General features: G+C 42.7%; 3 protein-coding genes across 8 annotated transcripts; all 3 read left to right on the forward strand.

Annotated features, from left to right (window-relative positions):
- The first annotated feature begins 48649 nt into the window (after positions 1-48649).
- Positions 48650-131078, forward strand: SGMS2 (sphingomyelin synthase 2). Of its 4 annotated transcripts, XM_064584938.1 has the most exons (7): positions 49275-49558; positions 67903-68000; positions 110923-111622; positions 115423-115540; positions 120555-120708; positions 125435-125601; positions 127090-131078. In XM_064584938.1, exons 3-7 carry the CDS (start codon positions 111168-111170, stop codon positions 127291-127293), a joined length of 1098 nt encoding a protein of 365 aa, XP_064441008.1. In that variant the 5' UTR covers positions 49275-49558; positions 67903-68000; positions 110923-111167; the 3' UTR covers positions 127294-131078. The 4 variants fall into 4 exon arrangements, with proteins under 4 accessions (XP_045736576.1, XP_064441008.1, XP_045736575.1 ...); XM_045880620.3 differs by lacking the exons at positions 49275-49558; positions 67903-68000 and adding an exon at positions 48650-49146; XM_045880619.3 differs by lacking the exon at positions 67903-68000.
- Positions 131079-148433: 17355 nt separating this feature from the next.
- Positions 148434-171761, forward strand: LOC123848333 (cytochrome P450 2U1). 2 transcript variants are annotated; one of them, XM_045880617.3, is made up of 5 exons: positions 148435-149037; positions 163667-164302; positions 166302-166463; positions 168119-168286; positions 169441-171761. In XM_045880617.3, the coding sequence occupies exons 1-5, from the start codon at positions 148548-148550 to the stop codon at positions 169617-169619; spliced, it is 1635 nt and encodes a 544-aa protein (XP_045736573.1). In that variant the 5' UTR covers positions 148435-148547; the 3' UTR covers positions 169620-171761. The 2 variants fall into 2 exon arrangements, with proteins under 2 accessions (XP_064441010.1, XP_045736573.1); XM_064584940.1 differs by lacking the exon at positions 168119-168286 and having other exon boundaries at positions 148434-149037.
- A 15798-nt stretch (positions 171762-187559) lies between these two features.
- On the forward strand, positions 187560-233397 carry HADH (hydroxyacyl-CoA dehydrogenase). Of its 2 annotated transcripts, none has more exons than XM_064584941.1 (8): positions 187560-187799; positions 210557-210685; positions 214270-214427; positions 218484-218610; positions 222175-222264; positions 225830-225902; positions 231597-231713; positions 232584-233397. In XM_064584941.1, exons 1-8 carry the CDS (start codon positions 187668-187670, stop codon positions 232700-232702), a joined length of 945 nt encoding a protein of 314 aa, XP_064441011.1. In that variant the 5' UTR covers positions 187560-187667; the 3' UTR covers positions 232703-233397. The 2 variants fall into 2 exon arrangements, with proteins under 2 accessions (XP_064441011.1, XP_064441012.1); XM_064584942.1 differs by lacking the exon at positions 187560-187799 and adding an exon at positions 188550-188568.
- The last annotated feature ends 5256 nt before the right edge of the window (positions 233398-238653 follow it).

The raw sequence follows: 238653 nt of genomic DNA on the forward strand, positions 1-238653 counted from the left end.
ATAATTGACTCAGACAAAATTGTCAATGGAAGCCAAAACTATTGAATTGAAATTTGATGAAGAACAGGATAGTTACACAGTCTCCAAGATCTCTCCACAAATTACTTATTACTTACAAAGGGGAAAATAGTGCTTTTAAAGTGGATAAACCTGGAAGACATCATCTTAACCAACTGATCCAAGTCGCCATTGCCAAAAAAATGGAGAAAAATGACATATGGGCTTCCTGAGTGTTGCACTGAAAAGGACATGACCTCACTTACATAGTGATCCTGCCAAAAATCCACAACCTAAATCTAATTATGAAGAAACATTCTATGAAGAAAACCCACACTGAGGGACAGTCACAAAATCATTGGCCTGAACTGTTAAAAAATGTGAAGGTCAAAAATCACCAAGACTGAGGAACTGTTCCAGATCAAGTGAGACTAGAGACAACTCAACGTAATATGTGACCCTGGACGGGATCGTGTGGTGGAGGTGTGGGCTGAGGGACGGGATGGGTGGAGCATAAAGTATATTTTATCAGGGGAACCGGTGAAATGTGAAAGTGGACTGTAGATTATAGAGTAATGTAAGCAGTGTTAAATTTTCCGATTTTGATAACTGAATGTTTTTAATCCTCGTGTTTAGAAAACATACACTCAAGTACTTAGAGGCAAAGGGGCATGCTATCTGCAATTTATTCTCAAATGCTTCAGAGATAACAATATGCGTAAGAGAAAGAGAACGAGAAAACAAATATGGCAAAATGATTGCTGCTGAATCTGCTGAAGGTTACACAGGAATTTTTTGTAAGATTTTTAAAACTTTTCTGTGCTTTAAATTGTTTTGAAATAAAAAGCTAAAAAACAGCAAGGGAAGGGAGGGAGGGGAGGCCAGGGAGTGGGGGAAGGAGGAGTGAGGAACCCAAGTAGATGCAGCAGTACTGACTATGTTCCGTTCCTAAATTAAACAATGGGGTCATGGACATTCATATTATTATTTAGCTTTAACAATGATATATAGTATATATTTTTGTCCAGATCAAATAATATCTTTTAGAAGATAATAAAAGGGAAAACAAAGAAAAAACATAAGACATGAATCAGAGGTATCTGGTGAGCTTTGTGTATGTATGACCCACATGCCCTTGAGCATGCTTCTTTTCCTCCCTGAAGTTCACTTTCCTCACCTACAAAAAGGGAATAAAAGACCCACTGTGCAGTTTGATTGAAAGTGCTTGGCAGTCGGACGCCTGGGTGGCTCAGTTGGTTAAGCGACTGCCTTCAGCTCAGGTCATGATCCTGGAGTCCCGGGATCGAGTCCCACATCGGGCTCCCTGCTCAGCGGGGGGTCTGCTTCCCCCTCTGCCCTCTTCCCTCTCGTGCTCTCTGTCTCTCATTCTCTCTTTCTCAAATAAATAAAATCTTTAAAAAAAAGAAAAAGAGGGGTGCCTGGGTGGCTCAGTCAGTTGGGCGTCTGCCTTCGGCTCAGGTCATGGTCCTGGGGTCCTGGGATCGAGTCCCGCATCGGGCTCTCTGCTTTGCGGGGAGCCTGCTTCTCCCTCTCCCCCTGCTCTTCTCTCTCTCTCTCTGTCAAATAAATAAAATCTTTAAAAAAAAAAGAAAAAGAAAAAGAAAGTGCTTGGCAGTCAGTGCTCATTAAGTGGCAGGTGCTTTTTCATTTTCTCTGATAGGGCAGAGATAGGGGGAGTATACCTATAGCCGTAAGCTTGGTTAAAGTGATAGTGGTTTCGCATCATCTATATGGCCAATTGGGAAGGAGGGTATCTAGGGAATAAAGCTGAGCTCATGTTGGAAATGCCCCAAATAATTACAGAGCCAATGAGTTTTGTGTATCTTTTTCCAAACTGCCTCCATTATCTGGAAGTAAGACTTGGAAAAAACCAGGTATTTATGTTGGATGGTCTAGAGGAAGGTCAGTGAAGCAGAAGAGTCTGCTGAGAGTAGGGCAGGTTTAACTGGTCAGGGCATCCTGCCCAAGCAGTACGCTTTCTTTTATCTAAAATTCTGAGAAAGGAGCCTATTTATAGGAGGTGGAAGATATAAAGTGAGCTGATAATTTAGTAGATTAATTAGAGGCTCTGTATGAAAGCACACCTAGCAGAAAAATGCTTCTCCCAGTGCAGAATAAGTTAGTCCATTCCTGCCTTTTTTTGTAGCACATAAAAAAATAATTCTTACATGATATATGTACACCCTGTTTGGACAAATTCCCTTATGGCTTAGCTACTTTTTATATACCAAAAACCTTGAACAAATTGCAAAAAACAACAAAAAAGCAAGCAAATATGTATTGAGCAGCCACTTCATTTAAGGATAGCTCTATTGTAAGGGATATCATAGAGGAGCTGTTATAAGCCAGTCCACAGTTGATTTAAATTTTAATTTTTCAGTATTAATGGCTTTATAAAAATGAGTATATGTATATACACACAGCTAACTTAAGCTCATCACACATGTAACATTTATCATAAAGTGTGAACTGTAGATCAAAATTGATGATGTTTATATATTCCTAACAGTCAATTCAGTGAAGAAATCAATAGTATCAATTGTTGGCCATCTCAAACCCCAACTGTTTTTCCATTTAGATAGCATATAGAGATAATCTGTTACCCTAAGTCACTAGAGATATTGCCAAAGAATGACTATCCTAGCTGCTGGTACCTAGGAGATGCTTTTGGTTACTTGCTTTGGTGTTTAATTTCTTAAATGTTAATTATTTAAATTATATATCAACTATTACCACCTTATTTTTATAGATATAACACATATTCATTAACACAGTTTTAGCCATGATTTCTCCTTTCCTTGCTTTATATACTATAAATACACAGATAATTCCAGAGATGAAAGCAGGCATATGTAATATTAAAGTTGGGGATTTTAAAAGAAATTCATTATAAAATTCTTAGAGTTACATGTACTAGAATTAGTAATCCAACCATTGTCTTGTTTTTACTTTGACAGTTTTATATCAGCCACTGTATTCTCCAGAAATATAATTAAGGAGAGAAGTTACAATAACTAATGTAAACATACTGAGAAATGCCATTTTAGAGGAACTGGAGAATATGGGGAGGGATTAAGACTTAAGAATGTTCTATTTGAATCCATGTGATAAACTGATCATGGGGAGGCACTGGGGAAAGGAAAAAATTTTCGAGACAGATAAAACTAAACAACTAAAAATCACATTTTCAAAGGCAGCTCAAAGAATGATAATGTTATTCTTATTTTAATCCTCATGATCAGAAAAAGGATGACTCAATTCATTACTTATATTTCTGCGAAAATTATCATTGAAAAACAAATTTCATAATGAAAGATAAAGAAAGAAAATAACGTGCTATCACGTTTTTAAATAGAAATGGGAATTTCTGATTCAATATGGTGAACAGAATGCATCACTTCCATTCTCTCCTGAAAGCCCATTAAAATGACAATAATCATGTTTAAAATATATAGGTCTAAAAGATTTTAAAAAAAAAAACAGAGCGAAGACATAGAGGGTAGAAAATATCAACATGCCTTGAAGGGTAGAAAGCTGTTGACTTAGGAGAGTAGGAGAAGCTGAACCTGAATGTCTTCAGCAAAAGGAAAGAGAACCAAGCTGCAAAAGCTCGAGAATGGGGTTTTGCAGAAGGGGATGTGAGGTGCAGATCTGGGATTAAGAGAATCATTTGAAAGTCTGCCTAAGAGACATTTAGATCTCAAAGAGCCTGGTGACTTTCCCTCCCAAATTCTCAGACTTAAGATTGATTCCCATAGAGCATGAATCAAAAAGATTCTAAGCTTGAGACGATGGACTCTGAAAAACAAACTGAGGGTTCTAGAGGGGAGGGTGGTGGGAGGATGGGTTAGCCTGGTGATGGGTATTGAGGAGGGCACGTTCTGCATGGAGCACTGGGTGCTATGCACAAATAATGAATCATGGAACACTACATCTAAAACTAATGATGTAATGTATGGGGATTAACATAACAATAAAAAATTAAAAGAAAAGGAAAAAAAAAAGATTCTGAGCTTAAAGACAGTAGGTACAGAAAGCTCCAGGGGAGCTGAGGGGCTAAAAAAATAGGTAAATTAAGTAGAAGTCCATGTATTTATCAGAGAAACACATCCTCACCCATCACCGGCCCTCTTTCCCTATCCAGGTCCCCAAACACCTGCAGCCAGGCACAAGACTTGAGTCTCTTTCTGTGCAGAAACTGAATGGCCATTCTGTGCAGACTCAAAGCCATTCTTAGGCACTCAGAGTCTCAAACAAATAGGGAGAAAACCTGTAAAGAAGAAAACATGATTCTCAAAACAAAGGATCCAACAGAGAAGAGGGTGGGGGAATTTCCCAGGATAACGGCAAAAGAAAGTGAAGAATGACAAATCATAAAATGGGGTTAGAAAACAATCAGTCAAGATTGGAGCAGCAGAGCAAAATTTCTGTAAATAAATTAAAAATGAAATTCAGATTATCTGACAAGTATTGGGTTATATGTAAACTTATTTAGATAACTACCAAATGAATAATTGACACAGTTATTAACACCAGGGAAAAAGAAGGTAGTGTAATCATGGTACACTACTAGGTTCAGCAGGGAAAAATATGTAGACAGTCAAAATAATGTAAATATGGGATAAAACTCAGACAAATCTGTGGTTTAATTATATTGGGAAGTTGGAAGGAGGGGAAGCAGAATGGTTGTATAAGAGCTAAATCTTTATTTACCAATGTAAAAAGATCAGTCGATCACATATAAAATGCCTACATCAAGATATAGCATCATAATATAGAATTCTTATGTAGAAAAATAAATAGTGGAAGACATAGGGTAAAGATCAGAAATTGATGGGTGAGACTAGGCACAGGGAGAGGTGGGTCATTTTTGAAAAATTATAACTGTCAAAAAAACTTATAAACTGTTATATTCCCTTATTTTAATTATATTAGTGAAAAGTACTAATACATGGACTTACATTCTGTGTTTCTCAACATAATTTAACCTATGATTCCATCTGATAAACAAAAAACAACCACCAAATCCATGTATTCTTTCAATATTATTTGGAGATTAGAATACAACAAACTTTGTGACTAAAAACAATTTTTTTTTAAAGATTTTATTTATTTATTTGACAGAGACAGAGACAGCAAGAGCAGGAACACAAGCAGGGTGAGGGGGAGAGGGAGAAGCAGGCTTCCCGCTGAGCCGGGAGCCCGATGTGGGACTCGATCCCAGGACCCTGGGATCATGACCTGAGCCGAAGGCAGTCGCTTAACCAACTGAGCCACCCAGGCGCCCGTGACTAAAAACAATTTAAAGCAATGAGACAAAATGCTATTTTGCCAACAAACTGAACCCCTCTTGCCCCTACTCCAGAATTAAATAAGAACATGCCTCTCCATCCTTGCAAAGATAACAACTGTTCACTTTTTCTCGTTTCCTGGCTAAGGATCTTAGTGTCTCCTTATTTCAATCAATCAAATTTAATGCATTCAATACAAACTCTTTTCTCTCTGGCTTTCCATGCCTGTTCTTCTCCTTCCCTGCCCTCTACCTACCTAACCTTATTTTCCATTACATCACAATGGGCAACTCCTATAAAGTTGGATGGCTCTCTCAGAACCAGGCATACATACCCTGGGCCATGCTTGCTTTCATCTTTTAGGTCAAGCACTTGCTTGAATACTTAGGCCCATCTCTTCTGGACCTGGCCAAGGTTTTCCTGTCCTTCAAAACCTGCTTCAAGAGGAGCAAAGACATTTCTTATCATAATTCTACTATTTTATCATCTTTGAAACTTTGGTTTTTATCATTAAGACTTACAGAAGAAAAAAACTGAATGAAAGATACCTTTTATGACCTACTTGGGCCAAAAGAAAATTTAAACAAATGAACACTTGTCCAAATTCAAGAGATTGTGCTCAATCTATTGGGTTGGCACATACCAGTAATTTTCAAAATGTGATGTGCCAGTGATTTTTTTCAGCATTATGCCATTCTATGGCATATGAAGGAAAGATCATCTTTTTAAAGCACCCAGTCCCAACAACATGAACACACATATAATTTGTCATTGTCTGTTGGAAGGGATAAATAGCAAATTAAGGCTAGATTGAGAAAAGCCAATAAATCTGACAAAAAAATTTTATATTGATCTTTTCCATTAATTATTTAAATGTTCTCATTTTTATTGCATTTATTGTACAAACAACATAATAATACCAAAGAACAAGAAAGGAAAAAATTATCTCTACTTCCATCGCTCAATCTGTTTTCACTTGTTCATGTACTCTTCCATTTCTCAACCCCATGCATACGTAATTTTACATACAAAGCATTCTATTTTTTACCCTTGGCATTGTAAACATTTTCATGTTGTAAATCCTTCTTTGCACTTCACGTTTTAGTGTTAATACAATAATCCATGTATTAATATCCATATAAGAATTTATCTATTGCAATACCATAGTTATTTGTGTCTCTATCATTAATCATTTATAATTCTTTCCGGTTTTTTTCAGTAGGCTGTGAGCAAATAGGCAATCGTATGCAATGAAAATACTTATCAAATTTAAAATGTGCATATCCTCTAACCTAATAAATCTACCTTGTGGAATCAATCCTTGAGAAATAATTATAAAAGTGTGCAAACATAAATGTGCTATTCACTGCATTATCTAATAGCAAAAACTGGAGATGATCTAAATGATCCACAATAGTGTAATAGCTAAATAAATTTTGGTATACCTGTATATAACATATTATATGGTGTTTAAAAATAATGAGTTACATCTGTTTGGGTTGACTTGGGTTGATAAACTGATGAATAGTGGGGTGAGGGTGGGAAAGGAGTTTAGGTAAATAGTTGGAGCTCATTGTTTTGGGAAAAATGTTGTATGGGTGTATTTATAATAAAGATATACATAGATGTTTGCACATACATAAGAAATAGATAGAGACAATGTAACAAACTCTTAATATAGACTATGTAACAAACTATTACTTTTTTTTATAACCTTCACTATTATTTGAATTACCACAAACATGTATTACTTTTGTTATTTTTGAAAAATAAAATATAAATTATCTAAATAATACTCATTAGGGAATTATTACTTTATTTTCATAGACGGTCCACTCCAGCAGCTCTTTTTAACTGCTCCAGAAGGAAGGAGGCTTGGCAAAACTGGTCAGTCCTCTCTACCTAAAAATGAGTTGAACTCATTTTGGATCATCAGTATGTTCATTAGGTAATGAAAATCAACTTTGTATTTTGATGTGTTATCACCCTAAATATCAGAGGGGCTTAATTAGATCAGCCAGAAATGAATAAGTGGGATTTTGAATTTAAAACACATTACCATTTACATTAGCACCCCAAAAATGAAATAAATCTAACAAAATATGTACGAGATCTATGTGAGGAAAACTACAAAACTCTGATGAAAGATATCAAGGAACTAAATAAATGGAGAGATGTTCCACATACATGCATTAAGAAGACTCACTATTGTCAAGATGTCAGTTCTTCCCAATTTGAACTATAGATTCAGTGCAATCTCAATCAAAAGCCCTGAAAGTTATTTTGTAGACATTAACAAACTTCTCCGTCTGCCTGCCTGCTACTCCCCCTGCTTGTGCTCTATCTCTCTCACTCTCTCTGTGTCAAATAAATAAAAAAAAAGTCTTTAAAATAAATAAATAAATAAATAAATAAATAAATAAATAAATAAATCATTGGACCAACTCTTTTAGGAATCATTCCTTAAAATATTAGCATGTTACCTAAATGGGTCCTTAAGTTTCTTGAAAACTAAGTAACTGTAAAGAAAAATTAATTTTCTAACAACTAAATTATGGTATAAACTTTGGGAATCACTTGGGCTCTAAATGGTAATCTGAATTTTACCCTTTCACCTTTGAGCCATGTTCACAGCTGAGAAGTGCTCATTTCTCTTGCACTCTAGTATGGAATCTCTGGAGTTTCAAAACGGAACTCAATGGGGGCGCCTGGGTGGCTCAGTTAAGTAGCCAGCTCTTAATTTCCGCTCAGGTCATGATCTCAGGGTCCTGGGATGGAGCCCGTGTCAGGCTCTGCACTCAGCGGGGAGTCTGCTTGAGGATCCTCTCTCTCCCTCTCCCTCTGCCCCCCCCCACTTCTGTGCATGTTCTCTCTCTCAAATAAATAAATCTTTTAAAAAATCATAATATGCCACAACTTCATGTTCGCGGGTAGAAGTCTCCTATTTGTTTCACAGAACTTAATTGTTCTTCCAAATCTACTTATTTAATACTTTTGATATATATGTACAATCACAATGGTTTGACTACATTACAGGTATGCTTTCTGGTTAGCTTTCCAAAACTTTTAAAATATTGAATCCATTTAGTTCACATACAAACAATGAAAAATACGAGGGAACACATAGAATGAAGCACCAATTCATGTATACAGGCTAATTCAGTTTAGTTTTTAGACTTGCTTACTTCAAAGCATTTCCATGGGTAGGTATTGACCAAACAATTAGGTAGTTTGATTTGTTAATTTAGAAGTTTTATAATCTTAAAAGAAATAATAAGGTTGTTGTACTGTTTGAGATGTTTAAAAAATTTTGGAAATCAGTTATTTACTGGGTAGTGAAATTATAATCCTACACAGTAATTAAAATGAATGACAATAATTTTATAAAATGTAAAAATATTGAGGCACCTGGGTGGCTCAGTCAGTTAAGCGTCTGCCTCCAGCTCAGGTCATGATCTTGGGGTCCTGGGATGGAGCCCCACATTGGGATCCCTGCTCAGCAGGAAGTCTACTTCTCCCTCTCCCTCTACCCCTTCCCACCCCACTCCTGTTCTCTCTCTCTGTCAAATAAATAAAATCTTTAAAAAATAAAATAAAATGTAAAAATACATTAAAAACTGGTCATTATCCGCCTAATGTAACTAAATTCAATTAGAATGAATTTGGATGATCTAAGTGATCTAGTTTGGTCTCCTAAATTTTCCCTTAATAGTCAATTTTTCTCTTCACTTTGTAGCTGGTAAACTTAGTACAAAGGTACTTGTTTATAATTTGAAGTGACCTATTTTTCATGATTTTCCAAAAATGCTAATTCCTATAGAACAAATACCTTCTATTTTGTGCTCTCCTGATAGAATATTTTTATTCACTAAATAAACATTTTCTTGTTTATATTCTTGTGTGGGATAGTTATTTTTAAAACCACTCTAATTATCCAAATATTTATCTTATGAGTGGGATCATAATTTTTGTGGCTGCTTCATTTATTATGGAAAGAATACCGTGTTTTACTACAAAAGGACACCAAAAAGCCCTTTAATTCTGGAACTTCTTGCCCCTGTGTCATAAAAACAGCCTAGGCTTATGGAGGAAAAAAAGATTAGAAGGCAGTGTTTATAATCGTAGACAAAACTATGCCCTAAACTAGCTACAAAAAAATAAGTCTTTTAAAAACGTCACACTCAGAACTATGGTTTCAAACCCTTAATTTAACTTTGCTTTGCCTTTGAAGGCAAAAACTCCTTGAACTCTAAGTGGTTTTTAGATGTTAACTCTAGTCTCTCATTGAAGCTTTCAAGTCCCAAAGTCACTATTTGTTGGATTACAAGCAACATTTGTAAGGGATGCCCCTCACCATGTATGTGTACCTACCAAATACCATTTCTAGAGCTTATTTCCATCCTAGTGACCAAAGGGGGAGGACATAATACACCAGTGGATAGAACAAAGGCTATGAGAGCAACCCTGTTGCTTTCAAGATCTCTATCTTTCTCATGTTGAATTTTTTAAAAAAGATTTATTTATGTATTTGAGGAGGGGAGAAAGAGAGCGCAGATTGGGGGGGGGCAGAGGGAGGGGCAGAGGGAGAGGGAGAGAAAGTCTTAAGCAGATCCCGTGTACTGAGTGCATGGGGCTCCATCTTACCACCCTGAGATCACAACCTTAAGATCAAAAGCTGGGGGGCGCCTGGGTGGCTCAGTTGGTTAAGCGACTGCCTTCGGCTCAGGTCATGATCCCAGGGTCCTGGGATCGAGTCCCACATCGGGCTCCCGGCTCAGCGGGGACCCTGCTTCTCCCTCTGACCCTCTCCCCTCTCATGCTGTTTCTCTCTCGCTCGCTCTCTAAAAAATAAATTTAAAAAATCTTTAAAAAAAAAAAAATTCACAAGCTGGGCCGAAACCAAGAGTTGGACACTCAGCTGACTGCACCACCCAGGTGCCCTTCTCACATTGAATTTTTAAATGTACTAAATAAAAGTGGAAAGGAGGAGAAGGTGGAAAAATGATTTTCTTCTTGGCTTATAAAAGGCTGGGCAAATGCCTACATTAAATCTCATAGGAAATCTAGATTATTGGATATTAACGTAATGACTGCAAAAGGAAAAATGTAATCAGGTAAACATTAAAATAAATTGCAAAAAAACAATGTGACCTGCATGAGTGGTTCTCAGCCCCAGTACCTATTAGAATCACCTGGAAATCTTTTAAATACGATGAAATGCCTGGGTCCCACCCCTCTGGGGTTTTGACTAAATTGTCCTACAGTGGGGCCTACGCACTGGCATTTTTCAAATCACCGAGATGGTTTTAATGTGCAAGAGGGCTGATAGCACAGATCTACATCTAACCAATTAAATACTTGGGTAGATTTTTAACCAAAGGAACTGGTTGCTTTAGCACCAATAAATGTTCACAAAAGGCCTGCACATGCCAGGCACTGTGTTAGACTCTAAGAATCCAAGAATATTTGAAAATGAAAGACTTTGAAAAGTAAGAACATAAATGGCAATAACAGCTAAAATATATACTAATAAGAAACGAGGCTCTAAGATTCGGGTCATCACTAGAGTTCTGAGTAGAAAGTAGATGGCCAAAAACCTCCTCTCAGATTTATACACAATCAGGTTTTAATGAAAAATCCGGACAGTAAAAATGTCCATCATTTAACTATGAATAAGCCAAGAGACCTCTCAGAAGACAAAGGAAATGGAAATCACAAATGCTGAAAAGCAAGAAAATGCAAAGAAACCAATTCAGGCTAGTGCTTTTTGGTAGAGAGAGGAGGCTGCCTACCATCAGGAGAAAAATTGAAGTGATGAGATGACTTGGAACAATTAAAATTAAGGAAAAGTGCCCAACTTCCTCAACCAGAAATTTAATGTGGCTTTATTTTTCTTGGTATAGAAATTCTAAGGAACCCATAACAATCCGTATCCAACTGTAAAGGCAAAAGATACTCCAAAGTTAAGTGACATTACCTGCAGATTATTAATAAATGAATTAAGAACCTTAATTTGATCCATAAAGGGGCACTTTCATAAAAGCTGAGAGTGTGACCTTAAAAGGCATAAACAATATCTTGGGCTTTATTTGAACACCCAAACAATAAATATCAATGCAAGCATTATGACCTGCGTAACATATATTGGTCTGATTCCAAGGTGAGAGCTAATAATTGTGTTTCATGAGGAAAATCTGGTGAGTACATATCACCTGTTAGAAGATATTGATTAAAAATACATCAAGTTTTCCTCAGATTTAAAGTTAACCTCTATGCAAAAGCCACCTGTAAGAAAGCATTTTTTCTTGAGAAAACTGTAGAATTTATCTTTACTCACCTTGTACTTCATTTCCTGAGAATCGCAATGCTTTTTCAATTATGAGTTATCTGAAGGAGTTCTTATCAACTGATATCTTTAGAATAGTCCACTACTTCTATGTATGTTTACTACCATGCCCACTGCTAGTAATAATAGAGATTTTGATGATATGAGACCATTCATTGGACCCTATTGTATACCAGGTCCTTTGTCCATACTAAGCATTTTCTATATTACCTCATTTAATCCTCACGATTAACTTATTTATTCATATTTTAAGAATGAGAGGACTGTGGCTACCCAAGATTTTAAAATTTGCCCAAGGTTACAGAATTAGGATGTAACAGAACTAAAACCCAAGTTCTTCAGTTTTCCTTTCCTTTTCCTGTTTCTTTTCCAGTTTGGAAATCTAATACATCCCAATAACACATGCACACTGTAGGAAAATCCTAAAATATAAAAAAGTCGGCAAGAATGAAAAGGCATAGCCGTGAAAGATAACTGTACAAGGATTTTCTGCATGTTTCCTCCCCATCGTTTTGTGGTACCTGTCCAGCAGTGCCTGTGACCTCAAGTGCTGAGCTCGGCAACCCTGCTGTGCTTCCTTCTTCGTGGGCTCAAAATCTGCCCCTTTAGCGGTTCTCTGGTCATTCTCTGCACCCCATACCTAATGCTCTAGGTAGAAGTACACACAAAAGCAAAGGAGTTACATCTCCTTCCCTACCTCCCCCATGATTATCATTCTCTCTGCCCTGTCTTCCCCTTGTCAAAAACAAACAAACAAACAAACAAACAAACAACTGGGAAGGGATGCCTGGGTGGTTCAGACTGTTAAGCGGCTGCCTTCAACTCAGGTCATGATCTCCACGTCCTGGGATCGAGCCCCGCGTCAAGCTCCCAGCTCAGGGGGGAGTCTGCTTCTCTCTCTCCCTCTGCCTCTCCCCCTGCATGTGCTCTCTGTCTCTCTGTCTCTCAAATGAATAAATAAAATCTTAAAAAAAAAAAACTGGCAAAAGCAGCAAAACCCAAATGACCAGACAAACCAAGCATTTCTTCAAAACACACAAACCAATATAACAAATCACCAGGAAACCATGTCTCAAGTCTGAGTGTAGAGATAAAAGTTGCCATCAACCCGGATCTCTGAGAATGGACAGCATGCCAGGCTGAGTTCAAGAGGTATCTAATGAAGGATGCTTTCATCTCTAATCAGCACACACAGACACAGAGACATAGCTTATAACTGCCTTCCCAGGGCCTTTCTTCTTGGGTCAATATTTCTGAAACACAAATTTCAGGAGTATAGATTGCTGTGACTTCTTTGAAGGGCATTTTGGAAATAGCTGTAGGAATGTAAAATATAATGAATCTTTAATCAGCAGTTTCATTTCGAGAGACGTTTTCTTTAGACCTACTGAAATACAAAAGTATGCACAAGGCTATTTGTAGCCCAGTGTTTGTAATTGAGAAAAATTAGAAACCACTTACAGGTCCATCAGTGAGGGACAATTGCAGGTGTTGGGGACATAGAAGTGGTGCCCACCCTCGTTGAGTTTCATTCCACTGGATGTCTGACTACCTTGCAGGAGCTGTCTTAGCCTAAAGCACGTTCTGTGAGTTTGCCTTCTGGAACCCCTCCATTGCTACCTCAGAGAGTATCACTGAGAGATCGTAAGATGAGCTTTTTTGTAATGCTGCTACAGCAGGAACAACTAAATGGAGGACCGACCAGCTAGGTTGGGTCATTATTTGTTTTCTTTAAATGTTCCAAGAGTGCCATAAAATTAATCTACCCTTAATGTTTCTTTCTACGGCAACTCTTTTTTTTTTTTTAAAGATTTTATTTATTTATTTGAGACAGAATGAGAGACAGAGAGCATGAGAGGGAGGAGGGTCAGAGGGAGAAGCAGACTCCCCGCCGAGCAGGGGGAGCCCGATGCGGGACTCGATCCCGAGACTCCAGGATCATGACCTGAGCCAAAGGTAGTCCCTCAACCAACTGAGCCACCCAGGCGCCCTCTACTGTAACTCTTAAAATAGGCTTTTCTCTTCCCCAAAGTGACAAGGGATTCACATTCTCTGTTTGCCCTCCAGATTCTCGTGCAGTGTGACAGTGTCAGTTGGATATCCAAATCACATTTTATTTATTAATTTTTAAAAAAATTTTTTGGGGGGCAGCAAAACGAAGTTCACTGAGTGATAGTAGAAAGCTCCCGAAGAGGGAGGGGACCCGAGAGGGTTGCCACCAAATCACATTGTAAAACACCAGAGCCACCACGGGGGTCCTTCCAGAATTTCCATGGTTTTCAGAAATTGGGGAGGCATGTGGAAAAGAGTGAAAGTCCTTTATAGCCACTGTCCCCAAGCAGAGAGATCCAGGGACAAGGGTTACAATGTGTGTTATACCATGAACGGCAAACATTTCAGAATGTGAGCAAAACATTATCTTTTGGAAAGTAATTGAGCAATATCTACTGTAAATCTTTGAATGGGATTATAGCCAGCCATTGTGTGCATTTTCTAGAAATTATCTACCCTTTTTCATTAATGCAACTAATTAGGGAATGATGGGGAAAGAGCAAAATCAATGTCTAGACTATATATTTACTTTAAATAAACAGAATTGTATTATTTTCATATAGTAATATATATGAAACTACCACAAGATTCATGCCAAAAGTTTTAATAAAAGATGTAGAGTATCTTGTCTTAGATTAACACATTAACTATATGTAAATTGGACCCCCAGGATTTGAAAACAATTTGTAAATCTTACACCCACTATAAATTTCTGTATTGAGCCATTTTGATAGGTCTTGAAGAGAAACTTCAGCGTAACCAAATTCACTGTTACCATAAATCCAGAATTAGTGAAATTTTAGAATCTTAAGATTGGAAGAGATCTTCAAGTCTAACTGGTCCAACAATGCAACACTCTATAACATCCCTACCAGTTAGTAAGCATTCATTTGTTGAGCACATACTATGTGATAGTCCCATTGTCGGTGGTTTTTAGCCTATTCTGAAGGAATCTACAAAAGGAGGAACTCCCCACCTTACAAAGCAAGCCATCCTTCTTTGAGAAGCTCTAACCATTAACCATGAGCTGGCAGCAATGTGTCCCTCTGAGACTGTTCTTATTACATTTGCCACTGACTTCCCTTTTGCAAAAATCAATGTCCTGTCATAAATTTCACGGAGCACTTAACACTAATGACCACACCTTTTTTTTGAAATTCTGTTCTAGTTTCATTTCTTCCCCCCAAATTAGATCAGATCCCCTCGTTATAACGTATTACATTGCACCCTATACTTTTCCTCCAGAACACCTACGAGGCTTTGTAAATAAATGCATAAGAGCATGGACCTTGGTGCCAGACTGCCTGGATTCAAGTCCTGCTCTAACACACACTAGCTGTGTGACCTTGGGCAGGCTTTTTTATACTTCAGTTTCCTCACCTATAAAACAAGGATAGTAATGGTACCTACTTCGTGGGTTGTTGAGTATTAAATAAGTTAATATTTGTAAAGTGGTTAGAACAATGGAACTGGCAAGTACTAACGTGCTATATGTTTGTAAGTTAAATGGATGATTCGATTAAATTCTGTGGGTCTCTACTAGACTGTAAATTCCATGAGGATAAGAAATCACGTCTACTCTGCTTACCATTTTATGTTCACTGCCTAGTTCTGTGTCTTTTGCATGCGAGTGTTTGTTGAACCAGTGAAGGAAGAATCCAACAATGTAACCGAGACAGATTTTATTGTTTCATATGGAAAGATGCACCCACCCAAGGCTCATCCCACATCTGGCCCATAATGGTCACTCGTGAACACCCATTCCAGACCATTTCCCTAGAACGTTCCCTCCTTGAAAGACACCACTGACTGCCCTTGGTCTCTTCCTCTGACTTTCACATTTCTGATTACATGAGCCGAGCTTTGAGAAATGCTTCTGGCTCCTTCAGTCTTGGCAACCTGCACGGACGCCACTTCCTCGCGTTCTGAATGGGCTCCCTCTCTGGCCTTCAATTTTACTTCTGCCCTTGATTTTGGTATTTCCCTGAATTCCAAGGTCCGCAGCTGGTGTGTGTTTCAGCTGACTCGGGAACCCAGGTCTTCTGACTCATAAGATGCGATGCCATCTAGACTCTAGCAATCTGCAGTTCTTGGACAGAAGGTTAGGAAATTTGGCAATCTACTACTCAGAGTACTATTTATTCTCCTCTTTATTTCTCTGAGCTAGGATCTTTCCATTTTGGCCAGATCTAAAGGTGTGGCCCCTATTCAAGGTTTGACTTGCATGCATTTGATAAAGTCAACTTTGCATTTGCAACTGTACTCTGTTTTATTCTCATTGCTGTTGTTGAGTTCTCTGTCGTCTTTTAAAAGGAGTACCTTATAGCATTTGAACCCTGCAAAACACTGGGACCATGCTGGAAATTCTTTGGCGAAAGGGAAGATTATGGGGTAATAAAATCAGCACTGCTTGAAAATGGTGGCAAAGATCCTCATCGTCTCTAGGTTAAGAGTTGATAACAGGATGTGGGAGCAAAGGAATAACAGCAAACAGATTTTGTCTAAAAGTCTTGGAGTCGTTTCCTCATGTAAACATTTAGTCATTGGGCTGTGAAGATGTGCCCACTGTAAAAGTATCTAGGCACAGAAGCAAAATTTGAAAGCTTACTACGTAACAAAGTCATGAGTATCAAAATAAGTTTATCTTTCTATGTTTATTTCCTTCAGACAGAGTGATTAGTAGAAGTTGGTTGAGGAGGTATACCTCTCGGCCCTTAAAAGTCAAGAGAATTAATATAACCGAACCATAGGAAAACTAAGGTCAAAGATCACAAAAAGGGCTCTTGATAAGGGCTCTTCAAATAAATCAATTCTCACTATCTCAATTTACCCTCTGGATAGTTCAGAAGAAAACAAAGCTAGTGGTGCTTACTATGTACACTTAAGTAGATTCTATTTAGCCAGAAACAAGTCCTTCTCTAAGACCATAAAAGTGGTAGTAGGGTCACCTCCAAATGATATGAGGTTTTTTTTTAATTATTGAAATGTTCATACCCTTCCAAATACACCCACACGTGCACACACACATATACATCACATTTCAAAGTTAGTATCTGAGATTTTTTTCTTTTCTTTTTTTCCAAAGATTTTATTTATCTATTTGAGAGAGAGAGAGAAAGCACATGAGAGGGGGGAGGGTCAGAGGGAGAAGCAGACTCCCTGCCAAGCAGGGAGCCCGATGCGGGACTCGATCCAGGGACTCCAGGATCATGACCTGAGCCGAAGGCAGACGCTTAACCAACTGAGCCACCCAGGTGCCCCAAGTATCTGAGATTTTTATGAATGTTGATTTTGTTGTTGTTGAAGATCTATCTGGTGATACTATTTGCTATTTACCTGGTGTTAGGGTGAAAGTTTAAAATCTTTTTTATCAAAGAGACTCAACACCTCAGTGGACTAAAAATAATGAAGTCTATTTTTCTCTCATTTAACAGTCCCACAGGGTGAATAAGGGGGCATCTGTGCTTTACATAGTCATTCAGGGATCCAAGTTCTCTCCATATTTCTAACTCACTTCATTTGCCTTTCAGATCATCACACTTATCTGATAGACTTCTTACTTTTTTTTGCCTCTTTTCCTTAGTTTTGGAAGGGCTAGTTCTCCCTCATCAACTCTACCTCTAAAGGTTAGGGTACAAGGTTCAGTCCTCGGACCATCTTTTTTCTCTATATCACTCACTGCCGGGGTGATCTTACCCAGTCTTGCCATGTTAAATAACATCTATATTGATGATTCCCAAATAAATACTCTTAGTCTATTTGACCATATTTTTACTGGTCACTTAACACCTCAGTTGGAATCTAATGTCCAAAACCAAATTCCAGATATTTCCCTCCAAGTTCTCCTATAGCCTTCTCAACTTAAATTAATCACAATACCATTTTTCAAGTTCCTCAAGCCAAAATCTTGATGTCATCCTTGACTCTTCCTTTTTTTCTATCTCATACCCCATATCCAGTCCCTCAGTGAATCCTTTGGGCTCTGCCTTCAACATACATCCAGAATGCAGCAGCTTCTCTTCCCATTACCTTGTCTATACCTGTATCTGGTTTCTTTTCATTTCCTATAATGGCCTAATACCTAGTCAACATTTCAAATCTCCCTTCCCTGACTTATTTTTCTTTTCTTTTCTTTTTAAGATTTCATTTATTTATTTGACGGAGGGAGCACAAGCAGGAGGAGTGGCAGAGGATGAGGGAGAAGCAGACTCCCCACTGAGCAGGGAGCTTGAAGCGGAACTCGATCCCAGGACCCTGGGATCATGACCTGAGCTGAAGGCAGACACTTAACCGACTGAGCCACCCAGGCGCCCCCTTGCCTTATTTTTCTCCTTTGCCTTTGTTTCTAACAAACTGTCCATAATACTTATTTACCTTTCTTTATTGTCCATCTGAACTCAAGGCATGGGAGGGGGGAGGGATTCTGGTCTCTTATTCACTGATATATCCTCAGCATTTAGAATGCTGCCTGCAAGGAGTAGCTGCAAGAATGCACGATTCTTGTCTCTCCTCCATGGTCTAAGGAGGCATGCACATGTAGTGTTTCAGGGTCTGAACCTAGAAATGGCACACATCACTACCATTTATGTTTTCTTAGGGAGGCTTAGCTAATGGTCATATCTAGCTCTATGGGGGTTTGGAAATGGCACTTCTCGCTTGTAAGCTATGTGCCCACCTAGAACACTATAGTTTAGAAAAGGGTGGAACAGCATTTGGTGAGCAGCTGATAGTCTCCACCTTACCTGTTATTTACACAACTCATTTGTATCCAGAATGACAACCAAACCCACTTTGGAGTCCCAGAGGTAAATTACAGGCTGAAGGTAGACCAGGCTGTTCAATAGTGTGCAAACCCAAGAGTATTTTATAAACCATTGATCACTAGTTTGCTCCTTAAAGCATGGCTGAGGCACATTCCATTTGAAAGTCTCTGCCAAGTCCCAGATATTCTTACTAATTGCTTCAGACAGAAACTGCCCAGAACACACAGACCATATTTTTAGACTTTTATTATTTCAGTGCTCAGAGCAACCTGCAAATTTTTGCAGAAATAATATTGAGAATCAAGGGAAAAAAGAAACCCCTTAAATAGTATAATGAAAGAAATTTGTTACTGAGTTTCCTGTTCTTATCTCCTCAATTTCTAGAACTCCTGAAACAAAACAACGGATTAAGTTTCCTCCTCCTAATAGATTATAGCAATCTATGAAATGACCTTCAGAGTACTAAATGATGTAGAAGCAGGGGTGTGGAAAAGCTACAATCCAAAGTCCAAGCATAGATCTTTGCAGGAAACATAATCTCAGGTGTTGAAATTAATCAGTAGCCTCGCAGTGACGTTACTGTGCTTTATCTAAAGTTAAGAAACTCTTAAGTCCTTTTCAGTCTTACAAAATTACTTAACTGAAGCTAATTCCTACAGTTAGCAAGTAGAATTTATGTTGTTAGGAGTCAGAATATAAACATAATATAAACACACACACAAAAAATTTGTTAATGAGGCCTACTCTTTCAGCAAACGAAATGTATTACGTATCTGAAGATAACCAGGGTTCACATCAAAAAGGTTTATTATTGCCTCACTGCAAGAATTCATGATATTTTAAGCAGTGAGTTTGTTCTTCTGCCAAAGAATCCAAAGAAACCATTTCAGATGAATACCCTTTCCTCCGGTTTTCACTGTGTCCCATGAAGGGTGTTCAAATAAAGGCAGCTGGTGGGAGCAAGGCAGGAAGACGGGGCCTCTCAATTGTACATGTAAAACTAATAGCTCAATTGCTATAGCTAAAAAATCAGCTTCCAGATTTTTTCTTCAAGTCCTTCCCTTTTAAATAACTAAAAGAATTTTGGATTTCATCGGATGTACAATTTATTAACATACGTAAAACATTAACGTGTAGGATATACAAAGTAGATTTATAGTTATTATTGTTGAAGTTTCTTTTTTTGATTATGGCTATCTCAGAAACTCTCAGTTTATTGAAGTTATATATGTTGATGCTCTCAGCATTTACTTATTTTTATTTTTAAGGACTCCACAACTTCTTGTTTGGAGGTTATAAAGAATCTTCATATAGGAGCACCTGCGTGGCTCAGTCATTAAGCGTCTGCCTTCGGCTCAGGTCATGGTCCCGGGGACCTGGGATCGAGCCCTACATGGGGCTCCCTGCTCAGCGGGAAGCCTGCTTCTCCCTCAACCACTCCCCTTGCCTGTGTTCCCTCTCTCACTATGTCTCTCTCTGTCAAAAAAATAAATAAGATTTAAAAAAAAAAAAAATCTTCATATAAAGTGAGACAATAAAACAAAGAAATTAAATAGCATTTTCCATTTTAATAATACTTAAATATACCTTAACTATAACACCAAACAAAGCACCAACACAAATTGTAAAAACAGAAGGGATCTCTATGCAATGCTAAATAAAACAGTGATTAGTGATAAACACTTTCCTTCTTTACCAGCACTTCTCAAATACTAATTAATAAATCATTGGACCGGGCGCCTGGGTGGCTCAGTCAGTTAAGCGGCTGCCTTCGGCTCAGGTCATGATCCCAGGGTTCTGGGATCGAGTCCCGCATCAGGCTCCTTGCTCAGCAGAGAGTCTGCTTCTCCCTCTGCCTGCCTGCTACTCCCCCTGCTTGTGCTCTATCTCTCTCACTCTCTCTGTGTCAAATAAATAAAGTCTTTAAAATCAATCAATCAATCAATCAATCAATCATTGGACCAACTCTTTTAGGAATCATTCCTTAAAATATTAGCATGTTACCTAAATGGGTCCTTAAGTTTCTTGAAAACTAAGTAACTGTAAAGAAAAATTAATTTTCTAACAACTAAATTATGGTATAAACTTTGGGAATCACTTGGGCTCTAAATGGTAATCTGAATTTTACCCTTTCACCTTTGAGCCATGTTCACAGCTGAGAAGTGCTCATTTCTCTTGCACTCTAGTATGGAATCTCTGGAGTTTCAAAACGGAACTCAATGGGGGCGCCTGGGTGGCTCAGTTAAGTAGCCAGCTCTTAATTTCCGCTCAGGTCATGATCTCAGGGTCCTGGGATGGAGCCCGTGTCAGGCTCTGCACTCAGCGGGGAGTCTGCTTGAGGATCCTCTCTCTCCCTCTCCCTCTGTCCCCCCCCCAACTTCTGTGCATGTTCTCTCTCTCAAATAAATAAATCTTTTAAAAAAATAAAATGGGGCTAATGGACAATCAAGAATTAGTAATGATGAAGCATTTATGTAATACTGAGTCTGTATTGTGCATATCACATTTTATGGGTAGACTGCCTAGTCAAGCTGGCTATATCCACTTTTCATGGTCCAAGACTTGGGAATAAGACTGGCCCGCTGTGCTTTCTAGAAGGCCAACTGCACAATCCTGTGGCATATAGGACTTGATAAATATTTGTTCAAATCTCATTCTGCTCAGTTCCGTGGATCCAGCCCCCATCTGCCAAAGGCTTTAGAATCACTTTTCTTTGTGACCATACTTCTAGTTGTCAAGTAGGTTATTATCACTTTCCCGTTTCTCTTAAGATTATGCAAATGAAACAGGAACATGAAATTATTTTTCTATGGAGTAAGGCACATAATAAGCTAAGCATTGGTTCAGGTTTACTGCCTTAGGACTAGAGGCTGTCGGTCATCTATCGAGCAGTGTATGGAGTTCATACATAAAAAAAGCCCACTTTTTTGTCCTTATTCTCAATCTTCTGAAACAATTAGTCCATTGCCTCTGCAACCCATTGAGATTCATTCTGTAGCAGTCATGGTTGTCATCTCTAATATTTACTTAAAACCAAGAGTTTATTATTCTTCTGACCTAATACATCTGTAAACAATAGGTCATAGATTTTATGTGATAGTTTATAAATAATGCTTTTAGACAACAGCTTCCTTTTTTAATATTTGATGGTTGAACTCATAAAAACATAACTTGAAATGATAATCCTTTCCTCTACTAATCCATAGGTTTTCCCTGATTCGTTGGGGTTGTAGGTTTTGACACATAATTTTACATATGCTTCCCACACACCAAATTTAAAAGAAAAAGCAATCACTTCCCAGGTGAAATGCAAAACATGTTGAATCACATACTTACAAAAAACATCTTATAAAGTACATGCTCCTTGGGATTATTGTTGGGATCTTAATCAAAAACAAAAATCCCAGCTCAGATTTTGCAAATGTGGGCAGCACCACAAGCATTCTTCGGAGTGTTAAAGATTTGCAGCTTGGTATTTTTTGGTTACTCTTTCCTAAGAACCATACAGCAAAAAATTTTTTCAGGCTTAAGAGAAGGGTCAATGAGTGAGTTACTTCAGCTCCCTTTTAATTCTTGAGCTGACAGGTGGGAGGGAGCATCTTGCAAGGAGAGGTTCTGTTAGGGCAGGATGTTGGTGGAACAACTGCCTTAAGACTCACCTTTCAGCAGGGACCCTCTCTGTTTACCGGCTCCTCCTTCCTGAAAGTCTACCCATGTGCTTGTGGCATTTGAGCTTTGTGGGAGAGCCAGTCAACATGAAGAATTTTCCTGCATGATTGCATACCCTTCTCACAACCTTGATAAAGCACTATCACCATCATTGATAATCTACGTAATATGCTATGAAATGTGACGTTGTTTCTCTGGTATCGTACCCAAGGTCACACTCCAATCCCTATAACACACACACACACACACACACACACACACACACTGCTAAGAAACACTATCATTTGAGTCAGTAGCTGGAGTATCCCCCAATCCATTTGCCCACTGCAGGTCACTGACAACCACACTCCATCCTTAGGATAAAATCACAAATGCTCAACATGGCCTACAAAACCATGAATGGCATGTTCTCTGCCTATCTCCAGCTTCAAGTCATACCCATCTCTGTCTCAGGCACCACATGACAACCACCCTGGCTTGCTTTCATTCTTCAAAAGGGCCAGACATTCCCCACGAGACCTTTGCTGTTCTTTCAGCCCAGGGTACTTCCCATCTTCCCAACACTCATCTCCCATCCCTCACACACACGTAGGCACATGTCATGTCCTCTGTCTCTCTCTCTCTCTTTCTCTCTCTCTGTCTCTGCTAACTTCAACTCCAGCCCTTCAACTCTCAGATTAATGTACTCAAAATATGGTGGTCTTCCCCAACCCCCAAATTTAATTTAGGCTCTTCTATAACAATGCCTTAAAGTATCCCATACTTCTCTTTTAAAACACATATCATGGGACACCTGGGTGGCTCAGTCGATTAAGCATCTGCCTTCAGCTCAGGTCATGATCCCAGGGTCCTGGGATCGAGTCCCACATTGGGCTTCTTGCTCAGCGGGGAGCCTGCTTCTCCCTCTGCCTCTGCCGCTCCCCCTGCTTGTGCTCTCTCTCTCTCTCAAATAAATAAATAAAATCTTTTTTAAAAATTTAAAAATAAATAAATCACATATCACTATTTGAAAATATGTATTTATTTTTATGACTTGGTTTTAAAGGTTTTTTTTTATTTGTTTTCTTTCTCACTAGGCTAATAGCAAACACCATCAAGGTAATCTGGGTCTCTCACCTCTGGAATCCTGGCAACTAGCATGTAGCAAACAATAAATAAATATTCGTTGAAAGAATGCACTTTGCTTCCACATTACATGCCAGGAGGAAAGGTCTCAGAACACTGGCCAACCATTTTCCCGATTCTAGGTCCCTGCCCTATGATGAGGCTATTGGAAAGGGCCAGGATATGCCTTTTAATTGTCATAGAGCCAGCTCAGGCCCAGAGATTGTTATCCAGCCCTGGTCATTCAATCATCCTTCAGAAGAACGACTAGCTCATTCCCTGACTGGTGCTAGCTGGAGGACGCTGGGTCCAGGTGGCCACAAAGTCCCTGTGCATGATAGTCAGAGGCTATCTGCATGCTTCCCTCGGGTACAATCCACACAGATTGTACACTTTCCCACTTTCTCCTGGACACCTTCCACCACTCGCACAGTTAGAAGACATTCAATCACTTCCAGCAGCTGTTTGTATGTCTTCAAATGCTAGGGAAAGCTAAGGAATGTTATCTTTGCATGCCTCAACTCCAACGGTCACATGCTATCGAGCCTGAACTCCAAGGAGACCACTTCCTAGAAGTGCCAAGTCTAATCCCTCATCCACGGAGTTCTGTGACTAGGGGAGCTTAAGGTCCATGCTACTACTTGTTTGCAGGACAGCTATTGCCTCAAGACCATGGGGAAGCCGTGGCTGAAGCATGTTCAAGCCAGCAGTGTCACTGGCCCTGATATTGGACAAGTGCAGCCCCATCTCATGCTCTTCTGTCCACATCGGGATATGAAGAGACTGCTGCTCAGTTATAAAGGACACAGTCTCATGACGGGAACTTGGTGGCCCTCTCTAGGCAGTCATCTATGAAGATGAGCATAATCCTACAGCCATTGGTAGTAATAACTCCCAGTGCTGGGCAGGCACTGGGTCATACGCATGCTCTCCACAGCTGGTATCTGACCCCTGGCTGTAGCCACACCAGAGACAGCCCTTGGCATCCAGTAAGGCCATGAGCATGACTAGTAGCCGTTACGAATAAATTATCATTAGAAATTCTTGCTCTAAGCCAGCTGACTTTACATTTCTTGGGCCATTTGTTTTAAGTGTAGTTCCCTTGCAGTCCCTAATAGGTCTTGGCTATACATAATTTATGGCTTCTATTTTAAAAGTGCTATCAGAAATCAATAAGAATATAAACACACCACTGTTATAAATGTCCTCACAACAACTGCCATCCCAGGCCATGCTATTCTTCTCACAGAGGTAACTAGGACAGTTGATGCCCTTTTTATATTAGGTGTTTCGCTCAGTTTGAGCCACCACTGAATGAAGTATCAGCTAGTGTGAAGGAAGAGCACTCTACCCTGAGACTTTTAACTCAGGATGAGTCCTTTCAAGCATAGTTCGAACCCGGCAACACTGTAGCAGTTGAGGTTTCAATATATTAATGAATGTATACCGTACAGCTCACGTTGGGATACTTTTCCAGCCAGCAAACCTAATTAAATCACTACCACGCAAATCACTTTTTGACATTTATTGAAGTCTTTGACTGTATTATATGTACTTTGCAGTTTAACACCAAAGTGTGATAATTGCTTTCTTACTGGATGACCAATACCTTCGTTGAGATATTCAATAAACATTTATTAAATGCCTACTATGTGCCAGTCACCATGCCAGGTATTGGTGTTACCCAATGAATAAGTCGTATTCCTGCCTTCAAGGTGTTTCTTGTCTACTCTGTTTCCATATTTAAATTCTTCCCTGAACTCTGGAAGATGGGCAATGGGTCTCATTCAACTCTATATTCTAAGTATGCCGCCGAGTGCCTGGCACACAGTAGGTAGACAATAATGTTTGTTATTCAAGTTATTCAGTGAATAAACTAATAAATAAATGAATGGCTAAATTAAGAAACAGAAGCTACTGAACAAATATTTGAAGCCCTAGGCCTGCCAGAAACCACCAGACCAGGGCGCCTGGGTGGCTCAGTTGGTTAAGCGAGTGCCTCCAGCTCAGGTGATGATCCTGGAGTCCCGGGATCGAGTCCCGAATCGGGCTCCCTGCTCAGCGGGGAGCCTGCTTCTGCTTCTGACCCTCTCTCCTCTCGTGTTCTCTCTCATTCTCAGATGAATAAATAAAATCTTAAAAAAAAAAAAAAAAAGAAACCACCAGAACAAGAAGGAATATCCATTTTTTCTCTCTTGAGTTTAGAAAACAGAAGAGACATACTCTTTGCCACCATTCCTACCATTTGGCCCCCACCCAGCCTCCAGTACCTATTTTACCATGAATACGTTGTTTCCCCTTGTTCTATAGGAACAAATTGTCTAGAATAATAGAAGGACCAAGGTGTTGGGTTTATAAACAGCTAATTAGCCAGGGCTTCCTTCCCCTTCCATTTCCCAAAGTAAGTCACAGGGTCAGTTGCCATTAGATTTTCATATGAGATTCTTCTAATATGTGAGTTTCCTTCTGTGAATTGACTAGACCCAGCCTGTGCTTCGGGGGCTCCAGGAATCAGGTGCTTGATAGGAAGTAGAATGTAACACAAAGGTCAGTCAACACCTTGCATTCTAAAATCCACTACATAAAGGAACTTCAGGTTTGAATGGGACACCAGATTAGCCTGTTTCTCTACTGACAATGACTGAGAGTCACCTTATTCCACTGAGTCTAGAAAGAGCCCATGCAAGTGATCACTCAGCTGGTTGCCTGAAGATACTAAGTCACCAGCATTGAGCACCTGTCCCTGGACACTTCTATGAAGAGACCCAAGGAGAAACTGGGCTTTCTCAATTTAAACTGTGGGGAAAGTTCTAGGTAATGATAAAAAATTGTCAACATAATGTCTCTTCTCTGAATATAAATCATTAGCCTAGACGTTTTTGTTTCTGGGGGTGAAGCAATTACAATTCATAAGTCATTTTACTTTCAAGACTGTAATATCTGTGTGGATCAGAAAAATCCTCAAAGGAGTCTTTGGCAAAAAATTACTCATTCATTTAACTAAAAACTTATCTGCAAGGTGACAGCGAATTAGATGAGTATAGACCAGTTCCTGTTCTAGAGGGTCTCACAACAAGGGAGAGAATAATTCCAAATGAATCAAATACTGTAGAAGAACTTACACAAACCTCTCTCAGGGCAAAAGGATAAGAGCAAATGTCCTCTGTTTCAAGCAGAGGAGGATATATAGCTCAGTTCTTAAAAGTGCAAGCTCGGAAGACAGATTGCTCCAACCCACAGCCCACCATCAGGCCCCACAGGGCATGAGAATTGAGTGAGCCAATACGAGTCAAGCACTTTGTAAACATTTACCACTTGCCAGTTCCTCTCTCTGGACTAAAATGCCTGGTTTTGGGGCGCCTGGGTGGCTCAGTTGGTTAAGTGGCTGCCTTTGGCTCAGGTTATGATCCTGGGGTCCTGGGATAGAGCCCCACATCCAGCTCCCTGCTCAGTGGAGAGCCTGCTTCTCCCTCTCCCTCTGCCTGCCACCCTGCCTACTTGTGCTCTCTATCTATCTGTCGAATAAATAAATAAAATCTTAAAAAAAATAAAAAATAGGGGCACCTGGGTGGCTCAGTCATTAAGCGTCTGCCTTTGGCTCAGGTCATGATCCCAGGGTCCTGGGAGCGAGCCCCACATCGGGCTCCGTGCTCCACGGGAAGCCTGCTTCTCCCTCTCCCACTCCCCCTGCTTATGTTCCCTCTCTCGCTGTGTCTCTCTGTCAAATACATGAATAAAATCTTTAAAAATAAATAAATAAATAAACAATAAAATAAATAAATAAATAAAATGCCTGGCTTGTTCTATACATTGCTATTTGAAACACTATCTGCCCCATGTATAACTCCACTTTTTTTCATTATCGAATAGCCATCCCTTCTCCCAAAACTTTATTAAAAATCTAAATACATATTGTTGTTCTGCATTAGCTGCTAAAGGTTGTTTCTAAGACTAATGAGGATATTGCCAAAAAAAAAAAAAAAAATCAGGCCTGAAAGAACGTAGGTCCCAAGGGCAGAGCCAATTGGGGTGTCCCCAAGTGCAACACCAAGGAGTACTCAGGTCTTCCAGTGTCTAGGTAACGAGTGTTTTCTTCAGTACACACAGGTATACCCTTGAGCCCCAGGAGAGATGGAACTAACAAATTGTAAGGCAGGACCACAAGCAGTTCCAAAAGACCTATTTAATTCCAAAGTTATCCTTGAGCTACTTTGGGGGTTGGAGGGACATTTTCCTCCCTACTTCTTCATTTTCCCTATTGGGATAAGGGTAAATTTCTAAATTCCAGCCCTAGGAAGAGAGAAAGGACTTACACCACTTCCGGATTCTCTTCTGGATTCCCAAACAAGGAGAAATTATATCTCTGATTGGTGATGTGGAGAAGAAGTCTCAGAACTTACCTTCAGTCCCTTTTCCTCTATTTTAGACACCTGGTCTCAGGATGTTATGGGTTGAATCGTGTCCCCATAAAAAAGATACGTCAAAGTCCTAACCCCACCCCACCCCAACCCCGCCACCTCAGAATGTGACCTTATTTGGAAATAGGGTCTAGGGGCGCCCGGGTGGCTCAGTCATTATAAGCGTTTGCCTTCAGCTCAGGTCGTGATCCCAGGGTCCTGGGATCGAGCCCCACGTCGGGCTCCCTGCTCCACAGGAAGCCTGCTTCTCCCTCTCCCACTCCCCCTGCTTGTGTTCCCTCTCTTGCTGTGCCTCTGTCAAATAAATAAGATCTTTAAAAAAAAAAAAAAAAGGAAATAAGGTCTAGGTTACAGAGATAATCTAGTTAAAATGAGGGCCTTAGTGTGGTTTCTAACCCAGCATGACCGTGTCTCTATAAAAGGGGAAATTTAGACACAGAGACAGACACACATAGAGGGAAATCCACAGCAAGAGAAACGGAGAATGCCATGTGAGGATGAAGGCAGAGGTGGGAATTACGTTGCCATGAGCCAGGGAACATCGGGGCTGCCAGAAACTGGAGGATGCATGGAAGGATTCTTCCCCCCTATAGGTTTCAGAGGGACTGTGGTCCTGCCAATACCTTGATTTTAGACTTCTAGCCTCCAGAACTGTAAGATGTAAATTTCTGTTGCTCTGTTGCTCATTTGTGATACTTTGTTAAGTAGCCCAGCAAACTAATACACCAAGACAAGCACTTTCCCTGCTCACTCTGCCCCTACAAAGAAAGACTGCCTGTCCATCCTGGCCTCTGACTGAGATGCTTAAATCAAAATGGGTGAAGTGGGGTGGGTAAGGCAGGGAGGCGGTGGATCATATTAGCAAACCCATCAACATGCCTCCTTCTCTAAACGGCTTTTATTGGTAGCAAATCAGTATCTTATCTCTCAATTGTTGGATTTGAAGTACAGAGGCCTGGTTTTCTAACCTAAATTCCACATCTAGGCGGAGGCACATAGTTTGCATGTATTAACTCACTTAACCTTCACAGCAGCCCTATAAGGGTATGTCCTATTATTATGCCCATTTTATTTTTTTTATTTTATGTTTTTTTTTAATTTATTTGACACAGAGAGCACAAGCAGGGGAGCACAGAGGGAGAGGGAGAAGCAGGCTCTCTGCTGAGCACGGAGCCCAATGCAGGGCTCCATCCCAGGACCCTGGGATCATGACCTGAGCCGAAGGCAGACGCCTGAGCCACCCAGGCACCCCTATTATGCCCATTTTATAGATGAGAAAGTTTAGGCAACAAGAAGTCAAGTAGTTTACCAAGGACAATGAATGCTGAGGATTGGGTTGTAGACAGCCTGGGGCCAGACTATATCCTCTCTGCCTCTGCAAAGGCCACATTCTGAGAGTAAGCCACTAAATAATCCATTAAAAAGGGATCTCGTGGTCGATTATATGAAGAGAACTCTGGATGAAGCAAAGTAAACATTTCTTTAGTCTCTCCTGATCTTCTCAGAGCTTTTACAATGCCACTGTGCTTTATGACTCTTTTTCAGGATATGGAGTTCAGCATTTGGCCACAGAGCACTGAATTTTCAAGAAGCATCTCTTGGGATTAATGTTCTGAGGAACACCAGTTTGGGAAACATGGAGAGACTACTTTGGTGGGGGAGATACTCTTTGGTTTGGATACAGATATAGGATTTTTTGTAATTTCTATATATCAGTGAAAACACTAAGAAATTCCTTCACTTAAATTTTACAAAGAGTTATATATGAGTTTTCATAGGTAAGGCTGGGCCACTCAGGGGCTGAAGCTGACACATACCCAAGCCATTGCAGTAAGGGAGAGTGGAGCTGCTGTAACAAAGAAACCAAGCAAGGTCAGCAGAAGACAAGGCTACATCTCTGAGGGGGAGAGAGAGATCATGGACGAGTTGGAGTTTGAGCAGGACTTGAAGGATAGGCAATTGTTTTGGATTAACTACGTTAGGCCTAAATCAGTTCTACTCCAGGAGGGGGTCAGAAACCCTGGAGACTCTGGAGGTCAGTTATGATCCTAAAGTTTGTACAGGGGCAGTATTCCCACAGCTAAGCAAAGATCACAGACTGGCAGCCCCTCAGAGGGGCTCTTGTTTGACAAGCACAGTGCGGCTGGTATGTGTAGGTATATATGTAGGGACGCACTCCTCCCTCTTATCCATCGTGTCGCTGTTCACAGTTTCAGTTCCCCACGTTCAACAGTGGTCTGAAAGGAGATGATCTTCCTTCTGACATCATCAGAAGGTCAATAGTAGCCTAATGCTGTGTCACCACAAACTACATCCTTCACCTCCACTGATCTCATCACACAGGCGTTTGATCATCCCACGTCATCGTAAGAAGGGTAAGTAAAGATATTTTGAGAGAGAGACCATATTCACATAACTTTTATAGCAGTGTGTTGTTGTAATTGTTCTATTTTATCATTAGTTATTGTTGTGAATCTCTTACTGTGCCTAATCTATAAGTTAAACTTTATCATAAGTATGTATGTGTAGGAGAAAACATAGTATATATCGGGCTCGGTGCTATCCATGATTGCAGGCATCCGCTTGGGGTCTTGGAAGGTATCCCCCATGGATAAGGGGGATTATCATTGAAAAGTAGGTTCAATTTAATACATGGACTCTTGGGTCCCAGCATCAATCCATTTTACTTACCTGCCTGGTCCTTGAAGTTGTCTGAGTCTCCTTCTTCTAGGCTGGTGTGGCCACGTGTCACAGCTAAAAGATGCAGGGCCTCTACTCCTCTACCAACGTGTCAGTATGACAAAATCATGGAAAACCTGAGAGCTGGGTCTCTGTTGGGCAATACCTATGAAATATCCCTCTGGAAATGGTTGGCTGATTCTTCCCAAGTTGGTTATCACAACCTCCCTCCAGAATGAATTCCCACCCCCGGGCAGCAGCACCTACCTGTGCTTAGCCCTGCCTATAGGGCATCTGAGTTCAGTAATTTTTATAATGGATTATATTACATTAAACTCGGCAGATCTGTCATTCTTTTAAATATGCTGGGAACAGGAGAAGCATAGGATGCCAAATAATTGAAAATGTAATCTTTAAAAATCATTAGGTAATGATCTGTAGGCCAGGGAAGTCATTTCCCTTTGGGGTTTTTTAGGTTTGTTTTGAAATCTTTTATAGTTTTGGTTGTTCTTCTAAAGTAGTATGGTAGTTCCATTAATGTTCAGAAAGTAAACAGTGTATGTTTACAACATGCTGTTATGGTTATAGGCACTGGAGTGCAATAAAATGGATGCTTACATAGGTACCCTTGTAGAGCTGTGACCACAAGAACTATTCTCTGCCTCTTCATAAGTATGGCCACACAGGGTCCGGACAAAGATACCAACAGAAAGCTTTTGTGAGCCTCTCCTCACCTTTTTTCTCAAGAGGGACAGAGTTGGGAAATCACTCTTTTTACTTCCCCTGTGGAATTCAGCCCTCACCACTTGAAGCTATGCGACACACGGAACTGGTTTTTCTTTCCTCTTGCATGAGGCATCTTCCTAGTGAGGACACTGATTCTGAGAGATCACAGGATTCCGCAGAGCAGTGCCACCGAAATGCCCTGACTGCTTCCTACCTTGCCCGCTGGGCATTCCTCCCTCCGAGGGGGCACCCAGCCCCAGGTGGTAAGACCTGGGCTAAGCAGCTGAGCGGGGCTGCTCACAGGCTAGTGAGATCCCCCTCTCCCTTTGTGGATATCTTGTGTGAGCCTCCCTCTCCCGGGGTGGGAAAATGTACATGCGAACTCGCTGAAAGAGGCCATAAGCTTGTTTTTTTGTTTTTTTGTTTTTAAGATTTTATATTTATTTGACAGAGAGAGTGACAGCGAGAGAGGGAACACAAGCAGGGGGAGGGGGAGAGGGAGAGGGAGAAGCAGGCTTCCTGCTGAGCAGGGAGCCCAATGCAGGGCTCCATCCCAGGACCCCGGGATCATGACCTGAGCCGAAGAGAGACACTCAAGGACTGAGCCACCCAGGCGCCCCGAGGCCATATGTTTGAACGTTTAAAAGTGAATGGACAACCATGAGCTGGGAAGGGTGGGGCAGGAAACTTTGCTTTTCCTTATAAACCCTGCACTATTTGATTTGTGAACTATTATTACTTTCATTTCTTTTTTTAATTTAATTTAATTTTATTATGTTATGTTAGTCACCGTACAGCATGACTTTAATTTCTAAAAAATGTTTAAGTCCACCCTTGAATACTGGAGCTGCAGCAAACATACCTTTGTTCCCCTTTGGGGGCAAAGCTTCCCTAAAGAGCTTTCCACACTTCCCAACCCCCTTCTCACTTTTCATTCAATGTATTTTAAAAAGTTATAATGTATAACTGATTTTTATCCAGTACATAATACAGTTTTTTAAATATCCAGCTAGTACTAAAAGGCTTTAGTGAAAACTAACACTCCAGTGCCCAGTCCACAATCCTGCCCCCCACTCCACTCGCAGTGGAAACCAAGTTCAACTTTTATGTTGTTTCTACTAGTAATTATTTATGTATTTTAAAATTATACGATTATACCACTGTTTATTGATCTATTTTTTTTTAAGATTTTATTTATTTATTTGAGAGAGAGAGAATGAGAGAGAACACATGAGAGGGGGGAGGGTCAGAGGGAGAAGCAGACCCCCTGCCGAGCAGGGAGCCCGATGCGGGACTCGATCCCGGGACTCCAGGATCATGACCTGAGCTGAAGGCAGTCGCTTAACCAACTGAGCCACCCAGGCGCCCTTTATTGATCTATTTTAAGCATTTCTTATATACTTCCTGTTACAGGAGTTGAAGCAAGTCATGAGAGATGTACACACACACATATCCCTTTCCTTCTTCATCCTCTCAGTATAACTTTCTTATAATTTTTGGCTGTCAGCAGTCATTTACATTACTATAACCAGGAAATATTCACTGTTCAACCCAAGTTGCACATAATGAATATTTCCTTTTCATACATTTTCTTTTTTTCCTGGAGTCAAAACTGCCATTTCTTAGCTTCCCGTATATCTACCATTTATTTTGTTCTAAATGCTTTCCAAAAGATCTGCTGAACCTCTTTGAATAATTCTTCCCAAACATTTGAACACATCCATTTCATTTTTCACCTAGACACCCCCCTCCCAAAGCCCTCTGTCTTCTGTTCTGGTTGGAAGAGGTTGGCTGTCCCCTAGAACGGCTTGGGGCATGACAATCTCTTCACTCTTCTGTTGGATCCCCTTGAATTTATCATGGTCATCCCACCATGATAAACAGATCCCAAAATGTATTAAAAGACTATATTTGGAGATAGGGCTTTTAGGAGGTAATTAAGGTTAAATGAGGTGGTAAGGGTGGGGTCCTAATTGGATAAGCTTGGTACCTCATAAGAAGAGGAAGAGAAAGAAATCCTTCTCTCCACCATGTGAGGACACAACTAGCAGGAAGAGGGCTCTCACCAGATTTCCCAGCTTCCAAAACTGTGGGAAATAAATAAATGTTTAAGCCACTCAGTCTATGGCATTTGGTTATAGTGGTCTGAGAAGACTAAGGCAGTACCTTTTCACTGGGTGAATCTGAAAAGATCAGTATTTGTCAGTCTTTTCCTAGGGTTAATTTAGGTTTTCCAGAGAAGAATCCTCCAATCTGCTTTCCAGTCTATTGACAGAATTCTGGGAGTGTAGCAGGGGAAGGGAGTCCAAGGACTATAATTCAGCATGAAAATTTTCATTCTGTCCTCATGCTTACAGCTCCATGCCTTGTCCTGTCCTTTCACTGAAGTGGGTGTCCTAAAGGCAAGAGTCTCTCTCTAATCTGGTTTCTCCAGAGAATACAACTCCTTGAGCAGGTGGGGGCATGTGGGAATGTAGTCCTCTGGCTGGGTCATGTAAGGAAGGGGATCAGGGAGCTCAATCATTGTATAAAAACTTTCAACCAACATCTCTGTTTTCATTCAGGCACTCAGGTCCACCTTCTGAAGTACCTGCTGGATCCAAGTGCAGAACATCTAAAGAGCTCTACAGGACAAACTGATTTGTTTCTCATCAAAATTCCTCAACCCTCGCACTGCTCCCAGGTACCTAGGTGTATATCCACATGCCCTTTTAAGTCAAGTCAGCTTCTACTTCGTTTGCTTTCCATCTTCCAAAAATGTGTTGACATTGCCTTATTTGCTGTTGCGTCCTTTCCCATTAATTTTGACCTCGTGGGTTATTATCTCTTGTTGTTCCTCTTATTTGGTGGAGATGTATCAAGATATAGTCCCCCTTATATCCTCAAGCCCTCTGGCAAACTCCACCTTAGTTTCCATCTCCCCAGAAACTGTCCTCTTTTTTTTTCAAAGATTTTATTTATTTATTTGACAGAGAGAGACATAGTGAAAGAGGGAACACAAGCAGGGGGAGTGGGGGAGGGAGAAGCAGCCTCCCGCTGAGCAGGGAGCCCGATGCAGGGCTCAATCCCAGGACCATGACCTGAGCCGAAGGCAGACGCTCAACGACTGAGCCACCCAGGCGCCCCTCCCCAGAAATTGTCCTTACCAAGGTCAGCAAATATCTCTATGATTGCCAGTGTGGTGGAGGCTCTTCTCAACGTATCTTACCGAGCTACCCAGTAGGAGATGACGCTGTTGATCCCTGTCTCCTTCACGCGGCACTCCTCTTCAGACATCTGCTGTTTTTCTCCCACATTACTGCTTCTAATCACCTGCCTCCTTTATTGGTTTCTCCATCCTCCATCTCTACTTGAGGACAAAATGTTGGAGTTTCCCAGGTGTTAGTATCAGAACTTCTCTTTCCTAGTCATGACTTTCCCTTGGGTAATTTCATCAAATTCTCATTGGTTTAACTATTTTCCACTCCCAGATTAATATTTCCAGACTTCACCTCTCCTCTGATCTACAGACTCATCTATCCAACTGCCTATTTTATATCTCTCACACATGCACAAATCTTACCCCTCATCTCTGCAGGCCAACATCCCTAGTCAACAACCATTGTCTCTTGTCTCTAAAAAAAAAAAAAAAAAAGATAGCAACCAAGTCAAATAAAGTTCTGGCATCATATTCATGACAATTACTAGGGGTCTCCTGCATGGCCACCAACAGCAGCAGGGACATATCTTTTGATGATTGGGGGAGGGGCCCTCACTCTTGCCTTCATATGCTCCAAGTCATTATCCTCCAAAAAGAAAAATTTTTCCCATTAATTCAAATTTCTTCTATTTTATAAAGAGGAAAAAAAAATGCTGAGATGATCATTTAAAACAATTCACTGTGGCAGAAACCACCAAAACAATGCAGAAATCAGAAGAAATAGCAATAAAATTTTCCATTTGGGGAAGGGAGAAAAGCACAAGTAGGAAAGCATTCCTTTGCTTTTTTTCTCTCTGCCACCCAAGTTCTATTTGTACTTGACAAGGCCAAACTAAACTTTTTGCCTTGTTAGGAACTGCAAGGATTTTCCATTCTTTTTTTTTTTTTTTCCCCTCCCTAGACCACAGCAGTCCTCTTCCAGTATAGTTGGTTGACTTCAACTTCTCACCATAATTCCATTGGATTTCTCTCCCCATTTTCTCTAGAGAATGTCATTTGAGTACATATTTCAGTGCAAAAAAAAAAAGGAAATTTTAGCTGATTTTTTTTTTTAATCACCGATTAGTACTCAGTGAAATCAGGAGGGTGCCAGTTAAAAAATAATTCTTTCTTTTAGAATTATTTTCGTTTTGTAGGAACTGTGCGTTCAGTTGTTGGTGCTGTGAAATACTTCATGGGAGCAGTCCTAAGACTAACGAATTGCCTTATTAAATGGTGGCCTCAATTTGCTTTGCTTTATTGACTCTTTCATTCATTTCCTTAATATTTCTGCTCATGCAAAGGAAAAACAGGGCAGTGGTTAAGAGTGTAGTGGTTCTGAAGCCAGCTGCTTAGGTTTAAATCCCAGCCTGGCTACTTGGCTATGTGACCATGGGCGCATCACTTAACCTTTATCCCTCAGGTTCCTCATGCTATTGATATACAAGATTGTAATATGCCCAGTACATCCTAAATGCAATGTAAGTGCTAGTTACTAAAGGCTAGATATACATTTGTTGCTAGGGATCAGATGACAGGCAAGACCAACATCTTGCTCTATGGAGCTTTCTAGCTGTAGGACTTAAGCAAATGACTTCACATAAGCCTCAGTTTAATTATTTGTAATCAAGTGTCTCCCTCACAGGATTGTTGTGGGAATCACAAGAGATATGCTAAGGAAAATGCTTAATAGGATGTGGTGAATATGAAACACTCAATGTGCGCTTATATCGGCCAGCAAGAAAGGCAGGTAATTAAACAGCCGAAGGGATGTAATAATTCATGGTAGAGAAGCTTAGGGTGCTTGTATAGATATCTAAATTGAGTCCTGATAAATAAGAATGAGCCAGAAAAAGAAGTGGAAGACACTTTCCAGAGAGGCGAAGCCAGTGGTTTAAGCAAACCAGAAGTTTCAGATAGTGAAGAATGAGAGCCAGGAGTGACAAGCTTTAAAATTGGAGTGGTAGTCAGAAATCAAGTCCTAGTAGACCTTTTCAGCATTCTCAGAGTTGTACTTTATCCAGAGAAATGGGTGAAATGAGCAGCCATGTAATGGGCTCAGGTAGGGGAGTGATAAAACCAGAACAGCTTTTTAGAAAGAGCCTGATGGCCGCAAGAACATGGCATGGAATGGAGGGGCGACCATTGGAGGCAGGAAATCATTTGGAAACTGCTGCCTGTCGTAGGTTCTAAGTGAGAGATGGAAGGTGGTGGCCTGGGGCAGGGGAGCGACAATGGGATGGAGAGACTTGGTATGCTTCCTTCCTTAGTCCTGCCGCTTTGGTGAGCACTTCATGGTCTCAGTTTGAAGTCCTCTTTTTTTTTCCCCCCTGTATAGAGTCTCCTGTGACCATTTCTTTGGCTCACCTCCTCTCACCTACCGCAGTGAGGGGTATTTTTTGTTCTGCACCTTCCCAAAACATCCCAACAGGGCAGCAGGCTCCTGAGAGTTCACCAGCATTTGCTGGTTTGAGTGCTGATTGCCTCCCACAAAGAGAACAATTCTTAATCAAATACTGCTTGAGGCTCATACCATTTGTTTTGCCTGCTGCCATCTGGAGCTGCCCCCAGATAGGTCATGTGAGCGGAGTGCTACAGAGATGATTAGGACTGCAGTTTTCCATCTAGAAAGTTAATGTTCACCTCACTGGGAGGGGAAGTGCAAGTACTTCTTCGTGAAATAAAATAATGAGTTACCAACTTCTTCACCACCTGACCATACTTTATCCAACTACTTAAAAATAGTTCCTTGGAAACGACTTGGGTGTTGGGCAATGGGGAGGGTGTATCTAGCTTTTTCCTGGGAACCCAACCCACCCTAGTCGTTTAATTCACCATGAGAGTTCAGTGTGACTGGGCATAATCCGATACAAAAGTTGTGGGTTGTGATAAGATAAGTAAGCAATAAATATCTTATTCAAATAAGAAGAAGACATGACATTTTAGAGGTTATTGGCCTCCGTGTTTCTCTCCTAAACCATATGGGAGAGAGTTGTATGGGGCTTGTTTCCGGCGCCATCTTTGTTCAATAGAAGCCCGGGTCAGAATAGCCTCAAGCAAAATGGTAGGTAAAGGACGGGGATTTAGACAGCATTTCCCGCTTTTTATGACTCTGCATTGCCAGCCTTCAATGCCTTTGCCTGATCCTTTCTTGAAAGCAGGAAAATGAATGAACTAATTCCCAATAGGTCTTTAGTATGTTCGTCTCAGTATCAGATGGACGCGGTCCCGGGGAAGCAAAGGTGATCTCAGACTGAGAGGGCCTGAGGAATTTGCTGAAAAACATGAATTTTGGGGTCATGAGGCTAACAGGAGGAAGTCCAAGTCAGAAGCTGTCCACTTGAGATCAATGTCCAACCTGAGAGCAATGAACGTCAAGTCTTTCTTCCCTCCTCTCTGGCAATCCCCTATGCAGCTTTGACATTTACCTTCACAAGCCTTCCAACACCCTAACTTCAGGTCTTTAACTGCAGTTATGATAGCAAGTGTCACTCTACACAAAAAGTCCCCTTGGCCAGCATTGGGTTAAATCGTGTCTCTTGCAACTGTGTCCATTCCAAAATGATAAATTTATAATCTCTCTCTCTTTCTGAAAGCACTGGCCTCAAACCTGCATTCAAGTTCATGGAGACTTTAGCATTTATCCCTTTTCCTAGTCTCAGTCCTGAAGTCCATTCCTTCATTCACTGAACTAAATGTATTAGGTTTTTGCTTTGTTAGATATTGTTTTAGACCAATTGTTCTCATCCTTGCCTGTACACTGAATCATTCAGAGACCTTTAAAAAATACTGTGCCTGGGACCCACCCAGAGATTCCAATTTAAGTGGTTCCTGGTGCAGTTAGGCATCAGGGATTTTTTTTTTTTTTAAAGATTTTATTTATTTGACAGAAAGAGACACAGTGAGAGAGGGAACACAAGTAGGGGGAGTGGGAGTGGGAGAGGGAGAAGCAGGCTTCCCGCTGAGCAGGGAGCCCGATGCGGGACTCGATTCCAGAACCCCGGGATCATGACCTGGGCCGGAGGCAGACGCTTAACGACTGAGCCACCCAGGCGCCCCTAGGCATCAGAGATTTCTAACACTCTTCCGGAGATTCTAATCCACAGATAAGGTTAGAGACCACTGCTCCAGGCACCAGAGACCAAGAAAATAAGGCAGAGCAGCTATTCTAAGAAGTTCAAATTCTATCCCTCCTCTTAACTGCCCGCCGCCTTAATACTCTCACCAGTTTACCCTTCTATTAAGCTTGCTCGTCCAGGTCCTGGTCCTAGATAAAACCACCTAACTACCTTGCCTCAAGCACCCAGGTGTCCTGGCACAGCTGTGTTAAAGATATAATTCTGCTGGGCGCCTGGGTGGCTCAGTTGGTTAAGCGACTGCCTTCGGCTCAGGTCATGATCCTGGAGTCCCGGGATCGAGTCCCGCATCGGGCTCCCTGCTCAGCAGGGGGTCTGCTTCTCCCTCTGACCCTCTTCCCTTTCGTGCTCTCTGTCTCTCATTCTCTCTCTCAAATAAATAAATAAAATCTTTTTTTAAAAAAAAGATATAATTCTGCTGATTAGCTTCATTATATATTTATGAGCTCCATCCTCAGCTTGGCTCTCAACATTGGCAAATTTTTACTCATCTTTTGCCAGCTTCCTTTCTCATTTCTGAAAGCAGCTACCTCAAATCTTTCTCCCTCTCTGAAAATGCTATATCAAGATCCTGCCTCTCTCACTCTCAGCCGTTAACTCAACCTCTTATTTAACAAAGAAAATAGTACAGTAGTACTCTCCGGGTGAGAAGCTCTGCTTTGCTCTGGCAAAGGGCACCAGTGACCTCACTGACAAATGCAATATTTGCTTCGTGGTCCTCATCCGTTCTATAGCAGAGATTATTGATCATGACGATTCTTTATTTAAAATGACCACAGTCTGGTCGAGATAATGTGGAATTGGAGGCCAGGACGTAGATGGAGATGAGAAGAGCAGGCTACTTTCCTTTCACCGGCTCCTTGATGAAAGCCCAGTTGTTTCAGAGAACTCTATCAACAGGCAATGCCTGGGAATCCACGGTCAGATTACGTGGCCAAGAAAAGGTCATTTGCTACGGGCAAAAGGCCCTGGAGTCTTAACTGACTGAACAGCTGGCAAATCGTGACACTCAAGAATCATTTTGTGTATCACTGTGCCCTTAGAATATTTCCATGAATTCTCATTAATTAAGATTCTGAGTATGGATTATCTGCAGACTTCTGAGGAAAAGCCATTTAGGGAATCTTCGAATTACAAACCTTAGGATGATTTTTGTTGTATGTGTGGTTTAACTGGGATTGTCCGGGGCTTACCTGCATAACTGCTCACCTTATCTTCATGGTGGCTTCTTTTTTTCCTAGTCGGCCCTTATTATAAAGATAAGGTTAAACCTGACCAAAGAGCTTTTTCCCACCATAGTAACAGGGGATATAATGTTAACAACTTGGGCTACATTTAAACTGTATAGTAGTTGGTGTAGGGGAGGGGTTTGGGAGAGTGACTGGTTAAGCTAAACTCTGAGGTCATTGATTTCTTTTTTAATATTTTATTTATTTGTCAGAGAGAGAGAGAGAGAGCATACAAGCAGGGGGAGCAGCAGGCAGAGGGAGAAGAGGCTCCCCCCTGCCAAGTAGGGAGCCCAATGTGGGGCTCGATCCCAGGACCCTGGGATCATGACCGGAGCCGAAGGCAGATGCTTAACCATCTGAGCCACCCAGGCACCCCTGAAGATTTATTTAGAGAGACAGCAGACACTCATGGGGTGGGGAGGGGGCAGAGGGAGAGAGAGAATCTCCAGCAGACCAGCAGACTGAGCAAGGGGCCCAACGAGGAGCTGAACTCATGACCCTGAGATCATGACCTGAGCTGAAATCAAGTGTCTGACCCTTAACCTACTGAGTCATCTGGGTGTCCTGTATTGAGAACACTTTGAAACCAGGGATATATGCTACACCTTTGGTCTCCCTTATAAAACTCAGCATGTAGTAGGTACTTGATAAATGTTTATGGGATAGAGGAACTCAAAATAGATGAAAAGTACAATTAATCAAATGTATTTATTGAGTAGCAGCAGGTTGCTAAATGGAGAAACCTAGAATACATATAATAAATAATTTTTTCCTTCAGATTTAATAAATATAATGAATGAAACCTGACCAAGGAATAGATGGTTAAAAGAAGGACAAGATTAATTTGTGAGAACTAGCTAAGGAAGGGCAAGGGCAGAAGAGAATGAAGAATGCCAGGTTAGGGGTGGGGGTGGGTGATACAATGTTAAGAAGTTAAATAGAAACTTAAAAAGACACCCCCCAAAATAGGAAATGTTTTTAAAAATTATTACAGACAATCACTTTCTTCTGAATCTTAAAGCATTCATATTACATATTGAATGCAGACTAAGGAGCCATCAGAATTTAAGAGGATGTTGTAAAGATATAACAAATGAGTTAATGATATATGAAAGTATTCTGGCTTCCTTTCAGTGACAACATTAGTATAAAAGCAGGTGTTACTTCATGTCAAAATTATAAATTGTACATATGATATAATCTTTAGTGGCCACTGCCTGAAAACATACCAAAGATTAGAAGAATTGAAAAAGCTGAGAAGTCAAAGATTTTCATCTATTATTAGTCACCTTCCATGTCTCTTTATTCCTGACTGTATTTAGTTACTAGGAAGTTGTATATGCTATATACATGATTGGCATAGGATTTATTACATAATTAAGGTCGTTGGCCGGATACTTTCTCATAGAAAGCACAACACTATGCAGTTATTACCTCCCTTCATTGTAGAAAGGGCTTGGATAAACAGGTGGACTTTGTACTTTCACGTTAGACGGTTTGGTTTGAACTAACAGCTGGAACATCAGACCAGCATAAAGTTAGCGTGTCCTCCAGCAACATCATCCTCCTTCACGTTTTAAATTAGAAAAAAAAAAAATCCCTTTTAATTTGCAATTCAAGTTCCATTCCTTTTAAGAAGGGCAAGTTGGGGTAAGGTGATATAATCATATGTAGTGCCCTAATGAACTGTGTGGAGGAGGATATATGTGCACATTCTAATTGGAATAGAACTAGGAGCAACAATTGGAGAAGCAGCCAATAGAGAGAGTACTTATGGCCTGGGAGCTGAGCAGGCTGTCCAGATATGTCCTACAAGGGGTCACTCTCTTGGTGTGGGCACCAGCCTGTGAAGTCTGGTCTTTCGTTCAGTTGGCTTAAAATTCAACTTTGTTAGAATTCAAGGTGACTGGTTTACTAGAGACTGACTCACAAGAATTAGAGTCACAGAACACTCTAAACATTAGAATTTATCTATTAAGCTTGCTAGTAAATTCTCTTCCTGCCAACTAGTCTGGATCAGTGACTCACACAGAGAAGGAGGCTGGCAGAATGATGGAGGATGACCCCCCCTCTTGAAAAGGAGCCTCAGTGTCCCTGGGGAAGCTGGTTAAAGTTGAAGTCACCTCCATCCTCCCTTCCCCTCTCCTTCTTCCCTGACTCCAGACTGCCTTGTGATTCTGATAGCCCCTTCCAAGATAGCATGATCCCAGATTGAGAATCATGGCTAGTATTTCTTTAGGAAGAGTGCAGTTTGCTAAACAATATAGGAAAAAAAGGTAGAGAATCATTGCCTTGGGCTGGAATTGTCCAATTTTTTCTTCAACATCAGAATCATCTCAGGCAGGGCGCCTGGGTGGTTCATTCGGTTAAGCGTCTGCCTTCCACTCAGGTCATGATCCCAGAGCCCTGGGACCGAGTCCCGCATCATTGGGCTCCCTGCTCGGCGGGGAGCCTTCTCCCTCTGCCTCTGCCTCTCCTCCCCCACCCCCACTTGTGCTCTTTCCCTCTCTCTCTCTCTCTCTCTCTCCTCCACTCTCTCTCTCTCAAACAAATAAATAAAATCTTTAAAAAAAAAAAAAAAAGAATCATTTTAGGCACTGACTTAAAATGGTGTCTGGAATCCCTCCCCTGAAGATGCGTTAAGTCATGGTTGGGCTTCACATGATGATGATTCTTAGGAAACTGGCAAGTTTGGGCAATGCTGCTCCAGGCTAATCTATCTGGGAATTAAATCATGGTCATTAATTTTTTTCCTACTGCTGCTGCATTTTCGAAGGCACTTATTCCCACTACCCTCCAAGAGACTCTCAGAACGATCTCTGCCATTTCTCATGTGGTCCCAACACTTACCCCTTTATGGTAGAAGTGTCATACAGTAAAAACAAAGCAATCTCCACATTAGCCAGTCAAGCATATGCACAGACCCCAAGGTTAGACCAGCCCTTACTTCTGGTTCAAGTACTATATTTCAACCAGATTCTCCAGAGTAGTACTGGGAAAGGATGCGGTACTGTTTTCTTCAGCCCAATCAGTGTATTCCCTTTCCACTCCTGCTCCACCACAGCAGTGCCCTATGCTAACTGACTCCAAGGCATCCTATCTTGATCAGTAAAGCGTGGCCCCCCAACCTCCACCCCCATTGGATCTCTCTCTCTTCCCCAAGAAGAGTTGCTCAGAACTTTTAAACCCATTTTCTCCTGTCTATTCCCAAAACATTGTCATGATTTGTCATTTATTGTCAAGTATATCTAAGTGCAGGTGGTTAGGGGCCAGTTAGTGGATTTTGGATCCTAAGGGAGGTAAAGGAAGGGAGCAGGGATCCTCATAGTAGTTTGTCCTCTGAATGGGACAGCCAACATGAAATGAGAACATTTGCATGGAGATTAATCTCTTGATATATCTCCTGAACTCTATTATGCTAAATAGGTATGTCTCCTCTTCAGCTTTTAGTTATATTACACAAGACTACCTTTTACTGCCCTGGCTTTGGGAAAAGGTGAAGCTGTCAGCTCCAGAAAGGGTGGGGGGTGAGTTTAGGGAGAAAACCTCTCCCACCCCACTTACCTGCCTATTCCATCTGTGTAAATATTTCCATATGCTTATTTCTAAAATACTCTGTGATTTATTTCCCCTGATCTCCCCGACTCTACCTATGGCTCCCTAAACCCTTCTCCAATAACCTTTGAAATTCCTACTTTATGATCACAAATTCTCTTATCAGCTCAATTGTGTCTAAATATTCCTTGTATTTTTTGGCCTTAACTGCAATCTGGGGACATGCTTTCCCTGCAGCCTGTCAAAGATATCCAATGATCTCCTCACACTCTATGTACCTTGGAGTTGAAAAGTAGGATCTGTGTCTCTTTGATTTCTAGAGAGACTTCTGGACTGAGATTATGCCAGGCTTTCATAAAATGCCCTGCTCCTCTGAGGCATTCACATCTTCTATACTATCTTCTTCCTTTCCTCATTCCAACTCATTAATTGTTTGGCACCTGATTTACAGTCATCTTTTCTACCCCTTGTCTGGCCCTCATTCTGTGTAACTTCAGCATGCATGAGAATTGCTCTTCTAGCTCCCTGAACTCTTTCTCTTTTCCTTTCCTTCACCCCATCCACCCACTCAACAGCCACATTTCAGGCCCTGCCATTGCCCAAACTGCTCAGATAAGTAGTTCATAAGTCTCACCACCCAATCCCCTGTGCTTCCAAACTCTTCTATCTCTTACCCCTGCTTCACATCTCTGCAATGTCTCCAGGATCTCTAGGCTACTGATCCTTTTACTTTTCCCTTATCCATCAGCCCCCTCCTCTTTTTGCTCCTCTCCCTGACCATCTTTTATTCCCTAACCCATTGCTTCATTGCCACTATCCTAGACTCCCTTCCTCCCTGTCTATCCCATCCACCAGCCCCACTCTCTGTGCCCATGCCCAGGTGTCTGAGCGCTGTTAGAGAAGGACACTCTTTACCTCTATGGGCCTGACTTCAGTCTTCAGTACCATCTGCCAAATTTATGTTTTTCTAGTCAGTTAATGTTCTTACTCTCCAGTGTGGCTACTTCAAACTGTTTTCATTCTTTCTAAAACCACCCACCGCTCCCACTTCCTTATTCTCAGTTGACGATGTCACCTTGTGGTGGGCAGAATGGGCCCCCAAAGATGTCCACACCCTAATTCTTGGAGCCTGTGAATATGTTACATCACATGGCAGAAGGGACTTTGTAGGTGTAATTAAGATTATGGGCTTTACTATAGAAAGAGTATCTTGAATTATCCATGTGGGCCTAATTTAGTTACACGAGTCCTTTAAAAACAGGGAACTTTCTCCAGCTGAGGTGAAGAGATGTGGCAGAAGGAGAAGTCAGAAAGATTCCAAGTGTGAGAAGGGGTCAGGACTCTGTTGCTGGCTCTGGGACAAATGCCTCTGGCTGCCAAAGGGTGGCTCCCAGCCGGTGGCTCCCAGCCGACAGCCAGCAGGGCACCAGAGACCTTGCTCCTGAACTAGAGGGAACTAGAGTCTGCTAACAGCCTGAATGAGTTTGGAAGCTTGCCAGAGCCTACTGATAAGAGCCCAGCTTGTCAACGCCTTGATTGCAGTCCTCCGTTAAACCGGGAGCTGAGAAACCAGCAGAGTCTGGAGGACTACTGACCTGCAGAATCGTGAGCTAATCCTTTGTGTTGTTTCAAGCTAGTAAGTCTGTGATTTGTTACAGCAGCAACTGAAAACTAATACACACCTCCGCACTCACAGAAAAATGGAAGCATGGAAGGCAAGGATTTCAACTTCCTAGAAGCAGTCTACAAACATGATTCCCATGCTTCTTTTTTTTCCCTTTTCCCTCCTGTAGGAGAGGAGCTGTTCTTTCTCGTCTCCCGAAAGCCAGGTCAGCTTCAGCTCTCCCTCACACCCACTCAATCAGATTCCACTGCAGCTCGGCATAACCCACCCCCTATCCCCACCCTGCTTAAAGCCAACAGAGACCTCCATATCACCAACACTATGGACTTTTTCAGTCTTTATTTTACGTGCTCTCTCAGGAGCGTTTAATGTAGATGGCCATTCCATCTTTCTCAAATAGCCTTTTCCTCAGTTTCCTCAATACTACATCTCCTTGTTTTCTTCCTAGTTATTTGTTTTTAGACCCTCTGCAGTGTTCTCCTTTACCCGCCCTCTAATGTTGGGCCTCTCTTGGACCACTTCTCTTCTTACTCCGGACGCTATTTCCAGGCCATCTCATTTTTTCCCGTGGCTTCCTTATTATCCACATGCTGACTATTCTAAAATTTATATATCCAGTTCCTGCCTCTTTTCTGAGTTCCAGACTAACATCGTCAGCTGCCCACTTGACCTCTCTATGTATACAAACCACATCTCAAACTCCTTTTTTAAAATTCATTCTCTGCCTTCACAAACCTGTTCCTATCTTGGCATCCCTTGTCTTGGTAAAGGGCACCACCATCCACCCAAGTGCTGAAGCAAACAAAAATCTCAGGAAAATGATAATCTCTCTTATCTTTGGTTACCTACTATGAAGAGGAGGGCATTTTGAGTGCCTCAGATCATTGCTGAAAGGATTAAATGAGATAATACAGCTAAAGCAATCTGCATTGTCCCTGGCGTATAAAAAGTAATAAATGGTAGGTGTTTGGCCCTTGGATGGGCCTGGCACAAAGTGAATATCTAATTTCCAAATCCAGAAGGTGAACAGCCTTATTCTCTATTAGTTTTGGGTGTTATTGTCTTTCCAATGAGACCATAAACCCTCTATGTCATGGACTTATATTACTGTCTTCTTAAGTTTTAATGTTGCTTGCGTTGCTGTTTTTAATTTCAAAAAATAATACAGGTTCTTTGAATAATAGTCCAAAAATACAAGTTTCTCCTTCACACTCTGCCCTTCTATATCTCACTGTCAAGAGGGAATACAGTTTGGTTCTGGATTTTTTCATGGGAGTGGTGTTTGTTTCACAAAAATGGTGTGAGCGTGTGTGTTGTATTTTCCCTCTGCTTCCTTCACTGCTTATATTTGTCACTAACAAGGACAGTTTTCTTTTCTTTCTTCTCTTTTTTTAAAGATTTGTTTATTTCAGAGAGCGAGAGAGCAAGAGAGCATGCACACGAACGGGAGGGGCAGAGGGAGAGGGAAAGAGAAGCTTAAGCTGACTCCGTGCTGAGCCCAAAGCCCGACTCCAGGCTCGATCTCACAACCCTGAGATCAGACCTGAGCCGAAACCAAGAGTGGAATGCTTAGCCAATTGTGCCACCCAGGTACCCCAACAAGGACAGTTTTCTAAAGTCGGAGACAATGGGACTGTTTTATTATTTTATTGCCTACATAGTATCCCATAACATGGAGTCACTTCACTATTGGTTTGTTCTTAAAGGCTTGTTCATTTGCTCATTTGTTTATTTCACTCATTGAATATTACATGCCAGGCACTATGCTGGATCCTGGAAAAATTACAAATAATGCTGCAGTAAGCATTCCTATGCGAAAATTTTTAAAGAAAACTTTCCCATTGCTGAGACCGATGTTTAGAAGATGCACATGGTGATGCTTAGATAAACAGCATGGGCACAAAGTAGGAACTCAATTAACATTGTGGGTTGAGTCAATGATTTAGGTTATATCCAGAGTAGGAATTATTATAAGAGGAGATAAGAACTACAAATGTTTCCCTAACTTAATCAGTATGTTTTATCATAACAAAGAAATATCTATAAAACGGTATTTACAGTATGCACTGGTTTAGAAAAAATTGACAACACACTGGCCAGCCCTTTCCTTCCCTTAGAGCATTCAGCACTATAATTTTTGGAAGCTGACTAAATCAAGAACTTAGGAAACTTTGATACATTATAAGAACAAAAAGTTAAAAAAAAAACACATCTCTGTGAGGACAAGTCACCATTTTTAAAAACTTAGAAATTAAGATGAATAATTTGCTTTCTCATATGTTAACAAGGAATAAAATGTAAAAACTTCATGCAACTCAATCACAATTCTATTACATTTACTGAAGGATATTTAAGTGTATAATAAAATGACCTAATTATTTATTTCACAGTATTTAAATCGAGCCACAGTAATAATCACAAATCCAGAACTATCCATTCAACTGCCTTCCATACAGACAGTGACCCTCCCTGATGGAGCTGCAGGATTCATATCATGGAGTAAGACAGCAGGATGGCAGGCTTTGTTCTGAGCTTTTTGACCTCATCCTTGTGCATAGGCCTGAAAGCCCACAACATCATTTTTTGAGACCCATAGAAAACCTTATTAATACTTATCTCCATAATGTCCAAGTATTTGGACATTATGAAGTAGGGAGTCCGTGGGATATTCACCCAAACTTGCCTATGGCTATGCATTTGAATCTAGTCCCTCTGTGTTACCAGTGGACAGGACATTCAAGCTTCTGATTAGGTCTGTGATTCTTTACAGAAAATGTTGGTTTGAATTTCCATTTACTTTGACTACATCCCAGCAAACCAATCTATTTGCTATTGTCTTTTGGGCAAAATGCCTGGGCTTTGTAAAATTGAATATGAACTCCTACTGAAAAGGAAAAATAAACCCGAGGAAAATAAACTTCAATTGTTGGTGTTCTCTTCTGGGTCCTTACCTTTCTGTAGCCTTTTTTTTTTTTTTTTAGATGTATTTATTTATTAGAGAGAGAGCAGGGGATTGGCAGAGGGAGAGGGAGAGAGAGAATCTCAAGCCGACTTCCTGAGGAGCACAGAGCTGGGGGGGGGGGTACTCCATTCCACAACCCCCAGACCATGACCTGAGCTGAAACCAAGAGCTGGAAGCTCAACCGAGTGAGCCACCCAGGTGCCCCTTACCTTTCTGTAGCTTTAAATGAGTGCATGTTTCACAACAGTGATGCTCAACCTTTGATTAATTTCAGGAGCATTTGCATTTGGGGGAAACTTCTGTAGTGGCCTCTTACCGTTGTGTTTGGGGGCTGCCCTGCATATATTTTTGTTACAGTAGTTTTTAATTACCATAGATAAATTATTGTTTACCTACATGATTTCTGCAGTAGGCACCTAGAGATATCTCTGGATTATTTTTGTTTATTATATGGAATCACCCATAAGCCAGTGCAAATTCTAAACATCATTACCCTGCCCAGAAGTAGAAATGAACATAAAATTTATCATTTAAATTCAATAAAGTTTTGGCCACATTCTAATTCACCCAAGTTAGAATCTGAGACTGCCATTGTTTACTTTGAAAACTGCCCAGCAGGTGTATGAATAGCAACTCCAAGAAACATAGCGCCTTGACCATTTTTTAGGAAGGCAACACCCTTCTAAAAACATAACTGCTGAGCTCATCAAAGAAACCACAGCCGCGGCGCCTTGTGCTCCAGAGGCTACGGAAGGGCGCAACGTTCACTTGAGCAAAGAACGAGTCTTTCACTGTTTATTTTGGTTACGGTCGCTTGTCCTTAAAGGGAAGCAAATCAATTAGCAGGACGAATGACACGGTGGTTCGTCACCGAAGGGAAAGTAGTATTAGCCTCATTAGCTTGGAGCAGCCTTGCAGCGCACACCTAGAGTTCGCCACCGAGCGGACCTATGACTTCCCCTGCCAGGCAACCTTGTGAGGTTTGGAAACCCACCTCTACGACCTAGGCCTGGGCGACACCCTTGGAATAACCGCTGGTGTCCCCCAGCCCACTCACGCCGACATCAAGAAGCAGTTCCTGAATAAGGCAAGGTACGGGGCGGGGGGATCCCTTCCCGGCCCCATCCTTAAAAGTTGCCGGGAGTGGCGCCCGAAGAAGTTTCCCAGATCGATCTCGGTCACCGCTCAAGGAGGTCCGCTCTGGGCCCTCAGGCTTTCCGCCGGAGCCAATCGGCCCCGCCTGCCAAGCCCCTCCTTCCCTGCACCTTTAACGGCTGAGAGAGCGGAGGGTCGGCTGGGGTTTTCTCCTTAAGAAGCCGCACCGGTTTTTCGAGCTCCGCTCTGCGCCTGGGCAGCCACAGCAGCGGGAGCGGGCGCTGCCGCCACCGGGCCGCGGGTGAGTCACTGTTTGGAAATGGAGTGGGCGGGCGAGGGTGTGAGAGAATGAATGATGTCAGGGGCGCGCAGGGCGGCGGGCGGGGAGAGCGGGCCGCCGGGCCGCGGTAAACACGGAGCGCCGCGCCGCGCCGCGCCGCGGACGGAGCGGGCGGGGAGACCCCGCCCTCGGCGCGCACGGAGCCGCCCTCGGCCGCCGAGCCGGCCGGTGCTGCAGCGCCGCCGGGAGCGGCCTCGCGGGGCGGCGGCCGCGGGAGGGACCCGGAGAGGGCGCCCACGGCGAGACCCCGAGCAAACTTTCTAGCGGCTTCGGCCCGCGGGTGGCTGCGGCGGTGGGCTCCGTCCCCTAGCCGCTCCCCGCCCGGGCGCTGGTGCCTTCCGCTGGGAGCGTCGGGAGCCCGGGCCGAGAGCGGGTAAGGAGCGCGCGGAGGGGCCGGGGAGGAGATGGGGCTGAGAAGCCGCGCGTCGGGTGCCGCGCGGGGAGGGGGAAGGTGGCTGGCGACCGCGGACGTGGCTCTAATCCGGCCCCCGCGCGCCCCGCCCCAGGGCATCCTTGGCTGGTGTTGCCTGGTAGGGGGGTGGATGTGTGGCTGAGGCTTCTTGCTCTGAGCGTTCGTCTCATTCATTTGCAACCATTTCGGGGAACTCGGTCCTGGCGTTGAAAGGACACAGATTCAACCATACATTGTCCAGAGCCACTCCGGAGGGCAGGACTGAAGTTCAGGAGGTGGAGGAGGGACTGTCTTTTTCTTCTCTGAGAGCCACTTACTGACGATGTGTGAACGGCAATAGTGCAGCCCTGGGCTGCCCACCCTGAAGCCTTGAAACGTTTGGCATTCCCCAGCCACTCTGCTTAAGGAAGGGGAGGGTTGGCTTCTCCGGGCAAACGCGTGGGAATGGACCCGTTCCCCTCTCGGAGATACGGATAATCGTCAGTAACCCGCAGCCACCTCTTGAAACAACTCAGATGTTCGGTCATCTTTTATATCTGTTTTCAGTCTTTGCCATTCTTCTGTTTCATCTCGTCTGCTCTGATAGGACCTCAAAACGTTTCGACGTGTATGGTAAATTTTGAAGAGATTCCACTGTTCAGTGACTCTAGGTTGGGCGTGGATTTTGAATTTAAACTTAACTTTGCAAATCCTTGGTGTCACTCGTACTCTCAGCTACTAACGGTGGGTTCTCAGTCACATTAAACCCTCTGACTCGGTAAAATGGGACTGTAACTACAGATGATAGTAACGAGGGTTTTAGAGCGAGAAAGACCTAGCATAATGTCTGGCACAAAGCAGACCCCAACCGATTGTAACTGTTTATGTATAAATCATGGTGTATTCCAGAGCTGGCATGGGTGAGAACCAATTAGTTTCCACAAAATTTCCTGTTATAAATTTGGTGGGCTGGGGTTTCGGGTGGGAAATCCTTTGGCAAGTTCCTTGGGTCTTCAGGAAGTTAAGCATTTCGCTGTGGATACCCGAAAGGGTTTTGATTGCCCCCCCCCCATTTCAGTGGAACTGCCCTTCACTGTTTTAAACAGATTCAGAGCAACCCCCCAAAGTGAAAAACTTGGGATTTGGAGGAAGACTGGACGGGTGGAAAACTGTAACCTTAACTTTTTTTTTTTTTTCTTCAAAATAGGCAGTGCAGAATTTCCTTTTTATAGTCCGTTCCTTGGTTTGTTGCTAGTCTTAACTCACTGTAGTCTTCGGTTGAAGTGTTGTTTTATGAGTTAATATTTAATTTGGTTTCTTTAGTTTTCATTTTTAAGTAAAGCGGGTTGACTTAGGAACCTGGAGGGAAATACTGGAAACCATTGGGTTGCCACCTCCTGGCCTCAGTTTCTCTTCTCCTGGGATTTTATAAAAGCCCAAGGAAGTATTTGGAAGGATAGGAAGTATTTGCTCGGGCATTATTGGAAACATTTGTTCTTAACCATATCTACAACAGCTTTAAGGGTCAAAAGGTCACTGGGAATTTTTGACACCACCTGATGTGGACAGGTCTTGGGCTTTGGAATCCAGAAGACCTGAGGCTATCTGGATGGTTAACTTACTTGCCATATATGAGCAAGTGACTTAAACTCTTGGGTTTGGGAGGGACTTTAAACAAAATATAGGGCAAAATAGAAATAATCTTACATCTATTAAAATAGACAATGGAATACAAATGGGAACTTTTTTAAAGAAGTGATACTTTGAAGTGAGTTTGGGGAGGGCAGTGACAATTACTGAGAATTCTAGACAGTTTTGGACTAGAGTAGCCTACCCACCTTTACCTAGTCTCTTATGGAGGAATTGACTCCTCTAACCTGAACTATAAGACATTTATTCACTTCATTCCATTGTTAAACATTTAGTGAGCAGCTACTATATTCTAGCCACTATGCTAGGTACTGGTGATGCTAACATGAAGGAGATTTTGTAAATGTCCTTGAAGCTTACAGTCCAGTAGAGAGCGCCCCTTGCCTTTGATGATGGGGGGTGGGGAGAAGGAGCCAAAAAGGAGGAGAGGATGGGGAATTGGGAGGAAACCAGAAGTGAGTAGGCTCCCATAGGCTGCCTCCCACTGGTAATGCAAGATCCAGTGGCTTTACAATGAGTCCTGAATTGGGGCTCATAAATTCTTAGGGGGATGAACAATGCAAATATGCCTTGCTTTGCCCAATAAAAATATTAGAGACAAGTTAGGCCGTTAAGTTAAAATAATTTCAAATGAACCCCAGAGCAAACTTGTTTAAATGAAATCTGAAGGGTAAATTCAGCTAAACCAAGATTTATTGACTGTGAGCAAAGCACTATGGTAGATTTTTAAGAAGATAATCACTGTGTGAGAATATTCCAATTTGTTAAGTTTTCCCTGTATAATAAGTAGTATATTACTTAACGGAAGTTTAAAAGTACAGATTAAACAAACCAGCGACCACCCAGAAAAATCACTTAATGTTATATCCTCAAATTCTTTTTCACCCCTGTGTGGTCATATAACACAAAGAGCTAACGTGTGTTGAGAACACTGATTTAGAGAAATTAAATAACTTGCCTGAGGTTGCACCTGCTAGGAAGTCATTCTCTACAAAACTGAGTTTATTCCCTACACACAGTTTTCTAATTGCTTTTTTCATCCAAATATGGACATCTTTATCACTAAAATACTCTTATACAGCAGCTTTTATAGTTTTCTATTCTCTGGCTGCATCCCAACTGAAGCAGTCCCCTATTTTGGGACAGTTAGTTTCCAGTTTTACTATTTTAAGCAACTCTGTACTAAGTATCCTTCTAGCTATATCTAAGTGTCTATCCATGATGATTTTGGTCATTTTGCATTTTAAAAAGGGAATAATAATGTTTCATGTAGCTGCTTTTTTTTTTTTTTTTACCATATTCAGAATTAGAAAACTTTCTCTTTAAAATTTAGGAGTTTGAATTTCTGTGTTCCTTTAGTGGTTCTCATAAGATTTCAGCAATAGGATCAACATTCTCTGTGGAGCTGCACAATAGGTCAGTAGCTCATTACGCAAGGGATTTATCTGATGAAAACAGAACACACAGGCTTTCTTAAAGAGATATTTGGGCTTGTATTTTGTTATTAGCCATAAAGCTAAACTTTTGTGGGCAAATAGAGCAGAATGGAGCAGTGCTAATTTTGCCAGGTAGCTCTCCACAAGAAATTCTACTTCCACAATTTGCCTCCTTAGCACCCAGAAAGATGGACAAGTTAAAAATTTCAGACATTGCCTTTAGCAGATTTATCACTACACTAGGTTTAGACCAAGCTCCATCACTTTTAAATAGGTCACCTTTTTAAAAACCTTCTGCATTTGTTGTTTGATCTCTTGAAAAGCGTATCATTGGTAAGACATTTTGGGGTTGATTTAATGAAAGTGCAATAAATTTCCATTTGCTAATTTTCATTATAGGTATAAAGCATTTCTTCATTTAAGCATTCTCAGGTTTTATGATAATATCATACCCTCTTTGCTACCCTGAGTCAGAATTTAAATTTTGCTTTAGGTTTATTTTTCCATTTCCAGTGCTAGTTACTTTATCCTCACGGTTTTGATAAAGGATATTGGATTATGAGTAGTGGTCAATTCAGCTTCTTCATACAGAAACTCAGATCAGTTCTATTTATTAATTTCTAACAACAAGTTGTAATTCAAAACAGAATGTAAAGAAACAGGTAATAGAATAAAAAGCATAAAAAGGGGGGTGCCTGGGTGGCTCAGTCGATTAAGCGTCTGCTTTAGGCTCAGGTCCTGATCCCAGGGTCCTGGGATCCAGCCCCTCATCAGGCTCCCTGCTTAGCTGATGCTCTGCTTCTCCCTCTCCTTCTGCCCCTCCCCCCGCTCGTGTTTTCTCTCTCTCTCTCAAATAAATAAAATCTTTAAAAAAAAAAAGGATAAAAAGGGCAAGCTGTTATTTGCTGATTGGTTTTCTCTGCTACCAAACCTAATTTGATGATTTGCTTACAGTTTAAGATTCAGCTTTACAATTTTGTGTGTTAGTTTGATCATGTCACTTAAAATTTTCAAACCAAACTTGGCACATTCTTAGATTTTTTTTTTTTTAAAGAAGCATTAAGTGGATTGATTGTTGTGTATGTACATCTTTCCTTTCAATATATCCCTTCGTACTGTTAAAAAAAAGAATAAAACCACATATTAAAATTGTTAAAGAGGAGGGGATGAAAAGAAATGAAGGTAACAAATTCAAAACCGAACTGTCAGAAAAGACAGCCAGCTGCTAAAAGTCAAATCAGGTGAAAGACTCTGGAAGGGCCCCTTCAGGTAAATGTCACTTCTTTGCCTGGTAGTGCCTGTGCTGAGGTTCTTTTATCGTGATACATTTCACCTGTGGGAAGAAAGATGCCCAGTTGTCAGCGCTAGTCTCAGGCAGAATTGAGAAGGAGCTGAGATACCCACCTTCGGGCATCCTTGACTCTTTTAAGTTTGCCTGGCAGTACTCGCTTCACCTAGAAAGTCTCCATGAGTATCTGAATAAAGGCAAATTGCTCCCCAACTGAAACAATGGAACTGGGGGCATCATATTTATGGAGGATTGGGGGGATGCGTGTCTACCCCTGGACCTTAATTACCTCTTTTTATTAGGATGATTAGAAATGCAAAATATGTGATAAGAATTAAACTCTTGAAAAGCTTTTCCGTGAATGGGAAGGAACTGAAGGGAGGAGGGGCTCTGGAGGTGGAGAGACCGCTGCAGAAACAGGATGGGAATGTGCCAGAGGCAACTCTGTGTCCCCTGGGAGGCCTGCTGGGAATTGGCTCCTCCTCTTGGAACTGGGGTCCCGGGGCATCCTGGAGGGGCTGGCCTGGCAGGGGTGCAAACGTATGTCACAGGCCTCCTTGGCCCGTTCCGCTCATGAGACTCATCCTGGGAAGGCACCTCTTAACACCCACTCCACTGGACACTCCAGTGGAAGGGGTTAAAAATTACTTTGGGCAATCCGATCTAGCATCTAGAGAAAACGTGAAGGAATGAGTTTTCATTTAGGGGTAGGGAAGTGGGTCAAAGCAAGAATACGTGGTTTGGGATCATGGACCACTTAGCTAATTGAGATGCCCTGGAGGCAGACTTTTAGATGGCAGTCCGTCTCCAAAGAGGAGCAGAGATCTCTCAGGAAAATACTTGCATGGAGGTAGCTGAACGTGAAGCCAAGCCTTTGAAACAGAGCTGGCCCTCCAGGCTTGTCACACCCAGGAGCTGGAGCAAAGCCGGTAAAATAGTAATGGTTAAATAATGGGAGAGACTGGAGATAGCATTTTTAAATCTACAGTAGAACCTCTCTTCATCTTCAGGCTGACCTGCAAAATAGAAACTGTGCGCTCTCCACTGTGGAGGTAGGGAAACAATTTTTAGAAAGGTTAGCGTACTCAAGGCTGCAGAGCTGGTAGGAAGTAGAGCAAGGGCTTGAAGTGAGGGCCAGCTGATTCTAATGCCCTGCACTGCCCAGTATCCCTCAAGGCTTTCTGTAAGCTTTCCACTCGCTTTGGAGATATGGCCGTTTGGGGGGGAGGGGGTAATATATTTTGATACGGGATTGTGTGTTTACCATGGGATGCTTTTCTGGTCTGTGCTGATTTAAGGTCATGGAGGAATGCCAGGGAGGTGAACACACACAGGCCTAGGCCCACCTGGACAAATGCACATCTCAGAAAACAGGAGCAGCTGTGTGAAATACGAGGTCTCAGGACCTCCTAAAGAAAGACGCACTCACTGGGGAGGACAGTGGGGTGTCGTGAGACCCAACACCACTGCTCACCACTAGGTGACCTTGGGCAGCTTCCTCAGATGAACCTCCATTTCCTGGCTGTAAAAAGGGAATAAAATATTTACTTCAGAAGGTGACCATATGATGTATAAAACTTTGTGAGTAAAGCATTGGGGGTAATGCTTGGTTCATATAAATACTCAGTGGCTTAGCGTTCATTGTTTTTTTGCCTGCAAGCTGCATCTCAGACTTTTAAAGACAAAGTGTTCAATCCTATTACCTCAAAAATCAAGTTATCTCTTCTTATTTCCTTTGTAATAGAAGAGCCGTTTGTCACATCCTGCGTGTATTGGTAGGGTCTGGGTCCTGTCGTTCACCCTTCCGCTCATCCTTCTCGTGGGGGTGAGAATAAAATCATGGCAGTTGTTTGTACAGTGCCATCGAATTCAAGAACTTTCATAAGAAGTAGATCTCATCAGCTGCGAATGCTGCAAAGCTTTCAAAGCAGCAATCACAATATGCCAGGCCTCTCAGCAGATGCTGGGAGGCTTCATGTCGCCTCATAGCCGCCACTGTGCCCTACAGAGCTCAGCCTTCTGAGGAGTATTGTACCATGAGCCCCACTGTCCCAGAAAATGCCCGGGGCCATTAAGAATCACAGACCCTACTGTCCTCCCCGATGCTGTGCGTCTTTCTTTAGGAGGCCCTGAGACCGTTTATTTCACACAGCTGCTCCTGTTTTCTGAGATTCGCATTTGTTCTGCAAGTTGTTTAACGTCCACTTATGACCCCGCCCCCAGTAGCTACCAACCTTAATAGGAACAGAGGGCATTGTTTTTGTTAAATTAAATATATATGGGGGTGTGTGTGTGTATGATATATCCTCTATGATGAATTGGTTAGTGCTGAGAAGTACACTCCCTTGGAATACAGTTTGATTGGCAAGTTATAAGCAGTAGGCAGGGACATTTCAAATTGTATTTACCAGATACTGAAAGCACTCACTATTTGTCAGGATTTTTTTCTGAGCACTTAGAACTTATTTACATCTCCCCAAATACTCTGAGGCGCATATTATTATCCCCATTTTAAGGATCCCCATTTGAGACAAAGGTTAAGTCACTTGCCTAAGGTCACACAGCTGGTAGGCAGAGTTAGGTTTTGAAAGCAGACAGTTAGGCTGCAGAGTTGAACCACCACACTGGTGATAGAACCTAGCGTGTATCTCACAATTTGCGTCCCCTTTGTGTCCTTGCACATGTAGTTTTACTGAAGGAAACCTCACACCTGTCCAAACATGAGATCCCTGTGATTTACCATGTGGAGGGTTAAACTAGGTCCTATATTTCAGTATCAGTATTGAAATATGGCAATATTTAATTTTCAATACGGTATTGTCAAACATTTTTTTTTTTAAGATTTGTATTTATTTGAGAGCATGAGCCGCGGGAGGGGCAGAGAAGCAGACTGCCCGCTGAGTGGGGAGCCAGCCATGGGGCTCGATCCCAGGACTCTGGGATCACTACCTGAGCCAAAGGCAGACGCTTAACTGATTGAGCCACCCAGGTGCCCTGTCAAACATAGTTTTAAAGATTGTATTTGAGAGAGAGAGAGAACACGAGTGGGGCGGGGGGCAGAGAGAGAGAGGGAGAAGCAGACTCCCTGCTGAGTCTGAGGGGCTCGATTCCCGGACCCTGGGATCATGACCTGAGCCGAAGGCAGACGCTTAACCGACTGAACTACGCAGGTGCCCCTCAAACATTTTTCTCTAAAAGTTTCTGAGTGTTCAGTCAGGCTTGGTGTTGAGTCTGGGAAAGAAGTACATTCTTCCATTCCCCTGAAGGGTGCATTCGACTCAGCAAGAAGATCTGCAATCTTATGCCTGCTACTCTAATGATATTTATTTTTTTAAGTTTTAGGGCTTTCACCTATTATAGTTGAAAGTCCTATTGGGGGAGAGTAGCTTGTGCATGTGAGGTTTCATTGACTGTTTTCTAATTAGTATTGAAGATGGTGGTAGGCAGAGTAATGGCCCCCCCAAAGGTTTCACCTCCTGATCCCCAGAATCTGTGTATCCCTTATGTTATATGGTAAGAGGGAATTAAGGTTGCAAATCAGCTGATGTTACCATATGCAGATTAGCCTGGATTATCTGGTTGGACCCAGTGGAAAAGAGAAGGCCAAGAGTCAGAACCAGAGAGTCAGAACTAATAGAGCTTTGAGTTTAAAAAAGTCAAAGGACCATTGCTGGCTTTGAAGATGGAAGGGGGCCACGAGCCAAGGAATGTATGCAGTTTCTAGAAGCTGGAAAAGGCAGGGAACTAGATTCTTCCTTAGGGCCTCCGGAAAGGAATGCGACCCCGCTGACACTTGGATTCTAGCCCAGTGCAACCCGTTTTGTACGTTGACCTACAGAACTGTAGAAAATAAATGTGTGTTGTTTAAGCCACTGAATTTGCAGTAACTTGTTACAGCAGCAAAGGGAAACTAATAGAGTTACCAGAATAATCTGCGTTTGGTTCTGTTCCTTAGGCCAGCCCCGGGAAAGCTGCTTAATCTCATGATTTATGGTTATGGGCACATCAGGTGTAGCAAGTGTTTGCATTTTGGGGGCTATCCTATTTTACGTGCAAAAATAATGACTTTGGGGGTAGAGGGAATTAACTTGATAATTCTATACATTTTTACACTTAGCAAATGTTTAAAATGCCAGTACCAAGGTTTTAGCAAAAAAAAGTATGGGTTTTGGAGAGTTGCTGGACAGCAATGTGACTGCACCCCACGGAGTGGTGGTCACCACCCTGCATTTGTTTGGGCGTAAGATGATAGTCCAAGTGTGGTAGAGCTGATCATTTGAGGTTTGACTCCAGATTCCCTTTAATTTTTTAAAATTTGCTCTTTGCTTATCTAGCAATGTTAATATGCATTCTCTGAGAGCAAGGATACGTCTATGCAAGGGCTTCCCAAACTATAACGAATTAAATAAAAGATGGTATCGTTCATTGGATCATCTATAGTAAGTATCCAAAGGGTTATAGGCCCCCTAAGTAGGTGGTATCTTGGAATTGAAGCATCAATTATTGATATTAAAAATAACAATTTTAATGGATGGGTTTTTTTTTTTTTGAAGGAATCTTCCCATAACTAATCTTACATTGTGATTTGGAGACAACTTCTATTAATTAAGGAATTAATTACTTTGTTACAATGTAGAAATAGTAGTGTAGGGAATAAAATCTTGGGAATTTTCCCATATAAAAAATGAAATAAGGGCTAATGGAAGATTTTTATAAACAATTTTAAAGAAATGTGGGTGGAAAATTAGCTGAATGGCATAAATATATATATATATATGTACATATATATACATATAGCAGTTTCTGGGGGGAGAGACTGCCTTGTAAAGAAATATTTCAGGGGCGCCTGGGTGGCTCAGTCATTAAGCATCTGCCTTTGGCTCAGGTCATGATCCCAGGGTCCTGGGATGGAGCCCCGCATTGGGCTCCCTGCTCCACGGGAAGCCTGCTTCTCCCTCTCCCACTCCCCCTGCTTGTATTCCCTCTCTCACTGTTCCTCTCTCTGTCAAATAAATAAATAAAATCTTTAAAAATATATATTTTAAATATTGGAAACTCTTAAAACCAAGAGCTAGGACATTTTCTTATTTGCATTTCCTTTAAATATACCCTTTTTAGATTTGGAGTCACTGTGTTATTAGTTTAGGGGGGAAATTATAGACGTATAAAAAAAGTAGGATTGATTTCCTCTTATAAATGTGAAAACTCAAAACGATGTGGGGGAAAGAAAGTTTTGGTCTGTGTTCTAAAATGCTTTGGGCGGAGATTTTTCTAGGCTCTCATTTCTCTAGTCTAGGAACTTCCTGAGCCTCGGCTACGGGGGTGCAGTGCCCCTATACGACTCTTGACTCATTTGCTTGCATTTTATCCCCATCAAGTAATCCTTGGTGAATGGTTCGCTTTTCCCTGCCAATATCTCCATAGCAGAATGAGGATGTCTAGGTTATATAGGAGGCCTGGTAACCTTCACTCGTACCAGAAGGTATCTATCCCATCTCCTAGCCATCATTGATAAGTTAATAGACTGATGTTTTCTGTTGCCTCTTTCATTAGTATGAATCAGCTCCCGAGCTTCTCTCTCCTGGGTGAACTGATGAAAGAGTTTCTGGGCAAAGACGAGACCTGGGACCAATGTGCTGCCCTGTCCTCCCCCCAGGAGGTAACCATCCACTAAGAACCCAGGGTTGTCCAGTAGAAATATATATGAGCCACACATGTTAGTAACATACGTAATTTGAGTTTTCCACCAGCCACATTTTTTTAAATAAAAAGGTAAAAAAGTGAAATTAATTTTAAGAACATATTTTAACAAAATATATCTAAATGTTATTTCCTATTATCCATTATGATCAATCTAAAAATTCTTGACCTGTTTATACATTTTTTCCTAAATCTTTGAAATCCGGCATGTACTCTGCTTTCACAGCACATCTCTACGTGGATTGACCACGTCCCACGTGCTTAGTCACCACGTGTGGCTAGCAGCTACGCTACTGCGCAGTGCATCTCTGACCAGCTTTATCCTCAAGCAGTAATACCCTCTGTGAATCTGGAGAGAATTCTTGAATAGTTGCCATCCAGTGATTCTGGTAGGTTGTATAAAAACTGAATGATGTCATGGAGTCGCCTTGGTGAGCTCCAGAGAAAGCTGGTTCTGGTGCCTTTTGCTAGAACGAGTGAACAACAGGCTGAACAGTACAGTGGAACATGTCTCTAAGGTTGTCGGTAACGTAAATGTGTGAATTTCAATGTCAGGAGGTGTGCCTGGGCCTAGAAAAGAATTATTTAGATAATTAGGCTCATGCTTACAGAAAAGATGACTGTTCACCTGCATTTGTGAGCTGTGATACCATGGGATGTGTGCGGCGTCTGGCCTGGCCCCAGCCCCCGGGCTTCAGGGCATTTAACTCCTCTCCTTTCTCACCTCACTGTCCAACCTGTTTATCTGCCACTGTCTTCATCCTGTCCTTGCCCTGTTTATATGTATAATGCTGCTCACTAGTTACACTCTTGCTCAGTTGCTTATTGTAACAATTTGAGAAGCAAGACTCCTGTAAAACCTAGATGACAGAAACCATCGCTTGATATCAAATATCCGTCTGCCAGGAACTTTAAGATTAGAGTATAAGAAGGCCTAGGCACGGAGTGAGAGGGAGAGAAGGAAGGGAAGGGTGCAGGTCTGTGTGGGAAAATAACTAAAAGCAGAGGGTCTCAGAGCAAAAAATTCCCCAGCTCCTGGGCAAGCCACTGTTGTCACGAAATTCCAAGATAGGTTTCTTTGGGTTTCATAAATGTATTGACTGATGCAAACACTCCACAACACAGTTGAGACATAGTCCCAAGCCCTTCTCAGTTCCTTCTGAAATTGATTAACACGCTAAACACAGTGTTTTGAGCACTTGCTATGGGCTAGACTTTATTCTTGATTCTAGGGAGTCAGTGAACAGGAGTCGAGGTTTCTACCCTCATGGAGATTTTTGGAGTTGATGTGTTGAGAGAAGAAAAGATGCTGCAAAGAAAGGTTGAGCCATGTAAACAAGTAAGACCAATACCTAAACAAGGTCAAGTTCAGGTTGGACCTGTTCTTTAGAGGCAGCATGGTCACCTGGTGATCAGAGTGACTGGGAAAGCCTGCTCCAGCCCAAGCAGGAGAGGCTCCTTGGAAGCCGCGGGACTCGCACTGAGGTGTAAAGCATGAAGGGAAGGGCGTGTGCTCCGTCACACAAGGAGCGGGTGGAGGAAGTGGTGAGACCGGCGGGATCCAGCAGGGTGGGGCTTTGCAGACTTGATCGGGAGGATGAGCCTTCTTGCAAATGCCACGAGAAGGTGTCTCGAAGTGGTCTAAAAAGGAGCAGGCATGATTTACATTGGTGACAGACTCTGGGGGCTGGGCAGAGAAGGAAGCAAAAGGGGCCGAGAGTAGACGCAGGATCTGTTGTGAGGCCACTGCCTGAGGAGGGATGCGGCCGGCAGCAAGGGGGCAGGGTTGGAGAGGGAGAGCCCTGGACAGATTGCAGAGTGATGGAGGTAGGCCTGACAAGATTTATGGGGAGGCTTGGAGGAGTGACGCAAGCGAGTAGAAGTCAAGCAGGACTCCGGGATGAGAGAGTTGCAGGGAATGGAGTTCTGTTCTGGCCACCGGTTAGTTTGAGTTGCCTGTTAGCCCTTCCTAAAGGAGACAGATGTCAGCCAGTCGTGACCAAGGGACCCGCACTCGGGGGTGAAGTCGGGGTCTGAGCTGTTTGGGGAATCTGCCGTCACCTAGGGGGATTTCACAGGCAGAGAAGAGAGCCAGAGATCAGGCTCCAAGCAATGGCAGGAATTGAGAGATCGAGTAGGAGACCATGGAGGAACCAGTGAGGCAGGAGGAGGACCAGAAGAGATGCCGACAGAATCCGGTGTCTAGAGCAGGATGGGGTAATCAGTGCTGTTGTAAGTTCTTGAGAAGTTGAGTAAGAGAACACAGTATTTGCTGGGTTTACCAGTATGGAGGATTCCTTTAGGTGGTGATCTTGTTTTTTAGAGAAGTGATTTAAGGCACAAATGATTTGACCTCCAGCGTCCCCTGCAGTGGACTTTCCTCACTCTCTCCCTTCTCCACATCATCCCTGTGGCCTAGGTGTTCTCTCTTTGTTCAGAAGTACTGAGGCCTTTCTCTGTCCCTGGACTACCATATCGGAACATGATTTTAGGTTCTTTCGGACTGAGCTCCTTAACAGCAAGATTTATAGGGTGGTGGTTGTTTTGTTTTGTTTTGTTTGTACATCCTAGCATGATGCAGACACTCAATACACATTTTCTGAATCAATGCGTTGAGTATTTTTGAATACTGTGTTTTTGCTTGTGTTATTTACCCCTGTGTTGTGGCAGGCAGAGGCCAAGGAAGAGCACAGAAGTTTTCAGATTCTCAGTCTGCTGCCCTCTGCCTTCTACAGCCGTGGTCTTGCTGGGCTGAGGTTAGCTTTTGCTCAGGTTTGGTCCCTTCCTCCCTCCCTCCCATCCCCTCTTCCCCCCGTACCACTTACCAGAGGCTGCTTTGGAAGCCTTGCTTAGCTCTGGGCTTCCCTCAGTCCTCTCTTCTTAGCCCTTTCATGCATAACTTGTACCTTCTTGGGAGCCACATGCGAGCACCTGTGGATATCACTTCCCTATTTCAGAAACCGCTTCTTGTCCCCACCTTCAAATTCTTTGGGTGAAGTCGTCTGCAATTGCTCCATACAATTTACCTACCACTTTTACCCCATTGCATACTTAATGCATCTTAAAGGCCTTGAAGCAACTGATTATAGCAACCTCAAGAGGGTTCTTTTTAGCAAGTTTTTTCTTTTCTTCTTCCGTGTGTGTGTGTGTGTGTGTGTGTGTGTGTGGTGTTATTTTCCCACCAGGGTTGTGTGGGGAGAATTTTTTTCTTCTACACTATTTCTATCACTTTGTTTTCTACTTCATCATCCTTCTGTTGCAACACCGCAATTATCCTAGTTGCTGTGGAGATATTAAGTGCATTGCTAATAATGGAGGATTATTCCTTTAGGTGGAAGAATAGAAGCAAGCGGAGAATATAAATCTTTTTGTGCAAATGTTTCCTAGTAACGATAACTAAGTGGTACTAGAGACTGTGGTGCAGAAATGTCTATATGGGGTTGGCTCATGTTTTTAGAAAGGATTGGCTTTCTTAATTAAAGAAAATATTAATTTAAGCTTCTGGTCCTCTTAGAGATTAATTCCCTAGTTGAATACTTTACTATTCATTCTTTAGTTTATATTCTTTGTCTAGTAGGACGTTGTCCCATATAGACCAAATTTTTTGTGGACTTCATCTTTTAAAATTTATTTCTTAACTTTTTTTTAAAATAAAAAACCTTTAAAAAAACTTTACTGAAGGATACTCATTTTAATATTGTTCATCTGATTTTTATCTCATGAGATCTTGCAGTTCCATGGACTTTTTTTTTTTAAGATTTATTTATTTTAGGGGCGCCTGGGTGTTTCAGTTGGTTAAGCGTCTGCCTACGGCTCAGGTCATGATCTCAGGGTCCTGGGATCAAGTCCCGCATTGGGCTCCCTGCTCAGCAGGGAGCCTGCTTCTCCCTCTGCCCCTTCCCCCTGCTCATGCTCTTGCTTGCTCTCTCTCAAATGAATAAATACAAAATCTTTAAAAAAAAAAGATTTATTTTAGAGAGAGAGCATGTGCAAGCGTGGGGAGGGGCATAAGGAGAGGGAGAGAGAAACATTTAGCAGACTCCTTGCTGAGCTGAGCTCTGAGCCTGATGCGGGCTTGATTTGACGACCCTGAGATCATGATCTGAGCAGAAACCAAGAGTTGGATGCTTAACCAACTGTGCCATCCAGGGGCCCCTCCATGGACTTTATTATGATTAAAGTGATCATGTGTCCTGGTTTGCCCTGGACAGCCCCAGTGTATAACTGTTGTCCTGGTGTGATTACTAGTAAGGCTATCTTGCACTCTCAGAACTGGCCTGGTTAGGATGTTGAATTATATGGTCACCCTAATTAAAGACCACATTTATTTTTTAAATTTTTTAATTTTAAAAGATTTATTTGAGAGAGAGAGCAGGGGGGTGGGGCAGAGGAAGAGGGAGAGAATCCTCAAGCAGACTCCTCACTGAGCTCGGAGCCTGACTCAGGGCTCGATCCCAGGACCCTGAGATCATGACCTGAGCTGAAACCGAGAGCCTGACGCTTAACTGACTGAGCCACCCAGGTGCCCCTGAAGACCACATTTAATAGAAAACTAAGGGAATGAAGTATTTTATATATTTTTGTTTTAATCCAGATAACATATGTACATATTTTTAGATATAGATGGATATACATATGTGGATTATATACACCTGTGTATATATATACATATACACACACACACAAATATGTATATATATTGTTTTCTTTTATTTCCTCCAACTAATGGTTTGGAACTTGCTAAATGTCTTTTTTTTTTTTTTTTAAAGATTTTATTTATTTATTTGAGAGAGAGAGGGAATGAGAGACAGAGAGCATGAGAGGGAGGAGGGTCAGAGGGAGAAGCAGACTCCCTGCCGAGCAGGGAGCCCGATGCGGGACTCGATCCCGGGCCTCCAGGATCATGACCTGAGCCGAAGGCAGTCGCTTAACCGACTGAGCCACCCAGGCGCCCTTGCCAAATGTCTTGATGCTAAAACAATTTTTAAGAAAATGTCTTGATGCTATAGAAAGACACATATATACTTATACACATATGTATAAACATACACACACACACACACACATGAATTTCTCATCTTCATGATTCCCTTATATTTTCACTAAAACTCATTTTACTGTAATAATGCCTGACTTGGCTCCTCCTAAATGGACAGGAGCTATATTCAGGGATTAATGTCCAAATAGCTGTTCTGATTTGAAATGATTTTTCATATCTCATTTGATTTCCCTCTGTCCAATACAAATGCTCACCTGCTCACCTGTTGTTCACATTAGATTTTTTCCCCTGCATGTGGTAGAATTGGGTGTATATCCTAGACTATTCGTTGTATTGTCTATTAGCGGCTCAGTTATTGGTACACCCAAAGATAGGACAACAGCCACTAGAATAAGAAAAGAAAGGTCTTTTAAAATCTTGGATATCTTGAAGAGTAAAAAGTACCATTTTGATATTCAGACTTGCATTTAAAAATATGCACATTCCTTCCCTAACCTATTCCCCCTTAGTGTCAAGTTTATTATTGTAAAATCTCTGAAAGTCATATTAAAATTTTTATAATTGATCCAAGATCCTTGGGAAAATTTCTGGGAGTTTATGTTCTGGGGCCAAGGGGATCTTGAAGTGGCTTGAAAAGAAAGCGTTAGTGAATTGCTCTCAGGGTTAATCTCTCGAGAAGGGTGCTGGCACATCCTTCAGCAAGTTGGTTGAAGGAGGGAGGGCTTGGCAAGAAGCAGAGAGTGCCATTTTGTGCCAGGCTGGGTGTGCTGTTATAAACAGACAGACAAGGTCCCTTCCCTCTTGGAGCCTACCACCTAGTGTGGGAGCCATCCAATTAAAACAAGGAAACAAGTATATAATCACCAGTTGTGAGAGTGGATCAGTAGTGCTGAGAGAGAACAAGAGGGGAGACCTTCTATAGGTCAGGAAAGCACCCCTTGAGGAAAGAAGATTCAAGTTGAGAGCGAAGGCTGAGAAGATGCTAGCCATTTGTAGTTGTTAGTGCGAGCATACAACCTATGATGGGGTTGCTGTATCAAGGTGGGACTCAGGTTAGATAATTTGTTCGGGATCATTTCGTCAGTTCGTAGCAAATAAGGTGCCCTCTGGGTTCCTCTGTCAGTGTTTCTCAACCTTTTTTTTTTTTCATTATTGCCTTTTTTAGATAGTTTTTTCCTAACTATTCCCTTCCCCCTGTGAAATTTTAAGGCCCTTTGGAGGATCACAAACCATTTCTTCCATCCTTAGAGCACCAATTTTCACCAATGAGAATGCACACTCTATGAGTTATTGTCTGTGGGGTGCATTTTAGGGCAGTCAGGAATAGGCTTTTATTGAGTTAACATAGCATCCTTGGATCTCCATCTGGATTTGAATTTCTTGAGGCAGAGACCGTCTCCAGTAGGGACAACAGTAATAATGGGTGCCACTTACTCTTTTTTTTTTTAAATCTTTCATGAGTTTAGGAAGAGTAAAATAAAAGCATCTGAAGCAGAGTATGAAAAACCCTAAAGGGTCTAGTTCATCTAATTTTCTATTTAGATGAAGAAACAACAATTACTAGGAAGGCTGGGATTAATCAATCTCTTTAATCCACTTCGGCGCCATTTCCAGGACACTCTTGGTAAGGAGCAGATTCAGGAAGATGGTGATCGTCAGGAGCAGTCCAGGTTTTATTGTACAGCCTGAAGATTTGCATGTGCACAAAGTTGCAGTCCCACCTAGGGAGATTAAGTTGGCAGATTCTTCAAATACTTTTCTAAAACATGATAAAGATCATGCGAAGGGTGCTGTGTAGAGGGGTGAAAAGGAAAATCTGATTAGTGATCACTTCTGTGTTTCCAAGGCAGCACATCTGTCAAAAAGGCAGCTCTACAAGAACTTAGGAAAAAAGCGAACTAAAGATATAGGATACCAGTAAGCTTTTTAAGAGAAGGAAATTAAGGGGGTGATGTAACTATTCTTTACCACTCAGATTCTTTTGTCATTAAGGTTGGGATTATACACGTCTATAGGACATGGGTTTATCGAGATACTTCATGTAATATATAAGGTTGGGAGAAATGCAGGGAATATATCTGAAATTAGGTGATGGAACCTCTAGTCTGGCTCTTTCTCTGTATCACATATGTGAGAGAGAGAAATTTAGATCAAGCTTGTTCTAGTTAATCTGGCCAACAGTCATGGAAACTGGAGAAAGGTGTACCCGTTTTAATGACCGGTCTTGTAATTTCCTCCTGTGCCTCAGTGAATTTTGGAGATAGGCTCAGTGGATGACACAGACTTCTAAATTTTGCAGTGATTACTTCCTTTTACTGTATCTTCATCCACCTCCAGTCACATACAGATTTTAATTTTTTTTCAGTGGTATAATCCAAGTCTACTCCTCCCTCCAACCCTTTCTAATCTTGCTTTTTAGTTGTTTTGTTTACCTTCTCGACAAGCCCATCACCTTTAGTAGGTGAGCAAGAAGTAGGAAAATTATGAAACTACAGCCAGATGGATGTAATTTATAAAATCTTTCCAAAGGGTAAAGCGGAAAAGATGAAAAGTAGAGGTAATGTATGGTTTCAGTCCCTAAACCTCGTTTCTGTTCTTTTTACCCCATTTGTACAAGCAGTGGAGTCCTGGCCTTACTCAGCCATCATTAAGAAAATGAAGCTCAATTTGCTTGTTTGTTTTAAATGATGAACTTGCACCGTGCTTCTGAAATGCCATTTGTGAAACAATCAGGGTTGGATACATACTTTTTTATCCAAGTAACTAATTACCTATTTTTGAATTCTAAGAATCCTTTGATTCCTTCCGACATGAAACAAACAAAAGAACTGGGCGCCTGGGTGGCTCAGTTGGTTAAGCGACTGCCTTCAGCTCAGGTCATGATCCTGGAGTCCTGGGATCGAGTCCCGCATGGGGCTTCCTGCTCAGCAGGGAGTCTGCTTCTCCCTCTGACCCTCCTCCCTCTCCTGCTGTCTGTCTCTCATTCCCTCTCTCAAATAAATAAATAAAATCTTTAAAAAACAAACAAAGAACTGTTGACAAAATGCCTTTTTTAATCATTTGTCTTCAAAAACATTTTTATTCATTCAAATGAGATTTGATTATCTTCTACAAAGAATTTGGATTGAGTCTTTAAACCCAGCCAGAATTTAGCAAATATAGCTGTCTGATGAGCCACCTTTATTATTAAATATTTGTTTATAAACCATACATGTTACTAATAGTTTCTAAATATTATGTCTGGAAACGGAAGTAGTGGAAGTGATGTGTCAGCTGTGAATTGCCGTGGACACGGTTGTCAATGAGAAGCGGAAGGAGCTGAGGGTGTGTCAGCTACAGGACATTGGAAACGTAAGTATGAGGCCCAGACTCCTTAGAGTCAGCCTCCATCCCGAGGCTGCTTTCACAGGAAGAGGTTCCAAGGTCCCACACCCTTTGGGTTAGGACTAAAGAGTAAAATCATCGTGCAGTAGGGTTCTACTTTACAAAAGGCATTCAGGGTAACCAGGTTCCATGTGCAGTTGTGAACTGACAATGTAATTCATAGAAGCCTTAAGAAGGCTTGATTGAAATTGACATGTTTAATTTAAGATCACAGTATACAACTTACATGGAATTTTGCAAAAGGCAGAAAAATATCTTTTGGACCTGGCCACTATTTCAGTAGTCACATTTCCGTCTTATTGGCAGATATGCTTCATGTCAGCCACATCTTAACTGATGGAAGGCTCTTGGTGGAAGGTTGCTGGAGGCAAACGCAGCTTGGGAATTCTTCCGTTAGGGGGCTCCATTAACATGAGTGTTTGGCTACGAGAATGTTCTTGAGGGATGTCTTAGATGTCCTGTTGGAAGCAAAACAAGTCTTCTCTTAGATGTGGTTTCATCTGGGAACAGTTTTGCAAGTGACACATTATGGATTTGTGCTAAGCGCCTCCCTCTGTGCATAGGCTGCACTGAATGAGGCCTTTAATTTCAGCAGGGATGAGATATGCCCTGCCAGTTGGTGTACAGAGCATAGTCTTCGTGTTGGTTGGGATGGATATGATGTGGAATATGAAAACCTGTGGGGGCAGTGATGGAGTTACAGATCTAAACATGTTCTACCACAAAATGGAGCGCTGCCCTGACCACAGAGGTTGCTTCGTCAACATTAAGTAGTGTTTAGAACGCTCTCTACATTTAGAAGGCTTAAGGGCTTTTGAATTATAAGGCACATTTAGATCAGCGGTGTGTTTGAGCAAATTGTCTTTGTCCTTGAAGGATATAACCAGGACTGTTTTTGCCATTAATGTTGGAATATTGTTTTGCAGCTTAAATCATAATACTTGGATTTTTTTATTTTTGAAAAAATTATCCATGTCTTAAATGTGAATGAGTTTATAAGTAAATTTGAGAAGTACTTTTTTTTAATTAATAGGCTTTATTTTTTGGAGCAGTTTTAGGTTTACAGAAAAAGTGAGCAGAAATTGCCGAGTTCCCATATGCTGGGCCCCCTCCCCGCCAGTTTTCCCTATCATTAACATCTTGCTTCAGTGTCATACATTTGTTTTCATTGATGAACCGATATTGACACGTTATTATTAACTAAAATCCATAGTTTACATTAGAGTTCACTCTTTGTGCTATGTATTCTATGGATTTTGAAAAATGTGTAATGACATGTGTCCACCATTACAGTGTCATACAAAATAGTTACACTGCCCTAAAAATCCCCAGTACTTGACCTTTTCATTCCCCTGCCCTAACTCCTGGCACTCACTGAGTTTTTTTTTTTTTTAAGACTTATTTATTTTAGAGAAAGGGTGTACAAGCTGGGGTGGGGGGAGGAGGGGCAGAGTGAGAGGGGGTGAAGGAATCCCAAGCAGACTCCACGCTGAACACAGAGCCCGACATGGGACTCAATTTCACAACCCTGAGATCATGACCTGAGCAGAAATCAAGAGTCAGATGCTTACCCAACTGAGCCACCCAGGCGACCATTTGTAGATATTCTTTATCAGGTTGAGGAAATCTCCCTCTATTCTTAACTGAGAGTTTTTATCAGGAATGAATGCTGGATTTTGTCAAATACTCTTTCTGTGTCTATTGATATGATCATGAGATTCTTCTTCTTTAGCCTCTTGATGTGATAGATTACATTATTGATTTTTTAATGCTTAATTAGCTTTGCATGCCTGGTATAAATCATAGTTACAGTGTGTAATTGTTTTTTTACATTGTTGGATTAAATTTGCTAGTATTTTGTTGAGGACTCTTCTTTTTTTTTTAAAGATTTTATTTATTTATTCATGAGAGACAGAGAGAGAGAGAGAGAAGCAGAGGGAGAAGCAGGCTCCCAAGGAGCAGGGAGCCCGATGCGGGACTCGATCCCAGGACGCTGGGATCATGACCTGAGCTGAAGGCAGACGCTTAACCGTCTGAGCCACCCAGGCGCCCTGTTGAGGACTCTTTTCATCTTTGTTCGTGATGAGAGATATTGGTGGTCTGTAGTTTTAATGTCTTTGTCTGGTTTTGGTGCTACAGTAATGCTGGCCTCATAGAGTGAGTTACAAAGTACTCCCTTTGCTTCTGTCTTCCAAAAGAGATTGTAGAGGATCGGTATAGTTTCTTCCTTAAATGTGTGGTAGAATTTACCCATGATGCCATCCGGGCCAGGTGCTTTTGTATTTTGGAATGTTATTGATTCAGTTTCTTTAACAGATACAGGCTTATTCAGATGATCTGTTTCTTGTGTGAGTTTTCTCAGATTGTATCTTTCAAGTAACTGGTCCAGTTCACTTAGGGTATCAAATTTGAGGGCATAGAATTGTTCATAGTATTACATTATTTTCCCTTTAAAATCTGTAGTGATGTCCTCTCTTTAATTTCTGATATTAGTAATTTGTGTTGTCCCTTTTTTTGCTTAGCCTGCCTAGAGACTAACTAAGTTTAGTAATCTTTTCAAAGAACCAGCTTTTGGTTCCATTGATTTTTCTCTAGTAATTTCTTCTCAAGTGCATTGATTTATGCTGTCATTTTTATTATTTTCTTTTACTTTGGATTTAATTTGTTCTTCTTTTGCTAGTTTCTTAAGGTATAAACTTAGCTTATTGATTTATATCTTCTTTTCTAAAATATGTATTTGCTACTCTAGATTTCCCTCTAAGTACTGCTTTTGTTGCATCCCGCAAATTTTAACAAGTTGTGATTTTATTTTGATTTAGTTCAAAATATTTTAAAATTTCTCTTCTTCATTGACCCATGTGTTAATTAGAAGTGTGTTGTTTAATCTCCTAACTATTTTGGGATTTTCCAGCTCTTTGTTATTGATTTCTAGTTGAATTCTACTGTGGTCTGAGAAAGGAGACACCGTTTGATTTCTTTTAGATTTATTAAGGTGTGTCTTATGGCCTGATATGGTCTATCTCGGTGAATGTTCATGTGAGCTTGAGAAGAATGTGTATTCTGCTGTTTTTGATGAAGTCCTCTACATATGTCAATTGATCTAGTTGATTGATTGTTTTGTTTTGAGGGAGACAGAGCACGCACATGTGTGCGCACATGTGCAGGCAGGAAGAAGGGGGCAGAGGGAGAGAGAGAATCTTAAGGAGGATACGGGGCTCCATCTCATGACCCTGAGATCATGATCTGAGCCAAAATCAGGAGTCGGATGCCTAACCAACTGAGTCTCCCAGGTGCCCCCCAGTTGACTGACTTTTATTGTTGGGTTCAACTATGTCCTTACTGATTTTCTGCCTGCTGGACCTGTTAAAGTGACTTTTTAAAGATCACAATTAGCAATATCAGAATCCAGATTAAAGCCAGATCTCCTAATTGTAATGAAATATTTTTTACCCATGATGTTTCCCCTAGGAAGCCCCTTTGCTTCTTATTTTCATCATATTTCCTACTGCTGACAATTAGAGAGTGGCTCCCCACTAATACACTATTACAGTTTAATCAAAGTACTGTGAAAAGTAAATGGGTATATCCTGACTGGAGAGAGTACACATGTGTGCATTTCTTGTATACATTTTGTTTGTTTAGAGATGTGATGGAAAACTTTATTATATGCTATCCGTAAACCTTTCTGCAAGGATAAGTTAAGAATTATTCTTTACTTTTCCCTGTAGCAAGCTTTAGACACTGTAGGGAGATGGGGGCAGGTGAATCTGGAGTTCTTTTTCCATGTGCTGAACCTCATCCTTTTTTGAAGGTGGCATATGCTAAGGTCAAGGTGGCATCCAAGGTGTCCAAGCCCATAGATAGTACTCTGAAAGCAAGAGAGAGAGAAGCATGGTCACTAATGACAACATTCATGTTTACTCCTTCAACTTATACTTTTTGTACCTGAGGTGTAACCTCTGACCGTGCATGACTTAGAAGCTCAAGGTAAAAGCATGTGGCTGACTTACTTATTTGGTCAGCATCACCATCCTATTTGGTGGCAGCTCATTAGAGCCTGGGTGGTGCCTCAGCTTCCACCACTGGGACTTCTGGTTTACATCTAGATGCTCAGCTCTGGCCCCTACTCCCAAAATGTGTTCATCATCCCAGATCTCTGGGTGATTGCTTCATCTTCCTTTATCTTGCTCAAGATTCAGTTACAAAAAGTTCTATTAGCCAGCCCCTCATTTCACTTCCTTCTTTCTTCTTCCTCTTTTCTAGTTATTCCTGGTACTTTAGTTGTTCTATTTGGACACAAAATAACTCTTTGGAGTCCTGAGAGTTTACTTTCTTGACTCTCCTTTTGTTCTCTGAACATCATCCTTCATCTGATACTTAAAAGAAGATCTCGGGGCTCCTGGGTTACTCAGTTGGTTAAGTGTCCTTAAGTGTCTGACTCTTGGTTTCAGCTCAGGTCAGGATCCTAGGATGGAGCCCTGCCTCAGGTTCTGAGCTCAGCACAGAGTCAGCTTGCGATTCTCCCTCTCTCCCTGGTCTCCCTGCTCTCTCTCCCTCAAAATAAATAAACGAAGACCTTAAAAGATGTTGGCTGTGTGAAATAAGGCTTATGTAAATATGCTGGTCTGTAATTTGCCCTGGCATTGTTTGGAAGGAATGTTGGAAGCCTGTTGGATGAGACTGAGAGATGGGCAATGATGCACAAGGTAAACCAGGTAAACTCTTTATAAACGAGTTGAAGGAAGTATAAGTTATTCATTTTTAAACCAAGTTTCTCACAAGAGAAGCAAACTGCTGATAACTAGTGAGGAAGCTAGAGTGAACCACCTCTTAGAAATCTTAAGAGCAAGGACAACAGGGGCACCTGGGTGGCTCAGTCATTAAGCTTCTGCCTTTGGCTCAGGTCATGATCCCAGGGTCCTGGGATCGAGCCCCACCTCGGGCTCCCTGCTCTGCGGGAAGCCTGCTTCTCCATCTTCCACTCCCCCTGCTTGTGTTCCCTCTCTCGCTGTCTCTCTCTCTGTCAGATAAATAAAATCTTTAAAAAAAAAAAAAAAAAAAAAGAGCAAGGACAACAGAAGAATAGGAGAGAAAAATAAAAACTGGAGGAAATGGTCCCAGATCCAAGAGACTGGAATGGCTGAGAATCTGAAGGAGATTCCTGAGCAAGAGATGGAGGGTTTGCACAGTTTAACGCTGGATAAACGACTCAGGTGTAGCTAGTGGGCTCATTCTGTTAAGCTACTCAGGTATGTACAGGACACTGTTGGAGCCTGGTGGTTTTGATTATAATACTTACGTGTCTCCTGAGGAGCTACTCTGCCTCCATCAAATGTACTCTCTCCCTGACCAGCGGTGAACTCTCTCTGGCAGCCTCTTACTAATAACAACCCCCTCCCAAATTTGTTTCCATCTTAGTTCATATTTATTCATGTCTCGTTTCATTTTTACTTCTAGCTTCATTTTTATTTTAAAAGACAAGATTTTGAGCCAGAGTAATCATAGTACATTTTGCTTTATGTACTATGTACATATGTACATTTTGCTTTAATTTTATGAACTGTAATTATGCCGTATTTAACCCGAGACGCTGACCTCTTTGCTACTGGGTGGTACATTACCACAAATGGCATCTTGCTAAAAAGAAAACTTTTAAGTTTCCAGGACAGAGTGTTTTTATTTGCTTACCACACACAGTGACCAAAATGAAAAATAGGGTTTATTATTTTTATCCTTAGTACATAATGATATTAAACAGACTTTGTACTTATGGTAAATGTTTTTTTAGAGATTGTTAATATGGTAACTGACATTTGGAAATTTGTGTTGGGATTTTAGCCTCATCTTTTCTCTAACTTTTTAATTATGACAACAACTCGTGTTTATTTTAGAAACATTTAAACCTGGATAAGAAGGAAAGTTTAAGTCACATATAAATCTGTCACCTGTTACTATTTTGCATTATCTTTCCAGCATTGTGTTTACACATGCAACTTTACAGGATAAATAGGGTCATACACATATTGCTCGTTTGTACTCTTGAATGTATCATGAACCTCTTGTCACTCCCCACTAAACACGGTAAGGAAGTATTTCATATTCCATTGTGTCCATCCACCACAGTGTATTTAAGCAATCCTCTGTTGTTGGACACTTCGTTATTTCCAGCTTCTTACTATTGTCAACAATGTTAGAGGCTCAGAGCTGAATCTTTGTTCACATTCTTAGGTTGTTTGTAAAATATAAGAAATGTTTTACAGTAGTCCTAGAGAGGAGTTTGATGATTTGGTTTGTTTTTTAGCCAACTTAATATGTGAAAACATGACATCTCACTTTGATTTGGGTTTCTTTGCTTACCAGTAAGGTTAAACACTTTTGCACTTTCAGTATTAAAGTACAAAACGGTTATTTTCTTTTGTTGCAGAAGATTGGAAAGCATTTCGGAAAGTTAAATAATTAAGTTTCACTGTTGTATCTTGTCATTTCTTATGACTTTTAAGTTGTTGAGGAGTTTGGCTAGAACAGTTATACCTTTGTGTCATGAAGGAAAGGACTAGATTGCCAGATTTGTGGACGACCTCACAGAAAAACTATAGAAAGCAGAGGTTGCAAGACACAGGGCTTTTTAATCCATTGTTCAACTTTTCCCTCTAGCTTTAAAAAAAAAAAAAAAAAAATTACTCCTATTTCTGGGATATTTTGAATGCAGTCTGTATTAGGCAGAGGGAAGTACAGAGTGACCTTTCAAGATATTTTAAATTTAAGAGTCTATAATTAGAAAACACTATTTGAGTTCTCATAACATAATTTTACTCTTAAAGTACCCATTTAAACTGGTGGGTCATTCCTATTCCTCCTTTTCTCCTTCCCTCTCTCATTCATATCTGCCATATGTACATACAAAGACTCTGCTTCTGAAAATACTCAAGGCATCAAATTTGTCAGTTTTATAATATTACAATGCTTTCCCTCTCCCCCGCCTTCTATAGGATTACTTCAGTGACTTCCTTATCTGACTTGCAAAGAGCTTACATGGGACTCTTTAGGAACACAGCTGACTGTCTTATAAAGAGGGAGTTAGGCCGTGAACAAATACCCATTGACTTGTGTGCCGGGGAGACAGCAGAAAACCTGACAGATATGGTCCCTTCCCTCATGGAGTGTACAGAAAAGAGACAATAGTAAATCTTTGCTAACAATTGACTACATAATTATACTTACCAAACTGTTATGATGGAGAAAGCGGATAATGTGGCTTTGGTGAAGGGGACCCTAATGTAGCCTGGAGGAATGAAGAAAGCCTTCTCTAAGGAAATGATGCCTGTCCAAGCATACCTAGGGATTAGTTAATACATGTTGTCCCTGGCTCTCCCTTGCCGGTGAACTGCACGTGAGTTCATCTATTTCTGCTTTCTTTGGTGGCTTAACAATACCTCACAAGTATTAACGTGAAAATATACTGCTATAGTTGATTAACAATTTGAAGATGAACACTGAAGAAAAATTCTTAAATAATTAGCCTTAAGAACAACATACTTTGCCTGCTGGAATGAAAAAGGTTGACAAATCACGGGGATGCCATCTTCTTCGTAGGACTTGTGGAACAACCATGAAAGTTCAGTGGTACCGCGTCTTCTATGTAGAGGACGGGAGTATCTGGAGCAACAAAGGTCCTTTTCTAGCTAAGATTTGCTCTCTAATAAAATAAAAATTCACCTATTTTCCAACTTATATTCTACATTCCAACTTACAATAAAATGCGTCTTAACCGCAGTGGCTTTTGTCATTTGGAAACTCTCCATGTTTTACTGCTAGGTAGAGCCTGAGATGAGTATGACAAAAGCAATATTCTTTTAAATTGTTTAATCCCCCAAGACGATTTTATGGCTGTTCTTTGCCAGACAACAACTCTCAAGTCCATTAGACTTAGAAAACAGATGCTTCTGGGGAAAGTTGCTTTCAATGCATCAGGTTACTTAGGTTTTTTTATGTGGCTGCATTTTGTCCCTCTCCTGATGTTGGAGAATTTGTTTTACAAATCTGGAGCCATCTTCTCCTTAGCTCTTATCAGAAGCATGGCTGAAGGAAATGCAAGCGCAGGAGGAATTTCTGGTGCAGTTGAATCCCTGAAATGAGCCAGACCGTCAAAGCTGCTTATTTGTATCACGTTGCCTTGGCTTCCTACCAGAGAAACTCGAGAGAGTTATGCTTCGGAATGTATTGAAGGACACCCTGAAAAACCATCGGATGATGTCATACGATGGTCTGCCTGGTCTGGGCTGTTGCTTACAGCCCGCCTCCTGTGTACAGACCCCTTGAGAGCATATTTCTTGAGCTGTGTCCTTGGGGAACAAAACCAAGTTCCCCACTCCTCTTTCTCCCAAATCTGGGTACGGAGATACATATGCTTTCTCTCTCTGAGCTTAGGAAATGTTGTTTCTTCTTTTGCTTTACCCTGTACAAAGGCAATGAGCCAACTATGCAGCCAGCTCAGTGCTGGTTTTTGTCACATTGTAAGACTTAGTACATTCTATTACCCTTTGTCTTTCTCTATTTTAGTTACTCCACAACAGTGCACAATATGCCAGGTGCTATTTCCGAACGCATTATAAATATTAATCTCGTCAGTCCTCTTGAGGACCCCGCGGAGTTTGTACTGTTGTTATTCCCATTTATAGATGAGGAACCTGAGGCACAAAGAGATTAAGTACCATTCCTGGAGTCACACAGGTGCTGAATGTGGAGTTAGGTTTTCAGAGCCCTTGTTCATTAACCAGCCCCACTTCCCAGCTGTGCTACCTTAGCAGCGATTCCGTACCCGGAGCAGGTGGGACAATCTTCAGTCACAGGTGGGACCCCTCCCTCTTCCACTGTAGCTTGTGACCGAGAACCCCTGGTCTGTATTCACCTGGCTCTGGTTCTACATTACTCTTCTTAGAGTAGCATTTTATTCCATATGTTATATCATTTACTCGATTCCTTTATGAAGTTATGCATGGTACCTATATTTCAAATTAAAATAAATCATGACCTTCTGTGATATATTTTTTTAATGGGTCCTTTCTTACCATGACATGACATTAGGATGTGTACTGAAGAGTTTTTGGCGTAGTAAGCATGAATTTGCATTCTAACCACCCACCCCCTCTTACCCATTCTTTTTGACAAGGGGACACATTCTAAGTTTGACTAGATGAAAGGCACCATGTTAGCCATGTAATTGAAAAAAAATCTGTAAGCTGAATATATTATTACTATCATTAACACCAAGTTATAAACAGTTAAAGTCTTTTTAAAAAACTCCATGAGAAGATTGCAGCAGCTGTATTTCAGAGAGAATCTTCCAGCATTGTCTTAGGAAGTGACAGAGCGGACACCTCATAGCAGCCTGGGCTTCCGGGACGCTGAACTCTGCTGTGTGGGGGGGCAGTCCATCCACCTGACCTGAAGAGCCCTCAGCACCCGGGCCTTTGCCCCCGGCCCTCACTATCCTCTGATCACAATCTTCACCAATGCCTGCCTTTCCATTCTTCAAACCTGCCTGGCTCCTTCCTGCCTCAGCGATTTTGAACCAGCTGCTCCTTTGGCCTAGAGTGCTCTTCTTCCCTGGCTGCCCCCTGCTCCACCTCCCCCACCATTATTGTCCTAAGTAGCCTCCCCTCAGCATCCCTGACCACTTGCCCTACATGAGCCGCACCAGCCTTGCTCTGATGCTGATTGACCTCTCTCGGTGGCATTTATTGCAGTCTTCTTGTTTATCTACTTGGTGGTTTCCACATTAGAATGTGAGCATCGTGAGGGACGGGAATCCGCCCACTTTCACTGCTCCACCTCCGAACAGGGTCTGGCGTGTATTAAGTCAGTGGCAGCCAAATGAACGGCCGGGTTACTTTTCTCCTCCTCAAATGCCGCTACCTGGTAGAGTTTGTGTTTTCCTCGTGACGCTTCCAGGAGGACAGGATTAGCTCTTCATTTCACCTCCATCTCCAGAAAACCAACAAAACATGTAAGAACAAAGCATCTTTCTTATTGAACCTCTCACTTTCTCCATCTTTTAGAGCTGTCATGCTTGGCCCCATACCACTCTTCGCAGAAAGGGTCTGCTACAAGACAGGGGGTGTTGACTGGTAGGAGAACCAAGGTGGGATTCGGTGTGCTCCCATCTGCACCCACAAGGTTCGGTGCTTCCTGCTGCTAGGTCATGAGTGTGATTTGCATCAGCTAAAGGTTGGTCACCTACCAGTTGTCCCGCAACTTCTCTGCTATCTTCCCTTTCCAGTTAAGACATTCCATTAATTCCTTAACTGAGAATTTCCTCAGGAGAGTCTTAGATTTCATGCTGATCCAGGTGAGTGGATGTTTCCTCACTCATTGGATTGTTATCTTAAATGACAATAAGAGAACTAGAGGTAACACCAAAGCCTCCTAACCCCTCTGTGGTACTGCCAAAAAACAGCCCTCAGGAACTGACTCACCCATGCCTTAAGAAAAGTTTGTGGCAGTAAAATCTTCAAAGAAAGATCTGTCAGCTGTGCACCTATTTGGCCACATTACTAAAATTATTACTAGCAAAGTTATTTGTTTTTTGTAGTTATTTAAAAACCAAGGTTTAAAAGGTATGGTAGTTATACCCATTCTGTGCCCACTGAGGACGAAGTTTTCTCTTTTAGGATGGACATTGTGCAATTCTTTTCACTATCTAGACTAATTTGAATTTAATTTGAAGGATAATTTTATTCTTAAATAAAAAGAGCAGTTACCTTTTTAAAAAATATTTATTCACTTATTTTAGAGAGAGAGAGAGAGCACGCGAGTCAGGGGAGGAACAGAGGGAGAGAGGAACTTAAGCAGACTCCACGCTGAGTGTGGAGCCCCATGTGGGGCTCAGTCTCACGATCTTGAGATCAGGACCTGAGCCAAAGCTGAGAGTCTGAGACTTAACCGACCTCACCAGCCAGGCACCCCAGCAGTTACATTTTTAATGCAAAATATTTTCTCTTCTATACAGCTTATGGGCACCTTATGACTGGAGGCTCATTTGACTCTTCTAAAAGCCATTCTTTTTTGATCATTACTAATTAGTGTGGTGTTTCCCTAAAAAGATTTAAGCCCTAAGATGGACTCCAGGGTCTTGTAATCCCAAGTTAATTAAAAATAAATGTTTGTGAATATTTAAGAGGCATTGTTCAGCACAGCATTCTATAGGCTTATTTGTTTGTCTTCTGTAAAATTCAAAATAATTCTAGGAATGTTGCTTGGATTAGAACGCCTATATAGAGCCAATACTAGGAATGACAGCAATTTCTGAATATTTGACCCCAATGATATCTCCCTCTTTGTCTGGTAGTGTCTGTACCATTGAAGCTGGATGAAGAAAAGAACTCATTTATTCAACAAATACTTACTGAGCAATTTCTGTGTGCCAGGCACTCTGTTCAGTGTTGCGAATAAGGCAGTGAACAAAACAAAATCCCTGCTTTCAGAAATAGAGCTTTTAAGAATCTCCCAAATTTCCCCAGCAGGCAAATGGGCAAAGGGAGGCACAGAGAACTTTATTCACTGTCAGGTGTCCTGGGGAAACCCCCTTCCAGCTGACAGGCAGACTCGTGGAAAAGGAAGAGAGTGGAAACTCGATCTGGAAAGTAAGATAAAGTGATCTTATGCTCTCGTTTAACCACGCAGAAATACAGAAGCCTAGTAAAATGATCCACACATCAAAAAGGTGCCGGCTTAATATAACCTGGCCTTAGAAAAGAAAGAAGCATCACCTGTCCAGTATGTCCTTTTAATATATTTTTTTAGGTTCACAGATAATGCCCAAATTCTGCCTCCACTACCCTCTCCCAGCCTCTGTTATCTGTGTCTGATGCATCCTTCCAGAGTTTCTCTATACACAATTTATATTCACATTTGCTCTTTTCATAAGGTAAAAGATAGTAAACTGTACTTCTGTGCCATGTATGTTTTTCTCTGAATATATGTAGGACGGTTTAACAAATCAGTACTAAGAGAGCTTCCTCATTCCTTTTTCTTTTTTTCCTCAACAGTTACAGAGTAGTCCATTGTATGGATGTACCACAATTTAAATAGTGACCTATTGATGGACATTTGGGTTGTGGCCAGTCCTTTGCTCTTAAACAATGCCACAATAAATAACTTTGTACATAGGTTATTCTGCATGTACACAATTATATGTGTATACATTTGCAGAGCAGAATTGCAGGTCATAAGGTATATGTATAATTTTGATAAGATACCTTGTCAAATTGCTTCCCAGAAGGAGTTTTTCTTATTCCATTCCTGCTAGAAACTTGTGAGGGTAGCTGTTACCTGGGCCTGAATTTTATCACCAATCTGGTAGGCTAAATGGTTTCTGAGAGTAGTTTCAGTTTAGGAACACTGTTTGTTCAGAATTTTCAGTGGTATTTTATAAAAGAAGATGCTCAGAAAAGTAAATAGGACTAGAAGGCAGCTTTTTTTTTTTTTTACTGTACAAAAAAACATCTTAAATCTTCTATTATGTAATTTAAGACCGTGGTTGTCCACATTAAAAATGCTACATTTTAAATACAGAAAATATATAGGATAAGAGTGCTTCTTAGGCTCATGATGTACCTGGGTGACCTGCTAAAAGTAAGACTTTTCTCTTTAATTTGGTCTTATATTGCTAATTGAAATAGGACAGTATGCAAATATGAGTTAACACAGCGGGCCTGAGACTGCTCTTTTTGAAAGGCCTGCTTGCAGCCTTGGCCGGTGGCTGGCATCTGGGAACTTAGGTTTGGGGACAGTTCCCTCGTTAGTGTGGCTCACTGTGCCTCCGCTGTGCAAACAAGACAGTTTCTGGTGAATACCTGCTTGCATTCCAGGAGTATGGAATTTGGGTACATGCCCAATGGCAGGTTTCTGTGTGACCAGCCCCAAAGAAACCCCAGACGCTGAGTCACTAATGAGCTTCCTGGGAAGACCGCATTTCACAGGTGCTGTCACAACTCAGTGCTGGGAAATTAAGCACAACCTGTGTGATTCCCCTGGGACAGGACCCTTGGAAGCTTGCTCCTGATCGCCTCTGGACTTTATCCCACGGGAGGCCTTTTCCCTTTGCTGATTTGTATCGTCTTGCTGTAACAAATCATAGCCATGAGTAGGACTATAGGCAGGGTCCTGGGAGTTCTCCTCGTGAATCATTGAACCGGGAGTGGTCTGGGAACCCCGACTCAATCAGCTCTGCAAAGATTTTAATATCCTGTCTGTCTGCAGTATTAGTGGTGAGTGACACAAATATTTTTAGTTAATTTTTTTTTTTTTAAGATTTTATTTATTTATTTGACAGAGAGAGACACAGCGAGAGAGGGAACACAAGCAGGGGGAGTGGGAGAGGGAGAAGCAGGCTTCCTGCTGAGCAGGGAGCCCGATGCAGGGCTCGACGCTTAATGACTGAGCCACCCAGGTGCCCCTTTTTAGTTAATTTTAATTAACCTTTGGCATTATATCTTGACTTGTAGTCTGCGTTCTCTTGTAAAATGTATAATTCCTCAGATTTCTGGACAGGGACTTAGCATTTACATCTAACAAATAGAGCAGCAAGGAGGCTGCTGGATAGAGGAGGGTTGTACGTTTCATGGTGAATCCACGACTGGTTCTTTGGTCCTCTCCATGTCTGTATTTAGGCCTAAATGCTTTTTGTTTGAATTTTCTATAATCTGATTATTAGATACATGGATTTATTTAAATTCCTTTAGACTCATGGCCATAGAAGTTTAGTTAGGCAGTCTGATTTCTAACTACACTCTGATTCTGAAGCTTACCTGCAAATAGTCCTAGAAACTTCACTTAGGACAGCAGATCTTTGTCCAAATAGGACATAAGGCCCCAAGATTGAAATAAAGCTTATTTTTAAATAACTGTATTATCTTAACATCCCATCTTCAATGTTAAAATATTCAAATGGACAACTGGTAAGTGTTAAAGACAAAGATTTATTTGTGTAAGCTACTTTTCCTAAATATATTAGATGGCTTCTAAAGAAAAAGTGTTTATATGGCTTGAAAACATTAAATGTAGTCCAGAGCAGTGGTTCTTAATGCTTGCGGTGGGCTGACTGGCATACTTGGGATGATAATGACTAAGACTGAATAGCATCATGGTAGCTGCCGTCTTACTGGCTCACATAGAGGGCTTCATTTGCGCAGCAGCCTTACGAGGTAACTACTGTTACGTCCACTTTGAGATGTAGAGGGTTTCGGGACTTGCCCGAAGTTAAAAGTGTTGGGTAGAACGTGATAGAGCTAGAGTTTGAATTTGAGTCATCTGTCTTCTTTGCAGGCTGAGCGCCTAGCCCCTCTGCTTTCCTGGGCCACATGGTAACATCTCACTGGTGCTACAGGAAATAGGTTGCATGAAGAACCTTGTACCTTTACCCTTGGGTATAGAGGTGACCTGATCATTTTATGCTGAGTGTAAGAAATGCTCATTTTCTTGGTCTCTAAGTGTCAGGAATCCTCAGTGGGATCCTTACAAAATACAAAACTGAGCCCGTCACTTTCTGATCCCATTATCCTGGGGGCAAAATCCAAGTATCATAAAAAGGCCTTATCAGGTTCTTCAAGAGCCTACCTCGCCATTTCAGCCAAGGTGACTTTCCTTCTGCTCCTATACATACAGACCACATTCTTCTTTGTTGCTTAAGGCCTCTGCCTGCACATACTATTTCTCTGCCTTAAGTAACCCCACCCCACCTTGCCGGACTCCTTCACTTTTCAGATCTGACTTGAGAGGCCCTTTCTCCTAGGAAGCCTTACCTGACCTTCCCGAACTAAGGGGTATGCCTTTGCAGTGTGTTCCTAGAATCTTGATTTTAATTCTCAAAATTATCTGCCGGTATTATAGTTATTTGTTTCCCCAACTAGACTGCAGGCTCTGTGAGGACAGGGACAAAGGTCTGTCTTGTTCTCCTGACAATAACGAATGTTCTTTTGTGACTGAAACTTGCACGAAGCAGATGGTCAGCAACAAATTCATGAACTTAAATCCTAAGCTTTCTGCTGCCAGTTTTATTCCCAATAATAACTCTATTTTGGGAATCTGAGGAACAGAGCTTACTATCCCAGTTATATGCACAAGCCGAAACATGTTATAGTGCTCAGCAGGTTCATTTATCAACTATGAACCCTGAATTGGGAGAACCTACTTCGGGCAGGGTTAAGGACTTAAAAAATGCTTTGGAGAGCAATTCACCCCCATATTGCTTGCCAGTAGTAATTGTAACCAGTTAGCCAGTGCCAGATAATGAGAGCACCTTTTTCTTAAGAAGTCTGCTGTGGAGTTTGTCTGGCAGACTTCAAGAAGTTTTTAGACTTGGAAAGATTTTTTTCCCCCTAAAATATGCCCTTCAAAAAAAAAAATGTTGGAGAAAATTAAGTTTTAACATATGTTTAAGATGAAAATCTTTGCTAAGTATACTTACATACTCCTTTTATAGCTGTCAAGAACAAAGTAAAATTTATATCATGTATTAGACTTTTAATAGTACTTATAGATAACAGGCATACTGGAACCCATCTGTAAGGATGAATTTTAATTGATGTAGGGAAGAAACAAGACAACTTCCTAGATTACATTTGTATCCTTCAGTCCATAAGCATTAAATAAATTTAGGATTCAGGATTTTCTCATCAAGATTAGAGGTACCATTTAGGCACATTCTTGGGCCTTACTTTCTGTGTCTTGAGCAGGCATGACTGAAAAGGATAAAAAAAAACCCAAAAAACAAAAAACCCCACTCTCTGGTATGTGTGTATTTCTGTGCCTGTTTCAAAATCACTTTTTCTCCTTTGAATATTTAAAGAATAGACATCACTAGGAAAAATGGTGGGTCTCTAAAATATTAGGGGAATAATAGTAACTGTTGGAGATTTACATGAAGTACAAGTTCAGAGTGTTTTATTCTAGAATGCTTTGGCTTCTGGAGTGATGTAGGCACACATGCTAACTTAAATTTGAAGACAGAAATCAGTGAGGTGACCTCAGGCCCACTCTGACAGCTCTCTCTAGTCATGTTGGTATTTGAGAATGAATCCCTACTATTCTGAATCCACTTATATTTGGTCATCAATTCTTTCAGGTAAAAAGCCGGGTATGTGTGTAGGTGTAAAAGGTTTTCTGGCCAAGGGTATGGCCCCCCAAATGAGTCAACCCTGTTTGCCTGAAGAAAATTCTTAAGTATGAGGTCCAAATAAGTGACTCAGTGCTGTTTAGGAATACGTTATATTCACGGAAATCATGAGCTAATTCTCAGAGGGATGGAAAGTAACTTCCATCACAGCCTATAATTTCAATTCACTTTTATATGTAAGAATTTTGTAATTACTTTTGTCTTAAAGTTTTTCTTCAGAACTCAGTAGGGAAAATAATGTAGCCTGTATTTCAGCCATAGGGGATTTGTTGATGCTCTGCACAGCATACTGTATTTTGAATTCCCTGACTTGGAAAGAACTGAAGGAGCCTCTACTAACAGTGACATGTGAAAGAACAGTGTCGAGGTTAAACATGAAATCAACGGTCTAGCTGGGAGGAGGTCGTGCTTACTAAATACCTGCCCTGTGTCTGAGTGTACCTGTGTCTGAGTCACCTTCCTCCTGCCAAACACAAACCGGTTGCTAGGCAACAGGAGTGATTCAGACGCTCTGAACACCTCACCACAGTGACATGTCCATCCACAATATTTCCAGGAAATGTCCCTCTCATAAGTCACTGGGGAGGGGGATAAACATTCACGGAAGCACTGAAGGCATCAGATGACCCAGGGCAAGTAACTGTGTGTTAGAAGGTGGGGCTGGCTAATATTTGAAAGGAAGTCACCTCATAGGGCAAACAGACTGCCACCTGCATGGTAACTGGGAAGGGAGGGTGGAGGAGGGAAAGATGAACTCTCTCCCCAGAAGGATTCATGAGGAAGGAAATCCATTTCTCTTTGGGAAAAAATAGCGCATTCCTGATTGTAAAAATAGACCAAGATCTCAGAGAATCACAACATAGCATAGTGGCTAAGAGCATGAACCCTGGAGCCGATTGCCTGGGTTCATAGCCTCTGCCCACTTGCTAGATTTCTAGGTTTCACTTCCTCATGCCTCAGACGGAGGTGATCATGGTACCTTCCCCACAAAGTGGTTGTGCATATTAACATGTTAATTAATTTGGGGAGTACCAATGTCTATTATCACAAGCTCTGGGGAATAGTACCATGCCTCCTGCCTTCCAGACATCTCCCTAAGTGGTAGGGGCAGAAATGGGAAGGAATGAAGGAAAACCGAAAGAGGAGAACTTTTAAGGATTCGTTGATTCTTTTATCATCTTGAGAACTGCAGTTAATAGAAATTATAATTATAGCATCCTTAAGAAACTTCTCCTAGAGTTTTCAGCATTATGTACTTTTGAAAGTTATTTATATATTGAGAAATGACATTAGGATTATGTAGAGGGAGGGGGATATAATCACAGAGGTTGCTTATGGGCTTCTGAGGCATCCATAATGTTCTGAAGCAACATACAAGTTTTTGCTTTACTTTCTTATGCCTTATGCTACATCCCCCTTCTTAAATAAGATACATTTTAATAAAGAATGCAGTCACACTAAGTAAAGCATCCTAAATCAGGTGAAATTCTGCAAATCCTAATTATGCAGCTACGTTATTGACTCCTTTCGACAAGGAAAGGTACCTGAGGTTCTTTGGAGAAGGATGAGGTAGATCTGGTGTCTTTGAGTGTGTGAGCTGACACATTCATTCACGGCCACCCCAGTGCTCTAGAAGCCAGGTGCTTGACTGGCGGCCAGCAACATTGACCTGAGTCCTATGCAGACTGCCCTTGCACCTCCCACCCCAGCAAAGGAGATAGCCCACATAGGCTGCAAACTGCACACCCTCCGAGCTGGACTGAAGAAATGGGAGGAGCTTAGGTAAGGGGGGGAAGCCATAGCACTAATTCCAATTTGATCTTTTAAGACTTCTAACTTCCCGGGACGCCTGGGTGGCTCAGTCGTTAAGCGTCTGCCTTCCGCTCAGGTCATGATCCCAGGGTCCTGGGATTGAGCCCCGCATCGGGCTCCCTGCTCCGCGGGAAGCCTGCTTCTCCCTCTCCCTCCCTCTGCTTGTGCTCTCTCTCTCTCTGACAAATAAATAATTTAAAAAAAAAAAAAAAAAAGACTTCTAACTTCCCTTGAATTTATTTCTTGAAGGAAAACCAGAATGTTACCGGACTGTGTTGAGAGTACGTCGCTGCCCTTTTGGGCTAGTGGGACAGCCGTGCCTGGATGGTGTTCGATGTTCTGTAGTGATTCAGCAGTGCTGTGAGATTAGGAACCTTTCTTCTCCCTGAACTTGGAGAGAGTCTCTCTCTGGTTCTATCAGGTGGGAGTGTTTCCCAAGGAAGGATCTGCTATAAAATCAACAGGAAGAAAGGAATTAGGGGAGTGGCTCTCAAGATTATCTCAAAAGCTAACAACATTCGTTCATGCAAAATTATTTAGAAAAGTAAATAAATGGGGCACCTGGGTGGCTCAGTCGTTGGGCGTCTGCCTTCGGCTCAGGTCATGATCCCAGCGTCTTGGGATCGAGCCCCGCATCGGGCTCCCTGCTCAGCGGGAAGCCTGCTTCTCCCTCTCCCACTCCCCCTGCTTGTGTTCACTCTCTCGCTGTGTCTCTCTCTGTCAAATAAATAAATAAAATCTTAAAAAAAAAAAAAAAGTAAAGTAAATAAATAAAATAATTGGGAAGCCTGGGTTAGTGGCAAAATCTAAGCAACGGACACCATTTTATTCAGCTGCCATAAGGTTGTATTACCAAAATAATAGCCTAGTGACTCAGGTTAACTTTCGGATCTCTATAAAATGTAAGGGGAAAGCTTATTTAACTCTAAAATTTTCTGACTTTTCTTGAAGCCCATAGTAGTGCTCACTGAATTTCGCACTGAAGGTAGAATCCCTGTTTTATATGCAGTCTCATACCTTGAATAATTTTGAGAGTAGAATGTTGGTTTGAGGAAGTGCTTTTAAGCTTGGCTTTATAAAGAACCTAGAGTCTTTCTATTAATTTAGATTTTCAGTCTTTCATCAGAAATCTTTGTTACTTGATGGAAAACTGTGTAAATCATTCCTAAAAGGATACTGAACATAATAGAAGTTATTTTCAAAAACAGAAGAAGCCATAAATAATACTTCAGATGGTTCAAATAAACTTTGATGGAGTTCACTTAGCTCTGTTTATTCTAAAAATTTGACGGAGGAGTTGGTTATTTTAATTAACAAAGCTTTAATACTTGATCCTCTGCTTTTCCAAAGTTACTTGGCTGTGTGTGTGTGTGTGTGTGTGTGTGTGTATGAAGGTTGGGGGGGGTGGTATGATGTCCAAGGTTAAAACTGGAATAGTCTGCTACCCAGAAGAAAAAAAAAATCGGATCTAGGATTGCTGATCCATTACCAGAGAAATCTGATCTTTTTTGATACTGTAAATTGTCTGCCTTTAAACATTAATGCTAATAGAATAGCAGTTACGCTCTTGAAATCAAGTTATACGATTTCAAGTTACTTGGGATATTTTTACTTCTTACTTTTAAGTGTTTTAGAAAAGTCCTTTTTTTAAACACTAAATATAGTTTATACTGACATATTACATTATTTCATAATTTTGGATCTGCATCCATTTAATGGTCAATTAGTATAATAAAGCATAATATTTGATTCTTTGTATCTTTTGGTATTGGCCTCTGAGCTCACCCAATAGTTTTTTTGTTGTTTACCTTGCATCTAAATTAACCATCACTGTTCTAGGTGATGTGACCTTTCACTTCAACCTTATAAAATTATTTTCTTTAGTTTTAATGTCTTATTTATTCTTTAATTAGACTGAGATCAGCAGCTCTTTGTTAGCCTCTTATTTAATTGGCTTCAGTCCTGGTATGGAAAGGGTTCTGCATTAGCCACCCACCCCCCATAGTCTCCTTACTCCATTTAGACAGCTGAATAGTGAATAGAACCTAATGGATGTTTCTTCCATGAATTTAGTTCCCTTTTCATGTGGCATATTTTGACAAATGTGATTTCTGACCGTAAGAAACAAAGATACAAGGTAACCCATATTTTTTATTGTAGTATGCCAGTGGCTAATCGTTTGACATAGTCCCTTGTTTGAGAATGTGAGAGAGAGAGAGGTAAGGCCAAAGGATCTGAGGACCAAAGAGATTGCTTCACTTCTTATCAAGTGGTGGTTTTAAATTTCTAAGATACTATCATGTAGGTTCAAGGACATGTAGGGGCTGTGGTTGCTGAGTAAACTTTTGTCATTCATGATCTTAATAAACCCCTATCGACCTGTTACCCATAAATTATCTACATCAAGCTAAATTAAAATACCAGACACTTTTATATCTTTGACAGAATCAGTTTCTCACCCGTAGGACCAAACTCATGGGGGTTCTGACCTCTAAGAGGAAATACCTAGAGCATGGGTGGTTAATTCATTCTTCAGTAATAAGTTACCTTACCCTCTTTCTCAATGTGAGAAATGGGATTTTTGTTTGCCTTTTTTAGCTGTCTTGGTTGAGATCACTAATGCATCTTTACTTTCTTTTTATAGGATGATTTTTTTTTTTTAAGATTTTATTTATTTGATACAGAGAGACACAGCTAGAGAAGGAACACAAGCAGGGGCAGAGGGAGAAGGAGAAGCAGGCTTCCTGCTGAGCAGGGAGCCCGATGCGGGGCTCGATTCCAGGACCCTGGGATCATGACCTGAGCTGAAGGCAGACGCTTAACGACTGAGCCACCCAGGTGCCCCAGGATGATATATTTTTTAAATATGGCAAAGGGTCTTAGAAATAAAATAGTGGGGTTGTAGTAAATGAAACTGAAGCCCAAGGTTCGTAAATTATGTACCCAGGATTAGTCATGGCTTATTTGTGGCCAAATACAGAGATAAAGATTCTGGCCCAGGGGCGCCTGGGTGGCTCAGTCGTTGGGCGTCTGCCTTCGGCTCAGGTCATGATCCCAGGGTCCTGGGATCGAGCCCCACATCGGGCTCCCTGCTCAGCGGGAAGCCTGCTTCTCCCTCTCCCACTCCCCCTGCATGTGTTCCTGCTGTCCCTATCTCTCTGTGAAATAAATAAATAAAATCTTTAAAAAAAAAAAGAAAAAAGAATTCTGGTCTGTTCTGATCCAGGGCCTTGGCATGTCACCATTACATTACTGTCTAAACTTTTAGCCACGGAACCCAGATTTTAGATGAGGTTTTGGGTAACCCATCCAAAACAGAAAGAAAAGCAGAGCTCCATTAGTTTAAGATGGGGGCCTGGAGACACGTCTGCATAGTCTCCCTGAGACTCTGTCCTGGAATGTACTTCTTTCTTCTCAGTATGGTTCACAGCACAGATAGAACGCATGGCCCCTCTCTCATTCCCAAGCACGTCCTTAGCACAACAAACCTGGTCTGGTTCTACTTTCCTGGAGCATTTCCGTCCCCTGTATCAGAAAGAGGATATAAATGGAAAAGTTAGGGGAGGCGAGTTGACCCAGCCAGGGAGTCACAGCCATAAAGGAAGTATCAGATTTTCCCTGTCGACTCTGGAACATTCTCACTCTGTGTCAGGAGGAAGCAGCACAGGAGATCTGCCTATGAGAATCTCCTGAGCTCCTGAGGTTGGCTCCTCAGATGCAGGAGTGAGGGATGGATGCCATCACATTTCCTTTAATTTGCTGCAAGAATTCATCCTGAAGCTGCGTGCTCATTTGTAGATGTTTTTTTCCTCAAAAAGTGGCAAAATGACATACTGAATTAGAACTACCAAAGTACCCAATGCTGGCTCTTCTACTTAGTAGCTGGGAACTTTGGGCAATTCACTTCACTTCTCTGTGCTCATTTGTAAAATATGGGTAATAAAAATATCTGTCTCATAGTTGTGAAGATTAAAAAAGTAAAGCATTTAGAATAGTTTTTGGGTGGTAGTAAATACTTGTATGAGAGTTAGTTACAGCTCTTATTCTTAAGTCTAGGTCATATAAATTTAAATCATTAATGGGATACAAATTCAAAAAATTTTAAACACTTAAATATTCCAACGTAGTGTTAGCTAAAATATTAATTAATTAATTGTATTGGCACAGAGAATCGAGCAAACGGTGGTAAATCCCAGCTAGCTTTGCATGATCGTAATGTTGTTAACATAGTTTAAAGTGTGTATTTGTAAAACTTTTCCCAAAAAAAGCTTTCTTATTTTGTTTTTTTTATTATTTTTTTAAAGCTTCTTAAAATAATACAAAGCCATAAACATAAGGTGAATTAGATTTGCTAAGACCCTAGAGAAATGTTCACTTTTACCTAGTCATTATGTATGATCTTATTTTCATAGGGAAGAAAAGCTGCACAAAGTGGTCAACCAACATTTCCTAGAAAACTCTTTAACAGTCGATAATCAAATACAGTTTTGTGCTTGCACTTTGGTGAAAATCTCCGCAGAGAAAGTCTGTTTACTTAGACAGTTATCTGCTGAAAAACAGTAATGTCCTTGATAAGTACATTTTTGTTTTTAGGAGTTGGTGCCACTTTCAGAATAAAGTGGAGCAGTTTTCAGCTCCTGTAATAGTTCAGAGCCTTTTCTTTAGAGTTAGGGTCTTCTTTTTCCACTAGCACTTTTGTCCCTGTCTTTATTACACCCAGGTATTTGCTAAATATGTAATTCACATTTGAAAGGCTTTATGATTACTAAATATAATGTTTAATTAAAATGCTGTGGATTTTCTTACCATTGACAAACTTTGAACTAAAATCTGATTTGCAGCTATAGAACACCATTTATAAGAGGTTTGCATAATAATTGTGCATGAATACATAAGTCAGAAGCCCTATGTGAAGAATGCTAGGCATACCGTGAAAATGTTGGACACAAAGGACCCCCAGAGAGAAGGTTAATTTCTAACAAGCCAGAAGTTATAAATTGGCAATTTTTTTTTTTTTTTTTTTTTTTTTTTTGGCGTTTGATTTTAAATAGGGACTTGGTGGGGGTTGGGGGTTGCCTGGGTGGCTCAGTCAGTTAAGCGTCTGCCTTCCACTCAGGTCATGATATGCTCAGGTAATGATCTCTGTGTCCTGGGATCGAGCCCTGTGTCGGGCTCCCTGCTCAGCAGGGAGTCTGCTTCTTCCTCCTTCTGCCACTCGCCCTGCCTCTGCTCTCTCTGTCTCTTTGTGGCAAAAAAATAAATTTTAAAAAACCGTAAAAAAAAAAACTGGGGACTTGGGGAGAGAGGAGACTGGGCTTGGTAACCTCACTGGGCCAGGAGTGCTGTGTTTGACAGTTCATTTCTGGGTCCAGGAATTGTAGCAGGAAAGGTTTCTTGGACGAAATGACATTGGCATGTGAGAGGCAGGTATGTAAGCAAGGGGATAGAAGTGAGAGGAGGATTAGACAGCTAAAAAAAAAAAAAAACTATATGTAAAGGCCTGATGAGAGGGAATATCACATGTGAAGGGAACAGAAGTTAAGTAAATGTCACTGGAAGCACAAGATTTAGGGACAGGAAAAAAACTCATCTCAAAAACTGAGCCTGTAAAGGAAGGCAGAGGCCAGATTATAAAGGTCCTTGCAAGCACTGGCAAATGTCAGAAGGAGGCAACATCCAAAACAGAACTGGGGAAAGGTCACCTGACTGGGTATTTATCATTATGGTAATTTTGTTTAGCGGAAACAATGGCAGTAAGGTGTTTTGTTGGTTTGTTTTAAAGAGAAGCTTTATCTTAAAGAGGCAGACTGAAATATGTACGGATGAGATGAAGAGATATCTGGGATTGCTTCAAAAAAATCCTGGGCGGGGGATGATGAAAAAGATTTCCTGTGACAGTTGTTGTGGCCGATAAGGTTCGCTACACTGTTCTCTCCACTTTCAGTAGAACATGTTTGAAAGGTTCTGTTGTCAGTTTGTTTTTAAAGTCAAAATAAGCGATGGATTTGGGCCATGGAGAGCCATTTAAGGGCTTGAAAGAAGCCAGGAAAGTAGGAAATGGACCGGGAACCAAACCAGAGAGGGACGGAGGAAGGGAGGGCTGCCCCAAATAGCCAGTATGGTCAGTCCTCCCCCTACAGATACAGTGGCCCTTCACTTTCTCCTTGGGCGGGATTGTTCATGACTTTCTATCTTCTTAGCGAGCTGCTCTCGCGCTCTTTTCGCTTCGTGCTCTCATAGCACAAAACGCTAGTGGTGCTTGATACTCCTAGAACTATATCGGCTTTCTTTTTATTTAAAAAATGATTTTTTATGTATCTTTTTTGGTGGATGGATTTAATCCATTTAAAATTTGTTGTGGCTATGGATATCCTGCCCTCTGTAAGGAAGGATGTTTGGGACCTGAACTAAGCTGGAGAGAGCAGAGTTAAGTAGATCGATGGAGGATTAAAATGCATAGGACCTGGAGTGATTGTCAGTGAGCAGAGGAGGGAGTTGGAAGCTGAGATGATAGCTGAGATTTTATTTATCCGGCAAACCCCCCAGATGAATTCACTCTTCCTTCAAATGTTCCTCATCAACCTGTAATCCTTTTTGACATTCTTAAAATGTGCCTCTGAAGTATAGATACATATTAACCAGAATGTAATTTTTGGTCTTGTTCAGTATAAGCTTTGGAAGTGGGCTCCTAATCGCCTAATATTGCTTCAGATTATGCTACAGGAGATGTTAGAAGCAAAAAAAAAACAAAAACAAAAAACAGCCCAAAGTGGGGGGGGGGACCACTTTTCTAGCCTGTTACTTTGTTTCAATTTTTTTTAAAAAAAGGTTTTTGATAGCATAAGTATATTTTTTAAAAAAAGAATTTCAGGTAATTATAGTCAAATACTTTTATTTATGTAGGGTCATCACTGAAAATTAGATTCAGTGGAAATAAGATTAAGTATGGAATTACATCTTTCAGCTTCCCGATGCTAGATGCTAATTGAACGTTGAGTTTTTAGTGTTTCCTGGCTACCTCGTGGCATCATGTTCAGGTTTAGAGACAGTGCTTTTGATCATCCTGTGTTTTTCTAAATCTGCTTCACTCTCTAGAAAATAATTCTGACCATAGTTTACTTCCAATGATAGACCAGTGCTAAACTGAATAGGATAACTACTTCACTGATTTTCTATTCACTACTGATTTGTAGAGCTTGGCATTTTTATTTATTTATTTATTTTTATTTATTTTTATTTTTATTTTTTTTTAAAGATTTTATTTATTTATTTGAGAGAGAGAGAATGAGAGAGAGCACATGAGAGGGGGGAGGGTCAGAGGGAGAAGCAGACTCCCTGCCGAGCAGGGAGCCCGATGCGGGACTCGATCCAGGGACTCCAGGATCATGACCTGAGCCAAAGGCAGTCGCTTAACCAACTGAGCCACCCAGGCGCCCCGGCATTTTTATTTTAGAAATATTTAAATTCCAGTTAGTTAACATACAGTGTAATATTAGTTTCAGGTGTACAATATAATGATTCAACACTTCCATACAACACCCAGTAGAGCTTGGCATTTTTAAAGGCTATTAAAAAAATTTTTTTTTTACTTTTTAAAAACTTTCTCAGTTTTTATCTATTTATCTAGACTTTTAAAATTCCTGTTACATTATATTTTAATATTCGTCTATATCTATCTCTCCAGTCTTTCCCTCCTCCCCCATTTTATGTTCATTATTTGAAATTTCTTTTCATTTTTACTTGTCTGCTGTATGGTTTTACAAAACTTCAAATGTTATTTCAGGCTCTAATCTAATTTATAAAAGTTGTTTTTATTGCTCTTTGGTCTTTTTTAAGTCACTTCTGGTTGGAAAGATTGGGGGGAGTTACTTAACCAAAAAATCCCGTGAGAATAGGAGCCAGCCTTCTCTTCTACCTTCCTTTGCATTTCGAGCCAAATTCTGCACAGAACGGAAAGCCAGAAATAATTCTGTCTTCTGTGTTAGCCATCCATGTGTTTGCCTTACCTTCCAGGCTTTCAACAGTGAGTGTAACAGTTACTACATATTTAACCCTTGAGGATTGCTTGAGTTTGGTCACTCTGTGTCATTAACCTTGGGGTACAGTTTTTGAAATTTTCTACATCCGTAGTTTCTATCCTACCTATTAGGATTCAATGATAAAATTTCTGCACTGCAAGTCTAATTGAATTCTAAATCTTCATTAGGTATTTGCTACCTTCAACCTTTCTGTTCCCACATAATGCCTTTGTTTTTATTCTTCCTGTGATTATAAAATTGCATCTTTAACCTTTCCTTCAAAGTCTCATGTGGGTTAAACATTTCTTAGAAGACAGCACTGGGGTGAGCAGTTAAAAGTCCATTATGCTGATGAATATAATTAGAATATTAAACACGTATTATTTTGGTCTGTTAAAAATGGAAAAGAACTCAAAGGCAAAAATCCATAATTGAGTAATTATTGGAGCATTTCCAGTGGAATCCCTTTTTAAAAGTTTTAAAAATTTATATTTGTATAGGTTTATAGAAGCTATTTACATGAATTGGGTCTCAGCAGTTTGGAACATAGATACACTTCTTTTTAAAAGATTTTATTTATTTATTTGACAGAGAAAGACACAGCGAGAGAGGGAACACAAGCAGGGGGAGTGGGACAGGGAGAAGCAGGCTTCCTGCGGAGCAGGGAGCCCGATGTGGGGCTCCATCCCAGGACCCTGGGATCATGACCTGAGCTGAAGGCAGACGCCCGACGACTGAGCCACCCAGGCGCCCCGGAACATAGATATTCTTGATATACCTTTGACGGGATGATATACTGTTTTGTTTTGTTTTTAAAGATTTTATTTATTTATTTGACACAGAGAGAGAGATAGCAAGAGAGAGACAGAGAGAGAGAGTGTACAAGCAGGGTGAGCAGAGAGGGAGAGGGAGAAGTAGGCTTCCTGCATGAGCAGGGAGCCCAACGCAGGGCTCGATTCCAGGACTCTGGAATCATGACCTGAGCTGAAGGCAGCGGTTTAACCAACTGAGCCACACAGGCACCTCTTGTTTTTTTTTTTTTTTTCCTGATGAAGAGTATTCATGTAAAATGTTTAAATGGACTGTTACCTCATTAGCCCAAAGATCCAGTTTGAATATCCCTCCTGTTACTCTCTTTCCCCATCCTGTTTTATTTTTTTCACAATAATTTAAATCTTTTTGTTGTTGTTGTTGTTGTACATAGTTAGCAGAATGGAAGCTCTGAGAGGGAAGTGACTTTTTTAAAACTGCGGTACCCCTACAGTATTTCCTAGAATAGACGCTGACTACCCTTGAGTGAGTAATTATCTTTGTCTTTTTAGGCAGTAAAATCAAAACATGCTGCTTATTTATTTTGTCAGTGCAAAAAGGTAAAATGTTCCATGTAATATCACCTTTCCAGTAACCAGGTTATTTATGTACATGTAATTTATTTATGTATGCAGCACAGTTTTTCCCCCACAATAAAGAATCATGCTGTATATGTACACCATTTTGCAACTTACTTTCTTCACCTAACATGGTATGATGGTATGATAGTATTTTATTGTACAAATAAAACATATTTACAATGTAACTAGTCCCATCTTTTTTTTTTTTCAAAGATTTTATTTATTTATTTGACAGAGAGAGACACACAGCAAGAGAGGGAACACAAGCAGGGGGAGTGGGAGAGGGAGAAGCAGGCTTCCCACCAAGCAGGGAGCCCGATGAGGGGCTTGATCCCCAGGATCCTGGGACCATGACCTGAGCCGAAGGCAGACGCCCAATGACTGAGCCACCCAGGCACCCCAAACTAGTCCCATCTTGATGGACAGTGTGGTTTCAGTCTTACAGGTCCAGAATCACTTATCTATTAAATTTCCAAAAACTAAAGGTCCTCCCCTCTTGTCTGTTCCTCCTCCCCTCCTCCCCCTCTCCTATTTCCTCTACCTCCCCTCCTTCCCTCAGTAACCCTTGGGGTCTGAACACTTCTTGAACTCACCAAAAGCTCTTCATAGTCTTTATTTACCCAATTTGGTGTGAATATTTTCATATGTCTCATTCGCATGTATCAGTGTTTGAGTATCTGGTGTTTCCCAGGTCCAGCAAGGGGGTAGTGGTAAGCTGTGAGACCTAATATATACTTAACTACATACGGTTTTTCTGAAAGTCAAAGCTCTGAATTTTAAAATGCATCTGTTGCCCAAAAATTCTGATGAGTAGATTTGGAAAACCATTCTTCTCATTTATCTTTAGACAAATTCCTAGAAGTGATTCCAAAGTGTGTAATATATGGCTTTTGGAATTAGGGGAGAAAGCACTAATATAATTTAAAAAAAAAAAAAGATATGAAATTAGAATTTTGTAGTACTTGGGATTGTTAGTAATATTTATGGATTTTTACAAACTGGTTTAAGTGACTATTCCCAATCATTCTTTTAATTTTTATTTTTAAAAATTTTTTTAAAGATTTATCTATTTATTTTAGTGGGGTTGGGGAGGGTCTGAGGGAGAGGGAGAGAGAAACCCAAGCAGACTCTGCACTGAGCATGGAGCCTGTCACGGGTCTCAGTCTCACGACCCTGAGATCAGATCTGAGCCAAAATCAACTTCACCGACTGCGCCACCCAGGCGCCCCCAATCATTCTTTCAATTTTTAAAAATAACTTTTTTATATGGAATAGAGACTGCTTTGAAAACCACAATTTATTTAACTGATCATCAGGCAATTTCAGGTTATTTCTGAAGTTTTATTGCCACATAGAACAGAGGACAAAAGCTATGAATTGATAATGAGTACAATAAAGCAAAAATCCACCAAATATCAGGAAAAAAGGTTTTTAAAATGCTTAAGTACACAAGCTTATAAAGCATCCGCAGTGCACGAAAACTACCAATATTTGAAAAGAGGGCTTGGGGATTTGCATTTTTGACTGAATTGTCTCCTATCAAATCTGGTTTGACTTGATTCTCCGCTATTTGGCCCCTGGTTTTATTCACGGGAAACAATACAGAATTAGTGACTGGTTTTGCTTTGTGAAATATTGAGTGACATCCATTATATGGAAATGTATAAGGCAGTCCTCACCCCTTTATTGCAAATAAACCCTGCAGAAGATACCACACTGTGGTACAGTTAAGTCTCTTTTTGAAAGCTGATGCCAAGACTAATTTAATTGTATATGTATGTCACGTTGGGGCTGTAACACTTCAAACAGCTGTTAGTTTAGGGGCTCGCCCCAGCAGCAGCAACAATGCCGATGCTTCTAAAAATGCAACATTGTGGACTTGTATTTTTTATTGCACTTAATTGAGGCTGAGGGAAGCCAGGAAATAGAGATTTCCGTTGATAAGTACCTCCCTGAAAGCAACAGCTATGCATGGTTTGAGATACTTTTAGCTATAGAATAATACATTTATAATGAAAACATTTTTAAATGTGGACTGTACACAAATGTAGGAAGGAAAAAAATCTCATACTCCTACCACTTGCAACCATTAATATTTTAGCGTTTGTGCTGACTCTTCTATACATGCATTTTTTGCATACTTGAAATTGTACAACACAAAATACTTTTAAAAACTAGCACATTCTCCCTTTTAATTCTGTCAGTACTATTGTAGTTAAAAATAGCCATCAGCATTTCCTTGATTATAATAAGAATGATTAATGTGGAAAATTAGAAAATATAACGTGGAGTAAGGACAAAATTAAAATCATCTTAAATTCATCAAGCAGTATTAATATTTGGTCTATTTTCTTCAGATTTTTTTCTATATCTATGTAATATACATCTTTACACTGCTGAAATCATACTGCATTTCCTCATCATTAAAATCATAAGCATAATCTTCAGAGAACTCTTTGAAAATAGTTTTTCAAATATGTGGGTGAATACTTTTATCACAGAAAATTTGGAGAAAATAAGAAAGTACAGAAGAAAATAAAAATAATTGGTAAATCTCACCACCAGCATTTACAGCTGACATTCTTTTGGTGTATTTATTATCTTGGTTTTTAAAAATTCATACATTTACATTTTTATGAAAATAATATGGTGCTTTTTTAAAAATTTATTTAGGAAGAGAGAGAAAGAGTGCAAGGGGAGGGGCAGAGGGAGAGAATCTCAAGCAGACTCCCTGTTGAGTACAGAGATTGACCTGGGGCTCCATCTCATGACCCCAAGATCATGACCTGAGCCAAAACAAGAGTCTGAGGCTTAACTGAGCCACCCAGGTGCCCCAGGTGCTGTTAACAATAAATTGAATCTATTTCGTGGATGCTTCAAAATGTTTACTACAGATATTTAGATGTATTTAATGTATTATATATGTTTTAATGTACTTCACAGATGCTTCTAAATGTCTCCTGTAGACATTTAGATTGTTGTTTCACTGAATATATTTTTGGATACTGTTTTTTCTGAATTCTTTAAGACATGTTCTAAAATAAATTCTCCGTAGTAGAGTTACTATGTCAAAAGGTATAAGCATTTCTAGAGTTCTGTCATGTTTAAAAAGAGACAGAATTTCAAAAGAATTATACCAATTTCTGATCCTACCAGCAATTCATTGCAGGTTCTTTGTTTTTGTTTTGTTTTTAGAGAGAGAGCATGTGAGAGGCAGGGTGGGGGGGTCGGGGTGGAGAGAATCCAAGTAGGCTCCTTGCTCAGTGTGGGACCCTACAGAGGGCTCAATCCCACGACCCTGAGATCATGACCCGAGGCCAAAATCAAGAGTTGGACGCCTGACTGAGCCACCCAGGCGCCCCCCCCCATTGCAGTTTTTATGCTCCTTTTCAATTATAGCTTAAATTATAATTTACTGGACTTTGTTTCAAGGTCACTTTCTAGTGTTCTTATCCAGCCATGACAATAGGGTAGAAGTTGGTGTGTTAATCTGTCAATGAGACATTCTGTAGGAAGTTTTTGTTATTAGTAATTGGGAGATACTTGGTCACAGGAACTCTTTTTTTTTTTTTTTTTTTTTTTTTTTTTTTTTTTTTTTAAAGATTTTATTTATTTATTTATTTGAGAGAGAGAGACTGAGAGAGAGAGCACATGAGAGGGAGGAGGGTCAGAGGGAGAAGCAGACTCCCCGCTGAGCAGGGAGCCTGATGTGGGACTCGATCCCGGGACTCCAGGATCATGACCCGAGCCGAAGGCAGTCGCTTAACCAACTGAGCCACCCAGGCGCCCCACAGGAACTCTTTTGCCTAGGATATGTCAGAGGAGGTGTGGGGGAAATCAGCTCCAAATAGGAAGTAAGGAAATGAGTTCTGGCTATGAGACAGGCCCTAGCAATTTTATCCCTTCCTTGTGTTTCCTTTCCGGCCCATTTTCCACTTGCCCTGTGGATAGCCCAGCCAAAGTGATTCTCTGTTCCCAAACTGTCTCTTTCCATGCTCTCCCTGTTGCATTTAAGGGTGGACTTTCCTGGTGGGGTTCCTGAAATCACCTGGCTTTAACGTAAAGAATGTGAGAATGAAAAGCTGACTTCATGCACAAAGAAAGTGGAGAGCCAAGGCCCCATGTGGAAGCCTGGATTAAAGAATTATAATTATATTTTCTATATTTTTATATAGAATTTGTGTATATTTATGTGATAATTATATATTTGTTTACATATAATAGTTTGAGCTAAATGAATATCTGACCTTTTTCACATGCTAAGTTTTCGTTGTGATTATGTTTCTATTGTTATGGTAGAAATGTTCCAGCCTAGGTAGTCCCCAGACTTCCAGCACTGGGTTGCTGGGTCACCACGCCTACCCCCAGTGCCTACAGTTTGGTTCCCCATCCAAATACTCAGGGCTGTCCTGCTTTTGATAACAAGGATCAGTGCTCCCCTCCAATGCCTCTTTGCACTCCCCAAGCTATAAACTGCCCTTACACAGATCAAAATTTACTTTGGGTCCCTAAGAGCCATTTAAGTGCAGCCCTGATGTCTATGCTTTTCCATATTTTTTCTCTTTTAAGGCTTCATTGTAAAAACTCTTACTCTTTTTCTTTTTTTTTTTTTTTTTTTAAAGATTTTATTTATTTGTCAGAGAGAAAGAACAAGCAGGGGAAGCAGTAGGCAGAGGGAGAATCAGGCTCCCCGCTGAGCAGGGAGTCCTATGCGGGGTTCGATCCCAAGACCCTGGGATCATGACCTGAGCCGAACGAAGGCAGATGCTTAACAGACTGAGCCACCCAGGCATCCCTCTTACTCTTTTTCTGATATCACTTTTTTCCACCCCCCCAAACTCTTCCCTCTTTTTCTAATTATCTCCTGGAGGGACAGCTTAGGTATGTTGGAACTAAATGTCTCATGTTATGGTATACGTAAAAGAAATACAAAATAAGAGCTGTGTATCCTGTTCTAGATTTTTGCTGAAGGGAAACAGGCAATTGGCTAAGGATCACTACGTAATCAGTGGTGTATATACATCCACTCCACGATCCTTACTATACCAGCAACCCCTAGGCTTTGTGGTGGAGTGCTCAAGCTCTATACAGGGGGTCTTTAGCAGAGTAGACAGAAGTCTTGAGTGAGCTGTGTCCTGTTTTGAGAGAGAAGTGTGTCCATCTGTGTAAGGGCAGTTTATAGCTTGGGGAGTGCAAAGAGGCACTGGAGGGGAGCACTAAACCTTGTCATCACAACGTTTTGATGCAGCTGAAGATTCCTTGATCATTTGCTCTTGCTGAACACGTTGGATTTAGTTCTAAAGAACCTCCTTTTCCCTAGCAGACCATGTCCGGTGGCAGTCATTTTGAGTATTCAGATACTTAGCCACTAGTATTTACTAAGACAATATTTAAATCTAATGGTGTATAAACCAGATTTCTTTATTTCCTCCCAATGAAAAAATTTTTAATATGCCAGCTTTCTGGTAATAATTATGGAAACGTACACTTTGTGACAGTTTCTTTTTCATTCATTAGGATAAATGAAAATTCAATAGGTAGATATTTTATAGATATATTTCAGGCACCAATATAACACTGAAATTGTTGCATTCCTTGAAATTGTTAAAATGGCATTGTTAGACTCGGGTTTTTAATCTTTTAAGTTACTTTTTTTGCTGCCTTTCCCCCAAAGTGTGCTAATCCTTGTGTTGGATTGGCTTTGGAAATCTGGGTCCCTCTTCAAGGACCCAAAATTGGGAAACATGAATCATCATTATTAGGTTTTTTGCAGGAACAAAATCCTAGATTAGGAGCATTGGTCAAGTAAGTGCTTTTGAGAAACAAATAATGTATTTAAATACAACATGGCAGCTTAAATTCTGACAGAAACTAGAGCCAAATATAGTGACCTTAATGGCTTTGGAGAAAGTATTGCTTTTTATAGCCTTAGACCAGAAAGCAGGGGCTTGTTCGGCCAGTCATGCAAAAGAACATTGTTGTGGTTGGCATAAGAAAATGAGAAACGGGGGCGCCTGGGTGGCTCAGTCGTTAAGCGTCTGCCTTCAGCTCAGGTCGTGATCCCAGGGTCCTGGGATTGAGCCCCGCATCGGGCTCCCTGCTCCGCGGGGAACCTGTTTCTCCCTCTCCCACTCCCCCTGCTTGTGTTCCCTCTCTTGCTGTGTGTCTCTCTCTGTCAAATAAATAAATAAAAATCTTAAAAAAAAAAAAAAAGAAAATGAGAAATGTAGGCTTTATACAGACCTTTCTGGGTCTTCCCTGGTCTCTTTCCTTTCCTATTTTTTCCTTGCCTTATAGTGAAAACCTTGCTCTGCCTTGAGGAACCCAGGTGGGCTGAAGCACAGGACTTTAAAACACAAAGACATGCCTTGCCTTCATGCTCCCCACGCACCTTTGCCCTCTACCGAGGCCTATATACCTCCACACCTAAATCGCAAGAAGCAGATGGGGCAAACCTGCTGGAGGTGCAGATTCTAGAAGCTTCCTTCTCTTTAATTTTTCAGCGGTTAATTCTTGCTACAAGGAAGTGCCTGTACCCCTAAATCTCTCAGATTGTACATAGTAAGCTGTTTCTTGAACTCGTTTGTTGGCACAGCACTAACCAGAAATACAATAACCATTGTACTTTAAATACATATCAAAACTAGACTTTAGACCTCTTCAAGGAAATTGTATTGGAGTGTGTCTGGGTGTCATTTCTACAACAGCACTGGGCATTGAGTAAGCCTCCCGTTCTTCGGCATCTGCCCTCTGCTGTAACCACAGTATGTCCTAACTGCAAGTTCCTGGTTAAATGCTTCTCCTAAAGCTTCACCTTTGCCTCCACTCTATAGCAAGATCAGTTAACTCCCTTCTGGCGTTCTTGCTTGCAGGTGATTTCACTCAAGTCTCAAAGCAGTAATATTCTAGTAAACAGTGAGCTAGTAAACAGCAAGCGACGTTTCAAGATGTTGTTTTTAAATACCCATTTAAATAGGCTATGAAATTGTATAAAATATCCCCACAGTTTGGTCACCATGTGGTAGAGGGAGAAATCAATAGGTGTATTTCTTTTTCTTTTCTTTTTTTTTTAAGATTTTACTTATTTATTTGAGAGAGAGCGAAAGCAAGAGAGCTCACAGAGGGAGAGGGAGAAGCAGACTTGCCACTGAGCAGAGAGCCTGACTCGGGACTCGATCCCAGGACCCTGATATCATGACCTGAGCTGAAGGCAGATGCTTAACTATATGAGCCACACAGAAACCTCGATAGGTGTATTTCTAAATTATCTGGAGGACATGGACTAAAGGAGCTTTATTAGAGAATTATAAAATTATTTTTAAGGAACTGTTCTTTTTTTCCTTCTCATTTTTTATCATGGTTTTCCAGTAATCAGATATGCTTCCAAATCTAAAAACATTTTTGTTTTTGCGATGAGGAAATATACTGTTGACTGTGATCTATTTACTTAATTAGAAGTAGGTCTTCTAATACCACTAGAATATGTTGTGTGTTTTGGAGAGTATGTGAAACTGTTCAGCCAAGCTTCTGCTTTTCTTTTAGACCTGCCACCGGTTCTTAGGAGAAAATATAAGATCCAATATCAGACTTAAATATATTTTTAAAATATTAAATGGAGTTTTTGCGGCTTGCAGAAAAGTCTTCATTTCAATAGGTCATCTGTGCTCCTAGTCCAGAGTAATAAGTACTAAAACCCAAGGGCATCAGTTTCTAAGTCTATTAATCTTTGGGGTATATAAGGAAGAATAGGAATGTAGAAGCAGATCATTATCACTGTTGTTTCATTAGGCTGTAGATTTAACCTTTCTGATAAAGCCCCCAGGGTGTTGATACTAACCAAGTTCTGGCTGTTTTTGTTTGACCATTAAACAGGGAACAGGTACTGCCAGTTGGAGGGGGGCAGGGGCAGCGGGAATGATGCTAGTGACCAAACATCTATTCTAATTATGGCATAATTACAGTTCAGATTATCAAGAGCATACATGGCTGTTTAAACAAGAGGGGCCTTCTTTTGCTCACGCGCTAAAGTAGATAAGCATTTTTGACACAAAGGCAAGACTTCAACCCAGGTTATTCTCCGAGACCTTGGGTATATCATACTTCACTGGCAGTGAGTTCAGAAAAGACGAGTGGGAAGTAGAAAATTCTAGCCTAGTGTACAGAATACCGAAAACGACAGATAAAGGAAGAAGACAAGACCAAGGGAGTCCCTCTGTCCCCATCCTCGAGAAACTCTAAGCTTTCCTAGATGTATCTAGAAAGGAGGTGAGGAAAGGGGCTTAGGGCAAGCACAAGCCAGCCTTTGGGCAAAGTGCTTGATGTGTCCCCTACTCTACCCCTTAACTCTAGAATGTCTGATTTAGAGTATATCTAAAGGAAGTTAAAGAGGTATTTTAAATATTCCCTGGTCTGTGACCTCGTTTTATAGTCCTTTTCTATCTGCAGGTTCCCAGTCAATCTGTCTGTGTACCTATGTATCTAGTGTGTCTGTCTAACCTGTCTACACCCTCATTCACTTATTCATTTATTTGCCTCACCACATGTTCCACATTGTACCATGGGTGGTCACCTTGTCTTTCCCTGTGACTCCAGCTGAGTCCCCTCCTCCTTTTGGAGAACCTCAGTCCCCAATCCCAGGGTGGCGGTTTTGTCTTTCCAAAAGACACTGGAATCAGATCTGATCATCAGAATTCTGCAGCCGTTGCAATAAAAAGAATAGCAGCATGGGGGCACGTAGGTGGCTCAGTTAAGCGTCCCACTCTTGGCTTCAGCTCAGGTCATGATCTCAAGGACATGAGATTGAGCCCCACATCAGGCTCTGAACTCAGTGCCAAGTATGTTGAGATTCTCTCTGCCCCTCTCCCAGTGCTTGCTTGCACTCTCTCCCTCTCTCTCAAATAAATAAATAAATAAATCTTAAAAAAAAAAAGAATAGCAGTTAGAAAATAGAAGCCAGGGGCGCCTGGGTGGCTCAGTTGGTTAAGCGACTGCCTTCGGCTCAGGTCATGATCCTGGAGTCCCGGGATCGAGTCCCGCATCGGGCTCCCTGCTTGGCAGGGAGTCTGCTTCTCCCTCTGACCCTCTTCCCTCTCATGCTCTCTGTCTCTCATTCTCTCTCTCTCAAATAAATAAATAAAATCTTTAAAAAAAAAAAAAGAAAATAGAAGCCAGATTTTTAAAACATGCTATGGAACATTTTGCAAGTCAGATCTTAGGTACTTTATTGTATCAAACTTAAGTCAGAAACAATACAGGCTGAGTACTACCCCCCTCTCATGCTGCATTATGGCCTGGAGATTATCCCTTCTTGTGAAATACTCCCAGTCCCACGATTTATTGTTTTCCAATTTACACAGCTAATATTTGCTCTGTGTAAATAAGTATTCCTCTCAACAAGTATTAAATTGTCTACCTCACCACTTAAAGTGACCTTTTGTGTGTGTGTGTGAGAAAGAAACGGACCATCTGGTGTTTCTTTGAATACAACTCAGTAAATTTTGATTATGTTAGAGAAAATCCATCTTTTTTGGTCACTTCATATTATTTAGTTACAAGGGGTTTTTTTGAGCATAGTTTACACAAATTTTCTTAAGCAGTTTGATTTTCATTGGTTGGTTCTTGATGTTGTCTGTAGAGAAATGTGTATTGCAGAATCACTCCTAAAGAAGTGCTCAGCTGATGAGTACTGTACTTGACAGGGATACATGAGCATGGAATATAATAACAGAGTGTGGACTAGCCCTTGGTTTTCTGGTTCCTTAGAAACAACTTACCTCGAGGCTGTATTTTTTTTTTTAAGAAGCTTAATGGGGTTATTACTCACATAGTATAAAATTCATTTAAAGGCACAATTAAATGATTTTTAGTAAATTTACAGAATTGTGAACCGTCATCCCTGTCTAATTTAGGACCTTTCCATCCGCCCAAAAGAAACTTCCAGCCCATTGGCAGTCACTCTGCATTCCCAGGCAACCACTGCTGTAGGCTGGAGCTTTCTCTTACAACAATTGGATACGGGACTAATGTCCAACCTTCCCTAATAAGGGATAGTAAATCAGTACCAGAAATCAAAACATCTGTCCTCTACCCAAGCATCTCTCTCCCAAGATTCAGAAGTTCGGTTTTATCTTTTAAATTAAAAAAATTCTTTTTCCAATCCATTCCCAGAGTGTTGTCACCCTACAAAGCCTGCCCATTTCCCTAGTTTGAAGTCTGTCATCATACCTATACAGATGTGAGATCTAGTGGCGGAATAAAAACTTATTAGAAAGGTCTGACAAGCACTCATGTTACTTTTGTTGGGAAAGTCTTTCACAAAAATACATGATAATTTGTTAGTAAGCTATAGACTTTTTTCAGTTTTCAAGAACTCATTAGTAAAAATATTTAGCAAATTGTGTGAGTGCTTGAAATAGAACCCCATGACTGATAATGATGCCCTTGTTATCTGCAAGCATATTATTACTTACTCATTTTAGGTGAGGAGTTTTATAAGAAAGCTGAGCTCTAAGATTGTTAATTAAGAAGATTGTTAATTAGATAAGTATTTTTTTCTGAGAACTATGCATGGCTGTTTTTATTCTACAACTTTTTAATGGCTTTGTGGTGTCATCTGAGTTTTTTTTAAGTTTGAGAAAGCTTTTATGTCTGTTAAGAAACTTATCAGGTGTTTGTTTCCATTGCTTTTCAATTCAATAAACTTGTTTCAAGACCTAGTTTTTCCTAAGCCTTTAAGCTCCATGTATAAATTTCTTTTATTCATAATTCCAACTTGTAAATGTTAAACACATTTTCTTTCGTTGATGTCTAACTTCTTTCTTCAAAAGATACCTCTTTATAAACATTAAAATCCATATTTAAACTTAGATAAATTTCCTTAATTTTTAAACTATATTTACATATTTAATATGTCTTCTGAACCACTCCAGTGCACGACGAGGCTGGCATTCAGCAAGCAGAGCATTTCTGAGCCCTCCAACGGGAGCTCGTGTCTACCCTCAGTCTCCGTCCAGGATGCCGTCAGTGAGCTTGCCCAGGAGATGCGTGCGTCATAAGTTTCACACTTGTACCTTTTCTGATAGCCTTGACTATCTGTCATGTGGCCCCTTTCCCATTTTTTAAAAACCATAACCTCTGATGTGAATTACTGAGATTCCTCATCTATTCAGATCTAAGTTTGTATTTAATTGGATAACGCATCCTTCTTATGTAGGATTTATATACTTGTCTCATACTTTTATAGTTACTATATCAAAACACAGTATTTTATAATGTTACGATAACCATGATTCATTTAACTAACTCCCTGTTGTTGGATATTAGATCATTTTCACTTTTCTCTTATAAATGACTGTTGAAAATATACTTGTAGAAATATTTTGTGTACATTCGTATTTCCCTTGGATGAACTCAGAATAACTGGGTGCTATTACCCCATTATTACTTAATGTAACATAGCCTAATACCTACCAATGTGAACCTTGGAATCATTTTGTCAAATTACAGGTAAAATCCTATTGAGATTATTAAGGGGAAATGACTAATGTGTGTATGAACATGGTAATATCAAACCCTTTACGAAATAGAGGTGATGGAAATAAAACAGCAGCTAATAGTGTGTTTTCTTGTATTTTGACAAAAAAGATTCTAAAGTTCATTTAGGGATAGAAAGAAAGAGGAGCAACAGTGGAAGACTTTTTCCACTAGATATTGGCACACATATGATGTGCGACTGGTATTGAAGAATGTGGCTCTATTTAGGTACTTCTGTTCCCTTTATTGAATACTTTCTCCCCCCAAAACCAAGTGGATATTGATCTGTATCAAATTCCTTTTTAACCTCACTCAAGATGATCATCTTTTCTATTTACATATGTTTGTGTTTTATTACAGCCCTTTGCTAATTGGAAACCTTCCTTGCATTTCTGGAATACATCATCCTTTGCCCCCCCCCCAAAAAAACCTAACAATATCAGTGTATTAACAGTTTCAGAGTTTTTACACTTGCCTTCAAAGGAAGATTAGACTATAGAGGTCTTTAACTTTTAAAATATTCTCGGGGCGCCTGGGTGGCTCAGTCGGTTAAGTGACTGCCTTCGGCTCGGGTCATGATCCTGGAGTCCCGGGATCGAGTCCCACATCGGGCTCCCTGCTCAGTGGGGAGTCTGCTTCTCCCTCTGATCCTCTTCCCTCTCGTGCTCTCTCTCTCTCATTCTCTCTCTCAAATAAATAAATAAAATCTAAAAAAAAAAAATCTTCTCTAGGTTAGCTTCTGATATTTTGCAATGTAAGAGGACTTGGAAAGCTTTTCATCTGCCTTGTGCTCTGGCATTAGTACCCTAAACAAATGAACTAATGGGATTGCCATCCAACGAGAGAAACTATTGTGGCTGTTGTCACTTTCCCAGATACTTACTGGTAGGAAAGGATCACCACAGGAATGAATATGTTGTAATCGTCATCTTGATGACAAGCGTTGTATCCCAAGATTGGTGGACACAGGATAGTGTGCTTTGTATATTCAGTCTTCTTAATGAAATCCCAAGGAAAATATCAATCTTGCTACTAATGACGATAAATGGGCACTCATAAAGTGCTCTTACTCCCAGGAGCACAAAGCTCTTCATGATTAATTATTTCAGTCATCCTCACAGTTGTCCCATGAGGTGGGTAGCTGAGTGCTTCCTCTTAGGGAAAAAGAAACAAACAAACAACAACCAAACAGGGAACTAATTGGATTTTCTTCTGTTCTACATTCCATGTTCTAGAACTGGATAGCTACCTTACAAAAACTGTCAGTATGTCCCCCAGTGGACCTGGGCTTCAAAAATCTCAAGCTTCTTTCACATACAGACACCAGGCTAGGAGCAGATGTGGAGTAGTAAAGTTGGAGGGAATTTTGATGCGTTTGGTAAGATGCTATGTGTGGATTAGCCTAGACTTGGGGAAGAGAGGCAATGGCCGAGTTAGTGTTTTGGCATCTCTGTTAGAAGTGGTAATCCATGGTGTCAAAGGTTTGTTTTTGCAAATATCTTACTGACGCACCTCTTCTCTATACTTACTCTTGCCACAACATTGTGCGAGGGTCCTACAAAGAGTATCTGTCAATCCTGGTTTCCCGAGAGGGGCACTGGTCCTTTCTCATCCTGCTGTAGTGTATTCGTGTCTGTGGCTTTTCACAGGGACCAGAGAAAGGTGCAATGTCTGCTTCTCAGGGATACCTCTTAGCCCGTCTCCATCCTCCAGTGACCCTCCATTTCTCTCCAGGCCAACTTTCCTCGTGCTTTCTCTTCCCCAGAAAAGGACAGTACCTCTCTGTAGACACATCTTGTCAGGGGAACAGGGATACAACTAAAAGTACACTTGTTTTGTTTTGTTTCACTAAAAGATTTATTTGAGAGAGAGAGGGAAAAAATGAGCAGGAGGGGCAGAGGGAGGGAGAGAGAATCGTAAGCAGATTCCACACTGAGTGCAGAACCTGACTCGGGGCTCCATCTCAGCATCCTGAGAGCACAACCTGAAGTGAAATCAAGAGTCATGCTTAACCGACTGCACCTCCCGCCCAGGTGCCCCTAAAACTACATTTTTATCTAGTGATCATTCCCCAGTAGATTTTTGTCACTTGAGTTCTGTCTCTTCAGTTAGACTGCAAGCTCTTTGGATGAATGCTCAGGTCAGCCGTGTTTTTTAAATTCCCTTTAATTGCCTCCCCATTGCTCCCTCAGCGCTGGGGTGTTCAGGTGCACAAGAAACACTTGTGGTCGCTCTATTTGCCATACATACTCTCAACAAATATTGCCTGTACTTACTGACTATGCCATTTTAACTTTTCCCCCTTTTCTTTCGTTAAATAAAGGCTTCCTTTCCCCCTTTTTCTTTCATTAAATAAAAGCTTGCTTTGAATTCCCCCCCCCCATTTTTTCTTGAAGTTCCCCTGAAAGGGAGGCCTTTAAAATGTGAAGAATTATGCTTTAAGTTGTGCAGTGTACTCAGGGCGGGGACTAATTATGAGGTTTGAAAACTCCTTCAGGTGGCTGGGTTCTGCAGCACGACTAAAATACTGCTTTCCTAAATTGAGAACAGCTGGGGCCGTGTTGCTAACCAGTATAAAAGAGTTGGTGCTTGGTGCTCTGTGTTGCGAAGAAGTCTTGGCTCTCCGGAGCTTTGTGGAGCTTAAGCCAAAGGCACCCTTTCCTCATCCGTGTCGTGGTGGTGAGTGCCGGGAGCTGGTCCTCTGGGTGTCAGTTTCTACTGCCTGGTAGATCTTGCAGTGCTTGTCTCAAAATGTTGTTCCGTACTGGGGCGCCTGGGTGGCTCAGATGGTTAAGCGTCTGCCTTCGGCTCAGGTCATGATCCCAGGGTCCTGGGATCGAGTCCCACATCGGGCTCCTGGCTCAGCGGGGAGCCTGCTTCTCCCTCTCCTTCTGCCTCTCTCCCTGCTCATGCTCTCTCTCTCTCTGTATCTGTGTGTCTCAAATGAATAAATAAAATAAAAAAAAAAAAGAAAAGAAAATGTTGTTCCGTACTGGGGCACCTGGGTGGCTCAGATGGTTAAGCGTCTGCCTTCGGCTCAGGTCATGATCCCAGGGTCCTGGGTTCGAGCCCCACATCGGGCTCCTGGCTCAGCGGGGAGCCTGCTTCTCCCTCTCCCTCTGCCTCTCTCCCTGCTCATGCTCTCTCTCTCTGTATCTCTGTGTCTCAAATGAATAAATAAAATTTAAAAAAGAAAAGAAAATGTTGTTCCGTACTAACTTACCATGCCAATTGTAGGATTTTACCTTCCGAGTAACAAGTAGAATGCGTTCCCTCAACGCGACGTAGCTAAGGCTTTGTGTGTCTTTTCACCATATTATTTTGAAGACTGTCAGCTTTCCTGGTGTAGGGTGTGCCTGTCTACATATCGAAGGATAAACTGAGGCAGTGCCGATTTTAAGTATCTTGAATGTGTGGTTCTTGAATCTGTCCTGGAAAGTGGTCACTTAAAAAGACTCCAGTTTTTTAAGGAGGAAATGAAAAATGGACTCATCGACAAATGGAGAGAGTAACAGTTACTCAGTGCATGTGAGCAACTCATCCCAGTTGTGTGTTCTTGCAGGTTCATAGAAAAGCTGCAGCCCTAGGAAAGAGTGATGTGAGCTCTGGAGAGGTTCTAAGTTATTATGACTTCATGGTTAGCAACAAGTAATAGTGTCTGATGAAGGGTTTGCAAAGTTGGGTCCTGACTTTTATTTAAAGAAATTTTAAAGGAATTGATTATTAAAATGGTCCTATTTATACTAACATCGGCTCAAAAAGAGACAAGAATCCCAAGATAAAACAACTCCATATTTTGCAAATAAACTCCATCCCAACAGCATTAACCATGTTCTGACGATATATTTCTAAAGCAAACGGCTTTGGTATTTGCTTCCTTATTTTGATAATGTTTTTGTTTTGGATGGTTGACAATTGGACAAGCACAGCGTCTGAACATAGTTTTTGTTTCCTTTTTGCAGGTGGGATAGTAACACCTCTGGGAGAAAGAAAATTGGCTCCCTCTCTTGAAAGTGGCGAGTGTACCGCAGGCACCTACATGGGGGGAACAGTAATCAGATGGCTACCGTCTACGTGTTGTGCTAGAAAACAAAATCAGTCCTAGGCATCCATGTTGATCTTGGAAATAGGAGGATTTAAAAAAGTTAAGTTTGCACAAAAAACACGAACTTTGCCATCTCCCTTTTGATCTGAAGACTGGGGGACAATGGATATTATAGAGACAGCAAAACTTGAAGAACATATGGAAAATCAAACCAATGATCCCGCAAATACTTACACGAGACCTGCCGAGCCTGTTGAAGAAGAAAACAAAAATGGCAACAGTAAACCTAAGAGCTTATCCAATGGGTTGCGAAAGGGCACCAAAAAGTACCCGGACTATATCCAGATTGCTATGCCCACTGAATCCAGGAACAAATTTCCCCTGGAGTGGTGGAAAACAGGCATTGCCTTCGTGTACGCCCTTTTCAACCTCGTCCTAACCACCGTCATGATCACAGTTGTACACGAAAGGGTGCCTCCCAAGGAGCTCAGCCCCCCACTACCAGACAAGTTTTTTGATTACATTGATCGGGTAAAATGGGCATTTTCTGTATCAGAAATAAATGGGATTATATTGGTTGGATTATGGATCACCCAGTGGCTGTTTCTGAGATACAAGTAAGTAGGTCTCCTCATGGTGGGGGGGGGGGGGGGCGGTGGGCTTGCCCTAAGTTTGTGTTTAAGGGGGTTGATGTGTAATTGAAACGGTCTTCCTCGGTTTTGTCTGATGAATTTAGTCCGATCCAGGCATTTGATGACAGGAAGCAACAGAAGGATCGACCGTGTTGAATAAACATTTATTGAGCAACTGTGTATGAGAGGTAACCGTGAGGACTCTACAGATGTACTGTGGTTGGTGATTCAGAGTTGATGAATTTAAGGTGCAGTTCCCGATTTCAAGCAGCTTGATGCTATGGTATCTGCATGATAAATCAAAAGGCTTAGAACGGAATAACATTCACCTCATCATGCTTTTGTTGTTTTAGGCTTTTAACAGGTGGGGAATGGCGTCGCCGGGGAACTTTCTTCTGTTGCTCATAGCGTGATGACTGTATTGGTCTAGAGTCCATAGCATTCTTTGAGGTTTGCTTCTACTCAGGAGTTTGCAAATTTTACATTTCTTTTTCTGTTGCCTGTTGGCAATGGAGTCACAGGAGTTTAAGAAACGGCATTTAGGCGTGGGTCCATGCAGTTTGGGTTTTGGGTTTCTCAGGTAACCGTGCTGTCCGGTTTCCCCGTGGCACCACAAGGGAGCCCTTAGTTCATTCAGTCTCCCTGTTCTGGAATGGGGGCAGTCAGGAAGTAGTAAAGCCAAGTACTTTTGCCTTAAAGACACTTAAAAATAGGACATAGCTCTGAAGTGGTTATTTTTGCTTCCCTGTGAAATCTGACTGCTAGTCCATAAAAACAGGGCCCCGGCAACTCCCTTTTCATCTCATGTCTCCTTCAGATGTTTTGTTCTCTACTAAGATTCTAGCAATTAAATCACTAAAATAGAAGTTGGATCAAAACCTTGCCCATAAACGGAGGCTTTTGAAAATGTGTACTAACTTAGTCGATACTGTTCAAAAATTCACAAATGGGATTTCTGCATTAATGCCACAAGATCATGTTTAGAGGAGAGAATTTACGCTATACTGTTCTTTCATTTGCTTGTTGCTTTGAGAGGAGAATCCAAACTCTCTTTGCTCAAGAGTTCCCCCAAATTCCAAGTTTGCAGTTTTGAAAGCTTGTTCCACAAACTGAAGTCATTCCTAAACATTTTCCTTGGTATGTGTAAGTAAAGGGCAGCTAGCAACGGTCTTTTACTAGAACTGTTTGCTGCCCAAGCTGTTAAGTTATGGTATGCTTTATGCCGAAAGCAAACAATAGGTTTGTTGAACTTTAGCATTGCTCTTTTGGGTGTCTGCAAGTGACACTGAAAATAAAAGAGCCTGCTTAGGCCAAAGGTGTTTGCTTTCTCCCTTAATTTAGACCAACGTTTTATTCATATATACGTGAAAAGAGACATTTTCCAGGGTCTGGTAAATAGCTGGCATCTACCGTGCTGCTTAAGCACAGTCTCAATTTATTTGCATCTTTATCTAGAGAGTTGTTATGAACTGTCACTCCATGAGCACCTTAGGCTTTACCATGTCAAAACTCCTGGGGATGCCGGGTGGCTCAGTCAGTTAAGCGGCCAACTCTTGATTTCAGCTCAGGTCATGATTCCAGGGTCATGAGATCGAGCCCAAGTCGGGCTCTGCACCAGGCATGGAGCCTGCTTGAGATTCTCTCCCTCTGCCCCTCCCCCCCCAACAAACAAACAAACTTGTGGGCACATAGCTGGCCACACATTTTAATGATAATCTACTGTTTTGATCACAACTCATCATCAGAAACTTGTTGGGGAAATCATACTTTTTTTTTTTTTTTTTTACTTTTGAGGTAGAATTGTATCATTTTAATAACTAGTAGAATAATTTTTACAACCTGTTTTGAACATCCTAGCTGAATGAGAAATCCTACTTGCTCTCTCTTGTAAAAGCACCTTCAAAGCTGTGGGAAAAAAATCATTAGCAGTAGTTATTTTTCTAAATAAGGTTGCAGAGTGCACATTTTACCTTCTAAGTTAATTTTCAGTTCTGAGTACAGCTGAACTCAGAATGCTGGAATGAATATAATTGACTCATAATAATTCCTGCTTATTACTTCACCTTGTCGAATAGCATGGAGCACCCAGTTCAACACACTTTTTGGGTCTGAGGTTGAAGCAAAGGGTGAATTGTTTTTCACTTAACCAAATGGAGAGACTCAGCACTGATTATCACCCTTTCCTTTTCAGTACTAGAAAAGGCAGAGTTAATATAGCAGACCTTTGAAAGAAATGGCCTTGCACTAAATTACTTTCATCTAATTGTCTATTTTTTTTTTTTAAGATTTTATTGAGAGAGAGCGAGCGCACGCAAGAGCAGGGGGGAGCAGCAGGGGGAGAGGGAGAAGCAGACTCCCCACTGAGCAGGGAGATCAACATGGGGCTCGACCCCAGGACCCTGGGATCATGACCTGAGCTGAAGGCAGACACTTAACTGAGCCACCCAGGCACCCCTCATTTAATAGTCTAGGTAGTTTTCTACTCTATATTTTGACCCCAGAAGCTCTGGAATATTCTTAAAATAGTTACTGGAAACGGGCAACTAAAATTATGTTCGTACATAATTCTGTAAATTAGAAGTCCCAGCAGTTACCTGAATTAGACTTTGATCCAAGTCAAACCACAGTCTTGGAGAAAACTAAAAATATGCCACATGCCTGAAACTGCCTAGTTTTCCAGAAGTCTTTGATCGGTATTAGTTTTGAAAGTTTGAGAGCTCTGAAAATGAGAGACCTGTAGGAATATAGTTTATGTGTGAGGGAGGTTACAACTAGTAATTCCAGGGGCTTTATGGGCCCCACCCCCTCTGACTCCCCAGAACCCAGAGTTTATAGACCCAGCCCTAATTACACAGCAGAAAACAAATTGTCATTTTTGCTGGACATCAGGACGCTCAGAACCCTCGAAGCCCATTCAGATAACCCATGAGGCAGCGGCGCAAACAGGCAGAGCCTTTCCCATTGGAGGACAGCGTGCACAAAGTCAAACCTCTGGGAACCACTGCGCTGGAGTGAGGACTCGGGGGTACAGGACAGGTCTCCACCAAGAAATATGAAGTATAAAAGTACTTGTGGGATTTTTTTTTTGCCTTTTATTTTTTGATCAAAGTTGAATAAAATAAGGGTAAACTAATCAGTTTAGAGCTTCACCCTTAAATGTCCGTAAGGGCACAAGGGTACTTTGAACATTTTCAAAATCTAGTTCTCTGAAAATCTGTATAGTCATAGATAGAATAGTTCATGCCCAAGTTGTGAAAACACTGTTGGATGGTCTCCAAATAAGCCTTGCTTATATAACTCCGGTTAAATCAGTTGCCCCATTTCCTTCTTTGCCCAATTATGTAATATCACCTTAGCTCATTAGTTAATTCCTCTGCGACCGTGGCTCGTTTATACCTTTGATATGTTCTCAAGGGAAGGTTTTATTAATGTAGTGTGTTGACTAGAAACATAGAGCAGTTCATTGAATTCTCTGGCAAAGAGCGCCCTTTTTTTTTTAGGAGAGGTTGTTGTCTAGAGCCCTTAGTCTGCCGTAACTTCTCCACTCCCCACAGACATTCCTTTTGGGTCCTAACCCTCCTAGATTTATTACAAAAGGTGAACCTTCATTTCTGGAATGTAGGGGTGGGCCGTTCACACGTAAGCCTGTGTGTGAGCCGTGAAACTGGTCTGTTAATGCCACTCTGTCTTAATCATTCTTTATTCTGTTAAACGTTGGTCTGTATTGCACTGGGAGCAGAAACAACGAGTCAACCAGTTTCTCCCTACCCCCGTTTTTCCTCTAGGTCAATAGTAGGACGCAGATTCTTTTTCATCATTGGAACTTTATACCTGTATCGCTGTATTACGATGTACGTCACCACTCTCCCTGTGCCTGGCATGCATTTCCAGTGCGCCCCGAAGGTAAGCGCCTCTGAGTTCGCAGGTAGAGGAGATGAAAAAAGCACTTTGGGAACACCTGCTCACTGTACGGCAGGTTCTTCAGACACTCTCAGAGCTGTTAACTGCAGTCTGCTGTATTTTTTGTTTCTCTGGATTTGGAGAGAAGACGTTCCAATAGGTTTTCATAAAACGTGTATCTTTGCGCATCAGAAATTGATTTTCTGCTACCCAGAAGTTACAGCGGGGTGTTCAACTCTTCTTTTTGGCCTTCTCTTTTACTCGTCCATGCATTCATTCATCCTACAAGTGTTAAAGCTGCTGTTAGGTACCAGGCCGGGCACTATGGCAACAGCAATGACCAAAGCAAAGTTGTTGTTCTTCAAGAATTTGCGTTCTATTGAGGGCTGACAGCTGAAAACTAAATGCATCACTTGTAACATGATAAGTCAGGTCACTATCAGATGAAGAACAGAAAAGCTGAGTAAGGGTAATGGGGACACTGAGGGTAGGTACGACTTCAGAGAGAGAGCAGAGAGGCTTCTGTGGTAGGGAAAGCATTGGGGCAAGATAGAGCATGAGGACGTGAGCCGTGTGGATGGGCCACGGAAGTAGCTTAGTCACAGTGGGTTCAAGGGATGGCAGGAGGCCCATGTGGCTGAGTAGAGATGGCAAAGGTCATGGGTGCCCTGGGCCCTTCGTGGCCCTCACTGGAGTGAGGAGAAGTCATTTGGTTCAGGAGGCGTTCTGAAGGTAAGGCCAACAGGATGTGCTCGTAAGAGAAAGAAGCCAAGGATGACCCCAGAGTTTCTAGCAAATGGAAAGCCAGACTGGCCTTTTGTTGGGATACATTGTGGGCATGAACTCGGAAACGGTCTTAAGTAGGATTTACAGTCTCTCCAGGTAGAGTCATTTCTTGAGAGAGCTGTTAATCATCTTAGACCCCAGTATGCCCTGGTTTATAAAAAAAAAAAAAGGAGACTTACAAATCATGTGCTTTCTGGACGAGGGAATGAAGTCTAACATCATGTTTTACTGAACACTAAGCAGATGTCCAAGGTGGAAGGAAAAATAGAGTTGTTCTGAGGAAGTCCACAGTCTCCCTCACCAAATATAGGTGTGGTTTGGAGAAGCCTTAATTTTCCAAAGCCATCAAAGCAGAAAGTATCTGTAATTAAAACAGTGTACATATTGAATTTAAACATTGGCCGATATTTAGTGAAACTAATTTAAGGCATGGGAGAAGTTCAGAAAAGTAATAAACGCTTCTAAGGGGGTTATTGCTATGTGTTAAATGAAGAAGTGGGCACAGAAAAGCAGGCAAGCCCATCCCAGTAATGGATGAGGTTTGCAGAGATGAATTGCTATGACTATAGAAAGGCAGTAAATTAAAGATCCTCCTCCCTGGAAGAGTTGCAATTTTCAGAAGCCACATCAGTAAACGTACCACTGGCTAACCAAGCTACAAATCTTCACAATGGAGGCTCTGGCGGCCTCCTCACTAATCCGCCCCCATGTTCAGCTGTCAGGACCTATTCCTGCCGCATAAGCAGGCTGGCTGTGGGTGCCTGAGTAAGGGTTCAGTAAGATAAACACACAGATCACTTTAACTGGAGGTGATGTGGTGCTTTAGATCAGGAGTCAGAACTGAGTTCTCAGTGGGGTCCAGCCACGGGCTTTGAGTGCTCCTTAGATTGTTTGTGGTTACGAGGCCGTTAGGTAATCTACCAGCCTCCTCTGTTGTTGGTTCGGTGGAATACCCTCTGAGGCTGTGAACAATGACGGGACCGTGTAATCCTGAAGTCACTCACAGTGGGGGGGTGTCAAACACAGCCCTCGCTGCCTAACGCAGCTTGCTCCTCAGTGGATACCGTCCCCACACGTGATTTCACAAGAGTGGGGAAACCCTTGGCCTTTGGTTTCCCAGCTGCCTTCTCCCTTGTCTGTTCCTGGAGCTCACTTTGAGTCTTTTGCTTACAGTTTGCATCAGCTCACCCATCTGAGTTTTGGTTTGCAGTCACAAAATCTTGTGTTCGGAGAAGTGTGTTTAAATACATTTTGGCCCGGTTATTAGGACTTGGATGAAATGATTTAGCTTTTCAAACCCATTTGGCCATGTGCAAGAATGTTGGGCGGGGATAGCTCTAGTCCCTTCCCTGAGAAAGCTTTCCTGGCCATGAGTGCCCAAAGGACCCTTCTTCTGAACTGAAGGGACAGTGTGCAGGGTGAGTTTTTTGTTTTGTCATCAGCCGTGTTGGGCTGTCTTGTACTTTCTTGGTGTGGATGTGGCATGTGGTGGTAACAGCTCCAGGAACCCTTAGAACACGGAGCACCCGTCTGGTGTGGCGCTTGTGATCGTTGCCTCTCCTCTTAGTCGTCCACGTCTTCTGTTCCGTACCGAGTCATGGTGTGGAACGGTGTCTGAAAAAATAAGGAAATTAATAGGAACTAAAGTCTTAAGTGGTGAGTGATGGAGGGTCCCAGTGAACCAAAACAGAATTAGGGAAAAAACCCCATTAATCCCAACTCTCACTTAACCTCCCCTCCCCTCCCCAGTTTTCTTTCTACCCTCTTCCCCCCGCCCGCCTTTCTTGAGGTGCTCTTTAGCATTTATACTGAGCATGAATTGACATCTAAGATAGCAATGACAGGATCGAGGAATTAAGAACTGTGGAAAGACAGAGCAAGAAGAGAGCATGCTTCCGCTGTTCTGTAAAGGCATAATGAATCCAGGGCTATCAGAAATCTCCATTCGCCCTCGCTGCTGAAAGGAAGAGGGGAGAAGACAATGTGTGGCAATAGTTCAGCTCCTGGTCTGCTTAGACCTTTGGGTCCATCTAATCCTGGGTCAAGGGACTGATGACTTTAAGGGTTTCTGCCATTAGGAAATTAGAGTACTGAGTTGGGATAGGTGAACAGATAAAAAAAAAATACATTAGGGTTTTGAAATGAAAATAACGTGTCCTTTTAAACTGGAAACACAGTGGTTGGGCAGCATATGTACTTTTTAATTTGATCTCAGTGTTAACAGTTGTTTGTGCCAGCCATGTGATAAGAAGTTCCTGAAGGACTGTGATTGATCTGATAAAGCACACGGCTAGAGTCTATCTTCCACATCAAGGGCGTATCACATTATTTCATGTAGTTTGCAATACACCGTTCCTGAGGTGCGCCTGAAATGAGTCCTGCAACTCTGTCAACAGTACTTAACCTTCCCCAGGTATGGATCCTTTGCTGCCTTCTAGATCCTGTCTTTTCAAGGCAAGGTCACCTGTTACTTGGCATGTTGGTTTAAGGACTATCAAGTCTTTTTTTTTTTTTTTTTTTTGAAGGTTTTATTTATTCATTTGAGAGAGAGAGCGAGCCAGAGCAGACGGGAGCAGCAGAGGGAGAGGGAGAAGCAGACTCCCCACTGATCAGGGAGCCGGATACGGGACTCGATCCCAGGACCCTGAGATCACAACCTGAGCTGAAGGCAAACGCTTAACCGTTTGAGCCACCCAGGTGCCCCAAGGACTACCAAGTCTTGATAAAATATTTGTGTTCTGGTTTTGCCACCTGGGCTTACCCTAAGCAAACTTCTGAAGAAAGTTACTTCTCACCTTGCCCTCTAATCCCGGTTTACGGCATTTTCTCTTGTAGAGCCTTATTCTCAACTATCAACCAATCATGGTGTGTTTGCCTTTTTACATGGGTCATCTGAATACCAGAAAACTTTCTAGATCCTTATGAATTCTTTTTTTAGTCAGGAAGGTTCTAAGGTCCCCAGTAGTGATGTTTTAGGCCAGGAATCCTGCCCGGATTCCTATTGTACTGGATAGGATGGTTTTCCACTTGCTTTAGAGGCTAGCTGAATTTCTCTACTCCCAGACCGTCCTCCCATCTGCCTGTACACATCCTACCCTCCTTTTCCCCCTTGCATCCACTTGGGCAGGATACTGCCTGTCTTCATCACCTATTTAACCATCATCAAGGCTAGACTGGCCATGCTTCAGGGCCTAGTTGCCCGAAAGGATCATCATTGAGTACAAAAGGCAGCATGTCCTAGACCTGGCCCCCTAGGTCCCAAATGACTAGACATTAGTGGTCTTTCTGTATTTCTCTTCCCATGTGTACTATTACCTGAATATATTTCTGAGGATCATTCTTTGATTTTTCTAAGCCTGTTCACCTGATACTAGATTGTTCTGAAACTCTTTATCTGGCTCCTGAGCATTTCAGTATTCCAATTTTCCATGCCTACCATTTTGACCCACTCAGTCTACTACTCCTGCCTATTTGCTTCAGTTTTAATGGGATACAAACTTTTGACTATTGGGTCAGACTCCTGTCCTAGCCCATCATTGTTTCCTGTGTCATCATGGTGGCTTCTAGGGACTTCTACACCATTGTCCAAGGGAGCACTCTTGCCCTCTGCAATAGCACACAGATTATTTCCTTGGAGGATGTTTTTCCTGATCAGAGCTACTCATTTTTAAAAGCTGTCAATACATCTCTAATCCATCATTTGCAAACCTATTTAAATTATGTAATGTGTTGCAGCTCCCTTCTTAACTGTAAATGTCTTGATCAGCTATTAACACAGCTCTATGCACACTTTAGGCTGCCCACTTAACACAAAGTCCCCGAATACACTTTAGAATATTAGTAATGTGGTATTCAGCTGAATCAAATATTAACCATCCAAAACCCTGACTTCCCCCTACAAAGAGGAAAGAAAGTAGCTTTGATCTTTTTAGTGCATAGCTGTGGTGAAGTCATTGGTTATTAATATTTTTTAAAAGCTTTGCCCAAGGACACACCACCACGAAAACATATTATTAGTAACATACTGAATAATTTAAAACGTGTCACTAAAACTCGCCAGTTCAACAAATAAAACCTAATTGGAGGAGCTTCCCCCCTTGGCTTCTTTTTGGCTTTTTAAGTTAAAAGGAAAAAAGCACAACCTGGTAAGCTTTCTAAGTATCACACAAATAAGGCTGAAGTGTGATTTTTATCGGCTTGTAAATTTTCTTCCTGATCTTGTGTCTTTCAGCTCAACGGAGACTCTCAGGCAAAAATACAACGGATTCTGCGATTGATTTCCGGTGGTGGATTGTCCATAACTGGATCCCATATCTTGTGTGGAGACTTCCTCTTCAGCGGTCACACCGTTGTGCTGACACTTACTTATTTGTTCATCAAAGAATGTGAGTATAACTCCTTCCCACTCTGTTGACTACTGTGGTGGGAGGGGGATCCCTAAGGCCAGAAATTGATGGGAACCCTTATTCCATTGGGACTGGTAGCTATGAAAGAGACAGAGAGGTGTGTGTGTGTGTGTGTGTGTGTGTGTGTGTGTGTGTGTGTGTAAATCATTTCAACTAGTCCTATGTGATTTGGACACTGGAGGCTTAAAACTTGACCCTGGATTCTCTAACATTTAGCATGCCTCCACAATGTCTGTCTCCCTCCTCTTCTCTAGGTATGAAAAGCTATTTTAGTGTTGCAACTAAGAAGCACACAGTGTTAAGTTTATTACAAACAGAATCAGTGCACTGGAAAGCCAAATGTAAATGACTTATGGATGAAACTTCCATTGTTTCATCCCAAATAATTTAATGTTTTCCCCTTTTTTAGATGTTTTCTTGTCCCATTCCAATTTCACCATTTTCCAGCCGACTTCTATGATTCAATAGGCATCTTCAAGGAACATTTTGCCAGTATTGATCATTTCTCTGTACAAAACAATATGGAGGCAAGAATGTGAAGTATCTTTCCATATTTATACACTTAATTCCCATTATACAAAATCCTTGTGTATCCTATCAGCTTTCATGGCTGGTATAATGTCTCCTTCATTGTGGGATCTGTATTTTAGTTGCCTGGCAGATCCCCTTCTTGTAGATTTCTGAGGTTTGATTTAATTAGGCATATCATCTCAACATCCTTTCAAAGCCGAGTGATACTTTCTCCTTCATTGTTGCAACGCTGGTCAGGTTAACCTTCCCCTTTAGTTCCAGAACACTCCACAGTGTTTCTTAGAGCCTTATCTCAACTTTCTTCACTTACTCGGCATTGTAAAGAGGTCTTTTAGCAAAGACCAGCAGAAGGACGCCTCCCCCTCTGATGTCCTGCTTCTTCCACCCTCTCTTGGCCTGTCGTTAATCCAAACAGGTTTAGCCTCGCCAAATGGCAGTGTGGACGTCAGAGTTTATCTGTCAGGGGTGCATAAGTGAGTTCTTGTCCCTTGGGTTTCCTGGGGTTTTAGGTTTAAGTTCTGCTTTGAGAGTATTATGACAAAGAGTTGAGGTTCTTTACAGTAGATGAACTGAAGTCTTTTTTTTGTTAAGAATTGTGTAGCTTCTGAATTGTTTCCTTTGTAAATGCCACACACACACACACACACACACACACTTGGTACAGAGAGTAGCGTGTTAAGTGCACAGACTTCATCATACCTGACTTTTACGGCAGAGGGCGTTCTGGACCTTTCCCCTTATTTCTGCCCTCAGCCTCACACTGTGGGAGGTGGCAATGGGAAGAAACCTGAGTCTGTTTCTGCACCAATATCAGGGGGTTATCTCTTCCTTAAATGTCAGTCACTACATTTCCAATACCTAGTTATTGGTTCTGATGAGCCCACAGAGTGATCTGTGCTGTTTATGATTCTAACTCTAACTTTTGTTGGAAAAAGTTCCACCTGTGTGTAAGATCCATTGTTTTCCAGTCCAGAGGTGTACTTGAGTTGTAGGAGCTTCTCTCTAATCTGAAAATCGTAAGAAATTTATAGAAAAACAGGAGGAGGAGGGTGGGGAGGCGTTGCATGTTGGAGCAAAGCCATTGTGGATTCAAGGTAATGAAGAGAATCACCCCAGGAAACTGAAGGTCAATTTTACAAAATAACCCAAGACCAAGGGTTGTTAGCAGCAGTAGCAAAAAGTCATAATACTCTGTGCCAGGCACTGTTCTAAGCCGTTGATGCAAAATAGCTCATTTAATCCTGCAGCCACCCCAAGAGAGAAGCACTGTTTTCCCCATTTTTCAGAGAGGAAACTTAGAATGACTTCCCACGGTCCCCAGTTGGTAATTGGAGGACGGGGTATTCACACTCAAGCAGGCTGACTCCAGAGGTTATGCTATTAATTTCTTGGCTCTGTTTAGAATATTTGGGAACCCAAGTTGTCTGATCTTATAAAATTGCTAAGGAACAGTCTGGTCTATTGCTCATTATTGTTCTTTCTTTTACTTCAGAGCAATAGCAAGGCAACTTGTGATTATTTTTATGCTTTAATGAAGGCTCTGCAGTATGTAGAGAGATTTGCTTCCCACGGCATGATTTTGGCTTGAAGTTTTTAAAACTGTATTAAGTTTACATACAGCAGGGAAAGAATTATATTCTGCTTTCTCTAATTTTTGGTGAGAAATGAAATGGCAAATCTGTAATGCTTAATACAGATCCTGCTCTAGAGTCAGTTCTGTACATAATAAATCAGAGCATTCCATGTTTGTGCTCGTTTCCTGTGCAATTAGGAAAAACCATCACCTTCTAAATGATACCATGTGTTATTGTTCTGAGTAAGCAGTGCTTCCAATGGCTTCTTTGAGCAGTTTGCTCCTAGAATTAGATGCATTTTTCCGATATTTTTTGTTTTCCTGCCTTTTGATCTGTTTGGTCTCTTTCCTTGTTTGCTTGGTTGTCATGAGTAGATTTGAATGTTGTCAAGAGAACAGATGAAAACATGGGACCAGGACCGTTTTTGTGGGCTTTCCACTGCTGTGCAAATTTTATCACTGGGGCCTAGGTTCCTTATAAAATTAGCCCGAGGAGGTCAGCCTAGCAGTTAGAACCAAATGTCTTGCTAGGAGAGGGGGAAATTTTTCTTTCTTTTCTTTTCTTTCTTTTTTAACCTTGTTACCACAGAAAGTCCACTGTATGATTATTCAATGGCAACTAGGGCTAGGAGCCCACACGGACAAGTGGAGTGGATTAATATTTGTATCGTTATCTTTTAGCTCAATGTTCTCCCTGTGGTAGGATGGGAAAGCAGGAAGGGGTTGCCATTTTCCCATTTCTATTTCAAAATAATTTCTATTAAATCTTTGCTTTGGGTCAGCCACTGTGCTCAGTTAGTGTGCAGGTCCCAATGTGGTAGCATACCTGGGAATACATTTTTGTGGAAGAGCAGTGTTAGAATTTCCAGCCATTCCTAAAACTTCATTTTCAGTTCCACAAGTAGTAAAATGACCATTCGGCCCGCCTCTTTACTCCTCGTCTGCTTCAGCTTTGCTTCTTGTGGATAAACAAATACAAAATGGTTCTGGTTTGCCCAAACAATTTTAACTTATCTAAGGTGATAAATATCAGGAGACCTATCAGCAGAGGTAGCTGGGTTGGTGTGAGACTTCGGGGAAGGGTGGAGTCTGTGGTTCTGCAGAATGCATATTTAGTGAACTCTCCAGATTTCTAAATGTTGGCTCAATTTTGAGTATTCTCCGCCTAACAGAATAGTTGTGGGGCCTGGATCTGGCCACCCAACCTGTAAAGGGTAAGGCCTCTTCCAGCTTTAAAATTCTAGGAGTCCGTCACTTATCTGCTAGAACTTAGTGGCAGGGTGAGCCAACTGAGAAGGAACAAGGAGCACATTCAAAATGGAAAAGTCAGACTTCCAAATGCAAATGCAGGCTTAGTATCTTACTGTTCCACTTGGGACCAAAAGAGCAACAGCTATTTCACCAAAAACTCTTTTTCATTTGAGTGATACCTGATTTGGTGTTTCCTCTAAACTTCTGGAAATGGATCCTTTTGCTCTTTTTTTTTTTTTCTAAAGATTTTATTTACTTATTTGCCAGAGAGAATGAGAGACAGAGCACGAGAGGGAGGAGGGTCAGAGGGAGAAGCAGACTCCCCGCTGAGCAGGGAGCCCGATACGGGACTCGATCCCGGGTCTCCAGGACCATGACCTGAGCCGAAGGCAGTCGCCCAACCGACTGAGCCACCCAGGCGCGCCCTCCTTTTGCTCTTCTACCATGGTTCTGCACTTAGAAATAAATATCACTATGAAGATAAACACAGACAAATAGGAAATAAATCGGTTTGTGAGAGTATTAACTTTGTGAGCTAATAAGTCTTTAAAATAGAAAAAAAGGAAACCGCTATTAAAGAAAAAGAAAAGAGAAAGCTGTTGGCGATGAACCAGAGGGTGCATCTGTACCTCTGTCCTCAGCACTTGGGTGGGCAAGCTGTGGGGCGCACGGTCCTGCTTCACCTGATGAGCGCTGTCGTTCTCTCTTACAGCCGATCAATATGATGACCTTCTTAGAGGACTCACTAGGAAGGCTAAAATCCACAAGTGAATGAGCCAGAATCCTAAGCTTTATATAGGGAGCATTTATAGTTGCCATTAGCAACAACAGTATGAAACTGCTGAGAAGCAAAATATTGCTAGCCGCAAGGCTGTTTTTCTCCTCCTGGAGAAACCAGAGTAAGTTTACGTAAGACCTGAAATGACTCTTGCTTTTTCATTTCCCCCCACATTTTCCTTGACAACTACCCTTGCTTTTGACCCCTACCGCTTTTCTTTCCGATGGGATCCCTTCTGTGAGCTAATATGAGCCAATTCCAACCAACCTAATAAACAATTCTGTTCACTTCCTTACTGAATGGCCTAGCAGTGGGCAAGGTCTAGGATGTCTAGAGAATGACTGTTCCCCAGGGAATGACTATTAGACCTGCTATCAGTGGTCCTCTTCCTGCTCCCTTCCTATGGAGCAAATCCTAGGCGACTGACGGTGACTCATTGGGGGTTAATCTGTTTTCTTCTTCCAGTGACTTCCTGATCTTAGATTATTCTACTTAAGGTCGTTAGTGTAGACTGTAATCACTGAATTCATCCCTGGGAATCTTATTAACTCTATACTTTTTCTGCTGTCTAGATTCGCCTCGTCACTTCTGGTGGTATCATTTAATCTGCTGGCTGCTGAGTGCCGCCGGGATCATCTGCATTCTTGTAGCGCACGAACACTATACTGTCGATGTGATCATTGCTTATTATATTACAACACGGCTGTTTTGGTGGTACCATTCAATGGCCAATGAAAAGGTGAGAACAGTGAAGCCATCCCTGGATAATTTCTTTTCTTTCAATGCAGTGGCCCTTTTTTCATACAGTGGGGTTTCAGATAGCTTTAGTAGGAATGCCCACTGTCTGCACTCACGTGTGGGGTCTGGGTCAGTTCACTGAAACATATCCCCACGACTGCCTCTTCAACTAAATAGTGTCACAAATATAAATGACATTTAAGGATAAAAGGGCGGTGTCATCATAGAGCGTGGTGTTTTCCTAATTTGACTAATCGACACCAGAGTTGAAAAAGTATAAATGCTAACTTAAAATATGGGAGCCTTCTCTATAGAAGCATTGTGGCGCAGCTTGGTAAGACCTGCTCCCTGCCCTCAGGGAACCTAATTTTGAGGAGAAGACGGCAATTATTGTTAAACTTCAGGCAAAATAAGTAGTCCGTGGATTCCTGGATTTGGTACATCTTTTTGTGATACTGCGCTCTCTGGCTTCCCTTCTTATACTTCCTTATTTGTTACTGCTGCCTTCTGTCCCCAGACGACCTTTTCTTTGCTTCTGCTGCTCATGTGGAAAGAGCTAACTCAAAGGCCACATCTTCTGGGAAGCCTTCCTAGCTCCTGCTATCTTCCTGTCATCCCAAGATGGGATTCCTCCCCGTCTCTGTAGCGCCTTTTCCTAGTCTAGGTGTGTGTGCCTGGTGTCAGAGTGAGTCCGTGTAGCAGGATTTCTCTTTGGGTGGTCCTGCCATATTGTCCGATGCATATAATGTGTGAGCAAGTGTCATTCCCAAAGGGTCTGAACCCAACTCTCGTTTAGTGCTCCCCACTGATAGATGCCTTTTCTACGGGTTATTTTGTGTCTGTAGCTCTCCTTCCCATTTTGTAGCCTCCCATTGCCACCTTCCTTCCTTCTTACACTTCCATCTGGGTATCTCTTGACACCATCAACCCCAAACCTTCACCTTTCACCTTAAATCTGTTCCGCCCTGTGAGTTCACCTTCCACTCTTCCATCTTCCTGGGCCTAGATCCATCTGCTCATGCATCCTGAGAACTGTCCCTCCTGGCCAACTCACACATCCACTCCTGAGTGTCTTACTGGGATTGCAGGCAGAAGAATTTGCATGAGATGGAAAGGGGGAAGGAGCCTGGGACCAGAAATATGTCAGGATCAGGGAAAAGGCACAAAGACAATTACTGCCTGGGTGGCTCAGTCGGTTAAGCGTCTGCCTTCAGCTCAGGTCATGATCCCAGGGTCCTGGGATCGAGCCCCACGTCGGGCTCCCTGCTCAGCGGGGAGTCTGCTTCCCCCTCTGCCTGCCGCTCCCCCTGCTTGTGCGCTCTCTCTGACAAATAAAATCTTTAAAAAAACAAAGACAATTACTGCCTTGTGATCCTGATTCTGCTGCTTTCTCTGTTATGGTACAATGAATGATAATTAAGAAAAAAAATAGGATGCAAATCATGAAAAATAGGTCTCATTTTCCTTTTTATTTTTCTACTTTTTACAGAACTTGAAGGTCTCTTCACAGACGAATTTCTTGTCTCGAGCATGGTGGTTCCCCATCTTTTATTTTTTCGAGAAAAACGTACAAGGCTCAATTCCTTGCTGCTTCTCTTGGCCACTCTCCTGGCCCCCTGGCTGCTTTAAATCTTCATGCAAAAAGTATTCACGGGTTCAGAAGATCGGTGAAGATAATGAGAAATCTACCTGAGGAGCAAAACAAAGGCATCAGCTCTTATACCAAAAGAGTTAACGCTGTAACCAAAGGTATAGTTTTGGGTCTTTATTTTAGAAGAACTGACTGGTAAATGAAGAAGTGGACCAAATTTCGTGTAAATGATTAGAAAGATGAAGTATTACCCTTTGACTGTTTTTTAATTCATCCTGAGAAAGGTATATTCTCCTGCAGCTCTTCATTCATGGGTGACAAGCCCCCAAACTGGGATTTTACTAATGAGCTTGTTAAAGAGGTGCCAAAGAACATACTATTCCTTCTCCTTATTCTTTATCCACTAAAGCCCTCTACAGAATTTTTTCAGGATTTTTTTTTTTCCCTCCAACGTCAGAAGAATTTGTTAATGTTTTAAATAAAATATCTGGATATATACAGCTACTGTGTAAATAGAATAACCTAATGTTGAGAATGGTTTTAGCATTAGGCTTATTAATGAGGGGGAGATCTATCGGTTGTAAGTAAACTTGAGGTGAACTTTGTTTCCACCTTGTCACGGGGAAGGTCAGGGTCAGGTCTGGGAACGTGCACCTGCTGCTACCACTCACTGCACTATGTATCACTTTTACTTTTTTGTTTTTAAACCGATAATTTTCTTAAAAAAAAAAAAGAAAGAAAGATGATCCAGTATGGAAGTATTTGACACATCTCACAGATTTTATGCGTGTGTAAATATTTCACTTTAAAATCTCTAGGACAGATACACAGGAAACATGGAGCTATTTCTGTTAAACAAGTGGTCCTATGTACACATTTATCTGCTCTCTGCCCGGTAAATTTGCATCTGTGCCGCCCCCCCCCCCCCGCCCCCCTAGGGCAGGTAGCTGTTCCAGCACAGGCTGAAAACACGCATGTATGTGAACGGATGCTCGCGCCACTTGGGGGACAAGCCTGCGTTTCTCTCCCGTCCTACCCTGTGTGAGATCAGTTTTAGAGCGGCTAATCGGAACTCAGAAATGCAGCTGGTCATGTTTCACTGGAAACTCTTTCTTCCTAGTTACATTGTACTTCATGGGAAAACCGAGATGGAGTCTGAAAGTGTAATGTATCCTTGCCTTTTAGCAAGAGACTCAGCTTCTTATAAATGGGTCCTAAGGACATATGCCACAACTGAGTAATTTTACTTTGATCCTGAAATTACACCACGGTGCTGCATTATCCCCTCCTGTTGGAATCAGTCTGTTAGACCGTGACAGCGACCCAGTAAAGGGGGGAGCATTGTTTCTAAAGTTCTTTGAGGTGATGCAAAAAGAAGATGGATTTTTAAAAATCAGATCAGATTAATGCTGTCAGGGCTGGTTAATTTCTTGAGCCTTCTAGTAATTCTAAAACGAGATTTATGGTTCCAGAATCATCAACCCTAGGTCGGAAGACAGGCCCATGAGGTGGAAGGGGGCAGTTACATTTATATTGAAGGGGAAAAAGTTGAAAATTTCCCTCCACTTAAGAATGAAAAATACCCCTAAATGACAAATTTACTAGTTTGCCTTGATTTGGTACACAAAATTGACCTTCAGATTGCTTGAGACAAGCACAATACAAATCTTTTCAGAAGGGTCATTATTTTTGGTGCTAAAATTCTGTGTCTGTATTCAGAATGGCTCTTTCTCTGAGTAACAGAAGAATCACTAAAGGAAAGGTAGTTGAATTCAAAGGCAGGAAAAGACATTCTTCATCCAGTTATTTAAAATGAGAATGGAAATCCTGAATATCCTTGGCAGACTTTGAAACGCAAGTAGTTTTCTGGTATTTGTTATTAAATAAACCAATAAGAAATAGATCTATAGTTTACCGGATGTGCTTAAGCCAGAATTTTGTCTTTCATTTGCTAAATATTGACACTTGTGGTATTTAAGGTGTCCTGCTTGAAAACACTTGAGTTTCAATTCCTGCTGTCCGATTATGAGGAAAAGCATCTGACATGGAAGCCTGGGTTTTGTGCTCCTGACGTTGGTATATTCCTTGAGCATCTAATTCATAACCTGATAGACCTGAGAGCCTTATTCAGCAGTGTCTTGGATAACCTAATTTTCTTCAACTTAAATAAGGAAAAGTATTTAAGATTTTAAAAATCATGGTGTGTTGATTGTTGGAGACCCTTGAAACCGTAAACCTTGCATTTTAGTCAAGTGATGCAGTTTTTTAAAAAATACCATCACCTTTTAAAGAACTTTAAAAACCTCTCTGACCTCACGTGTGGAAACACTATTACTGCTCACGTGTTCCTTACATGTATGTGTCACAGGTGTCTGATAGACACACAGGAAGCACGTGATTTGAAAAGAAGGAGGGAAAACACCAAAGTTTCAAGATGGGAAAATAAAAGAAATAGAGAAACTCATTTACATTTAGCAAAGCAAACTTGAGGCTTAACCTAACATGCCCCTTTGGGATAGAAAACTTAAACAATTTTGATCTTGCCTTTGAAACACTGAATTTTGGGAGCTCCTTTTCCTTGCTAATTACAATACAAGATCTTCTCCATTATCCTTTTTTTTGTAAACCAGTGCTCCCGTTTGAAGCTTTTCTTGGAATTGAGTCCTGTGCAATATCTATAACAGGATTCCCATAAATTAGGCATATTTTTTCTAAATTCTTTCAAATGGAAATGGGTTCCTCTCAGATTCTATTTTTTGAGCTCCTCCACAGCTCTGAAAATAAAGCATTGCTCCTGATTCCACCCAGAGTGATTTTAAATTTGTTATTTAATTTACTGGCATCTTGGGAAACAAGTTGTGCTGAGGAAGGAAGGCTGTTTTGAGCGAGCCCGGCCCCCGGTCCGGGGTAATGAGGACCTTGCCTAAGGTTCTTTGCTGTATAGCAGTGCCTCCTAGTGGAATTATGTTATATGACTTGGAACGCAAATTTGCCACTTTTTAAAGTATATTTTCAAGTTTTTAAAAGGCATTGGTTTGGTGGTGGTTGTTTTGTTTTGTTTTTGCCAATAATCTGAAAGCATCATGCAAAAGGGATTATTTTAAAGGTCTTTTAAACCTTTCCCAAAGGGAAAATGTGCTTAGATCCCAGGGAGTTACAATTCTAATCTTTTGTCCATTTGATCAAAGAAAATTTGCAGACCATTTTACCTCTCATTATCACAATCATTAATGTCTCCCTTTATAACTACCTATACTTTGTTTACTTTGAAACACCAGGTTGGCAGTCTTTCTTATTTTGTATTTGTATTTTTTTTTTTTTACATGCTAAAGCTCATGCAGCTTTTTAAATTAAAAGTTCACATCTTGTTTCTTCAATATTTTAAGCATTTCCTTTTTATTTGTCGTTTTTGTTTTGCACTGTAAAACTTTTTAAAACTTTAAGCCGGTTTTAACATACTCACTTCTGTACTGCAAGGAAGTGTGAGAAGGAATTTCTTGATAAATGAGTTTACAAGTTTTAAATCGAGCATATTTTAAGTAATATGCCATGTGTTGAAGGCTTTTCTATTTGTATGTATAAAGGTTCCTGGTATTTTTTTTAATGTCCTTGTGTTGCAATAATTTAACTCCTTTGACTTACTTGCTAAAAATATTTCTTCTATTAAGAAGTGCTCTTGACTTCAATACCTAAACACTGAAAATCATGTCAGAGGTACCCAAAGATAAGTTTTTATACAGATACACACCTTTTAAGTTCTGATTTATTATTCATTAATCTAACTATGCTGTGTTCTAAATGAATCATGAATGAGAATAGTTCTTTATTATGGAATTATTTAAAACTGTCCTTTAAAAGAAAAAAAAAAGAAGAAACTGTAAACATAAGCTAATCTAGTTGCCAAGTTGGAATTCATTATTTAATTTACCTCCTATGCAATGATTAATGCTGCAAAATGTATGGTTATGTTACAGTATATTCATAAAAGAAATATCATTACAAGGTGTGAGAGGTAGCCTGTTGCATTCTTTCAGAAATTTACTGTACTGTTTCAATGTGTTAAGTGCCTTGTTGTAAAGTAAAATTTTAAGTCTAGAATTCATTATTTTCCTGACATATTTTTCATTATAATATATACTGTATGCTATTGTAATAGTTTTATTAAATGCTTATATTTTAATCAAACATGTAAATTTCAGAAGCTCTTTTCTCCTTCCCCTAATACCTTAGTCATTGGTCTCTCATATGGGATTTGTGTTCAGGTTTGTTGTTGTTTTTTAAAGAGGGAATTATCTTTGTTTAGAAATGTTTTCCGTGCTTGTGCTTTTGTGTTCGTAAAAACATTTCAGGAGGTATTTAGGAGTGGAACTGTAGTTTATACTTCTAAAAATGCCATTTTACATTTACATTTTAAGTGCCTAATTGTTAAAAACTAATTTATGTTTCTACTCTAAAGAGCATATGTGTACTTGGTTTCTAATCTCCTTGGCTTTGCTTTAAAAAAAAATATAGCAAAAAACCCCCAAAAAAACAAAGAGCCTATACTTTGTATTTACCAATAAACCACAGTGACATCAACAGTCTTTTCAAAATTAGTAATACTGTTTCTATTTTTAAAAATGTGTTTTCTTTAAAGGTTTTACATTTTTGTTTGGTTTTAAGTACTTCTTAAAACCACAAGAGGATTATTTTCTCCAAGCACTATTTTAAAAATAAGGTGATATAACCTTCAATTGATAGAACCGTAAGTAAACTGGAATGTGTTATATTTCCTACCCTCAGACTTAAGGTGAAAAATAAGAGCAGTGTAAGGTCATTCGTGGAGAAGTAAAAAAATCAGCTACATGCTCCATGATTCTGATTTCCACTGTTTGCAAAAGGACAAAATCATTAATTCTTCAAGGCAGGCAGAGTCCTTTCTGTTCCTCAGTTCTCCCGACCCTCCTGAAAGAAATGTCCTCCTCATGCCTTCCCTAATGGGGCACTGGGGTGATGTCTTCTCCTAGACTTGTAACCATCATCCCTCCCTAGATGGCAGCAAGTTGCTTTTGGAGCCTTGAGGGAAGATGAAGGCTGGACCCACCGAGGGCAGATTTAGTTAAAGCAGTTCAGTGGGGCAAGGGGAGTAAGATCATACGGTTCAAAGGTTAAGGTGTGGGATAGAGTTCAGGTTTTTTCTTTGGATGATCTGGCCACGATAGAGTACAGATTGGAATAGTCTTTCTGCCACCTGCACCCGAGCCTTGGATGGAAAGCTCATTTCACTGATGATCCCATTCTCCTGCGTGAAACATTGGCCTGTGGGTTTCGTTGGCCATAGGCTTGAAGACTGTCCTCATCTAGAAGGCATTACACAAGGAACTGAGGCCATACTCTGTAAACCTTGACATCTAACATTTCCTTTTCTTCTAATAGATGAGACTACCAGAAGCAGAATAATGGATTACTCACTAATGTTAGTTAGAATAGGAATGGATTATGGAGTACTATGTGTTATACAGTTATGCTTGACATACATTCTTTTTTTTTTTTTTTAAAGATTTTATTTATTTATTTGAGAGAGAGAATGAGATAGAGCATGAGAAGGGGGAGGGTCAGAGGGAGAAGCAGACTCCCTGCCGAGCAGGGAGTCCGATGCGGGACTTGATCCCCGGACTCCAGGATCATGACCTGAGCCGAAGGCAGTGGCTTAACCAACTGAGCCACCCAGGCGCCCCTGCTTGACATACATTCTTTAATCTTCACAAAACCCTGTGAAGTAGGTAAGGAAAGGAGCGGTGACCCCATTTTGTGAGATGAAAGAGTTCTTAAGCGAGCTGGAACTTGAGTTTTGTTGTCTCTCTCTTGTTGCCTTCCTGTCCTAATTACTCTGGCCCCCATTATCATTCGTTAGAGGTGTGTGTGTGTGTGTGTGTGTGTGTGTTTTGAGGGGGAGTTTAGTCCCTTATCAGCCAGTTAGTTTATTAAGAGGGAAACTGGTCCTTGAAACAGTTTTTTTGTCAAATGCTACTACTTTATCTTATACTTGCAATTTACTGTGTATCAGAGGGGAGAAAAGTCAGCACTAAATGCCTGAATGCAAAAGAGTCCCCAAGTGTTTGAGCTCACACGTTTGCTGGACAAAAGCAAACTCACTGCGAGAATCACTTACAGGATAGCACATTATCATGCACTTTTGTCTTAAACAGGTTAACGCAGGGCGCCTGGGTGGCTCAGTTGGTTAAGCGACTGCCTCCGGCTCAGGTCATGATCCTGGAGACCCGGGATCGAGTCCCGCATCGGGCTCCCTGCTGAGCAGGGAACCTGCTTCTCCCTCTGACCCTCCCCCCTCTCATGCTCTCTCTATCTCATTCTTTCTCTCAAATAAATAAAATCTTAAAAAAAACAAACAGGTTAACGCAGGGGACAAGGGCTTTATCTCTAACTGCGACTCTCTCGGGATTATTCCTGAAGGAAGGTCAAAAGGAAAGATAGGATGACCCATGTTCAGAGGACAACAACAGTCTGAGGAAATGGAACGGGGGTCTTGGGAGTCATTGTAGTCCACGTTGATTCTAGACTCACCGAGGACCAAAGTGAATCCATAGGAATTTTTGGTCCTGACGTGAACTAGTGAGTTCTCGGTTCTAAAAATCGGCCCAAGGCACCATGCATGCTGCTTCCGGACAGGTTTCTGGGTGCAGGACTTCAGTGCTTAAATGCAAGCACTTATCTTTTTCTTTCCAAGTTCCCTAAATGTTGTATTTCTTTGGGTAAAGAGAAGAGAAGCTCGTTTTGAGTTAGCCACCGTGTGTCAGGCGCCGCTCAGTTGCTTTACTGGTATTTAGCGCTCACAGCACGCCTGCCGCCCTGGGGGGGTCTGCTCATACTCCCTCTCTACCTGAGGGAACTCCGAGGTAAACGGGGGGGGGGGGGGGGGGGCAAGGCACGGCGATACCAAGCCCAGGAAGGCCAAACAAAACCCGTAATTTTCCTGTTGCTCCAAAGTAACAGTCACGCGTGAGGAATTCCGGAAAAGAAGAAAAGCCTCTTCCAGCAACCTTTTGACAACCAGGTTTTGTGTTGTTGGACCAGAGTTGAGGAGTGCTCGAGAGTGAGCCGTGTAAGCATCTTTGACCCACATTTTGACCATTGATGTGGTGAATGGGGCAAAACCTTGTTGCCCCCATCCCCCTCATTCCATCGCACACCTGCTCGAGGCCAATGGCAGAGGGGCTCTGGGCCTGTAAGGAGAACCCCCCAGAGCACACCCAAGACCCCCAGGCATGCAGCTCTTTGCTGGGAGGAGACGGCACTTTTGAACGTATTTTGTATTACATCTGGTTTCCCAGCCCGTGTTTGAAGGGAATGTTTGACATTGGGCACTGGGAAAAAGACATTTTCCCTGGTATCTTAGTCCGTTTGGGCCGCTCTAACAGAATACCATAAACCAGGTGCCTTCAGCAACTGACATCTGTTTCTCACGGTTCTGGAGGTTGGGAAGCATAAGATCAGGGTGCCGGCGTGGTCGGGTTATGGTGAGGACTTTCTTCTGGTTTCCTCACATGTTTGGGGTGGGAGGTGGGTGAGGAGAGAAAGCTTTCTGCTACCTCTTCTTTCAACGACACTAATCCCATCGTGGGGCCCCTCCCCTCCTGACTTCGTCTAAACCAAATGACTTCCCGGAGATCTCACCTTCTAGTACCATCCTATTGGGGTTAGGGTTTCAACATATAGATTTTATTGTAAATATGAGGGTTCTTTAAATTGTAAGAACTTAAAAATGAAATATTTTCTTCATACAAGATACAAATCCTTGTCATGTTATGCAAGCTTTTGGGTTTCAGTTGAGAACATGCCAGTGTTTAAGCTTATTTCCAAAGGGCTCTGCCTGCCTTCCCCACATTTTGTACACTAATCAGACACATGAATTGTTTCTATCTCTCCAGAAAAAATGAGTGGTGAATTGCTAGTGTGGAATTATTTTTTATGAGAAAAAAATAATTATTTTTCTTATTTTCTAATAAAAAGAATTCATTCAGTAAAATAATCCATGGCTCACGCTGGCTCTACTGCCCCGACCGTGAAATTAAGAGTGATCATTTTATCTCAGTCACGTGAAGCTACAGCTCGTTCATCATAGTGAGATCAACATTGTGCTGCCAACAAAGTTCCTAGATTCCACCAGTAACTAATCTAGTGAGCTGACTTCTACATGACCTTTGTATGTATTGGGGGGAACACCAGAATCCAGGCAATTCCCAAACAGCCTTGGGATTAAGTTATATTAAAGACAGTTAAACTCAAAAGCAGAAAAAGTCATTAAAGGCTGTTTTGCAATCAACAACCTTCCCAGGAGATATAAGAAATCCACTGCTGGAGCTGTTTAACATGACATTGCTCAAACATAAAAATGCACAACATGGAAACCAACCAAGACATTCTTAACCAATGGGTCAAAGAAGAAATCACAAGGGAAATTTGAAAATACCTTGAAACAAATGACAATGAAAACACAGCATACCAAAATTTACAGGATACAGTGAAAGTGGGAAATTTATAGCTGTAAATGCATGCATTATAAAAGAAAGATCTTAAATCAATAACCTAACTGTAGACCTTAAAGAACTAGAAGAAGAAGAAGAGCAAACTCAACTCAAAGCTAGCAGGTGGAAGGAAATAAAGAGTGGAGCAGAGACAGGAATAGAAAAACAACAGAGAACTCAATGGAACCAAAAGTTGGTTCGTTGAAAAGAGCAATAGAATTGATAAACGTTTCACTGGAATGACTGAAAAAGAGTGAGAAGGCTTAAATTACTAAGAATGAAAGTGGGGACATTGCTAGTGATTTTACAGAAATAAAGTTTTTAACAGTACTATGAGTAATTGCAAATTGGTAACCTATATGAAACAAATAAATTTCTAGAAACATAAAACCAACCAGTGCTGAATCATGAAGACAAAGTATCTGAATAGACCTATAATAAGGAGACTGAATCAGTAATCAAAAACCTCCCAACAAAGAAAAGCCCTGGACCAGATGGCTTCCCTGGTGAATTCTGCCAGTAATTTAAAGAATTAACACGAGGAGTGCCTGGGTGGTTCAGTCGGTTAAGCATCTGACTCTTGATTTCGGTTCAGGTCATGATCTCAGGGTTGTGAGATTGAGCCCCACATTGGGGCTGGTATTCTCTCTCTCTCTCTCTCTCCCTTTGCCCCTTCCCCCTTTCTCCCTGTCTTAAAAAAAAAAAAAATTAACACCAATCTTTCTCAAGCTCTTCCAGCAAATTGAAGAGAACACTTCCTAATTTATTCTATGAGGCCAGAATGACTGTGACACCAAATCCAGGCAAAAACACTACAGGAAAAGAAAACTTCAGACCAACATCCCTTATGAATACTGACACAAAAATCCCCAACAAAATAGTAGCAAACTGAATTTAGCAGCATATTAGAAGGATTATATACCATAACCAAGAGGGACTTAGTCCTGGAATGCAAGAGTGATTTAACATGAAAATCAACATACTATATTAACAGAATGAAGGAGGGGGGAAAAATTATTTCGATTGAGGCAGAAAAAGCATTTGACAAAATTCAACACCCTTTCATGATAAAAACACTCAACAAACTAGGAATGAAAGGAAACTACCTTGACATAATGAAGTCTATATATGAAAACCCCACAGCTAACACCATATGCGGTGTTTTTCCTCTAAGATCAGAAGAGATGCCCAGTCTTGCCACTTCTACTCAATAACAGTGTTGAAAATTCTAGCCAGAACAGTTAGGCAAGAAAAAGAAAAAGCATCCAAATTGGAAAGGAAGAAGTAAAATTAATTCTGTTTACAAGTAATATGGCCTTACATGTAGAAAACTAAAGATTACACACACACACAACACACACAAAGACTATTAGTTCAACAAATGGTATTGGGAAAACTGGACAGCAACATGAAAAAGAAGCTAGACCACTTATACCATACACAGAAATAAATTCAAAATGGATTAAAGACCTAAATGTGAGACCTGAAACCATAAAAATCTTAGAACACAGGCAGTAACCTTTTTGACATTGGCTGTAGCAACTTTTTTCTAGATATGTCTCCTGAGGCAAGGGAAACAAAAGCAAAAATAAACTATTGGGACTTCATCAAAATAGAAAGCTTCTGGGTGCCTGGGTGGCTCAGTCATTAAGCGGCTGCCTTTGGCTCAGGTCATGATCCTAGAGTCCTGGGATCGAGTCCCGCGTCGGGCTCCCTGCTCAGCGGGAAGCCTGCTTCTCCCTCTCCCACTCTCCCTGCTTGTGTTCCTGCTCTTGCTGTCTCTGTCTCTGTCAAATAAATAAATAAAATCTTAAAAAAAAAAGATTAAAAAAAATAAAGCTTCTGCGCAGCAAAGGGAACAATCAACAAAACTAAAAGTCAACCTGCAGAATGGGAGAAGATATTTGCAAATGACATACCCTATAAAGAGTGTGTATGTGTGTGTGTGTGTGTGTAAAATACATAAATATTAAAGAATTTAATTCCATACCAAAACCCAAATAATCCAATTTAAAAAATGAGCAAAAGACATGAACAGACATTTCTCCAAAGAAGACATCCAGATGGCCAACAGACACATGAAAAAATGTTCATCACTTACCATCGGGGAAATGCAAATCAAAACTACAAGGAAATATCTCACACCTGTCTGAATGGCTAAAATCAACAACACAAGAAACAACAGGTGTTGGCAAGTATGTGGAGAAAAAGGAAGCCTAGTGCACTGTTGGTGGGAATGCAAACTGGTGCAGCCACTGTAGAAAACAGTATGGAGATTCCTCAAAAATTTAAAAATAGAACTACCCTATGATCCAGCAATTGCTCTACTGGATATTTACCCAGAGAATACAAGAACACTAATTCAAAAGGGATACATACACCCATATATTTATAGTAGCATTATTTGCAATAGCCAAATTATGGAAGCAGCCCAAGTGTCCATCAATTGATGAATGTGTTCTAAAGAAGATGTGATACACACACACACAAAATGGGATAAAAAAGAATGAAATCTTGCGATTTGCAATGACATAAATGGACCTAGAGAGTATAATGCTAAGCCAAGTAAGTCAGAGAAAAACAAATACCATATGATTTCACTCATGTGGAATTTAAGAAACAAAACAAGCAAAAGGAAAAGAGACAAACCAAGAAAAAGACTCTTATTTATAGAAGTCAAACTCACGATTCCCAGAGGGGGTGGGGTGGGGGATGGGTTAATTAAGTGATGGGGATTAAGGAATGCACTTGTGACGAGCACTGGGTGACGTATGAAATTGTTGAATCACTATATTGCACACCTGAAACTAATATAACACTGTTTGTTAACTAACTGGAATTAAAAAATTAACAAGTCTGTGAATTTTTAAAAAATGCAATCATCAACCAAAAGAGGGATTTGTCCTTTACATATTTAATTCTGAGCTTGGACTAGGAATGATTATTTTCCTTCATCTCCGTTATCCTGGAACTGTAAGACCCATACACAGCTCCAGTGGGGAGAAAACTGGATGGAACCATTTGACTGAAAGCCCATGTCCAAGGTAAGAGGAAAAAGCCAGGACACTGCAGAAGGGTCAGGCATAAATAGAAGGTGAAGACAGAAGGACACCAGAGAGAAGGGACTCATTATAAACTTGATAGAGACTCAAGAAGGAAAATGAATTTTGCAACAACTTCTAGACTTCGTGCATAGACCTGTCTAAAAAGATATATAAATTATATATATTACTAGGCATTTACCTATTTAGGAGAGACCAATTCATACAAATGTCAATACTTAGAAGACATACAGGAGTGGAATAAATAGCTATTTAGGAACAAAGATTCTGGGGCACCTGTGTGGCTCAGTTGCTTAAGCGTTCAATTCTTGATTTCAGCTCAGGTCATGATCTCAGGGTTATGAGACTGAGCCCCACATTGGGTTCCATGCTGGGCATGGGGCCTGCTTACGATTCTCTCTCTCCCTCTCCCTCTGCCCGTAAGCCCCCTCTCAAAAGAAAGATTCTGTTGCATTTTGTATTGTCTTACATATATTATAGAGCTTGGAGAGGAGAAAATAGCCTTAGAAACTTTCTTTTCAGGATGCAGGGATTGCCTAGAAATGGACCTCAGCTCCTTACTGAGCCCCCTTGTTTGAAATGCTAAACAAGCCGTTCCCATGTTACTAGAACCAGCCATCTAGTTTAGCTTATTATTGTCTCCTGTCTTGAATTGACTTTTAAAATAAACATTTTTTGAAAAGACTATCAGATCTAATAAATGACTTCAAAGTTGCAGGATACAAAATAAACACAAAAATCAGTCACATTTCTGTATTTTAAAAACAATCTGAAAAGGAAATTAAAATAATTTCATTTACAGTAGCATCAAAAAGAATAAAATAGGAATAAATTTAGCCAGGGGGATGAAAGACTTCTATACTAAAAGTACTGAATAAATGGGAAGACATCCCATGTTCATGGATCGGAAGACTTATTTTGTTGAGAATACTACCCAAAGCAATCTACAAATCCAATGCAATCTTTATAAAATCTCCATGGTGCTTTTTATAGAAATAGAAAAACTCATCCAAAAGTCCATATGGAATTTCAAGGGATAAGAGCAAATTTCAAGGGATAAGAGCAAAATTGCCACTGTAGCCAAATTTGCCAAAATAGCCAAAATAATCTTGAAAAAGGAAATAGTTGGAGATCTCACACTTCTTGATTTCAAAACTTAACTATAAAGGTACAGTAGAAGGGCGTCTGGATGGCTGAGTTGGTTAAATGTCTGCCTTCAGCTCAGGTCATGATCCCAGGGTCCTGGGATTGAGTCCTGCATTGGGCTCTCTGCTCAGTGAGAAGTCTGCTTCTCCCTCTACCCCTCCCCCCTGCTCGTGATCTCTCTCTCTCTCTCTCAAATAAATAAAATCTTAAAAAAAAAAGTTATAGTAGTCTAAATAGTATGGTACGGGGGTGCCTGGGTGGGTCAGTTGGTTAAGCATCCGACTCTTGGTTTCAGTTCAGCTCATGATCTCAGGGTCATGGGATTGAGCCTCACATCAGGCTCTGCACTCAGCTTGGGATTCTCTCCCTCTACCTCTGCCCCTCCCCCTGCTCCCTCTCTCTCCCTCTCTAAAATAAACAAATATTTTTATTTTATTTTATTTTATATTATTTTATTTTATTTTATTTTATTTATTTGAGAGAGAGAGAGCATGAGCAGGGAGGAGGGGTAGAGGGAGAGGGAGATGTAGGCTCCCCGCTGAGCTGGGAGCCTGATACAGGACTTGATCCCAGGACCCTGGGATCATGACCTGAGCCAAGGCAGCCGCTTAACCGACTGAACCACCCAGGAACCCAATAAATAAGTCTTTAAAAACAAAACAAAACAAAAAAACAGTATGGTACTGGCATAAGGTTGGACATATAGGCCAACTGATAGAATAGAATAAAGAACCCAGAAATAAAACCTTACATAATGGTCAATTGATTTTCAACAAAGGTGCCAATACCATTCAGTGGGGAAAGGACAGTGTTTTCAACAAATAGTGGTGGGAAAGTTGGATATTCACATGCAAAAGAATGAAGTTGATACTTTACATAAAAAAATTAATCTAAATTTAAGAGCTAAAACTAAAACACTCTCAGAGGAAAATGTGTAAATCTTCATGACCCTGGATTAGGCAATTTTTTTTTTTAAGATTTTATTTATTTATTTGAGAGAGCACAAGCAGGGGGAGCAGCAGAGGGAGAGGGAGAAGCAGACTCCCCACTGAGCAGGGAGCTTGACATGGGACTCGATCCCAGGACCCTGAGATTATGACCCGAGCTGAAGGCAGACATTTAATGGACTGAGCCACCCAGGCACCTCTAGGCAATCATTTCTTAAGCATGACACCAAAAGCACAGGAAAGAAAAAAATAGATAAACTGGACTTAATCAAATTAAAAACCTTGCACAAAGGACAATCACAAAATGGGAGAGGGGCGCCTGGGTGGCTCAGTCAGTTAAGCGTCTGCCTTCCGCTCAGGTCATGATCCTGGGGTCCTGGGATCGAGTCCCACATTGGGCTCCCTGCTGAGCAGGGAGCCTGCTTCTCCCTCTGCCTCCCACCTCTCCCCAACTTGTGTTCTCTCTCTGTCAAATAAATAAATAAAATCTTTAAAAAAAACCCTAAAATGTGAGAAAATATTTGCAAATCATATACCTGATAAGAGATTAATATCCAGAATATATAAAGAACAACAACTCAACAATAAACAGCCTGATTCACAAGTAGGCAAAGGACTTGAATAGATATTTCTCTACAGAATATATACAAATGGCCCATAAGAACACAAAAGAGGCTCAGCATTATCAGTCATTAGAAAAATGTAAATCAAAAGCACAAGGTACCACTTTATACACATTAGAGTGGCTACTATGGAAAAAAGATGGCTATTAAGAAAAGAAAAAGAACAACAGAAAATAAAAATTATTGGTGAGGATATAGAGAAATTGGAACCCTTGTCACTGGTATCGTAGGGATGTAAAACGGTGCAGCCACTGTGAAAAACAGTTTGATGATTCCTCAAAAAGTTCAACATAAACTTGCTATATGATTCAGCGATTCCACCCCTAGATATATACCCAAAATAACTGAAAGCAGGTTCTCAACAGATATTTGTACACCCATGTTCATAGCAGCATTATTGCCAATAGTGCAAAGTGGAAACAATCCAAATGTCCATCGATGGATGAACAGATAAAGAAAATGTAGTATATACATACAATGGAATATTATTCAGCCCTAAAAAGGATTGGCATTTTGACATATAACATGGATGAACCCTGAAAACATTATGAAAATTTATAGTGAGATAAGCCAGGCACAAAAGGACAAATATTGTATGATTCTACTCATATAAGTTACCTAGAACAGGCGATTCAGAAGGACAGAAAGTAGAGAAGTTACCAGGGGCTAGGGGAGATGAGGAGTTATTATTTAATGGTACAGGGTTTCCATTTGGAATGATGAAGCTCTGGAAATAGATAGCAGTGGTAGTTACAGAACTGTGACTGTTATTGTGAGTGTACTTACTGCCACTTGAAAATCATTAAAATGGTAAATTTTATGTAAATTTTACCACAATAAATAAAAAACTCTAATGTTTATTCCAGCACTGTTTTTAATAAAAAGATCCTGGAAATAACCTAGATGTTTATTAACAAAGGATTTGGCCAATAAAGTGTGTGACATGCCAGATTGATTTCCTAATGGTCTTGGTTTCGCCTCTGGCCCTTTACAGAGCAGCCAAAGGGACTTTATTAAAACAAGCCAGGCACGTGGCTCAGTGAGTTGTGTCCAACTCTTGATTTTGGCTCAGGTCGTGATCTCAGTGTTGTGGGACGGAGCCCCACGTCAGGCTCCGCACTCAGCACAGAGTTGCTTATCCCTCTCCTTCTTCTCCCCCGCCCCCCCCCCTCAAATAAATAAGTATAATCTTAAGAACAACAACAAAAAATACCCTAAGCCAGATGATGGTATTCCTTCTCAAAAGCACTTCACTGGTTGACCATCTTACTCAGAATAAAAGCCAAAGTCTCTACAATGCCCTACAAGTCTACCTCTTTGATGTCATCTCTTTACCCTCCCCCTTACCTCCTTCACTCCAGCCATATGGCCTCCTTGTTCCTGGAAACTCCCAGCATACTTTACCTTCAGGGCCTTTGTACTTGCTGCTTCCTCTGTCTGGCATGCTCTTTCCCCAAGTACCTACAAACCATTCATCAGGTGACCAGTTGTCCATGCAAAAGAGATTTCCCTGAATCCCTCATATGAGATAACAACCCTCTCCCCATGCACACACACACAAAGATAGCAATCCCAATGTGCTTTATCTCCTCCATGGTATTTGTCACCAACAGACACTATACATTTGTTCATCTTTCATCTGTCTTCTTCCACTAGAAAGTAAGCTCCTTGCAGGGCAAGCACTTTGTTTTGTTCACACAGTATTCTCAGTACTGAGGACAATGTATGACACTCATGAGAGAACAAATCCATTTAATAACATACCAAACAGCTGTTTAAAACAATGAGATAAATCAATACTCGCTGACATGGCAAGATCCTCAAAATACACTGTCATGTGAAAAGGGCAGGTTAGTGAACCCAAAGCACAGTGTGATGACACTGATGGGGGAGGGGGAGTCTAAGCAGGTAAAAAGTCTGAAAGGATATATTTTACACTTAACAGGTTATCTCTGAGAGTAGAAAGGCAAAGTGTATGCATCAGCAATTCAGTAATGTGGCAGGATACAAAATCAATGCACAGAAATTAGTTGCTTTCCAGGCGCCTGGGTGGCTCAGTTGGTTGAGCGACTGCCTTCAGCTCAGGTCATGATCCTGGAGTCCCGGGATCGAGTCCCGCATCAGGCTCCCTGCTCAGCAGGGAGTCTGCTTCTCCCTCTGACCCTCCCCCCTCTCATGTGCTCTCTCTCTCTCTCTCATTCTCTCTCTCAAATAAATAAATAAAATCTTAAAAAAAAAGAAAGAAATTAGTTGCTTTCCTATACACTAATAATGTAACTGTAGAAAGAGAAATTAAAGAAATGATTCCATTTACAATAACACCAAAAACCACAAGATACCTTGGAATAAACCTAACCAAAGAGTTGAAGGATCTATACTCTAGAAATTACAGAACGCTTATGAAAGAAATTGAAGAAGACACAAAAAGATGGAAAAACTTTCCATGCTCATGGATCGGAAGAATAAACATTGTTAAAATATCTATGCTGCCCAGAGCAATCTATACTTTCAACACCATCCTGATCAAAATACCAATGGCATTTTTCAAAGTGCTAGAACAAACAATCCTAAAATTTGTATGGAACCAGAAAAGACCCCGAATCGCCAAGGAAATGTTGAAAAAGAAAAACAAAGTTGGGGGCATCATGTTGCCTGATTTCAAGCTATATTACAAAGTTGTGATCACCAAGACAGCATGGTACTGGCACAAAAACAGACACATAGATCAATGGAAGAGAATAGAGAGGCCAGATATGGACCCTCAACTCTATGGTCAACTAATCTTCGACAAAGCAGGAAAAAATATCCAGTGGAAAAAAAGACAGTCTCTTCAATAAATGGTGCTGGGAAAATTGGACAGCTATATACAGAAGAATGAAACTCGACCAGTCTCTTACACCATACACAAAGTGGATGAAAGTCCTCAGTGTGAGACAGGAATCCATCAAAATCCTAGAGGAGAGGGCGCCTGGGTGGCTCAGTTGGTTAAGCAACTGCCTTCAGCTCAGGTCATGATCCTGGAGTCCCAGGATCGAGTCCCACATCAGGCTCCCTGCTCAGCAAGGAGCCTGCTTCTCCCTCTGACCCTCCCCCCTCTCATGTACTCTCTCTCATTCTTGCTCTCTCAAATAAATAAATAAATCTTAAAAAAAAAAATTTTAAATCCTAGAGGAGAACATAGGCAGTAACCTCTTCGACATCGGCCGCAGCAACTTCTTTCAAGATACGTCTCCAAAGGCAAGGGAAACAAAAGTGAAAATGAACTTTTGGGACTTCATCAAGATAAAAGCTTCTGCACAGCAAAGGAAACAGTCAACAAAACAAAGAGGCATCCCACGGAATGGGAGAAGATATTTGCAAATGACACTACAGACAAAGGGCTGATATCCAACATCTATAAAGAACTTCTCAAACTCAACACCAAAAAACAAATAGTCAAGTCAAAAAATGGGCAGAAGACATGAACAGACACTTCTCAAATGAAGACATACAAATGGCTAACAGACACATGAAAAAACGTTCACCATCATTAGCCATCGGGGAAATTCAAATCAAAACCACATTGAGATACCACCTTACACCAGTTAGAATGGCAAAAATTGACAAGGCAAAAAACAACAAATGTTGGAGAGGTTGTGGAGAAAGGGGAACCTTCTTACACTGTTGGTGGGAATGCAAGTTGTTACAGCCACTTTGGAAAACAGTGTGGAGGTTCCTCAAAAAATTAAAAATAGAGCTACCTATGATCCAGCAATTGCACTACTGGGCATTTATTCCAAAGATACATATGTAGTGAAAAGAAGGGCCATATGCACCCCAATGTTCATAGCAGCAATGTCCACAATAGCCAAACTATGGAAAGAGCCGAGATGCCCTTCAACAGACAAATGGATAAAGAAGATGTGGTCCATATATACAATGGAATATTACTCAGCCATCAGAAAGGATGAATACCCACCATTTGCATCAACATGGATGGGACTGGAGGAGATTATGCTAAGTGAAATAAGTCAAGCAGAGAAAGTCAATTATCATATGGTTTCACTTATTTGTGGAACATAAGGAATAGCATGGAGGACATTAGGAGAAGAAAGGGAAAAATGAAGGGGGAGAATCAGAAGGGGAGACGAACCATGAGAGACTATGGACTCCGGGAAACAAACTGAGGGTTTTAGAGGGGAGGGGGGTTGAGGGGATGGGTATTAAGGAGGGCACGTGTTGCAATGAGGACTTGGTGTTATATGTAAACAATGAATCATGGAACACTACATCAAAGATGTACTGTGTGGTGACTAACATAATAAAAACAACAAAGTGCGTGTATGTGTGTGTGTGTATTTTGTTTTCTGTAACAACGGCCTTAGTACACAGTTCTATTTCTCGGTATTTATCCTACTGAAATAAAGATGTATATATCAGTTTTGTTCACAATGGCAAACAAAACAAAACAAACACTGACATAGCTTATGTGTTGACAACAGGGTGTTGGTCAGATAAATTTCAAGATATTCCTGAACGATGGATTTTTTTTTTTAATCTAGAGATCAGCAAATAATGGCCTGCAGGTTAAGTCCAGCTGCTGTGTGTTTTTTTTTAAATAAGTAAAGTGTTATTGAAATATAGCCATGCCCCCCCCTCCACATATTGTCTACAGCTGCTTTCCCACTCCCAGGGCAGAGTTGTGCAGTTGTCACAGAGACCGTGTGGCTTGCAAAACCCCAAATATTTACTATTTGGCCCTTTATAGGAAAATGTTGCTGACCCCCTGGACTAGAATATAGTAATTAAAAATTATTTGTGGGAAAACAACATGGAAATGTTAATGATATATATTTGTTCATATGTGTATTAAATATGTAGATACTACAAATAGAAATATTAATAAAGATTTAAAATATCATAGCTACATGGGGGGGAGGGAAAGACTGGAAATACACACACAGAAATGTTACAAATTACCTAAGTGGAAAAAATTAAAATGTGATTATTTCCTCTTTTATGGTTTCCTGCATTTTCAAATTTTCTAAAAATACTTATGTATTACTCTTTTTAAAATCAGAATAAAAGACTGACTTTCAAATATCTGGTTTGCTGTATGTTCTTGACTAAAGGAAGGAATAGGTAACTTTTTTTTTTAAGCCTGTTTAAGTAACCTCTGCACCCAACGTGGAGCTCAAACTCATGACCCCAAGATCAAGAGTTGCACGCTCTTCTGACTGAGCCAGGCAGGCACCCTGGAAGGAGTAGATAACTTTCAGTGTCCTTCCTAAAACGTGATTCTTCAAGAGCCTTAGAAATGAGGCTTCATTATCAGGCAAAGGGCCAAGCACGCCACCTACAGCAGGAAGTCATAATCCTTCTTTGTTAGGCAGCCAGCTTATACTTTACCATAAATACACTTTATTTTTTCAGATTTTATTGACTTACCATGTCATTATTAACCAGGGCCAAGTTCAAGGTTCTGACAATCTGATTGAAAGTCACATTTCAACTACTTTAAAATCATTTGTGAACTTAAGTAGGTTGTATGGGAAGATGTTAGCGGCTACTATTTTAGAGAGCAAGAGTACAAAGAGAATCAGGACATGTTGAAGATCATATCTACAAGCAAGTAGTTTAATTTTTAGTAATTCTCTAAATTCAAAAAAAATCAGAAAACTAACAATGGGTAATTATAGAGCATATGAGGTGTGTTTTTTGTTGCTGTTGTTAAATTTAAAATAACTTATGAAGAGCATGACAAAAATAGTATTCGAACAGAGTGCACTTGAAATTTAGCATATTTTGCTGACATCACTTGCCTATAGAAAAATTAGAATGGATCACAGAATGAATAGAAAGGACTCACTACGCTTTGGTCACATTTTTATAAGTACAGCGTGGTGTTCAAACTTTTAGTGTGGGGGGAATAATTAAAAGGATCTGAAATTGGGAAAAGAACAGATTGTTCGTTATGATCAATTAAACTGAGTCGTAAGAAACTGACTTTTCAGTAGATAAAAAGTTATCTGATATCAACAATTCTAGTGTCAACTTAACATTAAAGAGAAATCAGAGGATTTAACTTATAGGAGAAGGAAGGGAAAGCTCCTAGGAGCCGTTATCACGGAAGATTAAAGGACTTTGTCTTAAACTCATTATACAATTCATACTTAATATCTCCATCTCAGCATTTCGGGTTTGGTCTCATACCAATAATAATATTGTCATCTCTCTTACCCCGATTAATTTTCTTTTTATATTATTAGCTACTTTGATCTTCCAAGTCTATTCTTTTTTATCTATTCCTGGATTAGGCTTGCTGCTTTACCCAGGCTACATGCTGAAATAAACGCTGAGCTTTCACTCTCCGCATACAGTTTTCCTGCCAGTGGCAGGTTCTGAGAGTTTTACTCCCCCACCTCCCCCTGCCCCACCCCCACCCATCCTTCCCGCAGCCTTAAGCCTCCTGCACCTGCAAATTCTGCACTTTGCTCTCCCATCGTCCTCCTGTCTCTGAGTGGAGGAATCGGTCCCTTCTTCCTCTGAATCCCGGTTTATTTTTATTTTATTTTATTTTATTTTTAATTTTGAATCCCGGTTTAGATAAAGCAGCAACCCCGTCTTTTTGCTACCGAGGTGGGCGCGGGGACCCTTTAGGTAGAGGTGCTGCTGTTGAGGCTGAGTCATGTCGGCGGCCTGTTCATCAGGCAGAGTTTATACGCTCAAATGACACACGGGTAACACGAGGAAATCCGACAGCCAATCGGAACGCAAGCATCTTTGTGTCAGGGGCAGTAACTGCCGTGCCCAACCCGGAGGAGAGGCGCAACTGGACCACCGGGCGAGCGCGTCCCCGTTTCCGCTCGGGCGTAGCTGATTGGAGGCGGGGAGGGGGGTGGAGAGAATGCGGTGGGCGCAGCCAATCCGGGACGCCCTCCGCCGCTCTTCTGCCCGCCCTCCGCCTTGCAGCGCAGTTAGCAGGGGGCGTGCGGGGAGCCGGCCCCGCAGTCAGCTCGCTGTCTCCAAGGATTCGCCGAGGAAGCTGAGGCTGCGGACGCCGGCGCGCAGGCCATGGCCTCCCCCGGGCTGCCAGAGCCCCCCGCCGAGGGCTCGCCCTGGCCTCTGCGCCTGCTGCACGCCCCTCCCGGGCTGCTGCGGCTGGACCCCACGGGCGGCGCGCTGTTGCTGCTCAGCCTCGCGGCGCTGCTCGGCTGGAGCTGGCGGTGGCGGCACCGGGCGCGGGGCATCCCCCCTGGGCCCACGCCCTGGCCCGTAGTGGGCAACTTCGGCTTCGGGCTGCTGCCTCGGTTCCTCCGACGGAAGAGTTGGCTGCGCCGCCAGGCGAGGGCCGCAGGAATGGAGCCCTCGGCCCTGAACCCGCAGATGTTCCTGGCCGACCTGGCCCGCGTGTACGGCAACGTCTTCAGCTTCTTCGTTGGCCGCTACCTGGTGGTGGTCCTCAGCGACTTCCACAGCGTGCGCGAGGCGCTGGTGCAGCAGGCCGAGATCTTTAGCGACCGCCCGCGGGTGCCGCTCGTCTCCCTCGTAACCAAGGAGAAGGGTGAGCCGGAGCCTTGGGGATCGCGGGCCGCGTGAACGCGCGATGCGGCGCCTCCTGCGTCCTTTCCAGCCGGCGCACCTAGCCCACCTGCATCCCGCCCCGAAGTGGGAGGGCGGCGGCGACGCGTCCCTTTAACGGGGCCTTTACGATCGCATCGAGCTGCTGGATGGGTGGCTCGTTAATAGTCCAAGATCACAAGTAGGAAACCCGCAGGAAAGTTGAGGAAGGGTAATGGGGACAGGGGTGGGGGTGGGAGACAATGTGTGAAAGCCAGGCTCGACCTTTCCAGGCATATTCTGTCCTTCCCAGAACAAGGCCTCGTTCTCAAGGCTGTGTCTCCAGGGGGAAACTTCGGCCGTGTTAGAAGGAGGCAGGGATATTTTTTACACCTTCTGGGTTCTGAGTGAGAGTTTAAGAAGATATTTTCTATAAGATAAAAGGTCCAGAAAACACGTTAGGAGCCTATGGGCAAACCTCTTTTACGGGGTTTATAGCCTCTGATTTCTGGTTCTGGAAATCCAAGTTGGGCAGTTTCGAAGGTTGGGGAATATATTATCCACTGCAATAAAAGATCACCTTTACCCTTCCCCTAACTCCACCCCCCCCCCTTTGTTTATCAGTCTTACTCTATGTCTTACTGGCTGGTATAGATCCTAGACTTTTTTGTCTGAGTCAGATGTTAATTTAATTGCCTTTTCATCAATCAGGTGTTAAATTTAAATGTCTTTACCTCGGGAAGCTTTTTCTTACTTCCTCTCCGACTTAGGCTCCCTTTTGGAACCAATTTCTATGCACAATTGCTTTTCCTTTACTGCACTTAACAAAACTGGGGCTGGATAATTTTGTAACTGGATGTGGGTCTTCATCACTAGACTGACATCTAGGAGAATATGGAATGTGGCATAAAGAGATCCAGGCTTTTTAGAATCTCATTAAGCCAGAATTTTGCATCGGGATTTTAAATGAATAGTAATGATGATCATAATGTTTTAAATGTCCCACAGAAAAACAAATTTCACCGTTCATAATTCACCATTTCCCTGCCTTCACACATCGCTGCTGCTTCTATCTAGAATTTTCTTCCCATCTCATGGCTGCCTGGAGAACTGCTGTTTGCTTTTCTTTTCCCTCCCTTTTTTTTTTTTTTAAGATTTTATTTATTTGACAGAGACACAGGGAGAGAACACAAGCAGGGGGTGTGGGGGAGGGAGAAGCAGGTTCCCCGCGGAGCAGGGAGCCCCATGTGGGGCTGGATCCCAGGACCCTGGGACCATGACCTGAGCCGAAGGCAGACGGCCAGTGACTGAGCCACCCAGGAGCCCCTCTTTTCTCTCCCTTTTCATTAAAAAAAAAAATTGTGGTGAGATACACATTAACAAAAAATTTGCCAACTTAACCATTTTTAAGTTCAGTGACATTAAGTCATTCACATTGTTGTGAAACCATTACAACCATCTGCAGAACACTTTTCATCTTGGAAAACTGAAACGTTGTACCCATTAACCAAACATTAAAAAAAACTCCCTCCTTGGGGCACATGGCTGGCTCAGTTGGTAGAGCATTCAACTCAAAATCTTGGCGTAATGAGTTTAGGCCCCATGTTGGGGGTAGAGATTACTTAAAATTAAACAAAAACAAACAAAATCCCCTCCTTCCTCTCTCTACCCCCTGGCAACCACTGTTCTATTTTCTGCCTCTACAAATGTGACTATTTTAGGTACTTAATATAAGTGGTATACAATATTTGTCCTTTTGTGACTGACATATTTCACTTAGCATCATGTTTTAAGGTTCTTCCATGTTATAGCTTGTGTGAGAATTGCCTTTCTTTTTAAGTCTGAATACTACTCTGTTGAATGTCTATAATACATTTTGTTTATCCTTTTGTCCCCTGATGGAACTTGGGCACTTCAAACTTCTAGCTATTGTGAAAAATGCTTCTAGGAACATGGCACACATCCATTCAAGTCCCTCCTTTCAGTTCTTTTGGGTAAAAACCCAGAAATGGAATGGCTTGATCATATGGCAATTCTCTATTTAATTTTTTGGGTAACTGCCCTACTGTTTTCCATGGTGGCTGCGCCATTTTACATTCCCTGTGGCAGTGAACAAGGTTCCAATCTGCCCTCACCCTCAGCCACACTTGTTATTTTCTGTTTTTTCATACCTGCTTGAATGTCACCTCTTTAAGAATGTGTTCCCTGACCTACTTCTCTACTCCACCAAAGAGAGGCTACCCTTTCTCCATGATAGCACTGTTTCATTTTTTTTTTTTTAAAGATTTTATTTATTTATTTGACAGAGAGAGACACAGTGAGAGCAGGAACACAAGCAGGGGGAGTGGGAGAGGGAGAAGCAGGCTTCCCACTGAGCCGGGAGCCCGATGCGGGGCTCGATCCCAGGGCCCTGGGATCATGACCTGAGCCGAAGGCAGCTGCTTAACGACTGAGCCACCCAGGCGCCCCAGCACTGTTTCATTTTAAACTCCGTTCCACTCCCAACCCCTGCCAATCAGCACATCTCTTCACTTCCTCCTGCAGATCTGCAGTTCTGCATCCATCTACTTTTTTCCATCTCCATTGTCAGCACCCTCAATCAGTACCATCATTTTTCATCTGATACTTGAAGCCTCTTAACTAGCCTGCTTGCTTCCACTCTAGTTTTTTATCCACACAGCAACCGGAGGGATCTCTTTTTTTAAATTTTTTAAGATTTTATTTATTTATTGGATAGAGAGAGGGGACAAAAGCAGAGGGAGTGGGAGAGGGAGACGCAGGCCTCCTGCTGAGCAGGGAGCCAGATGCGGGGCTCCATCCCAGGACCCTGGGATCATGACCTGAGCCGAAGGCAGACGCTTAACGACTGAGCCACCCAGGTGCCCCAGGGATCTCTTTAAAAACCATGAATCAGGGACGCCTGGGTGGCTCAGTCAGTTAGGCGGCTGCCTTCGGCTCAGGTCATGATCCCAGGGTCCTGGGATCGAGTCCCACATGGGCTCCCTGCTCAGCGGGAAGCCTGCTTCTCCCTCTTCTGCTCCCCCTGCTTGTGTTCCCTCTCTCGCTGTCTCTCTGTCAAATAAATAAATAAATAAATCTTAAAAAAAAAACAAAAAACAAACAACAAAAAAAACCATGAATCAAACTGTGTTTCAGCTCCCCAGCTGAAATCAGGTTTCTCCAACTCCATCCTTGACCGACTGTGCCCTGAACGACCTGGTTCCTGCCTGTCTTTCTGACTTTAGCTCTTTTCATTCTGCCTTTACTTGTAAATTTCAACCTGCTCTAGACAAATTAAGCAGATTCCTGCCAAACTTGTGACTGTTTCAGTCTGCTGGGTTTGTTGTCCTTGGACGTGGAATAACTTTTCACTTGACTGACTCCTTATCCTCTCTCAGGCCAATTGTCACCTTTGAGTCCTATTTTAGACACTGCACAATATCACAACTTATTTTATCTCATTCATATTTCACTCATTAAACACCTTGAAAATATTTAGGTTACTACCAGCCCCACCTACTAATGGAATATAAACTCTGCGAGGGCTAAGATTTGGTTCATCATGTGAACCACTGTTTCCCTACTTATTGGTACAAGTAGGTATCAAGAAATGAGTGAATATGTGCATAACAAGCATCTGTTGATGTACTTACCACATTATATTGTAAATTTTTTTGCATGTCTTTTCCTTTGGATTCTTTTTTAAGGTATGAGTTAGATTTTCTTCTTTGAGGTCCTTCCTGGTGGGTTTGTGGTTTGCTCAAAAATCTGTGATAAATAGTTTCTAAGTATTAGTTGGGTCACAACTTATTATTAGATCCTTTATGTAGGAAAGGACTGGGAACTGGGGGTAACTTGGTGTTTCAGCATCTCAAAACATTCATTCCCCCAGAAGACAGTTAGGATTTTTTAGGTGATACTGCTCTGGTATTCTAATGGATGTGTGTTGGGTCATGTGCTTTGAATTGAGAAAAATACTGTGGCTGGTGAAGGTGATTGACAAGAGAAGGAGAAGGAAGAACCATAGGCTACAAAGGAAATGCTTGTGGGGTTAACTTAGAGTAGAGAACAGATCATCTGAATAGGAAAATGTAGATAGCCGAGGAATTTTTTTAATGGAAACTTTTCAAGGGTGAAGAATAAAAGGGGAGAATGTGAGTTTATTTCAAGATGTCCCTCAAAGGATGAAGGACCAGACAAATTCTGAGCAGACTTTATAGATCAAGAAATGGATAGCCTGAAGTTATCAGCCTGAAGAAGAGAAGCCATGGGAGCTAAAGGCTGAGCTCAGCAAGATTTGAGGAGTGCCCCAGCTACCTTTGGCCACTGTTTCCAATGGCAGAATTGTAAAACGTGAAATTGCCTAGGAAACAGATGTGTAGAGTATAGGAGAAAGAGAAATGGTATTAGGAATTAGAAGTCAATAATATTATTTATTACAAGATAATTTTGGAGAACGTTGCTGCTGAAGTTGGGGAGACTAGCAGAGAAGTGAATGTTTCATAAACAGTGATGTGCATGGGCAGGCTTGAAATAGTTGACAGCACATTGCCAGAAAGTTCTAGAATGTGGGAGTTTGTTTATTTTGTTTATTATATTTGAATTTTTCAAAATCTCATGCTTAGACAAGTTGATGTCCTTTCTAAGCCCATAAAAACTATAGTAAGCTGGATATCCCATAAAGATATTTCACATTAGCCATGGCCATCACACTCATTACTCTGATTCTTTTCCTAAGCAGGAATAGAAAATAAAGTTACAAAGTCAGAGCCAAGGCTACCAAAAGAGTGCTTTACTCTTAAGTGTGGTCTATTTCTTCTAAAAGGTTTGTGCACATCACATTTTTATTATAAAATATTTCAAATATGAAGTTTAGAGAGCAATATAAATTCATTTATTTACCACTCAGATTTGCTTCAGATTCATAAACAGTACATAGCTTCATTTGGTATGTTTTTTAAAAACTTACATATGTTATTTATTTGTTTGTTTGTTTGCTTGAGAGAGTGCTCTCAAGATCAGGGGGTGGGGGCGTGGGGGGGGAGAGAGGGAAGAATCTTTTTTTTTTAATTAATTAATTTATTTTTTTGATGTAGTATTCCATGATTCATTGTTTGTGTATAACACCCAGTGTTCCATGCAGTACATGCCCTCTTTAATACCCATCACCAGGCTAACCCATCCCCCCACACCCCTCCCCTCTAGAACCCTCAGTTTCTCAGAGTCTATAGTCTCTCATGGTTCGTCTCCCCCTCCGATTTCCCCCCCTTCATTTTTCCCTTCCTGCTATCGTCTTTTTTTTTTTTTTTTTTTTAAACATATAATGCATTATTTGTTTCAGAGGTACAGGTCTGTGATTCATCAGTCTTACACAGTTCACAACGCTCACCATAGGAGAGGGAAGAATCTTAAGAAGGCTCCACACCTGGCATGGAGCCATGTGTGGGGGCTGGATCTCACAACCCTGAGATCATGACCTGAGCTGAAATCAAGAGTCGGATACTTAATTGACTGAGCCACCCAGGTGCCTCAAATGTATCTTTCCACTTCCGGTTTTTGTTAATTGATTTATCTATTTCCTTGTTGACAGAAATTAGATCCTTTCTAATTTTAAAAGATTGCTAGAGGCTTTGAACAAGAGTGAAAGCAAGCTGCAGAGCCATAAAAATGGAAAGTAAAATGGAAATTGGAAGAAGTTTAAAAGTAGGGTATAGACCAGTCAGTATTACCTACTTCAAAGGGGAAAAAGATGCAAAATGAAATTAGGAAATAAAGGTAGAAAATGAAAATTCATCTGGGGAATTTAAAAATGAATGAGGAGGGGCACCTGGGTGGCTCAGTCAGTTAAGCGGCTGCCTTCGGCTCAGATCATGATTCAGGGATCCTGGGATGGAGTCGCGCATTGAGCTCCTTGCTCAGCAGGGAGCCTGCTTCTCCCCTGCCTGCCATTCCCCCTGCTTGTGCTTGCTCTCTGTCTCTCTCTCTCGCTGTGTCAAATAAATAAATAAAATCTTTAAAAAAAATAAAATAAAAATGAATGAGGAAAGCAGGATAACCAAATTTTGTAGTAATTGCGGTAAAATAGGTATTTGAAATAGTCATGTACTCATATCAAGAAGGCCTGAATTCCCACTAAGAGGAACACTTCTGGGCGCCTGGGTGGCTCAGTTGGTTAAGCGACTGCCTTCGGCTCAGGTCATGATCCTGGAGTCCCGGGATCGAGTCCCGCATCGGGCTCCCTGCTCGGCAGGGAGTCTGCTTCTCCCTCTGACCCTCCTCCTTCTCGAGCTCTCTCTCATTCTCTCTCTCGCAAAAAAAAAAAAAAAAGAAGAGGAACACTTCTATGTCCCCGTGGAAAGAAAGGACAAATATAATCAGTAGATGGATAGCACCTTCTCTGCTTCAGGAGGAAGAAAATGTATGTGTGATAACTGTAAATCGCATCAAATTCAATGTATTTTAAGTATTTTTACTTTAGTGTATATTCATTACTGTAAAACATAAAACATGGAAAAGGAAAAAAGAATTCCTTTCCATTTTTTTCAAAAAGAATTGAAAATCATCTGTGATCACTGTCATTTTGAGATAGCCATTACTGACATTTTTATGTATTGCCTTTATCTTAGCCTATTTGAGCTGCTTTAACAGAGTACCATAGGCTGGGTGGCTTATAAACCGCAATTTATTTCTTACAGTTCTGGAGGCTGGGAAATGAAAGATCAAGGCCCCAGCAGACTCCGTGTCTTGTGGGGGCCCACTTCCTAGTTCCCAGATGGCCATGTGTAACCTCACATGGTGGGAGGGGGGCAAGGGAGCTCTCTGGGGCCTCTTTTGTAAGGGCACTGATCTCATTCATGAGGGCTCCACCTTCATGACCTAAATCACCTCCCAAAGACCTCACTTCAGATACCATCACATTGGGCATTAGGATTTAACATATGAATTTGGAGGGGACACAAGCATTCAGCCTGTGGCAACCTTCCAGTATTTTTTCTATTTGTACATGTATTTTTTTTTCTCTTTTAAAACTGTAGATTCAATTAGCCAACATATAGTACATCATTAGTTTCAGGTGTAGTGTGCAGTAATTCATCAGTTGCGTATAACACCCAGTGCTCTTCACATTGTACATGTATTTTTTTTAAAAAAATATTTGTTTCTTTAAAATGGAATCATATTCACACTCTTTAAAATTGTTTTTATCACTTAAGTTTTCTGACTATATTTCCATATTATTCAATATTCTCCTGCAAAGCCCATAAGAGCCATACAACATCTGTTTCTGAGAATGTATCACGGTCAATTTAGCCTATCCTGTGTTTGGTTTGAAGTGGATTTTTGTTTCAACTGTCCACCACCCGTTCCTCTGAAAAGCACTCCCCTTTGAGGAACTCCTTGTCTTCACCACCCGTTTGTACCCACTAACTGTGGTTGGAACATGAGATGTCTTATCTTTATATGAACTCCCCTCTCTGGCCACAGTGATTGGTCAAGGGATAGACCGTGATCAGAGATGACCTGATCAGAATATCTTGCCTCTCTGTATCCGTGGCTAGTCTGTAGGCTGGGCACAGAACTCAAGAATATATTCACAGCATAGTCCAGAAACCTCAAGTCACAAAATAAACTTGAGGCGTTCCAAATTGGTATCATCATGGGATACCTGCCTGAAGCATTTGAATCCTCCTCCAGCATTTTCCGCCTTGGATCTGGCCTTTTCTCTCTGGTGGGGAAAACGGGAGATTAGGAATCCCAAGATCAGGAATCCCTGATGCTTGAAAGAGCTGGTTTGCAGTAGGAAAAAATGAAGCCAGGCAGAAAGTAGTGAAAAATAGGTGAGTTGTGTGGCCTTTAGTCTTCTTTGAGCTGATAACACCTGGCTCTTCCTGGGTTTGGTTCCACAGCCTAATGGGCCCTTTTGCCAAACCTACTTAAAGATATATTTGTGTCCTTCCGCCCAACAAGAAGAGTCCGGATTTTTGCTCTGGAGCCATTTTTATGTTTTAGTGTTACTAGCCTCCTTGAAATGAAGCCCTTGTATATATCTGTGACTACCATTGCTTTTCAGGGCTAGGAATGGAGAGGTCAACGACTGTCAGATGAGCCTGAACCTCTTTCAGACATTCCTAAGACCTTAAGCCATTCTGGCATTCTCAGGCACGGTCACTTTGGTCACCTCTTTTGTCTTGTACTTCATACCTGTCAACTTGTCAGATGTCCCAATCCTCAAATGTTAGCCACTTCTGAGAAGGTCCTCTCCATCTCCTTGCCTCATCTAAACCTGATTTCCCTCTAAAGATAATTTAGCCCTTCTTGAAACATCCTCTTTAACTTTGCTCAAGTTATATTTCTAAAATGTGCCTTCATACACCTTTATTTACAAATGCAGCATCCGCTCACGTGTCCTCTCTTGGTTTTTTTTTTCTCTTTTTTAAAGATTTTATTTATTTATCTGACAGAGAGAGGGAGAGAGCACAAGCAGGGGGAGTGGCAGGCAGAGGGAGAAGCAGGCTTCCCGCTGAGCAGGGAGCCCGACGCGGGGCTCGATCCCAGGACCCTGAGATCATGACCTGAGCTGAATGCGGATGCTTAACCGACTAAGCCACCCAGGCGCCCCACATGTCCTCTCTTCTGAGAAGTGCTTCCTTCCCTCAGCTGACATGGTGCTCCTTCCTTTGTCTGCATTACAGCTTCAATACACCTCTGACATACAGCATTCAATCAATACATCCTAACAGTGCAACATTCAATACAGTCCAACATAAAACATTCAATACAACACATCCCAACAATGCCGCATTCAATAAATATATTCCAACTCTGCAACTTCAGGACACTCTAACATACAGCATTCACAACAGTATGTAACTTCAATACAGTCTAACATACAACAGTGAATTTGGATTGTTGGTTGATCTAGTTCCTCAAAAGACTAACATCTTAAAAAATGGGATTGTGTCTTTTTAATCTATATGTCCTTAGTAACTGGCACATAGGGGACTCTAAATAAATATTGGAAAAACTGTTAAAAAAGAGGCATTTTACTAGAGAAAATATTTCTAAAATACAAATGCATAGTTGAAAGATTGTAGATGATACAGACTGAGGATCTAATAAAAGAAAAAGTTTCTTGAGAAATAGGACAAAGCAAAGATGTCATATGTGATACCTTAAATTAGATGGCAGTTAAAAGTAGTGTCGGGGTGGGGTGGGAGGGATGGGGTGACTGGGTGATAGACATTGGGGAGGATGTGTGCTATGGTGAGCAGTGTGAACTGTGCAAGACTGTTGAATCACAGATCTGTACCTCTGAAACAAATAATGCAATATATGTTAAGAAAAAAAAAGAAGAAGATAGCAGGAGGGGAAGAATGAAGGGGGGGAAATCGGAGGGGTAGACGAACCATGAGAGACGATGGACTCTGAAAAACAAACTGAGGGTTCTAGAGGGGAGGTGGGTGGGAGGATGGGTTAGCCTGGTGATGGGTATTGAGGAGGGCACGTTCTGCATGGAGCACTGGGTGTTATGCACAAACAATGAATCATGGAACACTTCATCTAAAACTAATGATGTAATGTATGGGGATTAACATAACAATAAAAAAATTAAAAAAAAAAAAAAGTAATGTCAGATCCTGAAGTTAGGAAAAAGAAGGCGGCCCAACAACACTTAGCGTCTGAATGCTGAATGCAGCAAGACTTGGCCATGGTTAAATGCAGGAAGAGTGACTAAGCTCTGGTTGCCTAGGAAATAGTTTATGGGCTTTATTGAATAAAGGGAGAGTTCTAGTTTCATTTCCATTTCTTCTCTGTCTTGATAATCACACACCAAACCAGAGGGACTTTTAACAGAAGCACACACACCCTGTCCATGGTGAAATGAATCTACAATCCTATACCACAGTATTTGAAGACAAAAAGTAGACCTAGGACTGGCCAGTGACTTCATAGAGTGGAGGATGACCACTCCTATGTGTCCACATGGGGCCAGGGTGTACGAGTGGAATGTGAGACAGTTTACCCTGTGGAACCCCAGAAAGTCTCAGGAATTGGAGGTACCAGTGATTACAGGAGTCAGGGATGAGCCACTGAGTTTGAAATGCATATAAAATATAGTTAGACCAGTTCCTTATCACCACACCCACTCCCTCAGAAAACAGAAAGTAGATGCTCTGGACACTCTTGGGTTTTAGTGACCTCTTGCACATGGATGTGGAGTGGGTGGAGTGAGGGCAGAGAGATACGACCTTGTATCACGCAAAATGAAAAGCTGCCTCTAGATAAAGAGAGGACTCTTGAAGAGCTTCACTTTGAGTGAAAGATTGAATTTGACAAGGAACACCCAACAAACCTACCAGTAACAAAAGAAAACAAGGAAATTTTTCTGTCTTGGCTTGGACCCTGGCAGAGAAAATGTTCTCTCCTACCTCCAATCCCTGCTGCAACCATCCTGCCATTTTAGCACCAAAGCAGCCACAGACTATATGTAAATGAATTACAGTGGCTTACTAACTGGCTGTGTTCTAGTAACCTTTATTTATAAACCCTAAAATTTGAATTTCATATTTTTTGTATATCATGATGTATTGTTTTGATTTTTTCCAACCATTTAAAAATACAAAAACTAATCTTTGTTGACTGACCATATAAAAAGAGGCAGCAGGCTGGATTTGACCTGTGGACTGAAGTTTGCTGATCGTTAATCTAGACTTTAAGTAAATGTGTTAAAAATTCAGTCTGTTTCTCTAATGCAAAAAAAGGCAAGAAAGGAAAGGGAAAAAAGAATAGATACAGTAGGACAAAGTTCAAAATAATATATTAGAAATAAATTAGTAATTGTATTAAATGTAAATGGAATAAATTGGCTAAAAGATTGCTAGAACGGATTTTTTTTGTTAGAATGGATTTTTAAAAATCCAAATGTATGTTAATTAATTAATTTTTAAAAAGATTATTTATTTGAGAGAGAACACATACAAGCATGCATGCAGGGAGAGGAGCAGAGGGAGAGAATCCTTAAGCAGACTCCCACTGAGCATGGAGCCCGACCCTGCTGATCTCAATGACCCATGAGATCACTACCTGAGCCAAAACCGAGCCGAAACTGACTGAGCCATCCAGGCACCCCCAAAGGTATGTTATTTTAAAAGAGACATACACTTCCCCAAAAAAGAGACATACCCCAAACATAAGGGTACATTAAAATTCAAAATAAAAGAAAGGAAAATGTTATACTAAGACAATAGTTTAAAAAGAAAAGCTGGTGTCTTTTTTTTTAAAGATTTTATTTATTTATTTCACAGAGAGATAGAGCAGGAACACAAGCAAGGGGAGTGGGAGAGGGAGAAGCAGGCTTCCCGTGGAGCAGGGAGCCCGATGCAGGGCTGGATCCCAGGACCCTGGGATCATGATCTGAGCCGAAGGCAGACGCTTAACGACTGAGCCACTCAGGCACCCCAAGCTGGTATCTTTTTGACAACGTATACTTTAAGTCAAACTTCATTGTTAAGAAGTAGTGAATTAAATGATGATAAAGGAAGCTTTTTATTAAACTAGGAAGATACAATAATTTTAAACTTGCGTGTACCTAAGTATATATGTACCTAAGAGCAATGATAGATACATAGATATAAATAGCTATATAGCAAAATAATGTAGCAAAACTTGCAGAACTGCAAAGAGAAGTTGATAAATGTACAGTTGTACTAAAATATTTTAACATAAGTATTTGAATAATTGAGAGAGCAGGAAGATAAAAATTTGCTAAGGGTACAAAAGATTTGATTCCAATATTTATCAGGCTTTTTCTATTGGACATATAGAAAACCCTGTATCCAACAACTGATTTAGATAAAAATTCTTCTCAATTTTATTGGAAATTTTATTAAAATTGATCACGTACTAGGCTAAAAAGTAAGCCTCATTCGTGTCAAAAATCAGTATAAGACAAATTAACTTAGGTAGCAAAAAAATCATAAAAAATTTTAAACAAGATTATAATGAAAATACATGCAAACAGTACTTGTGGACTGTAGCTCATATGGTACTCAGAAGCAAATGTAGAATCTTAAGTTATTTATTAGGATAAAGGTCTGAAAACTAGTGAGTTAGATGACCAACTTTATATATCTGGAAAATAAAAAAGCATAAAAGAAAAAAAAGGAACATATCATTATAATTTTAGACAAATTCTTCCAGAGAGAAAGAATATACCCTGGCTTATTTTAAGAGGTCAGTATATTCAGACAAGTATATTATGAAAGTGGAAATTTATTGGCCATTTTCACTTGTGATTATGAATTTAAAAATATATTACGGGGGGGGAACGCCTGGGTGGCTCAGATGGTTAAGCGTCTGCCTTCGGCTCAGGTCATGATCCCAGAGTCCTGGGATCAAGTCCCACGTCGGGCTCCCTGCTCAGTGGAGAGCCTGCTTCTCCCTCTCCCTCTGTCATTCCCTCTGCTTGTGCTCTCTGGCTCTGTCTCTCTGTCAAATAAATAAATAAAATCTTTAAAAAAAAAAATATTGGGGGAGGGTGCCTGGGTGGCACAGTCGGTTAAGTGTCTGACTCTTGGTTTCAGCTCAGGTTGTGATCTCAGGGTTGTGAGATCCAGCCCTGCGTTGGGCTCCACACTCAGCTCGGAGTCTGCTTTGGATTCTCTCTCCCTTGCCCTCTGCTCCTACCACTCTTGCTCTCTCTCTCTAAAATAAATAAATAAATCTTTAAAAAATATATTAGGAAACCAAATCCAACAATTAAAACCATAAAAACACTATAACCAAAATTGGATTTATTCTTGCATTGCAAGCAGGTTCAATTATCAGAAAGAAGGTAATTTTCAAATCTATAAATTAAATGCAATTCTAGTGAAAATCCCAAAAGTTTTTTGTTGGTAGAACTTGACAAGCTAAAGTTTTATAAAAGAGTGAGGAACCAAGAGTAATAATAATAATAATAATAAACAATTTTGAAAGAGAAGAAGGAGGGGGGACTCCCTATTAGATGTTAAGACTTACTATGAAGTCTTATTTATATCTTAAAAAGCAACAGTGATGGGGCGCCTGGGTGGCTCAGTCGTTATGCGTCTGCCTTTCGCACAGGTCATGATCCCAGGGTCCTGGGATCGAGCCCCGCATCGGGCTCCCTGCTCCACGGGAAGCCTGCTTCTCCCTCTAAGCCTCCTCACTGCTGTGCTCTCTCTCTTTCATGCTCTCTCTCACTCTCAAATAAATAAATAAAATTTAAAAAAAATAACAGTGATTAGGACAATGTGCTTTAAGCACTTCGTAGAGTAACTTGGCAAGTCTTCTATACATTGAAGATGTACATTTTTATGACTCATCAATCCACTCTTAGCAATGTTCTCAAAATTCTGAGGAAGTAAAAAATGTAGAATAAATATATTTTCTAAAAATCTTTAGAAATTTGCCTCCCATGCATTTTTGCTTTAGCAAAATCAGGGAAGGAAACTAGAAAGAGGAAGAAGTAAAATCCAGGAAATGGGTTCAACACAGGAGAGTTTAAGAAAATTCTTAATAATGCCACACAGAAGTCACCAAACACCTGAACAGAAGATCTGGAAAGGCAGCCGTTGCAGATCTGAGCAGATGTGTGGCAGAGTCCAAGGAGAAAAGCCAAGCTGATAGATTGTCTGATTCGTTTGACCACATGGATGTGTGTATTGAAGGACACTTTATGGAGGTATTAAAGATTGTGAGAAGATTTAACCACAGAGAAGGGTCTGTATTTACAGCATCTCGGTGCCCGGCACACAGTCGGCATTCAAAAATATTTGTTAAATACGTGAAGCATGTCCTCAAAAGTAGCAGAAATGAAGTCAATTAAAAATGGGAAAGGAGGACCAGCTGGGACAATAAAGGGCACCATGGAAAATAAGAGGGTGAAATAGGTGACGGGAAACAAGGGATATTTGAAAACAATTTGATATAACATCTCAGAACAACTCTGTTGCGTTTTGGTGATGGGGGATGTATAACATAAGTGAGGATCAAATAAGGTAGAGTTGTGGAGACCTTGAGTTCAGATGTTTTTAAATTAGGGTTGTTGCTAGCAACAGACAATTTGGAGTACCTGCCAGTTATTCGGTTCCAAACTGATAGCCAGGGTTATAATCCAGTTGGGCTGTTGATTTATTCAGTTAATATTTAACAAGCTCCTCCTGTATCCCCAGAATGATGCCAGAAGCTGGGATCTTAATGGTCAGCACAATCCGATAATGTCCCTGCCCTCCTTCTATTCAGAATGCTGAGAATATGGGGATATCCAGCCTGAAGCATTAAAAAATGCTTTAAAAAGCCTGGACTTACTCTTACGAAGGCCAAGAATTGGAAATTTACGCTGACTCTAGAAATTGAAATTCATTGCTTTTCATTTCACCAGGAGTTCCTACCTATCATAATAAGCTTTATCGGGTATGATTTTTATTATTAGGAACTTACACTATCATGATAATACAACTTTGCTAATCATTCTTCTTGGCTGGTAATCTCTACCTGTAGCTGAATTTTGCACAAGGGATTTGACAAACACAGAACACACCTCATCATAGGTCCTGCTCAGTAGGGTCAGGCATTGCTCTCTCTCACCTTCTTTTCTCGTGGTCCTTTTGCAGGGATTGTATTCGCACATTACGGTCCTGTCTGGAGACAACAGAGGAAGTTCTCGCATTCAACTCTTCGTCATTTTGGCTTGGGAAAGCTGAGCTTGGAGCCCAAGATTATTGAAGAGTTTAAATATGTGAAGGAGGAAATGCAGAAGCATGGAGAAGACCCCTTCAACCCTTTCCCCATTATCAACAATGCCGTCTCTAACATCATTTGCTCCCTGTGCTTTGGCCAGCGCTTTGACTACACCAATAGTGAGTTTAAGAAAATGCTCAGTCTTATGTCACGAGCCTTAGAAATCTGTCTGAACACCCAGCTCCTCCTGGTCAACATATGCCCCTGGCTTTATTATCTTCCCTTTGGACCATTTAAGGAATTAAGACAAATCGAAAAGGATATTACCACTTTCCTTAAAAAAATCATCAGAGACCATCGAGAGTCTCTGGATGTAGAGAACCCTCAGGACTTCATAGACATGTACCTTCTCCACGTGGAGGAGGAGAAAAAAAATAACAGCAATAGTAGCTTTAATGAAGATTACTTATTTTATATCATTGGTGATCTCTTCATTGCTGGAACTGATACCACAACTAACTCCTTGCTTTGGTGCCTTCTGTATATGTCACTGAACCCCGACATACAAGGTAATTAACAGATGTTTCCTTCATTCAGGCAAAGCCAGATTATTTAAATCAGTATCAGCAACTTGGGCGATCCTGTGGCTCCTAGCACTAAGCAGTGTCTTCAGGCCAGAAAACAAAGTGGAGACACTTGAATCCCACAGGGAGTTGGGAAGGTGTTAACAGCGAAACTGCCAAGTTTCTAGACGGTAGGACTAATGTCATACCTTCTTGCCCCTGCTTTAAATCTCTACAGGTCTGATTCTGTGTGAAATGTATGTTAGAGGAAAACTTTTTAGAAAAGAAGGACAATTTAGAGCTAACAGGAGTTACAATGATTATCTGAACCCAGTCATCTTGTTTTGAAAATGGAGAACAGAGACCTAGAGAAGTTATGTGACTTTCCCGAGATCACAGAGCTACTTCCACCATATCGATACCGATAGGTGGGGTCTGGCAGTTCACAGTGGAAGACCACAGAAGAGGACAGTGTATTGCTTTTCTATTGCTCCTATAACAGGTCACCACAAACTTAGTGACTTAAATCAACACAAATTTGTTATCTTGAAGGTCCGTGTCTCATTGGGCTAACATCAAAATGTTGGCAAGGTGGCATTCCTTTCTGGAGGCTCTAGAGGAGGATACATTTCCAGCTCCCTTGGCTCCTGGCCCCTTTTCTCCATCTTCAAAGCCAGGGATATTGCAGCTCTTCTCACCATTTTCTTTGACTCATATCTCCCTCTGACACTAAACTGGGAAAAGTTCTTCAGTTTGAAAACCCATGTAATTCATGCATACCCAGAAAATCCAGGGTCATCTCCCCATCTCACGGCCCTTAATCAAATCACACCTGCAGGGTCTTTTTTTTTTTTTAAGATTTTTATTTTTATTTATTTGACAGATAGAAACTCACCGAGAGAGGGAACACAAGCAGGGGGAGTGGAAGAGGGAGAAGCAGGCCTCCTGCTGATCAGGGAGCCCCATGCGGGGCTCGATCCCAGGACCCTGGGATCATGACCTGAGCCGAAGGCAGATGCTTAACAACTGAGCCACCCAGGCGTCCCACACCTGCAGGGTCTTTTTTTGCCTCATAAAGTAGCATATTCATAGGTTCTGGTGGGTTGTGGTGTGGACATCGCTGAGGGGCCGTTTTCTGTCTGTTATAAATGAGATTATGCTTCCCGCATTAGTTAACTCTTGATGAGTACCAAATTATCCCCAAATTTCACAGCTTAAAACAACCAGCATTTACTGTCTCACAGAGTTTCTGGGGATCAGGAATCCAAGAGCAGCTTCGCCCAGTTGGTCTGGCTTAGGATTTCTCAGGAAGTTGTCGTCAAGATGTTGGCTGGAGCTTCAGCCATCTGCAGACCTGACTGGGACTGAAGGGTCCACTTCTAAGATGGCTTGTCCCCTTGGCTGTTGGCTGCAGGCCTTACCATTTGGACTTTTCCATAAGGCTGCCTGACTTGGCAGCTGCCTTCCCTCAAGATGAGTGACCCAAGAGAGAGCGAGTACCCAGACAGGAGCCACAGTGTCTCTTATGACCCAAGCTCAGAACTGACGCCATCACTTCTCCTTTATTCTGTTGGTCACACAGACCAACGTGGTACCTGGTGGGAGGGGACCGTACAAGGATGTGAACACCGAGAGGCAGGGATCCCTGGGGGCCACGCTGGCTACCTCACGTTGTCTGACTGAGAGAGTCAGTCTCCTGTTCCTATGAGAGAATGATTGAGAGGACTCCCTAATTCCAGAATGCTTTCTCCTTTACCCATCTATCTGTTCTGCTGGCCACTTTCCGAGTCACAAGGTGGTACCGGGTCCCTGGGACCAGCTGCCTCTACTTGGATATGTGACCAGTGCTTCACTTCTCTGAGGCTGAGTCAGGTCTGAACTGCCCGCTTAGCAGTTGTGGGTATGATGTGATGGCAAGTATGCATAGGATGGCAGTCTCAATTCTCCTGCCTTATCTTCTGGTTTACTATTTGTTATTCTTTCTTTTTTTTTTTTTTTGTAATAGAAAAGGTTCAGGAAGAAATTGAAAGGGTCATTGGTGCTGACAGAGTCCCTTCCCTCACTGACAAGGCCCAGATGCCCTACACGGAAGCCACCATCATGGAGGTCCAGAGGCTGACGGCGGTGGTGCCGCTTGCCATTCCTCACATGACCTCGGAGAAAACAGGCAAGTCTGGGATCTCTCTCCTTTGAGTGCCCTTGAGGGAAGCCCTGCCTTTAATCCATAGGAGTTGAAGTGACGGTGTGCTGACCATTCTGAGGGTTTAACACCATGTCGTGGATAATCAAACATCAGGGAACATTTTGGCCCTCAGTTGTCTATTATTGATGTACTGGCATTCCCGCCCGGCTTGTTTTCTAAATAGCTCTCTGGACTTCAGAGCATGCGCACTTACACTGTCAAGCAAATTCTACCATTTAAGATGGCTATATTGGCAGGAAAAATGCCGGAATTAACAAAGGCACCTTTCTGTCTTCTTGGAAGGTCAGAAGAGCTCATCTAAATATGAAATTAAGTATTTTAACGGGGAATTACCCTACTTCACCTTTTACAGTTCTACAACTGAAGCACAAATATGACTTGGAAGAGCCCTTCTGATTCCAAGGGCACCTGTTTCAACTTCCCACCTACACGGAGATGTGTCCATTGTGTCATGTCTTTGACACGTAAGCGGCCAGACTCTATGTAAAATCCCTCATAAGAAGGAACTTACCTCCTCTGGAGATGCCCATGATGTAACAGGCTTAAATATAGGTGTAAGGCAGTTGTAGGAAGCAATAACTTATAAATGACATTGGATCACTTCATGTTTTCTTCTGTCCAAGTTAGATGCACTGTGTGTGCTGTATCTTTTGGGCACTGTTTAAAGTGCATATGAACTTGGCAGCTGCTGAGAGCCTGTGTTGACTTCCCTGTACAGTTGACCCTTGGACAACACAGGGGTGAACATCGTGGGTCCACTTATATGCAGATTTTTCTTAATAAAAACATTGGGGGCGCCTGGGTGGCTCAGTTGGTTGGGCGACTGCCTTCAGCTCAGGTCATGATCCTGGAGTCCCTGGATCGAGTCCCGCATCAGGCTCCCTGCTTGGTAGGGAGTCTGCTTCTCCCTCTGACCCTCCCCCCCCTCATGTGCTCTCTCTCATTCTCTCTCTCTCAAATAAATAAATAAAATCTTTAAAATAAATAAATAAATAAATAAATAAAAACATTGGAAAATTTTGGGGAGATTTGTGACAATTTGAAAAAATTCACAGATAAACTGTGTAGCCTAGAAATACCAAAGAAATTAAGAAAACAGTATACCATGAATGCATAAAATACAGATGTAGATATAATTTATTTTATCAATTACTACCATACAATACAGTTGACTCTTGAACAACATGAATTTGAACCATGTGGGTCCTCCTATGTGCAAATTTTTTACACTACAGTATTGTAAATATATTTTCTCTTACGATTTTTTTTTAATATCACAAAATTTGTAATTCTTCGGAAAGTTTACCTGGAATGTCCTATGATTTCTGTTTCAGTGTCTTCTCTTAATTGTAATGTTTTTCTGGTTTGATTTAATTCATTAATTCAACATCTGTTAAAGCAAATCCTGTGCCTTACCTCAGGCTGGGTCCTGGGAGCACATGGAGAGCATGCCAGTTGATAAGGTCTGGCCCCCACCCTCCAGCACCTCAATGTTTAGTCTCCACGAATTAAGTAGCTAGGTATGTAACTAGATTTCTTTTTCAGATCGTGATGTTTAGGGAAAACTATCAGTAAGAACATGTTTAATGACACTGGGTTCTTTTGTTTGTTTGTTTTAGTGCTCCAAGGATATAGTATTCCTAAAGGCACAGTGATAGTACCCAACTTGTGGTCAGTACACAGAGACCCAGCCACTTGGGAGAAACCAGATGATTTCTACCCTAATCGATTTCTGGATGATCAAGGACAACTTATTAAAAAAGAAACATTTATTCCTTTTGGGATAGGTCAGTTAAACTTTTATTTTCTTAATGGCATAATTAAAGAGGTAGAGCTAAAAGAATCTTTTATTATTTCATGATACTGTTTTAAAAATATATCTTTCCTGGGGAGCCTGGGTGGCTCAGTCAGTTAAGCATCCGACTCTTGATTTCGGCTCAGGTCATGATCTCAGGGTTGTGAGATAGAGCCCCACATTGGGCTCTGAGCTCAGTGCAGAGTCTGCTTGAGATTCTCTCTCTCCCTCTCCCCCCGGGCTCATGCTCTCTATCTCTCTAAAATAAATAAATAAATAAAATCTTTAAAAATATTTCTTTCTTAGCAAGCAAATGTAAGAGAAGAGGTAAATAATCAAGATAATACAGCCCCACTATATTCATTTCAGATTTTAAAAACAAAATGAAAGCATTGGTTTTAAATCCTTTAATATGACTAGAAATGTCCCTTTCTGAGCTGCACAAGTGATTATTTGAGTCTCAGGAAACTGTTGGCGTTAAGAGCAACTTGTAATCTTTTGCTGGGCTGGTGGCTGAGAGGCTGGGTTCTCCAACCTCACCAGTCCCTCTTTTAGACACCTGGATGAGCACATGTAGGATTCTTTCTATAAAAAAGGAATGCTCCAGAGATTCTCATTTGACTCATTTTCTCTTTGATCTTCCAGGTAAGAGCAAAGGAAAGAGATAAGTAGGTATGGAGGAGACAAGAGTAGCCTCGATCTGTCTCTAGTTCCAGTCTAGAATGAGGATAGGTTTTCATGAGTAGGAGTTAAAATGTGAATTTAGTACGTAAAAATTCTGATCAGCATATTCTTTGGGAAGCCATGAGGTATATGTGGCCATTTTATTTTAAAATTCTCTAGAGGTGCCTAGGTGGCTCAGTCATTAAGCAAATGCCTTTGGCTCAGGTCATGATCCCAGGGTCCTGGGATCGAGCGCCACATTGGGTTCCCTGCTCAGTGGGGAGCCTGTTTTCCCTTCTGCCTGCCACTCTCCCTGCTTGTGCTCTCTCTCAAATAAATAAAATCTTAAAAAAAAAAACCCACCTCTCTCTATCTTCATTTAAAACACTTAATTGAGATATTTCATATAAAATTGCTCTGATCTCAAGATAGGAAGAGTGATGGTATTATAATCCCAACTTTCTCTTCTGATCTCATTTTTAGGGAAGCGGGTGTGTATGGGAGAACAACTGGCCAAGATGGAATTATTTCTGATGTTTGTGAGCCTAATGCAGAGTTTCACATTTGCTTTACCCAAGAATTCTAAGAAGCCCATCCTGACTGGAAGATATGGTTTAACTCTAGCCCCACACCCATTTAATATAATCATTTCAAAGAGATAACACGTCCAAGAAGAGAATGTAAATACATTTCCTCCTCAGCAGATTCTTCCTTCTGCAGTTGACGGCAGACCCAGCAACGCAGTGGCCCCAGGTTAGGTTCAGATGAGAGGGAGACCAGAATGTGGATGGAGCTTGCATCTTGGAAGATTCCTCAGCAGGACACTTCCGTCACTTTAGCGACGCCCGTCTGTGACTTAGGGGATGGGGACCCGAGTGCCAGCTCGGGAAGCAGGAGATCTGGATTTTATCCCCCGTGGCTTCCACCAGTGAACATTCCTCCTCATCACTCAGTGCCTCACTCATTCCGTGTGTCAAATGAGTTTAAGAAAACGTGCCTTCTCTCCTCTCTCAGCACTAAGGAAGGTCAAATGCCGCATGTCTTTCCTGACATCACCAAAACACTGTTAAGTCCTGAAGAAGCTGAAGGAGGACCCACAAGCTCAAGAGCTATGACAGCACGAAAGTGGGGTTCCGACTTGAACACTTTGCCAGAGAAAGATGTGGGTTTCAGTCATGACGAGTTAGAGCTTTTCTCTGCACAGATCCTATGTTGGTCTTGGGAGGGGGGAGGCTTGTTCTGTAGCTGTTATCTTTTCGTTTGTGATGTAGTTTTTTACATTTTGTAGACACAGACTCAAGTGCCCTTGTCGGGTATGGAGGGGGAGCCTGTTGTTTGAGTGTGTGTGTCTGTCTTCTGTTTCAGCTGCAGCCACAGTGAGGCTTGGCTGAAGAAGAGGCTTCGTGGCTCCGAGTCCCTCTCTGCTGAGCTGCTTGCAAACATACAGCTCTGCCTTTCCACTAGAGCCCTGAACCGTGAGCTTGGGAATTCTGATACTGGGATTCCTCGGGAAGGATTCAGGCTATGGTTCTCTCTCTCTCTCTTGCACGGGCTCCGTACATCTCTCACCTTAGTACCTCGCAGAGACACAGAGGCATTCTTAATCTTGTTAAGAGACCTACATCGTTCCTTAATAAAGACAGCCCCTTCAGAAGAGCAGTTCTCAAAAAAGCACTGACCCCTTTCAGGGGCTATTTGGAAATGTGTAAGTGCATCTTCGGTTGTCACAACGATGATGGAGCTATTGGCCTTTTGCTGCGTGCAGCCAGGATGCTGTGTCTGAGCAGACCTGTACCCAGAGGAATAATCCTGCCTACTCTGCCAGTATTTCCCCCAATGAGGGCAAGCTCCAAAGAATGACCAGCCCTCTCCTGGATTCTCCCGTAGTGCTCCTGATAGAGAAGTAACCACGATAATAAGATGTGCACCCACAGTTTGGAGCCTTCCCTCCTGCGGGCACCATACTTAGTGCTTGCCTTGTATGCCTACATCATTCTTACAGAAACTCTATTAAGAAGACATTATTTGTAGCTGACCGAGCTGAGCGTCAGAGAAGTGAAGGTACCTAGTTAGAAGGTCCCGTTGTTCATTTCAGACCCACCAGTCCTCGTGACTGGAGAGTTCTCTCCTTACCACTGCCCTGTATTGCTGTCACCTGATCCCATGGGAGTCTACTGGGCGTTTTCAGTGCAGATGGATGAGGTACAGGCAGATCTCTAGGTGCCTTGAGGACTTTCGTCAACTAAAAAAAAAAACAAAAACAGAAAACCAAACCAAATAAACTAACTGCCCAGGAATTGTGAGCAAATGGAGTGGTTGTCTAGATTTGTGATGAGAGGATGGTGTGTGGTTACACTGTACCTTGAGCAGGACAGTTTGTTCCTCAGCTGGAATTTTATATGTTTTTGCATTGCCCTAATAATTTGGCATTAGCAAGTTTATTACTCCTGAATTTATACATACATTTTCAACATTCCTAACCGAGCAGTTTGTTTGTAGCTTGCTTGAAAAAAACAAACAAACCTGTTCTGTGAGATTCTGTTGAAATCAGATGTTCATTAAACTCTTCAATATAATGCCTCAGACTGTAGCACTTTAAAAACATCTTTATATGGTAAATCACTGAAAGGACTGTTAATGCTGTCCTTGTATATGTTGGCATTTTATGATTTTGTACCTTATGATTTATTTGAAGTGTAAAAATCATAATACTTTGTTTTATATATCTTCCTAATGCCTAATTTTTAATCCTCATCTTTAGCATAATTTTTGGTGCTTTTATTAAACTTTCAGTTTTAACTGAAGTAGTATCGTCTGGTTTTTTGTTTCTTGTTTTAACTGCTGAACAAAAATTTTTTTTAAACTACAAGCCGAGTTAGGAAATGGAGGAGGGAGCAGACCTCCAAAGAGAGAGACGGTCACAATGTAACAGAAACATGGCTTTAAACTGGAGGATAATTCTTTTAAAATATCCCCTCAGAGCACAGTTACTCTCAGGACCGTCCCAGCTCAGGTTTCTGATTTCCCACGCCCCAATCCAGCGTTATTTGAGGGAGGGATGAATCTACATGAGCCCATTTTGGCCAAGTATTGAGTACTCTCTTACACTTCTCAGCTCTGGGAGAGGAGTTTGTTAAATACCTCAACCTGTGGATTTTGCCTACAGATGAGCCCCCTGCCAGCTTTTTCCTTGTCCCACTCTTCCTCCTGCTTCCTCATATAGCTCAGAGGTCACCTCCTATCTAAAGTGGCCTTTCTGGAGAACTCCCTGCTATGGACTAAATGTTTGTGTCCCCCCTAAATTCTCATATTCAAACCTAATCTTGATGTGATGGTGTTTGGAGTGGGACCTTGAGATGGTGACTAGGTCTTGATGGTGGAGCCCTCGTGAAGGGATTAGTGTCCTTATGAAAGAGGCTCCTGAGAGCTCCCTTGTCCCTCCCCCATGTGAGGAGCAACATGAAGAGAGCCGACTGAGAGCCAGGAAGTAGGCTCTCAGCAGATCCCGAATCTGCCCTGATTTTGGACTTCCAGCCTCCAGAACTGTAAGAAATACATTTCTGTTACTTATAGGACAGCCAGTCTGGTATTTCGGTTCTAGCAGCCCTCACAACGCTCCCTAATCTCATCACCCAGTTCCTCCAAGCCCTCCTCACTATTTATGGTTACTCCGTTTATTTAAACCCTCAGCTCCTACAATCTGCTCCACCTCCTGCCAGTTTAAAACACTTGATGCACAAGTTTTTAATTTTCATGAAGTCCAATGTGTCTATTTTTTCTTTTGTTGCCCGTACCTTTCATGTCCTATCAAGAAATAGTTGTCATATCCAATGTCACAAAACTTTCCCCCTTTTCTTCCAAGAATGTTAGAGTTTCAGCTTTTTTGTTTAGGTCTCCGATCCATTTTGAGCCAATTTTTGTATGTGGTGTAAGGTAAGGTCTAACTTCATTTTTTTTGCATGTGGTTACGGTTTCCCCAGCACTGTTTGTTGAAGAGACTATCTTTTCCCTGTCGAATGATCTTGGTACCCTTGTCGAAAATTATTTGACCATATAGATGAGCTTTTTATTTCTGGGTCAATACTATCTTTAAAATAATGAATTACTAGGGGCACCTGGGTGGCTCAGTTGGTTAAGGGTCTAACTTCAGCTCAGGTCATGATCCCAGGGTCCTGGGATCGAGTCCTGCGTCGGGTTCCCTGCTCAGCGGGGAGCCTGCTTCTCTTTCTGCCTGCTGCTCCCCCTGCTTGTGCTCACTCCCTGCCCCCTCAAATAAATTAATAAATTCTTTTTAAAAAATGAGAACAGCTCAAAGGAGGCTGATAACATAAAAATTAAAAAAAAAAAACACCACACATTTTCTCTCTTTTCATATACCCAAATCTAAGAGGTCTAAAAAATAGAAATAATATTGTATGTATGTATATTCTATGTATGTAAGTATCTATCTATGAAACATTTGATATGGGAATGGGAGCTACTTTTCTAAGCATAAAAAATACATTCAATCACAAATATAAAGCAGAGTAGATTTGATGACATAAAAACAGAAAACTCCCGTGTTCTAAAATGACAGTTGGCAAATCATGAAAAATATATCAGTCTTGACAAAAATTTAATATTCCTAATATAGAGAGTGCTTATAATTCAGTGAGTGGAATACCCAGTTTTAAAAATAGGGAGAGACTTCCTGGCTGGGTTGGTGGATAGAGCATGGGACTCTTGATCTCAGGGTTGGGAGTTCAAGCCCCACATTGGGCATGGAGCCTACTAAAAAAATAAATAAAAATAGGTGAAAGACACACAGAATTTTGAAAATACAAATGGCCAATATATGAAAGAATGTTTAAATTCATTGAAAATGCAACTAAAATAGTAATAAGATACTATTTTTTACCCATCAAATTTTAAAGATACATCTTAAAAGGAAAATACCAAATATTGATAAGAGAGAAGCATTCATATACTGCTGTTGGCAATTAGACTGAAGCTACATTTCTGGAGAAAATTTAATATGCATGAAAGTTTTTAAAGTATTTGTTCCTAAATGCAGAGTAGTATCCTACATTGGATTCTGGAATAGAATACCACATTAACGGATAAACCTGAGAATCCCAGTGAAGTCTGGAGTTTAGTTCATGGCATTGTCTTCAGTGTTAACGTCTTCATTTTTGACAAGTGTACCATGGTTAGGCAAGATGTCAAAACTAGGGGAAGCTGGATGAAGGGAATGCATGAACTCTCTGCACTATCTTTGCAACTCTTCTGTAAATCAAAACTCAGTCCTCCCAGAAGTTTTCTTAAGTAAGTGTTCATTCCATTTTGCTCAATCAGTTCTACTTCTAAGATATAACTATGGGTAATATTGAGAGAGAAAAACAGTTTTGGATAAGTTATTCATTATTCACTGCAGTGATATACTTGATAGCAAAAGAGAAAAGGAAAGAAAAGACAAGCAATCGAAATGTTCAACACTATGGGCAATGTAATAGCCATACTCATTCACACATGAAATAATTATGAGACCCCTTCTAGATGTTGGGGCATAGAAGCAACCAAAACAAAGATCTCTGACATGAAAGAGCTTAATTTCCAAAAGAGGAAAACATGACAGTGAATAAGATATATAAAATGTGTAGCATATTAGTCATAAATGTTAAAGACCAAAATAAAACCAGGGAAGGGAGGCAAAAAACCAGGGGGAGGTTGCATTTTTAGGTACAGAGGACAGAGAAAGCTTCACTGGGAAGCTGATGTATTTTTTTTTTTAAGATTTTTATTTATTTATTTATTTGAGAGAGAGAGAATGAGAAAGAGAGAGCACATGAGAGGGAGGAGGGTTAGAGAGAGAAGCAGACTCCCCGCCGAGCAGGGAGCCCGATGCGGGACTCGATCCAGGGACTCGATCCAGGGACTCCAGGATCATGACCTGAGCCGAAGGCAGTAGCTTAACCAACTGAGCCACCCAGGCGCCCCTGGGAAGCCGATATTTGAGTTAAGACCCAGGGGAAGCAAAGAGCAAACATCTAGGCAGACATCTAGGCAGAAGGAACAGGAAGTCCACAGGCCTCATTGCAGGGATGTGTCTGAAATGTTGGAGGAACAGAACATCTGGAGCAGAGTGAACGAGAAAGAATGGTAGTAGGAGAGGAAATCATAAAGTTGGAAGAGAGGACAGATGACAGAGACGATGGCTCAATCTGAGTGAGATGGAAGCCATAGAGGGTTTTGAATAGAGAAGGAACATGATGTGACTTTCAGTTGAATGGATTCTCTCTGGCTACTGTGTTAAGAATAATCAGAATAGGGCAAGGGTGGAATAATGGAGTGTTATCTAACAAATATTATTCTTAATAACCTTTAACGGCATCAGAAGGGTTCACAATATTGCAATATAATTTTAAAAGGAAGATGAAAATCTAAATACACTATGATCCCTTCTTCTAGAATTATAGACTGACAGAACTTTGGATAGTAAAATTACGGTTTTGTTTTGCTCTCAACTCTTCTATGTTTCTCAACTTTTCTGTAATGCACGTCTTTTCCTTTAAAAGTAAATGAATGAATAATACCTACCAGATTACAAATTGCTCATGTGTAATCAATTGAGTTATGATTGTGATTTCTTACAGCATTGAGCCTGTTTGGTTCAAGATATTTTAATATTCATCTGTAAAATGAAAGCTTTTGTAGCTCTGGAAGCATACTGAGCATTTTTAATTGAAACTTCTTTAGTCTAAAATGATGATAGGCTAGGGTTTTTATACGACAGAACATTAGAGCTAAAAGGAGGCTTAGAGATGATTTAATTTAGTCTCCTAATAGATGAGGAGATGGAAATATCAGTAGTGAAATGACCAGCCCAAGGACTCTTAGATCCAGAATCAGAACCCACATGTTTGGATGCCTGGTCTGATTCTCCCATATGATCAAGGAAAATTGAGAGCAAGATGCCAGATTTTAAGGGCTTACCTAAAACATCAAAGGTAGGGGTTCCTATTTCCTATAGTTTCAAGCACCTAAGTTAAATGGTATTTTTTTTTAATTTTATTTCTTTATTTGACAGAGAGAGAGCATAAGCAGGGGGAGAGGCAGAGGCAGGGGGAGAAGCAGACTCCCCGCTGAGCAGCGAGCCCGACATGGGGCTCCATCCCAGGACCCTGGAATCATGACCCAAGCCGAAGGCAGCCGCTTAACTGACTGAGCCACCCAGGCGCCCCTAAATGGTATTTTTTTAAAGATTTTATTTATTTGAGAGAGAGAGAGAGAGAGAGAGCACGAGCAGGGGGAGGGGCAGAGGGAAAGGGAGAAGCAGGCTCCCCGCTGAGCAGGGAGCCCAATGTTGGGCTCCATCCCAGGACCCTGGGATCATGACCTGAGCGGAAGGCAGACGCTTAACCAACTCAGCCACCCAGGTGCCCCTAAATGGTATTGTTTTTAAATATTCATCTATTTTAAGCTATTCTCTTATTTAAAGATTATCTTTAAATAATATCTTTAATAACCTTTAACGGCAATGGAGTATAGTCAATGGCTAGTATATGCCAATCTCTGGTAAAAACTTTAAGAATAATTTGGTCTAAATGAAATGCTATGCTTGTAATTCCTTGCCTGGGCACTTAAGGAAAAAAAAAAAGAGCTTAAGGAAGTTTCTTTAAAAATAAAAAGTACTGCCACTATTAGATTTTCAACACGCTATTAACTGTGTATTGAAAAAGCTCTTTGCTGCCCCATTGTGGGGAAATAAAGATCTTCGCATTAAAAATCTTGAAGACAAGAGTTAAACTAAATTAAAGATAATTTCTCTGGGGGCCTGAGATTAGCTTAATACCATTTAGCCACATGAGTGTAAGTTCTTTCTGCTCTGTTAATAAGACATGTAATTGTATAGGAAACAATAAGGCTTTGCTTCTTTCAGGAATCATCCCATGACGTATGTAGAGGTAAGGTGTAGACAAAAACTTCTAAGGGACCAGAGCTAAAGCTGGTGGTGAGAGTGAGCGTACCTGGGTAGAAAGCCAAACATAGTGGGAAAGTGAGGACAGGACTAGAGGCATGACACACTTCAGACACCAGTGTCCCTGCCAGGAACTGACCATATGACCTCTCTGGGCCTTAGTTTCCTCATTTGTCAAGGATGTAGAGAGAGGATCTCTCAGGACTCTGCACAGCTTTCTTACCGCACTCTTACAGTGGGATAAGATGCTGAGCATCTTGGCTGTGTCCATGAACTATTAACCTAATATTCCCCCACCCCCCTGCTTTCTGCTGTTCATCTGCTGGGCATATCCGGGAATAACTATAGGTGGTGGAAAGAGGACTGAACTGGAAGATAGCATCTGAGTTGGAGCCTTGATTCTGCAATTACCTTCTCTGTGTAACTGTTGGTAAGCATTTAACTTCTTTGGGTGGGCCTCGATTTTTCCTGCTGTCACAGAAGAAAGTTCAACTAGATCAGTGAGTCTTAACTCTGGCAGTATTTGAGACTCACCTGGGGAGTTTGATAAAAATGCTGATGAATAGGCTCCACCCCAGACCAGTTAAATCAGAATCTTACCAGGGTTGGGCCTGAGCATCCATCCGTACTTGCAAAAGGTGGCAAAAGCTAAAAATAAATAAACAAACAAACAAATAAATAAATAAATATAATAATAATAAATGTATCTGTAAAAGCAAAGGGCCAGAATAGCCAAAACGATCATGATACCAAGATGTCAAATCTCCTCATAAAGCTACAGTAAGCAAGACAGTGTGGGATCAGCACAAAGTCAAACAGACCAGTGAAGCAGCCTCACACACATGAAGGCACCTGAACTGTGACAAAGATGCCACTGTAATACGGTGGGGGAACAGGTGGAATTTTCCATAACTGGTGTTGCATCCGTTGAATATCAACATACGGAAATAAATGAGCCATGACTCCTTGTCGCACACCACATGTAAAAAACAATCTAGAGGGTGGTAGGCCTGGATGTGAAAAGTAATACAAGAAATCTCAAAATAACATAGAAAAAAAGTGTCCTTATGACCTTGAGGTTGTGTGGTCTCCCTTACTGCTTCTTTCTGTAGTTCCCTTCCACATTGAATATGGCTGACTCATGTGACCACTAGGCTACTGGGGTGCAGCTTTTGAAGCTAGGTCATAAAAAGCATTGTGGCTTCTGCTTTGCTCTCTTTCGGATCACTGGTTCCAGGAGAAGCTAGCTGCCATGTTGTCAGGACACACAAGCAAGGAACCGAGGCCTCCTACTCATAGCAAGAATCTGGCCCATCCTGCCAATAGCCATGTAAGTGAGCCATCTTGGAAACAGACATTCCTGCTCCAGTCAGGCCTTTAGATGACTGTAGCCTTGCATGACATCTTGACATAACCTCCTGAAAAATTGTTAGCTAGAGCCACCCAGCTAAACTGCTCCTGACTCTCTGATCCACAAACACCATGAAACCATTTAATTTTAGCCACTAAGTTTTAAGATAATTTATCACATAGCAATAGAGAACAAATACACCCTTCAGACAGCTTCCAGACTAATCTCTTCAAAGTGTAGTTGCACCCAGACCTCGGTCTCCAATATCATTCCCATTGAAAGGAACTGGGGCTCATCACAAAATGACTGTTTTTGGAACTAGGGCAGTGTAGATACAAGATGAGCCTTGTTATGCCAAGAAGTTAGGAGTTGTTGAGAAAAGAATGGGCGAATGTCTCAAGGAGCCATCTTGAAGAGGTACCTACTGGCCCAATCTGGAATAATTTGAACCTCAAAATAATTAAATCCAGTAATGAATTATACACCTTTGGAAAGATTAGTAATTTGTGAGTCCAAACTGATAATAAAACCAATGAAAAAGTGGATAAAAGTGGATAAAAGATGTAAACAGACATTTTTAAAAAGAATATACATAAATGGCTAATAAGCACATGAAAAGATGTTTAACATTAGGGAAATCCAAAATAAAACCTTGGAGATACCATTTCACACTAGAATGAGAAATAAGAAAAAATATAGACTATAATAAATGATCATAATAAATCGACAGAAAATAACACATATTGGTGAAGATGTGGAGAAATGAAAGCACTGTATATCGATGGTGGTTATATGAAATGTTACCATCACTTTGGAAACAGTTTTGTGGCTTTTCTTTTGTTTTTCTTTTTAAGATTTTATTTATTTGACACAGAGAGAGACCGTGAGAGAGGGGACACAAACAGGGGGAGTGGGAGAGGGAGAAGCAGGCCTCCCTCTGAGCAGGGAGCCCAATGCGGGGCTCCATCCCAGGACCCTGGGATCATAACCTAAGCCAAAGGCAGACACCCAATGACTGAGCCACCCAGGCGCCCCCAGTTTTGTGGCTTTTCAAAAAATTAAACATAGGGCGCCTGGGTGGCTCAGTTGGTTAAACGACTGCCTTCGGCTCAGGTCATGATCCTGGAGTCCCAGGATCGAGTCCCGCATCGGGCTCCTTGCTCAGCAGGGAGTCTGCTTCTCCCTCTGACGCTCCCCCCTCTCATCCTCTCTCTCTCTCTATCTCATTCTCTCTCAAATAAATAAATAAAATCTTTAAAAAAAAATTAAACATAAAACTACCTTACTTCTCAGCAATTCTATCCCCAGGTATCTCTGAAAGAGAAAAGAAAACAAAGAAAGAGAATTTTCCTATCAGCATGATTCATTATAGCCCCAAACTGGAAGCAACCTAAATGTCTATTAACTGGTGAATGAATAGACAAAATATGGTAGATCCATACAGTGAAATACTATTCAATAATGAAAAGGAACAAACCACCGACACGTGGTATACCACAGATAAAGCACAGTTAAAAAACATTTTGCTGAAACAATGTATTAAAGGATTCCATTTATATGAAGTGTTTCGTAAAAGGTAAATATATATGAACAGAAGGTAGATGGGTGATTGCCTGGGGCTGGGAGTAGGAATGAGGATTAACTTTAAAAGGGCATTAGGGATCTTACTGGGGGGATGAAAATGTTTTAAAACTGATTTATGATGATGGTTGCACCATTTGGTAAGAGTCACTGAACTAAACACTTGAACTGTGTGATATGTGAAATAAATATCCTTTGCAACAACTAGCATGATAACCTGAAATGTAATAGGAACGTAACAAATTGACTCAATGGTATTTCATTGAAGAGGAGTCTAAAAACAAGGATGCAAACCATGTTTTTTTTAATAATAAATAATCTGTATGATAAAATATTTTTTTAAAGATTTACTTTACACAGAGAGAGACAGCGAGAGAGGGAACACAAGCGGGAGTGGGAGAGGGAGAAGCAGGCTTCCTGCTGAGCAGGGAGCCCGATGCGGGGCTCCATCCCAGGACCCTGGGATCATGACCTGAGCTGAAGGCAGACACTTAATAACTGAGCCACCCAGGCACCCCACTATGATAAAATATTTTTAACATTTAGGCCAAACATTGTGTTTGAAATAAAGGATAATTGAAATGATTTTATCTAGGAACCAAGATGAAATTTTTAAAACCATGTTTCACAATGCAAGCAAATAAAAGTAGTGACCTACATTGAACACATTTCATTACCATATGCAGTTTCCCTCTTTTTATTTTTGTACTATGGACATTTATTATGGACAATACCTACAGAAGTTAAGCACAAATCTTGTTTCATCTACACCCAACCCACTTTCCATCCCCCATTCTGCATTGATTTATTGTGAAGCAAGTCTCAGACATATCATGTGAACGTATTCATAATGCAAAATACATCTTGCAAGGATGGTTCAAATCTGGTTGCAGTTTTATTTCAAAGAAAAATTGACAAAGGGTACAAATATATTCACAAAATAGTCTAAGGAATTTCAGAATGTCAAATCAAACAGACTAGAATAATGTGGTTTGTAAATCTCAAATGTTTTTATGATTAAATTACAAATGTAACAACTGTAAGAATGTTATTGAAGGTTGTATATTCTATAGTTTCGTCTTATTCAGTCTTACTACTCAGACTTTACGTACTATGTGTGCTTCATTTAAAACAAAGTTTTCCACAAGGAATGTACCAATTTGGCGTTTCTAATTCTAAAAGATGACACTAAATTCTGTTCTTCTCCCATCATGTTGTCTGGGAGCATTTGTCCTCGTTGTATTTTTTCCAGTCTGAATTTGTTTAGCAACTTTCTTCCCACCTGACATGCAAAGGCTGTGTGGTGAGTTGTCCATTATTATAGTTTTTGAAAGATCTCTCCAAAGGTATTTTAGTCCTTTATATAGTTTTCTTGTACACAAACACAATGTTCATGGCAAAGCCAGTGCCTAAACATAAAAATAAAAACAAATAAACTAAACCCTCAATAAATCTGTTATTTAAAGAGAGATAGAGATATGAAACTAAATGCCATACCTGATCCTAGATTGGATTCAGTACTAGAAGGAAAAAAAATCTGTGAATAATATTATTGGATCAGTTAACTAAATTGAAATACAGGTGATCAATTAGAAATGTTGTAACAATATTAAATTTACCAATGTTGGGCGCCTGGGTGGCTCAGTTGGTTAAGCGACTGCCTTTGGCTCAGGTCATGATCCTGGAGTCCCTGGATCGAGTCCCGCATCGGGCTCCCTGCTCCGCAGAGAGTCTGCTTCTCCCTCTGACCCTCCTCCCTCTCATGTGCTTGCTCTCTCTCATTCTCTCTCTCAAATAAATAAATAAAATCTTTAAAAAAATAAAATAAAATAAAATAAATTTACCAATGTTAATAACTGTACTATGGTTATGTAAGAGAACCATCCAATTCTTAGGAAATATACACTGAAATACTAGATGAAGAACCATGATATGTGTAACTTACCCACAAATGGCTCAAAATTATATATCTCTACATATTATACATATCTTAAATATTTTGGATAGATATAGATATGTAGAGAGGTAAACATAGAAAATAGATAAGATAAAAAAATGATAAAGCAGGGGCACCTGGGTGGCTCAGTCAGTTGGGTGTGGGACTCTTGATTTTGGCTTGGGTTGTGATCTAGGAGTCGTGGGATTGAGCCCCACTTTGGGCTCTGTGGGGAGCATGGAGCCTGCTTGGGATTCTCTCTCTCTCTCTCCCTCTCCATCTGTCCCTTGCTTTCTCTCTCTCTAATAAAAAAAAAAAATGATGAAGCAAATGTATAAAATATTAACAATAGGTAAATATAGGTATATGGGTTTCTTTGCATTATTCTTATTCTTGCAATTTTTCTAAGAGTTTGCAATTATTTCTATGAGTTTGCAATTATTTCTAAATAAAAATTGAAAAAAATTAAATGTAATTGTGACCACGACTCTCATAAAAATTTCCACCCTGATCTGGCCCCTGCCACCTTCCAATCTCATCTTTAGGGTTATTCTATATTAATTTTATTTCCAGACCACTTTCTTTTCTGTGTTCCTTCACAATCTACAGATACATTTTTCTCTCTCTGGAATGTCCTTATAACTCTTCTGCTGCTTGCTAACCTCCTACTCATCCTGACTACTCTGCTGTAATATCTCCATCATGATGAAGTAGTTTAGCACACTGGTAAAGGGCAGAAACACGTCGTTAGCGAAGAGTCTAGCAAATTGAGCATTTACTAAGTGTGTTAGCTAGTACCCCGTGACACCCCACAAACACTTTGCTACCTACCCCCAAGCTAACCTCCTCCACAGTCCCTTGCATTCCCCTGGGGAGAGCAGTTACAACCCTGCTGTCATGACTCACTTCCATATTTGTTTCTCCTACTATAATATGAGCCCTTGAAAGACAGAGACCACATTCCAGTCACCTCTTTTCCAGCACCTAGAATCAGATGTTTCTTGATCACATAAAGCACTGAAGAACTTAGTTGTTATTTCTAAAATCAATCATTTTACTTTTAAAGATAAACAAGGAGTCACTGTCAGCCTTGTTAACTCTAACTCTGAAAATGTCTGAGAATTATAGTTAGTAAAAAAGTGTTTTAGCCTTGAACTCATTTATAAATGAACTGGCAATTGGGATCTTTTTGAGAGATAATTTAGAAGCTGGGAAAAGTAACTTTGGTTCTTTATGGCTCAAATTTAGGGTACTTGTGAAGGAATAGATGAATTTAGAATGTTGGGGCTAGGACTTAGAAGTTTGGTCTTTATCCTGTGGATAAAGGTTTTTTTTTTTGGTTTTGTTTTGTTATGTGGATAAAATTTTTAAAAGGAGGGGAGCACAGTGATCTAGCATCAGGGCACTGTCTAAGACAGATGGAATTATGAAAAGTGTCTTGAGGTCAGAATGGGTTCAAAACTGAGCCTGACCTGTTAATTAGGAGAATTACATTTAATAAACAATTTGACCGTTCAGCATCTTGGCTTCTTCAGCCTTAGAGGAGGACGGCAGTGGTAGTCTTAGGGTTGTTATGAAGGGAGGCAAAACAGCATAGCGGTCAAGAACATGAGTCCTGAAAACAGACTATCATGGGTTCGAATTCTCCCTGTGCCATTTATTAGCTGTGTGACATTGACTAAGTTACTAAACCTCTCTGCACCTCGGTTTCCTTATCTTTAAAGAAAGGGTACCCTTAGTACCTACCAAAAAGGGTTATTGTGAGGATTTAATGAATTTTCCAAGTAGAGGGGAAACGGAGAGAGCAGCTGTGCTGGGATGAATGACTGCTAGCATGGTAAAAGCCAAGACACATATTTGAAGTCTGCCATGATACTTTCTTCCCCCTAAAATCTCAAGAGGGTAAAATTATTATTATTTTTTTAAGATTTTATTTATTTGACAGAGAGAGAGAGAGAGCAGGAACACAAGCAGGGGGAGTGGCAGGCAGAGGGAGAAGCAGGCTCCGCGCTGAGCAGGGAGCCCGATGCGGGGCTCGATCCCAGGACCCTGGGATCATGACCTGAGCCGAAGGCAGACGCTTAACGACTGAGCCACCCAGGCGCCCCAAGAGGGTAAAATTATTTGTAAATTTGTTCAATGTTGCTAGACATTTGTCTTGTGTGTCTTATAAGTCATTCTGAGAGCATCTCTCAGCAGTATATAGAAACAAACTAGCCATGTCTTAATGATGCAAATTGGATGATTATTTCCTTGAAAGCCATGCTGACAAGTGTGGCACTGTGAACCCTCATTAGTTTTGCAGTTGGTAAACCTTCGGTTGAACTTTCCAGGCTTTGTTCTTGTGCCACCCTAAGCAGGCGCAGGTTCTGGTCTTCTACCATATGAAACCTAGAAATTGCTCAACAAAACAGGAGAAGCAGCTGTAATTTTTCACTCTTTCCCCCAGTAAGCCAGAAATCATGAATTTCCCACAATTATAAGGAAAAGTCTAACTTACTCCATGAATCCTGCCCCCATGAATGCTCCTGATTATTAATGCACCCTGTCCTTGGGGCAATGTGTCTATCCTATGACAATGTGAAGTCCAAGTGTCAGCTCAGCTCTCTCTCCACGTACCTACTTTGTAAAGCGGGGCTGCTGGGAAGGCTTTGATATTTTTTGTCCATTGCTGCCTTGTTGGAGGTGAAGGACCTACTCTACTCCCTGCTTCTGCCACTCTTCAGGCCCTCCACCATGTATATTTTCAAATAATGCTTCTTTGATATGTATTTTTTAAGAATTACAATGATCCATTTATGAGACAAAAGCAGTCATCACTTACTCCGTTCTCTGTGGCAGTCCTTCCCTTTGCTGTCTCTGAGTTGGTTCAGTCATGCTTCCCAGTACCCCCTCTCTTTCTGTAGAGAGAAATGAAGCAGGACCCCAAGAACAGGGTGAAGGTGCCAGTCAGGGACCACATTACTGGATGCCTGAAAGGCCAAGGCCACACACTTGGGAAAAGACTTGCAGTCTTGGTAAGAGAAGAATGATTCTATTGTAACTGTCATTTGATCAGGACTGGGCTGGAGTGGAGGGGCAGGTGGGGTGTCCCTCCAGCCTCAGAAAAATGTGGGAAAGATGTTAGGGTTCAAAGCTGACGGCCAAGAAAAAATTCTTGAGACATCTTTGGTGCAAAAAGGTGATTTTATTAAAGCACGGGGACAGGACCCGTGGGCAGAAAGGGCTGCAATGGGGTCATGAGGAGTGGCCCATTATATACTTTCAAGTTGGGAGGGGATTAGGGATAGTGTAAGTCTCTAGGGCACTATTGGAAGCAAGGTTTCCAGGACTTTGAGGGGGCTAGCTATTGTTGAGAAAAGGTCATTTTTTACCATCTAATAAAACCTTAGTCACGAGACCCTTCAGATGCATATCGGTGGGCCATAGGCTTGGGAGACGATTGCCAACATGTATCTTGGGGGGTTTAGAGATAAAGGACATTTCTTTTTTTTTTTTTTAAGATTTTATTTATTTATTAGAGAGAGAGAGACAGTGAGAGAGGGAATACAAGCAGGGGGAGTGGGAAAGGGAGAAGCAGGCTTCCCGCTGAGCAGGGAGCCCTATGCGGGGCTCGATCCCAGGACCCTGAGATCATGACCTGAGCCGAAGGCAGTCGCTTAACCAACCGAGCCACCCAGGTGGCCCGAGATAAAGGAAATTTCTAAAAGAATTTTTATATGTTAAAGTAGACTTACAGGACCCTGGGGGTCCGGCTAAATTTGCCTTTTGCCCTGAGCAAAGTATTAACATGGAGGCAGTTGAGTTCCTAGAGGAGTGTCACTCTGCCTCTGTCAAGGATTTGTCCATGTGCTGTAAGCAGTAGGGAAATTTAATAACTTCTCTTCTGCCTTTGTTTCCCACGTCAAGAACTGGGGGTAGAGTCTTAGCATGGAACAGCTGGAAAGGTATCCAGCCATTTCTTTTGACAGACAAGGATGCTGGAGCCCAGGGAGAGGAAGTGTTGCAAGGGTCATATTGCACACAAGCGACAGAGCCAGCACTCCCAATGCCCACTGCTGTGCTCGTTTCTTTACATCCCCCCTTTAGATGATACAGACAGCCTCAGATTTGAGAGTCACTAAAAACATGGCAGTGGTTATTCTTTTCAGAGAAAAAGAGATCACAGATCTGAAAATGTAGTATCCTTGGGCACTGTTTTACATTACACAGATTTTCACTAAAAAGTGTTTATTGGGACAACGCTAATTAGAGTATGTTTGGATGTCTGGCCTTGCATTAGACACTTGTTAAATGAGAACCCAAAGTTAAAATCCACGTCAAGAATCATCCATGCATCCTCCTCATCTACCATCCTACCCTCACTTCTAGCCACACCTAATTCCTCTGTTTTCCCCTGGCAATATTTTCTTCTGTTTCTACCTTAGCATGCGCTGCTTCCTCTGCCTAGAATTCTTTCTTCTTCATTGTTCTACTAGGTTTCTCTGTGTAATCTTTCTTTTCCACTTCTAGTCCCATTGGCTTCTGCATTTGTTACATTCTGGCACTCAGTGGACTTCAGTTACTTGGATGTAACACTGTCTCCTTAACCAGTAGTGATCCTAGTATTGTTCCAATCCTAACAGAGCGCTGGGCAACAGCGCTTCTCCCATAATTTTACAGAATTAGATATAAAAATGAGATCAAAGCAAAGGAATGGTGAACCCAGGATTCGCTATGTGGGTTACTTCTGATAGGAGAGGCTGACTTTTGTTTGGATGGTGTGTTTGTGGGTTCTTATTGTGTATTCAAAAATAATAAAGATTCTATATTACTAAAGCACAGTAACCAGAAATTACTCACATGAATGAGAAGTTTGACCTAATTGGCATCCAAATCTTCCATTATTTGGAAAGACATTCTTGGGGCGCCTGGGTGGCTCAGTCGTTAGGGGTCTGCCTTCGGCTCAGGTCATGATCCCAGGGTCCTGGGATCGAGCCCCGCATCGCACTCCCTGCTTGGCAGGAAGCCTGCTTCTCTCTCTCCCACTTCCCCTGCTTGTGTTCCCTCTCTCGCTATGTCTCTCTCTGTCAAAAAATAAATTAAAAAAAAAATTTAAAAAAAATAATAAAAAAAAAAAAGGAAAGACATTCTTTTCAGATGCTTTCTATGTGTTACTTTACAATGGTTGCTTTTTGACCTTCAACCGTCCACTTTCCCTGCATTGATAGATGTCTGACGCTGAAATGGGCAACTAAAGGTCAACCCCCTTTCCCTCCCGTGGGCCTGTTCTCTGCACTGGAACTCGTGGGTCCTTCGCCATTTGTTTTGGGTGTGAGCAGTTTGCTTCCTTCCGTTTCAGCAGAAACAGTCAACACCCATCGCATTAAAATAATCACCGCGGCCAAAGAGCAGGTATGTATTCAGCGCCGAAATACGCGCAAGCATCAAGGACGAGCATTTAACAAGGCAACAGCGGGTACTTCGTCTCACGAGGGACTGGCGCCCTTTCGGAAGAGAGGCTTAGGCCGCGGAAGGGCCCGGGCCCCACCCCCGACCGCTGTGAGCCCACCTCCCCTCGCCCCCGCGCGCTCCCTCCGCCCCCACGCCGCCGCGACCACGCCCCCTTCCCCGCCTGTAGGCCGTAGGCGCGCCAGCCCACGTGGGCCCGGAAGCCGCGCTCGGCCGTTCGAACGCGGTCCCCCGCCGGCCCGGGCCAATGGGCGGGGCGCACCTCGAGTCTCCACCCCCGCCGTCGAGGACGTCACTGAACGCGAGGGCGGGCGGGGCGGAGGGGCGGAGGGGCGGCCTAGGCCTCCGCCCCCAGAGGTCGGCTCGCTGCTAGTCCTTGCGCCGAGGATAACCTCGTTAGGTCTTACCGCTGTCGCCGCCTTTGTCTCTGCAGCATGGCTTTCGTAACCCGGCAGTTCGTGCGCTCTGTGTCCTCCTCGTCCACTGCCTCGGCCTCGGCGAAGAAAATCATCGTCAAGCACGTGACGGTTATCGGCAGCGGGCTGATGGGCGCCGGCATCGCCCAGGTGAGCCGCGGGGCGGGCAGCCTACCCCGCTCGATTTGCTGCGCACGCTTCCATGCAGGCGCTGGCCAGCCGAGGGCGGCGTGGGTGTCCCGCCGGGAGGCCAGCGTCCGCGGGAAACCGGGGGAAATGCCACCCCGCCCCTCACCCGTGCAGTTGAAAAGCCTCGAGTCTGGGCCTCACTCTCCTCCGCTCAAAAACCAATGTCCTTGGATTGAGCCTGAGGTTCTAAATTCCAGCCTCCCGCAGGGTCCGATGTAGGCTCCGTGGAAAGTGTTTCTGAATGGACTTTGGAATCGGGCCGTGCAGAGAGGATAGTATTATATGTGCACAGTATTGAGGAATAACTTGTGCGCTTGCTGCTGGGCTTAGACCGAATTTGCTTCCAGAGACCTGGACTGCGATCAGTTAGTTTTGTTTGTAATCAGTTTCTTAATAATTCTACAGTCTTTGTCGGAGCCGTTTTCTGCTCTTCTAGATGATCTCTGTTCCCCGCCCTCGACATGTGTTTCCTTTGTGGGTTACAAAGAATAATAATAGTCATCCTTTTGGTAGCACTTTGTAAGGTTACCTAATCGTAGCTTGTGAGGCCCTGGGACGCCTCCAACTGCAAGCGCGGTGGCTAGGCAACTTTGACCTATTACCCTTTTTTGCAGAAAACAGCGCGGTTTAGGTTCTGGGGAGAGTGGGAGTAGAGTGGCTGAGGGCCCAGGAAGAGTCTCTCATCTCACTGTTCATCTTCAGGACTCTGTCCTGTTCCACCTGAGCTATGGTACGGGCTCAGTTGTGTAACTGATTACCTGGATACTGTGATACTTGTATGTATGTATGTATTTATTTATTTTTAGCGGTTACATTCCAGCTCATATTGGAGAACTGATTTTCTTAGCTGACTTTATTCTTAGCGTTCCAGCCCTTTGCAACTTGTATTGTTGAGGACGGAGGCAGTTAAACCAAGTTTTTCTTAAGGGAGTACTGGAGTGCAGTGGCTACAGTCAAGAAGGTTTAATTTTTTCAGTGTCTGTCTGCAACCAAGTACACACGGGCGCCTGGGTGGTTCAGGCGGTTAAGTCAGACTCTTGATTTTGACTCTTGATTTTGTCTCAGGTTATGATCTCAGGATTCTTTCTCCCTCTCCCTTTGCCCCTCCTCCCCCCCTTTCTCCCTCTCTAAAAAAAATCCTTTATTATTACTATATATCTTAATTCTCCCTCCCTGCAGATTTTTTTTGCCGCATATTTAATTGCATTTTCTCTTAAAATCAGTATTTTTAAAAATGTTTTTATCCATCTGACTTCTTACAGTCTCATTATTTTTCTTCTGAGATCATGTTTTTGGACATACGTGGCCCTTTTTGTTGTATGGATACCCTGGCTGCTAGGTTATGGTGTTCCTGTAATCTGTTACATGTGAGGAGGAGGAAGTCCCTTTAACCTAAAAGTTCCACACGTTATACTACATGATACTCAGAGCTTAGCTTGAGCGCACTTACATTCTTCCTGCTCCACCAGAATCTCCCAAGGCTGTGAGAGTGAGATTTCTTATGGGCAGGTGTAAAATAATGTATTAGCTTAAAAACACTTAAAGAGCGTCTTGGTGACAAGTTATTAGGGCTTTAGCCTCCAATAACAGTGTAGGAAATGGACAGTACCTTGAAGACCTCAGTGGAAGAGGATTAGAAACTATGTAGAAAGCATCACCTCAACTTTTGTACAAAATGGGATTGCTCAGTTCTTGGGATGCTGCATCCATTATTAGATACCATGAAAAATTTGGGGTGTTATGTTGCATGAAAAGGCACTGAGGTAGCACCTAAAATTGTGGGTATGGTAATGGAGCATTCACTTGAGAAAGGAGTGGGGAGAAATAACTGACATTGGTGGGAACACATACTTGTGGGTCAAATCCCTGAGTAAGTGGAGCAAGGAGCGCCTTTTCAGAGTTTAGGGGGAATATTTACCGCACTAGTTGGAAACATAATGGAATTGTCATTCTGAACGTTGATAAACACCAGAAGTCTAGGGGTGCCTGGCTGGCTTGGTCAGCGGAGCAGGACTCTTGATCTCGGGGTTGTGAGTTCGAGCCCCATGTTCGGTGTGGGGCTCAGAAAAAAAATACCAGAAGTCTAAGTAGTGGACATTCATAAGGAACATAGTTCCATTCTTATATAACAGGGTTTATTTTTTATTTTTTAAAAGATTTTATTTATTTATTTGAGAGAGAGAAACTGAGAGAGCACATGAGAGGGGGGAGGGTCGGGAGGGTCAGAGGGAGAAGCAGACTCCCTGCCGAGCAGGGAGCCCGATGCAGGACTCGATCCAGGGACTCCAGGATCATGACCTGAGCCGAAGGCAGTCGCTTAACCAACTGAGCCACCCAGGCGCCCTATAACAGGGTTTAAAAAGAGCCTCACCCACTTTAGGTGACAACTCTAATCCTGTGGGGGGAAACCATGCTTTCTGCAGAACATCTCTGGGTGCCACTGGTTGGTTTCGCTGATGTTTTGGGTGGTTTAGGTGATCTGTTTTTACATTCTGCCCTGCGGCATGCAGTCCCAGGCAGTGTATCACCTCATTCTTCATGCTCCTTGACCTACGGTTTTTGGCGCTGGGTAAATCCGTTTTGCTGATTGAGTGCCACTGAAGAATTAGTTGATGTGTTTTGAATATAGAATGGGTCCAGTTCAGTATGGGGAGTTGGGTAATTTTTATGCTGGCTTGGCTTCACGTGCTGGCTGTGTTAACATAGGAAACTTACTTAGCCTCTGGCCTCAGTTTACTTATTTCGAAAGTAGGACTAATACTAATAACTAGCCTGGTAGGAGTATGGAGAGGATTGAATGAATTAGCATATGTCAAGCACTTAGCACAGTGTCTGGCACCTAATAAGAGCTCACAAAATGTTAGCTGCCTTTACAGTTATTATCTTCATTGAAGTAATCCTTGTCCATTTGACCTTTTTTGCTCATATCCACTCCCAACTCTGATTGTTGCTGCAGAGGTAGGACTGTATTATTTAGATGAAGAATATTGGTCATGATTCTGTTCCAACTTGCTTAATCTTGAACACAAATGCCGGTCGATACTGTGGTTGGTTTGTTCATGGACCTCTGAAAAGAGGGAAGGCGCTTTTTACCCTCCCCCCACCTGTGGTAAATCCTCAGTGAAGCCTTAGAAACACAAGCATAAACTGGCGTCTAAGCTATGTGTTTATCTTCACTTCCCTGAACTCTTTCTGAAGTAGTTCTATTTACAATTTTAATTTTTTGTAAAATGTATCATTTTGCCATATGTTCCACTTCATGCTGAGTAGGATAAAAAAAATTTTTTTTGAATCGGTTTTGTGGGAGCCTAACGTGTTTCTCAAGCAATTTAGCGGTTTCAGGTAAGTGAAGTTTGTGCTTCATTATATTTGATCAGAGCATAGGCCATTTGTACATGTGTATTTTCCTAGAGCATCTACTTTGCCTGTCATTTTTTTGTTTGTTTTAAATTAAAAAAAAAAAAATCCCTTAGGCTGCAGGTTAATATTTAGTAAGGTTAACTTGTGTGTTTGTCCATTACAGACTTCTGACATGGTTCTGATCACCAATTTAAGCTTTAGCCGAATACTTAGGCCAGCAAAGAAGCTTATAGCATTAAATGACCCTTGAGTGAGGGGCAGGTTGTTTTTTGTTCTGTAAAGGAGGGGAGAAAAGGAAAAAAGCTCCTAGCTGTGCATTTCTATAATTTATTGAATGAGTCCTTTCTGAACTTCACTTGTTTGTTGCCTTTTTTTCATCTGAGGAACCCAGAGAGCTCATAGGTTTAGTTATGTTACTGGGCAGGGGTGGGGAGCCAGTGGGCTCCCTGGAAATGTCCATTTCAGAAGCTGGATTCCTCAGGGCTCCTGGTACAACCTTCCTTTTAGCACACTATACTTCTTTGAGGAGATGAGAAAGTTTGGAAGGGGCTGGGGGCCTGATTCTTCTCACCCAAAGCTTTTTATTTATTTATTTTTTTCCTTGTTAAAAAACAAAAAGTACACATTTCTTCTGGGGAGGGCTCCTTAGACTATTAAAACAAAGTTGGGGTATGGCAGGGGTGAGCATTCTGAGCTACAGATGAATATTTCCTCGACATACGTGTTACTTTGTCATGCTTGATAAGGACTCAAGTGGACCTGAGAGCTTTTTTCCTCCCCAGCCACTGAATTTGGTCATCCGTTTCCTCTCTGCCCCCAAACTCTGAATTTTCTGCTGCTGAATAGGAGAGTGGTCACAATTGCTCTGTATTGTTTAACTTTATTATTATTATTTTTTCTGCGACAGTGAATACGTCTCAGTTGAACTCTGCTTGAACACAGTGCAGTGGCCTGGGAAAACTTTAAGGATTGCTGGAGACTGGCACAGTTACCTGGCTATAAGCTCTCCTTTTGAGTGTTCTTTATGAAGGGAATGTTTTTATTCCGGTGTTAACTGCCTCCTTAAGGACATGGGGTGCATTTGTCATGAAGCTCTTCCCTCCTTTCTTGCATTGTTGCTCATTTCTTGAGTGGGCTCTTCTCTGATCTTCATGATATACTAGGGACAGCAAAACCAGCCCCTGTCGGCATATTAGTCATTGGACTTGGGGTGGGGCTGGAGATTGGAGAAGCGGGGGGCTAACAGGCAAAAAAAAGAATGCCAAAGAATATGTTTGGACACTGTAGAGCAGAAATGGCACCTCAGTCGGGTTTTGGGTTTTCTCCGCCGTGTCCTAGATCCAGCCTCACTGTTACCTGCCCGTTGCTTGTGTTTCTAACTTCCTTTCCTCCCACTTCTGTCTTCTCCCCATGTCTGCCTTAGGCACACCCCTCACTGCCAGCTCTCCTGGGCCCACAGGAGGCTATACCGCTGCTCTCTATCCTGTGTCTGCCTGGGGTATACGAACAATGCAATAGTTTCTGGTGAGTGGTGGTCTAACACTTGAAAGTGAGCAGAGTATGGCAGAGCCTGGCACCCAGCCCTACCTGTCCTTGCTGTAGGAACCGTAGGTGAGTCACTTAACCCCTCTCTGCCTCTTCCCTTATCTGCAAACAAGGATCCTGGCCTCACGGTGCCGAGAGGGCTAACCACTCAAAGAGCTGAAGAGACTTCACTAGCATGTTCAGTGGTCACTGTTCCGTGCGTGTTGCTTTCCGGGAGATTTGTGAGATCAGTCTGGTGATGACTTCTCTAATTCTAAATCCTCTTAATTGTCTTTGAAGATGTTTGACCCCCGAAGCCGAGGGAAGCACAGTTCTGCCTGCACCTCTGGCCTCTGCTGTGTTGTGGAGAGAAGTGTGGCCTCCATGGGCAGGGGAATCTTTTGTGGTATCTGGAATCGACAGATTAACAGCTTGACCTCTCCTTAGCTCTAGACTCAAAGTTAGAATCACTCACTGGTGATCTCTGTTTGGCTGCTCTGATGCCCTCTTTCTGCCAAGAATAGACTCAGACTCCCTTGCCAAGACTTATTCATCATGTTCCTTTCCTTTGTCCCCTCCAGCTTTCCCTGTGACTTTCCTCCCTCTGTCATTACCACTCTTGTTCTTCCAGCCAGATACACTCTGAAGCTGGGGTCGTGGTCAGAGTCTTCTCTGTGCTGCAAAAGGCTCTGAGGCTTTTTTCTGTGAGGCGTGTTCTTTCCCTTGTGCTCCCCATTGTAATTCCTGGACCAGGCATTGATACTTGAATTACTGTGGGAGCCTCTTAATTGGTCCTTTTCAGCAAAACCCCACTCATTCTAGCAGGCATTGCCATACTAATCTTCCTAGAGAGAAGTTTGGATTTGTAACTGTTTCTTCTACTCAGAAAGTATTCATCATGGCAGCATCTTGGAGAGAGAGGTCAATATAACCAAGAGTTTGTTGATGCTAGTGACATGTCCTGTTGCCCCTTCTCCTTCCTGGAATTGGTGGGAAATGGGAGGAGAGAGTCCTTGGAGAGGAGTTACTTTTCTCTACATTACCAAATCCAGATGCTTATTGAATTTTCAAAAAAATATGTACTTCTCATCTGAAAATGGAGGCACATTTCTTTGGCTTTTTAGAAATACTTTTTGAAATATAAAAATCTAAGTAAAAAAAAAAAAAAAACCAACAAAAACCAAAGCCAGCTAGTGAATTAAACTGTTGTAAGAATAAACCAGCTGGTTATGGTAGCGGGGGTGGTTGAAAGCCTCGACGGAATGCCTTCTTTTTGATTGTCGAAGTTAGTGAAGACAACCCGTGCTGACGGCAGAGTTGAATTGCACAATCGGAGATAATCATAAACCCAGAATTGCCGGCTCTGAGAGATGCATCTGATTTATGCCTTTTTTCCTCCCTGGATCCAGTCACGCACTCAAGGGCAGGCCTTGATGCAGAGGAACAGCAACGTCTGGGGGACAGTCAGCGTCATGAGCGCTCACTCAGTGCACTTATTCTGGGAATTGGAAGGAAGTCAGAATAGTTTTCTGAGGGAACGTAATGCCGATGCCCCGCGGTCCTCCTGTCGCATAGGGGCACACGGACAGCTCTCTGTACAGAGTTCTCACACATTTGCCCTTCAGGTTATGCTTCGGAGAAGCCGCTTCAAAGCTGGTGATATGTTTGCAAAAGTATGTAAAACCAGCATGCTTCTGCTTGGCGTGTTTCCTTGGCCCTGTGGCTGGAGTTCTCAGGGGCTTTGACAAGTGTGCTCTTCACCCGGCCTATTTTTACAGTTCTCAAGCACCCGGCTCTAAAAATATTTCTCTCTGGCTAAGCCTGCCTTCCACCAAGGCTAGGGAGGTCATGGAGCTATGAGAACATAGCCTTCAAATAAATTTGTTTCCATTACAGATTGCTTGTCCTCAAGGTCTTACAGTGGGTAGGTACTGTAATATAAAACAAGAGTTCTTTTTTTTTTTTTTTTTAAGATTTTATTTATTTGCGAGAGAGAGAATGAGATAGAGAGAGCATGAGAGGGAGGAGGGTCAGAGGGAGAAGCAGACTCCCTGCCGAGCAGGGAGCCCGATGCGGGACTCAATCCCGGGACTCGATCCCGGGACTCCAGGATCATGACCTGAGCCGAAGGCAGTCGCTTAACCAACTGAGCCACCCAGGCGCCCCTAAAACAAGAGTTCTTAATGGGTTGACTTAAATTATGGTCACTCAAGTTAAAGTGCCAGGAAGAGCCCTTTTTATTATAAAACCAACAGATGTCTATGGGAGGGGGAACAGAAGGCCTTTCTTTTTTGTGTTCCGTTTCTCCACTACCGTCTCCTTCTCAGAAAGTTGGGAATAACTTGGGGGGTATTGTTGCATAATTCAAGAAGAACGAGTAGGGTTTCTTTGCATCTGCGACGCGTGAAATTCTTTTCTAAGTAAGAGCCTTCAGTAATATAATTATTTTCACATTGTGACGGGGGGGCCCTCAGCTACACTGATGAAAAGAACCCAGGACCTTCGGGAGATCTGATCTCATCTTGGCCTTCTTACCAGCTGTATGTGTTCAGTCAGTATTGCCTGGGGGGCCCCGCAGCCAGCTTGGGTCTCGGTGCTCAGTGGCCAGAGATGAATGACATTTTGTCAGGAGCCTGCAGTAGGGAAGTAGGGAAGGCAAGGCTGAAACAGATGGTCATAGCAGTGTGCTGGGCACAGGGCTATTACAGGAGCGCTGGAGGGATACCTAGCCCGGGGCTAAGAAGATCTTGGGGTGTAAGGTCTGGAAGTGATCTTACTTAGTATGTGTGATACTGAGGCTTAGTTAGTGAGGGGGAGTTGGGGAGAAGGCGTGGACAGTGCAGGGGCCAGAAGGTGAGATGGTAGTAGATGTGGACGCTGTGGGCCTCACGGTGGTGGCGTCAGTGAGCAGTGTGTTTGGAGAGGAGGGGAGTCTCCATCCTGGAGGGCTTTGCGTGCCATATGTGGGAACTGAAGGTTTATTCTTTGGTCACTGGGGGCCATTGAAGAGTTTGATGGAGTAAGTACTGTAGACAGAAGTACCTTTTATGCAATCACATTTTACACTACTGCATGTATGTGATCTTAAGTGAGTAGTTTTTCTGCTTTGGTTCCGTTTCTTTCCTCAGTAAAATGAAAGTGCTGTGTTGGATTAGAACAGAGGTTTGGGTTTTTTTTAATTGTGGTAAAATATGCGTAACATAAAATTGATCATTTTAGCCATTTTTTTTTTTTTTAGATTTTATTTATTTATTTGACAGAGAGAGACACAGCGAGAGAGGGAACACAAGCAGGGGGAGTGGGAGAGAGAAGCAGGCTTCCCGCCGAGCAGGGAGCCCGATGCGGGGCTCGATCCCAGGACCCTGGGATCATGACCTGAGCCGAAGGCAGACGCTTAACGACTGAGCCACCCAGGTGCCCATTTTAGCCATTTTTAAATGCAGGTGAGCCCCACTTTCCAAGAGCTTGCATTATGCCATTTTGCTTTTATGAAAGATCTACATTAGTCTGTGTTTTTGGCAACTGAAAGAAACCCATGGAGGATTTTTGCTTTTGTGAAAGTAGGTGAAAAGCCAAAATAGCATTCAGCACTTGTTTGGCAGTGAGCCGTTTCGGAGACCACGCACACCCCGAGCGGCTCCTTCCCTGGGAACGACGCTCAGCATCCAGCCACCATGGCTTTGAACTGTGTCTGTGAGTACCTGTGCTTTATCTCAATTTATTTTGTGTATCCATTGGCAAGATGTGTCCTAAGGTGTCAGAAGAGCCTAAGAGAGGTTATTTTTGGGGTCTCAGGAGGCTCAAAACTTTTCCATATAACTTAATGGTAATTGCATCTTTGCTTTATACCGTTTTGGCTTACGAACATTTTCATAGGAATGTTCTACTGCCAGATAGTGGGGGGAACCTGTCTGCAGTGCAGTGGCATTTAAGTGTATACACATTGTTGCCAAACCCTCACCATCATCTATCTCCAGAACTCTGCCTCCTGCAACACTGAAGTTCTGTACGCAGGGAATGATAGCTTCCCCCCATCCCACCCCCGCCCTTAGAAGCCACCGTTCTACTTCCTGTCTCTGAATGGGACTGTTCTAGGTACCTAAGTGGAATCCTACAGTATTCTTCCTTTTTCTGACTAGCTTATTTTCCTTAATATTGTATCTTCAAGGTTCATCCATGTTGCACCATGTGTCCGAGTTTCCTTCCTTTTTAAGGAATAATAGTTCACTGGAATATTTTTAATGGAGTAATGTATATACCACATTCTGTCTATCCATTTATCTGTCTTGGGACACTCAGGTTGCTTCTAGTTTTTGGTTACTGTGAATAATGCTGCTGTGAATATGGGTATACATAGGACCAACAAGGACTATTGAGAGTCCTTGCTTTCAGTTCTTCTGGGTATATACCTAGAAGTAGAATTGCTGGGTAATATGTAATTATTTTTACATTTTTGAGGAATTGCTATAATATATTCCATAGCAGCGGCAACATTTTACATTTTCATCAGCAGATGAAGTGTGCAGAGGTGCCCATTTATCCATATCTTTGCCAGCACTTATTTTCTGTTTTTTTGTTTGTTTGTTTGTATCATAGCCATCCTAATGGATGTGACTAGATTAGAGATTTTTACACTAAAGCTCTGACGGACTTTAAGGGCTCTATGAATCCCAAACCTCCCTACCCTGACCTCTGTTTTACATATTGCTCTTCTGTATGCAGTCCTATAAAGAAGGATTTTTATGGTTAAAAAAGTTTGAAAGCCACCACACTGAATGATCTGTAGGGTATCTTTCTGTTCTAAAAATCAGTAATGTTGTAGCTAATTATCTGTAGCTAATAAACGTAAACAATAGATGCTTTTGCTGATCTCTGACCTTGCAGTAGTTGAGAAGCTAAGGTGCCTTCGTTTCCCCAGTGTGGTAGAGAAGAAACCTGTGTTGGAGGGACTGAGCGTGTGTGTCTGTGGCCATCCTTGACCTGGCTTGCACATGTGCCCCTCACAGATGGTCACAAATACAGGGTTTGCATGCCTCTAGCCTTGCCGGCAGCCCCTTTGATAGAAGGGTACAAGACCTATTCACATGCTGGAGGAAATAAAGCATAAGTTCATTTTTGAAATCACAGGGTGCTCAGACTGCACAGCACTTGTCCTTCACTTCCCCTTTTGCCTGGCATCTTAACCACCAGTGCCAGAAAACAGTTACTCTGCTTGCCAGCGTAACAGAGACTTTTGTAGCATGCTTTCCCCCTTGGTAATTGACTAAAGGACTGTGCTTATTAGCTCTTTTTGTTGTTGTTGTTACTGTACTTTTCAAAGTAATGTGATTTTTTATAATTCTAAAATAACTTGAAAGTTACGTAAAATTTGTTATAGTTTCAAGTTACAGTCATGACTTCTTCTTTTTTTCAAGTTTTTATTGAATTCCAATTAACATACAGTGTTAACTTTCAGGTGTAGAATTTAGTGATTCATCACTTACATACAACACCCAGTGCTCATCACAAGTGCCCTCTTTAATGCCCATCACCCATCTAGCCCATGCCCCCACCCACCTCCCTCCAGCAACCCTCAGTTTGTTCTCTATAATTAAGAGTCTGTGTCCTAGTTTGCCTCTCTTCCCCCCACCCCATGTTCATGTGTTTTGTTTCTTAAATTCCACATATGAGTGAAATCATATGGTATTTGTCTTTCTCAGATTTATTTTGCTTAGCATAATATCCTCTAGCTCCATCCATGTCATTGCAAATGGCAAGATTTCATTCTTTTTTTATGGCTGAATAATATTCCATTGTAGATATATACCACATCGTTTTCTGTTCATCAGTCGATGGACATTTGGGCTCTTTGCATAGTTTGGCTATTGTTGATAATGCTGCTGTAAACATCGGTGTGCATATATCCCTTCGAATCTATATTTTTGTGTCCTTTGGGTATATACCTAGTAGTGCAATTGCTGGATCGTGAAGTAGTTCTATTTTTAACTTTTTGAGGAACGTCCATACTGTTCTCCAGAGTGGCTGCACCAGTTTGCATTCCCACCAACAGTGTAAGAGGGTTCCCCTTTCTCTGCATCCTTGCCAATATCTCTTGTTTCCTGTGTTGTTAATTTTAGCCATTCTGTATAGTCGTGATTTCTTGAGAACTCTAAAAATAACTTACAAACGAAGGCTTTTTAGAAATCTATTATTCATGTGTTCTTTTCACAAATATTAAGTGTCTTGCATGTGCTGGGTATTGGGGTGGGTAAAAGATAGTATGTGGTTGCTGCTCTTGAGGAGTTCATGGTCCAGAGAAGGAAATACAAGCATGAACAACTAACTAATAAAGGCAGATAGATTGCCTATCTGTCATATCTGGGATGTGACCTGATATAGATGAAAGTTTTGGTGTTTTAAATATCTTAAGGTCAGGGGCACCTGGGTGGCTCAGTTGGTTAAGCGTCTGACTCTTGGGTTTTGCCTCAGGTCATGATCTTGGGGTCCTGGGGTCAGGCTGCACATTGGGGGGGGTCCCCCGCTCAGCCGGGAGTCTGCTTCTCCCTCTGCCCCTCTCCCCACTCATGCTTGCTCATGCACGAGCTCTCTCTTTCTCTCTCTGAAATAAGTAAATCTTAAAAAAAAATAAATACCTTAAGGTAAGACTTTTAAATACATAAGATCTGATCTGATATAGGGGCACCTGGGTGGCTCAGTCATTAAGCATCTGCCTTCGGCTCAGGTCATGATCCCAGGGTCCTGAGATTGAGCCCCGCCTTGGGCTCCCTGCTTGGCAGGAAGCCTGCTTCTCCCTCTCTCTCTGCTTGTGTTCCCTCTCTCACTGTGTCTCTCTGTGTCAAATAAATACAATCTTAAAAAAAAAAAGATCTGATCTGATCTATATGATATATCTTCTCTGGTAAGGAAAAAAGGACATTTAAAAAGCATATGTAAAAAGGCATATGTATAGGGGCGCCTAGGTGGCTCAGTCAGTTAAGTGTCTGACTCTTGATTTTGGCTAAGGTCATGATCTCACGGTGTTGAGATGGAGCCCTGAGTCGTTCTCTGTGCTGGGCGTGGAGCCTGCTTAAGAGTCTCTCTTCCTCTGCTCCTTCCTGCCCTCCACTTGCACACACTCTCTCTCCCTTAAAAAAAAGCGTATGCATATATTATACTGCATATATGTATATGAAATTTATATTTCCTGGAAGTTTTTTTCAAAGACTTTATTTATTTAGAGAGCAAGCAGAGGGAGGGGGAGAGAGAGAGAATATCAAGCAGACTCCACACTGAGCATGGAGCCTGACCTGGGGCACGCTCAAGACTCTGAGATCACGACCTGAGCCAAAGTCAAGTCAGGCACTTAACCGACTGAGCCATCCCGGTGCCCCTACTGGAAATTCTGCTTGGACTGCAAAGAGGAGTGTGCCAGATCCACCCTGTATTGGTATTTTTGGTAACAGCAAATTCAGACTCTGAAGTGGATGATGCAGCAGCTCTTTTGAAAAGGTCTCTGGGTGTTATCTTGAGTTCATCATTCCAAGTTGGTGTTGGTCAACTTTCCCGCGTCTAATTTATCTTTTATCTTTCACACCTGGACTTTCTCCTACATACTGATTGGTTAGTGACTATTATTCTGAACTTTGTGAGATTTTTACAGCATATAATAGCCTATGACCAATTTGTTTTTGATGTATCTGTTGTGTTCATATTCTGGTGATTGCACTACCATTACATAACGGAGCAGCCATTGATAGCTGGTGGCTCACAGCAGCGCTATGCTTGTCCTGTCAGTATTTGGAATCCTATATGAAAGATTCTTTGTGTCTGTAAATCTGTAGAGGTGCCAGGAAGTGACCACCTCTGTTAAAGGTTGGGAGAGGTTTCCCTAAAGGAGAAATCGCCTCTGTGTTGAATTCTAAAAGGTGATTGGAGTCCCCCAAGTAGCAGCGAGGGAGAAGGGGCTTCCTGGTAGAGGGAACCACCTGGGCTGGGGCGTGAAGCTGTGAAGTAGTATGGAGGAGGAGGAAGTGGCGTGTGGCTGGAGAAGAGTACAGGCTCAGGTTACTATGCTACAAAGCATTTAGTCTTTAGCAGTTAATTCTGGGGCAGCCACCGTGTGCAAGGCATGTGGTAAGTACTAGACGATAGAAAGATCAAATCAGTTTATGCCATAAGGAATTTAAATCCGGGAGCAGAGATTGCTAGACAAAGATCCAAATGACACAGTTTACTTTGGTATACAGTAGCAGAGTAAGACCAGTAAAAATCTAGCTTTGAGGTTTCAAAACAGAGACGGGAGCACATTCAGTTGGAAAAAGGCTTCATGGAGAGGGTAGCATTTGAAGTGGGTCTTGGATGGTGGGTAGGATTTTTTTGGACAGTAGTTAAGGGTTGAGATTAAGAAAAAAGTGTTGTGTAGCAAATTGTGACCATCAAAATAGTGGTACCATTAATGGAGTTCAAAGAAAACTGGTTTTAGGGTCAAGATGATGACTGTAGGACATCAAGATGATGACTGAGGACAGAATATGTTAGTTTTGGGCACAGTTGGAATTATGGGAATGATTGAGATTGCAGAAGAAAAAGATATAGAGACAGAATGGTCTTGACTGCCATGCCTTTTGGGTCAGGAATAGCCAGCACATGAGCTCCAGATGCAGACAGCCCTACCTTCAAATCCTAGTCCTCTCCAGACCTTTAGATTGCTTATTGTTACAATGCCTCCCCCAAAGGCTATTATGAAGATTAAATTGGGTAATTTATGAGGAGTAAAAGTTCTCTGAGAGCAGGGGATTTGTTTTGTTCACTGCCTCATCCCGGAGCCTGGAAGAGGCACAAACAACATAGGTGTTGAGTTAGTGGTAGGCAGTAGTTGAAGGGATGAGTGTAGAGATGTGGCCAGCATGATACTCTAAATGGTAGTTCCCCTCCATTCATAGGGGAGCACAGGTGCTGGGGAGGGCATCAAGAATGCTCACTTCTAAGAAGCCAGGCTTTTTGTCTGTGACTTTGATTGTTTGTTGAAAGCATTTTCTAATAATCCCTGCATTTTTTACCCAGACTGTTCTCAAAGGCTTCCCCACTGTCCAGATTGTTTGTGTACCCCAGTACAATTATTTGGCTTCCAAGAACAACACAGCAATCTTGTTCTGCTCTTAGCCTTCAAACCAGAGCGTAACTGAAAGCCATGAATGAAGAACTAACCACTTGAAGGACTCTGGATTTCACTGGGGAGGAGTCACCAGAAAGCCATAACCGTGAACCCCCATCTCTGTCATAGGAGAGAAGTAGGCCTCAGCAGCAGTGAGGTATGATTCTTACAAGAAAGAGTGAAGAAATTAGATGGGAAAGAGATATTAAGGTCGAAAAGAAGCAGCTGAAGGAACTGTGTAGGATGGCCTTAGGAGTTACGAGTTTGACACTTTTAGACCTGGCTGGTGAGTGGAGGAAGGAATGTGAACCCATGGAGACTTCTGACTTGCACTTTAAGAAGATGAAACAACATCTGTTAAGGTTGGAAGAGAGGAGCTTCAAGTGGGGAAACTCAACTGGGAGGCTTTTGCTATTGAGTTATGTGCCCCTACGCTAGTGTGTTACTATGTGGGACTCAGAGGAATGCTGTTGAATTAAGTGTCAACACTGTGTTTCAGTTTAGGTGTGTGGCTTTTTTTTTTTTTTTTTGATACTTGTAACTCCGCATACACACCTTCTTTCTTAACATTTGATCTTATGGTTACCAGAAAGGTTAGATGAGGTCATTGTTTTTAAAACTAAAGTCTTTTTGAAAAGAGGATTCTGAGGCTCTGAGAGTTCTTAAGAAATTTAAAAAATTACGTGTTTTCCTTTCGTTGATCCTGAAATTTTAAGCATCTTCTGGATGATGTGAGTGTTTTTATTGTATCACCGATGAGATGTGAGGCATTCAGTGCCAGTATATACATTTATGTCCATAGTATTTTTTTTTAAAGATTTTATTTATTTATTTGACAGAGAGAGAGATAGTGAGAGCAGGAACACAAGCAGGGGGAGTGGGAGAGGGAGAAGCAGGCTTCCCACGGAGCAGGGAGCCCGATGTGGGACTCGATCCCAGGACCCTGGGATCATGACCTGAGCCGAAGGCAAACGCTTAACAACTGAGCCACCCAGACGCCCTATGTCCATAGTATTATTTGTGCCAAGGGAAGACACAGTACCTCCTCCAAGAACCTTTTGCTGCAAATTGAAGAAAAGAAGTGGGAGAATAGAACAGTTACTGGCACTTGGTAAAAAATGTAAGAGCTCTGAATGCTGAAGAACCGACGAGCCTCCCAGTGGTGAGCATAATGCTTATGGTATAGATACTTGTATTCCATGGATCCTGTCTTGGGATCAGGAATTAGCTGTGGGAGTAGTGGTAACTGCACAATGAATTTTCCTGTTGCAGATGTCAAAAATAATCATATTATATGCCCTTTTATTGCAGGTTTTAATCTCATCATTGTCCTCAAGAGAATAAACTACAGAACTGTAAAGTGACACCTCATTAAAATTGGCATTTGATAATACTTGAGAATTGGTTAAATAAAATTAAATGAGATAGGATAGGCCTGATGTCTGGCATATAGGAAGTACTCTAAACTGTAGTTGTTACTAGGGATAGCAAACCTCTGTGGACTCGGGTTTCGGTTTGTTGTGGAGTTTTTCAAGGGATTTCTTTCTAGGGAGCTCAGGATTTTTCCTGGCATTATGGCCTGTGGAGAAGAAAGAAAGGGAGTGGCTAGCTTAAGGCTGTTAGGGGTTAGCCAGGAACCTGCAGTAAACAGTCAGATCAAGGCCAGAAGACCGCCATTTCAAGGGAAGGGACTGGAACATAATTGGGAAACACGTGTGCAGGGCCTGACCTTCAAGAAAGGAATTAAGAAACAGGTTCTCTTTAGGGGAGATGAGCAAGACACTGATGTTCAAGAGGCCTGGGCAGAAGTAGGGGCTTGGTGGGACCTGACTTTTCCTTGAGGAATTTGGGGAGAAGTTAGAGGAGAGGAGTCTTCCAGATAGTACCTTCTGGATAATGTCTAGAACTTTCTCATGGACACAGGGCAGCAGGAAGATATAGAAACCCTACTGATTTTGGGACAGAGATTTGCTGGCCTCTCAGTGGTTTGAGGAGATAATTGGCAACAGAGAAGGGCTGGGGTGGGTGGGGATAGGAATCAGGGCAGACAGGTTCTTTATTTTCGAGTGATTCTTTAGTATTTGGGCTGCACATTAGAACCATCTGGGGGTGTTCCTCTCATGTGCGCACATTCTCTAAAATAAATTTTTAAAAGGGGGGGTACCTGGGTGGCTCAGTCAAGCATCTGACTCCTGGTTTCAGCTCAGGTCATGATATCGAGCCCCTCGTTGGGCTCTGCACTCAGTGGGGAGTCTGTTTAAGACTCTTTCTCCGCTCTCCTTCTGCTCCTTCCCTCTCTCTCTCTCTCTTTCAAATAAGTAAATAAATCTAAAAAAAAAATCATCTTGGGTTGTTTTTAAAATGCCAGTGCCTTCAGACTAAATAAATCAGTATCTACAGATGAGGTTTGCACGATTGTTGGTTTAAATGTTTCTCAGCTGATTCTAACCTGCAACCAGATTTGAGCACAGATCGTAGAACATCAGAATCACCAGGAAGGCTTTGTTAAAATTCTGGCCCCAACCCATAGTTTCTGATTTATTGGGTTGGGAGTGGAGTCTGATGATCTGCATTTCTAACAAGTCCCCAGATGAGGGTGATGCTGCTGGTCCGGTCCCCACACTTTGAGAACTGCTGTCCTAGAACCACAGGGTGTTTCAGGTGTCTTTTGAGGCTCACATGGCAGATGTCATTTGTCTGGATAGATGTTCTTGGTTATCAAGTCATATTTGCTGTGAACATGACTGTGATTTGATTGAACTGAAGGCTACTTCTGTGTGTTGTTACGCCACTTGCTAACCCTCACCATGGGACAGTGTACAAGGTATGGAACCTCTTTCAGCCCCAGTTTTCGTCATCTACAAAATGAAATGGTGCTGCCAATTTCATAGGGACTGTGAACGTGTATTAAGACTCCAGTTTGGAGGAGAACTGACGTGTTAAGAGGAATTTTTATAGATGTCACCAAGTCTATAATAGTTACTAAGGAAGGCATGGGGGAAAGAGAATACAAAGAAGTCAATAGCATGACATTTTTGTAAAATAATATTATTTACTGTATCTTGAAAGCTGGTTGTCTCAGCGAATAAGACAGCATTCTTTGTACTCCTCTAACTAGATTACAAGAAAAGTTCTGGAGCCAGGCAGCCTTGGAATTTGAACTCTGGCTTCACAGCTTAGCAGCTGAGTGATACTGGGTGGAGTGACTCAACCTCTTTCATTCCTTTTTTTTGCAAGACAGGGATGATGTTTACTTCAGCAAGGCTGTTGGATTGATCGGAAATAGTCTTGGAAAATGCAAAGTATGTGCCTGGCACATAGTAAATGCTCAGTACATTGCATCTCTTAATTTTGCTGCATTTGGCTTTTTTTTTTTTTTTTTAAGGGCTTGTGTTCTTTCTGATAATTGTGGGTAGAGACTCTTACTTTTTGTAAGCTCTCCCAGCTCTCAGGGATCTCCTTGGAGAAACAAGACAAGTGCATTAAAAGCTTAGAAAGAAGCAAGCTGGTGTTTATTAAGTGGCCTGTGGCTGTCTAGCCATGCTTAAGACTGCCTCAGCTTATTGAGCCGATCTGGGATGAGAGTCTGACATGGAATGCATGGGGGCAAGGGACAGACTGCTTGCATCCTGAGTCTGTCTCAGTGCTGGACACTTGAGACACACAACAGTAGGAGCAGATTAATACAGTCAAAAGACACTGGACTCATCCTGTGGAAACTTTATTAAGTATCTAATATTGTGTTTTGTTCATTTATTTAACAAGTAAACATTGGGTGCTGACTGTGGGCCAGGCACTTAGAGTTGCAGAGAGAAATAGGGCTTGAAGTTGCCCTCAAGATAGTGCTGACCTGGGGTCCCCAGGGTATTTCTGCAAGAAATGATTGCAAGGAACTAGAACCCTAGGATGGTTTGCTCTCTGCAGGTGGGTAGGATGAAAATGTTGCTATAACTTGAAATCACCTGAGGTTATGTTGTAATGGTCATTTGTTTCCATGCAAATAAATTGTGACCTGAACTAAAGAGCTTCTTCCTAAAATGGAAAATATTTCAGGGAGAATTTAATTTTCTCTTTCTTGCCTGTATTTTCTTTATTCAGACCTAACCATATCCACTTCGGGTTTAAATAGGAATGTCCTTTCTACCTGTGTCTCTACCATAAGATTTCCTTCATATTTTCCTGAGGTTTTATGAATTAATCAAAGAAAGAAAAGCTGAAGTAGAAAGTATTTACAAAAACAAAACAAGACTGCTGGGGATAACTGTTTAGAGTATACAATTGTTGCCTTCTCACTGGACCAGAAATACCAGTAGAGGCATTTTGGAGCATAAAAAATGCTCTAGTCACTTGAGGAAAAGAGAGAACATTGAGCTTTTTGAGACCAGTGAGGCACGGTGGAGCTAAGGGAAATTTTGCAGAGCAAGAATATGATCAGTAACACACTGGGAAAGATCTGTCTTCTTCCTCTCTGTCAGGTTTGGCTCCTCCTTGTACCTCTTGCATCTTCTGGGTGAGAGGGAAACTAAATGTTACACACTCAGTCACTTTGACATGGTCATTTGACATGCGCACTTTGCTCTCCACGTTGTCTGGAGAGCCTTGTTTTGGTAGCTGTTTCTGGCCAGTGTCTACACACGTGTTGTCTCCAGTGTGCTCAGCCAGAAACTCGGATGAAGCAAGGCAGGGACCGAATTGCCCAGTGTCTTCTTGCAAGGGGGGCAGGGAGTGGCTGGGGGAGTTCATCAGAGGACTTTTGATTAAGAGAAGAAGGTTAGCATGAAGGCTGTAAACGCTTTTCTGGCCATGGTTTTTCCTGGTTGAATTTTAGTGTTTTTGTAATGCATGTGCCTCTGCTTTACTTGACTATTTCGGGGCACTTTCCCTTTAGGTTTGGTTCTGCTTACAGTTTAAAAAAAGCAGTTATAGTTGATCCTTGAACAACATGGGTTTGAACTGTGGGGACCCACTTAGTCATGGATTTTTTTAAGGTTTTTTTTTTTTTTAAAGATTTTATTTATTGAGAGAGAGAGTAAGCAGGGGCAGAGGGAGAGAGAGAATCTCCAACAGACTCCACGCTGAGCACAGAGCCTGACGTGGGGCTCGGCCCCACGACCCTGAGATCATGATCTGAGCTGAAATCAAGAGTCGGACACTTAACTGACTGAGCCAGGTGCCCCTGTTTTTTTATAGGATTGTAAATATATTTTCCTTATGATTTTCTTAACATCTTCTTTAGCTTGCTTTATTGTAAGAATACAGTATATAATACATGAAGCATGCAAAGTATGTGTGAATTGATTGTTATTGGTAAGGCCTGTGGTCAACAGTAGGCTATTAATAGTTAAGTTTTGGGGGAGTCAAAAGTTGTATGTGGATTTTCAGAGTGGGGGGGGTCAGCTGTCTAAGGAAAGCCTTGTGGCTTATCTGTTATATAACTAAAATGCCCCATGACTATCATAATCAAACATGACTATAATACCTTTGAAAGTGGGTTTCTAGAGAAAAGGTGTGAAATCACCCCTTATTTGTCCCCCACCCCTCACTTCTTTATGGTTATTAATCCTTTATTCCTTGGGAAGTTGGCCCATTCTAGATGTCCTCCTTGCAACCAGCCTTCTGAGTTCAGCTGCCTGACAGGATTCTTCACGATGGCAGTTTTTATTTTATTTGACTTCCCACATATGGAGCCTTATATACTTAGTTTTCTCCCCCTCGGTGTTCTCAGTGTGATTACAAAGTCCCTAAGCAAAAGGACACTGCCCTCATTTTCTTTCTTTATCTCTGTTCCCTTCAGCTTTGGTATTCTCTTGTGCCAAATGTACTTGAATTGTCTCCTCCAACTCCTCGAGGAGCAAAAAAATCCGAGTGATGCCTGCTAGAGGTAGAGGGGAAAGTGGATCGGGACCTAGTCAGGTAGAGATCTGGGGAGTCCTAGAGGATAATCTAGGTCCGAGGTTAAGAGGGACAAAATGAAAATCACTTGTGTCATTCCAGAGGGCCTCTCAGAGGAGCCAGAACAAAAACGGAAGGTCGCTAAAGCTAGCACCTCTGCTCGCCCCTACCTTGCAGGCAAGGTGCCCCATCAGTGGTCATCAGTCACACCTCCCTTCAGCTGTTGCTCCCCAGGGGTGCCTGCCTCAAAGTAATTTTTATTTATTTATTTATTTAAGGATTTTATTTATTTATTCGACAGAGAGAGACAGCGAGAGAGGGAACAGAAGCAGGGGGAGTGGGAGAGGGAGAAGCAGGCGTCCCGCGGAGCACAGGACCGGAGCCAAAGGCAGACGCTTAACCACTGAGACCCCCAGGCGACCCCGCCTCAAAATAATTTTGACTTCAGCTAAACTGCATCTGAATTTGAGATTTGTTTTCTTAGTTTCTGTGTCAGGATTATCCACCAAATCCCCCCCCCTCCAGGTTTGGTGATTTAGTCACGGGACCCAGCATATAATGATACTCGTGGCTACAGTTTAGTTCAGCAAAAGGATACAAAACAAAAACAGCAGAGGGAAAGGTGCAAGGGGCAAAGTCTGGAGGAGAGTCAGGCGCTTCCAGAGTCTTCTCCCTGTGCAGTCACACAGGACACACGCAGCGCCTCCAGCTACAAGTTGTGATGGAACCTGTGGAGTGTCTTACCAGGGACGCTCACCGGAGACCCAGGGCCTTGGGTTTTTATTGGGGCTGGTCACACGGGTACCCTCTGCCTGGCCCACTCCCCAGTTCCTGAGCCCCGGGGGGAAAGCAGGTGTGCAGCAGAGACCACAGCGCGTGAGTGGTTTAGGCACAGCGAGCCATTCCTCTCAGGGGAAGGATGGGAACTCTCTCCCAGTCTGAGTTTCCGGGGCCCAGCCAAGGGCCTTTCTAAAGATAACAGTCTCGAGCCTGCTGTGTCGCCTTCCGCGCATGGTTTTTAAACGTGCTCGTGCTGCTTTTGCTCGGAATCCGTGAGGGGGCCAGCTCGTGTCATGTGCTGGAGGCGTTGGCCAGCTGGGCCTCGATCTGTTGCTCCTCGGGGAGACAGCCTGCTCTGGGTGGGTGGGTGTTTTACGTGGGCCACGCTGCCTGCCTGCAGCCTGCGTTTCTGCCAACAGGGCAAGTTCACTGCCTCTGTCCTTTTGGCAGGATAACTCTCGTTACGGCCATTACCCAGCCGGCCGGAGCAGACCTTCCTTCCTGTCCTGGTCCCCAGGCAGGCTCTGCCCACAGGCCCACAGGCTCACAGGCTCAGACTTGCAGCCTCGCTGGGAAGATTGCCCAGGGAGAAGCCATAGGTGCTCTCGTACTTAACTTCCATTTCAAACCCGTCTTACCATTTTTTGTAAGTGTTCTTTGGAAATCTTGGCTCAGGGATTTGGACCTCTTTGCCTTTGAGTTTTGCTCTTGTGTTACTTTTCCTCTCTGGTTTTCAGTTTGGAATCTGAGTCGCCCACTTTCAACAGCCTTGCATCACGACGGTGGGTTCGAACGGTTTCTTACTGTCCTCTCTGGGCAGGTTCACTTCAGCTAAGCTTTCCCTCTCCTACACGGTTGATCCACATATGTTTCCAGAGCGGTGGTTCTGCGGGGGCCTTCTCAGACCCCTAGGGGCATCTCAGTCGTGCTGGCATCCTGGATCACTTGTGTTTGTGGTAGGCCGCATGTCCTCTTGTGTGCGGCTTGAACTGAGTACAGTGCCTACCTGAATGTGACCTGGTGACCTACTTTTAGCCACACTACCTGTTCCACAGTCCTTGTAAAAGCTATTGGCAAATCGTGATGAAAAAGGGATTGGCTTGTCACTGAATGTGGCTAAACTGAGCTGGCTCCAGGTGAACTTTGGGGCAGCGGCACTATGTATACCCTCTGAATTTTAGCCAAGGCGGGATGGGGAACTGCCCTCCTAATTGGCTGGTCACCAGAGACCTGCTTTCATGGGAGCCATGTCACTAAATAGTCCTTGGGATCTTTTTTTTTTAAATTAATTTATTTGAGAGAGCGAGTGAGAACAAGCATGTGCATGAGTGGGGGGAGGGGCAGAGGGAGAGAGAGAGAGAATCTCAGGCAGACTCCACGTGAAGCCCTACACTGGGCTCGATCTCACGACCCTGAGATCATGACTTGGCCCAAAACCAGGAGTCCAACACCTAACCGACTGAGCCCCCCAGGTGTCCCGGCCCTTGGAATCTTTTTGGCACCATTATGAAAGTCTTACCTGTTGCTGATTTAAGGACTACAGAAGAGTTGAGCCAAGCAGTCAAGCTGCACAGGATGCTCCAATTTTGAGGAAAAAAGATGGTGGGTGGAGAGTAAATGCTCTGTGAATGGGCTCTTGAGCACTTGGAATATAGCTAGTGCAACTGAGGAACTGATTTTTTCATTTTATTCAATTTTAGTTTATTTAAGTAGTCACGTGTGGCTGGTGGCTCCCTTGTGGGACAGTTGGGAAGCAGTTCTGGTGTGGCTTTCAGAGCCTTGATTCACATTCCAGCTCCGCTGTCTACCTGTCGTGTGATGGTGCACATACTTCTTAACCCTGTAAGGTGTTTCTGAGAATTCGTCGTCCGTGTGTGCCTGGCAAGAAGGGTGTGTTTAGTCGAGGTTGCCTTATTATGATGTTTACTTGGTATTTGGAAGAGAATGGTGGCAGAGTTCATACGGAATATGAAACTCTGCTAGTTTTTTTTTAACTTTTATGTTTCCTTTCTTTCTTTCTTTGCCCTAGGTTGCTGGAACAACTGGCCACACAGTAGTGTTGGTGGACCAGACAGAGGACATACTGGCAAAATCTAAAAAGGGGATTGAGGAAAGCCTTAGGAAAGTGGCCAAGAAGAAGTTTGCAGAAAACCCCAAGGTAATTTTTTGTTTCACATGACCTCAAGACCCATCCTCTGAACATAACACATTTGGTGGTCTTTGCTTGCTTTTTCGGTTTGTTGAGTAAAGCTCATTTTCCCATAACTTTAGACCAATATGAATGACATAATCACTGAACATTCTGTGAGGACTGCGTACAAAACAGGAGAAGTAAACAACCATATTGTTGGGTAGGTTTTGAGGTAGGGGAGAAGGTTTCTGCAGGTAGTGAACTCATTCTGTCCATGGAGAATTTGGGATCGAAGAACACCTGTTTTGTCATGTGGATGGAAGAGAGCGAAACAGGAAGAGAATTTTGGTATTTGCGAGTTAAAAAGAGAATGATATAATAAACATTGCATTTAGATAGAAAATTTTGATTGCTTGGGTCATACCTTAGCGCATTTATAATGTAATTATGGGAGAGGGAAATACAGAGTGTCGTTCTCACTCCCAGCAGCGGAGGGGGTAGGAGAGCTCGAGGAACTCCTAGAAGGCCGGCAGCTCTGGTTTACTGACCCTTTCTCATTGGACCTTCATGTTTAGTTAGAAATACTGCAGAAATCACCCAAGTGAATTTTTGCTTACCTTTGCCACCTTCTTAAAGTTGCGTAAAGATTGATCTCCTTGGGGCTTGGATGGAATTTCACTTCATATATGGGCAGAGAAGAGGGCAAGGGGGGCTTTTGTTGTGTTCGTCACCTCGGGTATCTATAGTAGTGTGGCTCTTCTGTTTTGAAATTTTGTGTTGTAAAATATATGTAATGTAAAATTTGCCATTTTCATTGTTTTTAAGGGTACAGTTTGGTGACTAATTACGTTGATGCTATTGTGCAGTCATCACCACTTTTTTTTTTTTTAAAGATTTTATTTATTTATTTGAGACAGAGAGAGAGAGAGACAGCTAGAGAGGGAACACAAGCAGGCCGAGTGGGAGAGGGAGAAGCAGACTCCTCGCCGAGCAGGGAGCCCGATGTGGGACTCGATCCCAGGACTCCAGGATCATGACCTGAGCCGAAGGCAGTCGCCTAACCAACTGAGCCACCCAGGCGCCCCACCACTTTTTTTTTAAAGATTTTATTTATTTGTCAGAGAGAGAGAGAGAGAGCACAAGCAGGGGGAGCAGGAGAGGGAGAAGCAGACTCCCCGGGGAGCAGGGAGCCTGATGCAGGCCTGTATCCCAGGACCCCAAGATCATGACCTGAGGCAAAGGCAGACGCTTTAACAACTGAGCCACCCAGGCGTCCCACCATAACCACTCTTTACAAAACATTTTCATCTTCCCAAAGAGAAACTCTATACCCATTAAGCAATAACGCCTCATTCTCTCCTTTTCCCAACCCTTGGTAACCTCGGATCTACTTTCTGTCTCTCTGAATTTGCCTCTTCTAGGGACCTCATATAACTGGAATCAGGATATTTGTCCTCTTGTGACTAATGAATTTCATGTGGTACTGTCTCCATCCAGGGTTTATCCAGGTTGTAGCGTATGTCAGAACCTCATTCTTTTTCCTGATTGAATAATATTCCATTGTGTGTATAGACTCCATTTCGTTTAGCCATTCGTCTGTCAGTGACACTTGGGTGGTTCTCACCTCTTGGTCATTGTGAATAATGCTGCACTGAACATTGATATACTGTCTGCCCAGGTCCTTTTTCAGTTCTTTCACGTATGTACTCGAAGTAGAATTGCTAGGTCATATGACAGTCTTGTATTTGGCTTTTTGAGGAACCACCAAACTATTTTCCATAGTGGCTAAACCATTTTACATTCCTACAAGCAGTGTATGAAGGTTCCAGTTTCTCCACATCCTGGCCAACACTTGTTTTCCATTTTTTTTTTTTTTTAAAGATTTTATTTATTTGTGACAGAGAGAATGAGAGAGAGAGAGAGAGCACATGAGAGGGGGGAGGGTCAGAGGGAGAAGCAGACTCCCTGCTGAGCAGGGAGCCCGACGTGGGACTCGATCCCGGGACTCCAGGATCATGACCTGAGCCGAAGGCAGTCGCTTAACCAACTGAGCCACCCAGGCGCCCTGTTTTCCATTTTTTTAATCATAGCCATCATAGGAGGTATGAAGTGGTATCTTGCTGTGGTTTTGGTTTGCATTTTCTTAATATGTAGTCACCTTTCAAAAATCAGAGGGGCAGGAGTAGAGTTAATTTTTCCCTCTCCCTGAAGAAATCCAGACACGAAATGTCACAGGCAGATTAAAATCTCTGTCACCTGTCCATATTCTTCATGATAGGGGGACCTGAGATGTTGTGAAGAGGGTCCAGGCAGGTGGGATTTTAAGAGCCCTGGGCTGGAGGTTGGAGTCGAGGACAGAGTGAGTCTGAACCCAGGTAATCTGCATTTTTCATGTGTTTACTCTGCAAACTTCTGCCCCTTTGGGCACAGGTTCTGGGCCTCACTCAGAGGGTTTAAAACAAACACACAAGGTGCTTGTGCTCAACATGCACAGCTCCTGATGAGTGAGTCCTCAGGAGCCTCTTCTCTCGGCGTTGCTCATCTCCGCCCGGCGTGTGTGTAGAGGAGGGACGCGCCTGGCCCGCACTGACCAGCACGGCGGCCGCTGGTCACAGGTGTGGGACAGACCCCGGAATTGAAAGACTTACTAGGAGAAAAGAATATAAAACATCTCAGTGCTTTTTGTATTGATTACATGTTGAGATGATAATACCCTAGATGGATTGGGTTAAACAAAATTAACTTTACCTGTTCACTTTTTATACTGCAGCCAATAGAAAATTGAAAATCACCTTTGCCCTCAGAGTATATTTCTGTGGAACAGCTCTGAGAGTTGTTTTACTCTGCAGTGCTTTTCGATGCCTTTGCTGACAGTGACCATTTTGATGCCCCGGGGACAGAGTCCATCTTGAGATAAAAATGGCAGTTGATAGAGGTGCCGTCTTCGGCCCTAACTGAGGCCTGTTTGTGGATTCCTGGAGTCACAGATGAGACAAAGGTGACACTGCGAGCCCTTCGCAGCAGAGGCTATGTCTGGCGAGTTTTTGCAAGCCCCGGAGCTAGCCTGTGATGGGCGGTGATTAGCAGAACAACTGCTAAGTCGGCCACGCTCGCCCTCTCTTGCCCTTACTCAGCTCTTCTCTGCCCCGGTTAGCGATGAACAGTCAGCACCACCTCTCAGACTAACGAGTGGTGCTGAGCTGGGCTTGTCCTCGTTTCCGGAAGGTCCTATTTCAGGACCTGTCTCCTGCCACAGCGTGTGGCCGTGTGTTCACAGTGAGAACAGAGAGTGAGCCGGCCAGACAGGTGCTGCAAGAGGACCGCGTGGTAGCTGAGCGGAGCTGACGAACAGCGTGAAGGGTTACGGCCCGGACGCCACAGTGATCGCTGACCAGCAGTTGGCATGTTCCCAAGCTGATTCTCGCCCTGGTGTCTGGAAGGTCCTGAGAGGCAGACGTGTAGGGAGTTTTAGTGCTTAGAATTCCCCGGCGCATTCGAGTCGCAAGTTCGCCTCTCCTCGCCCCCCTCTCTCCTTCTGCCTTAGCATCAGACCACACACCGTTTTCCGGTGGGTCCAGTGAATGCTCTCTTCCCCTTCCTTCCACTGTTAGGCGGGTGATGAATTTGTGGAGAAGACCCTGAGCAGCATATCAACCAGCACGGATGCAGCGTCTGTAGTCCACAGCACAGACCTGGTGGTGGAAGCCATCGTGGAGAATCTGAAGGTGAAGAGTGAGCTCTTCAAGAGGCTGGACAAGTTTGCCTCTGAGTACGTGACCCTTGGGCGTTCTTGTTGGGTCTGAGGGCTCCCTCCCCGGGCTCGGGCTCTTCTCCCAGGAGGGAGTCTTTTGACACCAAGCCCACTTCTCTTTCTGCTACCCCAAAGCTGTTTCCAGAAGACTGACACTGTTTCCTATGTCCTCTATCCTCCTACTCCCAGTCTGCTTCCCGAGGCTTGGGCTGCCTTCATCTGATCATTGTCCCCAAAGGAGGGTGGGATTTCCCACAGTAAAGTGGGGGGTCCTTTAAGGGACAGTCCTGTGTCTCTTGGAGTGTCTGGGCCACAGGCCCTCCCGGGCCAGAGGATGAAGAGGCTTGGGCACATCCTCAGATGTCTGCTGAGGAACCTCAGAGTCGTTGGTGTGTCCCCTTTTTTTGAATGGAACCTACAGAATGGTGCAGTTGAAGGGAGTGCCTGTCTACACAAAGTTCCCTGGGCTTTCCTGTTTTGAGCTTTATCTGGATTAAGTCACAACACTTGGGAGCATTTCAGGAGCACTGGAGAGTCCTTACCAGGCTTCCTGGCACAGGGTGGGAGGGGAGAGTCAGCCCCACGCAGGTCAGGCATATGGGTGCCTGGGGCTCGGGACCGGTGGTGCCAACAAGTGTCAGCAAGCTTTTGCATACGGGCTGCTCCCTTTCTCAGAATCCGGAGCCTTCATTTGTGTTTGACTTTCGGCTTTTGGCAATTGTGACACCTGGCTGATTTATTTCTGCTCTCCTTGGGGCTTCTGTAGCCACACTTCACCCTTCCTGGTTAGAATTGAAAGTCAGAATAAGATTATAAGACAGAAGTAATTCTCAGCCAGTGAGCAGTGGCTGAAGAGGGACACTCACTCACCAGCCTGCTGGAATGTCAGCCCTCATAGCCGTATGGCCTGGTGTCTGAGAAGCCCTGCCCCTCTGTCACCTCTGTGTCACTCTGCTGATGAGTGTGCTCCTGGTCTTTATGCCGTTTAGGGCCTGCAGAAACAGAAGACTCTGGGTACAGGTATTGGCTCCCAGGTGAGCAGGGAGCCCTCTAAAATAATAACGCCCCCGCTACCCCGGGTAGTTTGGCCTTTATTGAAATGTTGGTCATTCCTCAGTGACAGTGACAGGTCTGACTGCCCTCTCATGTCTGCGTGAGTAATGGAAGGACTGTTAGGGGAAGGTCAGGTGGCCCCACCTCTTCCGTCTCTGTCCATGGACAGTCATGAAGCCTGTCTGATCCTCAGTTTTTATCATCTGTAATTTGACTGAGGGGTTAGGAGTAAGTCATTTCCAAGACCTTCCCAGTTCTAACTCTCTGAAGACTAGTTTCCCTAGTAATCTGCAAAATAGAGGGAGCGGTACCAATTGCACAGAGTTGTTTAGGATGTTAGTTTAACTTGGCTCAGTTTCCCGAGGGCCGCCTGTGTGTCAGGTGCTGGGCTAGGCTCTTTCACTTAGGTCCAGTCACACAGATGAGACACGTGAAAGGGCACACCAGAGGAGGCACACCGTGGATGTGAGCTTGCTTCTGGCTGTCAGCCACCCTTCGCTGCACTCTTGTTTTCACTTTAGATCACCACCATTATTGAACCCCTACTCAGTTTTGTGGCTTGTTTTTTTAAGTAGCGAGATATCCTTGACTGTTAGAGTGAGTGAGATATCCTTGACTGTTAGAGTGAGTGAGATATCCTTGACTGTTAAGTTCTGCAGCGACCCCTGTAACAGGGGAGGGGAATGTGTTCTAGTGGTGAAGTTCCCAGCGGCGCCCCTGATGTGCCCTGGAAAAGAACACGACTTCCCTGGCTGCAGTTATAAGCAGTGCAGATGAAGAGGGGGACCATGGCCCACAGAGAGCCCCAGCTGAGTCCTGTCCACCACAGTCCCCACCACCCCCTCTTGTCTTCTCCGCACTGAGGCTTACGGGTGTGGCCAAGGATCATCATGTTTGTGCCGTCGATTTTCTGTTAGTACATCTAAGAGGATGGTAGTGTTTTGGGTCCCTGAGTGTCAGAGAGGGAAAAACCAAAGACCGTCCGAGAGTCCGGCGTCCCAAGGAGAATGTGAGGGTGTACTTCTCTGTGAAAGACAAGGCAGCCCTGTAAGCTGAGTATGTTGGCACATTGTGTTTGTGTAGAAAGACGGCAGTGTGAGAGCTGTCAGGAGCAGAGCCAGCACAGCCGATTGGGAGAGGGGGAGGTAGAGGTCTGTGAGCAAGAAGCATCTCTCCCCTGCTGGTAAAATGTTCGCTGGGAGCACCTTGGACTGGAGGCACCCGGGACTGGGCTCTGATGTAACTTCACCCTTTAACGAAATGTGCTCTCCAGTGTGCCTCCACATCTCTCCTGTCTGCAGGCAAGTCGCCCTTCCATTGTCCTATAAAATGGTGCCACATTGTGCATGTAGCAGCCCTTGCCAGCACAGCGCTGGGGCGCCATGGCCCGGCTGCTGGGCTTCATGGCGTGCAGCCCGACGGCGCTTGTGTCAGCCACGCTCATGTGTCTTCTCCCGACCCTCCTCCCCCGCTCAGCCCTGATTTCAGGCAGATTGTAGCATTGCCTTTTGGGGAGGCTAGAACTCCCACATCTGGTCAGTAAGGGATCACTCCACTTCCTGCACTGGCCGGGCCATGATGGTGCTCCTCAGCATTAGGCTGTTTTATGTATGTGTACCCACAAGGTGGCGCTATAGGACAGCCCAAGTCTCGCTTGTCTTTGTTTAAAGATTTGCCGGGAATGCCTTTGGCACCCCACTTTGTGGTGGTCTTTAAAAATTGAATTTGGATAAAGTTAGTATGGATTTTAAAAAATGAATATTTTACACACACACACAAAGATGGTACTGCTTTTTTTAGGAGATTTTTTTTTAAGATTTTATTTATTTATTTGACAGAGAGAGACACAGGAGAGGGGGAACACAAGCAGCGGGAGTGGGAGAGGGAGAAGCAGGCTTCCCGTGGAGCAGGGAGCCCGATGTGGGACTTAATCCCAGAACCCTGGGATCATGACCTGAGCCGAAGGCAGACGCTTAACGACTGAGCCACCCAGGCGCCCTTTTTTTTTTTGTTTAGAGAGTGAGTGGGGCTGGGGGAAAGGGACAGAGGGAGAGAGAGAATCTGAACTCCATGCAGGGCTCAATCTCACAACCCTGAGGTCATGACCTGAGCTGAAATCAAGAGTCAGACGCTCAACCAGCTGAGCCACTCAGGCGCCCCTGCCTTTTTTTTTTTTTAAAGTCAGCAGTTTTCTCATTTACTTTTTTTTTTTAAAGATTTTATTTATTTATTTGAGAGAGAGAATGAGATAGAGAGCATGAGAGGGGGGAGGGTCAGAGGGAGAAGCAGACTCCCCGCTGAGCAGGGAGCCCCATGCGGGACTGGATCCTGGGACTCCAGGATCATGACCTGAGCCGAAGGCAGACGTTCAACCGACTGAGCCACCCAGATGCCCCATGCCCCTGCTTAAGATTTTATAAGCAGAATACCTTGAACTACATTTATCATAGATGTACATGTATCCTTTCTTCCCCAGATGTACCTATGCAACCTTAAAAGTGTTTTTGGACTGTGTTGGTTTTCTTCTGTTTTCATTTTAATTCCCATTCAGTGGAAGATTAAAGCTTTTCACTTGAGGGGAAAAGATCTTAGATCTTTACAGTTTTTTGTTGACTTTGAGGGTCTGTGGTGTATCTTTTTCATCATTAGTCTGTGCTCACTTAGGGTTTCATTTTGTGACGGAGGCTGCTACTTAACCTCAGTTTTCTCCCACATACCGTGAAAATTAACAAATATAAGTAGAGAAGTGTGGCTCCTGAAAATAAATGAAAGATTGGTAAAGATGAAATACATCTTTGAAACAGGTAACTTTAAATTATCTAATTTAAAGATTCAAACTTGAAATGAAACTGGTCACTTGATTTCGGCTTCTTTGTGAAGATCTCTTCCCTGACTTCCTCCAGGGGTCAGGACAACAGATCTGGGTAGTAGGCAGTGGCCTTGTGCATTGCATCGAGGGTAATCCTGTTTGTTTCCAAAGAGGGGACTCATCCTGATACTCCACCGTCTTTCTCTCCACAGACACACGATCTTTGCCAGCAACACTTCCTCTCTGCAGATCACAAACATAGCCAACGCCACCATGAGACAGGACCGATTCGCCGGGCTCCACTTCTTCAACCCGGTGCCCTTGATGAAGCTGGTGGAGGTGAGTGGGCATGTGCTCATGTGTGTCTGCTTGCCCGGCCAGCTCTGCCAGTCCTGCTCTCTGACTCATGCTCATTCTGCCATCGGGGGGGGGGGGGGGGGCGCTGGGCGGATTTTAACGGGAGGGTGGAAGGTTTCTCGGGCCACACTGTCCTTCCGGAGCCAGGAGAAGAAAGAGCCCCTGATATCTAGGGAGGCCTCTGTGCTTTGTTTCTTCGCAGCCCAGTGGTCTGACCAGTGATGACCAGGAGGGCTGCTAACTCTGTGGAATGTCATTCACTTAGTTGTGCCATATGGGGCGGGTGGTGTAGAGAGAGCGTCTGACTGGGAAGACAGCACTGCAGACGCCTGGCTCGCTGAGACCGCAGACGCCAGAGCCACACGTGTCAATACGGCCTCGGTGAGGTCAGCGTGCCCCAGGCTGTAAGTGGGATTTTATCAGCCTGCTCTTACACAGGAGCCACCGTACCCCCTTGTCCACCGTCGCATCACCCGTGTATTTTGATCCCAGCTATTAAAGCAGCTCCCTGTAGCCTGAACCTCCTGAGTGCAGACCTCTGAGACGGAGGGGAGCAGGGCCCCCAGTGATCCTGTTTGGGTCGCTTCCGCTTGCTTGCTTGCTTGGAGACTTGGGTACAGGGAGACGAGTCACAATAGACAGTTTGCACCTGGAATGTGGCAACTCGCCTTTTACAGGGGGCTAATGACGGGGTCTGAGGAACAGCCGCTGTTAAAGTAGCATTTGTTCTGGGGTTGAGTTATTGCTGTGCGAAGTGTGGGGGACGCAGGGCCAGGCCGACCTCCGGGGGTTGGCTGGGGCTCCCTGGGAGAGTCTCGGGCTTTGCTTTCTCCACTGGTGCCTTCTGTCAGCCCTTTCTGTCCTTCCTCTCTCATGCCCTTACCCCCTTCCCGCCCCCCGCATAAGCATTCGCCTCTAGTTTAATGGTGACTGTATTCCTTAGTTTTCTCTCAAAGACAGCTCTGACCTGCGATAGGAATTTATCTGCTCCTCAGCTTCTTGCAATGTACTTTCACTTCCTAAGAATGTTTTGAGGAAGTTGAGGAATAAAGGGGAGGGGTGGGGGGGAATGAAAGAAACTGCATTTATCCTTACGCAGAGAAGAGCAAAGAAGCGGGATGGATTTTCAACATTTCAGTGCTTAGGGACTAATCACTTTCCTTAGTTACTGTGTCAGGTACGTGTGTTTGGAGATAAAGACGCGTTGTATACATTCACTTCAAACTCTAATGCTGTTTTTTACTTCTTTTATGTAATAGTGTTGGTCTATGTCTTTGAGAAGGTGGTGTGTTGATAATAGTTAATGCTTAGCAAATGTTACCATTTTCTAGAAAATGTTTTCTAAAAGTGCTCTTTATTCAGTTTTTATTCTTGGGTGTTCACATATGTGTCGCTGGTGAGCACGAAAGTGAACCGTATCTTAAGTTGAGCTGTTCTCCTTTACTCGGGACAGGCCGCCCACATACGTGTGTATGTACTTATCTTAGACTGTATGGGAGCTATAAACAGAATGTCTGTAGCACATTGCTGTTTGTTGAGTGGATGAATAAATAGGCATTCTCCTGTTAAAAAATCTTCACTATTGGCTCCTTTAAATCAACAAATTATATTTGAAACTCTGTAATTAGCAACCTTTGTCCTAGTCCAATCTATGGGGTTCTGCTGGAGACCTTTTCACACTTTCTTTTGAATAACTCTTGGATTGCTGTTTGATTTATGGGGTTTGCAGAGCAGTTTCTGGTCCATCGCATCCCATTCCTCATCTGCATCTTCCTGGTGCTTCTGTCTGTGCTACTCATTCACTTCCCTTAGTGTCATAATATACCACCACCCCCCAAACTGCGATCACATTAAAAGACATGATGATCATTCTCTTCATTTATATAGCACCTTTCATCCTGCACAGACACTAGCTCATTAAGCCACACAGCCCTCTTGCAAGATGGAGGATGTGGCAAGTATCATTATCCGCATTTCACAGTAGAGGGGTGAGGCACGGGGGTTGACTGAGTTGTCTCACCTCATATAAAGGGTCTGATGTAGAAGCCAAGCCTGTTTGCTTTGACCCTCATTGAAGTTCTTAACTGGCTTTTCAATTATATATATATTTAAGTTTAAATTCATCTGGGTCTCTCTCCATTTGCCAAAATCTAGTTCCTGACAGGTGAGCTCTCTGTGTCCTATGGGCTAACTGCCAGGCGACGTGCTTGGTATGACTTTCTGGAGTGGCAGTGGGCCTCTGGGAGCGGGGCAACAGCTGGGCCCTTGCTTGCTTGCTTGCTTGCTTGCACCTCGTGGGTCCAGGGGGCTGCCAGGAGTCTTCCCCAGGTGCCCAGCAGTGGTAAGCCCAGCCTGGGGCCCCTGTGTGCTGGAAATGAAAACCTTCCTCCATGGGATGAGCCTGTTCTGATGCGAAGGAGTCGGTGGGCTTAGGGGCTTCTGCGTGGGAGAGGGTGGAGTACCGGGGGATACTCTTCTCAGTGTCCAAGAGACCTGTGACTTGGGCAGATTGCTCTGTTTTCCTCCTCTAGACTAAGAGAAGATGGTTCTCCAGGCAGAGCGCTTGAAGGGCCGTTGTCGTACTCAGTAGACATCCAGTTACCTCCCTGAAGTAAATTAACGGTAGCAAGTAACACGGTAACAAAAGCCAGCATTTCCTGAGCACTTTATACCTCCCAGCAGCTGCATTTGATGCTTTACCTCCTGATCTAATCCGTTGTCACCTCACCTCAGCTGCTTGAGGTGGGGAGAGTGAATTCAGTGTCATTTCAATTTCAAGAAACATGCCCAGGGTCACAGAGCCAGTAAGTGGTGTGATGGGCATTCGAACCCAGGTCTGTCTCGGGAAGAAAATCTGTAAAACTCTTCTACACACATACACATTTATTTTTTATTTATTTATTTTTTTTTTTTTTTAAAGATTTTATTTATTTATTTGAGACAGAGAGAATGAGAGAGACAGAGAGCACATGAGAGGGGGGAGGGTCAGAGGCAGAAGCAGGCTCCCTGCTGAGCAGGGAGCCCGATGCGGGACTCGATCCAGGGACTCCAGGATCATGACCTGAGCCGAAGGCAGTCGCCCAACCAACTGAGCCACCCAGGCGCCCCACACATACACATTTATATTTTAAGCCTTGATTTTGTACATTCTGTAGTACCTTATTGTCTTTTTTTTTTAAAGATTTTATTTATTAGTGAGTGAGTGAGAGAAAGCACATGAGCAGGGGCAAAGGGAGAGGGAGAAAGCAGGCTTCCTGCTGAACAGAGAGCCCGATGCGGGATTCCATACCAGGACCCCGGGATCATGACCTGAACCGAAGGCAGATGCTTAACCCACTGAGCCACCCAGGCACCCCTAGTACTTCACTGTCTTAAAGTGGACATTTTGGTAAACTCTTTGTTTCTGGCTTGAGATCCTTGTATTCTGGAACTAAAACTATTTTTGCCATCTTCTGTGTAGACACTTTACATCAGTGTTTTCTTGAATCGTTCTGTTGCACTTGTTTGCTGACTCTCTGGTCATAATTCTCTGCTTTGCATTTCCAGGTCATTAAAACACCAATGACCAGCCAGAAGACTTATGAATCTCTGATAGACTTCACCAAAGCCCTGGGAAAGCATCCTGTTTCTTGTAAGGTAGAGTATAGGTACCTTGGGAAGGGGGTTTTCCTTAGAACTGACTTATTTGGGGTAGAATTCTTCTATAGAAAGATGTGAGAGATGGGGCACTCTCACCTCAGGCCTGTCTGGGGGCTGGGAAGAGCACGCTGGGCCTCTTTTCTAGTTTGCCAGCAGGGGAGCCAGACCCTAACCCTTGCCCAAGGCTATCGGGTGGACCCTTTGAGATCTGAAGAGAGCCAGAGCTTCAGCTGAGTAGAAGACTTCTCCCCGGGTCTTGGCTTTTGTCTGTTGTTGGACTGCTGTGTTTCCATAAATGGTTTTTATGACCCCATTGGCTTTAGCCTCTGCTGGGCCTGGGGGAGCCCGGGAGCCTGCGTGTCCATGACAGCGTGGTAGACACGTGCGTCCCGAGCTGAAAACCATCGCACGACAGGTGGCCAGGGAAATGATGAGAGAGAGGAAGTGCCCACTTCCCCAGGTGGGATTAATGAAGCTGTTTCTCAGGGAGTGTGGCATTGTGCTTTTGTGTCTTGTTTTTCCACTAAGAAGCAAGGCCCAGTGGGCAGCATGCCTCCCGCCTTCCCTCCTTGCCAGACTCCGTTAGTATATGGGAAATGGCCCCAGCTGCTCTCAGCTGCGGTGGCGCTCTCCTCCCGTCTCCGCTGGCCGTAGCTCCTCGTTAGTCCTCCCAAGACTCAGGACTGCTCCTCTGCATGACTTGGCAGTTTTCCAAACGGGCAGTTGAGCCGTACCGTTACAAATTTTTGTAAGTGTGCATCTCCCTTTTTGACCGTAATCTTTTCTGTCGTTGTGGTTCTTCTTACAGAATGCTTTTGCTTTCTAAAATATTCTCCACCTTGAACTCACAGTATTGTAGTAACCTGTGGAAAGGCCTGTTGTTCATGAATCCTCTGAATAAGTCATCTGTCGGTGTGGCCCCCGTAGCTTGAGAGAGCAGACTCACGTGCCTGCCCCCCGGTCCAGGAGGGTGACGGTGTCAGGGAATCTCAGGCTTTAGCACTCATTCTTTCTTGGTTTTGTTTAGTGATTTTAAGTTGGATTTTTTAAAAAGTCACATTGATAACCAGACGTTGCACCCTCTCACTGGGTTATGCTTTGTTCGTGGCAGAAAGTGGTAATGGTATGAGAAAGAGCATCAGTGTGTAGTGAATCGAAAGCTAGATAAGAAAGTGGAAATGCAGGGACGGGCAGTGATTGTCTTCAGCAGCATAATCATTCATTCATAGAGAGTGAGGATCCCTTCTTCCACTGGAGTGGCCTCAGCAGATGCAGGAATGGGAACTCCCTGATCTCATAAAACTGCCTTGCTGCATCATTTCAGAACTCTTTCCTGGGTGATGCCTTCAAGCTCTCTGGGTTAGTTATTCAGGCTGTCGATGAAGCATCCAGACAATGGAAGGCAACCACAAAGAGCAAGGGTCAGCACGCTTTCCTGTAGAGGGCCAGATAGTCAACATTTTCGGGAATATGGTCTCTGCTCTAACTACTCGGCTCTGCTGTTGGGGGCAGTGTGCAGCCTAGACGGTACACGCGGGGTCCGTGGCTGTGCCATGGTGGTGGAACGGTACAGAAGCAGGCCGGGGCTGGATTTGGCCTGCAGGATCGCAGTGGGCCAACACGCAACACAGCAGATGACATTCATGCACCCAGAACGTGTCTTTCTTCATAGTGAGACTTCTTGAGGAGAGCGTGGTATAAAAAGGGTGAGACCGTGGACTCTGGAGCCAGCGTGACTGGGATCACATCCTGGCTCTGGCACTTGTTAGCTGTGTGATCTTGGGCAAGTTACTTAACCTATCTGGGCCTCAGTGTCCTCTCTCCCCTGTAAAGGTAATAATAGTGCTGATCTCACAGGGTTATCATAAGGAGTAAATGGATTAACATTTGTAAAGTACATAGAACAGTGCTTGGCACGTAGTACAGTAAATAAAATATATTTAATAAACAAATGAGTGTAAAACTGTAAGGTATACGATTACATAAAATTAAATTGCTTTATTAAGGGATTATGTTTCTTTACATTACAATTTACATACCAATATCGTGAGAGTGTATGCGTCTCTGACTCATCAGTGGCACTGAATATTAGCATAATGGGGAAAAACCCTTTTGACACTAATCTTATTGGCAAAATGCTATTTTATTCTAATGAGTACTTCTCTGATTACTAGTGAGTTTGAATATTTTGTGAGTTTTAGCACTTTTTCATTATTGAGCTCTGTGGATAATATCCACTGTATAAAACTCCACATACTCTGATTGGAGCAAACATTGTTCCCAGAGTACTTTCTGACTTCTAACCTTATATATGTGTGCTTCATCTACCCTGTCCTGAGTTTCTGCGATAAACTTTTTGAGGTTGAAAGCACTTTTGCCCTAGATACCAAGTCAGCATCATTTCATTAATACAGTTGTGGTTAAGCTGTTAAAGCTGTTTTGCTCATCTCTGTGTTCCCATGGAGCTAGGAGTAGGACTTGGTTTCTGTTTGTCCAGAGTTAAAGAAGGTGCAGATCCTGTGGCTTTATTGCCTAGTTTACACAGCGTGCAGTGAGGTTAGCTGTAAGAGTAATGCAGGGGGCAGGCCAGCTTTCATTTGTACGTTTATGGAGGGCCTAGTGTGTGCTAGAAAGAGAACACAGGGCCCAGGGTAAGAGTGAGGAGTTGTGTCTGCAGGAACATCACAGCCTTTTGTTAAAATTTACACCATTTACTTAGTGAAAATTGGTTTCACATAAATAATACCCCAAAATTACCAACCCAACCTGCCCCACAAATTCCCCCAGAGAGACCAGTCAGCAGAATCCAAATCCCACAGGAGGCTTCCAGGAGAGACGATTAAGTGCAGTAACGAGGAGGAAATTGATGAAAGGGGTGTGCGGTACAGGGGGGTCATGTGAGGTGCAGGGGCTTATCTGCCCTGGCACCTTACCCAGTTGGACCGCCCTGCCCTGCACACTGGAGTGTGAGAACATCCCGGGTAGCCCAGAGATGGTTCCGGGGAGCCCAGGCAGTGGCGCTCCTGTGAAGCTTGTTCAAGGTGGAGCGTACTTTTTCCAGATTCCTGAGAGGGATGCCGGCGAGGAGAGGAGTAAAGGGGCTACCATTTGAGTAACGGGCCTTGTGCGCATCGTGTTGGGTGTTTTCTGAGTAATCGTCACAACTTCTGGAAATTATTACTCTGATTCACCAATGATGAACCTGATTTCAGAATGTCCCAGTGTCAGAAACTATTAGAATCTGAGCCCAGACGGCCTGCCCTCAAAGTTGTGTTCTTTCCAGTGACCTGTCTCGATCTGCCTTTATTTCAGGATTCCTGCAGTGGGGGCATCTAGGTTTGATTTGATTTGATTTTTTTTTTTAAGTAGTACAATTGTTGGGTAAATTGTCACATACCACAGAAGTAGGGCTGTGCTGGTACTTCAAAAGAAATCTTGAAAATGCCAAGCTTGGTAAGTGTGGGTAATAAGACGCAGAGTGAGAAGGGGCAGTCTAGTGACTCCGCAGAAGATAAAGTTCAGTGAAAATTCACTTGCCATTTATTTTTCTCTCCTACAACAGGACACCCCGGGGTTTATTGTGAACCGTCTCCTGGTGCCGTACCTCATGGAAGCGGTCAGGCTGTACGAACGAGGTAGCTGTCTGGAGCCGGGCTGGGAGCGGCGGGTCTTAGCTCTCGGCACTGCTCCCTGGTTCTTGAGCAGGCCCTGTAGGAATGGCTAGGCCGTGCAGCGTACGGGAGGGGCTTCGGTTCATTTAGCTCTGTGAATCAGCCTCACCCTGGACCTCAAGACCTTTGTCATTGGGTGCCCTGGTCCCCCTGAGTTCCCTGTGGGGCCTCTGAGCCTCAGAGGTGTGGCTCTGGAACCCCCCCCCACAACACACACACCCAGTTACAGTCTCAGCCAGAGCCATCGCATGGCCAGCCCAGATTTATATCCTAAATCTCTGCTTTTGATGAAAAGTTTTCCTGCTTAAAACAATAATAATGTAAAAATCACTGGACTAAGGGACCTTGAAAGTTCCTTAAAGTTCTAAAATTTGTGACTCTGTGACAGGTGATGGGAGGTAAGTGACAAGGCTGAAAAGGGATGATGACTATTTCTTTTTTTTTTTTTTTAAAAAGATTTTATTTATTTGAGAGAGAGAATGAGAGAGAGAGAGCATGGGGTGGGGAGGGTCAGAGGGAGAAGCAGACTCCCTGCCGAGCAGGGAGCCCAATGCGGGACTTGTTCCAGGGACCCCAGGATCATGACCTGAGCCGAAGGCAGTCGCTTAACCAACTGAGCCACCCAGGCGCCCCTTGATGACTATTTCTAAGAGCCTTCCCTGTCTTTACTAAATGAGGCCATGTGTTTTTTTTTTTTTAACGTTAAGAATGGTCTCATGCTTTTGTCAATACTTGTTGATTTCCAAAGAATGATTTCCCCTGTTGTAAAATTCTAAAACCTGGGACATGGTCCAAGGTTATAAAATGGCATGTATCTTCCTGCCTCCCTTCCCTACCACATTTCTGGAAAGGTAACTATCATGTCTGCTTCAAAGGCAAGTAGGCCTTAATAGGACTGGATAAAAAGCAAGTGTAATTGTTTTCAATTACTTCATTCACAAATGCTCGCTCCTGAGAATGTCATTTTTGAAACAAAATGTTTACACCAGCTCTTCCAGAGAGATGAAAGCACATTTGCTTCCTCAAAATCTGCTTTAAATATTAAAACTTCTCTCTGTTTTATGGAAGCATTTGCCACACTTTTGCTCCAAGATCAAACCAACACTTCTGTGTTTATCTATCAGCAAATATGCCTAATTACACCTCAAAGAATGCGAGAAGCGTTTTACCCTACTTTGAAAGGCAGGTGGGTTTTTTTTAATATAATGTTTTAGAATGTAGCATGTGGGTAATCCACCCCTTAATGTTTTTCCCTCACTGAGACATACTGTCACTTTGGTACACTTTCAGATGTACCTTGTATCTGACTGTAAGCGGAAAGGCGTTCTCTTGTCTTTTGCTCCCCCCCCCCCAGCAGTGGTCCCTTTGACCTTCCCCAGCCTGCCCCCGCTGGGAGGTGAGGCCGGAGAGGGGGTCCGAGCCCCGGGGGCCGTGTTCTTTGAGACCGCCCACGCTGCCGCCTAGGACGGCACGGCCCGCTTGCCCCTCTGCCTCTTTGCCCGCCACTGCTCGGGGCCTGTGAGCTGCAGTTTTGGCTCCGGGAGTGGCTGGAGTCGTGTCTGGGCTGGGTGTTGTGGCCCAGCAAGCACACTGGGGGCTGGATTCCACACGTCCTACCTCGGGCTTCTTCCCATGTCCCTTTGCCCCGTCGCCGCTGCCCCCGTTCTGGCCCGCGGGGAGGCGGGGTGCCTGCTCTCAGCAGCCGGCTGGACCGCATCGCTTCTGCTTTGACACCTGCAGCTCTTTTGGATTCTTCCTCTCTCGCCTGCCCTGTCTGTTCGTTTGTCCTGTTGTCCGGGAGGGTGAGGAGACACTGCATGCTGCCCCGCCTGGTGGCGGGGGGTCTCGGGGCCCGGCGGCAGAGTGGCGCAGTGAAGACCCTGAGACTTTGTTTTGCCCAGCCTCTTCCTTCTCCGGGGAGAACTCGTCCGTACGACACCATCTCGGGCAGCGTGGGCTCCCGTAACACAAGCACCACAGACTGGGTGTATTTCCCACGGTTCTGGAGGCAGAAGTGCAAGGCCAGGGTGCCAGATGGCGGGACTCTGGGGAGGGCCTCTTCCGGGAGGCACGCGGCTGACTTCGCGGCGCGTTTCCGCATGGCGGGGAGCAGAGAGAGGACACGGGAAGCTCTCGGACTCTCTGAAGGGCCCTCATCCCCTCTGGGGCTCCGCCCTCATGATCTCATCGAAGCCTGCACGTCAGGGGGTAGGGTGTGAACGTGAATTCTGGGGACGCGCACACTCGGTCTCCCACAAACCCTGTCCGGCGGGGTGTGCGCGGCGAAGCGCCGCTCTGCGTGGGGGAGGCCCATCGGACCGATGGATGTGTTGGCATGAGAGCAGAGTCACCTCCGTCACTACCGCTTGGGGCCCCGGCTGCCTGGGGGCCCTGCACCAGTGCTTCTTGCCAGCTCCCCGGGGCATCTGGCGGCACCGCGGCGTCCCCTCGCCACTGCTCTCTCATGCCCTGGGCCTCGTGGCTTCTTCCTTGGGCCTGCCTTCTCAGTCCTCCAGTCCTGTCCTCGCTCTGTGCGGCTCCCATTTGTTCATGCTGTAGCGGCGGCCTGGTTGGTGGCAGTTGGTCCCGCTCGTCCCTGCGGCTCTCTGTCCAGATCTTCAAGCAGGCTGGCGCCTGGCAGCAGACCGCCACACCTCTCGGATGTCCCCTCCCGACACGTCCCAGGCAGCTCTTCTGGGAGGGCTGGGCTGGGTGGCAGGCCCTGGGAGTGTCCCTGCCTGTCGTGTGTCCCCCCGGTCACTGTGTGACATCCTGCGCCCTGTCATTCCTCTGCTCAAGACCTCTTCGGTGTTTCTGTTGTAGACTACCGAATACAGTTCCCTTCCCAGGGAAGCTGCTCTCACTTCCCCTCCGCCCCTGCTGCCCTCCCACGGACTTCACTCCCCCCGCCCTTACAAGGCCCTGCCTGATGTCCCCAGTGTTCCAAGCTGGTCGCCATGTGTTGTTATAACTCTCTTTACGCTTTGGCTCTCCCTCAGGGTGGTTGCCGCCCTCCTCCCCGTGGCAGGGCGTCTTTCTGTTGCTGGATACGGTGCCTGGGAAGTGTCTCCTCTTCATCCTCTCCAGAGTCTCCTACAGGACAGGCACTTAGGGAGCTGCCGCCGGGGCCTGTGGTTAATGCCAAGAATGGTGGGTAGGTGGTGCTGATGAGCCAGCCTAAGAAACAAGTCCGGCTGCTCCCAGGTCCCCACTGTGCAAGAGGAAGCTTCTCATTGTTGTCTTGTCTAGAGTTAGGGGCTCTTCACTGGGGAGAGGTGGGAGGCCCCATGAACCTCCTGAAGTTTGGTGTGTGCAGTTTATTTGGGGCAGGTGTCCTATTCTCAGTGAAGTGCTTGACTCTATACAAGTTTAGGAATTATTAGTCTAAAGCACAGTTCCATATTTAACTCCCATGTGGCACACCAATTTGTGTGCTTTATGTCTCCCTCTTTTTGTCTCTTTTGCTCTGTATTACTGTATTTTTAGAGTTGCTGACTTTGTAACACTGCTTAGATTTTTTTCTTTGATATGCTTTATCTTTGTATTATTTTTTGAGATAAAATAGTCTTCAGGTGAGTCGCTGAATCTGGAATTACAGAATTGCCCCTAGGGTTCATTATTTGCCCGTGAATAGAGATTTGATTAAATGGCTTTAGGTAAGTTGGAACCGTTACACTATGAGATTTCTGTCCCCAGGAGCCGATATTCTAAGGAAGGGAGGCCGTCCACAGTGAATGAACCAGTAGATACCGCGTTAGGTTGTGACCAGTAATCTGGAGAAAGATAAAGTGAAGAGGATGGTGGGAGGCCTCGCCTGGAGTTCTTACAGTTGCTAGTTTATATGCAGGGAGGGAGCAGGGTGCTCTGATGAGGGGACATCTGAGCAGAGAGGCCTGCGGGAAGCAAATGTCAAATGTTGGAGGAGGGACGGCACCAATCCCAGGGGGCAGCAGGTGCTGACCCCAGGAGAGGGGTAAGCAAGGTGGTCATTTAGCATTCTGGGCTCTAACACCATAGAAGCCCTCAGGGTCAGATGAAGGCCTCTGAGCAGAATCCATTTGTCAGCTGCCATGTTCCTGCTCATTTCTCCTTTGCACATGCTGTTCCCTCTACCTGGCATGCTCTTCCTGCCCTCTCATCCCTTGGGATGCTCTTCGTCCTTCAGGACCTGGGCCTCGGTGGGTTTTGGTGAAATGTTGGCACTGTGAGTATATCTGTCCACTTGTGCCCACACACAGGCGTGTCAGTCTTCATGAATCTTCAGCAGTAGCTGACACATCTGAGTCCTCCCACTATATCATGAGTACTTGGGGACTTGTCTGGTTTTTCTCTGTCTCATTCTAAGTCTCTGGTGCCTGGTATGGAACAGAGATAAATAAAAGTTGAATGAAGGAAGGGTGCCGCCTAAAGCTGATGTATATGATGATTTTTGCTCTTTTTGCTTTCTTATGGACTAAAACTCAAAATTGTGACTCTTAGCATCCTCTGGTTGACTAATTAGTGAAGCATTAATGTCACCTATAAGAAATAATCGGTTGGTATTCTAATCACCTTCAACTGTACTTCCTATGCTTTTTAAAAATATAGTCTTGGGGCACCTGGGTAGCTCAATCGGTTAAAAGTCTGACTCTTGGTTTCAGCTCAGGTCGTGATCTCAGGGTCATGAGATCGAGCCCTACGTCGGGCTCCGTGCTCAGCACAGAGTCTGCTTGGCGTTCTCTCTCCCTCTGCCGCTGCACTCTTGCTCTCTCTAAAGTAAATAAATAAATCTTAAAAATATATACATAGTTTTTATGGATGTTTAAGTAGTTCCTATTCCTCATGCCTAAAAATCTGAAACATGTTTAGGTATAAAATTCTCTTTGAGTATTTGAACTTTTTTCTCCTTTTATTTAGCTTTAGTGTAACTGACCATTTCTTTATACTTTGGAACAAAATTTCTAGATGATCACTTGTTATAGACTATTCCCATTCCTGATTTTGGAGAAAGGGAACAGGTTCTCTGAAAGACTTCTTGTGGGCCCAAGGACCATAATAGTGAAGGGTAGAATTCCAGGAAAAAAGCACATTGGCTCTTGTCTTAATTTAATGAACACACTTTAAAACTTGAGTGGCAATTTTAAATCAGATTTGGGCTTCTTTTTAAACTTTATCTTGACTAAAGGGTTGATGTGAGTGTAATTCCAGAGGAATACTCATTACTTATAAAACCAAGAAAGCTGGAAAGGAAAAATATGCATACGATACATATAAAAACACAAAGCTTAGTTCTTTTTTGTTTAAAAAGAGTCGTATTTATCAATAAAAATATGCTCTAGCTTTAAGTGATGTTGTAATAAATTATTCCAGAGTTGGAAAATCCCAATCCATTAACAGTGACTAGTGTTTCCAGCCACCGGAGCCTTCTCTCTGCGTGAACACCGGAGCAGTGCTCTGGAATTCACCTCACAGAATAGCTTGGTGGAATAGCTTTGAAAATCTTGTGGTCTATTTGGCGTGTACCTGTGAGATGAAATCTTACTTACCATAGCCAGAAATCCTGATTCTGGATGTTTTTTGAATGTGCGAACTTGTAAAACTCAATTCTGGGACTAACAGTATGACAAGGAGAACCACGGGAAAGATGGTGATGGCTCATTGCTGCCCTCTTGTCCTCAGGTGATTCATCCAAGGAGGACATCGACACTGCTATGAAGCTGGGAGCTGGGTACCCCATGGGCCCATTTGAGCTTCTCGATTACGTGGGGCTGGATACTGTGAAGTTCATCATGGATGGTAGGAATTGGACTTCTCTGTTCTCTTTCTGTAATGGAATTGAGGTTGTTTCTTTCATGTTACAATGCTTGTTTACCACCGAAATTTCAAGGGGTCTTAGTAGGCCTTCCAGAGTTCTGCCCCACCAGCTTAAAGATTCAAGTTAAAAGATGGCAGAAAAAGGAAAAATGTGCTTGCCTAGTGTCTCTCCACAGGGTAACTTGTTTTTAAAACTTTTCATTTTGAAACAATTTATAGATTCACAGGAAGTTTCAAATATAGCACAGAGTGGTCCCGGGTCCCGTGTACCCCTTACCTGGTTTCCCCTGATGGTTCTGCAGGACAGGATCACATTGAAAGCGGACATTGGTACCGTGTGTCATTCCGTCATAAGTGCTGATTTGTGTAACCTCCACTCCCGTGGAGATCTACCCCCTTTAAAGATAATAATGTATCTCTTTACTATAGTGGCTCTGAAGTTACAGTAAAGATAATAATGACAGCTGGACTCCCGAAAGGCCCCCACATTTCACAAAGAATACCTAGGTATTTGTGGGGAGCAAGGAGGGTTCTGAATGAAGCATGAACTTTTGTATCTTGTGAGGATGCAGACTGCCAGTGGCGGCGTGTGTCCCGAAAGTTGCGGCACGGTGCCCCCGAGGGGTCCAGGCGGCCGAGGGGCTGGTTCCGTGTTCCCGGGAGGAGCGCGCGCGAGCGGCCGCCGGGTGCTTTCGGGCCCGTCCGGCTGTGCCGGCTCAGCTGCCTCCTGCCTCTGCCCCGTCAGAGTGGGGACCCTTCTCCCGAGCTGTGCCCCCAGCCTTGCCCTGGGAATGCTGAGGTGTCCGAATCCTCCCAGCGCTTCGTCCTCAACCTCTTCCCTCCTCTCAATAGGGTGGTATGAAATGGATGCAAAGAACCCCTTGTTTCAGCCCATCCCATCCTTGAATAAGCTGGTAGCGGAGAACAAGCTGGGCAAGAAGACTGGAGAAGGCTATTACAAGTACAAGTGAGGCCCGGCTTCCCTGGCTCCGGGAGGAACCCGTCAGCACGTACGAGCAGCTCCGCCAAGTGCCACGGGAACGTTCTGTGGTCACACGTTCCCTCTCGCAGCACAGTCTGTTCGCTGCGCGTTTTGATTGTGACCTGTCTGAAGTAATTATTTACACTAGTTATCGTAATGGCAGATTCTTCCATTGAGAACTAATTTCCCTTTTTCAGGCTGTTCATTCCTGTGTATTCTCTAGAAAGCTTTACACCCTTGGTGCCTTGGAGCGAACATGTCTTCTGAACCTTAGCTTTTCATAAAGAATTGCCCGGGTCCGTCCCCTTGGGAAGGGGCACTGGCTCGGCGCGCCGCTCTGCTCGCCGTTGGCTCCCGGGAGCGTGGCGAGCCGTCGGGCGCGTCTGGGAGGTGCTGCGTGAGCGGCCCCCGCGTCCTGCCTTGCCGAGAACAGCTGCTCCCCGCAGCTTCGAGCCTTAGCCTGCACGTGGGCCGCGACCCGAGACGTCGTGTCGTCACTCAGCTCCGGCTGCCGGTGGGCCTGTCACCGTGTGCTTGGTTTGCGGAAAGAGCTTCCATTCACATCCAGAATCTCAGTGATGACTGTCCGTCTGTCTGTCTCTCTTTTTTTGCCCGTGAGAAATCATTGCTGCAGACTGCCTGTAAATTGATTCTAATAAAATGCAATCTTTTAATCTGTGAAAATTTGAATTGACATAAACGTGTATAATTTAAACTTGGGGCGTGCTTGGATGGTTGCGGAAGTAAAGGTTGGTAATTTAGGCAAAAGCCTTGGCCCGTCGTCTTTGGCCTGTTGTTACTTGCGAAGGCAGCCGCGGAGGGAGGCATTGCGGTGGAGCCGGCCTGCCGCGGTCATCCGCAGGCTTCCTACCAGTGAAGCGGCCATAAGGGCCCAGAAAACGATCTCTAGGGAACATCTGTTTCTTCTTCGCCAACAAAGAGAAATAGTGTAACATAAGCTTCTTTTAATCATGGGCTTGAGAAAGTGTCTTCCGAGATAGAATTTTGAAGCGGGAAAGACGTCGGAGGCCCTCAGGTCCGGCTCGGTCACAGAGCACTTACGGGACGTGCGCAAGGTCGCGGAACTGGGTCAGAGCAAAAGAGTACGTCTGAAAACCTCAGATCCAGACTTTCACACGGGACTGTCCCCAACACGGCCGCCCTCATTTGGTGTCCTGGGTCACAGTTTCAGTGGTTGAGAGATCCTCCCCCCTCACGTCATGGTTGATAAAAGGGAGCTGGTTAACCTTTTCCCTGACTCTTAACTATAGCATCATGGGAAAATAACACGCTACATACATTTCTACCCCACATAGAACCTGGCTTAGGAAACTTTTAGGTTATTCTAAAACATTTCCTAACGAAAGAAAGGAAGCACCTGCGACGCCACCACTGCTTGCCTTTCCCAAGTCCCCTGTGGTCGCACGGGCCCTGCTCCTCTCAGGCTGCTACTTGACCTGGGCCCAGAGTCCGGGGCCGACGAGGCCGCTTCACCTCCTTCCCGCTTTGACTGCGGTGCCCGGAGCCCTGGGGCACTTGTCCCGGAAGCCACACGGCTCGCTCTGGGCCCTGGAATTCCAGGAGACGGGGAGCCCCGGGATGCGCCCGCCGCCCTGCCGCGATGTCTTTTCCCGGCCCAGGTGTTTAAGCGCACTTCTGGCCTCACCAGAAAGTCCGCAGGCCTGGCCTCCGCCGCCTCCATCACGTCTGGGGCCCAGCAGGAGCTGTGAACATCTGTCGCCCGTGGCAGGCGGGGCCACTGCCCCAGTCGGGTGTGCCTCGTCCCCGCGGCCCCCACTGCCCGGCCGGACCTGCTCGGGCCTCGGCCTCCAGTGTGCACCCGCCGCCTACAGGCCGTGCTTACAGACCAGGCCTCGGCCTCCCCGTGGGCACCTGCCGCCTACAGGCTGTTTACAGACCGGGCCTCGGCAGGGGGGAGGAGGCCGCGGCTGCTTGGTGGCCCTGGTGCGGGAGAGGGGGCGAGTCCGGGCAGAGCGCAGGGAGAGCCCGGCCTCACGGCCTCACTGCTGCCCCTCCCGGGCCCGGGCCTCCCTCCACGCAGCAAGCCGGGACCTTTGAGGGATCCAGAAAGGAGCGCCCAGGTTTTAGGTCAAGAGGGTGCTTGGTTCCCCCTCTCTCCTGTACTCCCTCCTCGTGATATCTGTATTCCTAGAATAGAAGTGCACATCTGAGGTGAGAAAGCCACACGGTGGATGAAGCGGCGCGCGGAGAACAGCCTCCGAGCTGAGCTGAGCCGTCAGCCTGGCCCACAGTTCTGTTCAGCAGGATGCGGTTCTCTTAAGCACAGTTCCCGTGCTTATTGAAGAGGCCTTTGTAAAGTCAAAGCGGTGGCCCCTAATGTCCGTAAGAGTCACTGTTCACCTCTCCGGTGGGGGGGGGACACGGTTGGCTCCCTCCTTTTGACATCCACCCTAAGGTGTATTTCCCGTCTGGGACTGTGAAGTGGCGAGGCATGGGGGTAAGGTGGGACCCGATCTGGGAACTGAGACACTTCTGTACTTTATCCCGGCGGTACAAATTGAGGGTCCCGTGGGTGCCGCGCTACAGTGAGTCCTCTGGCTCTGTCCCACGTCAGCTTCCGGGAGCTCACTGGAGGCTCAGCCACGCACCGTGGGAGAGGGTCACACTACTCAGTAAGGCCCGGCTCCGACGACGCGTGCTGAGTATGCTTTCTCTCTTGGTTTGCGAGGTATACTTTTCACACGTTGGAAAACAAGCTTTTGTCTCATCTCACCTCGGTTTTAATCCCCATAACATTTCAATCTAAGGAACCAGTTAAGTCTACCAGAAGTACAAGGTGCGGCTGTAATTTTGTGGGTCTCATTTTCTTGGAAATAGGCATTGATGCTACGTAAATAGTAATCTAAGAAACGTTTTGAACAACGGAAGCATTGCTGTACTCTCAACGCATTTGGTTATAAAAATTCCATTTTTAAAATCGGTCAGTGGCAGAACAAATTACAACTCCTGAAAGAAAAATCCCATCACGGATACTAATTCTATTGAGTTGTGGGGTTTTTTTTTTTTTAAGATTTTATTTATTCATTTGACAGAGACACAGGGAGAGGGGGAACACAAGCAGGGGGAGTGGGAGAGGGAGAAGCAGGCTTTCCGCCGAGCAGGGAGCCCGATGCGGGGCTCGATCCCAGGATCCTGGGATCATGACCTGAGCCCAAGGCAGACACGCTTAAGGACTGAGCCACCCAGGCGCCCCTATTGAGTATTTTATTTTAATTTTTTTTTTTAATTTTATTTATTCATTCGAGACACAGAGATAGAGCACGAGCAGGGGGAGAGGCAGAGGGAGAAGCAGGCTCCCCGCTGAGCCAGGAGCCGGACATGGGGCTCAATCCCAGGACCCCGGGATCATGACCCGAGCTGAAGGCAGACGCTCAACTGTCTGAGCCACCCAGGTGCCCCTTGAGTGTTTTCTTTAAAATCACTAACCGTATCTGTTGCAGAATTAATCAGTATAAATGATGACTAGCATGGGCCTTGGGGTTTAACAGACGTGGGTTCTAGTGCTGAGCCCCACCCTGCTTTACCTGTGTAACCCGGCGGTGGGGGGAGGTGTTTGTCTCCTGGGTGTATCTGGTGGGATGGGCAAAGTGATGGCACCTGCCTCAGAGGGTTGTTGAGGACCAAACGGGGTGATGGATTGCAAATGTCGAGCACTCCGCCTGGCAGATTAGGCTAATTGGGACCCACCTCCTTCCTCTCTGACCCATTTGGAAGGGAAAGTTCCTGAAAACCTATTGGCTTACAGAGTCCTGAACATTTTACACCTGGGGGGAGAGGGCTGAAGATTAAGAACAGGCCCCCAGTCTTATAAAAGAGCCTTGGCAGTTAAGCTGCTGGGCCACCTGGGTAAAAAGATGAGGGCCAGAGCTCCGCCCTCAGCCGCTCCTCGAGGCCTTTCCAGGCCCTGGGAGAGGTGCTGGTCCCCACTGCTGGGGAGGCAGGAGCGCGTGGGGGAGCGTCCAGCGAACTGGGGGAGACGGCTGCTGCTCAGGTAAGTTCGTTTTATCACATAAGCGATAGACTGCCAATGACTTAAGACCCCAGAAAAAAAGCAAGTGCACAAGAGAGACGTGCCCGCGGTAGAGAAGTAGTGGTGTCCGAACAGGAGAAATCTTAAACTCCATTTTATCATAATGTGGTTTGTGCAGGCAGAGCCCCTCTGCAGGCCAGAGTAATGCGGCCGGCCGTCGGGAAGCCAGAGGCGGCCGCCTCTGACTGTGGGTCTCCCCACCCGTATCGCTTACACAGTGGATCCGTATAAATGATGGATACCCTGGGCTTGGGGATTAAGCAGCCTTGGGTTCTGGTGCTCAGCTCCACTGTACTTCTGTAACCTGAGTGTGGTGGGTATTTGTTTTCTGGGTGTACCTCAGCATGACCCCTCAGCCTCATTTCTGTAGATGCACTTACTGGAATGTTCCACCAGAAAGTGTCAGCTCTTCTTGAGCAGGTGCGTATTAGGAAGGAAAGCCCAGAGTAAGAAGTGCTTCCTGCTCCCTCCTTGTAAACAGCCGCTGGACTCCGAAATCCCAGGTTTAGGTGCCAGGAAACGCAGAAGTCTCCAAAACCAGTACTGGGGGGAGGACGACCGTGTGTGACCGAAGTATCTGCTTGGGGCAGTTTGAAGGACTGAGCCCTAAATGCCTCCTCCTGGAGCTGCGTGGAGCTTTTGGCGTATACTTGTGGGAAGGTAGATTTCCAGAGCCTTTTAGCCTCAGTGTTGAAGTTCTAGAGAAGGGTGAGGGTGCAGAGCAAGCGTGCCCCCCTCCGCATGGACCTGGTGGGCCAGGCAGGTAGAGTGGGAAGCCGCTGTCCAATGCCACCCAGTTCCCCTCTGGTTCGAGCCCTGGGGGGACAGGCCGTCTGCCCTCCGCGGTTCCAACGTGAGATGTTCTTGCGTAACTGGTATCCGCCGGGGATGTGATGCGCAGGGGAGGGAAAGAGCAGAGAGCTGGCCCTGCCCGTTGAAGTCGCATGGCTGGCAGAAGCTTGAGCTCATCCACCCACACGGCCTAGGCCGAGAGCCAACGGCGCTGGGCAGGCCCAGGGACACCTGTTCCCTCTCGGCGCGCCTGAGTCCTAGGCCTATGGCAGGTCATTCATGCTTGCATCTTGATTTTCTCTGTTGTCCTCCCTTTCTCGTTAAGTCTTGTGTGTGCTGGGGGTTGTCTTTTGCTGGGAGAGAGAACTAGTTTATAGTGTCCTTTTATTAAAATCACAGCTAATCCCAAATGCTGGGAGCCCAGTGGGGACAGCATGCCGCCCTCCCGAGACTTGTAGTTTGCAGGCTGGCCCCAACCCTCTCCCCAGTGAACTGCAGCCTCCTTGGGCCTCTGTGTTCCAGGGTCTCTGATTACCCCCTTGAAATCTCCAGCCTGCTGACAGAGACACTGCTGTAGGGTGGACAGCCTGAAGGAGAGAATAGAGCCCGTAAAGTCTCAATAAAGTCGGAGTGGCCAGGATATTGTGGGTGGAACTCAGGTTGAAAGCTCATGGAAACGGGCCCACTTTTGCAAGGGCTGCCTGAAGGGTTTGCGTTCCCTCGGACCAGGCACCGGGGAGAGAAGAGTCCCAGCTCATTGGAGTCTTGGAACTGGAGCAGGCACGGCCTGTGCCAGATGCTGGCATGTCGGAAAGGGATGGGACTGTTCAGGCCCTTCTGGGCTTTTGTCTGCCCCTGGGTGAGCACCGAGGGGCCTCTCCAGAGCTGGGCGTGGAGGACAAGCTAGATTTTTAAAACTGGGTTACCCCTTCTCCGATTGAGCATGTGTATCTGGGCTAACTGAAAAGACTTGTAACAACAGGGGTGCCTGGCTGGTTCAGTTCGTGGAGTGTGTTATTCTTGGTCTCTGGGTTGTGAGTTTGAGCCCCACGTTGGGTGTAGAGATTACTTAAAAA

Source organism: Mirounga angustirostris, unplaced genomic scaffold (assembly GCF_029215605.1).
Source record: "Mirounga angustirostris isolate CCGP_5_RB_7025 unplaced genomic scaffold, mMirAng1.0.hap1 SCAF_2, whole genome shotgun sequence".
In the NCBI taxonomy this organism is placed as follows: domain Eukaryota; kingdom Metazoa; phylum Chordata; class Mammalia; order Carnivora; family Phocidae; genus Mirounga; species Mirounga angustirostris.

Excerpts from the sequence above, each read along its gene's own strand:
- SGMS2 (XM_045880620.3), top strand. The coding sequence starts at position 111,168 with ATGGATATTATAGAGACAGCAAAACTTGAAGAACATATGGAAAATCAA. Across the intron at positions 111,623-115,422 it reads TGGCTGTTTCTGAGATACAA|GTCAATAGTAGGACGCAGAT; the intron begins GTAAGTAGGTCT and ends TTTTTCCTCTAG. Across the intron at positions 125,602-127,089 it reads ATTCAATGGCCAATGAAAAG|AACTTGAAGGTCTCTTCACA; the intron begins GTGAGAACAGTG and ends TACTTTTTACAG.
- HADH (XM_064584941.1), top strand. The coding sequence starts at position 187,668 with ATGGCTTTCGTAACCCGGCAGTTCGTGCGCTCTGTGTCCTCCTCGTCC. Across the intron at positions 187,800-210,556 it reads TGGGCGCCGGCATCGCCCAG|GTTGCTGGAACAACTGGCCA; the intron begins GTGAGCCGCGGG and ends TCTTTGCCCTAG. Across the intron at positions 225,903-231,596 it reads GGTCAGGCTGTACGAACGAG|GTGATTCATCCAAGGAGGAC; the intron begins GTAGCTGTCTGG and ends TCTTGTCCTCAG.
- LOC123848333 (XM_045880617.3), top strand. The coding sequence starts at position 148,548 with ATGGCCTCCCCCGGGCTGCCAGAGCCCCCCGCCGAGGGCTCGCCCTGG. Across the intron at positions 149,038-163,666 it reads CCTCGTAACCAAGGAGAAGG|GGATTGTATTCGCACATTAC; the intron begins GTGAGCCGGAGC and ends GTCCTTTTGCAG. Across the intron at positions 168,287-169,440 it reads ATTTATTCCTTTTGGGATAG|GGAAGCGGGTGTGTATGGGA; the intron begins GTCAGTTAAACT and ends TCTCATTTTTAG.